Genomic DNA, 288,358 nt, shown 5'->3' with positions numbered 1-288,358 from the left:
GCCGATCAAAGTTCAACTATTTTCTACGTTGATGGCTGATGCTGTGATAGGCAATGCGGGTAATGTGCAGAGGGAAAAAATATGGATTATGAGAGACATGGGAAGGGAGGCAATTAGGAATGAAAAAATACTTAGAAAGCACAGGATTCTAGCTGTAAATCAGGGGCTGAGAGCAACTATCAAAGGACAAGAACTGGTGGTGTCAGGCAGCAACTGGAAGAGAATCTGGACTGTGAATAGTTTGATGGACTTAGAAAGGAAGATAAAACAAGACAAAGAAAAAGAGAGAAGTGCTGCGATCAGTGGGGAAAAGAAGCAAAATACCAAAAGTAACAGTGTACTGGGTGAACAGAGGCAGGGAGAAGTACCAAGGGATAATGTGACCAGAAACAGTGAAGAGGAAAGGCAGGAAAGTGAAGGCAGTGTAGTAAGGGAAGCGCAGGGGAAAAAGGCAAGTTCAGAGACAACTTGGGGGAGTCTTGACCTGAGTAGGAGCAGAGGAAGGAGCAGAAGCTTAAGGGACCTGTAGGGAGCTGAAGTTGGTGGCAAAGGAAGTCAACAGAGTGAAGATAGTGATGAAATGGCGGCCAAGAGAGGTGGTAGAGGAGCAGGAAGGAATAAAAAATTGACAGACATGTGGGGTACAGGTGGAAATGAAGGGGGTGTTATTAGGCGAAGTAGAAACATTAGAGTTTTGAATAGTGATGTCAGAAGCTGAAATTGGTTGTATAATGTGTAGTTTGTGGTGGACTATTTATTGATGAAATATGTGAGTGTTGAGAGTAAGTAGAGTTGGGATTGTGGAGGTGGAAATGTGGTGATGGAGAAGTGATGTTGTAATTGGATGTATAATGAGGAGTGTGGAGAGGGAGCAGAGTCATGATTGTGGAGGTTGAAATGTGATGATGGAGAAGTGATGGTATAAGAGAGCTTGGTATGAGTGAGTGAAGATGGGAATGGGAGAGTGATGAGTTAACGATGTGTGGGTTTTGAATTACGAGTAAATTGTTAGTAAGGAATGAAGTCATAAGTGGATGTTGGTAGAGTGATGGTAGATGTGTTGGTATGGAATTTAAGAGCAAGAGGTGGTATATGCATTGTTGTTGTAGGATTTATTGATGTGTAGGTATTGGAAATAGGGGTAAGATGTTAATTTGTGGTGGAATTGTGGAGATGGAGTGGTGTGTGGTGTATTTATTGCTATAATGTGGAGATCAAGAATAGATGGTAGAGGTATATCTTTTAACTATATGGTATTTTAGAGAAGTAGTACATAGGGGTCTATATGTATTTGTGAGAGTTGGGAAATTGTGGTTTTGTGGACGAGATGGCAAATTTAATGTTGAGTATGGATTGGTATTTGAATTAGATCAAGCATGGTTAAGCAAGGATGAATCAAGTATGAAGTTGCAACAGGAGAGGAAAAACGTAAACACAGACACGGCGGGTGAGGTAAGGTTGTCTGGGCTCAGCAATCCGGAGTAGGTCAAGCAGAAGAACAATGGCGGTGTTGGAATGTGCCGTGTCGACAAGGACAGTTGGGTAGAAGGTCTAGTCTTGCTCCGGGATTGCATATGTGGTATTCTTTGTTTATTTTTAAGTATGCGCTGGCCTTTATTTTTGTCTTTTTTTCTTCTTTCTAGGGCTAACGGTTCCTCGAAGGAATTGACCGTGGGCCATTTGTTTGTTTGTATGTCGTTTATTATGTAAGGTTGGTCGTAATGGTAAGGGCTGGGTATTTTTGAAGTGATTATTTAAGGCCGAATTTTAAGCTGGAAGATGGTGCAGGAGAAGTATAGAGAAATGATGGTGTAGATGGCAAGGAAAGGGGGACAAGGGTGAGGAGGACTCACCCGTAAGAAGTCGGGGTGGGGAAGGGCCCAAGACAAATATACTTAGGCGGGACATGACATGAAAACACTGAGGATGACTACTGGGTGACCCTATCAGAGGAAGTCACATATCCGGAGTATCCGACGGACTTCATGGCATGTCCAAGGGGTACGTTTAGAAATGGAATGATGAGAGGGAAAACATTGTCATCTGGTTAGCTCTTGGGGCCTTCAGGAGGTCTCCACGGGCAGGGCCGGACGGATCATCATCGGGAGGGCGGCCTTCTTCTCACTAGGGGTGATTACTTGGCCGGACAGTAGGTTTTATGTGGTGTTCTTTTCTTTTTGTCTTTGCCTATAATCTGTGATGTTCTTTTCTTTCTTTGTATGTATAGTAACTATGTCTGTTTGTTTTAAAGTTAGTAGAAGTTTATGTGTGTGGCTTAAGTTGAACGCTGTTATTTTTATCATTCAACGGATCAATTTGGTATTTGTTTACTGTGATCTAGAGAAAAATAACAATAAAGAATAATAATAATAATACATTTAAATACAAATTAAACTTGCTTTATCCTCTGGGGGAAACTGTGAATACCGAGTTGAATCGCCATTAACGTCTCTTGTTAATCATTCGTATTCTTGCAAGAGCAATTGAGTACAAATGTTTTGCAGTGAAAATACAAGCTGAAGATAAAATCAGAGAAAAATTGTGAGCCTTGAAGGTGAAACTCAAAAGCCGAACCGGGAAAAGAAATATCACACTGACTTAGGTCGGCAGTTTTTAGCAAAGATTGCTTAGTGTACCATTTAGCCGGATACATAGTCAGAAATATTTCAACAGTGACGAAGTGTAAATTATACCTATATTTCCTCCGCAGCAAACTGACTGATAATGTATTGGTACGTGCTTCGCTAGCAATAATTAAATATCACGGGTGTACACAGAGCGGCACTTGTCTTAGATATAAATTAGAAAGCGTTTATAAAGTGCTCTTGCGAGTGGAAAAGGTTGTTGCAGAAAAGTTATTGAGTGTTAAGAGACTGTGGTGTGATATTTTTTTTAAATATTTGGATAGTTTAGATGTTATTAAAGTGAAGTCGTCACAATTTGGATGATGTGAAGATTATGCGTTGTTTTGCCAACCTAAAATTATTTTTCACTACTTCAAGTGTCGATTTTTCTTCCGAACAAAGGAGATACGAAAGGAGCTGGCTACATTCAAGACCACTAAATTGTCTAGAAAATTCTCTGAAGTGTCCAGCTGTTGTAATCATATTTAAACTAAGTTGCATGTATCAGTTGGTTACGTAGATAGAAGCAATTGTACGGTACTAATGTAAATGCTTCTGTTTACCGCAGGACGCAGCAGCAGTGCTTCCAGTGCTATCTGTACGTCGGTCCACGGCAATTCGTGGAAAGCTTACCATTTTCCTTTTATATTCTGTGATTAAGGGTTCATTTGATGGTTATCTGGTACGTTGTTGGCGATTTAAATAATTGGATATCATTTCACTGGAGATAAAGTTTGGTAATCGAATGTTCGACAAACTGAATTTCCACACGCAGACAACTTAACATACGGTTAACTTGAAACCTTACTTATTTTTCAGGTTCGTGTTTTCTTGCTTTTCAACAACATAATATAAATAAACTTCAGCATCATAAAGCCAGTGACTAAGCTAAACCAATGTATTCGTAATACGAAATCCTATGGGATTTTATCTAATTATCGTCATTTTCTCTTTGGTCGATATGACATAATATCCTTTAATCTGTGTTTAAATTTTCAAATTTTAATCTTATTTTTTTGTTAATAAGTCTCACTTTCGTAAATCTTTCACTCCTTTTTTCATTTCTTTTATTTCAGGATACTTCTGAACGCAGTATAGAATATTTCTAGTGAAGTTAATTTTTATTACAAATTAACGTGCATATTTTATTACCGCGAAATATTTGTGTACTTGAGGAAATATCTCTGTAGACAGTTCGCTCTTACGACAACTCTATTGTTGTAATTAGGACAGGCCTAACAGCAGTTCAGAACATTTCATATTGTAGCATAAGTATCCCTACTAGAAAATATCTGCGTTTTCTGTCTGCTAGTAGTTGTAGTAATAGCCATTTACACATTTAGTGTTTCTGTAGTAAGCGTCGTATTCCAGAATTTTATAATTCAGGTTAATTCTAACTAGGATAATTGTAATATAATATTCTGTCCGTAAGTTTCATGATTATATATTGTCTTGAAATCCTTCTAGAGTGTTGTATACATCATTTCTTTCTTCCCGCTGACATACGGTAAATACATACATACAGACCTTACACGTATTTCTAATTCAGGGTTCAAGTTGTTAATGTCATGCCTCGGCTGGTGTCAAACGGAGATCGAAGGAACTCCACTCAATGGACGTGCAAGTTCGACGAGTCCCGTCACAGTATCTCACCGTTCAGACTTTCGAGATCTGACTGACCTACGAGAGCGCATATTCAATAATTACTTAAAATTATACCATACTATAATATAAACTTATCCTATGAAAGAGAATTCCGAGAGTAATTCTTATCCTTGGAAGGATATTCCGTTTAATGAATACCATCTCACGAAATATAAATTACAGCTTAATTGAAGCAGCAATAAAAATGGATGTCTAGATGAAATTGAATATAATGATTAATTGAAAATGTCCAACGTCCCTAACCTTTGTTGGTTATAAAATATCACAACAGCAAACTTTCACATTACAATTAAAACATGTTAGCCCCGCTATTAGCCTTAAATTATAACAAATAAAATAAACCAATATACGAGTTGCTGAAGGCTTAATTTGCGTTACAAATCCAACGGTAAATAAAAATGTAAACATATTCTGGGATGGGTTTAAAGAAATTGTTGAGGAACGCGAAAACAGGTTTGTACCTTTAAGGGTGGTAAGGAATCTTAAAGACCCACCTTATTATAATAGAGAAATAAAGAGACTAAGAAAGAGGTGCAGACTGGAAAGAAATAGAAATGGCTGAGGAAATAAGGAGAAATTGAAGGAACTTACTAGAAAATTGAATCTAGCAAAGAAGGCAGCGAAGGATAACCTGATGGCAAGCATAATTGGCAGTCATAAAAATTTTAGTGAAAAATGGAAGGGTATGTATAGGTATTTTAAGGCAGAAACAGGTTCCAAGAAGGACATTCTAGGAATAATTAATGAACAAGGAGAGTGTGTATGTGAGGATCTTCAAAAGGCAGAAGTATTCAGTCAGCAGTATGTAAAGATTGTTGGTTACAAGGATCATGTCTAGGTAGAGGAGGAGACTAAAGCCAAAGAAGTATTAAAATTTACATATGATAATAATGACATTTAAAATGAGATACACAAGTTGAAAACTAGAAAAGCGGCTGGAATTGATCAGATTTCTGGGTATATACTAAAGACAATGGGTTGGGATATAGTACCATATCTGAAGAACTTATTTGATTATTGTTTGGTCAGAGGAGCTATACCAGACGAATGGAGAGTTGCTATAGTAAGCCCAGTGTATAAAGGAAAGGGTGATAGACATAAAGCTGAAAATTACAGGCCAGTCAGTTTGACGTGCATTGTATGTAAGCTTTGGGAAGGCATTCTTTCTGATTATATTAGACATGTTTGTGAAATTAATAACTGGTTCGATAGAAGACAGTTCGGTTTTAGGAAAGGTTATTCCACTGAAGCTCAACTTGTAGGATTCCAGCAAGATATAGCAGATATCTAGGATTCTGGAGGTCAAATGGACTGTATCGCAATTGACCTGTCTAAAGCATTTGATAGGGTGGATCATGGGAGACTACTGGCAAAATTGAGTGCAATTGGACTAGACAAAAGAGTGACTGAATGGGTTGCTATATTTCTAGAAAATAGATCTCAGAGAATTAGAGTAGGCGAAGTTTTATCTGACCCTGTAATAATTAAGAGGGGAATTCCTCAACGCAGTATTATCGGACCTTTATGTTTTCTTATATATATAAATGATATTAGTAAAGGAGTGGAATCGAAGGTAAGGCTTTTTGCGGATGATGTTATTCTCTATAGAGTAATAAATAAGTTACAAGATTGTGAGCAACTGCAGTGTGACCTCGAAAACGTCGTGAGATGGACAGCAGGCAATGGTATGATGATAAACGGGGTTAAAAGTCAGGTTGTGAGTTTCACAAATAGGAAAAGTCCTCTCAGTTTTAATTACTACGTTGATGGGGGTGAAAGTTCCTTTTGGGGATCACTGTAAGTATCTAGGTGTTAATATAAGGAAAGATCTTCATTGGGGTAATCACATAAATGAGATTGTAAATAAAGGGTACAGATCTCTGCACATGGTTATGAGAGTGTTTAGGGGGTTGTAGTAAGGAAGTAAAGGAGAGTGCATATAAGTCTCTGGTAAGACCCCAACTAGAGTATGGTTCCAGTGTATGGGACCCTCACCAGGACTACCTGATTCAAGAACTGGAAAAAATCCAAAGAAAAGCAGCTCGATTTGTTTTGGGTGATTTCCGACAAAAGAGTAGCGTTACAAAAATGTTGCAAAGTTTGGGTTGGGAGGAATTGAGAGAAAGAAGAAGAGCTGCTCGACTAAGTGGTATTTTCCGAGCTGTCAGCGGAGAGAAGGCGTGGAATGACATTAGTAGTCGAATAAGTTTGAGTGGCGTTTATAAAAGTAGGAAAGATCACAATATGAAGATAAAGTTGGAATTCAAGAGGACAAATTGGGGAAAATACTCATTTATAGGAAGGGGAGTTAGGGATTGGAATATCTTACCAAGGGAGACGTTCAATAAATTTCCAATTTTTTTGAAATCATTTAGGAAAATGCTAGGAAAACAACAGATAGGGAATCTGCCACCTGGGCGACTGCCCTAAGTGCAGATCAGTATTGATTGATTGATTGATTGATTGATTGATTGATTGATTGATTGATTGATTGATTGATTGATTGATTGATTGATTGATTGATTGATTGATTGATTGATTGATTGATCGATCGATTATTCACACCATTTATTTTCAGATTAATCAAATAAAATTAAAGAAATTTTATTCTTTGGCACTCTTATTCGTTGACCCCAAAATTCATGTCTTTCAATATTCCGTTACCTTTTAAAATAATCGCCCAATTCAGTAAAATATATAAAACAATTTGGATGCTCCCATTACATGTACACAACGTTGTCACTTATACCAACATACGATCAAGAAAATATGACTACATTATGACGCCTTTCTAATTACTAACGTCGCGTAATAAACTGGAAATCAGCCTCCTCCTGAAATTCTGCAAAAGCTGCATCTAAGCAACAAGTTCCTGGAAATAAGGTCATCACCAATAACAATAATTCTAAACTGCCGATGACTCTGCAACTTCTGGTATTCTCCATGAAAAATCCTAAACAATCTACTTTCAATGCTAATTACCAAATCTGTAATATACCAGAAGAATATTAATTAGCAGTAAATCAAGCTACACACTGTTCAAAATAATATCTACACATCTCATCTGTGATATGGTTCACATCTACATGGTGTCTTTTACTTTCGAAGATTCTACCAGTATTTCACCCCTTCTTATCTGCGCGTAATTCACTTAAGTTAAATTAAATCTTAGGTTATCGCATTGACGACTATCACATAAGCAACTTCAGTATTCTTCGAAAATATCATCACAAAATAATATATTCATGCCTAGGTACTCATCACTCGCTACCACCATTAAATTGATACTCATGACGAAAATCAATGCTTACTTCAATAACATATCACTGGGAATTTTTACTCCCTCATATCGTTTAATGCATAACCCCAATGAATTATTCTCCAAACAACACAACATTAATGATTTACTTTATTCGAAGATCCTATTCCAAACCTCTCTCATTACACATGCGCGTCATGCTCAATAAATTTTCAATTCATCTTCCAAATACTCAAGCACATTATTTCTCGAAGACTACTCATCCTTGCATACCCACGAAATAAATATCAATGCGATTATACTATGATCATATTCGCGAAATGTTACGCTCATGACATGTAAATACGATCTTAGATGACTCTAATTTACACACATGTTAATCATCTCATGGTCACCTGCAAATAAAATATACCTGTTCAATAAATCACACACTGATGTTCACTTTCGATGATATTACCTTAGTAAAATGCAGCGACCATGTCTAAAAATCTCCTGCGTAATATCTACTGTTGATCGCTTAAATTCAACATATTGCACACGACAGATTATAATTTATCCTGGATTATTCATGATGAAAACCACAACATTCCCTGTCCATTATGAAGTAATGATCGACGAGCATACGGTACCATTCAAGTTGTTTACCTATGCATGTCACATTCTGACATCACAAATTTATTCTATACTACTTTAAGCAACTACATAGCAGAATAGACGAAAGACATTTATTTTTGGTACTTATCGGACTGATGGCTCCCGGAAGATGACATCTCTCATCTCTCAGATCTTAGTTTTATTATTTGGCATCCATCTCAACAGTTTCCAGGTCCTTAAGGACCGCCTTCCAATTTAGTTCATCATAACCTGGTAGTTAAGCATCTCGTAACAAATTTTTGTCATGTCTGGGGACATCGCAATTCCTGAAACTTGTAAAATGAAATTAGCACAATCTCATATACATAAATATCATTGACAATATACTGAGTTAATACTCGCATAATTACTTGAGGGAATACGATATATCTTCATCCCTTTACAAGAAATTATCCGTATTATTAGTACAATATTCATACAATTAAAATCGAATTTTATCTAGTTCCTTCCTAGCCGTGTGCGATGCTCCTAATGACCTTTATAATCTATTTATTATCATCCATATTATTCTCTCAAAACAAAATCCAATTCAAAAACAATAATAAAAGTCGGTTTGCAATTCATCAATCTTCCGAATTCTGTAGCATGTAATATCCCTTCCAGATGATTTTGTCGTTTAACGCATAACCTCTTTGATACAGAACACTCTTGAAATCACTGATCTCGGCAAAAGGAGATCATTTAACAATCCGTCACCTTCATAGCTCGACCAAGACATACTACAATTACATCAGACCGTAACCCAGAAAATAAACCTGGTGGGCATCGGTTGGCAATATGAGAGGTTGAGAAGAATGTTATGCATGTTTATTCCGAGTCACCTAAAGAAAAGAAGAGAAGTCGAACGTCATGAAATGAAACTCACTGTCTCAAAATATAATTAAACACCAAATGTAGCGTCATCGCATAATGTATGTCTAAATGTAATTTTAGAGGGGAAAATAGTGAAGGGAGAATTATCGTGTCAACGTCAGGTTGAAACAGATACAGAGTATAAAAATATTTCACATATGAAACTCCGGACAGCAAATAAATTATATAGATGTCGACAGAGAACTTTATTAACCTTACATAAAATACTATGCAATACCACCATTAACAACAGCCCATGATGTAAAACACGCAAACAAATTTCTCCAAGAAAATTTTAACCCTTCAAAATCCACCTGTATTATTGAGCAAGTACAAGCGATATTTGTATGATACACTTGACCATCTAAACCAATCGTCACCTTAAAACTCACCAGAATTGATGGCACAATTGCATTTTAATACAAAAAGGAATATAATCCTCATGTTCACTCACGGGAATTACATCATCCTTGCACCACCATTTAAGATTAATTTAGTCTCTAAATCATAAATCCTGGTCATGATTTTCTGGAACTTTCCGCGATTGATTCAATTTTCTTTGGCTGGTAGGGCAAATGCTAGGATACGCATCATTAGTTTTAATTTCGCACGTTTGCGAGGCACTCGAATTAGATCATCACCTTCTATGGTATACAACATCTTCCCTAACAATACATTTGATTTCATAAATGATAAAAATTATTAATGCACACAACATTATTAGGCCTATCATTCGGTTCGAAGTTTTGCTTACGAATGCTCTTAATCCAATTTTGCCTTAATACTAGGTCTTTTGGAAACGGGAACACTGAAGTTTGTGCCCTACCTCTTACTTACATCCAGGCACACAGCACATTAAACTATAAACATATTGCATAGGTAATTAAAAATAAAGAAAATACTTTCAGAGAAGAACATGAGAATCAACACTAACCTAATCACCACCGATATTATTGGAATAAATACGCTCATTGAGAACAAACAGCTTCTTACGGCACTTAAAGAGGATCTATACCCTTCTTAAGACTATAAATAACTATAACGTGCGATTAATAATATTCAAATTTCCGTAAAAATTTGGTAAGAACTCGACTTACACTAATCAAAACAAACGCATGTTAGCACTAGAGCTGCCGCCATTATGGACAGTTTCGATAGGTCGGTTAAGGTCTAAGGTATTGTATTTGGTCTTGGCACGACGTACCAATCGATTATCTCATAATGGGTCTCGATTCTCCAATTATATCGTAATAGACAATATATGGCCACCGTATGTAAACTGAACTTGGCCCGTTTGATCCAACCAATTCCATAGCCTCCGCTACACATTTTCGTCATTGATATGTCATTTCATCTATTGATAATTGTTCATTTTCCGCTGAAGGAAATACAATATTTACTCAATATTATTTCATCGTACTATAGCATTCCGATACCAGCCGTAACTTAATAAGATACCACGGGGTTCTGCACTTGCGAATTCACTGGTACATTCAATTCGTTAACTGTTATCTATTCAGCTGAGCGAGTTATTTCATTTACTTGCATACTTGGACGTATGACGACTGGACGTATGATTTCATTAATTTTTCATTACCATAAACTTCCAATGTTCTCTTTAACTCTGATCCAGCAGCCATTGGCAGGTTATATTCCCCCTTACTCAAAAATGAAATTTTGTATGGCAGGATAAATATTATATATGTGCATAACACAATCATAACACCTTCTTCTTATAAATGAAGTCAATTGTTATAAAATCTCAATGCATTTTGAAAATTTCTCGCAATCAATCATCTGCATAGGTCTTATAATTTTTCGCACAGTCATTTAAGATACAATCTATCATTCTTGTTCTTCCGACCTTCTTTGAACTCTTCATGTTATTAATCACATTATCCGTCCCTTGACGCACATTCATTCCATACATCATCAGCTTCCTCGTCGTTCCATATGACGTTGATTTCCTCTTTATTGGCAATGGGAACGTGATATCGTTTCAGGTTTGATGCATTAAAGGTGGAAACATTGCTTGAATCTAAACCCCGTATTTTATATGCGTTGTTGTACAATACTTCGATGATGAATGGTCCAATGTAAAGATGAGGGAACTTAGAGTAGAATCTCGCAGTAGTATTTGATATTGCCAGCTTCCTTACAAGAACTAAGGTTCCAACTTACAAAGGTTTTCGGAATATTTTATGCCTTAATTCTTAAGTCTTCTCTCAGCTTGCTTCTTCATGCATGCTTGGCCTTGCTGTACGTTTTCTTCGGCGTCAATCTCTCTTCAACTGGCCCACCGATGATGTAATTCCATGGGAGCTTCGGGTATTCATTCTTGTGAACGACACTAGGAATATTACCTATGGATCCGTGCCATGCAAAGTTCATACAGTCGGCAATAGTCGGTAAAAATGAGGTCCGCGTCCAATGACGCTCATTAAAGAAAATTCGGCAGTATTTCTATATTTCTTTCATGACCCTCTCAGCTGCATTGGTTTCTGGGTGTCTTATAGAGTTAAATCGATCCTGCATGTTCATTCTCCTCAGTGCCTCCGAAAATTCAACTAACGTAAACTGCGTTCCATGATCTGTCAATATTCACTTTGGTTTATCCATTTTCTGTATTACTACTCTCTCTAAACTACTAATAATTGCCTGGGAATTTGCCTTCCTTATGGGCTGAAGTGATACAAAATTAGACATCACGTCAAGGATGACTAACTAACGGTTTCCACGTCTGCTAACAGATAAGCCACCATACAGATCCATTAAGAACACTTATTTGGCTGACTTCGAATGACAGGTATCGGTGGTTGATACAGCAGGATAGAATTGTACTTCACCCTCTGACACGTATCGCAAGTCTTGATGATTCTACTTATGGTCCTTCGGAATCCGACTCATGTGAATGTTTCTCCAATTGTGGAAACTAACTTGTCTAATACACCATGACCAATCGTTCGATGAATATACCAGATAAGTCCGCATTTCAGCATGTATGGTATCACTACTCTTAGTTTCCTTTTATCATTACCTATGTAGTTGTATAGGATATTATTTTCAAATACGTAGTCATCCTTAGATCCGGTCACTACCTGATTTCCAAGGTCGCTATGCGCTGATCTCCTCTGACATTGCTCGATTATTGTCCTTAATGACTGATCTTCAAACTGTAGCTCCGGTAGACGTTTCAAGTTTTCCAGGCACTCTTCTTCTTCCTGAGTCAACTCAATTACGTTAATCTCTCGAAATTCTTCCGCTAGATTCCGACTTAGGCTGTCTGCCAATATGTTAGTTTTACCTGGACAAAACTCGATTTGTAGGTTGAATTGCTGCGCATAGAGGGCCAATCGTCATACTCTCTCACTAGATAACGTTGTCTTTAGTAAGAATGTTAATGCTTTATGGTCAGTTCTAATATCCACTGGATACCCATATATCATTTTCCTCCACTGCTGTAACGCGTAAATGATGGCTAAAATTTCAAGTTCGGTAGTAGTATACTTGAGCTCATGAGATCTTAATTTCCCACTCACAAACGCTACATAGGATATATAATTTTCCTCATGCCCATTCTCCTGATATAGAACAGCAAAGATATATGTAGATAACTATTAATGAATATGTCTGTGGTAGTAAATTATAATTGAATGTGGTATCAGTTACAAGTGAGTGGCATTTCGAAACTGAACAGAACCAGTGACATATGATAGCCATGGATACGATGATGGGACAGTCTCTCTCCAGGGTTGGTGTCCATCCGTGGCTGGGGGGATGTCTGTTCATTGTTTCCAATCGGTCGTGTGGAGTTAAATATATTAGATTTACTATAATTAATAATCCTGGTCGCATGAGTGTGCAATGGTCGCGGCGGGCGGACCTTCTACCCCTCCCCGGTGGGCGGTAGTCCCTGACTTGGGGAGAGGGACTGTTCGCTGTTTTATAAAGAGGTATAATATGTATGTGGTTTGCAGTATATACTAACATTATCGAACTGTTAACGAATTTTAATATCTTTGAACTTTTGTGTATCATGCTTTCGGTTATTGGTTTGTTGGCTTCGAGTACGTTCAAATTTAACTACATGTAATGTTTTGGATTACAATAAACGAATACGCTCTCCCCAGTTGGTGGTCATCCGTGACTGGGAGAGAAGTGTGTTAGTATTAGTATGATATAGAACAGATCCAATTCCAGTTGATGAAGCATCAGACTGGATGATGAATTTGAGATCGAAGTTCGGTTATCCAATTTTAATATTGTTAGTCAGCAACTTTTTCGCATTAATGAAAGCCTGGTCAATCACTCCAATGCCATCGATTATTAGTCTTTAGCAGAGCTTGTAGAGGAGCTACCACCTCTGTATACATTGGACAATGATAAGCAAAAAGATGGGTCATCCCCAGGAACTGTTCAACGTGCTTAATTGTTCTTGGCTTTGGAAAACTACATATAGCCTGAATTTTAATGGGATTAGTTTTATAGCAGTTCCTTCAATTACATGCCCAACGAACAAAATATCTGGTTTTAGATCGAATCATTTTCAAAAATCTAAATTGGCATACAGCTGCTCTAGCTTAGTCACATGCTCCTCAAAAGTGACTATTGCTAGCACTACGTCGTCAACATAAGTCGTTACAAACTCCTTGACCTCGGATCTCAAGTTCCTATCCAGGGCTCGAATAAGCGTGGCACCTGAGTTGCAAATTCCAAATGGAAGCCTTTCAAAAACGTATGTTTGATTATCAAACAAGAAACCAGTAAATAGTTCGGATTTTCCTTCTAAGATTATGTGGTAATATGAGGAAGTCAGATCCAATATCGTAAAAAATTTCATGTTCTTGAATCTCCGGATAACCTCTTTTATCACTGGTGCTTTATCATATTCAGGAATTAGTTTAGCGTTCAACTGCCGTGCATCTAAACATACGCGGATTGAGCCGTTACTTTTCTTCTCTACCACCAAGGAGCTAATGTAGGTAGAATCCCCCTTTGAAATGATAGTATAATCGATCATTTCTTGTATCAGCTTCTTAGCATCAGGCATAAACTTGTCCGGTATTGGGTATCATTTTATTTAAAACTAGCTGATACGTCCGTGCTTAGGTACGGAATTCTATATTGTATACAGAATTATAGGTTAGGCAGAGCACACTTTGTAAGCAGGACTGTGTTAAATTGCATTTCTCTTAACGTTACCCCAGAAACGCGGCGGAGAAATCACCAAACGCCGTTTCTCATATGAAGACTGCGTTAGGGAATTTTCATTGTAAAGGTAGGTCCGCTTCCCCACCGTCAGTCACGATCAGGTTGGGGAGTTTTCATTATAATGGCGGACACTCACTCCCCTTCTGCCTTTTTACATCCTCAGAAAGACTGTCTTAGTGGTTTTCCCAACTGAAATGAACACAAGTCATTACAATGACGTCAGTAGGAATGGCGCGAGTAAAAGCAATGATTTCACATGAAATACTCGGTCAAATGAAATCCCACACATTTTCTCAATTTTAACGAACAGTACTACGCTGCTGAGCTAATAGTCCAAAGTTCCAGAGCTGGAATGGCCAGGCCGCAGATAGCCGTGATCCGCGACCAATATTAGTCTTTCTCGGGGGTCGAATAGTGGAGAGTCCCAGGATAAAATCTATGCCCTTTTACTAATCTGTTCCCTAGGAGTACCCGATGAGTCGGAAAATCTCAATTCACTACACTGACGGCGAAACAATCTATCTGACTTGGAGGCTATTTTTTCCTCCAAGCCAGAGGAGAAACCCCCTCTTCACTGCTAATTTTGAATTAAATGAATATAGAATTGAATGAAAGTGAAGAGGAAGAAGCTCTTTTTAAGAAACGGCTCTTTTCAGGGTTGAATTTTGAGTTTTTCGTGAATTGTGGTGCTATGATTTGGAATATGCCTAAATTGTAGTTCTAGACCAGGGCATACTACTACTACTGAGTGAGCCTCTGCCTTAAGAGTGTACACTGCTCATTCAAAACAGCGCGACAGAGTGGTGGTTGAATAGCTGGAATAGTATGATGAACCAGTGAGTTACGTACCAGCAGTACGGTATCAGAAAATGTATGAACCAGAGGAATGACATGCTAAAGAAGAAAGATTTCTAACTCCCCAGCTATTTCCCGCCAATATTCAGTCAGGCTGTTATAGTCGGTACGCAGCTGTCATCCCATCTATCGGAGTTCAGCGGCAGCATAAGAGACAACGAACACCACCACGAACAATGGTCAATGTAATCTTATGGTTGATCAATGTTATGTGCTTTCAATATTGTAGGCCTTCACATTTAGTTTCCTTCCGACTCTGAAACACCACCCTTATCATAGTCGGAACAGCAAAATTAAATAAAACATATATATTTCCAGCTCTGGATTACAGAGACGTGTTCGCATGCAGGGAACCAGTTCTCACCAGCCGAGAGAGGAGTATTGATTTTCTGATCGACCAGTCAGCTGGGTCACATGACCCAGTGGAAACTTTCAAGTCCAGCGCAATGTGAATTATGCGTGCCAAAATCTTCGAGTGAGAGTACTTTCGAGAAATGTAAGGTGTAAGGCAACGGCCAATTAAGAGTCGACATGGAGACACACCCACCTTCAGAAATGCTTAAATACTCAAGTTTTCAGAAGAAACGCTCTCTTAATTCTTCGCTCTCTTACTTATCTGCTCTTACTTGCATTCTTCTGAGATTTTACGACGCAGGCACTCTGTCACTGGACTCTGCAATATTTCTACTCGATGGTAGTACAAATCAACTACCTTCTTATAGTACAATAGTCAACGAGTCTGGCAGATTTTTGCAGGCTAAGTTACGTGTCGTTCATCTCTAAAACTCGACGTATTTGAGTGTGGAATATCTCCTAAAAACTTGTCACTTTCAGCCTTCACCGTACTAGAAGAAAGAAGAGGATCGCCACGTGGTTATTGGAGTTCGTCAAGATATTTCAACGATCTGAAGAGGATACCTACGGTATTTCTGCATTGGACTTCGCTGCTGCGACGATGTACTAAAATGTAGGCTACATCTAACGGGCAGATAACACCGGAAGCAGATAACCAGCAACATGTGATCCAGTAATTCCAGATCATCGCCAGATATCCAGTTTCATCATACATTTAAGTACTCTTTTCTAAAGTTTTATCTGTTCATCTTTGTAGATACTTCTTTCACATGGGATATGGTAGTGTTGTCACGTTGTGTGTGAGTGATTATTGGATTCTATTAGAGTAGTTAGGATGTGCGTGTGTCATCTGTGATTACTCTAAATGTCCCATTGAGTAGTCTAGTGTTATTTAAAAATCATTGTCCTCATCGACAAATAATAATATAATTTTGAAAATATTTTCAATGTAGAAACCATGTGGGACAGATTTACGGCATGTTTGTTATGCCGAATTTCAATGTAAAACTTCTTCTTATTGGATTTAACGCGTGTTAGTGTCATCTGGCTTATTGTCGAACTCGGGCTTGCGTAAATTTAATATGTAGCACATCTAATAATAATAATAATAATAATAATAATAATAATAATAATATCAATAATAATAATAAAAATTCCACGTCGGGTCAAATGAATGAATAAGGGTCATGAGTTTAAATATTGCTTGATTTTGTTGTAAGATGCTAATGTGTGCTCAATTAGGATAAATATGAGTGTGGAATATGGCAGAATCCCGACGGACCCTTTACTGTATTTCTTTACTTATTGAATTCATTTATTGAAGTTTTATTTGAAGAGTACGTGTGTGGTGAAACGTAATTTCTTCAAATGTGGAGCACGTGTTGACTGATAAATGTAGATGTGAGTAATAATAATGTCGTGACTCATGAACAATGAACGCGAATGCTAATGTTTGACCTGTATTATGTGCGTATATGTAGATGACAATTCTTCCAGATATCAACCGCTGATGTTATGACCAACGTTGTGAAATTTTCTTCATGCCTGACTGAGTGATCATTCAGATTTCATCACATTTCTGAGAGTCGTAAATGGATTTAACCGATACCGTCATCGTGGTATTTGATGTGCCTAGGGCTAAAAATCAAAATATAAATTTCAAAGTCTATAATTCGTTGTAAATAATGTAAACAATTCTCGTGTGTCTTTGTATGAATGTTGTGTGTGTGTTGTAGCAATTTTAGTGACTTGTGATATTTTTGAAATGTGGTTTTGACCTGGCCACGTGTTCATCATGTTGGGCCCAGGATATGAACATCGTTGTTAAATCTTTAGTAAATCTTATTTTAAAATTAAGTTGAGATAAGGTCAAAGTATTCGACACCAATGAATAAGAAGGGATTATTTTATGCTTCTGGTCAAAGTTCACTGTTATTGTAAAGCTTGTAATGTGAATTTTCTCAAGGCGTCAGATGTTAAAAGTTAACTTCACGTGTTGTTCACTCAAATATTAAAGGATGTTTCGTGGAAATTATTATTGTATAAGTACAATTTGATGGAAATAAGTCTTACAGAGACATCTCTAACTAATGTTTTTTCCGAATAAAATTTTAAGTCTAGTTCAATGGATCTCATGTTTGAGGAATGAGACGATATAATGTAAGATTATCCATGAATAAAACAACGTGATCAAATATTTTTCTTGTAAATTCTTGACGCCATAATTTATTTCAATTACTTAAGGAATTTAAAATTTTGAAGGAATGGATGTTGAAGGAATGGATCTGATAATTTTTATGCTTAAAATCATTTATGAGTCAGATAGCTCATTGAGATTTGTTTTGTTTTCAACTTGTAAGTAATTAAGGGATTATTAAGAGGAGGTCCTCCCAATTTAATTTTTTTGTTTCGTTGAGCCAGAAGTATGCTAATATAAGTTTGTATATTTACAGCGTAATTCAACTTCAAAAGTGTCGGAGAAATTAAATGCTGTATCCAAGGGAACTGGCTGAGAAGACTTTTAATTTTAATTGACCATCAAGGTCTATTTAATGTTAATTTCTTAATTGTTACTGAGTGCTAGTTGAAAATGTCAAAACCGGTTGTTTAAATCTTTTTGTATTATTGTCGCTAGTCCTTGTCTCTTTCCCTGCCTTCAAAAATAAGCGAAGCCTGTCGGCGAACGGTCCACCCTTAAGACTCTCGCTTTCCAGCTGAGCATGCCAGGAATAATGGGGGCAATATATATAGATAGATGGTCTCCAATCTTTTACCAGTAGTTTGTATTCAAAATTCTTCAACGTTCCAGGTTGATTTTTAAAAGCATCATACTTCCTCAACAGATTCTCAATCATTTCTTTCGCTCACGACTACCTCCTATTCCTTTATCGACGGTACGTTCACACATGGCATCTTCCGGATCATATTTTTCCATTATCCCTTCGGTAAGGTACGCTACCCCATCTACCGAATTGTTCATTGTTTCATGCAATTCGTTTGTTCCTTTATTTTCTACCATCGTCCGGCCCCATAGCTAAATGGTTAGCGTGCTGGTCTTTGGTCACTGGGGTCCCGGGTTCGATTCCCGGCAGGGTCGGGAATTTTAACCATCAGTGGTTGGTTTCGTTGACATGGGGATGGGTGTACGTGTAGTCTTCGTCATCATTTCATCCCCATCATGACGCGCAGATCACACACGGGCGATAAATCAAAAGACCTTCACCTGGCGAGCCGAACTTGTCCTCGGACACTCCCGGCACTAAAAGCCATATGCCATTTCATTTTTTCTACCTTCGCTGTGACATCTTGTGTTTCCTTGCCGTTGCGTCTGATTCTGATTTCCTCCTTATTTAAGTCTATAATCATATTATTTTCTCTGATGAAATCAGAAACAATAATTACATTATTGTAATGGTTGTCGAGTCCGCCATGCTAACTCGCTACGCGCCGGAGCCGTCACCCATCGCCCCACCCCCTTACGGTCGAGCGCGCCAATCCGCGAGCTACACTCAAGCGCTGGGCCGGCCCTTCTCACTTCTATCTGCGGTCGCGCCGCAGCGAACTACGGAAACGACTGGAAGACTAATCTGGAGTCTTCTATTTCGCGAGGTCCCTCGATCCATCGAACATCCGGACTATTCCAGAAGGGCTGGCGCAGGTATAAAAGAGCAGTTACTTGCCTACAGAGTCAGTCAGTGAGAGCTAGTCAGTGAGAATTGGTGAGTGAGAGTTAGAGAGTGAGTGACCGGAGAGCGCAGTCAGTGGTAGCCTGGGCTGAGATGTCAGCCTGATCGAGTATCAGCCTGTTGGAGCCGAGGACTCGTGCCTGTTCCCCCGACGTCGTGTGTGTGTGTGTGTGTGTCCCTCGAGGCTGGCTGCTGGAGGAGAACCTGGAGTGTTCTGGAGCGGCGAAAAAGGGAACACTAGGAGACGACGTGTGAAGACTGCGAAGTCCAACGGGTTGAGTGAACAGCGAATACTATCCCGACCTGCGAGGCTGACGACCGTGACAGCGCTAACAAGTGTGACTGAATGGCTGAGAGAGTGTACTGTAAATAACCGATGACTCTGTATATGTGTGTGTGTGTCATTGTAGATGGAACATAAGAGAAACCAAGAGAGAGCGCGAACCGTCTGTGTGTGATCGTGTACGTGTGTAACTTGTGGTCGGCTATCGTCTGTATGTGTGTAAGTCTGTAGTTGTAGTGCTTAGCTAATAAATCTTAGAAATAGGTTGCTACCAGGTGCCGTACGCATTTATTCATTTATTTACCCCAACACGTCACAACTGGCGTCAGAAGTGGGATGGACAAGTGTGATAAAATAGTGGATAAACTTTTACGTAAAAACTGGTGTCAGAATCGAGTACCTGGTAGCTTATTTTGTAGCCGGCAGAAATTTCTTCGAGTGAAATGAATTCCGAACAGCTTCAGATTTTTCTAAGCAAGTTCAGTGAACTTGAAAATAAAATCTTATCTTCCTATGGCGAACTCATTAGTGAACTGAGATCTGAGCGGGGGTCAAACCCGGACCAGCTGAAAACCTATTTGATTGAACGGAAGAGTGAGGACGGAGTGTGCTCTCTCGAAACCGAGGTCGACGATGACGATGAGCGGGATGGCAACGAACTGGACTAAAAGGGATCCGAAGAGATGCTCGCGGTTGTGGAGTCCGGAGTTCGAGGCCCAGAGGTGGAAAGTGAGTGCCCTGCGTGCGGAAACGATGGCTGTGGAGACGCGAATGAATCCTGCTAGCAGCGACGGCGGCTCCACCATCGTGAAGTTGGAGAACCTACGGGACGACGGGATTACTTCCAAGAGAACGCGCCGGACCCAGTTCGAGACCGGATCGACGTCCAAGAAAAGTGCCGAATATCCGATCGCCGGACTACGTGTACAACGCAGCCCCAAGCCAAGTTCGACCTACGAGGAGGTTATGGGAGTGCTCGACGTACGCTGCGGTGTCCACCAACAGAGAGTCACCTACCCAGTCCAGTCGCAGGAGAGGACTCAACGCACAGGTATAACGCCGCGGATAATCGACGCCGAGATCGAGCGACTAGGCGACGTGACTGTGGAAGAGTTATCGCGAGGCGGCACCGAGCTCGAGGCGGCTGACGCCTGTGATAAACTACGTGGCGCTGAGATCCGTCCACGGAGGACGATCGGCAGGAAAGAGAACTACGAACCGGCTCTGATGATGGCCCACGAGACAGAGGCAGCGACTGCAACGGCACGGCTGGAGGGACCCCTATTAGGAGACGGAGCAGCAATGGAAGACGAACCAATGACCAACGAACGAGGATGGCACCTGATTAGGACACTTGTTCCTGCACGAAGCTGCGTGCCGGTACGAACATCAAATTCCGCACCCCGGAAGAAGAGAAAATCCAGCAGGGCTAAACCTTGGATGAGCAAACCAGTCCCGGGCATCACACCAGAGGACTACGAAGGCGCTCAAGCCCTGAAAGTAGACACGGGTGTGGACGAAAGGAAAACAACCGAAGTTCCGGCTGCCACGCGAGGACTTGCTGATCGTTACTAACGGGAACGAGGACACCGTCGACCGGACCCAGCGGATCCCCCATGGGAAGGTGATGGCCAACCGAACAAACTGTACTGCAGCGAATTGTGGAGCTGCTCGGGACGAGCAGCCTTAAGGAGGGGGCAATGTAAAGGTTGTCGAGTCCGCCATGCTAACTCGCTACGCGCCGGGGCCTTCACTCATCGCCCCACCCCCTTACGCTCGAGCGCGCCAATCCGCGAGCTACACTCAAGCGCTGGGCCAGCCCTTCTCACTTCTATCTGCGGTCGCGCCGCAGCGAACTACTGAAACGACTGAAAGACTAATCTGGAGTCTTCTATTTCGCGAGGTCCCTCGATCCATCGAACATCCGGACTATTCCAGAAGGGCTGGCGCAGGTATAAAAGAGCAGTTACTTGCCTACAGAGTCAGTCAGTGAGAGCTAGTCAGTGAGAATTGGTGAGTGAGAGTTAGAGAGTGAGTGAGCGGAGAGCGCAGTCAGTGGTAGCCTGGGCTGAGATGTCAGCCTGATCGAGTATCAGCCTGTTGAAGCCTAGGACCCGTGCCTGTTCCCTCGACGTCGTGTGTGTGTGTGTGTGTGTGTGTGTGTGTGTGTGTGTGTGTGTGTGTGTGTGTGTGTGTGTGTGTCCCTTGAGGCTGGCTGCTGGAGGAGAACCTGGAGTGTTCAGGAGCGGCGAAGAAGGGAACACTAGGAGACGACGTGTGAAGACTGCGGAGTCCAACGGGTTGAGTGAACAGCGAATACTATCCCGACCCGCGAGGCTGACGGCCGTGACGGCGCTAACGTGTGTGACTGAGTAGCTGAGAGAGTGTACTGTAAATAACCGATGACTCTGTGTATGTGTGTGTGTGTGTCATTGTAGATGGAACATAAGAGAAACCAAGAGAGAGCGCGAATCGTCTGTAAGTGTGTGATCGTGTACGTGTGTAACTTGTGGCTCGGCTATCGTCTGTATGTGTGTAAGTCTGTAGTTGTAGTGCTTAGCTAATAAATCTTAGAAATAGGTTGCTACCAGGTGCCGTACGCATTTATTCATATATTTACCCCGCCAACACGTCACATTATATTAGATTTTATTCATCAGCACAAATGAATGCTCGATCGTAGTCTCTCAAGTCTTTGAACAAACGGATTTCTTAATTATAAGAAAAGCTAAATGACATCCCAGTTCGCTTCCAGAAGGCAACGCGCGCCGCCAACAGCAGTGCTACCGACCCCGACGATGTTTCCCTAGACGTACTCACCCTTGAGTTCCAGTCTTTCAGAGCTTCTCTCGCCGAGGAGCTCAAGGTGGTGAAGTCCGAACTTACTGAAATGCATAACCAGATCTCCAAACAGGACGACCTAATTGATGAAGCAGAGCAGTACAGCAGGAGAATCTGGCTATTACTCCACGGGGTGGCAGAAGATCCGAATGAAGACATCTATGATAAGGTGTTTGGTGTTTTGAAATCCCACCTAGGGATAGACTTGACATTGGACAATTTAGATCGCTGTCACAGGATTGGAAAACCAAAGAGAACATCAGCTGAGGTAGTGACGGGAGAGAAAAAGCCCTTCATTATAAAGTACACACGCGATATCACGAACGTGACCTATCTGGCGTCCAAAGAAATCGCTGAAAGGATCGGTTGTGCTGATAACGGAATCGCTATCAGCAACGAGAAAGGACATACTAAACGCCGCGCGAGACCACTTCGGTCAGAAATCTGTATGGACTAAGGATGGATGTGTCATTATTCTAAGCTCTGATGGGAAAAATTACAAGTGACCACACGAGCTTACCTTAACAATGTTATTCAAGCAGCTAGGAGGTGAAACAGTGTAGTGAAGTAACGACAATGTGGATTAGTTTAAGTTTGTATCATAGTGTATTACTATTGACTGCGAATGTGATTGAGATTGAGTGCATGAAAAGTCGGCGCGATATCAGAGGAGATACGAATTTAAGTAGCATGTATTCTTCTCGGTTTTTTGCTTTGTGTGACGTGTTATGTTGGTAGACGGATCTGTCCCTTATGTCAACGACACACATTCCTCGCTTCGCCTCCCCTCTTAACTCAACCCTCGCCCCTCCCATACCGTGAGACAACGGGTCCATTCTGAGGCGACAGCTGATGAATCACACGAGATCTCTCTCCTGCTGCCACCTAAATTCACTATCCATTGCACCTCACCTGGAAGAACTAGAGACAATTTTCCAGAAAAATAAGGTGCATTGTATTGGCATATCAGAAAGCTGCTTACGTGGAGATTTTCCGTCTTGTGCTGTAAATCTCGACGGATACTCGCTCTTACAGCATGACCGCACTGATAGACGAGGTGGTTGAGTAGCCTTTTACTACAGGAATGATTTAAAATGCAAGATTATCTGCACCTCAGACCCAAGCCTTCCCTGCGAGCTGAGTATATGTTTGTTGAACTCGACTGCAATAAGAAATATTAATAGGAATTGTATATAAGGAACCTAATATTAGAAAAATGGAGGTCTTCGAAGCAGCTTTAACAGATCTTATCTCCGTCTACGAGGATTTCATAGTCAGGACCGACTTTAATACTGACTTGTTCAAACAAACCAGTGAATCGGATACGTTGGGTCACATATTCCGTGCTCTGAGTATGGAAAACCTACCACATAACGCTACGAATCACATCTACTACCCTGACCACTCGACTCACACATTAATTGACCTTATAATTGCAAATCAACCCCAGAAAATCATTAAGCACGGACAGATCCCAGCTCCTGGGATTTCAACTCACGACTTTACTTATGTTACTCTATCCGAGGACCAAAGTATAAAGCACGCTATGTTATTTTAAGAGACATGAAACATATTGCATTAGATGACCTACGCAATGATGCATATAACTTACCGTAGGATGACATACGTAATCTTCATGACATTGACTCAAAAATTAACAGATTCAACTCTTCCGTGCTGAACTTGTATGACAAACATCTCCGGAGATGCAGGTAAGATTTACCCGCCCCCTTCCCCCTGGCTGACGACCGAGATAAAATCTGCTATGGCCAGCCGTGACCGTTGGTACAGACAATTCAGACGAACACGTGACAAAGATGTCTTTGAGCAATACAGGGAACAAAACAGCTAATTAGAAACAGTAAATGTCACTACTTTCAACAGTTAGATGGAAATAATAATTTAACCCAAACATGGAAGAAGCTACGATCTTTGGGCATAGGCGAAGCTGTAGAAGAGCACATTCCCACCATATCTCTAGATACGTTAAATGATTACTTTTCTCAGCCTAAAGTTGGACCAGTTCCATTACCGGCTAATCTCACAAACTCAGCATGCCGTTCCGAGTGCGACCAGTTCACTCTCCACAACATTAGTGCAAATGATGTTAAACGTGTGCTGTAGTCTATTACTTCCGATGCGACAAGTAATGACGGTAGGTGGATAAAATTAATTAACAACATCATCGGGGTTGTACTGCCAATCCTGACTCACACATTCAACTACTGCCTGACCATTGGAGTATTCCCTAACGTTTGGAAAGACGCACTAATAAGGACAATCCCGAAAAAACTACCTTGGCTTCCCCATCAGGTTACCGATCTGTGTCCATCATACCAACCCTCGCAAAAGCACTCGAACGTCTGATTCATTCATAGATCACTGTATACCTGACCTAGAATTCCCTCCTTGACCATTTTCAATCCGGCTTTGGAAAATGGCATAGTACCGCGACAGCACTTCTGCGGGTTACGGACGATATCAGACATGCAATAGAACAACGATATGTGACGGTAGTAACACTAGTAGACCTAAGCAGCGGCTTTGACACAGTGTCCCCTGGGTTACTACTGCTAAAACTACGTAGTCTCAACTTTAATGAGACATCTCTTAAATTACTTAGCACCTACCTTACTGACCGTCTGCAACGTGTATCAGTGGGAACCATGCACTCAGGATGGTATAAAAAATCAACAGGTATCGCGCAGAGGTCGGTTTTGGGCCCACTTTTGTTTGTTGTTAGAGCGAACGACATAGGGGACGCATTGAAATATAGCAAGTACCATATCTAAGCAGATGATCTTCATATATACTATCACTCATATCCACAGGACATAGAAGTAGCCATTGACAGAGTAAATTTTGACTTTCGGCGACTGAATAACTATATAAAAAATAACAGCTTGTTAATAAATCCTAACAAAACTCAGACTATTATATTTGGTATCAAAAGAAACCTTAACTTGTTAAAACGTAGGCATGTACCCCCAATTATTTTAAATAATACTGTCGTGCCCTATTGCACGTCAGTAAGAAACTTAAGTGTTATAATGACTGAGACACTAAATTGGACTGAACAAGTGACAAATACATGCCGTAGAGAGCAGAAATACCCTTTTCCTCTCAAACGCTCCTCTACCATATTTCCAAATCGTCTTAAAATACAGCTGGTAAAATCCCTAAACTTACCAATTCCAGACTACTGCCACACTTTACTTACGGACACACCTCAATACAGTAACAAAATGCTCGAACGGAGTTTAAAAACCTTTATTCGATTTACCGTTTAACCCTTTATAGGGCAGTGCCACATTAATTTACCACCACCATTATCTCCTAAAGTAATTGCAGCACTGCTTATTTCTACCACTGTATATTTGGAGAAAAAATGGGACCAATATATATACACTATTTAGTTTGCTCTTCCTTCACAATGGAGCAGAACAAAAAGAAAACGCCACGGGTGGTAAAATGGTATACCACTGCCCGTGTGGTGAGAACACATTGAGGCTGCTCATGTTTGTGTGAAGTTTATACCGAATTACGAAGTCATCTACTAATTGCAGAAGCTTGAGGTATGTTTACAAAGAATACTGATATATTTAAGTTTCAGAATTTCGTAATCATACAGTTCTATTGTTTTTCTCTTGGAGAGAATCATGAGATAACTGAAAGCATGCACGAGATTTTTAACCAAGGGCAGTTTGTAGGCTACTTTTCGTAGCCGTTTTGTGAAACATTTATGAGAAATACAAACTGGGGCGGTGTAAAACATTATTGCAGGAGCTTCAAACATTACGTTAGTAGTATTGGATATTAGTAATTACATTTGACTAACATGTTATAGCTGCCGTATTTGTCACATAACCTCAATCGGGGTTGGAGACACATACAGATTGTATGTGTGGGGTTGCTTTTTTTATACACCATCCTGTAAATTATCAGTATCAGAGAAACGATAATAATAATAATTATTATTATAATAAATTATTTTTGTAGATGGAGGGAAAGTGCTTGACAGAGCTGGAAATCGAGCAGCTATTGTTAGTCACTGTGGGAGTTGCTTTACAGCCGGACTTGGAGGGTGATTCGTGTGCAGCAAGTTAGAAACTTGAATGCTTCTTCAGAAGCAGCAACTACCTCGTCTACTAAGAGATTTTCTCAAAGGCGGGACGCCCAGAACATGAGATTGGGACTTACCGCAGATATGCATATTGCAGCACAAAGAAAAGGCAAAAGCGTAGCCATTTGATTTACAAAACATGTGATAAAACTCTATGTAAAGGTTGCTTCAGACGTTTCCACGAGAGTCACTAAGACATTAGAATTACTGCTATATGTTTGCCTCACCGAATAAATCCACACTCTAATGCTACGTAGGAGATATAAACTGCGAGTCTGGAATAACACTCTTAGTAAAGGAGCGCCCCTTAGCAGAAAGTCAGTGCCTAAATGAAGCAGAGAGATTCTGATTGTTGGTAGACCATCGAACAACAGATGTTATATGACAAGAAACTCGACACCTTTCAACAGAGAGATGCTCCATTCCATGCTGAGCGAATAAAAACTACTCAAGATGACTGTCATGCAAGCGAAAGTAGAAATCGAATGACCTTAGCCAATAAACTTTTCTGCTTTATAATTTCTGCTGTGACTGCAAAATAAAGGTTATGACAGCATTTTTCTTCTTTAAGAGGCTTTTAGGTACAGAGCTACATGCTTTAACACTCAAAACAATAAAGGAAATCGAAGCTTGCGTTTTTTTCGTGTTGCACATTGCGAGTGATAATCATAAGACTAATGTTAGCAGGATAAGAAGAATGTCTTCTTCAAAACACATTAAACCGAAGATCTGTCATCCCGTTGATAGTAAAATGCCTCTTCTTGCTTTCGACAAATGGCATATTCTGAAAAGTAAGAAATTCTCTACTAAAAAATCTATGTTTGATGGCTCCCAGGATATAAATGGTGATTTTATCAAGAAACTGCATCGGATGCAATCAAATGAAACTGTGAAACCGGTTCATTTTTCTTACATGCAAAAACATCGAGTTTTCCAAGTTTTGAGAAAATGAATGTGTGGCGCGAGAAAAGTATTTTAGTGACTGAAGCAATAACAGCCCTGGAATATTTAAAAGACCACGATTTTGAATGCAGGTACTACTGGCAAATACATGTTATTGATAAAAAGTTGATTCGACATACGTGTCAGCAGCACAATTGTAGCAACATTGCAGCCGGACAAGATGCTTGATTCTTTTGACAAGACCAAGGTGTTCAACAGTGCTAATGGACTTGATTTACAAAAGAGATTAAAACAGGAGGCTGCAGTACCCATCTGATTTGCCACTGTGGATTTTGAAAGCTATTCATGAGTTTGTATTTAAAGCACAAACATTTGTGCATAAAAATCCTGTTGCGTCTATGAGTGACTATTTAGTGCCTGTGTTGCGTGATTTTCCTCACTTCAGTTGTCCTGAAATCGGGCATTCATAGTTACTGAGTGAAGTTATTTGCGAGTGTGCTATTCCTGTATTCTTAAATAACATAGCCACATAAATAACATAGATCTTTGAAAGATTTGACGCGAGAACGCAAAACACTTCTTAAATAGAAAAGTGTGTGAAATTATATATTTTCTATAGTATTTACTACCTACCGTAAACATTTTTATGTACAGTTTTTCCGCTGCAGAGGGGTACGTTCTTCACTGAATTTCTTTATTAAGGTGTAAGGTGTGACTCAAAAATGTTTATTGAGTGATTGACAATATACTTGAACAGAAATACACAAAACACTTTACGTGTGCTGCAATGAACAATCGTGTTTCAAAGCCAGCGAAGCAGTGATCGGTGGTAAAAATGGAAACTCGGCCCATATCGCTGATATTTCTGTATTGGGAAGGAGTATTATAGCGGTCATAGTAGAGGGCGATGCTCACACAGACAGGGCGGAAGTCCGACAGCTCCCTGCATTCAAAGTTCGCACCGCGCAAGCGCACAGCAATCGATCGATAATCCAGCGAATCAGATTAATCCAGCAAATACGTAATAATAGGGGATATAGTTTTTTAATTAAATGTGCAAGGTAAATTCCACAATTAGACGACAGTTCCAAGCAATGGGCGATAAAGTTAGATAACGTCTCGATACACAAGTAAACATGCCAAATAAATAAATAAATAAATAAATAAATAAATAAATAAATAAATAAATAAATAAATAAATAAATAAATAAATAAATAAATAAATAAATAAATAAATAAATAAATAAATAAATAAATAAATAAATAAATACTCGTAGATGTTTTCATGTTACAATTTCATTATGCCAAATAAATATTTCTTGACATTTTCACGTTACAATGTTAACTATTTTAAATGTTGTGGTTAAGTGTAAGAGAGGGCCTTGAGCACTCACTCACTCACTCACACTCACTCACTCACTCACTCACTCACTCACTCACTCACACTCACTCACTCACTCACTCACTCACTCACTCACTCACTCACTCACTCACTCACTCACTCACTCACTCACTCACTCACTCACTCACTCACTCACTCACTCACTCACTCACTCACTCACTCACTCACTCACTCACTCACTCACTCACTCACTCACTCACTCACTCACTCACTCACTCACTCACTCACTCACTCACTCACTCACTCACTCACTCACTCACTCACTCACTCACTCACTCACTCACTCACTCACTCACTCACTCACTCACTCACTCACTCACTCACTCACTCACTCACTCACTCACTCACTCACTCACTCACTCACTCACTCACTCACTCACTCACTCACTCACTCACTCACTCACTCACTCACTCACTCACTCACTCACTCACTCACTCACTCACTCACTCACTCACTCACTCACTCACTCACTCACTCACTCACTCACTCACTCACTCACTCACTCACTCACTCACTCACTCACTCACTCACTCACTCACTCACTCACTCACTCACTCACTCACTCACTCACTCACTCACTCACTCACTCACTCACTCACTCACTCACTCACTCACTCACTCACTCACTCACTCACTCACTCACTCACTCACTCACTCACTCACTCACTCACTCACTCACTCACTCACTCACTCACTCACTCACTCACTCACTCACTCACTCACTCACTCACTCACTCACTCACTCACTCACTCACTCACTCACTCACTCACTCACTCACTCACTCACTCACTCACTCACTCACTCACTCACTCACTCACTCACTCACTCACTCACTCACTCACTCACTCACTCACTCACTCACTCACTCACTCACTCACTCACTCACTCACTCACTCACTCACTCACTCACTCACTCACTCACTCACTCACTCACTCACTCACTCACTCACTCACTCACTCACTCACTCACTCACTCACTCACTCACTCACTCACTCACTCACTCACTCACTCACTCACTCACTCACTCACTCACTCACTCACTCACTCACTCACTCACTCACTCACTCACTCACTCACTCACTCACTCACTCACTCACTCACTCACTCACTCACTCACTCACTCACTCACTCACTCACTCACTCACTCACTCACTCACTCACTCACTCTTCATTTTGGCCACTGGAATTATAGGGATGTGGGCCTGCTCTTGCAATTTCGAGAATAGCGCTATAGAAACGATACTAATGCTCGCACCAGTGTATAACAACGATAATACTCGCGTGCCAAATATAATTACCGAGTTGTTAGGTAATACTTTCTTTAATTTCATTCTACCAGGTTGACAATCGTCACATAACAAATCCTCGGTTTCAGATTCCTAGGACTCAATTTCTGCTATACGGTAATCCATTCATGTTGCTCGTGTTCGAATTTTAATCTATTAACTCTATCTTCTACTTCTGATTCCAAAATGAATTTTTTCACCCCATTTTTTTTAGTATTATTACTGAACGACGCAGCTCCGGGATTCAGTACTTTATCTGTATTATCTTTCCTTTGCTGCTTCTAACACAGCAGGCTTGTTGCTCCCACACAATCAGCTTTCATATCCTGATTCTGGAGGGCTCTTTCCCATTGCTTTCCTTCCTGTTGCTTCCTTAATTCATCGATGTACCTTTCCTTTTCTTTATTCATCTCTCCTTCCTGTCGGATAGCTGGACGTCTTGGGTTTCCTCGATATCTATTCTTACGGTAGCCACCTATCTGTATACCTACCGATTCCATCTCGTATTTCTTTGATACCTGGGATGCATTCTATCCTCGTCGTGAAATGGTACCCATCCTTGGTATGGTCGATTCTTTTCCGTTGTGGTCTCTTCCTCCTCCATGATCTTTGATTTGACGGCCTTTCTCCTTGAATACACCGGTTATGCTTATCATTCTTCTCCACTTCTTAAGTTCCTGTCGGCGTTACAACGTTCACAGTTGGGTCGACGTGTCTCACAATTCGGCTAATGACATGCCATGTTGTACCACCGATTTGTCTAAGTATTGATTCTGCATGCGCTGTAGACTGGACATTTGCTGCAGTGAGCAACCGCTGTATATGGGGGAATTGTTTCACAATCGCTCGAACCATTTCCATTTCTGTGGGCGGCGAATCGTGTTATTTTAACCGATGGAACTGCATCGTGAAATAATCGGAGAATCTACTCGGTCCTGTCAAAGAATACTTCTTAGAGTATAACTTGAGTCTAACTCCTTTTTGAATATCGACTCCCCAAAATTTCTCCAGAAAAACGTGTTTGAAACTCGCGTAATCCTCGGAAATATACCTAAAGGCTTTAAACCATATTAATGGCGCTCCATCCAGGAGTCTTTCAACCGCCTTGAATTGACGTTCCGGAGTTACTTTGTCTCTCGGAAATATTCTTCAATTTCCCTAACAAACCGGCGCAGAGTCATACCGGTTCCCACGTTTCCAGTAAATTTCTTCGGCCTGTCTTCATTCGTCCGTATTATGTTAATAATCCGAGTGCCGTTTCACGTATGAGCCACTCCATTATCATTCATATCGATACTGAATTGTGGTGTCTAAAAACTGACTGACTGACTGCTTATTTCTGTTTTCCTTCCGCCTTCAGTTGATATTTGTCGATCGACCAAAGATGATATAAAAATTTTACTCGTTACGTTTTCAACTCTCAAGTTCTGCATATCTTTTTGTATCGCATTTAAATCATCCTTCAGCACTTTTATTTGGTGGTTCATCAAGGCTTTATTTTCATCTGACTTCAGTTATTAAATTAAATCTGCCATTAATCTGCTCTCTAGAATGCGTTATTTCCCTTTGTATACATTGGTTGGTATTGTTCATTTTATCCGCCATACTCTTGAATTTCTCTTCCCAGCAAGTGCCCTATTCTTCCAATTTTCTTTGCATTAAATCGACCTCTTTTCTGAGTTCCTTAAGGTCCTGATTAACTCGAGCTTGTAACTCATGAATGATCAATTTAAACTCGGCTTTCTATTCATCGAACTGTTCTTGAACATTTGTTTTATTCTCATTCATTGCCGTGGTCATCCCTTCTTTCAAATTATGTACACCTCCTTTTACTTCGGATATCCTAGATCCTTGCGACACGACTTCATCTTGCATCACCTTCATGTTTTTTTGAACCACACCTGTAATTTTGCAGAAATTTCCATGCATTTCAGCCTTAATCCCTTCTCTTATTTCCTTCCTGGTGATCTGCTGAAAGTCCTGAATTTCTTTCCTTGATTCACGGATCTCCGTTCTAGTAACTTCCTGCATTCTTTCCTGCAATTCACGAATCTCTGTTCTAGTGACTTCCTGCATTTCTGGAATTTGTTTTTCCGCATTTTCTTGCGATTCACGAACTTCCTGCATTCACTTTTCCGAATTTGCTTGCAATTCAGGAATTCTTGCGTTCGTCTTTCTCTATTTTCTCGCGATTCCTGCATTTTGGACATTTTCCAGCTAATTCCTCTAGTAACACCTTATCCTGTGCTAACGACGCCATTTTCTCTTTCTTTAAGTGGTGGTTTATTCCTAATATGACTCGCTAATTATGTTTGAATTATCTATCACATATACCACAATATTCCCTTATGTATCCGCACACGATACCTTTCTATAATTACCTAACGTAACCTATTTAGCTAATTATACAATCCAATAATCTGAATGTATGGGTACATCCGGATCTGGATCATGCTGAGACGAACGACCAATTGACAAGTGCCAAGGAATAAATCTCTTCGTATCATTCCTAAGTTAATAAAATTATCTACTTCTCACCAACAAAAGTTTGAGTTTCCGGATTATCCTTCCAATCTCTCGTATAAATTGAATTAAATCATAATATAAATTAACGGACATATCATTCCTTTATCCTATTAAAACTTAAATTAAATAAGTATTCCAAAGCTTCAGCATAAATAAAAATATGTCGATGCCTCAACGTCAGATGTCAGAAAATCTTAGTTCCTACTCCCTCGGTGGATGTTATCTTGAATTATTTACTTTATACAGTCATTTTATAAGTAATGCTTGTCCTTCGGGCTTTAGTTATCATGTTTGGTGTTAATCAAGTATACTCTTCAGACTCTGGCCACTACATTTGAACTCTGGCCACCATGTTTGATTCTATTTAATACAGTATAACTGTTTATCCTTTGGACTCTTGCCCCTTCGTTGGGCTTCAGTTAACATACCTGTGAACTTACACGTATATCTGATTCAGGGTTCAAGTTGTTAATGATATGCCTCGGCTGGTGTCATGCGAAGGTGCAAGGGACGTGCAAGTTCGACGAGTCTGGTCACAGTATCTCACCGTTTAGACTTTCGAGATCTGACTGACGTTCGAGAGCGCATATTCAACAATTACTTAAAATTATACCATACTATAATATAAACTTATCCTCTGAATGAAAATTCCGAGAATATTTCCTTTCCTTGGAAGGATATTCCGTTTAATGTATATCATCTCACGAAATGTAAATTACAGCTTAATTGAAGCAGCAATATAAATGGATGTCTGGTTGAAATTGAATATAATGATTAATTGAAAATATCCAACGTCCGTAACCTTTGTTGGTTACAAAATATCACAACAGCAAACTTTCACAGTACAATTAAAACATGTTGTCCCCGCTATTAGCCTTAAATTCCAACAAATAAAATAAACCAACATACGAGTTACTGAAGGCTTAATTTGCGTTACAAATCCATTGTTCACACCATTTATTTTCAGGTTAATCAAATAAAATTAAAGAAATCTTATTCTTTGGCACTCTTATTCATTGACCCCAAAACTCATTTCTTTCAGTATTCCGTTACCTTTTAAAATCATCACCCAATTCAGTAAAATCTATAAAACAACTTGGATGCCCCGATAACATGTACACGACGTTGTCGCTTATACCAACATACGATCAAAAATAGGACTACATTATGATCCTTCTCTAATTACTAACGTCGCGTAATAAACTGGAAATCAGCCTCCTTCTGAAATTCTGCAAAAGCTGCATCTAAACAACAAGTTCCTGAAAATAAGGCCATCACCAATAACAATAATCCAAAACTTCCGACGACTCTGCAACCTCTGGTATTCTCCATGAAAAATCCTAAACATCCTACATTCAATGCTAATTACCAACTCTGTGATTTACCAAAACAATATTAGTTAGCAGTAAATCAAGCTACACACTGCTCAAAATAATATCTACACATCTCATCTGTGACATGGTTCACAACTACATGGTGTCATTTATTATTGAAGATTCTACCAGAGGGAGAGATTTAAAGAAATAAAGCGTCCGTCCTCCAATGAGGGTGACCATTTGGATCCGGAATACAGTTTCAATTTCAATGGAGTTTAAAAATATCAAGAAATGAAGATTTAATCGTTGAAGCTGTTATCTTCTTTTTTCCCTGGGTTAGTGGGGGAGAAATGTCAATCACTTTCTCAGGTACAGATGGAAGTGAATGATTTGCAGAGAGTCCCTCAGAATCTGTATTACTAATTTTTCTAACTCGCAGAATGGAACTTTCAAGTTTTGTAGGAAGCTCGATGTCTGACTAGGGAGGGCGCCTCTTGCTCCGAATAGCAGGCCTATGACAATCCACCGAACGGTATTTCATCCCTTCACATCTGCGCGTAATTCACTTCCATTAAGTCTTAGGTTATCGCATCTTTGACGACCATCACATAAGAAACTTCAGTATTGTTCGTAAACTTCATCACAAAATAATACATTCATACCTAGGCCTAAGTACTCATAACTTATTACCATTAAATTCATACGATTGACAAACATTAATGCTTACCTCAATAACATATACCGGGACTTTCCGAAGACTGCGCCATATCATTAAATGCATAACCACAATGAATTATTCTCCATCAAACAACACAGCATTAACCATTCACTTTATTTGACGATCCGATTCCAAACCTCTCTCAATACACATGCGCGTCACGCTCAGTAAATTTTCAATTCATCTTCCAAATACTCAAGCACATTATTTTTCGAAGACTACTCATCCTTGCATATCTGCGAAATAAATATCAATGGGATTATACTATCATCATATTCGCGAAAAGTTACGCACATGACATGAAAATACGATCTTAGATTACACTAATTCACACATAAGTTAATCATCACATGTTCAAATTCAAATTTAAAAACCTATGCAATAAATCACACACTGAGGTTCACTTACGATGATATTATCTTCGTAAAATGCAGCGACAATGCTTACAAATCTCCTGCGTAATATCTATTGTTGATCGCTTATATTCAAAATATTGCACACGCCAGATTTTAATTTTTCCTGGATTGTTCATGATGAAAACCACAACATTCCCTGTCCATTATGAAATAACGATCGACGACCATACGGTATCATTCAAGTTATTTACCTATGCATATCAAATTCTGACGCCACAAATTGATTCTATACTACTTTGAGCAACCACATAGCAGAATAGAAGACATTCATTTTTGGTACTTATCGGACTGACGGCTTTCGGAAGATGACATCTCTCATCTCTCACGTCTTAATTTTATCATTTGACATCCATCTCAACAATCTCCAGGTCCGTCAGGACCGCCTTCCAATTTAGTTCATCATAACCTGGTAGTTAGGCGTCTCATAACAAATTTTCTTCATGACTGGCGACATCGTAATACCTGAAACTTGTAATATGAAATTAGCACAATGTCATATACATAAATACCATTGACAATATACTGAGTTAACACTCGCCTTTTTACTTGAGAGAATAAGAATATCTTACCGCTTTACAATAAATTATCCGTACTATTCGTACAATATTCATACAATTAAAGTCAACTTTTATCTACCTCCTTCCTAGCCGTGTGCGATGCTCCTAATGACATTTAGAATCTATTTATTATCATCAATATTGTTCTCTCAACACAAAACTAATTCTAAAATACAATAATCAAAATCGGTTTGCAATTCACCAATCTTCCTAATTTTGTAGCCTGTAATCTCCCTAACAGATGATTTTGACGTTTAACGGATAACCACTTTGATACAGACCGCTCTTGGCAAAGGAACTAATTTAACAATCCGTCACCTTCCAAGACCGACTCCAATCCTCAGACCGTAATATTAAAAAAACATGGCAGCCGAAGTAGCCGGACTCCTGCTATTGGCTAACACAAAAATACCACGTACATATTATACAAAGGCGGTATTATACAAAAGGCGGTAATTTAAAATGATACATGTAACATCATAGGGAAAAATCACTTTTTAACGTATGAAAATGCTTCGCCAACAAGTACGCACAACATAAAATCAAGTAGAACAACAACCTGATTATTTAGACATTTAAATTAGTCAAATAACGTTTTTTCTTAGATTTCACTTCCCTGCATCAATGAAAATAATGATAAAACTGTTAAAATTATATATATAACATGATTTTGAATGTTTAAAAATAAAATAAAGTGTGAAATTCCTCAATTTATTCGGTCTCTTGAGAACTATGAAACATAATTTGTTGCCTTCGTTTTGAAGTGGTGAACAATTTCTTATGTTCAGCAAATGAAAGGGAAGTACACCCAAAATAAAAATGTTATTGGCTTTATGTCACACTAAATACTCTTTTTACGGTCTTCAGAGACGCCGAAGTGCTGGAATTTAGTCCCGTAGGAGATCTTTTACGTGCCAGTAAATCTACCGACACGAAGCTGACGTATTTGAACCCCTTCAAATACCACCGGACTGAGCCAGGTTCGAACCTGCCAACTTGTGGTCAGAAGGCCAGCACCTTAACCGTCTGAGCCACTCAGCCCAAGTACACCCGAAATGATTACGTTAACCCAACGAACGGCCCTGGTAATGCTAACGTAATGTTGAAATATAACATAGCAGCACTTAACACAATGATGTTACCGGTAACCTTAGTAATGAAACGTTCAGACACTAAAGACATAATAGGTTTTTACCCATTAAAGAACATACGTGCAAGAACTCTATTGACTCTAAACACTGATGTCTGATCTACATGGACAAACTTCAATTTGGCGAAGTCTGCCTGATAACAGACAACCACAGCATGTATTGGAAGGTGTTGGTAGTGTGAAACTCTGCGTTACAAACCCAACTAATCCCTCCAAGTCACTATTTCTTCTGTGTAACAGTACACCGATTGCTCCATCAGTCACACTTATACATTTTGTTATACTTCACGATCGAGCGAAAGATTCCCGCAGGCAAGCACAGATTATTGTAAAATACACTTGCATCATAAATCACTCGACACTTTGAAGCACATAGACACTGACGGAATATCGCAATATCAATTATATTCTATCTACATTAATATTCTTCGAGGAACACGAATAGATTCACCGTTTGGAATTAGAGAAACGTATTTCCTAACCTCAGACTTATTCTCAAAATGATGTATGCACACTACAGTTTTGCCATCGACTTCAAAATAATTACGATGTAGGCTATAATCCTAATCCATTTCTCTCCTAATGTTTTATTCCGTAGATATTCAAGAGTAATTGTTTGAGAGGAATTGCCATAATGAGACTTAAACCTGGTTCACAACACGATCAAAACAAACACATTCTCACGTTACTGCGTATAATTACAGATCCTAAGTGACCACTGACTCATATAAAACACTCGCACATTAATATTCTACAAAGAAATTACCATTTATCGTCAACATTCATGAAATTACAACAAACAAAAAAACCAAAACAAACCCACGTTTGCAAAATAACCGGCCACTCGATTCGCCATCTTTGATTGATCGAGAGTAGCATTAAGGTCTGAGGATTGGAGTCGGTCTTGCACCTTCATAACTCGACGTACCAATCGACTATCTCATGATGGGTCTCGATTCTCGAATTATATCGTAATAGATAGACAATGTATGATCACCGTATGTGAACTGAACTTGGCCCGTTTGAACCAATTTATTCCATGGCCTCCGCTACACATTTTCGTCATTGATTTTTCATGCTATATATTGACATTTGTTCATCTTCCGCTGAAGAAACTACAATATTTACTCAATATTATTTCATCGTACTATAGCATTCCGTTACCGACCATAATTTAATAAGATACCACGGGGTTCTGAGCTTGAGAATTCACCGGTACCTTCAATTCGTTATCTGTTATTTATTCATCTGAGCGATTTATTCTATTTACTGACGTACTTGGACGTATGACAACTGGACGTATGATTTCATTAATTTTTATTACCATAAACTTCCAATGTTCTCTTTAACTCTGATCTGGCAGTCACATACATACATACATACATACTGTACCTGTTCAAATGGTGTTTTATTGAATTTGGGGAAGGTGGTGAAATTTTGTAATGAAATATTGGTTTACGAGCGAGCGAGCATCAGCTGATTACCGTACCGTTCCGCTGCGGGCGAGTGAGAACTGGGTCAGCAGGCCGGTGAAGGTCGCCACGTCACGAGGTTACGTCACCTAGCGCGCCGATAGCCAAGAGGGGAGCGACATTCCAGAGAAATCCACTCGGAAGTTTGAAGGACGAATCACGTTGCAGGATAGTCGACAGCCAATGAAAATCAATGAAGGTGTTGGATGGTCGGAGGATCTTTCTAAAAAGAAGTCGAAGCCGAGTCTTTGGAAGAATGTCGAACAGTACGGTCTCTGGGAAAAGGTCGAACAGTACAGTCTTTAGAAGAAAGTCGAACAGTTTTAGTCTTTAGAGAGAAGACGAACGTTCGTAAAGTTACAGGAAGGACAGCGCACAGTATTCTCCATAAGAGTTAGCAAAGAGTAATATTAACTGTCTATGTCTTGTATTGCACGATGACCATTATTAATGAGTGCTAATTCAACCTTTCGTAAACTCAATTCAGTATAGTGCGATATTGTTACAGCCGCACATTTTCCCGGGTGGAACTTTCTAAACCACGGTAAGTCAGTACGCTCATTACGCCGAGTGTTACGGCAGAAACTTGTAGAATGTTCCAATAAGAACTACAAGGGAGGATGACCATCTAAAGAGAACATTCGAAAATAAACCTGGCCTATGAACACCGTTTTACCAGTAATAAAATGTTCCGTCAGCTCAAGGATGTACTGTAGACTGGTGAATGTGCTCGAAATTCGAAGTTTTTGGCAGAACTGAACCTAAGTGTACATCATTGCGCCAGTTAAGTGCCGTAAGACAATCTAGTGATATACAACAAGTGTGGATCTTATTTTTAATACACAATTTCAGTTTCAGCTATCTCTGCGAAGACCAGCCGTCATCATGGAGCGAACCAGAAGGAAATCCTGGAATTTTCTGAAACACTGCTGGAGTGATGCAACGCTATTGTACTTCGCCAGGGCCATGATGTGTTAAGCCAACGAGTGCACGCCAGAGCGATGAATTTGTTCATCTATAAGCCACCAGTGAAGAAGAGGAACCGACATCTATAGCTACGTCCAGACGCCGGAGATTTACATCGGAACAATAAGTACTTTTGTCACATTTCTTCTCTTTCAGTAGATGGCTAGTTAGGTTGTATTCTTATTTAATGAAATGTAGTTTCTTTGGAAATGTCTGTATTTAAGTGGTGGTGATGGTAGAGTAGTCATGGATTCATTGATTTATTAGTTTCAAATTTTCTTCTCTTGCATTCTCTTGGAATATTGTTATTTGATTCAGTGATGAATAACCCCAGTTGCCAGCGAATTTCACAAGGTCACGAACCATTACGGTCTTCAAAAGGAATTATGGGGGAATGAAGCCTAATAATAATCATAATAATAATCAGAATAAAATGTGACTTCTTAATAATCATGACGACGAGGATGAAATTAAAAATATAAGATTAAAACTACAATTAAATCGAACTTTTAATGAACAACTGGTTGGTGAAAAATATTGACCTTAGAAGGGATGGTGATTGCTGTGAACAATAGGCAGCTCATCGAGAAGACGCTTCCAGGAGCAATGATCGGTGAAATAATAATAATAATAATAATAATAATAATAATAATAATAATAATAATAATAATAATAATAATAATAATAATAATAATAATAATGAGTCGGAAAGTTCGAATGGTTGTTGAGGATTAAAAATGAGCGATTATGGTGATGATGGATTTTTATGATGATAATTGACGATATGGGACCGCTAGGGTGCATGTCAGTCGTGATGATTATAGTGATTAATGGTGATAAAATAGTGTTTAGGGAATAATAATAGTTTTTTCCTTCGCTCAACAACTGGTATTGTGTAAAGTATGACTCGATTATTATTTTCTTTTCCCTGAGGGTTATGAGTTCTTTAACCGATGGTGATGATGATTATTTCTTCGAGATTATTCTTTTACTCATCCTATTTTGTCGTTTAACACTAGTCATGGTGAATCCTTACTATGATCGGTTAATACTGTGAGGGTCTTCAACCGAATTCTAAAGGGAGACATAATAATAATATGAAATAAATAAAATAATAAAATATAATATTTTCGACAGTGTGATAAAATCTGCTGATAGTCAGTTGGAGGTGATTATATTACTGCGCGATAGTTTATCCCTGTATTTTCATGAATGTTTATTCTTTTAGTGATTTTGTGATTTATTATCCAATGATGTTATTATTGATTGCGCGTGGTGCTACGTGATGCTCTATCTATCCACAGTGTATTAGTCAGTGAGAAATCGTTTCATATGATGTATAAAAAGAATACAGTCGAGCGAAATCTGCGAGAGAGTGGAAATATGCCAAAGAATTTCTCAAAAATGTGCTAAAGTAATTTGAAAAGAATTTCCCAAAAATGTGCCAAAATAATTTATAAAAGAATTTCCAATCGTGTTACGGAATTTTGTAATGGATTTCCAAAAGGTGCCAAAATGAAATTCGTAAAGATAATTTCCCAGGGAATTTGTAAAGAAATTTGTCGAAGTATTTTTGACGATAATGTTTTGAGATTTCCAAATGTGTTACAAGTAGATTTCAGAGTATGGGAAAAACAATTTTATTATAAAATGGTACGGAATCTTTTAAAACATGATAAAGGAAACTTCTAGAAAGAAAATAATAACTAATATTTTTCTGATGAAAGACATTATAATTTGGAAAGAATTAATTAATGGGAAGCTACCCAAATTCTTATGAAGAGGAATAATAATTTACAAAAATTAATGAAATAAGGGAATACGGTAATTTCATGTTTAATGTAGCATTTTCTGTTCTTGTTCATAACGACATTATCACTAATTTTGTGATTGGTCAATTGTTACAGACTATGACTTCGGGTGGAGTTTCATTGAAGATGTAACTGAATCTAATGGAACCTGTAAGCATGCCGAGGACCTACATTCACTTTTGTTAACGAGAAACAATTGATTTGAATTATGTTTATGAAAATATTATATTTTTTCTGCATTGTCCAGACTGGGTTCTTTTTTATATTTTAATAAATAGTGTTGTTATTTTGTTCTGATTTTTATTCCACGTTATGTCACCTATCCAGTCACTTATGGCACTGCAAAAATTAATTTTCTGAAGATCGGTCCCGAAATAGTAAAGTTGGCCCTGTGAACGGTCCACCCTTTTGGGACTCTCGCTCCGCCGACCGAGCGGCCCCGGAAAATGGGAAAATACATACATACATAATACATACATACATACATACATACATACATACATACATACATACATACATACATACATACATACATACATACATAAGTACATACTGTACCAGGAATGCCTACGGCCTGGAACATTGTGTTTTTAATTCGCAAATTATTTGCGAAGTGAAGACCAAACACTTGAATACAGCGAGCGAGGTAAGGGGACGATAAGAAGCTCCAACTATGCGTGTGAGAAAGAGAGCGGTACGTCACAGGCAGGAAGCATGCAGGATGACGTAATCTCTACGTGCAGCCGGCTCACTAGTCTAGAATATAATAGAATGTTTTTTATATCTTTCAAACACGTTCAGATACAAAATAATAAAGTACACTGACTTAGCAAATGTCATGGGATAGTCACCTAATAGCGTGTGGGGCCTCCTTTGGCCGTGCGAACTGCAGTGAGACGCCGTGGAAGTGAGTCGACAAGTCCCTGGTAGTCCTCTGGACGGAGCTGACACCAAATCGTTTGCGGAGCGGCTGCCAATGCTGGTCTGTTCGTGGGTGCAGGATCCATGGCACGGAGCCCGCGTTCCAAGACATCCCAGATACGCTCGATAGGGTTCATATCGGGGCTCCTGGGTGGCCATGGTAGTTGTTGGACCTCCGCTGCATGTTCTTGGAACCATTCCCGGGTGACGTGGGAGCGACGTGGTGGCACGTTTTCATCTTGAAACATCGCAGAACCGTCTGGGCACTGAAAGGTGGAGATGGTCTCCGAGCAGCTCAACATACAGCTTGCCATTCAAAATCTCCTCCAGAACAACTAGGGGGCCCATTCCATACCAGGAAAATGCACTCCGGACCATAACAGAGACACCAGCGCCCTGGACCATACCTTCGAGGCATCCGGGATCCATCGCTGCATGTGGTCTGCGCCATACACGGTGCCTCCCATCGGAATGGTGCAGTTGAAATCGTGATTCGTTCGACCATATCACGTTACGCCATTATTCCAGTGTCCATCCCTGGTGATTGGCGACTAATGCGCGTCGTTGTGCCTGATGACGTTGGGTTAACAGTGGCACCCGTGTGCGGCGCCGGCTCTCATACCCCATAGATCTCATGTTCCTACGGATTGTCCCCTGGGAGACGTATCTAGCACAGCGTGTATTGAATTGAGCCGTGATTTGTTGCACGGTTGCCCATATATCTCTACTGACAATCCTTCTCTGATTTCGCCGGTCACGATCATCGAGGGTGGGTGGACGGCCGGTCGTTCATCTGTTGTGGACAGTGACACCCGCATTCAACCATTAACGATACACCCTGGACACTGTTGATCGTGTGAAGCTGCTTTCCCGCACCACTTCCGAAATCGCACTTCCCATCCGTCGGACACCGACCACCATACCCCGTTCGAACGGTGTCAGCTTAGGACGGCGTTCCATGTTACAACTGTCACATGCGCAGCCACTGCTTACAAGGTCTCCTATACAACTGCCACTGGCACAGGGGGCGTGTGGTCCGCAGACAACAAACCTGCGCATCAGTGCTCCGCTATCCCATGACATTTGCTCAGTCAGTGTACATCATTGTGTAAAGTAAGTCGACCTACGGATTCTCAAGATATTGAGTTGGAAAGAAAACACGTTTTCCACGAGGGGAAAGGCAGCCAGCCTCGACTTCGGGTATAAAAGAGCGAAGACTGGAGAAGTACAATCAGTTGCAATCTACAACTCAACCATGAGGGGTTATCGTACGGTCATCGTGTGCAGGTGTCGAACCTGAGAACTTTGTCGCGTTACGCGAAACTAGTCGTCGTACTTATAAAATTTCTGCAGTGCTACAGACTTAGAAAAATCCGGCGTGGACCAAGACGAACTCTAACATTTCTCGGTAATATCTCCGAACTTATATATTTTCAGCGTGTGCTAGAATGAGTGTTTAACATTTGACAGTGACAGATCGGAACTTGGGAGAACTCGGAACTTAGTATTTTTCATAACTGAGAATGGACAATTTTTTCAAACATTACTTTTTTTGAACAGTGGTATCAAATAATTTAGTGATTCTTAAGAAGATTTTGTGGCAATTCCATGAAATATTAACTCAATTGGAGTGAAATAATACATACTATCACCGTAGTATTTGTGTCATAAGTAATTAGGAATATTTGAATACGTCTTACGTCTTATGTGTGTGTCGGCAGCCCTGAATTTGGTTTTCCGTGGTTTCCCAGTTTCACACCAGGCAAATGCTGGGGGTGTACCTTAATTAAGGACACGGCCGCTTCCTTCTCATTCCTAGGCCTTTCCTATCCCATCGTCGCCATATCTGTGTCAGTGCGACGTAAAGCAATAGCAAAAAAAATGAACCGTACTGGCACTTGATATCCCAATCAGCTTTAAACTTCATGTTTGATCTTAAACCCAGTACAAAGTGTCTTTGACTGACAGTAACATTATTCTCATGTGTAAATAGTATGAATTATTTGAACAGTGTTTCGAAACAATTACTACTTGAACTGTGCTTCGAAATTGCAATTACCTAAAACTGTGCTTCTAAAGGTAGAATTTTTCGAACAGTGTTCTGTGCTTCGAAACCATAATTGTTTCAAACTGCGCTTTACTTTCACTCAAAGACATAATTATCTCAAAGTGCGATTCTCATTTTGAATTTTTACATAACAGAATGTGATTCAAATTGTGATTCTAAATACTGGTTACTAGTGATTTAATAATATTCACTTGATCAGAACGTGGTATTTAATCACTCACAATTTACCATTAATTGAACTTTCTCGTGTCTTCATAATTAATTAGGGAGACCAGAAATCTTGACCGAGTGTCTAATTCTCATATCAACCTAACACCTGATTCGACGTGGGAGATGGAACGTGGTACAGCGTGGAATTGAACCTGGTACAGGGTGGGAGATGGTACGTGATACAACGAGGTGCTCACGACATCAAAGGAGTTTCCGATGATGTTCGTAGAACCGAACTCCCCAGTTCCAGCGTCATGAAATTTCAGCTCACATGAGTGAATTTAACTTTTTTAACTGTTTAAGACAGTGATAACTTTGAAATCATTCACATATGCTAAATAGCACTAGTCAATTACTAACTTCATGAAAAGTCACTTTATTCTTTTGAAGTGCTAATTTAACTTCAAGTTCTAAGTAAATTGCAAGTGCTAAGTTAAATAGACTTTAGGACATTTAAAGTAATATTTTTAGAAATACAGTAGGTATTTCAAATAACGATGTGAAGTGATTAGAAGGACTGTAGGCATTACAAGTGAATATTCTAGAAAGACTGTAGGCATTACAAGTGAATATTCTAGAAAGATTATAGGCGTTACAAGTGATTATTCTAGAATTACAAAGCGATATTTACTCTACGAAATTGATGAAAGAAATTAATTCAATGCAAGTATTTATCAGGATTCACAATATTTATTGAGACATTCAAGAATAAATCTAACAGAGGAGATTCCCAGTTAATATCTAATTTCCAATGCGAGATAATAACGAACTTATTTATGCGTCAAGCCAGTTGAATAAATTTAAGTTTTGCAAAATAACATCTATTATTTCGCTCTGCGAACTCCCTTCTCTGTACCATCTCCCAAGAACTGAACACTCCCTAAGACCATTCTCATGCTCCCTATTTCTGCAACTTTTCCTGGTACAATACATACATACATACATACATACATACATACATACATACATACAGTACCGGAAAAATAACTGTTGGGCAAGGCCATGGGAAGGATCTCAGGTTGTGTACGATTGCTAGTGGAGCACGTACAGAGAATGGTGATTTCGCAGGGCGAATAATAGATGATACAAAATTTTGACAAGGTTTTATTAATAATTTCAAGAAAATAACCCTGCTTCTCATTCATAAAATATTAAATCTTGCATTGATCTCTTCAAAATTAAATTAAATGACTGAATTGTATACGGTGTTACGATTGAACAAAATAGTGTCTTTGTCCTACACATCCACTTGATGTTCATATGATGTTCAGAATGAATACCAGGTTTATAATTTCAGCACACCCCACATTTCATCTAAGATTTCACACATAGATTCAAATTCAAAAATAAAAACTTTGATCACAAACCTTCATTCCATTACCTTGTCAATTGACCAAGGTTTTAGAATTCAGAGACAATTAAATCAATCCCGTTTGGAGCAAGCCTAAAGTCTGTTTAAAATTATCAAACATAATATCAAATTGCACTTGCTTTCTGAATCCTGTCCAATTAATGATATTCAATCACTTATTTCAGACGTCCTACAGTCCATATAAATAAATTACACATAAGTTTTAAATTGTGCACTTGTCGTAGAACAAGCCCTACAGTTCAATTAGGTTGTTATGAAATGACTTCAGATTACAGTGACTTCAAACAGAACATTCTAAAGTTCATTTTAAAATTGATCTCCAGTCATACTTGTTTTGGAGAGAAACCTTAAGTTCATTTAAATATGGCCCTAAGTCTTGTTAAATGACCTCCTACAATTTCTACAAGTGGTAGGATTGGAATTAACAGGATAAAAAATTATTTTGTTAGACCAGGCACTTTTCACTTAATATGCGTAGCACTGTTGAATATTGAGAATGATTGAGTGCCTAATTAATAAGTCAGTTAATGTTTCAGTGTAATTACTCACTCAAGAAAATATAAAATACACTTATATCACCTGAGTTCTGCTTATAAGTCCGGCTCCATGGCTAAATGGTTAGCGTGCTGGCCTTTTGTCACAGGGGTCCCGGGTTCGATTCCCGGCAGGGTCGGGAATTTTAACCTTAATTGGTTAATTTCTTTGGCACAGGGACTGGGTGTATGTATCGTCTTCATCGTCATTTCATCCTCATCACGACGCGTAGGTCGCCTACGGGCGTCAATCAAAAGACCTGCACTTGGCGAGCCGAACATGTCCTCGGACACTCCCGGCACTAAAAGCCATACGCCATTTATTTATTTCTGCTTATAAGAGTAGCTGAAGTACGGCTCCGCAGCTTGATGACTGGAACTTCTTCAGCGAACAGCCTGGAGTCGAACTTAGCACCAGCAGTGAACCACGTTCTATCCCACGAAGTTACCACGTCTCAGGGGCGTATATAAGGGGGGCCAGGGGTTCGGGGCCCCCCGAAGTAATGAATAAGCCTTAAAGAACCAAAACAAATTATGGGAATTTTTTATCGTTGTTGAGATACCGAGCCAACAGTGGAGATAATATTCTTAAAGACCAATTAACGATCAGTGATGGGAAGACGATGTACATAAGTTCTTTCATTCAAAACGAACTTATTAACACATTCGGTCACTTAATGCAATCAAAAATTGTAGAAAATGTCTGAAAGTCTGTTTTATTCCGTTTTAGCAGATGAAATCACTGACATAAGCGAAATCAAACAGTTTTCTCTCTGTGTACGTTACATAGAGGACCAATCTTTCAAAATCAGAGTAGATTTTCTGGCATTCGTCCCCGTTTATGACGTCATTGGAGCAGGTTTGTCCAACACAATGTTGGGCACCATGTCAACATTAGGGCTTGACCTAAACAAAATGATAGGCCAAGGGCACGATGGTGCTGCCACGATGAGCGGGCAATTCAGAGGAGTACAAGCTTCCATCAGAGAAATGCTACCGTTGGCCCTGTATACACATTGTTCTTCACAAACTCTAAATTTATGTTTGTCAGATGCGAGCAAAATACCTTCTATAAGAAAGTGTATGGGTGTCATAAAAGAAGTCTGTGGATTCTTTCATATGTCATCCTAAAGAACCGAAATATTGAAATCAATGATTTCAGAATGTTGTCCAGAACAAAAGGGAAAAAAATATTTTAATGTGCGAAACCCAATGGGTAGAAAGGCACGACTCAGTAATATTATTTAAAGACATTTCGGAGCTTATATTTCTCCCCCTTTGCAATATAGAAGAGGAATTAAGTGATTCAATATCTAAGGCTCACACTCTAAGTAGTGCTATTAGTCAATTTTCATTTCTTGTCAATCTTTTTGTTTTGAGCTGGATGCTATCAACCACGCATAACATCTGAGCAGTTTCAAAACAAAAATATAGATCTTCCACAGGCCTTGACTAACGTCACGAGTGTCCTCCACCTTCTATCGAAGGAGAGGGCAAATGCTCATGACTCATTTAAAGCACTTTATAATCAAGAAAAGCCATTCGCTGCCAATATTGGCATTAAAGAAGATATTCCAAGAATTTGCCACCTTCAAACAGCACGTAGAAACGTCCCTTACACCACAGAAGAAGAATACTATCGAGTAGCTGTTTATGTGCCATGCCTGGACGATTTCTGTAACCCACTAATAGAACGCTTTGAATCTCACAAGGAAACAGTTGCATCCTTACAAAACATCCTTCCACAATTGTGTATCATAATAGATTTCGGGTCACTGGAGGTTGCTTTTAGTTTCTACGAAGATCTGTCACATAAAGAGATTGTGCAAAGTGAGTTGATGTTGTGGAAAGAAAAGTGGAGTCAGAAAAATCCTTCAAACCTTTCAAAAACGGCTGTAAGTTCTCTAGAAAAGTGTGACAAGACTTGCTTCCCCAACATTTATACCCTTATCAAATTAATCGTAGTTCTTCCTATTTCTATCGCAATCGTAGAAAGAACTTTCTCTAGCCTAAGGAGACTGAAGACTTACTTAAGGAACATCACATCTGAAAGTAGGCTTAACGAGCTTGCTTTATTCTCTATCCACAGTTACATTAGAGTTAGTGACGAAGAATCTTGATAACTTTGCAAGTGTACCAAGATATTTGGACTTCGTTTTGTAATCATTGGTGTACTGTATGTATGTATGTATGTATGTATGTATGTATGTATGTATTGTGACATTTTATGTCTATTGTAATTGGCAGTGAATTTTATGTGACCGGACTGTACGCCATGTGTTCCGCGCAGAGTGTCGGCGGCGGAACACAAAGGGATGACTTTCCTCTTTTTCTTTTTGTATAACTTGTCGAGGGGTGAAAGACAATGTTATCACCGCAAGAGAAGACGGGAAAAATGTTAATACTGCTCAACTCTCTATCCACGAGAAGTATTATATTCAAAATTTTTCATAATATCACAACTTCAGATTCGACGTCTTAATAAACATTCTCCAACAAGTGTGCATAAAAGCTATGATATCACATTTCAGGAAGGCATAAATAATAATATTTGGAAATTAAATTAATTGTGGAATTAAACAAGAAATTAGGGGACATGTTAATTACAACGTCGAGGAATTCAGAACGTCAATCGAATCACGAAGTATGACGTCAGAGCTCAGAATATAGGTGGCAAACCGAACTAGAATTTTCTCACTCTTGCTTATCTGCTGGCTACGCGTGTTGTTCAGAGGCTCGCTACGCAGGGAGGTCTTTAATAGACCTGGACAGCTGATACTTGCACCACGAGGAGGACAGTGTCATTTCTTGGCATTTTAACAGACCATCTACACTCATAGCAGACGCCAATAGTATCTATGAAGAAAGAACGTATCATTACATATCAATTGTGAAACCACGAGTGGGAAATTTGTACTAACATTTTTGTGAAAGTTTCAGTGCACTTCAAGCAGTACCAGTTCGATACCGGCCAAGTCATTGAAGATCTACAGTAAAAAAATTCGTGTGCCCCGGAGACATCGCCCACATCAGAATGCAGTACTAAAAGATAGGACCAATGCCGACAGCGTCCTAATGCCATGAATCCAGCCTAGAAGGAGGCCATGGTCATCAAGACATGCAAGTTAAGTTGACATTTCGTTTAGACTGGGTATTATATGTTCTATGTAGCTGTAATAAGTAGTTAACTTTATTTTTGAAGGGATTATTGATTGAACAGTAGTTTGAGTAGATTTCTAGTATCTTTACCATGCCATTTTCTTGTGTTATACGACGTTGAACCTGTATTTTATCCCACTATACGATCTTAAAGTGCGTGATGACGGTATGTCAACATCATCGACCACGTGGGTACAATAAGACATGTCATCGGACAAGTATCTAGTTTAAATATCAGCCATCGGCTAACCTTCAAGGAATATTACATTTTCATTCAATTACTATAATATTGAGGATTCTGTACGCGTGATATTTTTATTCTTCGGAATGTATTTCTCCTATATTTTACCGAAAGGGTTTGCCACGTTTTTCATGAGGGAACAGGCTCATCTGAAATATTAATGCTACGCTAACGATACGGATAGCTTTCTTTTGGATTCGATTTCATACTTTTAAGGGAGGACATTGCCTGATTATTATATTTACGTGTGGTTCCAGTCATTTGTGAGAATTTCCCGTGATATTTTGGACGAATGTGGCGAATTATTTTCGATATTGTACCTATCACGTTGTGCCATGTGGAGAAATGTTACATGGTTCATGGTGATTTTATGTACTATTTGGGGGCGAATCTTCGCGTCTCTATGATCAAGCACATGTAATCTATTTCTGCGATGTTGTGTGCAATGATGAATGGATATTTAGGAACAATTTTTCGTCATTTTGGATGTATTTGCGAGTTGTTGTTTTCGTGAGAAAACCAAAGGCGATAGCGACTTCATAAAATATTATTGAACCACGAGGTAAACCACATGTCTTCCTACAAAATAAAATTGAGCGTTTGAGTTTGTTAGAGCCTTTTGTCATACTGCATGAGCGTCATCGCAATAATATCAGATTCGTAGCTGTATAATATAACTCAATTCCTCGATGTTTGATCAATTTTGGTAACGTCCTGAGTTCGATGTAGAAATCGACGATATTATCAGTCACCATTACCCAGACTATTTTTACCGGATGGATTACTTATACGTGCAGGCCATTATTTATGGGAGTCTTCCATCTCCATAAAATGGACGGATAACGTGTGGACGTGTGTGTATATTTGTAAAATAGTACCCTTATTTGTAGTTGGTTCCAATTCTTTCCTTGGTGGATGATGGTAACTGCAGACTTATTACGTGCATTTTATTTTGTTATTTCCACAGGTTGAGTGATTTTATTGTTATTGTGAATTATTGATGTGTGTGTGTTACCATCGTTGTTCCGAGTTTCGGCGTTGTGTTAAGGTCGTGACACATGGTTAAAGATTTAATTTTTTTTGCTTACTTTTATCACGTAAAGTCACGTTTATTCTAAGGTTACGCTGAACAGATAATCACTGAAAGGTCGAGTTAAATTAGAAAATTAAGTGAAATTACGTTTTTTAAAGAAAATTTATTAATTTATTGTATTTTCATCATTTTGACCAGTCATGTTATTTAAGCATTTAAAATCTTACTCCAGATTTTCCGACATGATTTGACATGCGTACGAGCATCATTTTCTAAGCAAAATCAAATTTAACGTTCAAATAATATTCGATACAATATGACTATTATGAAAACAATGTTTGTCAGAATTGATAAGAATTCATTAACATGTAACATCCCATTTGCCTTAATTTCTGGATGTACAACAAGAGTTAACGTAAAATTAAAAACCTTAGTGATCATATCACACAATCATAACTCTTAGATGGACGGAATTATTTTGTAATAAATCATCCCCCATTAATTTGTATAACGATGGTTCATTATTTACTGATATCTGCTCATTTCCTTGACCCACACCATCTTTTCATGGACCATGTCAATCCATTACTGAGCACCTCTGAGTGTCTTGTGTCTCTAATGTGTTAGTCGTGGCTTAAACGGGCAGAGTATGTATGTATGTATGTATGTATGTATGTATGTATGTATGTATGTATGTATGTATGTATGTATGTATGTATGTATGTATGTATGTATGTATGTATGTATGTATGTATTGTACCCGTAAAAATGTGTTCATATCTTTAAGGCGCTTCATATTAAATGACCGAGCATGATTCTTAATCACGGGAGTGGCTTTATCATTGGAGCTGGTACAGAGAGAGGTATAGTTATCAATTTGAGAGATTATTTTGATAAATTGAGTTTATTGATCATCAAAAGCAAGTTCATATCACCTTCGTACAGCAGCGTGGAAGTGTCGCGGCTGGTGGGTACCTCCAAGTCCTGGGATGGTGATGGACATCGACTGGGCAGGGACCACACCTGCTCGGATGAGGAATTCTGGAATGTCTGGAGGTTCTGGAAATGTCTCGACGTTCTGGAATGTCCCGACGTTCTGGAATGTCTCGAAGATTGGCGCACGTTCCTGGGTTCGATTCGAGACGTAATTCACACTTGAATTTCCTGCACGGCACTCCACACATTCAGGACACTGAACAGATATGACCCTTTAATTCTGGTTACTGCACTCTAGATATTAAATCAAAACGTTCTGGAATAATCACTCGAAGAACAAGTACTGGTAGAAATGCAAGTTCATAATGCAAGCTCACTATAAGTCAGAATGTTCTAGAGGATTACTGTCACTGCAGTCCTAAATGCATAGTTCTGAAGATTTAAAACTTATTGGCAACGAACTGAATAAGTAGCTCTCGGAAACTGTCCTGTTGCATTAATAAGCGAAGTGAATAGCCATTAAAGAAAAATAATATTTGAAAGAAAAAGTCTGACTTCATAAATTATGGATCACTCAAAATACTGGAAACTTCTAGGCTTTCGGGAAATGCGATATGCGTATTCCGAATTGTCACAGTCTTTAAGAATCAAAACATAAGTCCCTGTGCAGCACTTAGAAAGCATTGCATATTTCACAATTAAACGTAATGTTGAATGTCCCCTAAGTTCAATGTTCCAGAAATTGATTCAAAAATATAAGTTCGAATAAGTTCGAAACGTAAGTTCAATGCGATACACAACACACGTGAAAATTCAATCGTCGTCGAATAAGTAAGTCCTAATGTGGCACTTCAAAAAAAACAAAGTTCTAATGTGTAGAAATAACAAAGTTCCAATGTGCCGAAATGTTAAAGTCCCAACACGACACTCGAAGAAAATAAAGTTCCGTGGTGTCGAAATGTTAAAAGTCCCAACACGACACTCGAAGAAAATAAAGTTCCGATAACAATGTTCCAGTACGTCACCTTAAGAAAATAATCAAGTCTTATCGCGACACTTGGCGAAAATAACTAAGTTCCAATGAGACACTTCAGAAAAAAAACAAAGTTCTTATATGGCACTTTAAGAAAACATCAAAGTCCAATCACGACACACGAAAAAAACAAAGTCCCAATGTGGCAATATGACAAAGTTCCAATACGATACTCTCAGAAGTAAAGTCCCATTCAGGCACTTCAAGAATATGACAAAGTCTTGATACAACACTTAGAGAAAATACCGAACTTGGATTTCGCAGACTGTCGACTAGAAGTTCGACACGCACAACACTTCTCTTGTCACCCGTGTCACAGAGACGGCGGAGTGACAGACACTGAATTCGTAGGTCGGGTGGGCCTCCTTTTATACACGTTCGCATGGAAGTGTCTAGAACTCGGGTATTATCTACCCTTATAACTTCTATAATACTCGGCGGATTTTCTTGAAATCTTAAGATATGATGTCCATTGTAAAGGCTTTCAAGTTGGCAGTATCAAAATAGCGATGAATTAGCTCAAAAATGTACTTTTGAGGACGAGCTGGATCATTACCATATATGGTAGCGGATAGTTGGCTTACGGCGGCCACGTCACTCGCTGGGTACGTCACTGCGTTCGGCGGGCTGCCTACCTTCCACCTCGCGCGAAGTTCAACAAACATACTTCGGACTTCTGTCGTAGCGGTGTTCCCGGTACAGTATGTATGAATCAGCCCAAATCAATGTTTCCTTTTTCCTTTCTAAAGTGTTTGAAATCGTCTGACCTCTTAAAATTACTTAACCTAACCTTACATTAATCTTGGCCCCGCCTAAAAATATATTCTACATTCGCCACTGCCACGTTTTAATCCCACGAAGTTACCACGAATAATCAATCCCTCGAAGTCGCTTGTCCTACGCTGGATACGACGTTCCAATTAGTATGAATGATACTTCGCCAAGATTTCCGGTGTTTTAAAACGAAATGTATAAACACGGGAAAGTCAAATTGGCACTATACTTCACACGTAGCACGGTCAGTTCTTAATAATGATTTACATTCCACACAGAGATAAGTTTAAATTCACAGTTTGTACTTGCACTTTTAAAATATAGCAGATATTATGTGACTTGAAATAGCAAAGTCTATGTTACAATTCGAACTACACGTCAAGTTTCTGTGGTAATAAAATGAGATCACTTCTGAAGTCGAAAGCACAGTCTTTCACTACATAGTTGGTATGACATGAAATTAGACATTAGCACAGTTCATAATATCCACAAATTATGCCGTAAATTCAGCATTAGAACGAGTGTCACAGTCCATTAAATTCACTAGTAAATGCAATTAACACAGCTCCTACAACAGTCTCTAGAATTCTGGCATCCACTGCTTAAGTGGATTTTATTTGTGAGTTTTCATGATTAGGGTTCGTATTAGTTTATATCACCATAAAATGTCCTTATAATTCAGTCCTTTTGTCATGACACTGGTCGAATGTTAAAGAAAATACGTGAAAATTGATTACACTCAGTTCTATCAATCACTGAATATGCGGTTGGAATAATAATTAAAATGGTTCGTAGTCGTAATTATAAACGAGAAACATGTCTCAGAACTCATGAAATTGTCACTAGTTGAAAGTCTAATTTATCACGCATATTTTCCTAATATGCCTCTTACCGTACGTGATCGAAACAGAGTTTAAATATAAGTCGAAATAACACAGTCCATAAGGCTACCAACTTGGCAAATTTAACACTTGTATTCTAATTATACTTAAATACACAGTTAATATCACGAGATCACTATTAATTCAAGAAATTCGTAAGTCTTATACGACGAACTCAATTTTATAACTCTTGATAATATTCCACACGTTCACGACGCGGTTGAAGTTTTCCACTTACTCGTATCTCGCGCAACGCGACGAAGCAGCATGACCTTCAGTCATGATTGCGATGCACATTTCAACTGACTAACCCTCTCAAGTCGTTGACCTATATATACCCCGCTGGAGGCGAGTTCACTGTGTCAAACGACAGATGAGTGGTTACGTAGGATAAACTTCTACTTGCCATACCTTCTAAACGAATGGATGGATTGATCTCAAATTTTTGTTGTTATGCATTTGAAATATGGGCTTCTCGTTGATGTATGTCTCATTTTATGTGTTAAGCCGTTTAGAAGTTACAAAATCATATCTGGAGTTTTCCATAGGAGAGATAAAAACATGTGGCGCTGACGTCACTTGACTTTGTTCCCCTCTCTCGCTGTCTCCCTCACACTTGCAAGGAGCAGTAGAGACTAGAACATTCCTTCGCGTAGCTGTTCCCGATGTTACAACTCAGCCGTCCTTTAATGATTAAAGATTTATAACAATGATGTGCCAGGGCTTATGCATTCCTGGTACAATACATACATACATACATACATACATACATACTGCACCCGCCCACCTCCTGAGTCCCAGACTAGCATTTATCTCAGGGGTGATCAGTTCGAAAACGAATAAAAAAATTTTATATCAAAAAAAATTATATATCGGCGCATCAAATGAACACAGGGATGAACGGGGCATGAAAATTTAAGGTTACGGGGGACGACTCATTCATGGATACAAAATTCTGACTCCACAATAGGAATGGGAAGTGACAACTTAAATTCCATGGGCATACTGGACTAACTACAATGAAAAGATATGGAAGCTGTTTCCTATTGAAATTGCAATGAGGAGCAATTTATTCACTTATTTTGCATACTACACATGATGACAAATTTACATTGTGACACTTTAATCCTGAAAAATAAATGACATAATACTTGGATTTTACCTCACTACTCTGGTAGTGTAAAACACCTGGTGAATTCGTCCCAATTGGTTACTGGGGATCGAATTCACATCCGTATGTTTGGACGTTTCACCGCTGGAGATCTTCTTTCGGAAACGAAGGCACGACAGTAACTTTTTACTGTCGTCTCCTCGTTCCGTTTGGACATGAGACACTTCCGGTATGTACATTCTGGTGAGCCGGACACCCACCGTAGAAAATGTTATCGCCTTGAAAAAACGGGAATTTATAATACGGACAAACTCTAGCCTATTATTTCCAGATTCACAAACACACCAGGTAGAGTTCATTAACTCAAAAGCTACTTTAATATTTACACTTGTCAATACGACAAGACGTACGGAAAGGTTCATTACTATGCTCTGACCCTGCAAACATGTGCCGTCCGTGGGTTATTTACGTATCTACCGCTATCTCCCGGTGAAAACCCAACATGTGGTTCGGAGCAGTTCGACACAGGATGACTGTCCCTAGCATACCCTCCTATGATTATCAAATAATATCATTACCATTCTCTGTCTGATCATTAGCATATACTTTGACTACCATCAATTAATTTTATTATTATCATTAATTTCAATTATAATCCGGTATTTGATTATTATCATTTGTCATCCGGGATGATTATATGCCAACCCTTGCCGACGTTTCAAACGAAGGTTAGTTCTTCCTCCTAAATTATCCGCACAATATAATGATCAGCTTCCTCATAAATATTATTATTATTATTATTATTATTATTATTATTATTATTATTAGTATTATTATTAATAGTGGAAATCGTGATTATCGTAACCCGTAATCAACCTCGCTATAATACTTCAACGTCTCGCTCTTATTAATTTCATCAAAAAAAATAAGTTTAAAAAAAAGTACCTTCATTGGTTATTCTTCTTCTCCTTCTTCAAATATTTTATTTATTATTATTATTAGTTAAAAATCTCAAATCTTTCATTTCATCTCCCAACATCATTATTATGTCCAAAATAAAAAAAGTAAATTCTTCAAAAAAAAGTACTTTTCTTAATATTTATTATTATTATTATTATTATTAAAAATGGAAAGATGATATTTTAATTTCCACTCTTTAGAATTTAGTCACATATGTTAAATCCCGTTATGAACCACTAAGATCTGCTTTATATCGGTCGGGACAACACGGTATTCGGGACCGTACCTTCAACTTCGTACTGCCGTTAATTTTATATGGGGACACCTGTCCTCCCAAGACACATCTCACAACCTATGGCACATCGCGGCTGGGCAAATACCTCCAATGCCGGCGATTGCTAAACTATTCCTTCAAATTTTAAGTCCATTTCCTTTCATCGGAACTCTTCAAACATTTAATTCATAAAATAATCCTCGGTGCGTGGATTCTACCACTAAGAACACCGGCATATGCATTTATATCATCTTAGGCCTTGAGATTCATCTATTTCATCATTACAAACAATACGGCTCAACTTATTTCACGCCGGATATTCGTCCCTCATGACTTCCAACTCTAAATATGGGCTCAAATCATTCTGGGCTTTTAACATATCGTGACCATTCTAATTCACGTGCCTATATCGCTCTTAAACAAAATTTTAATGGTTAAATTAAAGTCCAAAAACGTAAAATCAAAAATTTACGTAAAATCAAACTGATTACGCGAATGAAAGTCTTTAACGCTACATGTCATCTCCACATTGATTATTATATTTGCACTGGCTAACTCACGAAGCACTGTCATTATTATTAATATACTTTAACTTGCACACGCCCAAATATTATTATTATTATTATTTTACTTTCCTTTGTCGACTCACAAACATGATTATTATTAGTATTTTAATGACCTTCCGTACGCAACACAAATCTTCCATACTCTGGCTCTTTCATAATCTGGCTGTCTAATAGAAATTATTCCTAATTAAAATACAAATGATCACCGCAGTGAATGAAATTCAAATAAATGGGTTAGCACAAAAAAAGAATTTAACACTTGAAATGAACTTAATTCAAAGTATTACAAACAGCATGCATTAATTGAAAGAAATATATCCCATATTTACATTATATACAACAAACAAATGCTCAAATTAATTAATCTAACCCATTATTACGTTAATATAAATTAGTTCGTCCGTCTAACAAAAAAATAAAATCATGGACTCGGGAAGCGGACCATGTTAAGTAACCATAATTAATTTACACTGAACCCCGTTTAGTCGCGATAACATCCCCTAAATATCAAAATTGTGTACTCATTCCTGTGTAGAATTCCATTGTCTCGTAGCGGAGGAGATATAGGCTTTACGGCCCCATGGTGATTTACACGTCCATCATGTCGCACAATACAAATTTTACACAATAAAACACTTCTGGGTGACTACCCATGATTAATACCTTATTACACTAATTTACACAAGAATACTAATAACAAAAAAAACACTTATAGGTGCTCCTAGACCCCTGACACTCGCACAATATACTCTTCATATACGCCCGAAACACACGTCGTGACACATTACGACGAAATGTCGTTCATTTGAACCGGCGCGTATCGCGTCTTCAACCGGCACTTCCTAGTTTATTTTCAAGCCGTCTTGATCATCGCCTAGCTCCTATAATTCCCTGCTCGGATAGTTATTCACCGTCTATCTTGAGGTGTTTACTTCAGGCTCCGCACACTGCCTTCCAAAGGTACTATCGGCGTTCCGTTAGTTAGTTATTATTTAAACACATGACATTCATTAATTTCAACATACAATTGTACTGATTATACACACTCGGTACTATGGATAATTTCACTGTTCGTATTCATTCTCCTAATAATTCACGTACTTTCAGCTCTAACTGACTTCGAATACGTCCCGAGGTACTGACTTACAGAGTCAACGTGTCAGAGTCTCAACTACTTCATTACGACTGACACGACTGGTGACCGATAACGACTGAGTACTGGTAGGAACTGAGTGATGTGAGGTCCGCTCCTGGACTTTTATGGACGATCTGATTTCCCGCCGGGGTCATCCGCGGTCAACTTCTGGAGAGGGGGGTTGGTTATCCTAAATCGGCATATGCAGGCGGAGTTGGATCTCTTGCTTTATCCTACTTAATACACTGGTGATACACATTCATGTGTCGTATTCTGAACTCATATCGTTCGGTGATCATGGAAATATCACTTAATTTCTGTCCTCCACCTTTCGCGCGCTAACTCGGCGTCCCTGATGGCGTGCTCATCTCGACCAATGGCGAGATAGCGTGGGTCATTTCCACGAATTCAATACTTTAATTTATTATGATTACAATTAATCAACATGGGAATGATATCACAAAAATCCCCTCTATTCAATCATGTGGTTGGAATAATTTAATTATTGTTATCGGAGAAGCTAACCGGAGTTCACTCTGAGTTTTTCTTATGTTGGTTCATCTGCGGGCTTACGATAAATTTTCTCATTGGTCAGCACCGCTTTGGTTAGTTTGAAATCTCTCCCTGTGAAACGTGGCCACACCAAATGCCTCGGGCGTGAAAATACCCGGTACGTCATATTCTCGGTATTGGCGATACACCTGCTCGGCCTTGGTCCGAAATATATACTCTTTCACTTCCTTGTAGTAATTATTCTGTTGTTGTGAGCTCTAGATTTTAATCCTCTTATCTTTTGACCAGGAAACCTTCTTCCCCTTAATGACAAGCTTACCGTGGCGCCGGACTGTCGCGATCATGTTGAAATTCTCCCGTCCACACAAAACTGACACTGTATTTATTTAATATTCCAATATATCTGTATTTCTCATATCAAAATCAAATCATGAAACTAGGGGCTATCTCATCAGGGTACAATACATACATACATAGATACATAGTGTACCCGGATGAGATAGGCTCTAGATATCATGATTTCTTGATTATAATATAAATACAGATATATGGGAATGATAATTTACGTACAGTGTCACTTTGTGTGTACGGAAGAATTTCAACATAGTCAGACATATCGCGACAATCCGTCGCCACAGTTAAGGTTGTCTTTGAATGATTTCCCATGCTTAGGAGCTTAATATTTAAAAATCACAGACCATGCGATAAATCTACTTCCCTTGTAATGTTGAAAGTTATTGGACTGAAATTTACGTGTACATTTTGAGTGAATAGGGTCGAACCTAGTGTCTTTCAAGATCACTTGCTGTCTTTATGATGAAGTCATCTAATTTTATGATAATAAACGAGGATCAGTGGATGTAATAATCACTTAAATAATAATATTGACTAAAGATCGGGTAAAACAGAATTAAACGCTCGTGAGCCATAAATTTACAGTAGAGTCCTTATATGTGAGATTGAATGTGCTCTGTTCATGAAGGGTCTGGAATATGACCAATCCTGAGGGATATTTGTTGTATAATTGAGCGATTGATTATTTAATGATGATATTTGACTTATTCTTGTGTATTGGGAGCGCAAGACAGATTATAATTATTGGAGTACGTGTTGCGAGTGTATTTCACAGGTAGGGAATAAAAATAATACGATTAAGGATCACGCTCGCGATAGTTTCAACCTGTAGCCCAAGCGATGGTAGTGCTTATGGATTTTACTAGAATCTCCCATTATAATTTCAAGAGTTAGATGAACTCACATCGAAATGTGAAATGTGTTTCTACCAAGTGATACCCATGACTTCGATCACTAGTCACCATTAATGAAGAATAATTTCAGTACACAGATTATTTCTGCTAGATATTACGTAAAAAGCATTAATAAACTTGCCAAAACAGGATTCGATGTAAATAATGTACATAAAATACGTGTTTCCTTCTGTGAATGTGTGTGTATATGTAAATACGAATATTTCTCTCGTATCATGTTGGTCCAATTTAATTTGATCTGGTCGTGCACTTGCTGCGACGCAGATTACATTCATCGTTGTGTGCTGCCTTAAGAAGTAATTTTCATGCCCTTACTCGAGTCTCGAGGAAGACTAGAAAAGGATTTATTTTTTTCATTAGCGAGATTATCTTACGTTATCTTACGTTATCTTACGAAGGCACTCGATTTGTAAATAAAATTTATTTAACTAGCTCACACGTGGATAACATCAATTTCTGACACATTTATAGTTGAACTTTGAAAGATTTTAAGATTAATTTGAATGGAAATGCAATACAAAGATCAGAAGTAGAAGTTCGTTAGCCGCATAATTACTTTGAGTTATGGTGAAAATAAGTCATAATAATTAATTGGAAAATAATTATACTGGAATGTTAACGACGATCGTTAAGTAAATGGTGCAGTGGAAAATTAATGAGAACATGATCGTGTGACAGTGAAGCATAGGTTAATTAAATGATAAGAGATTAATAATAATAATAATAATAATAATAATAATAATAATAATAATCAGAATAGTAATTAATTAATTTTGAGAATTTTGAAATCAATTTTCATTTTCTACTGAAGTTCATGTTGGTGTCATTGACTAATATTAAATACTGTAAATGATAAATTTAGTTGAGTTCATCTTAAAACCACGTGTTGAGACTACTCTGAATTGGTAAAGCTTTAAACACATTTGTTGCAAGACAGTTGTTTAATTATTTTATGAACCTCTATATTAATTTTTTAAATTTCTTTCAATCAAATATTTTGATTTGGAAAGGCAAGAGGCCTAATTTTTCTTTGATCTTCATTACAGCACAGTAAGGCTGGAGATTAAGAACACGTGTCACTCAAAACCGAGGAAGAAATAAAATATTATGGAGGTTCAATGTAAAAAGGAATATCATCAAGAATATTTTCATTTATTATTTGCTTATGTGAATAAATGTCAGAGGGTTGTTTTAACATTTCCTTTTATCCTGCTTGGTCATCAACCCTTAACTTCCCTTAAATGCCTCTAGAAAGTGATAGCCAACGATCGAACGGTCCACCTCGGGATCTCTCGCTCGCTGGCTGGGCTTAGCTCTGGAATAATGGGGGCAGTATTACCATCCTGGGAGAACACACAACCTAAATACTTGAAATTATCGACCTGTTCTAGGTTTGTATCACCAATCTGACATTCGATTCTGTTGAATTTCTTACCTACTGACATCAATTTAGTCTTCGAAAGGCTAATTTTCATACCATACTCATTGCACCGATTTTCAAGATCCAAGATATTAGACTGCAGGCTTTCGGCCCAGTCTGCCATTAAGACCAAGTCGTCAGCATAGGCCAAACTGCTTACTACATTTCCACCTAACTGAATCCCTCCCTGCCATTTTATACCTTTCAGCAGATGATCCATGTAAACTACGAACCGCAAAGGTGAAAGATTACAGCCTTGTCTAACTCCTGTAAGTACCCTGAACCAAGAACTCATTCTATATCAATTCTCACTGGAGCCCAATTGTCAACATAAATGCCTTTGATTGATTTTAATAATCTACCTTTAATTCCATAGTCCCCCAGTATGGCGAACATCTTTTCCCTCGGTACCCTGTCATATGCTTTCTCTAGATCTACGAAACATAAACACAACTGCCTATTCCTGTCGTAGCATTTTTCAATTACCTGGCGCATAATGAAAACCTGATCCTGACAGCCTCTCTGTGGTCTGAAACCACACTGGTTTTAATCCAACTTCCTCTCAACGACTGATCGCACCCTCCCTTCCAGGATGCCAGTGAATACTTTGCCTGGTATACTAATCAATGAGATACCTCGATAGTTGTTGCAATCCTTCCTGTTCCCTTGCTTATAGATAGGTGCAATTACTGCTTTTGTCCAATCTGAAGGTACCTTACCAACACTCCACGCTAATTTTACTACTCTATGAAGCCATTTCATCCCTGCCTTTCCACTGTACTTCACCATTTCAGGTCTAATTTCATTTATTCCTGCTGCCTTATGACAATGGAGTTTATTTACTATCCTTTCCACTTCCTCAAGAATAATTTCACCAACATCCTTTTCCTCCTCCCCAAGAGCTTGGCTGTTTGCAACACCACCATGATGATTTACTTTTACATTGAGAAGATATTCAAAATATTCCCTCCACCTCTCCAGTGATTCCCTGGGATCTATTATGAGTTCACCTGAATTACTCAAAACACTGTTCATTTCGAAGTCAAAAATTGCTTTCACAGCCGCAGATCTTAAAATCACAGCAATAGAACCCGCTTTTGGGTGGTTAGGCCGTGTGCATTATGCAGAGTTTCGTCCAGACGTGCCATTTGGACTCATCAGCTGGAATGGCACGCCCCTCCAGGACTCTGCTTAGCAGTAGCAGACCAAACTGCGTGGCCTCGCTGTGTTAGCAAATCAAGTTTGCTAACCTGCTAAAGGAGAAATCATTTCTCCGTTCAAAAAATGCTCCCCCATTCATTTCCTTTTCCCCTCCCTTCCTAAGATTCTTTATTACTGTCCAGAAAGGTTTCCCTGCAGCTTGACCTAGCCTTTCCAGGTTATTACCAAAATCTTCCCATGACTTCTTTTTGGATTCAACAACTATTTATTTCGCTCTGTTTCTTTCATCTACGTACAAATCCCTGTCTGTCTCGGCCCTTGTTCATTTCTGATAAGCATTCTTTTTACGTTTACAGGCTGCTCTCACTTCATCATTCCACAAAGATGTTCGCCTTTTCCCATCTTTACACACAGTTGTTCCTAGGCATTCCCTTGCTGTTTCTATTACAGCATTCCTGTATGCCAACCATTCACTTTCTATATCCTGAACCTGCTTACTGTCTACTGTTCGAAACTTCTCACTAATCATATCTATGTACTTCTGTCTAATTTCCTCGTCCTGGAGACTTTCTACCCTTATTCGCTTGCAGACAGATTTCACTTTCTCTACCCTAGGCCTAGAGATACTTAGTTCACTACAGATCAGATAGTGGTCTGTATCATCGAAAAATCCGCGAAAAACTCGTACATTCCTAACAGATTTCCTGAATTCAAAGTCTGTTAAGATATAGTCTATTATGGATCTGATACCCCTAGCCTCCCATGTGTAGCGGTGAATAGCCTTATGCTTGAAGAATGTATTCATAACAGCTAAACCCATACTAGCACAGAAGTCCAGCAAACTCTTCCCATTCCCATTAGCTTCCATATCTTCCCCACATTTACCAATCACCCTTTCGTATCCTTCAGTTCTATTCCCAACTCTCACATTGAAATCGCCCATTAGCACTATTCTATCCTTGCTGTTGACCCTGACCACGATGTCAGTCAATGCTTCATAAAACTTGTCAACTTCATCCTCATCTACACCCTCACATGGTGAATACACGGACACCTTGTCCTAATTCCTCCCACTGACAAATCTACCCACATCATTCGCTCATTTACGTGCCTAACAGAAACTATGTTGCTTGCAATGGTATTCCTGATAAGGAGTCCTACCCCATACTCTGCCCTTCCCTTTCGAACACCCGTCATGTACACTTTATAATCTATCTCTTCCTCATTATCTCCCCTTACCCGAATGTCACTTACTCCTAGCACATCCAGATGCATCCTCTTTGCTGACTCAGCCAGTTCTACCTTCTTTCTTCCAAAAGCCCCATTAATATTGATAGCTCCCATCGAATTCCATTTCGTTCGCAAAGTTGTTTCCAAGGAGTCCCTCGCATGTCAAATGGGAGTGGGACTCCATTACTCTCATAGGTCCGAGGCTTGCTTGAAGTGTTCTGAGCTCGGTAAATTCATGAAGCAGGATGCTGCCCTACTTGCACATAGTCCAAGTGAGGGTCTCTCCTCTAACGGGTTATGGACCACCGGTGAATTGTATAGTCCTAGCCGCCTAAGCACAAGGAGGGCCACGACTCAGAATATGTCCGAGATGCCCACTCCCATTCCATAGCAACTGGTATCCCGACTCTCAGGACCACTTACTAGGCCACTCAGCCGTTGCCCATGGTTCACGAACTAGGACGTGACTACAGTAACCCACAAACATGAACCATGACTTTTAACAGTAAATATCGATATTAGTTTTTCGTCGTACCAACTACTTTCACGGTTGTCAGAGACACCAATGTGTCGGAATAGTGTTCCGCAGGAGTTCCTTTACGTGCTGGTAAATCTATCGACACAAGGCTTACGTATTTGAGCACCTTCAAATACCACTGGTGTGATTCATGCCAACTTGGGCTCAGAAAGCCGGCTTTCAACCGTCTAAGCTACTCAGCCGGGCAGGAAACTGTACATCACGTTTCACGATTTCGTTCATTCCTTACTTTCGAAGGGAACTTAAAATTAAAAACAAAAATATATCTATTGTACACTTTCTGCATTATGTTACGAACATAGGCAACATAATTCTGCTATGTACTTTTCCATAAAAATGTATTTGCTTTTTCTGCTGATCGTGCAGTTATATGCCGCACACTCAGACAGTATAATTTATTTAGTTGATTTATCTAATCAATTGAATCTAATGGGCCTGTGGGTGCTTCAACAGTGCCACTGCTATTTACCTTAGGATCACCCAGAATGCAGGATCACTACAATATTGCAGTCAGTTTTCGTGAGTCAGTCTGGTCTTGTTGCTAGCTTCAGAGAGCAATGGGTCTTGTACGGCCACGGTCTTGTAAGATAAAGACTCATGCTGATTGCTGAGAGCACATGATAAATCCTCTTTGCACTTGATCCTTGGCCCCGACCATAGTTCATTATGTAATATTTGTTCCAACACGATTCTGAATCGATTCTGAACTGTCCGCACATGCGCAGTAGCTCGACGGGCGTTCCAACCAAGACCAACTACATCAGACCGTAATCTAGAAAAAACATGGGGGATATCGGTGGGCGACATGAGAGGTTGAGGGGAAGGTTATGCATGTTTATTCCGAGTCACCTAAAGAAAAGATCACAAATCGAACGTCATGAAAGGCAACTCGCTAACTCAAAATATGAATAATTAAACACCGAAAGTAGTGTTATCGCGAATTGTAAGTCTAGATGTAATTTCAGAGGGGAAAATAACGAAGGGAGAATTATTTTATCAACGTCAGGTTGAAACAGATACAGAGTATAAAAATATTTCACATGTGAAACTCCGGTCAGCAAATAAGATATATAGATGTCAACAAAGAACATTATTAACCTTACATAAAATATTATGAAACACCATCATTAACCACAGCCCATTATGTAAAACACGCAAAGAAATTTCTCCAAAAAAATGTCAACCCTCCAAAATCCACCTGTATTGTTGAGTAGGTACAAGCGATATTTGTATGATAACTTGACCATCTAAAGCACTCGTAACCTTAAAACTCGCCAGAATTAATGAGACAATTGCATTTTATATATATGAGGTTATGTTCAGTTTACGCACGTTCATTCTCAAACGTTGAAAATTAATGACATAATTCTTGCACCACCGTTTAAGATTAATTTAGCCTCTAAATCGTAAGTCTTGGTCATGGTTTTCCGGACCTTTCCGGGACTGATTTAATTTTCTTTCGCTAATAGGACAAATGCTAGGATAGGCATCGTTAGTTTTCACTTCGGAAGTGTGCGTGGCAGTCGAATTAGATCACCACCTGCTATGGGTATATAATATCTTCCCTAACAATACATTTTATTTAAAAAATGATAAAATGAATGCAAACAACATTATTAGGCCTATCATTCGGTTCGAAGTTTTCCTTACGAATGCTCTTTACCCAATTTTGCTTTAATAATAGGTCTTTTGGAAACGGAAACACTGAAGCTTGTGGCTTACCTCTTACTTACATCCATGCACACAGCACATTAAACTATAAACATATTGCATGAGTAGCTAAAAATAAAGAAAATGCTTTCAGAGAAGAACACGAGAATCAACATTAACCTAATCACTACCGATATTGTTGGAATAAATAAGCTCTTTGAGAACAAACAGGTTTTTACGGCACTGAAAGAGGATCTATATCCTTAAATAACTATAATGTAAGATTAATAATATTCAAATTTCCTTTAAATATTTGGTAACAACACGACTAACACAAATTAAAACAAACGCATGCTAGCACTCCAGATGCCTCTATTATGGAAAGTTTCTATAGATCGGTTAAGGTCTGAGGTATTGTAGTTGGTCTTGGTCTGAGGTATTGTATATAGTTGGTATTGTTCCAACGTACCAACATAATCGAGAATCGATTCTGAAGGTTTCTGAACTCCCAACTTGCTGTTCCAACATATTTCGAAACAGAATCGGAGCAGTTCCGAACCGGTGATAGCGGTTCTTGGTCCAGACCGTTGCCCACATACAGTTAGTATATAATACACTCGGGCCATTGCATATCATTTCACAGGTATTTTTCCTTGAAATTCATTTTCGTACGTATAATACTTTGCATGACACTCATTGTCATGTGAATTGGCCTACTTGGGCTGATTGATTGATTGATTGATTGATTGATTGATTGATTGATTGATTGATTGATTGATTGATTGATTGATTGATTGATTGATTGATTGAGGTAGCATTGGCGCTGCAGTCGCGTGCGAAGTTGAACGAGCGCGCTGTTTGGCAAAAGCTGGATTGTTTGGCACTGTCACTAATGGAGCTTCCCAATAAATTGAAGTTTATACTTCTTTGAAGTAAAATGTCAGTATCCTGTACAGCTTATGGCTGCATAGAGAGGTTCATAAAGGGCCATAGCATATCATTTCACAGGTATTTTTCCTTGAAATTCATTTTCGTACGTATAAAATAATACTTTGCATGACACTCATTGTCATGTGAATTGGCCTACTTGGGCTGACTTCGCGACTGATTCCCCTGTGGGGCTGAATGAGATTCTTTGGATCTTACCTTGAAGACTGAAATTAATGTTTTACGAAATATAAGGGATGACATTTTGCTTTCACTGAATGGCCATGTGCATGATACCGAGCGAGTGGCTGCAGGCTTTAGGTCACGTAGCTCTCAATTTACATTCAGGATATAGTGGGTTTGAACCCCACTGTCGGAAGCTCTGAAGATAGTTTCCAATTCTCACACCAGGTAAATGCTGGAGTTGTACCTTAATTAAGGCCACAGTCGTTTTCTTCCCATTCCTAGCCCTTTCCTGTCCTATAGTCATCGTAAGACCTATGTATGTCGGTGCGACGTAAAGCAAATTGGTACAAAAAATAAAATAAGGAAAGATGTCCATGATAGCCTGGAATTGTGGTCCGTTTTTCACTTTTTGTGTGTATTTATATTAGGTCTATGAAAAGCTATCGAATATATTTTCTGTATATACAGTTTGTTGCTTTCCCTTCATACAATGCGTGTAGGAGTCACCATTCATAGCTTACCACATTGTACAATTTAGAGACTAGATGTGCCACACCGTGTGAACATCTGTGTCCTTTACTTTCGTCAATATTCTTCTTCTTTTAAATGCCATACAGGACTGTATACAAGCATAATGTATAATAGACTGAACGAGTTTGCGGTACGGTTAGGGCCTCGCAGCTGTAAGCTTGCTTTCGGGAAATAGTGGGTTCAAACCACACTGTCGGCAGCCCCCAAGATGGTTTTTCGTGTTTTCCCATTTTCACACCAGGAAAATGCTGGGGCTGTACCTTAATTAAGCCCACGGGCGCTTCCTTCCCTTTCCCAACCCAGCATCGCCGTAAGGCCTATCTGTGTCGGTGCGATGTAAATCAAATTGTAAAAAATATTGTAAGTACTTTTTCAATTCTCTTCAATCATATGTTTTACCACTCTCCCTTTCCATTAACGGAAATCATTTTACAAGTTAAAATCTTAAAGCAAATCATACATTTCAGGAAAAGCTAAATAAAAACTCCATAATAGGCTGAAACCACAACCGAATGTCATATTTCCACTTGTAATGATGTTTAGAAAACATCGACAATAATAATAATAATAATAATAATAATAATAATAATAATAATAATAATAATAATAATAATAATAATAAAAGTGGCTTTGCGTCCTACTACGTACTTGCACGGTTTTTGGAGACGCTGAGGTGTCAGAATTTTTTCCCCACGAGCGTTCTTTCATGTGCTACAAGATGCTGACTTATTTGAGCACCATCAAGTATCACCGGACTGAGCCAGGCCAACTTGGGCTCAGAAAGCTAGGGTCTAAACCGGCGATGATAAAATTTTGTCTACTTTACCCCAAAATCTGGCCAACGTTTTTAGGCCTAAAATCTCGCTCATCCGCTTCGTACGAGAGAGGACATTTTCGGTCGTTGGGCAGAATTATACCAAATTCATGGTAATTTACACAAAAAATAGCGAAATATACGAGCCCTCCTTCTAAACGTATGTTGTTAGCAGACTTAATATGAACAGTAAATTGATTTTGGTTACTTAACTGCACCTGAACATTTTAACATTATATGAGTACAGCGGAATGAGCTTTTTGCCAAACAGCTGCGATTTCAACATGCTCCGCTCGCTATACTGATTCTCTCGAACACGGTGGCGCCAATGCTACCTCTAGTGAATCATTTACTAACTCTATGATATGATCTTGTCTTGTCTTGTCTTGTCTAGGTTATTTAATGGGCTTCACTTGGGAGCGGTATACCCAGCCACGTATCTTAAAAACAAGCGAAAAGATAGAGGATGCGGAAACTTTAATGCTAAAGGTACGTTTGAATAGAGAAAAAAAAATTACAAAACCTACACACAGGAAAACAAAACACAGGGACACAAGGTACTAGGCTTCACGCCAAAGCGACCGATACTTGGCGACTTCTACAAAGCACGTACAAAACCGGGTCAACACATAAGGAGTAGGGGAAGGGACATAAACTACAGGAATATTTTGTTGTCAAAAAGGAAATTGGATAGAGCAGCTACCGAAGATGGAGTGGGATCTAAGATCCAACACGTCAATTTCGTGGGTAGCGCGAACTGTTTTCGAAAAAAAGGTTGTAACCATTTACGCCTGCTGACTTCTAATAACAGACACTGACATAAAATATTATTAATCGTAGCCACCGACGTACGACAAGTGCATAGATTAGACTCTACCAATTTCATGCGAAATAAGTAATCCGGCGTACACATATGGTTAAGTCGCATACGAATAATAGTAGTAATCTGACGCCTAGTATAGGGGTGTTTCAGAAACCACGGAGAGCGCGGGACAGTCGGAAGTATAGAATACAAGTGGCGACCTATACGACACGCAGGATCACTCCATTCAGTCTGCCAAAGCAGGCGCATGGGTGAAAGACAACTACTCCAAAATTCCATGAACGGCAACATCAAATGATACACCACTCCCTGACCGTGCGCGGCTGCCTGAGCTAAGCGGTCCGCCAATTCGTTACCCGCTATGTTTGAATGACCCGGAATCCAGATTAAGGTAACTCGTTTGTCTCGTAGATGAAGATCGAAACATATTGTACGAATATTTTGAACGTACCAATGTGAGCGGGACCTGGGATTATGTATGGCGCGTAGTACACTCAGTGAGTCAGAAGCAATAATAGCTGCAGTTAGCGGGGAATATTTAAAGTACAGTAGAGCTTGACGGATAGCGAACGCTTCCGCCATAAATACAGAAGACTCCTGAGGAATGACAAATTGTTTAGAAATGTTTAAATCCCGGGAGCAGAAAGCCGCCCCCACTCCAGGGGGTGGGAAATTTTGGAACCATCAGTATAGAAGATTGGAGCGAATGAATGAACATCTGGAGACTGACTCCGATGGAGATATTTTCTAGCACTTCGTGTCCAGGCCGGGCCAACAATAGTGTCCCTACCAGACGTAGGCAATATCATATCAGGAACGTGATAGTTAGCCTGGAAAGGGATAATGTAATGCACTGGGGACGGCCTACGCAAGATAGACGTACGAAGAGAACTAAAGTGATGATAGGCCCATGCTAACGCTGGGTAACGGTGTAGCGGAGTACCTTTCTCTTGAAAGTATCGAACTAGTAAATCTAATTTAGGTAGCAGAGGGTGAGAGTTTAAAGAAAACTTCCGTAGCAGAAGCTTGGTGGTGATAATTTTTCTCCTCAAGGTTAATGAAAATTCCGCCGCCTCAACTAGAGTTGCATTGTTGGAGATGTTGGTAATACTCCTAAACACAGTTTAATAAACTGGACCTGAATCGAATCTAATTTGGTAAGTTTTTGCTTCGCCGCCATGTCGAGAAACCCCGAGCCATACTCCAATGAGGAACGAATAATATTACGATATAAGAGAAGTAACGTAGCGGGATCAGCTCCCCAAGACCGCTGTCGTAATGCAAAAAATAGTGTTTTTTGGGCAGTAACTTGCCCACCAGGTAGTTAACCTGGGCATGCCAAAGTAGTTTTCGGTCAAGGTAAATATCTAGATATTTAGTAGACGGGACGATCGGAATCGTGACGCCATGGAATCGGATTGGTGGGTGATCCGTACGCCGAGCCCGGGAGAAAATCACCGCACGGCATTTATCTAAGGATACTTCAAAATTATGCGCCAGAAGCCACTGACAAAATTCTTTAAGGGTAATATTTAATGCCGAATAAATGTCGTCAAGTGATGGAAGGCTGAAATAGATTACCAGATCGTCGGCAAATTGGATCATCCGGGCCCTGCGCGTAATAATTTTTTCTAGGGACATGGAGTATATTGTAAATAAAATAGGACTTAGAATATCCCCCTGAGGGAGCCCGGTAGAAGTCGTACGGGCGGGTATTTGTGGAAAATGTTTCAGTTGAAGTGATCGATGCAGCAGCATGTTCAATAGCAAGTTAATGAAGTGGGAAGGAAATTTATAATTGAGCAATTTTTGGCCAAGTAGCTGAAGATCCACATGATCATAAGCTCCGCGGATATCAAAAAAATGGCCAGCAACGGTTCCTTCCGACATCGTGCCAAATCGATATTGGTGGCCAAAAGGTTAATAGCATCCGATGCAGAACGTTCTGGAAGGAAGGCGAATTGAAATTTTGGCCACAAATTGTAAAAATCGAGAGACCATTTAAGGCGTTCCAGAAGGATTTTTTGAAAAATTGTTCTCAGGCATTGCCCCAGATAAATTCCCCTGTAACTGTCAGGTAGCACAGGGTTCCTACCCGGTTTCAACAAAGGTACGAGGTAAAATACGTTCCAGGTGTCAGGGGTTCGAGCCGATTCGAGGCAATGATTGAAAATCGTTAATAAATGCTGACGAGCAGACAGGGGAAGTTGCTGTAATAGGGAGTATGAGATCACATCCTGGCCTGGTGTCGAGTTATGTGATGATTGGATTACCAAATTTAATTCTTGGTTATCAATGGGGCGCGTGAGCGATGCAAATTGGTTGAAACCACCGGGAACAGTGAATTTAAATTGAGGGAGCACAAAATCCGGCGTGAGTTGATGGAAAAATTGTTCCAGTGCCTCCATATTGTAGTGGGTCTTCGATGGAGTAGTAAAGAAACGGTTTGATAGTCCTGCAATTGCTCGCCATATTTTTTTAGACGGCGATTGTCGATTGAGCGAGCCAATGAAAGTTTTCCAAGCTAGGCGGCGTTTCTCATTGAATACCTTGGTGGATTGCGCAACAAGTACTTTATAATGTAAAAACGATTGTAGTGTGCCCAAACGTCGAAAGGAACGCAGTGCCGTTTTCCGACGCGAGGTTAAATCTGCACAATCCGCGTCCCACCAGCGTACATAAGCAATGGATTTGGGCCGGAAATGTGGTTGTAGCGGGTGGAAGAGATTTAAATATTCAGTGATAGTATCTGTAAAAAAAGCATAAGACATCTGCTGGTCGTTTAAATCCGAAAATTTGTGGGTTAGAAACTGTTGAAAGTGGGAAGTATTGAAATGGCGCATTCGTCTACTCAATTTGACCGGACGAAGTGGAGCAGGCATGCTATCAGCCAATCCAATTAAGATAGGGAAATGGTCACTGGCGTGCTTGTCCTGTATGACCTCCCAATCCATGCGGTATGCCAAAGTACTTGTACAGAGAGTTAAATCAACCGCACTCTTATTTGTTAGTGGGGCGGACACCCTAGTAGGGGTGCCGTCATTCAAAATACGTAAATGGAGTGAAGACGCTATTTTAGCTATTTTATTGCCTTTGGGGCACGAAACTTCGCATCCCCAACTTTGGTGGTGCCCGTTGAAGTCGCCCCCTATGATAAAGGGTTGGGGGAGCTGCGAAAAAAAGGTAGACCAGTTATCGTATGTACCTTGGATACGTGGGGGACAATATATAGAAATAAAATATATGTTTTCTACGACTATCGCAACAACCTGTGTACCGGGTATGTAGTTCGTGTCGGTTAGGGATGATACTATGTGCGTTCCATTGAAGAATTCTCATTGAGGGAAACAAATGAAGTTAAGGGTTTGAAGAGAGCCAGCAATTCCTCCAGCAGTGTGCGGCACATTTTGGGCCAGTTGTCAGGATTAGGGGTTGCCCTTGCATGCGCTGATAGTTTGTCAGACATAATGAATATGGCTTCCGCTAACTTGTTCGAATCCCGGGAGAGCCCCTGTTTAGAGGTCCCAGCCGACTCAACCTGCCTGATAGGATCCGGTACTTTCTTTCCGGATACTGAGGGTATAGGGGAAGGGAATGTTGTGCCCGAGAGAGAAAGTTGAAGGATTGCACGATATCCTTGGAGATCGTAGCCAGGCGACCAATCGTGCCGAGGGGGCGGGGGCGAGGAAACTACCGCCGTAAATTTACGTTTTCGAGGCATTGGAGGTGGCATAACCTGAGGAGCACTCGGGAGGGGAGGGAAGTGTTGTAGGGACAAAAGCGGGCGGAATCTATTGTTGTCCGACGTAAAAAAGTAATCTGAGGAGAAAGTCACTCCTTCCAAAGCTTGCGCTTTTTTCATTTCTGTTGTCGTTTGTGTTCCGGACATTGTAGCGATTTTACTGAATGATCCCCTGAACAGTTGAGACAAAGTCTGGTCGAGGTCTGACATTCGGTGGATTCATGCTCATGGGCGCAATTGGCGCAGCGCGGGTTTTTTGCCCTACCATTTTTTCTGGTGTGTCCGTATCTTTGACAGCGCCGGCAAATCATGGGTTGAAAAACAAATGGTTCCACCTGAGTACGCACGCTATATATTGAAATGAAAGCGGGTAGGGTCTGACTTTGAAACGTTAGTTTAATGGTGCCTGTGGGAATATAAACAACCTTCCCATCCTGAGTAGAGCGGCGTTTCATGCGCTGAGCCCCCACAATGGGGACGGTCGATTCAGCCACCTTGCATTTTTCCTCCACTGACAAATCCTTATCAACACCACGAATCACGCCTATCTTATACAAAGCCGCCGAAGGGATAAATGCTTTCAGCTGTTTTTCTTTGAGGACCGGATTGGTGAGGAATTGATTAGCTTTTATTCTAGTCTGGAATTCAATCTGTATCCGCTGTCGACCACGCCTAGCTATTTGAGTAACACCCTCAAATTTTCTATCATAAAAAAGTTTTCCTAACGCGATGGGATGTATGCTTCCCAATTTCTTACTGGCATCCAGTGCCTCCACGAATACCACAAAGGGGCCCGTATGTGTATCACCATATATCTGTGTTTCAGGTTTACTGGAAAATAAATCAACATTGTTAGATGGAGCACTGTTACTAGCAGGTTTGTTGGGTGCAGGAAGCACTAATGTGTTTTCTATCGAGTATTCTCCGTTATCCACTTCAATGGCTTCCTCCTCCATACCGAGACCCCCACTTGACTCCGCCATGAGGTGGGAATGTAACAATTAGGATACTCACAACCTCTCACCGCTCCCAAAGCAGAACCGATACAAAACAAGCGAAGACACACACCAAACTGATCCTACTCGCGTAAGACACTGAGAAGAACGCTAGAGTCGATAGCTACACGTCCACTCGCCACCGGTCACCAGCCAACGTCTATATGATCGAAGGTTCATTCGGTGTTCGGCTGTTGTGCGGTGTACACGTCTAGCTCCGGTCACTGGTGCAGCGGCTTTTTTCCTGTTTGTAGATAAGTAGAGTGTTTTTATGTTTGTGTTTGTATCCTAGTAAATTTCTTTTGTGGTTGTTCTGGTGCTAGTATAGGGTAATTCCTTTTGGACTATTATGTCTGTAGATAGTGGTGGTGGCCCTTTAGGCCGACCTCCTGATATTGCTAAAGATGCCGTGCGTAAGGATTTACCCATGGACGTTAGTAATACTGTTACTCAACGAGACAGTTCTCAAGATACAATATGTGATTCGGATCAGCGCCCTCAAGTTCCTGTATCTACCTATTCTACCACTCATCTTGGCCCTTACATAGTATTTGTTGAATCGATTGACTCTACAAATAAAATAGGACATATTCACCCTATGGCACTGGGACGGATTTTCTACGAGAGGCACATTGGTGAAGTCAAGGCCATACATAGGAAGGGACGTAATAGAATTCAAGTTACTTTTATGTCTAGTACGGCTGCAAACGCCTTTCTTTCTCATTCCATTCTTGCAGAAAAGAAATTGAAAGCTTTTATTCCGTCTTCGAATATTCAGCGAGTAGGGGTCATAAGGGGAGTAGACACTACTATTTCTGAATCTGACATTCTCACCTATTTAGATTCACCTTATCCTGTAGTGAAAGTACAACGTCTAAATAGACGTTCATCTAAAGACGGAAAAACTGAATATATCCCTACAGGTACTGTGAAGGTTGTATTCGAGAGTCAACACCTTCCGAAAAGCGTGTCTATTTTTAAAGTCATGATAGAGGTTCAGGCCTACATATTTTCTCCTTTAATATGCAAACGATGTCAGCGGTACGGACACACCGCTTCTAATTGTCGTTCTAGGGAGCCGAGATGTGGTAAGTGTTCCCTTACTCATTCTACTGAAGATTGCACTCACCAAGTCGTTAAATGTGCTAACTGTGGCGGAAATCATCCTGCGGGAGCAGAACATTGTGAAATCCACAAACAACAAAAAGAAATTAAACGCATTATGAGTGTTGAAAACAAATCATATTTTGAAGTGAAAAACTATTTTGCCCCATTACAGTCCCTATCTAACCCCCTTCTGATACCCCAACATTTTCCTCCTTTACCCACTAGATCAACTCCATCGGAAGAAACTCAACCTCGAAAGCGTAAATTTACTATGGTGGTTAATAACCCCCCCCGCCCACCTGTCACCCCAGGTTATGATAGGGCATCATATCTGCATTTACTAAGTAACCCGAAAACGGTTCCAGAATATTCTGGTACTCCCTTAGTGCGTTTGATACCTGCTCCTCCTACCGAGACCGCCTCTACATCACTGAAGCCAAGTTCTCAAGGGCAAACTTCGGATCCCCACGCGTCATCTACCTCTGTCATGGCTTTACAGGGTAAATCAAACGTTAACGTTAATGAACTATGTCGACCTTTCTTTAACAGATTTGCAGATATAATCGCAAAAATTGATTCAACTGGCATATGGAAGAAAGAGTTAAAATCATTATATGATGATCTTGTTCAAGTTGTGGGACCTCCCCCTACTGTTAAGTAAAACATGCGGATCCTGCAATGGAATTGTCGGAGCATATTAAATAAGAAGCATGAATTAGTGAGTTTAATAAATTCTTTTGATCCTGCGGTAATTTTCTTGAGCGAAACGTGGTTAAAATCTCATTTTCATTTTCGCATGAAAGGTTTTACGGTCATACGGCATGATGCACCCATCTCTGGAGGCACATGCATTTTCCTCAAACAAGACATCTACTTTCAGGAAGCTCCATTAAACTATAGCATACCGGGCACTCAAGCCCTTGTAGTCAAAATTCAAGACTGGACCTTGGTTTCTATATACTGTCCGCCGTGGATAAAAGGTACCTATGTCCAATGGGACAAATTTTTTTCACAATTCTCACAAAACAACACCCTAATCGGTGGCGATTTTAATGCTCACAATCCTCTTTGGGGGAGTTTATCTAGTTGCCCCAAAGGGCGGAACATTGAACGGATCACCGTAAAACAGGAACTGGTTATCCTCAATGACGGTTCTCCTACTCGGTTAACAGCTCCTAACATTAATAAAAGTGCAGTAGATCTCACTATTTGCACAGTAGATTTGGCACATAAAACAAATTGGAATGTCATTTATGACACCCATCAAAGCGACCATTTTCCCATTTTAATCGATATCGGCCCACAGGTTATCAGGAATGTCTCTCACTTTATTGCATCCCGTAATCTTCGCTCTTTTGATTCTACGCTATTCACGACCTTTCTTGCAGATAAAATCCGCTCTACACTTCCAGCTCCTCATATTCTTGACTACGATCTACTATTATCCTTTATTCACTCTTACTTAGATACTTATCATCCTATTGAACACAAGCGGTCTTTTAAAATGCAGAGAAATGCTATTCGTTGGTGGGATTCCGAGTGTGCGTCTTTAGTTCGTCGTAGACAAGCTGCCTTAAAAGTTTATAGAACATCTGGCTCCTATGATCACTATATCCAATATAAAAAAATAGTCGCTTCCATACAGACTATTTTTAATGAAAAACGACGAACAGCATGGAAAATATTTGTCACATCTATCAATCGACAAACCCCTCTCAAAGATATATGGGCAGCCATCCACCATTTAAGTAATACTCATAAAAATCCTGTTTCTCAATCGCATCCTCAAGGAATTGCCCAATTTTACCACCAACTTACACCCGATTACGTGGAACCTTCTTATGAATATAGTTTAATACCTTCCTCCGACAAATTTTCTAGTCTATTACAGAATATCTCCCTCCATGAGCTAGATATGGCACTCGAACATCGTCAAGATACTAGCCCGGGTAGAGATTCTATCACCTATAAAATGTTGAAATATCTTCCGTTCCACGCTAAGCAAACGCTGCTAAATACCTTTAACGCTATACTTGACAGCCATGCCATTCCTGTCGATTGGAACGATTTTCAAATTTTACCCCTCTTAAAACAAGGTAAACATCCTCAAGACCCAAACGGGTATAGAGGTATCGCTTTGGGTTCCTGCCTTCGTAAAACTTTTCAACGAATCCTCTTGCACCGTCTTCTATGGTGCTTAGAATATTATAATATACTTCCAGTGTACCAGTTTGGGTTTCTGAAAGGTCGAAGTACGGCAGACGCTCTGAATATATTTTTTACAGACTTATTACTCGCTCGCAGTCGAGGTGACGTTTTGACGGCTATCTTTCTCGATATAAAAGGAGCATATGATAATGTGGACATAGGTGTACTTCTTGCCAAATTATATCAATGGCAATTTCCTCTTTCGTTTATTAATATTATACGGCAATTATTCACCAATCGTCACATTTTTTTAAAGACCAATGGCCAGAGTTTCGATTCTCGATATACTTCAAAAGGTCTCCCACAAGGTGATATTTTGAGCCCTATCTTATATCTGTTATATACTTTTGACTTAGAGCGGGTGATTTCTCAACAGGCTAGGATCCTACAATATGCTGACGATATAGTTATTTATTCCATTAAAGCATCGGCCCTTGAATCCCGTACTACCATTGAACGTACACTACCGATCCTCTATAGATGGCTGTTCCAGCATAACTTAGACATCGAATTTCAAAAATCCTCTGCCATGATCTTTACGAAGAAACGAAATTATGATCGTACTCCAATTACCTTTGGTTCCTATGAGATTTGTATCAAAACTTCGGTCAAATATTTAGGCATTAAAATTGATAATAAATTACTCTGGAAAGAACATATCGAATATATTCTTTCCAAATTAGAAACTAAATTCCTTATCATTAAATCTCTCACTAAACGCACCTGGGGATCGGATCCATATGTCCTTCTTACGGTATATAAAAATATCATTCGGTCAGTATACGAATATGGCTGTCATTTTCTTGATATAGCATCTAATAGCCAACTACGCAAACTTGATACCTTTCAGTTTAAAATACTCCGCTTAATCCTGGGGGCTATGTCCTCCTCCCCAACGAATGCACTGTTAGCTGAAGCATCGGAACCGCCATTAAAATTTCGACGACGACTACTCGCTAGCAAATATCTTCTTAACAAATTAAATAAATATCGCCACCCAATCATCCCGAAATTACAGCTATTACATGAATATTATCAAAACCGGAATGTTAATGAAGATCATCAACCGGCCCTATTATGGGCATTTAACCACTTCGGTCACTTTCGTACTAGCATGGTACAAACGTTAAATCACCCGAAATACTCTATACCTTTTCGAGCTAGTACATTTAAACCTGATATTCTTCACACTATATTCGAAACTAGTCCTCCAATACTCCGTACAAATAACCATGTCACGACCAGTTTATTTCACTTTGCGTTCCATAGGCATAACCAAGAACAATATATTATTTTTTACACTGATGGTTCAAAGACCCTATCCCCTACTGGTGTCGGTGCTGCATTTTACTCCCCCCAACTGGCTATGAACAAACAATTCACTCTCCCACACCTCGCTTCTTCTTTCACGGCTGAAATTTTCGCCATACGCCAGGCTTTATTGCACATAAAATATTCTGGAATATCAAAAGCTCTCATTTGTACTGACTCTTTAAGCACCTTGAAGGCTTTAGACAATCCCGAACATACCAATAATTGGTACATTCAAAATTTACGCAAATTAAGCTATGACTTGTTCCTCCGTAATGTTAAAGTATTATTCGCATGGATTCCGGGCCATTCTGGCATACACGGTAACGTCACAGCGGATATCCTAGCTAAAGAGGCTGCCCAGGGTTCTGGATTGGATTACTATATCGCAGTTCCACACACAGACTTATGGGAACACTGTCGTCACTTCATCCACGATCAGTGGTGTGCAGAATGGCGCCGAACTTCCCAGTTGAAAGGTAAGCACTTATTCACGCTTCTACCTGATATTCCTAATAAACCGTGGTTTGCCTTTGGTACCTACACTCGGCGTCATATTACTACAATTATACGGCTTCGCTTAAATCATGTGTGTACGCCTGCTCATCTCTATCGTCTTAATCTTATCGAAAGTAACTTATGTCCATGCGGTCGGGCAGTAGGTACTGTCAACCATATTTTTTTTCAGTGTCAGACATATGAACATCACCGTCGAGACTTCATAGCTAAGCTTCTTCATGCGGGTTACCAACTGCCGTTAAATGTTTCGTGTTTAGTGTTTCAACCGTCTTTTCGCGTAGTAGATTTAATCCTTAAATTTTTAGTTACCTGTAACATCCAATTGTAACTTTTTCCTTTCCTATAGGTATGAAATTTTGCATCCTAACCCTTATTTGTGGTCCGGTCTGGTTTGTTCGTAGTAAAGACGTCGTGGCAGACCACACAGACGTGAAGCATTAGAACCCTGTGTCCCAGTGTTTTTGTGTTGTCCTAGATAGTTTAGTCTCCATATTCTTGGTATTTTACTCCGTTTCATTATCCCCGGCTGTCATTAGCTTCATTACATAGCTAACCCTATTATCTTGTAGTGTACTATTTTCTTCTAATGTTGGTTCCTCTCCTAGACATTAATTATCCCGCACACCAGTGACTGGACGTAGCGTCTTACGACGATGTCCAAAAACTAACCAAGAAGAAGAAGAAGATCGAAGGTTAGGACAAACGTGTAGGCACGGTATGTCGCAATTCATTTGGTTTAGGTGGCTTTTACCAACTTGATAAACATATATTTCAGTAGGGAGAATTCACCGTATGAGCGTATCTGTCAGTATGAAAATGACATCATGGATTGTGTAAATTGTTAAATAAATGTATTTATATCAAAATATATTAAAATTAATTACGTTTTGTATAATTGTGCAGAATTGCGAAACAGAGTATTACTCAAGTTGTTGGGAAATTTCTATCAATGATATTATCGAACTGTATTTTGATTTTAAGTCCCTCTGAACAAGATTTAGTATTTAAATTTTATCTATTTATTGTGTTTGTTTTAATATAGTTCTTTGCCCTAATTAATTTTTAGCGTCGTCCTCTTTCACAGGCTAACGAGGGTATGCGACTTATGTTTAAGTAGTATTCCTAAATCTATGGAAGGCGTGTATGTTTAATGGGCGCATGGGGTATGGCCGGTGATTGTTGATGAATGGAAATTTGTAACATTTTTAAATTAGTAAATAATACGCTGAACCGAAATGTCAAATTCTAAGGAGGATAGCACATGGTCGTTAATAGCTTTCAGGGTTCTAGTAAACACTGCTTCTCATCCTATCGAATATGCTAAAGTTTTGATACAGGTATGTCGCATAACCCCACATTTAGTTCGAAGTTTAATTGAATGAGTTTGCTGATATTTAGATTCAGAATATATTGAACAACCTTATACACACTTTATAGGTGAAACCCATTATTATGAAGTTCATGGTTCATTGCAGATTGGTCATGAACCCATACCTCCATATCCTACCAAAACCTTGTTTGGGAAACCGGCTCTTGCCCTGCCAAATGTGTTTCAATACGGTGAGTAAAAATGTTTATTTAGTACACTAAGTCTTCACTTAAAAAAATAATAATCATTGAGGACTAGACGAGTGCCATTTGGAATTTTCTTCATGTCTTTAACTGAGATTTTAAGCTTCTTATTGAGGAGCACTTCTGCCGTTTGACAGTTTAAAAATTAGCCCATGCTTAGCAATTAGTGGATGAATATATTTTAAAGCTTTCGCTAATATGTTTGTTAATTTTAATATATCTTGTTTCCATGGACGAGATACACTTTCATTGGACTACAGCCCTGATTTACAACCCAACTTTATTTGAATCAAAGAGAGAAAGAGAGGTTAATCTACTGATAACAGTGATGTGACAGTGAAGCCTTGATTTTTTTCTGATGTTACATAGTGACCGTCATAATTTTTCGGACAGGCAGAGTTCCTTTGAAATTTATAAAAGGAGATTAATAACAAACATATATAGTTTAATTTTGCTTACTTCAGAATGAATAGTTACACATACACATACATTTCATTTTACAACAAATTTTGAAATGTATGAATGTAATTACAATAATGCAAAATTGCCTGTTCATAAATATTCTGACAAAAATGTGCAAGTACATAAAAAATATGACGGATGAAGTCCACGTAAGAATATTATATACTTCGTGATTCTTCCCTTCCTGCGAAGCACTTCAGTCAGGCGTCTCTGCATGCTCTCTACGAGTTTTCTTTTGGTGGAATAGAATGAGACAATTTTTCCCACTCCTCTTGCAGTCGTCTCTTCACATCAGCTTTGGAATTTATGGGAAGTTTCTGGACGTTGTTTTCCAGTATGTCCCATAAATTCTCAATGGGGTTAATGTCAGGATGTGGGGGAGGATTCACGACTTTAGGACAGTTGTACAACAACCGTAGCCATACACTATAGACCGTATGTTTGAGTTCGTTGTCCTGATAAAATTTAAAACAGTCCCCAGCTCCCATATTTTCTGCTCTGTTCTTCAGATTGTTTTTTTTTTTATCTGAAGATGCTGACAGTGGTCCATGTTTCGGTCTATAAAAATCAGCTCACCTACTCCTTGAGCCGACATACATACCCTCACCATAAAATGTCCCCCTTCATGTTTTACCGTTGCCTTCATACTTCTTTCAAACTCTCTATTGGGCTGTCTGCAAACTATGATGCGCCCATCTGAGCCAGAAACGTTTAATTTTCATTCATCGCAGAAAATTACAGTCTTCCACCAGTTCACATCTTTGCTAAGATGTTCCTTAGCAAATTGTTGTTGCTTGATCCAATTTATTTTGTTGATATAGGGCTTCCTTCTTGCAGTTTGCCCGTGATAATCACCTCTATATAACACCCTCTGGATTGATCTTGCACTGATCTTCTTTCCAAACTCGCTCTCAGATGCAGCAGCAATAGTGGTTGTAGTAAGACGTGGATTTCTTTTCTCTTTTCTTATACTGACCTCTCTTCTCTCCTAGTAAGGACCCTCGGGCGACCTGTCTGTGGCAGATTTGCAATTCTGTCTTGAAATTTGTATCTGCAAATAATATCGTTAACAGTACTTTTCTTCATGTTCAGCAGACTTGTGATTTGTCGACATGTTTTCCTTTTTTCATGATGGAATATTACCAATTGCCTTTGTTCAAATGTACTGTTCTTTCCTCTGCGTCCCATGTCACTCATGAATTGTTGTGTCTGTGCATGAGGAAGGCACTGGCTGGGACCTGCCTGCACAGCGCATAACAAGTGCAAAGCATGCCTCAAGTCACTAAACATCTCCTGTCCAAAAAATATTGACCAGCAAATTTTCGTATCTCAAATAAGTAAAAGGCATTATTACTTTGTAAACTCATCTACAAATCACAATTGGATAATTAGGCTACAGTACCTATGAAGTGCATTAAATTCAGAATTTTTTACCTGTTCTTTCTTTAATAACAGGGGTATTACATGTATAGATTATTCTGTCCGAAAAATTCTGACTGTCACTGTAGTTGACCTAAGAAGGCATTCTGTGTTGATACTAAACTACTGTTATGGTGCAGATGAAGTGAGACATATATTCTTGCTTGTTGTCTGTTGTAAAAGTAGCTTCTTATTACAAGCCAGGGAAGGATTTTGGAAAATCAACTCAGCTGTATTTTATTGCTAAATTATCTTTATTTATTGCTCATTCGATAGGCTAACTCTGATATACATATTACAACTTATTTGTGCATAAAGAGCTGAAAGTTGAATTGTAATAAGCTTAAAAGGACTCCAGAAGTTTGCACGTAAAGTGCACAAAATTGTGTACTGGGAGGTGAGCAACAGCTGACAACAATAAGGACTATAACAATATTTATTTAAGTAATGATATATTCAAACATACAGTGGAACCTTGGATTGTGAGCATAATTTGTTCCGGCAACGTGCTTGTAATCCAAAGCGCTCGTATATCAAAGCAAGTTTTCCCATAAGAAACAATTGGAACGCGGATGATTCGTCCACAACACAAAAATATTTATTCACATACCATTTATAAAACAAAATATAACTTAAAACAAATTAAAGTGCACTTCACCTTACCGTTGAATCATTGTTGGTGTGAGAGAGACGAGAGATGACATGAGAAAAGTTACTGTGTAGCACGAATTTCACAAACGGAATCACTGCTATCTGTTGGCTCACTGGAATTGTTTTCTTTTCGTGCAACTTTAATGAGGAACCTGTCCAATGACAATGCCTCTTTTTGAGGATTTCACAAAAATGTGACATTGCTTTGTCATTGAACTGGTTCATCGCTTGCACTGCTACATCCTTATTCGGGTGGTGTTTCTCTACAACATTTTGGACCATTTCCCACATTTTGCACTTCTCCTGAATCTCAGCTGAAGTGAGAGATTCCATTGACTTTTCCTCCTTCTGTTCCCCAGACGAGATCTCCTTCATAACATCCTCCTGTTGTTCGCGATGCAGGTCCATCAGTTTGTTGGTGGTCAGTTCCTGGCTATGTTCTTCCACCAGCTCTTGAATGTCCACGTCATTCACCTCCAGCCCCATAGTCTTCTCTAAGGACACAATTTCATCAACAATCAGCACCTCACTGTCACCAACAATCCCCTCAAAGTCACGTCCAAAACACAGTCAGGCCACAGCTTTCCCCAAGCAGAAGTGGAGTTCTCGTGGTGACTCCATCCCCGGCTTTATCAATGATCTTCAGGCAGTTCATGATGTGGAAATGATTTGTTCCAAACTCACGGAGGGTAAGGTTTTTACCTTCGGTCACTTCGAAGCATTGCTGAAATAGTGCTTTGGTGTATAGCTTCTTGAAGTGCGAAATGACTTGCTAATCCATAGGCTGAAGTAGTATTGGGAGGAAGGAACTTACCCGTAACACACTTGAATTCCTCCAGTTAGTAATTCGTCCTCAAGGCCTCGAAGTCTGGAGGATGAGCAGGAGCATTGTCCATAATCAGCAAGACTTTGAGCGGCAGATTATTTTCTGCAAGGTATTTCTTCACTACAGGACCAAAGACCACGTTCATTCATTCAACAAAGCCACAGGGGAGGGGAAATCGTAGGCACACGTGACGCTCGTATTGCGGAACCTCACTCGCTTATCAAGTTACAATTTATTTAAAATGTTTGCTCGTCTTGCAAAACGCTCGTACACCAAGTTACTCGCATTCTGAGGTTTCACTGTATTTGTATCCAAATAATTTGTTGGTGCATGGCAGCCAAGTTGCATCATCACTAGTTTCTTACACAGGCAACCACAATTTGTATCCCAGCCAATGCATTTGGTTTTTTTAAATGAATGAAAAGCTATGTCGCTGTGTTTCAAATTCCTTATAAAATTGTAATTCCCCTGGCTGTGTTCACCATAACATCAGTTACGTGAAACTACAAGTTAGCTGCTGAACCATTTGTACTGATATTTTCTTTCTTGGCTCAGAATTTAAATGCCATAGAAGACCTCAGAAAAAAACAGAGTTTGAACTAGTATCATCTTTATTATTTAATTTTTTTAAGTAATCACTACTGTGAAACATCCTTTGACGTTGATGTGTTCACTTCAGGATTGTAGTTCTTACAAAACTGTTTTCAACACGACCGACACACCTCACAACTCTGCTCTGACTGCCGGTTGACCAGAATGTCATTTTCTGACGTCATCCACACACGCTTGCCGACACATGCAGTTTCAATTTCACCTTTCGCCCCACTGGCATGAAGTTTTTTGGATACTTGGTAAATACAAATCTTCTGTACTGCAGATGTATGTGAGCTTGCATTCAGGAGATAGTGGATTCCAACCCCACTGTCGCCAGCCTTGAAGATGGTTTTCCGTGGTTTCCCATTTTCACACCAGGTGAATGCTGGAGCTGTAAAGGCCATTGCCGCTTCTTTCCCACTCGTAGCATTTTCCTGTCCCATTATCGCCATCATCATCATCATCATCATCATTGTACAGTTCCAGTTTCCTTGTTACTGTTAATGAGCCTCTTGCACTTCTTCCTGTCCATATACAACTTGTCATGGAGAACATCCATCCTCTGGTAACTAGATCAACCTCTATCTTGTCCATCCATTGGGTTTAAGGTTTTCCTGCAGGTCTTTTCCCTTCTACCTGTCTTTCCAAATATATTCTGGCTATTCTTGCAGGCTCCAACCTCATCACATGCCCGTACCACCATAGTCTGAATGTGCCAATTCAGTCTAATAGGGATGTCTTTATTCTGGCTTCTTCCCTCACCTCCTCATTTCTTAACTTGTCCATCTTGGTCTTCTGGATGGTGGATCTAAGAAATTTCATCTCTGATGCTTGCAGTCTTGATGAATCTCTTTTTGTGAGGGTGCACGCTTCAATCCCATAGGTCAATATTGTTATGAAATAGCTGTTAAACATCATCAACATCAACTTGTATGATTCCAGCAAGATATAGCAAATATCTTGTATTCAGGAGGTCAAATGGACTGTATCGCTATTGACCTGTCTAAGAGTGGATCATGGAAGACTACTGGCCAAAATGAATGCAGTTAGACTAGACAAAAGAGCGACTGAATGCGTTGCTGTATTTCTAGCAAATAGATGTCAGAGAATTAGAGTAGGCGAAGCTTTATCTGAGCCTATAATAATTAAGAGGGGAATTCTTCAAGGCAGTATTATTGGACCTTTGTTTTCTTATACACTGACTGACAGAGCAAATGCAACACCAAGAAGGAGTGGTCAGAACTTTATGCCAATTGCAGGGTAGACTGACGTCACTGAGGTATGCTCATGATGTGAAATGCGCCGCTGTGCTGCGCACGTAGCGAACGATAAATGGGACACGGCGTTGGCGAATGACCCACTTCGTACCGTGATTTCTCAGCCGACAGTCATTGTAGAACGTGTTGCCGTGTGCCACAGGACACGTGTATAGCTAAGAATGCCAGGCCGCCGTCAACGGAGGCATTTCCAGCAGACAGACGACTTTACGAGGGGTATGGTGATCGGGCTGAGAAGGGCAGGTTGGTCACTTCGTCAAATCGCAGCCGATACCCATAGGGATGTGTCCACGGTGCAGCGCCTGTGGCGAAGATGGTTGGTGCAGGGACATGTGGCACGTGCGAGGGGTCCAGGCGCAGCCCGAATGACGTCAGCACGCGAGGATCGGCGCATCCGCCGCCAAGCGGTGGCAGCCCCGCACGCCACGTCAACCGCCATTCTTCAGCATGTGCAAGACACCCTGGCTGTTCCAATATTGACCAGAACAATTTCCCGTCGATTGGTTGAAGGAGGCCTGCACTCCCGGCGTCCGCTCAGAAGACTACCATTGACTCCACAGCATAGACGTACATGCCTGGCATGGTGCCGGGCTAGAGCGACTTGGATGAGGGAATGGCGGAACGTCGTGTTCTCCGATGAGTCACGCTTCTGTTCTGTCAGTGATAGTCACCGCAGACGAGTGTGGCGTCGGCGTGGAGAAAGGTCAAATCCGGCAGTAACTGTGGAGCGCCCTACCGCTAGACAACGCGGCATCATGGTTTGGGGCGCAATTGCGTATGATTCCACGTCACCTCTAGTGCGTATTCAAGGCACGTTAAATGCCCACCGCTATGTGCAGCATGTGCTGCGGCCGGTGGCACTCCCGTACCTTCAGGAGCTGCCCAGTGCTCTGTTTCAGCAAGATAATGCCCGCCCACACACTGCTCGCATCTCCCAACAGGCTCTACGAGGTGTACAGATGCTTCCGTGGCCAGCGTACTCTCCGGATCTCTCACCAATCGAACACGTGTGGGATCTCATTGGACGCCGTTTGCAAACTCTGCCCCAGCCTCGTACGGACGACCAACTGTGGCAAATGGTTGACAGAGAATGAAGAACCATCCCTCAGGACACCATCCGCACTCTTATTGACTCTGTACCTCGACGTGTTTCTGCGTGCATCGCCGCTCGCGGTGGTCCTACATCCTACTGAGTCGATGCCGTGCGCATTGTTTAACCTGCATATCGGTTTGAAATAAACATCAATTATTCTTCCGTGCCGACTCTGTTTTTTCCCCAACTTTCATCCGTTTCGAACCACTCCTCCTTGGTGTTGCATTTGCTCTGTCAGTCAGTGTATGTATAAATGATATGAGAGTAAGAAATGGAATCAGAGATAAGGCTTTTTGCAGATGATGTTATTCTGTATAGAGTAATATGTATGTTACAAGATTGTGAGCAACTGCAGAATGACCTTGAATGAACCCGTAAAACTAGCATAGATCCGAAGAAAACGTACCTTATGATAGGAGGTGCACACGCAGACCAAGAGCAGGTATTGTATAGACTGCACTGCTCATTGCACGTCGAGCCTCACTATAGCTCAATTGGCAGGGGCGCCGTGGGAGTTGTGATAGTAGATGGGACTCGAAGGTTCGAATCCCATGCAAGTTTTTTTTATTTTTCCGCCAGTTGCTTGGGATGCGGTAAGGTTGTACACTTGATGGCTTCCACAAGCTGATTTGTTTATTTGGCTCTGTAATGGGCCTTATGTATCGTGGCAAAGGGTAGGCCTATTGAGCTGGGTTGGACAAGGATGAGGAGGTGATGGTCTGAGGCTAGGACACAGGCAACCAATTAGCTACATCATACATGTTTCAAGCTTCGTAGACCACAGGTAGGGCAAAGTGTGCCCCATTGGAACGATAAAACATGCGATGGCAGATAGGTATGTAGCTGTGCAAACTCCCCTCCTTCGAGGCAAGTCACAACAAAACACAACACAAAGCTTATTCACTGCCTTGTGATGTATTCCAGTAACGAGTATGTGGATATGTTACTGATCTATGAAGAAACTAGACACCATACCAGGCACAACGCCTGTATCAAGAACGCTATCTGGATAGACGACAACCGACAGGCATCACATTTTAGAGTGTGAAAAGACGTCTGTGGGCTACTGCATCCCCGAGAAGGACACGGCCTATTCGAGATCATGGCGTGACACATGCTCACAATAAAGAAGTTGTGTTGGACGCTATCCAGTATAACCCTCGCACTAGCACACAAGCCATTGCACAGGAGACGAACATCATCCGCGCATCTGTTATGCAGATATTGCATACCCAGTAGTTTCACCTGTACCATCTGTACTTACACCAAGAGCTTCATGGTCATAATTTCAAAGCATGGATGGTATTCTGTCAGTGGACCCTACAGCATATGGACACTGATCTTGCCTTTTTAGCGACCATCTTATTTAGGACAAAGCGCAGTTTCACAACGATGGAACCATTAATTGACATAATATGCATTACTGGAGTGTGGATAATCCCCATTTTGTATAACAGGCAGCTTTTCAGGTACAGTGGGGTATTAATGTATTGTGTGGCATCATGTGTGATCACCTCATTGGTCCCCATTTCTTATTAATGTATTGTGTGGCATCATGTCCCCATTTCTTTGAGGGACCTGTGATGGGAGAACGCTATCTGCAGTTCCATCAAGATGACCTACCACCATTCTTGGAACACGTGCCACTCCTTTACTCCTCCAGGATGTGGTTTGAATATCATGGAGCTCCACCACAAACGGCAGTTGTCTTCTGGAACCACCTCGATGCAATGTATCCTGATAAATGGATAGAAAGGGGAGGACCTATCCCCTAGGCCATCAGATCACTCAATCTTGCTCCCCATGATTTTTTCTGTGGGACTGTGTAAAACAACTGATGTATGCACAGGAGCTGAGCAATCCTGGTCACCTTAGACAGCTTATTACTGAGGCATACCGATGCATTACTTCGGAGATGTTGCAGCGTGCCAAGCGGTTCTTACAATAAAAGACGTAGGTAACTGAAATCCTGTCACACGTTTCCTAGCTTCTTCCAACCCAGCTCCATACCATTGTCCTTTTCATGGCCAAATAAAAAAAACTCGTGTCCTCATCCTGAGGTGGTGCAGCTCTTTTCAGACACACCCCCATTGGAGGTGAGCTGCATGTACCATTTCAACCACATACCAGCCCTCCTGCCATTCTTAAATTCCTGGCAGTTCCGGGAATCGAACCCGGACCTCCGAGGACGGCAGCTAATAACACTAACCGTTACGCTACGGAGGCGGACATGGCCAAATAAACAAATCAGTTGTGGAAGCTACCAAGTTTGCAACCTTACCACATCCCAGTCAACTGGATGTAAATTTTTTTTTAAAAGTGTGGGATTCTTACCTTTGGGCACCGTCCACTATCACAACTCCCACCCTGGACCTGCCAAGTGAGCTATTGCAAGGCTTGACAGCAACGTGCAGTTTCTAGCCTATACAATACCTGTTCCTGGTCTGTGTGTGCACCTCCTGTTGTAAGGTACATATTCTTCTCATCTTTGGTCATTTTACATGTTCGTTTGAGGTACCCTTAATGAATTAATAGTGGTGCTTACGATTCGTGCTGTGTTTTAGCCCGTAACCACACATCTCGTTATATTACCACAGTTTAGGGAGAGGGACCGATGTATTTCAGAATTGTAGTAAACCTGGTGGGATGCATAAAACTAAATCGCAAGGGGCTGGTGAACCATACGTTACACATCTCATATGGGTTTCAGTTGACATCTACATTTTCTTTACTGCACAGAGGAAGTAAGGTAGTGAAAGCAGTTTTATTTCAGGTGGTAGAAGGTTCCAAAGCCAAGCATATCGTGCGTAAAACCCATTTAAATATGAAGTGGTTCTGGCAAGGAAAGGTGGGGGAGGCGGGTGGGACGATGGTGGAAGGAAGTACCAATGAATTGTAAAAAGGTGATGTGTGAGATGTACTACTGCCCCATACTGACAAATGCCGGAAAGACTTGGACACTGACAAAAAGCCTGGAGAATAAAATCCAGGCCAGTGAAATGAGGATGTCAGGAAAGAAATTGATGTGGAAAAGCTTTACAACAGAATGGAGAGGGATGGTTTGGACATGTTAAGAGGATGGAAGAGGTAAGGCTGCCGAAGTGGATGGTGGAGACCAAGATAGGAGAGGGAGATCTAGACTAAGTTCGTTGAAACCGATCAAGAATGGTATAATTTGAAAAATCTAGATTGGAAGACAGTTAAGGAGCAACAATGGTGGTTGGATACAGGAAGATGGAAAGGTGTCACTAACATCCCAACCCAGCGAGAGCTGGACAAGGGAAATGAATGAATGAATGAATGATGATGGTTTTTGAAGGCTTGCCTCGACTGCAAGACACTTGACTGTTCCTCTCAAATCATCACGATTCCCTTTGCCATGAGTTGTGGCATAGAAATGCCACTTACATCCACCCCGAAATCCTGCGTATGGTGACAAATGTTTGAGAAGTTTTTCATGTTTATATACTATTGTGCAGCTGACCTATCAGAAGGGTAGAAAACCTTTTGTAATGTAGACATTACTTAAGAAATGAAATCAGTTTTCCTGCTTCTGTGTTGTGTATCAAGCACTCGGAAATACCAGGTGTCCAAAAAAGTTTGTGCCATATTTTTCAGTGAAAAGGAACTACTTGGTAATTTCTTGCAAATGCATTTTATACAGTAAAATAACCTCCTTCAGCTTCAGTTAAATGTTCCCAACAATATACAAACTTATAAATCCTGTGTTTGTAAATTTCTTGTCCCTAGAAGCAAAACATTGTCCTGTGGCCTGTGTGACATCATCCTTGTTTCGGAACTGTTGCTCACACAAATGGTTATTCATGGGCAAACCCAAGTGATAGTTGTCAGATGGAGCGATGTCCAGGAAGTGAAGAGGATGAGGTAAAACTTCTCAACCTAGTGCGTTGATTACCTCCTTAGTAACTATCACCATATGAGGTCTAGCGTTGTCTTGAAGAAGGATCACTCCTTTCCTTTTGACTAATGCTGGCTGCTTCTGACGCAGTGCAGCTGCAACTGGGATGAGTACACTTCGGTTGTGATAGTTTTACCATGCATTAGGAATTCGAAGTACACCAGATACTGAGCAATACCTTCTGTTGATGAATGTTTTATTTGGGGGTAAATATAACAGAACCTGGGGATGGCCAATGATGTTTTCCTTTGCGGTTACTCTATAATACCCATTTCTCGTCACACGTTAGTATCTGGTGTAGGAATGGGGCTTTCTTGTGGCGTGACAGCAATAAAGAGCAAATGGTGATCCGCTGGAGTTTGGTTTCCTCAGTCTGAACGTGAGTAACCCACTTACTGAACTTCCACCTCTTCCCAAGATTGTGCAGATGTAATCGAATGGTTTCTTCTCTCATTCTAAATCCTTGTGCAAGTTCTTTGCATGTTTGATGTGGATCACGCCCAATGTTCTTTTTCAGCAAGGCTTTGTCGATAGTGGATTGACGTCCAGCTTGAGGCTTGTCCTGGAGGCTCTCATCTCCTGATGCAAATCAACTGAACCACTTTTGCGCTATGCACTTGCTCACTGATGCCTCACCAAGTGCGGAGCATATCTTTCGAGCAGCTCCTGCAGCATTGCTACCCAATTTAAACTAAATGGGAAGCATTTTTCTCCAGCACCACATCTCAAATAAGTTGATCCTTTGGATATCTGCAACTCGCAAGTTGCACATTTAAATGCCGTAGAGGAACTCGGAGAAAATCAGAGTCTGAACTAGTATCATCTTTTTTTTTAAATTTTTTTAAGTAATCACAATTGTGAAACATCCTTTGACACTGATGTGTTCACTTCAGGATTTTAGTTTTTACAAAACTGCTTTCAACACGACCGACACACCTCACAAATCTGCACTGACTGCCGGTTGACCAGAATGTCATTATCTGACGTCATCTACCCAGGCTTGCCGACACATGCAGTTTCAATTTCACCTTTCGCCCCAGTGGCATGAAGTTTTTTGGATACTTGGTAAATACAAATCTTCTGCACTGCAGATGTATGTGAGCTTGCATTCAGGAGATAGTGGGTTCAAAGTCCACTGTCGGCAGCCTTTGAAGATGGATTCCCATTTTCACACCAGGCGAATGATGGAACTGTACCTAAATTAAGGCCATTGCCACTTCCTTACCATTCGTAACACTTTCCTGTCCCATTATCGCTAGTCCGGGGTATGTGTGGAACGCAGAGATGGTGAAAAAAGGTGCGGGCTTGAATGGGTCTAACTACCATATCAAGAATTGAATTAAAATTTTAACAAAGGTTATATTTCTTTAGAATTTCCAAAATTAACAAATAACAACATGACAGATACAATTGGCAATCCTGAAACAAGTCTTGGACAATCCAAGATTATTGAATATTTACAGTTTTGGGGCTTCAAGCCCTTAATCTACAATTCTGAGCAACGAGCTCAATCTTATAAAATTTTCCATTCAAAATGAGAAAAATAATTTAGTCCAGGGCAGAACTTCCCTGATTCAAGAGCACTTGCTCCCTAAATTACAATATCTAGCCTTCCAGAGGCACCTTTACTATTACAAAACTTTGAAAAGAGCTAACAGGCTCTCAGTTTCTTCCAGCCTACTCAAGGCAACATCAAAGTCTTACAATCTCTGGCCTCTCAAGGCACAACTTACAAATTGAAAATAATTTTATACAGGGGTATCTAGTACCCAATCTACAGGGCCTTTGCGGAAAAGAACAGGTTAAATAAATGGCCCGAACACAACCTGAATAGAGGCGAACACTGCGCTCCAGATACTGAAATATAAAATCCTACAGGGCTCTCGGCCGATGAAACTGGGGCTCGTATGGAAATAACTTTAACATATTACAGTAACGAAAGGTTGCAAAACGTAGTCACCTCAAACCAAGATGAAGGGGAGCTCAAGAGGGTAAACTCGCTCTCTATCCCTGATTTACAGTTAAATACTTCATGATTTTTTTAAAAAAAAATTTAAAATTTTATTTATTTATTTTTTTATTTTTATTTTTTTTTACATTAGCCGAAAGATGATTTACATTTTAGAATTTTTTTTTTACATAATTAAAGATTTGGACCTTCCCCTCAGATAAAGTTGCGGAGACCGCAAGATAGATAGAATTTTATGTGGCCATTACCTTATAGATGTTCTGCTGACTTTAACACACACACACACTTATAAAGACGGTGATCAGTTGACAAGGAAACCCGAAAAGGCGCAACTTACATACCCTCAGGGAAGGTTCGAGAGAATTCCGGACTAAACCGGCCACACCCTTTCAATTTTTATTGGTTAACACAAAGTGAACAAGAAATGCGGGATTGGTTGAAAATTAATTACAAAAATTCCTGATTGGCTAGATTCAAAACTGGCGGAAAGCAAAGGAAGTGTTGCCAACCCAAAAATAAATGAATGTAGATTCAGTTATGGAAAACCTAGGAATACGAAACTTCTTTAGGTTATAAGTCCTTCCACCTTGCAAGAGAGTGCATGATCAGAGTTTTTTTTGGTAGTGACATCTGTGGAAAAATGTTCAAAGTTCTTGATGTATAGTAAACAAAACAAGGAGAAATTCAGTCTGTTTAGGAAACTTCACAATAACCAAATTAATTAATATTTTAGTGGTGACATCTTCCGATTAAAGTTCCAACTTGTGTTATCAGTTTCACTATTTGATCAATAGAGGAGTTTATTAAGGTGCTTATTTTGAATGAGCGAAGTAGAGGTTTACCTCCCGGTACAATCGCCATCATCATCATCATCATCATCATCATCATCATTGTACAGTTCCAGTTTCCCAGGTATTGTTAATGAGCCTCTTCTGCTTCTTCCTGCCCATGTACAACTTGTCACAGAGAGCATCATCCACTGTCCATCCTCTGGTAACCAGATCAACCTTAATGATGTCCATCCATCGGGTTTAAGGTTTTTCTGCAGGTCTTTTCCCCTCCACCTGTCTTTCCAAATTTATTCTGCCTATTCTTGTAGGCTCCATCCTCATCACATGCCCGTACCACCGTAGTCTGGATGTGCCGATTCAGTCTAATAGGGATGTCTTTATTCCGACTTCTTTCCTCACTTCTTCATTTCTTAACTTGTCCATCTTGATCTTCTGGATGGTGGATCTAAGAAATTTCATCTCTGATGCTTGCAGTCTTGATCTCTTTTTGTGAGGGTGCACGCTTCAATCCCATAGGTCAATAATGTTATGAAATAGCTGTTAAACATCATCAGTTTGGCCGGTTTTGGAATCATGTCATCCCATAAAAGTGTTCTTACTTGTTGGTAGAATTCTGATCCTCTTTGCACTCTGTTTGTAATTTTCTTTCTGACCGAATTATCACTGGAGATTACACTTCCAAGTAAGGAAAACTGTCCACACACTCTAACTGGTGGTCTCTTAGTTTTACACTTGCTGGACACCCTTCTCTGTTGACTGCCGTCACTGTCTCAGTCTTGCTGATGTTGAGGTTATATTCCTGGCACTGGGATTTCCATTCGTTGAGTCTGGTCTGTACTTCCTCTTCTGTTCCACCCCAAATCATGATATCATCAGCAAAGGCCACTGCATTCAGTTCACCTAACTTTTCCTTGACGTTCTTCATTATATTGTTTATAACAGTGATGAACAGTAGTAGGGATAATGCACTTTCTTGTTGAACTCCACTCTTGGTCTCAAACCGTGATGATCGACCTTCTCCAATTTGTACACAGCTAGTACAGTCTTTGTACAACATCTGAATTTTCCTTACCAGTCCTTCAGGAACATTTCTTTTCCTCAGGCACTCCCAGATCTTATATATTATAACACTATCATAGGCCTTTTCTATATCCAGGAATAGAATGACCAGGTTCTTGCCTTTCTCCCAGTACTTTCCCATCAGCATGTGGGTGCTAAAAATTAGTTCCATTGTTGATCTGTTACTTCTGAATCCATATTGCTCCTCCTCTAACTGTGGTTCAGTGATGGTTCTCAATCTCCTTTCTAGGATGTTCTCTAGAATTTTTAGCCCATGAGAAAGTGTTATTCGTCTATAGTTGGTGGGTTTCCATCTGCTGCCTTTCTTAAACAGGGGAATTATAACGCCCTTGCTCCAATCTGCAGGTATTTTGTTGTCTGTCCATATGGCATTTAGTACTCTGTGCAGCCATTGTATACCCTGGATGCCTGCTGCCTTTATCATGTCAGCATTCACTTCATCTGCACCTGAAGATTTTCCTTTAGGCATAGATTTTAAGGCTGTCTCAGTTTCTCTCCAGGTGATGGGAGGTTCCTCATTGTAGGCTTGTATTTCCGGTTCTGTATTTTGTTTTGAACTGGTCTATTCAGTAGGTGGTTGAAATGGTTCTTCAGGACTTCTCTCATGTCACTTTCTGTCCTAACCAAATTTCCATTTTCATCTTCAAGTGCATTTATGGTATTCATTGGCTTCCTTTTACCTCTGATAACACTATACAGTAGTTTCCTATTGCCTCTGCTGTCTTCCTCCTGTTTCTGAATGAATATATTCCATGCATTGGTCTTTTCTTCTGTAACTATTCTTTTAACGTCCAGTTTCTTGTTTCGGTATAATTGCTTGAGGTTTCTGATCTTTCTCGTCTCTAGTAAGATCCGGTTTATTTTTCTCCCGATCCTTTTCTTTCCACAAGAGATTTCTTCATGGCAACTATTTTTTTTCTTGTAGATATGTGAACGGATCACAAACATGTATGTGTCATGTAGAAGTTCTGCAGGCATAGTGTGCATGCAGAACAACAGATGGCTCTGTGATAGCTGGTAATCAGTCAGTTGGTGAATGTCGTGCGAGATGGAAGTAACCCGTGTTGAGCAGCGCACTTACATCAAAATAGCCTTTCTCCGAGGGAGAAATGCAATGGGATTTCACAGTGAATTAGTGGAAGCCCTTGGAAATAATGCCCTACCATATCGTACAGTAGCACGGTGGGTAGGAAAGTTTCAGCAAGGACGTGTGTCAACCAGTGATGAGCAACGTTTGGGAAAAACTGTCCGCGTGCGGACCGACGTGGCACGTGCCGTCATCAAGCAGCTCCTGGATGAGGACAGGCGATGGATGCTACTGGAGTTAGAGAGGGCAAGTGGCATAGAGAAATGCACCGTCCACAGGATATTGCGTAATGAGCTGCAGTTGCGCAAAATCACATCACGGTGGGTACCGCATGCACTGATGGAAGTTCAAAGGTATGCACTATGCTCCGACCACCTTGCACGCTGACAACAGGACGGCGATCAATTCTTGTCACGAATAATCGCCATTGATTAATTTTGGGCTAGGGCTTATGAACCAGAACTGAAACGTCAGTCTGCGGAGTGGCGACATGCTGGATCACCAAGGAGGCAGAAGGTCCATCGGAATCCTTCCCCAGTCAGAATGATGGTGATCGTCGTCGTCGTATGACGTCAGGGATGTCAATGCCACTTTGTTCCACATGGCAGAACAGTGACCGCACAGTACTACAGGGACTTCCTGGTGTGACAGGTACAACATGGCGTTCGGGAGAAACGTCCGGATCTTGTGGACAGTGCAATAATCCTGCACGACAATGCAAAACCACATAAAGCAGAGTGTGTAGGGCAGCTACTGCGACGTTGGGGATGGGAAGAATTGGAGCACCCACCGTACTCTCCTGACATTTTGCCCTGTGATTTTGATCTCATTCAAAAGATTAAGGAACCACTACGTGGTAGGCGGTTTGCAACACGATAGGACATTGCTAATGCTGTGCGCCAACAGGTGACCCGATTCACACATGGTGCAGCAAATGCTGAGGCAGAAGGTATTCAGCGCCTCCCACATTGTTGGCAGCATGTGGTGTCGGTAGCAGGGGACTACTTTGAGGGTCTTTAGGCCCAGGTTTGTCATGTCAACTTTATGTGTACTGTGTTGTCATTCTTTTGCACCGGGAAGGCCATATTGAAAGTTCTCGTAGGATGGGAATTTGCTTTATTAGATGGGAGACTTCATCATTTCCTAAATCACCTTCCTAATACCGTATGCTTCTTGGATCAAAGAGTGATTCCACATATTTTCATCATTAATTTTGCAATTTTGCTTAAAAGTAAATTAGCTTCGCATTTTGAGCTAAATTTGTAAAATTTCGCAAAAATTTCACGATTTTGCTCTTTGGGAAAAATAGGCGCCTCTACCCATTACGTTCTCATATCCTGTTCTGCTTGTCCCAATCTGTGCATTCAGATCTCCTATAATGATTACTCTCTCTTTTCTAATAACTTTTTCCAAATCATCAAGAAACTAGTTCTTGTCCTCTTGACAACATATAGTTTGAGGTGCATACACCTGTACCCAAGTTAGTTTTCCTTTCCGTAAATGTACAGTCACCTTATTATTCTCTCACTAACATACTGAATTTCAGCGACTCCTAGATCTTTACTCATGATGAAACCAACACCATTCCTCATCTCTTTGTCATTTCCATGCCAATACAGTGTATACTGTTTTCTTAATTTCTTCATTCCTTTCCCTCTCCATTTGGTTTCACTCAGCCCCAGTATCGTTAATTTCCTCCTTTCCATGAGGTCCACTAGTTCTTCACATTTTCCTGTGAGACTGAGTAAGTTGATGGTCCCAATATGTGTTAGTCTCCTCCGGGAGTTTTGCATTTTTTAAAGACCCTGTCTATCATCAGGCCATAAACCATCATCCCTGACATGAATCTGCTTGTGCTGACATCTTAATTTAGATGTTAAATGTGTTCCGAGGCTCTTATATGTTTTGAAAGCAACTACAAATAAGCTGTCTTACTGGCTTGCTAGGCCTAACGTAATTGAGGATTTTCTTTTGGGGTTTACTCCCATAGTCTTTGAGGTTCCCCCCTCACCCCACAAGGCAGTGGATTCTATTTTTACTATCCCCAGAGTAATGGGTTGCCTCCTCCGCCAGCTCTACCATACCGAATCATATTCTCTGCTGTTGCTGCCGTTGAGGTCTTCACTCGTTACCCTGAGCTGGGACCCTTTACCAGGTGTTACACACCGGGCCAGTGTGCTATGGGACTCTCATAGGCAGGGGTGCCACTCCCTGGGCAGAGCTGCCTCTAAGAGGGTTCCTACCTGTTACCATATCCCATTATCGCCATAAGACCTATCGTTAGTGCGGCATAAAACGAAGTGTAAAAATGTGAGCCAAATCGTTCCAGTTCATTTTAGGGTTACTACTCAGCTGATGAATTAAGATATTTATTTCTGACCATTGCTGCTGTTCCATCTGTTGTTACCGTTATCAGTTACGTAGGTTTAAATTAGCTTTTTTGAAATACTACTTTACATCCTTTACAAGTTCTCCCATTGAGTAGTTCATGGAAGTAACAATACAATAAGCATTTCTTCAATCAGTTGTTCACTGGTTAAGTCCCTGTAGCACCCAAACATAATCATCTGTGCTGTATTCAAGATGTTGCATAATTTAACAGTGAATATAGGAAGACAATTGACAAACGTAAAAAAACATTTAAATTGTCTTTGAGTTGCTAATGTTTGAAGACATAAATCATGCAATATATCTGAGTGTGTCAGTAACATCCTTTTTCTTTCCAAATAACATTATGTGTCTCAAGAATGCATTCTTTAACTATTCCATGCTGAATGGTTGTTTTTGTTTGCCTAGATTCTATGAAGTATGTAAAGAGGCCAAGATTCAGTTTTCTTGTTTGGTTTTTGAATGATTCATAAGTTTTGTTGTAGAATTTGAACTTAAAACATTAAATCTCTGATTTCCAAAGTTTGCTTCTCATTCTTTAGCAAATAGTATGCATTTGGTCATGTAATAGAAGTTTTAACTATTGCAACAGTTTTATAGCAAGTAGAACACACAGATACTGCACCAGTTTGGTTGGGCTACTTAAAACAATATATGCCTAACATTGTCCACACTAGTAAAATTTGTTTTCACCTTACTTATTCCTTTTTATAAGTACTTCTCTTTACTACAGTCACACTTCCCAGAATGAGCAATTAAATGTAAAGTACAGGTAGAATGGTTATAGACTAAATGGTGAGAAGGGTTCCTAGATCATCTCCCTGCACTTGTATTTATACAATACCTACTATGTGCTAGAAATGATTATATTTTGTTTTTTATAATATTCAGTCTACTTATTTATTTAATTAATTAATTAATTAAAAACTGGTTGCACATAATGTTGTGTCACTGTCAATGAAGAAAGAGAGCTCTAGACTTGTAGTTTGTAGGCTATGATTTTTTGTACAATTATAATTTCTACTGTTTAATTTTAAAAATATTATTCCTTTGTAAATGTACATTACAGCATTTTTCTAAATATGTATTATTTATTTCCTTTGTTTCACAGTGTCTTATATTAAGAGCGTTGATGGATTCACTGGATGCTATCGTGGTTTGACCCCGAAACTTTGTGCCAATGCAGTTAGCGGCATAGTGTTCAATAAAGTATCAGATCATTTAAATTTTAATGAAGAGGATAAGCCTGATGAAGATGATATTACGGAAGAGGAAAGGCAGGTGTACTTCGTTTATGTATTTAACTGATATTATTAACAGCAATATTTGCTTCAAGTAATAGGTGTAAAATTACTTTTACTTCTTTAATACTAATTGACTATTATTCATTTATATATACAGTATGTAATATTCAAATTGCAGAAAATTAAAGAAACGATGATAGTATGACAATTTATAAATTTAATAGTTTCCCCAGTAAGTTTTTGTGTTTATTGTAATTTGCCAGTGAAGTGATATAATATACTACAGTTTTTTTTTTTTTTTTAGCTCGTTCTGCAGCACAACTCAGAGCATGGCACGGCTGGCGCAATGACACTCCGTCGCTGGCCGGTATAATGTGCGCTCCTCTTTCCCACTACTCACGGCAATTCACACTTATAGAAATCCATTTCTAGTGAAACTATTAGTCGAAAACCTACCTGGCATTACATTTGATGTTCAAAATGTTGTCCCTCAGCTGTCAAACATGCCTGACACCTCGTAAATAGGTTTGCAGACACTCGGCGAATCTCAGCCCGTGTGATGTTCGAAATAACGTGTGTAATGTTCTCTTGTAGTTCTTCTCTTGTGTGAGGGTTGTTCACATAGTTTTCCCTTCAGCAGCCCCCACAGGTAATAATCACAGGGATTTAAATCAGGAGATTTAGGGGGATGATTAACCACACAATCTTCGAAAATTTCCCGTATTACCTCCATAGACCGATTAGCAGTTTGTGCTGTCACATTATCTTGCATGAAGTAACCATTACTCCTTTCTTCTCCCGTCAGCTCTTGAAAGAATGGTCTGAGAATGAGGTCTATATATCAATCAGCATTTATTGTTTCACGGAAAATATAGGCCCTATAATTCTGTGAACACTTATTACGCACCAAACTCCTATCTTTACATCATGAAGTGGACGGACATGCAGCTGGTGGGGATTTTCTGCACACTAGTAGCGACTATTTTGACTATTTACGTAGCCATTTAAGTGTAGCCATGATTCATTCACTATAAAATAAAAGTTCTGGGTCAACATACCCATCGTGAAGTGACTGAAGCAACCAGTTACAATACTGAACCCTAGCGAAACTGTTAGGTCCTCTTAAATATTGGGCAGGGGTGGGTTTGTACGGTTTAGCTTTTAACAGGTTTGTTGCTTTGTGGGCAGAAGATAATGAATGATGCATTAGCTTGTACGGCGAGACGCGACAGGTATTTTGTTGAAGTTCTTTCCAAGAGAGCTCCTATTTCGTCAAGCTATTCCTCTGTTAAAACAGTTCATCTCCTGCGTGATTTCTTGTTAAGAATGGACCCGGTGGTACGGAACTACTAATTTACGTACCATACTCCTTTGGGGAGGGAGGAAGCCAGGAAATTCGCAAATGAATCGAAAGGGGCACTCTAATTAAGAAGAATGCTTCGCATAGCACAACACAGTGAATACACGCTGTTCTACTGTATACATCACTTGTTAACACACGATTACTTTAATATTCCTACAGAAATGACACTATTTTAAAGCGAACACAGTGAACACGCTACCAATACCACAGATGTTAAACTAAACTATTGCTGTGAAGCAATGGTTATTGCTATCGTACTGTATTAGATCATCTTAGCCGGTCATGAAGCAATCCATATATCTCTCAGCAAATGAGTTACCCGGCCGTGCTATCACCTTTCGTGCATGTTCTCCTGATACATGGAGCGAGCCAAAAAGACCCTGTAGAAGGAGGCATGCCCAGTGGTGGACACCGAGTGAGTGGCTGCGCAGTTTAGGTCATGTAGCAGTCAGCTTGCATTCAGGAGGTAGTGTGTTCAAGCACCACTGTCGGTAACCCTGAAGATGGTTTTCCGTGGTTTCCCATTTTCACACCAGGAAAATGCTGTGTCTGAATCAAGGACATGGTCGCTTCCTTCCCTCTCCTAACCCTTTCCTATCCCATCATTGCCGTAAGATATATCTGTGTTGGTGCAACGTAAACAACACAAAAAACAATTGTAGACAAAACACACACAAAATTAGCGTGAATATTTGAGATATCCTCCTCTTTGAACCATGTGGCCTTGCCGCAGTGGGGAGGCTTATGCTTCCAAATGTAGCAGGTAGCCAAGCCATAGGTGTAACCTGAGATCAGACTAACTAATAGTTCATCAGAAGCAGGGTAGCAGCTTTCCGGAAGTTGCAAGGGCGGCAGTGTGGATGACTGACTGATGTGGCCTTGTAATAATATTTAACATGACTTACCTGCATTGATAGTGCTACACGGCTGAAAGCAACTGGGAAACTTCAGCCGTAATTAATTACCAAGGACATGCAGATCTCTCTGTATGAATGAATGATGTACTGATGATGGCTTCCTACTTGGTAAAAGTTTCGTAAGGTAAAATAGTCCCCCGTTAAGATCTCCAGGAGGGTACTACACGAGAGGGAGAAGTTGTCAGGAAAATGAATACCCTATTTTGCAAGTCGGAATCTGGAATGTTAGATGTTTATGAATCGTGGTAGGTTAGAGAATCTGAAAAGGGAAGTGGATAGACTGAAGTTAGATGTAGTCGTTAAGTATGTTGGCAGGAGGAGCAGGATCTTTGGTCAAGCAACTTTAGAATCATCAACACAAATCAAACCGGGAAAATGAATGAGTTGGTTTAATAATGAATAAGAAAATAGGCCAGCGGGTAAACTACTATGACTAGCAGAATGAACGGATTATTGTTAAGACAAACGCCAAGCCAGTGCCCATCATAATAGTGCAGATTTATATGCCTAGTAGTTCAGCAAATGATGAAAAAATTTGAAAGAATGAAAGAAGATGAAATGAGAATCTAATTGCAATGGGAAACTGGAATGCAATTGTAACCGAAGGAAGAGAAGGTAATGTAGGAGAATTTGGACTGGGACAAAGGAACGAAAGAGGAAGTCGGCTAGTAGAATTCTGCATCGACATAATTTAGTCGTTGCTAATACTTGGTTCAAACACCACAAATGACAGCTGTATACATGGACAAGACCTGGAAATACTGGAAGGTGTCAAATAGATTTTATTGATATTAAGCAGAGATTTTCAGTATGCGCCAGGTAATTGAAAAATGCTACGAGAGGAATAGGCAGTTGTGTTTATGTTTCGTAGATCTAGAGAAAGCATATGACAGGGTACCAAGGGAAAAGATGTTTGCCATACTGGGGGACTATGGAATTAAAGGTAGATTATTAAAATCAATCATGTTGACAATTGGGCTTCAGTGAGAATTGATGGTAGAATGAGTTCTTGGTTCAGGGTACCTACAGGGGTTAGACAAGGCTGTAATCTTTCACCTTTGCTGTTCGTAGTTTACATGGATCATCTGCTGAAAGGTATAAAATGGCTGGGAGGGATTCAGTTAGGTGGAAATGTAATAAGCAGTCTGGCCTATGTTGATGACTTGGTCTTAATGGGCAGATTGTCCCGAAAGCATGCAGTGGAATATCTTGGAACTTGAAAATCGGTGCAATGAGTATGGTATGAAAATTAGCCTCTCGAAGACTAAATTAATGTCAGTAGGTAAGAAAATCAACAGAGTTGAATGTCAGATTGGTGATACAAAGCTAGAACAGGTCGATAATTTCAAGTATTTAGGTTGTGTGTTCTTCCAGGATGGTAATATAGTAAGTGAGCTTGAATCAAGGTGTCGTAAAGCTAATGCAGTGAGCTCGCAGTTGCGATCAACAGTATTCTGTAAGAAGGAAGTGAGCTCCCAGACGAAACTATCTTTACATCGGTCTGTTTTCAGACCAATTTTGCTTTACGGGAGCGAAAGCTGAGTGGACTTCAGGATATCTTATTCATAAGATAGAAGTAACAGATATGAAAGTAGCAAGAATGATTGCTGGTACAAACAGGTGGGAACAATGGCAGGATGGTACTCGGAATGAGGAGATAAAAGCTAATTTAGGAATGAACTCGATGGATGAAGCTGTACGCATAAACTGGCTTCGGTGGTGGGCTCATGTGAGGCGAATGGAGGAGGATAGGTTACCTAGGAGAATAATGGACTCTGCTATGGAGGGTAAGAGAAGTAGAGGTAGACCAAGACAACAGTGGTTAGACTCGGTTTCTAACGATTTAAAGATAAGAGGTATAGAACTAAATGAGGCCACAACACTAGTTGGAAATCGAGGATTGTGGCGACATTTAGTAAATTCACAGAGGCTTGCGGACTGAACGCTGAAAGGCATAACAGTCTATAATGATAATGTATATATGTATGTAAGCAGAGATTCAGAAACCAGATGTTGGATTGTAAGACCTTCCTAGGAGAAGCTGTGGACTCTGTGGTCATGAAATGCTGTCTGAAGTTAAAGAAATTGAAGAAAGGAAGGAATGCAAGGAGATGGGTTTGGGTTCTAAAAAGTTGAAGGAAAAGAGAGTGAGGAATTTGTTGCACAGGGACTAAATGAAGAGGCTAAAGGAAACTCAGTATATGTGTACAGTCATGAAGAATGAGATTAGTAGATCAGGGATCAGGTAATTTGGAAATAACGGCAAAGGAACAAGAATGAATAAATAGGAGGGCAGGAAAAAGTACAGGTAATCAAAGAATGAAGTGAGATAGTTTTCATATTTGTCAGCACCTGCCTTCTTGGGAATGGTTATAACAACAGTCTGTGAGTGCAGGACAGCTAAGGAAGTTTGGCTGAAGGAGAAGTGCAAGGCTGTTGAAGGTTGTATGGTTGTAGGAAAGGTAGATGCTGCATACAGGAAAATTAAGAAACATTTGGAGAAAGGAAAAATAAGTGTATGAATATGAATATTAAGAGCTCAGATGGAAAAACCACTTCTAGGGAAAGAAGACAATGGAGAAAGTTGACAGGAACATATTCAACTATTGTATCGAGGGAAAGAAGTAGATGATAAGTTTCTGTAACAAGAAGATGCTGTTGATGCTGATGAAACTGGAGACCAAATTTTGATGTCAGAATTCGAACAAGCTTTGAGATCTAAATAGGAACAATACACATGGAATTGATGACATACCCTCAGAATTACCGACTACCTTAGGAGAAACTGAAATGGCAAGGTTATTTAAATGTGCAAGATATATAATACAGGAGAAGTACCATCTGATTTTAGACAGAATGTTGTTATACCTATTCCCAAGAAAGCAGGTGCTGACAAGTGTGAAAACTACCACATCATATGTTTATTATCTCATGCTTGCAAAATTTTAACACATGTTTCTTACAGAAGAATGGGAAAGACAAGCTGAAGTTGAGTTGGGAGAAGATCAGTTGTACTTCAGAAGAAGTGTAGGAACACATAAAGCAATCCTGACTTTACATCTGATGTTAAGAGAATTGAATTAAGAGGGGTGAGCCCACGCACATGCATTTGTAGATCTAGAAAAGGCATGTAATAATGTTGATTGGATCCAGCTATTTGAGATTCGGGAGGTGATTGGAATCAGATACCAAGAAAGAAAGATTACCTACAATCTGCACAAAACTCAGTCTGCAGTAATAAGAATTGAGGACTGTGAAAAAGAAGCAACAATCCAAACAGGAGTGAGGCATGCCTGCATTTTGTCCTCTCACTGTTTCATTGTTTATATAGAACAGGTCATAAAGGATATCAAAGAGAGATTTGGAAAGAGTATCACAATCCAAGGAGAGAAAATCAATACTTTGAGATTTACCTGTGATATTGTTATTTTATCTCAGTCTGCAGAAGATGTGGAGAAATTGCTGAATGGTATGGACATGGTCTTGGGGAAGGAGTACAAGATAAAAGTTAATTTAAGGCAAACATAATGGAGTGCAGTTGAACAAAGTCAGGTAATGCAGAAAATCTTAGATTGGGAAATAAAGAAGATTAATATTGTTACTTGGGTACTAGAATAACTAACGATGGCACGAGTAAGGGGGACATATAATGCAGACTAGCACAAGCAAGGAAGGCCTTTCTTAAGAAAAGAATGTTGCTCACTTCAAGCACAGGCCTGGCAGAAGGTTCACTTTGTGGGTAGACTTTTGTCTGGAGAGTGCCATCGTACAAAAGTGAAACATGGACAGTAAGTAACTCAGACAGGAAGAGAGTATAAGCTTTTGAAATGTGATGTTACAGAAGAATGTTGAAGGTGATTTGAGTAGATCGAGTCACTAATGAAGAGATATTGAATCGAATTGGTGGGAGGAGAATGATTTTGCAAAATTAGACCAGAAGAAGAGATACAATGACAGAACACATCGTAAGACACACAGGACTTGTTCATTTGGTTTTTGAGGGAAGAGTAAGCAGTAAGAATGGTAGGGGTAAACCGAGGCATGAATATGACAAACAGATTAGAGTAGATGTGGGTTATAGTAGTTACATAGAAATGGAAAGGTTAGCACAGGTAGGGTGGCATTGAGAGCTGCAAACCAGTCTATGTACTGGTCACCCAAACAACAACGAAAAAAACTACTACTTGAGATGTAGTCATTTTTTTATATCATTAGTTTCTTTTACATTTGAGATTGCTGTCATATTTTTCTTAGTAGCTAGGACCAAGTTAAATAACTGTCAGGGTCACTCTGTAGTAGTAATATTCTGATCTCTATGTTAATGGTCTTTTAACTGACTCAAAATGAGTACTTTTTCTGTGCAATAGTTCTCTGTAGAGTAGATGGCAGTGTTAAGGATACCAATAAATGCTGTTGAAACACAATAAGAACCATTTTAAAGATAGTGGCAATAGAGAGCACAGGCCTGGCAGAAGGTTCTGGATGAGAGTAGAATATTTATATGCAATACAAAGTTAGTATTTTCATGTTTGAAGAATGAATAAGTCCCTTTATTAACTCATGATTAATTAAAATCTGAGAATTTCACTTTGTGGGTAGTTAATGTAATCACATCAAGGATTGAGCGGTCGCATCCTGCTCGTGGCATGACAGTTTCAAACAGGGTGCTTTTCTTATTTTGACCAAAAGTGACAGCCCTGTAGCTGGACATGATGAAAGTTCTATTGTCGACTATAGCAAACTTGTTTTCATCACACCCAGCCAAAGTTACACAGAATATAGTTACTTTTTACACATTTACACAGACCCAGTTTTAGTTCTTTTGTATGAGTAAGAATACTTCTCGGGGGAGGGGAGGTTTGATGGGTCGCTGGTTAGCATAAAGGATGGATCTCTCCTCACAGCTACTTCTGGTATCTTTTCACATCATTATATATTTTTTTTTTCTGTTTCCTAAACATGCAGACCTGCAATCAAATTTTTACCAACCTCTGCTTACATCTTCTTTTTTTAAATATCAGTTTAAAAACTTTCTCATTCCAGGAGGTGGAGATATGTCCAGAGGTTAACTCGAGATATAATTGCTCGGACTGCAGCCATTATAACCAGCCAACCTTTTACTGTGATAGCTGTACGTATGATGGCTCAGTTTGTTGGAGGTGAAACAAAATATAGGTAAATATATGGATGTCATTCTAATGCTGCTATTTGTTTATGTTAATTTATTATGAAAGTTACTTATTTCCTTCCTTGTTTCTTTTTTAACTTAATGCATCAAAATGCTGAGAGATCTGATTTTCCTCTCCTTCTCCTTTAGTTTGTTATTTTTAGTATTACAAATGACTTGACCAAGCATCACCTCATTCTGAAGAATTCCAATTTTTTGGTATGAAACCACAAAGTATATTTTAATATATTTTCTAAATGGACAATATTTTCTGAGATTATGTTATGTGTAAGTTGCAAATTACTCTGAAAATATGCCTAGAAATACCAATTCCGTTTTTCTTTTGCAAAACAAATCCATCTTCACTTGCATATAGTGCAGATATCAATCAAAGGATCCACGAGCTTGGAACTTCACCAATGATTCAATTATGTTGTGGTACCTGCATCTGTGCCGGTATTCTATGACTTCAGTATGGAAAATATCAGATGGCCTGTTCTGTAGTGATTGCTCTTAAGTGTACTGTTGACATTGTTTAATTGTTGGGCAAGCAGTAAAGATAATCTTCACACAGCATTGAAAGTTATTGGAATGTAGCTGTTTTACCCATTATTGATGGGGTAGTTTTTGTATAATTGCAGCAGTAATGCCATCTAGCAGAATTGAGTGGCCGCAGAAGAGATAAAGCACACCTCAACTAAAATCAATAGTCAGTCATTATAATGTTGATAAGTTTTAGGGACTTGGGATACTTTAGGCCATCACATTTTATTTTCTTCTGGCTGAGGAATATTAATGGTCAACCAGTGTTTTATGATCCTTGGGACTACTCTGCCCCTTGCTTGCATCAGTGGCCTTGAAAATTTCATGCTCTGTCTAGCTTCCTAATTTCCAGTCTTCTTTTTTGTTCAGAACTCCAGTGTTGTCTGGAAATGATTGTTGTAATACCGTATTGTCTCGTGTATTAAACCCCCTCGAGTATTAGACCCCTTCTGGCTTTTCGAGGCGAAGAAAATTAAAAAAATTAATCTTGCATATAAGACCCCCCAACGTAATTCGTCAGAGAACAACAACAATTCTGCTTCGAAGCGGCTACAAGTCTTATTGCAGCTCTGATGACATCGCAAAAATTTGTGAATAGTTTCGTCCGTTCGACCTATGCAATGAAAACGCGTCGAATCCATGCGGTACATCTGTGTTTCGTAGTTAAGAAATGTCTGGCTTCGTAGTGTCATGCTATATTTCTGTGTTTTTTAGTTAATAATGTCTGCCAGCATAATGGTTAGCACAAGTAGTTGCTGTTCTCGGGAGTCTGACTTAGATTCCCGGTACCGTACTGCCAGAGATTTACGAATGGCAGGAAGGTTGATATGCGGTAAAAGCGGTACATGTAACTCCCCTCCCCTGGGGGTGTGTCTAAAAGGAGCTGTACCACCTCGGGATGAGGAAACGAGTTTACTTTAGTTGAGAAATATTAGCAATTGTTGCTATTTATACAGCAGGCGAGATCATTAACAAAATGGTTGTTTAATATCTCGTAACTTGGGTCAATATAGGTATATATTTGGAGAGAAGTAAGTTTAAAACGTGATAAAAGCTATCCAATTAAAACAATTGTTTTACTCACCAACGTACCTAACAAATAATAATAATAATAATTATAATTTTATGTCCCAACGTACTTTTAACGATTTTTGGAGATGCCAAACAAAACATACTAGGGTATGCGTTAAAAAAAAGAGACAACGAACGTACAAAATTAAACATTATGATAATAAAACGCATTACCACTACACCTGTAGATAATATATATAGATGTTGATTCCCATAGGGAATCTGAAATATTTGTTCCGAATGAGTAAATTTATAATACCAATATAAATGGTCCGTTATTGGACATTATAAATTTTCCAGCTAACTCATTCCTGTTTGCCAGCGTTTCGCCCCCATGTGCTAGGCTGGGCTCATCAGTTGGTACCTAGCACACCTACCAAGACGCTGGCTAGTGCATACCGTGGAGGCCACTGCGTAGGCTAATTGTAGCCACCGGCAGTGCCAATGCACTATGAGATACTTTGTCTCCTTATCAAAAATTGATGCCTGCTTGGCCATCAGATGATATAGATGTTGATTCCCATAGGGAATCTGCAATATTTGTTCCGAATGAGTAAATTTATAATACCAATATAAATGGTCCATTATTGGACATTATAAATTTTCCAGCTAACTCATTCCTGTTTGCCAGCGTTTCGCCCCCATGTGCTAGGCTGGGCTCATCAGTTGGTACCTAGCACACCTACCAAGACGCTGGCTAGTGCATACCGTGGAGGCCACTGCGTAGGCTAATTGTAGCCACCGGCCGTGCCAATGCACTATGAGATACTTTGTCTCCTTATTAAAAATTGATCTCATGGGGGCGAAACGCTGGCAAACAGGAATGAGTTAGCTGGAAAATTTATAATGTCCAATAACGGACCATTTATATTGGTATTATAAATTTACTCATTCGGAACAAATATTTCAGATTCCCTATGGGAATCAACATCTATATCATCTGATGGCCAAGCAGGCATCAATTTTTGATAAGGAGACAAAGTATCTCATAGTGCATTGGCACTGCCGGTGGCTACAATTAGCCTACGCAGTGGCCTCCACGGTATGCACTAGCCAGCGTCTTGGTAGGTGTGCTAGGTACCAACTGATGAGCCCAGCCTAGCACATGGGGGCGAAACGCTGGCAAACAGGAATGAGTTAGCTGGAAAATTTATAATGTCCAATAACGGACCATTTATATTGGTATTATAAATTTACTCATTCGGAACAAATATTGCAGATTCCCTATGGGAATCAACATCTATATCATCTGATGGCCAAGCAGGCATCAATTTTTGATAAGGAGACAAAGTATTTCATAGTGCATTGGCACTGCCGGTGGCTACAATTAGCCTACGCAGTGGCCTCCACGGTATGCACTAGCCAGCGTCTTGGTAGGTGTGCTAGGTACCAACTGATGAGCCCAGCCTAGCACATGGGGGTGAAACGCTGGCAAACAGGAATGAGTTAGCTGGAAAATTTATAATGTCCAATAACGGACCATTTATATTGGTATTATCACCTGTAGATATCCATAAATGCGGTATATTTTCCTGTTATTTATTTTTATTCTTTCCGTCGAGGAACTTTTGGCACCATCAGGGCGATAATATACCTAACCTAAACAATGTGGTCTGTCTTATCTCATGGACAGCTGTTTATAAAATCCTGATGTGATTGTAGAGAACAAGCATGAAATGTACTTAAAAATAAGGGTCTGTGTTTCAACAGCCGCAGTTATCAAAAGAATGTTTCCAGTTACTATGTATTGCATTCGGAAGTACAACTCGTAACATACGCTAGTTATCAGCTGATGGTTTGGCATGCCTTCTACAGCACGGCTTTATTCAGAAGGAGTAGCTTCTGCTACATATACACCAACTGGGAATATAAGGGACCATAACATATGAGTAACAACACAGTAACACAGGTTTCCACCTATTCAATACAAAATATATTCACAATATTTTAAAATTACATGGAACTAGTTTCGACCCATCTAGGGGTCATCATCAGCCACATCAAAGCAAAGATCACTCTTGACGAAATCCTAAGAACATGTTAATTTTAATAGTAAGATTATTATGGAATAACAAGTGAATATGGTAAATGAAGAGAGATGTTAGTATGGGACAGGTGAGTAATAGCTAATAAATATACAAGGAATATACTTCTTATAATATAATATAATATATACCTTTAAAGGTACAAACCTATTTTCACATTCCTCAACAATTGCTTTAAACCCATCCCAGGGTCCGTTTACATTTTTATTTACCATTTTCCACCGATCATAGTTGCTTTTTAAAAACTCCCTCATGCCTGTTTTATCAGCCATATGGTACTGCCTAACAGTCCTAATTTTAATCTCTTCCTTTCTTTTTCATTTATTTTTAATTACCACAAAAAACAGCTTCGTGATCACTAATACCATCTATTACTTTGGTTTCTCTATAGAGCTCCTCTGGTTTTACCAGCACCACATCCAGAATATTCTTCCCTCTAGTTGGTTCCATCACTTTCTGAATCAGGTGCCCTTCCCATATTAACTTATCTGCCATTTGTTGGTCATGCTTCCTGTCGTTCGCATTACCTTCCCAATTGACATTTGGTAAATTGAGATCACCCGTTACAATCATGTTCCTTTCCTTATCATTTCCCACATAGCTAATTATCTTATCAAATAATTCTGAATCAGCATCTGCGCTACCCTTTCCTGGTCTGTACACTCCAAAGACATCTAGTTGCCTATTATCTTTAGAAATGAGCCTTACCCCTAGAATTTCGTGCTCGTCATCTTTAACTTTTTCGTAGCTTACAAATTCTTCCTTCACGAGAATGAATACTCCCCCTCCTACCTTTCCTATCCTATCTCTACGATACACCCTCCAGTTCCGTGAGAAAATTTCTGCATCCATAATATCATTTCTCAGCCATGATTCAACTCCTATTACAATATCTGGTAAGTATATATCTATTAAATTACTTAATTCTATTCCTTTCTTTACAATACTTCTGTAGTTATTAATGATGTTTATACAAAACAAATACAGTAATTAGAAAGGGGTGATGTATTATGTGTTTAATTAACACTCCAAGTATCGTGGGGACGAAAGTAAAAACATGAATAATAATCAGAGAGAATGTAGATAATATTAGAAGCACAGAACATCAATATATAGAAGTCTTCGAAACATAAACAAAGTTCAAGGAGTTTATAAACATATATGAGTTTATACACATATATTAACACTTGAGGCCGCCACACATTCCCTCCGCAGTGACAGCGTCCATTTATTTTCGAGGGAAGGTGACCCTTCGACCTGATCTGGCGATCCGTGGTGCGGGTGTATTGGGTTGAGTGCTGCCTGTCTTCTTCTGAAGGTTGACAGTCTTTGGAATGGAACTCGATGGAATGTCCAGAGTGGTTTCTCCAGATGTGTCTTGCTTGTTGTCTGATGATTGTTCTGCCAGAAGGAAGGCAGGTTTCAATCTGTCATTGCTAATAGTTTGTTTTCCTGTTGGCATCTCCACCTCGAAGTGTTTGTCACTGCGAGACAGGACTGGATATGGCCCGTGATTAAAGAGGTGTTCTGACCGCATCATGTCGAACGAAAATGAACTTGCTCGTCATCAGCCGTGGGTGAATGAAGATCTTTTTGCGGTCGTGATGTTCTGTTGGGACTGGTCTTAGGTTCCTCAACTGTTCCTTCAATTTGAAAACGAAGGTTGGGATGTCAGTTACTAGTTTCTGTTCATTGAGAAATACTCCTGGTAGCCTAATTGTTGAGCCGTAAGTCATTTCCACTGGCGAGGTGTTGACTTGCGGAATTATGTAGGAACAAAGTCCTAACAAGACCAGAGGAAGCTTCGAAACCCAATCATCAGACATCTGTGCCTTCAAAGCAGATTTTAATTGACGGTGCCATCGTTCAATTTTTCCATTTGCTGCCGGATGATATGCTGTCATTTTAATGTGGACGATGCCCAGTGTGTTTGTGAGGCATTTGAAAAGTTGACATTCAAACTGCCTTCCACGGTCAGTAGTTATGATACGAGGCACGCCAAAACGAGATATCCATGTTGAGACTATGCCAAATGAAACTGCTTCTGCTGTGATGTCAGCTAATGGAACTGCTTCTGGCCATCGCGAGAAACGATCAATAATTGTTAGTAAATAGCGGTATCCTTGTGATGGAGGTAGTGGTCCAACTATGTCCACGTTAATGTGACTGAATCTTGCTGTCATTGGAGGATACTGTCCCACTGCACTGTTGGTGTGTCTCCAGACTTTACTTCGTTGGCAAGAAATACTTGCTGATGTCCAGGTCTTTATGTCCTTTCTTAGTGATGGCCAGATGAAATGCTTTTTTACTAAATTAATGGTTGCTTGAACACCAGGGTGAGCTAGATTGTGTAGCGAATTGAAAATTGCCTGTCGTAGTTGTTGAGGTACATATGGGCGAATCATATCTTCAGTCATGTCGCATACGAGTTCTTTACCATTGGGCAACATTATTGTTCGAAGTGCAAGTGACCTATTCTTAATGTGTGGAAGTTCTTCGTCACATTGTTGGCTTTCTGCTATTTCTTCCATGGTAACAGTTGGAGGTATAGTGATTGAAGCATTTCGTGAACAAACATCAGCTGCGATGTTCTCCTTTCCAGTAGTGTAACGTATGTCTGTGATGAACTGTCCGATGAAACTAAGGTGTCGTATCTGACGTGGAGAAGCTTTGTCTGAAGGTTGTTTGAACATGAAAGTGAGTGGCTTGTGGTCGGTGTAAATCGGAAAATCACAACCTTCAAGCATGTACTGAAAGTGCTTCACAGCTGAGTAGGCAGCGAGGAGTTCTCTGTCGTAGGTTGAGTAATTCCTCTCTGCATTTGTCAGTTTCTTGGAGAAGAATGCTAAGTTAATGGTTGCAGATTATTGTCTTTGATTTGTTGCAAAGATGCACCAATAGCATAATCTGAGGTATCTACCATTAAAATTAGAGGTAAATTTGAAGATGGATGAGCTAGAAGTGCTAAATCGGCCAAGCTATTTTTTAGGTCATTAAAGGCTTGTTGAAGGTTTTCTGTCCAATTAATTTTTCTGTTGTCATTTTTCTTAGTCCCGTGGAGAAGGTTCAAAAGCTCTGCTTGTTTACTGGCTGAATTTGGCAGTGCTCTTCGGTAAAAGTTAATGAGGCCAAGAAACTGGCGCAGTTCTTTTATTGTGTTAGGTAGCGGATAGTCAACAATGGTTTGTACTCGCTCTGGTAGTGGTCTGATTCCTTCTGCAGATATCACATATCCCAGGAAAGGTACTTCTAAATACATTTTGTTTGTTATAAAAATATCTGCAGTGGTGTCAAAAATCCAGAATTCTAAAATCTGGCATACCAGTATTGAAAAAATACACCAACAATGCCAATCATACAAGTAAACACAAATAAATGATGTCAGTGGAAATAAACAGCTGTATAGTTAACGACTGACGAGTCAAGTGGTGACCTCTCGGACTTTGTGAACGGTGATTCTGATCTTGGTGACGAATTACGATTTTGTTTCAGACAGTCAATTAAGTTACCTGCGTGGAATGTGATTGTACATAACCAAGCCAGTCATAGTGATGATGTTGTTACTAATAGTGACTGAGAAGAGAATAATGTTGATCAGGACAATCCTGCACAGACTCCACAACGGTTCCTGGAATCATTAGTTCTTTAATTTCCTCCTCTCTTACCCCATTCTTTTTACACTTCGACGCCATGCTTCTATGAGTCACGCGTAAACAAGTCAAGGAACTTTATATGAGGCGTATAGTTTCAAACATGACCAAGTCCATCTTATGCACGTTCTGATGTTTTGACTTCCATGGATTTCTCTTTACAAGATGAATACAACGAGAGCTAAAGTGGGTTTCAAATCCGGCCAAATCACATTTAAAATTACAGCAAAGAATGACGTTTCATATCAAAGTTGGCCAAGTCCCTGTTAACCCGCACGAGCCAATAACCCTGCATTATCCAGTCACGTGTTGTGTTCCGGTAAAACGGTTGACTGAAGTTTGTTTGAGTCACATGTGGTGGTTTTGTTTGCGTGTATTTTTATAAACATTTTATAAATAATAAATATAATTAATTGGTTGTTTTTAATAGTATTCATATTTGCTGTGCAATAAAATGGAGGGAAAAAATAAATGCCATTCCAGAAAGCAGCAATATGATCCTTCCACCTGAAAGCGCACGAGGGAAAACAGCTGAGATGAGTACAATCAACAACGTGTTTTTTAGTGGTGATTCAGTCAAGGCTCGGTGATGTGTTTCGAAGGCACGATGGTATTGAATAGGTATAATATGAAGAATATACATTGAAGTAACTATATGAATCCACATATTTGAAAAATATACACTATTTAAATGTAAATTAGCCTCTACATTGGTTACAATGTTGGGTAATTTTACACAAACATAATGTTTAAAATAATAATCTTTAAAGATTTTTCACTAAATCTTATATCATTTTAAATCATATTTGTTCCAAATAAAGTCTAGATGAACACAGCTGAAAAATAGGCTTAATCTAGATTTCTGTTTTCCTTACGTATTCCGTGATGTCTTTACCACAGTACCCAACCTGTAATCACAGAGGAACAAAAAAGTGTAGGCTACTGAAAATGAAAGATATAAAAGACTTTCATAGTGCATACTATGCACACCCTGTTAAAGCTAAACAAGGTGGTTTTATTCTAAGGTACTATAGCATAAGCATACCTAAAAGACGACGAAGCAGAAATAATGCATATTAGGCCAAATTTTCTAATCTAATTTTCAAAGATGACCAAGTCCTTGTAGGTAAGTTTCAAAATTGGCCAAGTCCCATAGATAGTTTCAAACATGGTCAAGTCCAAATTTTAAATACATTTTTCAATTCATGTAATATATTTAGACTGTAAAAATTGTATGGTAATGAATTAGAAGCCTCTGTTAAGCAACATAAAGAATAAGGTGTCTGAATATATATGAATTAATATCCTAAACAAGATTTTGCTTCTCCTGAGAAAAAAAAAAACAGCTCAGCGGACTTGGCCATGTTTGAAACTGCACGCCTCATATATGACTCAAGTTTTTTTATAGACAGAAAACAAAAGCATGTTGCCAGGCATTGTTACCTTGAACTCTCTTTAATGAACAGTTTTATTGATTTTATCAAGAAAGTTCCACCTTTGCAACAGTACAATAAGTATTGTAATGGTGGAACTTTTTCTTGATAAATCATGAAACTGTTCAGAGTTGACTATATGGGCTAAATATGACATATTACATGTAATCTCTTCAATGGTCGTGGATTTGCTCTTCGTATTTCCCGTGCTTACCGCACCACCTCTACTGACGCAGTTCTTCTTATTGCAGGCATTGAGCCACTATTTCTGATGGCAATAGCAAAAGCTGAACTCACTTTTTTGAAGAAAAACAAAGTATCACCAATGCCCATTCTGAATACCACTCTAGAGCAACCTTGTCATTTTCTACAGTCTGATCACCCAAGTCTCTTCAAAAACTTCATTAATGAAAATTGTGCAATTACCCATGACTGCTTTATTTACACAGATGGATCTCGCATACCAAGCACAGATGAACAGGACAAAGTTAGATGCGTCTTCGTTGTTCATGAAAACGATTCTGTGGTGTTCTCATCCCATTACAAACTCTCTTCCACATACTCTATTTTCCAGGCTGAACTGTGGGCGATCAAATCTGCGATCGAATGGTGCAAATCTAACAAAAAGAAATCTTGGTTATTAAGTGATTCGCAAGCTGCGTTGAATGCGATAAATAATAAATATAATCTGAATCCAATAGCTGTAGCTATTAGAACCACAGCTCAACAAAGTTTGCACATCTGTTTTGACTGGATTCACGGTCATTGTGGAATATCTGGAAACGAGAAAGCTGATCTTCTGGCAAAAGCAGCGGCTACATCTAATTTGGAAATTTCTTATGACAAAACATCACCTAGCTACACTAAAAAAATCATAATGAAGCACGTAATCTATCAGTGGAACAGCATTTGGACTTCTTCCACTAGAGGCCAAGTCGCCAGAGTAGTATTCTTCCCTGAGGTTTTCAACCGCCTGCAAAGTAATGTGTTGGTGCCAAGCTTTGAAATTACTCAATTTTTGACTGGTCATGGCAAATTTTGTTATTATTTTCATCGATTTGGAATCAATCGTCCTGATGGCTACGTGTGTATTTGCAGATCCTCACAAACCCTGTATCATTTGTTTAAGAAGCCATGCTGTTATAAATATTTTATTAACTTCATCCACTTCATTTTCTGATACATGAATTATTTTCATTGTAAAACTGAATATGTATTTTAACTATAACCCTAGTATTGCACCTGTAACTAGGTCTGTCGGTGAACAAGAGCACCCCAGGGGTGCTCAGTTCGAAAGGATTACTGACTGAATAAATACAAGTGGCAGGATTTGACATGAGGTTCGGAAAATAAGAATATTTGATGTTCAGAAAATCTTATAACATTTTTTTTTATTCAAATAAAATAAAACTTTTGCCATCCTGATATCTATGATTATGGGAATGATCGCTACGTGAAGTTAATTTACTGCTTAATCTTGATGTGACTTAAAAATAATTCTAACAAATGGGGTGGTACATGTGACTCTTTTGCCCTATAATTCTAACAGAAGTGTTTTCAATCTTTTTTTTTTTTTTTTTCGTTAGTTAATATTAATTTAATAATTTGAAATGTATTCTGGAAAAATGAGGGTAGTACATCAAATTCCTTGAACAATCTGGAAAACATATTAAATTTTAATGAAGTGTATAAGATAAAATATTCAAAATTAACAAGTTTTATCAAAATATTATTGAAATGATGCTCATCAAATTCTTATTAACACTTAACTGTATCTTGAATCTGCTTTTATTTTTTTGTGAAAGTTAATTCGAGACGTCGAGTATATCTGTTCAAAGTCTTTCCCACTTATCTCCTCGTGAGAATTAACATCTAACGTTACTATCACGTGGTCATCATAAGAAACTGAAATTATCATTATTACTCCTCAAAAAATCATTAAAATCAAAAATAAGTCATCGATGTGGGAATCCTGTCCAAAATTATAAATAAAATGCCACTAAAGTGTCACAGATTATCCCCTCTGTCAACACATCACAGCTGAAATGCACAAGAAATATCTTATCACTAGAAAATCTTACCAATTCTACAACTAACTACTGGAAAATTCCTAAAGAAGAAATATTTACAGTATCTACATGTCACATCCATGTACAAATCATCATCACCACTCTCCAATAGGTCCATTTAGAAATGTCATTGAAGTCTCCACGTGAGTACGAATTATGGCGATAAAAAGTGAGGTCGCCTGGTATCGAACGATATTATTATCAGGATATTTATTTGAGAATCTGTTTTCCAAATTTAAGGTCCTCCAGTAAGATTTACACATACATTAGAAACGTTGAATTACTGACTTCCATGAGCTATATCAGGATAAGCTTATTCCAAAATATTAAGGCTGAATTATGGAGTACATCGATCGACATAGAATTATTATCGTCATCGGAAGACTTTACTACAGTGACTACACCTCGTATAATCTCGAAGATCCATTATCTATTTCATACCATGATCAACATCATGTACAAAAAATATCGTCGCACTAACACGTGACAATTCAATATCAAAAGACTCATATCACATGTACTAATTCCACATAAATCCCACGTACAATAACAACATTATAATGACGACTAATATTCATCACAACCACATTTCACACAATGTGAAGTCAGAAAATTATGTAAGAACCTGTTATCGTCCAGAAACAAGTCTTATTCCCATTAAGTTTGTCTCGATGACTAAATAAACCATTAATTACATATCACTGCACATGTACTCCTAATAAATCCATAATCTCAATCCGGAATTAATATCCTGATGACATGCTATCATTACCACGAGGCACGAATATAAATCCAAATATCATGAAAATATTGGGAAAATATTACCTCGATAAATTCATCTGACACAGATTAACTTACTAATATAATGAAATTCATAAAATAAGAAAGGATGGTTCCGATAACACATGGATAACTTCAACTGATCTATAATTTCAGAACTCAACAACACGTGGTCAGGAATCTGAACAAATACACGAATTAAGTTCCAAGTCCTATCTCACATATTAGGAAATAATCAATGAAATATCGTGAAAAAAAAAATCATCTACAGATTATATGACCATTCCAAAGAAAGAATAAGAATAGAAATAAAGAGCTACAGAAAACAGATATAAATAAGACGTTGTCGACTTGACTTTCAGTCGAACATTCTAGGGCTGAAAACCTTGCATTTCTCCGTTGTTGGCGCCGGTCTATCGACTTAGAAATTCATGATGGAATGTGTGTAGTCTCTGGTACAAACTTCCATCTTTCGGCAATGAATAATGTAGAGGTCCTCTTCCACATCACACTCCTGAGCACAATCCTGCAAGTTGTTATGGAAAGACACGTACTTTTATGAATTATCTGATCTTTTCGACGTCTGTCGGTTACACTAATTATAGTCGTAGGCTGGCACAATTTTAAGTAAGAGCTGAACGCTGGAAATGCGTCCACTATCCCTGTCGATGGCAGTATCTCCACTGACGTTCTGCGACGAAATAAGCTGAAGGGAACAGCAGTCAGGCGTGAAGCGAACCCTTGGACTTGACAAAACAAATATGTTTTGTCAAGTAGCTCTTTAGCCACTCAAAAATACTCCCGGACACTCCATACGCAGACAACTTTCTCAATAAGGCTTCGTGTTGTAAAGAGTCAAAGGCTTTGGAGAAATCAGTATATATCACATCAACCTGTTTACCTTTGTCCAATGCATGGGAAATTGAAGATAAATAAACTGCCAGATTGGTGACAGTTGACCTGCCTTTAACAAATCCATGCTGAGATGGGTCTATGTATTGACTAAAAGAGTCATACAGGTGATTATATACAACTTTCTCCGCCACTTTCGATAAAAGTGAGAGTAGCACTACTGGTCTATAATTATCGAACAACACCTTATCGCCTTTCTTAAAGATGGGGATTACGTAACACTTTTTCCACTCAGCTGGAAAACACCCACGCTTAAATGATTTATTTATAATTTCACATAGTGGAATTGCCAGTTCGGAAGCACATTCACGGAGGACGATGCCAGGTATATCATCAGGCCCACATGATTTGTTGATATCCACCGATGACAGGATCCGTCTCACTTCTACCACAGAAGTTTGAATAGACACTGGATCTATTGAAAATGGGGGAGAAAAAGTTGAATTGCAGGGCTTCGAAGGAGAATGGTACTTCGCGAAAGTTTGTGCAGATGTGTTTAGAATGTTATCTTTATCGTGGATTTCAGTTCCGTTTATGAGCATAGTGGGAGGCAGACGGGAAGATTTTCTTTTATTATTAATGAAATTCCAAAAGCGCTTAGGGCGTGTGATGACGTCATCTTCTACCGACCTAACGTAGTCCCTGTACTTAGCACGCTGCAGTTTTTTTACATTCACTTCGTAATGTGGAAAACTGCGCATAGTCACATTCTTGGCCTGATCGTTTGTATTTCCTTTTCGCCCTTTCTTTTTCCTTCAGTTTCTGGATTAGTTCTGAGTCGTACCAAGAAGGATATTTTCTGATGTTAATTTTTCGAAATGGTACGCTGTCTTTTATGACTGCATATAGTAAGTCATAAAAAGTGCTCACAGCTTCATCCACAGAGTGAGACTCTTTAATCATATCCCAGGGGCACAGGGACAAAAGGTCCCTCATTAAAGAAAAATCAGCTTTCTTCCATGCAAATACGACTTTGTTTTGCGCTTTGAAGCGAAATGTCCTTGGCATAGGCAGGAAGATTTCGATGGCTTGGTGATCTGAGTGAATTACATTTTCAGTTTTGACGCACTCTCCACTCCGAAGTAATTCGTTTGAGACTAAAATTAAGTCTGGAAAATTATCATTCCTAGTAGGGAAATCACAAATCTGACTGAGATCGAATTCATTAATAATTTCTAGAAATAAGAATACCTCCTCGCTTCTCTGTTTGATAATGTGTTGTACTTTCGACGACTCATCATTTTTCCAAGCTAATTGACTCAAGTTAAAATCACCGCACACAATAACAGTGTCCCGTGAGTTGAGAACAGACGTAATGTTTCCCAATGTTTGACGTAGGTCGCTAATCGGTCGTTCACTTCATCTGGAGGCAGGTAGCAGCACACAATGAAGACAGCACGACCAGGTTGAGGGTTGACTTTCACTACTTGACACTCCCAATTCCCAGCAAGCTCAGGCTTCGACACTGGTCCAAGGTCAGGCTTCACAACTAGTAAAACACCTCCACCATCCAGTTTTGCAGTGTTCACGGAATGTCTGTCCTTACGAAATACAATGTAACTGTCTGTTAATATTTCAGTATCAACTACAGTTTCGTTAAGGCAACTTTCGCTGATACAAATACAGTCTCCGAAGACCTTAAAAAGTAGTTAGTGGGACGTAAAACAAATAACATTATTATTGATACAAATACAGTCATAGTTCCCTTCACTTAGTCCAGCATTAAAGTCAGCAAGCTAGTTACGTATACTCCTCACATTTTGATAGAAAAATGTTATACCTTGATTGCTTTGGTTGGGACCGGGGTTCATTGGACATCTCCAGAAAGCGCTAGCATTAGGACGGCTAGTACATAGCTGGATACCTGTGGACGAGCCGGCCTTCCCTGGCCGCGGGCGCACCTTTCACTTCGGTGTGATGACACCAAGTACCTCAAGCCGTTGAGAGAAGCCACGAGGCCAGATAAACTGCATTTATTAATCACTAGGACTCTTTCCCAAACTGTGTCTCGCGCACTGTTAGACTTAAGAGTACTGTAATCACATCGGTACAAACGAACCGGACCGCACGCATATTTAACTATCGATAACACAAGTATTACTCGGAGAACTACCGACACCTGAATATGACAAGCCGCCATCTTGGAGAATAGATAAGACCCAAGCTAAGATCGCTCCACACTAGGGGTGTCCAAACCCTCAATTAAAACCCAAAAAATTATATTTAATAATATAAAATATAATAATATAAACTACATCTTTGAAGTTAATGCGGGTATACCATCTAATAAAGACAATAATGTAATAAAACCACCCGCAGTAATGCTGAAATATACAATCCAAATCCCTAACTATACTTACCAAAGAAATAGTAAAATTTACAAAATATCATATTAATAGTGATAAAAAAATTTAAAAAGGTGGTTTTTAGTGCAAACGTAGTACCTAGGTTGGAACACAAGTAAAAGGAGGCCAAAACACACAAAATGATGCACGAATAAATAACATGAGAATCACAACATAAACACCAAATAAACACAGCAATTACAGCAATAAATATGAAATTTACAAATAGTAACCGCACACGTATCAAAAATACTCAGGGGAAACACATGCAGATACACCGGAAATCAGAATAAATCAAAGGGAAACACAAAATTTAAACAAAGACAATGGAGAATTTCAAGTTACCTGAACACAATAATGCCCTTCGCCGTTATACACAGCACTCACTTCAAGTTTGAACGCCATCACCAAACAGTGACATAATTTCAACTACAATAAATACACACATAGAATACAAGAAACACACACCAAGAAAATGATATTCACAGTAATAAATCCTAAAGGCGTACATACATGGTGACCAATTATGCCCAGGTAACCCCTCGTGTTTCACCTAATTACCACGGCACTCACAAGTAAGAATTTTAAAAAAAACTTTATATAATTAACTATAATGTAAACTATAATACATTAAAACACGTTTTATCCTCCTCGCTTGGCAAGGTATACCATCCATATTACCCAATACCGACCGATTCAGTCATAATATTAGAAGCAGTACACCAATTGTCCATGGCTGCGATAAGCATCTACACTGGAGTGGTTCCAACAGTTGATAGATACACTCCGCACTTCGCCACATGCGGTGACACAGACTAGCACTGGTACACGCTCTAGCGGTCACTGTCAAAACACACACTGCAGTAGTAATATACACACGTAGATAGCATAAGAGTTCGTTTAACAGTGTCCACAGTACAATCATACATGCCAGATAAAACTTGCAGGATAATAAGGTGCTGTCATGTCCTAATAGCCATGCATACAATAACTAGTTTTATCATCCAATTTGTTAAATAGTGTTGGATTCCAGTCTCAAATAGATAATGGTAATATTACCGCTCAGTATACAGGCACCTGGCCCCGAATGGAAAGTTCAGTAGCAGAATGCATAATTCACAAAAGATTACTAGTGCCGATAATGCACACAACTTAAACGTACGTCGCCTAGACAGTTGATTGTCCAAATTATATCACGTTATTAGTGTATTTTACATAATAATGCCTCAATCCCCAAAGGGAACTTTCACCTCATTAATGCAGTAATTAAAACTGACAGGCCTTTTCCTATTTGTGAAACTCACAACCTGACTTTTAACCCCGTTTATCATCATACCATTGCCTACTGTCCATTACACAACATTATCGAGGTCATTTTGCAGTTGCTCACAATCTTGTAACTTATTTATTACTCTGTACAGAATAACCTCATCTGCAAAAGCCTTATCTCTGATTCCACTTCTTTTTATATTGTTGTGTGTTGTTTGAGTCATCAGTCCATAGACTGGTTTGATGCAGCTCTCCATGCCACCCTATCCTGTGCTAATCTTTTCATTTCTACGTAACTATTGCATCCTACATCTGCTCTAATCTGCTTGTCGTATTCATACCTTGGTCTACCCCTACCGTTCTTACCACCTACACTTCCTTCAAAAACCAACTGAACAAGTCCTGGGTGTCTTAAGATGTGTCCTATCATTCTATCTCTTCTTCTCGTCAAATTTAGCCAAATCAATCTCCTCTCACCAATTCGATTCAGTATCTCTTCATTCGTGATTCGATCTATCCACCTCACCTTCAGCATTCTTCTGTAACACCACATTTCAAAAGCTTCTATTCTCTTTCTTTCTGAGCTAGTTATCGTCCATGTTTCACTTCCATACAGTGCCACGCTCCACACGAAAGTCTTCAAAAACATCTTTCTAATTCCTATATCAATGTTTGAAGTAAGCAAATTTCTTTTCATAAGAAAGCTCTTCCATGCTTGTGCTAGTCTGCATTTTATGTCCTCCTTACTTCTGCCATCGTTAGTTATTTTACTACCCAAGTAACAATATTCATCTACTTCCTTTAAGATTTAATTTCCTAATCTAATATTTCCTACATCACCTGCCTTCGTTCGACTGCACTCCATTACTTTTGTTTTGGACTTATTTATTTTCATCTTGTACTCCTTACCCAAGACTTCATCCATACCATTCAGCAACTTCTCGAGATCTTCTGCAGTCTCAGATAAAATAACAATATCATCGGCAAATCTCAAGGTTTTGATTTCCTCTCCTTGGACTGTGATTCCCTTTCCAAATTTCTCTTTGATTTCCTTTACTGCCTGTTCTATGTAAACATTGAAAAGGAGAGGGGACAAACTGCAGCCTTGCCTCACTCCTTTCTGGATTGCTGCTTCTTTTTCAAAGCCCTCGATTCTTATCACTGCAGACTGATTTTTATACAGATTGTAGATAATCTTCGTTCTCGGTATCTGATCCCTATCATCTTCAGAATCGTAAATAGCTTGGTCCAATCAACATTATCAAATGCCTTTTCTAGATCTACGAATGCCATGTACGTGGGCTTATCCTTCTTGATTCGATCCTCTAAGATCAGACGTAAAGTCAGGATTGCTTCACGTGTTCCTACATTTCTTCTGAAGCCAAATTGATCTTCTCCCAACTCTAGCTGCTTTTCTAGTTTTCAAATTTTGTATCCTATTGTAAATGTCATTGTTGTCTTAGGTAAATTTTAATACTTCTTTAGTACTAGTCACCTCCTCTATCTGGACATTATCCTTGTAACCAACAATCTTTACATACTACTGACTGAGATCCTTCTTGGAACCTGTTTCTGCCTTGAAGTACCTATACATACCCTTCCATTTTTCAGTAAAATTTGTATGGCCACCAATTATATTATATTTTATATAAGAAAACATAAAGGTCCAATAATACTGCCTTGAAGAATTCCCCTCTTAATTATTACAGGGACAGATAAAGCTTCGCCTACTGTGATTTTCTGAGTTATGATTTTTAGAAACAGAGCTACCCATTCAGTTACTCTTTTGTCAAGTTCAGTTGCACTCATTATTGCCAGTAGTCTCCCATCATCTAACCTATCAAATGCCTTAGATAGGTCAATCGTGATACAGTCCAATTGACCTCCTGAATCCAGGATATCTGCTATATCTTGCTCAAATCCTACAATTACATATAACAAGCTTTAACAGCTTCATTTTAAGTAATACTAATCCCGTATTGACTGTAATCAGATAGTGAATATTTAAGATAAACTTAAATATTATAACCAAGTGGTCTGCCTGTTCAATACAATATATAATTTATTACCTTTACTACATGTTTCATCCCCTAAGGGATATCATCAGCTATAATAAATTAACATGAATATATCAGAATACAAAATAGATATCTTAGAAATTTGGTTAAAATTATAAGTCATATGATCGATAAAAAACAATTGAATTGTCCATTATACTCTTGATAATATTCTTGGGAAATAACAGTTATGCTTTATAAAACCTTAAATGATCAATTGTTGTGAATGGCACACATGATTTAATCTCCTGAAGAAAGATTTGTTAGATCTTTGAATCCTACAAGTTGAGCTTCAGTGAAATAACCTTTCCTAAACCCGAACTGCCTTCTATCAAACCAGTTATAATTTCACAAACATGTCTAATATATTATCATTTAGACTTTCACGGCCCGTGTAACTATTCATGAGTTGTATTTTTGGGCTTATGCCAAGTAAATAATTATAAACACACTCAACGTTTCAAAAGGAACCTTGCCTTTCTTCATCAGGAGACAAAAGAGAAGAGAAACGACGTATTGATGGTTGCTAGGAGAAAGCAACAAGGAAGCTTCAAATGGTGCCCAAAGATGTAACAACCTCAGTGAATCATGGCTACCTATAATCAGAACCATTAGAGAGTAATGCTTTGCTGTTACTATTCATTGTCTCTAGCATTGGGCTAAAATGGCATCCCCTTCACATCTTTGGGCACCATTTGAAGCTTCCTTGTTGCTTTCTTCTAGCAACCATCAATATGTCGTTTCTCTTCTCTTTTGTCTCCTGATGAAGAAAGGCAAGGTTCCTTTTGAAACGTTGAGTGTGTTTATAATTATTTACTCGGCATAAGCCCAAAAATACAACTCATGAATATGTCTAATATAATCAGAAAGAATGCTTTCCCAAAGCTTACATGCAATGCATGTCAAACTGACTGGCCTGTAATTTTCAGCTTTATGTCTATCATCCTTTCCTTTGTACACAGGGGCTACTATAGCAACTCTCCATTCATTTGGTATAGCTCCTTCATGCAAACAATAATCAAATAAGTACTTCAGATATGGTACTATATCCCAACCCATTGTCTTTAGTGTATCCCCCGAAACCTTATCAATTCTAGCTGCTTTTCTAGTTTTCAAATTTTGTATCCTATTGTAAATGTCATTGTTGTCTTAGGTAAATTTTAATACTTCTTTAGTACTAGTCACCTCCTCTATCTGGACATTATCCTTGTAACAACAATCTTTACATACTACTGACTGAATACTTCTGCCTTTTGGAGATCCTGACATACACACTCCCCTTGTTCATTAATGATTCATGGAATATCCTTCTTGGAACCTGTTTCTGCCTTGAAGTACCTATACATACCCTTCAATTTTTCAGTAAAATTTGTATGGCCACCAATTATGTTCGCCATCATGTTATCCTTAGCTGACTCCTTTGCTAGATTCAATTTCCTAGTAAGTTTCTTCAATTTCTCCTCTATTTCTTTCCTACCTGCACCTCCTTCTTAGTCTCTTTACTTCTCTGTTATAACATAGTGGATTTATACCATTCCTTACCACCTTTATAGGTACAAACCTATTTTCACATTCCTCAACAATTACTTTAAACCCATCCCAGAGTCTGTTTACATTTTTATTTACCGTTTTCCACCGATCATAGTTACTTTTTTAAAACTCCATCATGCCTGTTTTATCAGCCATATGGTACTGCCTAATAGTCCTAATTTTAATATCTTCCTTTCTTTCACATTTATTTTTAACTACTACAAAAACAGCTTCGTGATCACTAATACCATCTATTACTTCGGTTTCTCTATAGAGCTCATTTGGTTTTACCAGCACCACAACCAGAATATTCTTCCCTCTAGTTGGTTCAATCACTATCTGAATCAGATGCCCTTCCCATATTAACTTATTTGCCATTTGTTGGTCATGCTTCCTGTCCTTCACATTACCTTCCTAATTGACATTTGGTGAATCGAGGTTACCCGCTACAGTCACGTTCCTTTCCTTATCGTTTTCCACATACTGATTATCTTATCAAATAATTCTGAATCAGTGTCTGTGCTACTCTTTCTCGGTCTGTACACTCCAAAAACATCAATTTGCCTATTACCTTTAGAGATGACCTTTACCCCTAGATTTTCATGTTTGTGGAAGAAGTTTGAACGTTTTTTGATAGAGGTCTCTACTGTCAACCTAGGGGCTCCATCAGAGGATGGACACTTAAAATTCAGAATAAATTTGGTATTCATTAGTTGGTAAAACTGAATTGTTTGTAGATTATTTTGGGTATTTTAAAGTTATCAACACTTCTGTCTCTTCCCACCAACTTAAAATTGTAACCAATAGGGAATTTCGTACATTTATTTAACTAACCAATGAGAAAATATTGATATTTATTTGATTGTCCAATGGAAATTGTGGGTGTATCAGGGCTTCGACCCAGAGAAATCCAGAACCTTCCTCTCCGCTATAAAAGATGGGTTATTTCGGGCCATGTTGTCTTTTCGATTGCTCCAGTCAAGAGGTTTAGAGTGTGTTTGTTGCGGAGGCAGGTGGAAGGGCTGCCTTGTCCATCTCCGGTGTTACAAATTAATATGGAATCAAACTTGTTTTAATAGTCAGCAATTCATGAAACAGCAATCCATATGACGTTGTAATCGATAAAGATTCATTGACAGGCTATCCAAAGAGAAAAGTGCTGGGACCAATGAGAGGTCAGTGAAAGGAATAAGAAGAAGAATAAAGTTCAATCAAAACTATGTATTCTTTCTACTTGAAAGATAACCTAAATCACAACTTAGCATTCCGACACGATACATTTATGAAACAATCATTCCGAATAACATATTTACAAGAAATCCCTAGACCATTTACAAAAATGTTGTATCAAATGAAACAATTCAAAAGGTCATAGCGAACTGCAAGTCTCAGCGTAATGAAATAAATGAACATAGTTTCCAAAATGAACCAAAAGAGAAGGCAGTAGGAAGGGGGGGTACGGGATCACAACGGTGGGAGTCGTCCAAATACCTTTAGATGAAGAGTACAAGCTCAGTTCATATTAAAGGTTGTTGGGTACAGGCCTCGTGTTCAATCATCCAAAAACTCTGGGGTCTATTAATTAATTGGAGGTCATATTTTGTTAGAAATAAACACTCGCAAAAAAAACAGCCATAGAAACCAAAGTAAGTTTAAGGAGCTGGCTGCCAAAATCCATTAGATAAACAATGGTGATGATAATAAATAAAGCACTCTGTTGCTCACCCAATTCATTAGGACAAATAAACGGAGTTTCCCAGCAGAATACTGGGAACCCCTTTGACGACCCTCCAACCTCACTCGGTATCAGCGCTGGACTGAAGACCGAGCGATTGGGGGCGTATTTATACCAGCACAGAAGGTTCGGGAAGAAAGCACACATGACATCGAGAAACATCAGACAGTGACACAGCAGGTGACGTAATCCACTTGTAGGTTAGTATGCAGTGAGCTGTTCAGCAGGACGGGCGCAAGGCAAGACGGCGGCGAATGTACAAGGCCGGTTACATGAGTGTTGATGGCAGTGGGTAGAGCAAGACAAGTAGAGTTCGTGATGACAGCAGCCGTGATTAGGTGAGTGGTCGTTATATATTCCCCCAACAGCTAGGAATCCAAAGGATTCCGGGAACAAAGAGCCAATGCAGATCCAACGAATGGCGACGGTCGAAGAGGAGTTAGGATAAGAAGGGCTGGAACAAAAGCAGACTCGGCAAGAAACAGAAATTAGATAAACAATCAGTAAAAGGTTAAAAGGATGGGGAGGGGTTCAGAGAGAAAAAAAAGAACAATACAATAAACAAACTTGAATATGGTCTAGGGAGGGAAAAAATCCCATTTATTTGCCTTTTTTTTTTTTAAGAGGGAAACTTTCCTCCATTTCTATGTTGAATGGGAGAGTCCAGTTGACCTGGGTGGGGTTGGAGGGTCACTGGGTAGAGCAAAAGAGAAAAGAAAAATTACTGAAAATACTGCTTCAACTGCGAAACATGGGCCCTTTTAATAATAGAAGGATCACATAATTTCAAAATTGCATTTTCCACCAATAACAACATGAAACATAGTATTTTCAACCATGATACAATAAATCTCTCGGAAAAAGATAAATTTTTTGATTCCGGAATATATAAACTCACATGCTTTGAATGTAAGAATACATACTTAGGACAATCTGGCCGCAATTTTAAAGTTAGATATTTGGAACATGTGAATGCTGAAAAACATAGAAGATTCTCAGCAATGGGATCACACATGACTGCCACAGGTCATAAATTTACCAACATAGAACAAGACCTGACCATCATAAAAAAGTTAAAAAAGGGCAGCTTAATGAACACATATGAAGACCTGTACATTCATCTAGACCAACTTGTAAAGAAAAATGATAACCTTAATGAGGCTGTAGAATATAAGAATCCATTATATTATCAAATTCTAGTATATTTGAAAATGCTTGAGAAGGATCACGAAAAAAGTATTGGAATTTCTCCACCTACAGATAGCCCTACAACTTGTTCCTCCTCAGTTGAAGCTATAGGTGACAGCAAGGAAGTTCTTGACACACCTATATCCCCCGCTCCTCCACCTCCTCAGATGCAAGAGCAAGGAAGATCGCATCATCAATATTACACCCGGCGCAAAACTATGAAAGAATGACAGGAGTTACTGTTCCAAAGGAAAGCAGGCTTAATAAGATTTGACAACTAGGAATTAGTTATATTTTCATCTACATTAATAATAAGAGCCACACTGTGATATCAGGATTTCTTCGTTTTCTTCGTTTCGATAATTACTTATAAATTGTATAATTTTTAATTTATAAATTGATCTTTTTTCATGAATTATTAAGAAAAGAATACTTATGAGGACAATTTCTCTGTGGAATATTGTACAAGTGTTTCCTTGACGACTGCTTTCTATTGTAGAAATAATTTATATATTTTCTCTTGAGTTATTTGTTTGTTTTAATCTTGTCAATCTTATGTTAATTTTAAGGACACTTCCTCTAAAGCATTACTTTGTCAGTTTTATATATTTTTCATCTAAACAGTGTTATGTGGCTGAAGATGTTGATAATATACGAAACATGTACCACTTTTGACCATTAAAAATTGCCTTAAGCAATCATTGTATCGACTAGGTGGAAAATAAATTAAATACTTAATTGTGAATAGATGGATCATTCGCATCCTGTAATAAAACAGAAACAGGGGTGGAGAATTGAATGATCGAAAAAGGGCCTGTCCAACGGAAACAAAGTTTAGCGGATATATGATCAATAGCAGAACTTTGAGGATGGTTCTTTAGCAATACCTTATCTAAAATAAATTTTGAGTGACGATGCCCACGATTGTGAACCCGTTGATGGACCTCCTGAGCATGATGCAATTTAGTTAATGCCTTTTTCCACTCGGCCTGAGGAACTTGGTTAGGCAAAGAAGGTAAATCCCATTGCAAATCTCTGCCCAAAAATATTTTTGCCGGGGAAAAAGAGGTGGAGTTATTTATGGTAGAATTAAGTGCTAGTGCAAAAGCAGGTAATTTAGAATCCCAATGGTGTTGATCTTCAGAATGGAAGATGGACAACAAAACCTTCAAATTTTTATGATATCGTTCAACGAGGTTGGCTTGGGGGTGGTAGAGTGAAGTAAAAACCTTTTTAATACCATTGACAAAGCAAAAGTTATAAAAAGATCAGGAATTAAAAACAGTAGCATTATCAGAAACTGGGTACTTAGGTAAACCAATAATAGGGAAAATTTGGTCATTCAAAAGCCGGATGATAGTTCGAGCAGAAAATGTACGGAACGGGCGCAAAATTAAAAATTTAGAAAAACCATCAAGAAGAGTGAAGATGTAGGTATTGCCTTGAGAGGACTTAGTGATAGGTCTGACAACATCAATATAATATCTCTCAGCAGGATATTTTTTAAAAAATTATAAATATATATTTGGTTTACGTCACACCGACACAGATAGGTCTTATGGCGACGATGGGACAGGGAAGGGCTGGAAGTGGGAAGGAAGCGGCCGTGAAAATGGGAAACCACGGAAAACCATTTTCAGGGCTGCCGACAGTGGGGTTCGAACCTACTATCTCCCGAATACTGGATATTGGCCGCACTTAAGCGACTGCAGCTATCGAGCTCGGTCTCAGCAGGATAAGTAGAAGGTGTGGCAGAATGAGAACCAAAAGACAATGTTTTGGAGGTTTGTGCTTCTGGCATAATGTACAAGATTTGACCCAATCAAAGACCTCCCTGCGCATGTTGGGCCAAAAGAATTGAGATGCTAACCGAGAATAAGTTTTGGCGCGCCCCCTCCCCATCGGAGACCCATGATAATACTGGAACAGCATAGAGCGTAAAAGGGAAGGAACGACAACTCTAGGGACGGATTTAGGAGTTGACTTAAAAACCAGCAAATCATTATGAATACGAAAAGGTCCATCATAGTTAGCTCAAGGTAATGGCAGATTCTGTGTAATCATGTAATAGTCTTTGAAAGATAGTCTGAGGGGAAGGTTTCAAATTTCTTTCGTAATGTAACTTGTATTTCTCAATGTAAATTCTCAAACAAGTCTCAAAAACTTAACTGAACTTAGGGAATAAAGAGTTAGGAACCTCTTGTATTCCCTTTCCACTTGATATTGAGGTGACTATGATTTTGTAATTTTTAAAATCTACCTCTTAATTTTGTTAACTTTATCTCCATCTAGTCACCTCCGTAATATAGGCTTAGCCTCTGTAACTTCGGGCCATAAGCCCACATAGAGTTTTAAGTATTTTCATGTGAATTTCAAGAAGTGCAAGTGTTTGCCTCCTAACATTTTGATTTTTGACCAATAACTTTAACCTTTTCTTTTTTAACTAAGGCCACGTAGAATGGGCACTTTTTGCCCCTGTTAAAGCTAAAGTTCACTACTCTCATGTAATTTCGTCTGTTGAGCAGATAATACAGTGTCTACTGTTTGTTTTGTTAAATGTAAGTAGGTGCCTTAAGTGACATAGACTTCAAAATCTTGGAGAATAGTTTTCTAGAGAATAATTGTGTAGAGCAAAGATTTTCGCCCTATTGGTGTAAAAATTTGGAGCTCCGTCTTCTTGAGTATGTATTGAAGGGAGCAGTGGTGTTCTTGTTAAATTTGTAACTAGGGAAATTCAAGCTCAGGTTGTTAAATTGTTGTTATCTGATTATTCTAAATTTTCTGATATTGTCACTCAAGCTCACGAGCTAGACTTTGTACCTGATTATTTGTTATTTGCTTAGCAAAGTGTAATGTTTAAAATTTGAAAAGAAACAAAAAATCAAGTGAAGAAACTAATCACAAATTTTAGTTTTAAATTAATCTTCCATCTTTCCTATATTCACCCATTCATGCCCGCACCTTTTTTCACCTGTGCGTTCCACAGAATCCCCGGAACAACAATAATAATAATAATAATAATAAAAGTAATGATCAATATTTGCATTATTTACCCATGGGTTAAAGAATATTGTTTTCAAGTTATATTAGTCTATGACACTTGCGTCAACTCGTCGTCGATGGACATGAATACAGGCTTTATCTTTGAATCTTCGATAGTGTTTCTGATTTTTGACATTGTGTCTTTGTAACATTGAGTTAAATAGTTCCTGTGCAGGATAGATTCCTCTGGAATATTGTAGCCTGTATGGTGGCCTAGAAAATCTCATAACTTTATATTATTTAATTTCTTCAGTGGAATATTCACACTAACCATCATCTCACATAGTTCCTTGAAAAATGCAAATGATTTGCTGGATTCATTGTTAGCACTTTGCCCCAGAAGAATCAGGAAACACTTGTTGTTTTTTGCACTCGTTGCGGCTTTAATGTGTTCTTCTTCTTTAATATGCTGCTGGACAACAAACTTCCATTCTGCACTCAATTTAATAATGCATAATTTAGAAAATAAAACACGCCGTCTGTTTGTTGTAAACACATATTTTCCTAATTCATTTACAAGCTTATTTGAAAATACACTTTGGCCCGGTTTCACAGTTTGAGTTTAAGCCGAAGCTTTAGTAAGCCACGCACGCCGCTTAAGCAAGGCTTACTCTTTGGCTTAAACACTATGAGTTTCACAGTAGGGGGACCATGTGCAGCTTTACTAAGCTGAACATCTCCGAAGTTGGTAATGCTTGCGCATGCGCAATGATTCAATTCTCATCTTTGTTTACATCTGTAGCCTATGATTGATTGACTTGTAGGTTATACATCGTTTATCAGCCAAGATAATTTAGAAAAATGAACGGAAAATGTGATTCCAATAATAGTAACAAAAATGAAGTTTGAAAAAGGTCACTCGCCGTCCTGCTGACACGTACTACCACTACAGTCTAAAATGGCCATAACTTCTGAACCATTCATGCAAATAATGTCCTGATAAGGTCAAACAATTTATTTCGATGAGGAATTCGAGGATAATATCGAAATATTTATTTAATGTTAAGGAGTTATATTTTTTTACCGCTGAGTATAGCATAAAATCGCTTCTAGAGGGCAAACGATTGGAAATAGGTATATACCATCGTGGACTTTTTTGTAGAGGTTTCTATGCTCTACAATTCGTACACTTACACTTGGGGTCTATCGTTGATGGTTCACGCAGCGTAAGCCAAGAAAGCAAGTGACCGACATTTAATTTTTTATCTGATTTTTGATATGCTCTGTTGGTGGAAAAGAATCTAATTCCCTTCATGGGAACTTAGAATTTCCATTTGGAATTGCTAGGCGGGCATTAATTCCATTGTGGAGTTTTATCTCCCGTATGCAGTTATCAGACTGTGCTTCATAAAATAAGCTTCTGATAAGTTCACCTGCATACACCCCAGTGTCAGTGGGTAGGGTCTGACACATCCCACTCTGAAGAGTCTAGTGTCAGACCTAAGACGAAACGCTGGTTAATAGAGCAAACGCCGGAAAAGCCATCCATTTAATTTTTGATCTGATTTTTGATATGCTCTATTGGTGGAAAAGAATCTAATTCCCTTCATGGGAACTTAGAATTTCCATTTGGAATTGCTAGGCGGGCATTAATTCCATTGTGGAGTTTTATCTCCCGTATGCAGTTATCAGACTGTGCTTCATAAAATAAGCTTCTGATAAGTTCACCTGCATACACCCCAGCGTCAGTGGGTAGGGTCTGACACATCCCACTCTGAAGAGTCTAGTGTCAGACCTAAGACGAAACGCTGGTTAATAGAGCAAACGCCGGAAAAGCCATCCATTTAATTTTTGATCTGATTTTACTGTATATCGGAACACGGAAACTGTATTATTTCACGAGCCTCGAAATATATTCAGAAATATAAATTATTTAATGTTAATGTTATTGGTTTTACGTACCACTAACTATGAATTTGAGCACCTTCACCACAGGACTGAGACAGGATCGAACCTGCCAAGTTGGGCTATAAGAAGGCCAGCGCTCTACCATCTGAACTGAATCCTTAGCTTAAACCTCAGTTTCATACAGCTTAAGCCAGTCACAGATAAGCTCGGCTTACCACTTGCACTCCCCACTGTGAAACTCGTCCAGAGTTTAAGCTCCTGCTTAAGCCCGATCCAAGGCTTAAGCGTATACTGTGAAACCGGGCCTTTGTGGTAGTTTCACTTTCGGCATCTTTCTTGCACAGAACTACAGTACGCACTTGGGAGGATAATTCTATACTAAAGTGGAAAGTTAAATCTCTTCTCCTTTTTATTTGTTCTTGGCCTTGAAGTATGCAGGGATGAAGGACTAGCTGTCGGGACGTTAGGAAATACATTCTCCAAATTATCAGAGTTCTGTATTGTGTTCTTGCATATATGTCATAAACACAAGACTCAAGGTATAAATCCTTTCCTTACCCTTCCTTAGTTGTCAGTAACTGCTGGTCAGTTTCCTACGCCATGAAAAACATTTAGCAAACTAATCAAATGCAAATTGTTTTATAATTTTATGATTTTTTATATAATAATTTGTGGATTTTATCAGTCAGGCAGTAAAGAATACCTGTACATGCATAAATATTTTAACATATTTAAAACAATCTAAAAATATTGACTTTAAAAACATTTTTCAAAGGTGAAATTATGATAGCAGCCAAAAACAGTAAAAAAATTCAAAATAAAGCATATTATTATCCTTCATTATATTGTAGAATGAATTTTTATATACTACTGAGCAACGTTCTAATTCCAAGGGGAAAAAGATGTTATAAAAGATAGGAAATTATTTTACACAACTTTTATAATTTACATTTTTTTTATACAGTTAATAGGCTATTAACAGAGAACCTGTTTTGGGTATGTGATCTTTCACAAAGTATTCAATTGTGCAAACCTGGAAACCAATTGCTGTCCCTAAATTGAAGTTTCTAGGATTTAACAGCAGTAGCTCAAAAGCCTGGCACAAAAATTTAGTGGACTGAATACCCAGATTTTTAAACTGCTATATTTTCTAAAACAATGTCTTGTACAGGCTTTCTTCACATTCTTTTATTTCTTCATTAGCTGATGTGTCCGTGCTTTGCTACAGGATTTTCAGAAAAACTGACTTTGTGGTTTTCCTAACTGAAGTCAACATAGGTCATTACAAAAATGTCAGTAGAAGAGTAGCGATTAAAAGCAGTGTTACTTAACCTAAAAGTATAAAAGTAATGTTGTCATATAAAATACTACTCAATCAAATAAAAAACCACACATTTTCTCACTTCTAAAGAACAGTGCTACAATGCTGATCTAACATTGCAGTGTACCAGAACTGGAATGACCAGGCCGCAGACAGCCGTGAACACTCCTCTGCCTTTATTCCGTTAAATATGCACTCTGCTCATTCCAACCAGTGCCTCAGAGTAGGGATTGAATAGCTGGAATGCATGCTAAAGAAGAAAGTTATCTAACTCCCAGCTACTTCCCGCCAATATTCAGGCAGGCTGTTGCACTTGGTACGACTGGGCGAGTTGGCCGTGTGGTTAGGGGCGCACAGCTGTGAGCTTGCATCCGGGAAATAGTGGATTCGAACCCCACTGTCAGCAGCCCTAAAGATGTTATTCCGTGGTTTCCCATTTTCACACCAGGCAAATGTTTTGGCTGTACCTTCATTAAGGTCAAGGCCGCTTCCTTCACACTCCTAGCCCTTTCCTATCCCATCGTCGCCCTAAGACCTATCTGTGTCAGTGCGACATAAGGCAGATTTTATAAAATACTCAATACGTAGCAGTAATCTTATCTTTCGGAGATGATTGGCAACAGAAGATACAAAGCACATCACAGCAAACAATGGTCAATATAATGTTATTGTTGATCAATGTCAAGAGCTCTCTATATTGTAGGCCTTCACATTTAGTTTTCTTTCAACCCTGTGATATTAGGGCGTCTTATAAAATGATTTGTAGCGTAGACTGTAGTTCCTTATTCTCCGACTTCACATACCGTTTTTCATTAAATTCTGTTTAAGTTACCCATTTTCTTGTGAATCAGCGCTGATATGGACTTATTACAAGATATTAGAATCATTCCGTATTGACGGTTTTCACTTTACAATGGCGAAAAATGAGAGTATCCTCCTATTCAATACATCCTATCATACATCATATATTCCGTCTAATGAATATATGATGTATTGAATAGGAGGATACTCTCATTTTTCGCCATTGTAAAGATATGGACTTAGTAATAAAAATCCAAAATCATTAATATCTCTGTGATAATAGCCAGTACTGCAACATTGTATAAGGCATAAATGATCGGAAATTTAATACTGTATAACTTTGGTTATGTAGTATTTATATCGATATGACCACTAATAACATGATTATTTGAGAATGAAATTTTAGGCCTTCCCCTAAAATACCATTTCACTCAGTGTGAATAAAATTATTTATGGCCTAGATTATAGTGACTTTGCATACTGATTTTTCATTAAGATACGACCACTAATATCATAAATGTTTGAGAATTAAATTTTAGGCCTTCCCCTAAACTACCATTTCACTCAGCATGGATACAATTATTTATGGCCTGGACTATAGCAACTTGTTCTCCAACTTTGTATACCGATTTTCATTAAAATACGACCACTAATAACATAAATGTTTGAGAATTGTATTTTAGGCCTTCCCCTAAACTACCATTTCACTCAGCTTGAATAAACTTATTTATACCCTAGCTGCCTAGATTGTAGTGACTTATTCCTCGACTTTGCATACCAATTTTCATTAAATTCTCTTCAGCCGTTTTCTCGTGATGCGTGTACATACATACATACATACAGACAGACAGAAATTACGGAAAATTAAGAAGTGCATTCCCTTGTTACTGTGGACACGACTGATACAGAAATACCATCCTTTTTAAATTCTGAAGAATGTACAGACAAAACTCTTATTTTATATATAGAGAGATTTCAGTGATAGCAGTTTCTATTTTGATACTAGATATCACACCCTCAAATTTCCAACAATTTTTAGTTTAGGAAGAATGCTAAATTTGATCAAGTGTTTTACTGAGGGTTGGAGAAGGACAAAAATAGCTGGTTCAGGCATTTAAACACCCTGCTGAGAGGTTGGTACTGAATATGTTAATAGATTATTAAAAATATAGCTGTGATTGGTTGTTACATTGAAGTTATTACGTTTAGAAATTTGCCATTTATTGGCTGTTCATTTTCTGATATTTCCCAAGAGAATTTGGATTTTATAAATTAATGCAGAAACATGTTTTTTAAAATCCAATTTAAAGAGTAATTCAGCACGTTGCATGACTGTCCTGCATGCTACTAGAAAGCAACAGAGTTTCAGATACGAGCAGGTCGAAATGACATCACGTAGTTGGACATATAAGTGTACAATGATCATTCAGAACTAGCAGTGTACATGTTCTAGAAAGAATACCTCCAAGTTTAGGTCATAAATAAGTCTTCTCCTTATGACAGACTGCGGATTCTATTTCCTCCCCATCACTATTCAATCCCATAAAGTAATGGTGTAGCGATGTGTATCTTTGTACCTGTCCACCCATTCCTCCCTTATGTGTACTGGCATGTATTTGCATGTCCACAGTCAAAGCTGAGAAAATATCAATCAATCAATCAATACTGATTTGCTTTTAGGGCAGTCGCCCAGGTGGCAGATTCCCTATCTTTTGTTTTCCTAGCATTTTCCTAAATGATTTCAAAGAAATTGGGAATTTATTGAACATCTCCCCTTCCTGTAAATTAATATTTGCCCCAGTTTGTCCTCTTGAATTCCAAGTTTATCTTCATATTGTGATCTTTCCTACTTTTATAAACGCCATTCAAACTTATTCGTCTACTGATGTCATTCCACGCCATCTCTCGGCTGACAGCTCGCAATATACCACTTATTATTTATAAGCTTCATTTTCTGTATTAATTGGATTCAATTTATAGACAAGAAAAGTGTTCCACCGATCAATACTTCTTCATTGTGAATGAATTATTACACTAGTACCGGTTTCGGCCTATCATGGCCATCATCAGTTAGTACATAACGTTTATAGTCATTAGACAAAATTAGAAAGATGTTACGTTAGATCATCCAGATGTCTAATGAAGAATGGAAGTAAAATATATTGCAGTATTGCTATGTTAAAATATTTGTGATTAAAGGTGGTGGTGATGGTTACAATAAACTAAAACCTATTTAGTGTACATGGATATGAGTACATTAAACACATTAAAACATGTAGGCCACAGTATAAAACACTTGAAAATTATAACAGATTAAAACATAGTATATATTTTAAAAACGTCTATTAAAATTTGAGTTCATGTTGTGTAGCACTCATTCTTCAATCTTCTTGTTGTTGTTGTTGTTGTTGTGCTAATTTAGTTGTGTTAGGTGATCGTTGAGAATGTTCTATGGCTGATGTACTTTATATTGATGTGTTGTAGGAACTCTTGTCATTAAAATTTGTTTTCTTGAAAATTGAGTACTGTACAATTCAACTGTACTCCAGTAAGTTTTACATATATTGCGAGACAGGGTTTGGTTTTAGAGCAGTTGGTGGCGGCACCTTTCTTGTCTATGCACGTTATGTGGTTGTTATTATTGTTGTTGTGAAGGTTGTGTACTGGTATGTTTGGAGACTTGCAGTGTTCACAATAAAGAAGTATTGATCGGTGGAACACTTTTCTTGTCTATAAATATACCACTTAGTCGAGCAGCTCTCCTTCTTTCTCTCAGTTCTTCCCAGCTCAAACTTTGCAACATTTTTGTAACGCTACTCTCTTGTCGGAAATCACCCAGAACAAATCGAGCTGCTTTTCTTTGGATTTTTTCCAGTTCTTGAATCGGGTAATCCTGGTGAGGGTCCTATACACTGGAACCATACTCTAGTTGGGGTCTTACCAGAGACTTATATGCCCTCTCCTTTACATCCTTACTACAACCCCTAAACACCCTCATAACCATGTGCAGAGATCTGTACCCTTTATTTACAATCCCATTTATGTGATTACCCCCAATGAAGATCTTTCCTTATATTAACACCTAGATACTTACAATGATCCCCAAAAGGAACTTTCACCCCATCAACGCAGTAATTAAAACTGAGAGGACTTTTCCTATTTGTGAAACTCACAACCTGACTTTTAACCCTGTTTATCAACATACCATTGCCTTCTGTCCATCTCACAACATTTTCGAGGTCACGTTGCAGTTGCTCACAGTCTTGTAACTTATTTATTACTCTATAGAGAATAACATCATCCGCAAAAAGCCTTACCTCTGATTCCCCTCCTTTACTCGTATCATGTTTTTTTTCCTTATATATATAAAACATAAAGGTCCGATAATACTGCCTTGAGGAATTCCCCTCTTAATTATTACAGGGTCAGATAAAGCTTCACATACTCTAATTCGCTGAGATCAATTTTCTAGAAATATAGCAACCCATTCAGCCACTCTTTTGTCTAGTCCAATTGCACTCATTTTTGCCAGTAGTCTCCCATGATCCACCCTATCAAATGCTTTAGACAGGTCAATCGCGATACAGTCCATTTGACCTGCAGAATCCAAGATATCTGCTATATCTTCCTGGAATCCTACAAGTTGAGCTTCAGTGGAATAACCTTTCCTAAAACCAAACTGCCTTCTATCGAACCATTTATAAATTTCACAAACATGTCTAATATAATCAGAAAGAATGCCTTCCCAAAGCTTACATACAATGCATGTCAAACTTACTGGCCTGTAATTTTCAGCTTTATGTCTGTCACCCTTTCCTTTATACACAGGGGCTACAATAGCAACTCTCCATTCATCTGGTATAGCTCCTCCGACCAGACAATAATCAAATAAGTACTTCAGATATGGTACTATATCCCAACCCATTGTCTTTAGTATATCCCCAGAAATCTTATCAATTCCAGACGCTTTTCTAGTTTTAAGAACATGCTTCAATTCAAGGAACTGAAAACACTATGTCTAATTCTGTTTTGATAGCTATAATGCATACGAGGACGGTTTGAAAAGTTCTCGGAATCACCGCTAGGTGCCAGTGCTAGAGCAACGAGGTTCCCACGCAGTAATCACACATCCTTTGTGAGTGAACACGTGGCGCGTCAGTGCTCTAGCTGCAGGAGTGTTGTAGTGACGACTCTTTGTTGTTGTTCCTGTGTAGTGATTTGTGACAATGGAAAAAACTGAGATTCGAGCAGTGATTAAATACTTTGTAAAGAAAGGTATGAAAGCAAAGGAAATTCATGCCGACTTTCAGAACACACTGGGGGACTCTGCTCCTTCATTTTCAACTGTCGCCAAGTGGACCAGCGAGTTTAAATTTGGTCGGGAAAGCTTGGATGATGATTCGCGTAGTGGACGGCCAAAAAGTGTTGCGACCCCAGAATTTATTGCAAAAGTGCATAAAATGGTCATGGAGGATCGTCGACTGAAAGTGCAGGAGATTGCTGAAGCTGTAGGGATGTCTTCTGAACGGGTATATTATATTGTAACCGAAGAATTGGGTATGAAAAAATTATCCGCAACATGGGTGCCATGGCTCTTGACATTGGACAATAAACGCACCAGATTGGAAATGTCCGAATCTTTCAGTGCAACCAACAAGATTTTTTGCGCCGGTTTTTGACTACAGATGAATCTTGGCTCCTCTACTATACCCCAGAGACAAAACAGCAGTCAAAGCAGTGGAAACATGCTGATTCACCACCACCAAAGAAAGCAAAGGCAGTGTGTTCGGCCAGAAAGGTCACGGCCTCAGTTTTCTGGGATACTAAAGGCATTCTGCTGATAGATTATCTTCCTACTGGCCAAACAATTATGGGGCAATACTATGCAAACCTCCTAGACCAACTACAGGAAAAGATACGCGAAACAAGGCCTGATTTGGCAAGGAAAAAGGTCATCTTCCATCAGGACAACGCTCCGCCGCACACAAGCGTTATTGCCATGGCAAAACTTCATGAACTGGGGTACAAATTGTTGCCACATCCACCTCATTCACCTGATTTGGCACCATCAGACTTTCATCTATTCCCCAAGCTGAAAATTTTCCTCGGTGGACGGAGATTTTCTACAAGGGAAGAACTGACAGCCGAATTGGAGAGATATTTTGCAGGCCTGGAGGAATCTCATTTTCGAGACGGGATCAAGGCACTGGAACATCGCTGGACCAAATGCATTAGTCTACAGGGAGACTGTGTTAAAAAATAAAAGCAGTTCCACCAAGGTAAGATACTTAATTCTAGTACATTCCGAGAACTTTTCAAAGCACCTACGTAAGTGGTGTTGATGATGAGATATAGTGGAAAGTTGGGCTTGGGCGCCATAAGTGTGTGGCGGTAAGATTTTTCTAAGTCCTTGAGTTATATCTCCAGTGAGTGACAATTACTTTGCCAACTCCCAGTTTCTAATGGAAACAAGAGAGGTCCACCTATTCAATACCATATAACGTTATAAGAAAAATTATAACATTTTATTATACTCGGTGCGGTTTCGATGCTGGTATGCATCATCATCAGCCAAAAATAAGAAAAATATACATAGACAAAGTTACAATAAACAATGCATAAAGTACATACAAATTTTACAAAACCGACAAGTCCAAATTAAAAACGGGATCCATAAACATTAACCTATGACCTAAACTTAAAAAATAGCACCAACTGTCTTAAAACTATGAATATACGTCCTCTTGATAAAATTCCTCTGAATCTAAAAAACATTAAACCATGTGCGAGCAGATTAAATTTGAGGACAATAACCAATGCTTCACTATCATAAATGTCCAAGAGCATAATTTTAATTATGTACGAACATATGTATAAAAGGTTTTCTTGCTAAACATTCACTGAGTATTAGAGTAACCGGTGCAAGAATTAAGAAACCATTTTTCTATTGGTTAAAAATGGCTGTCATTAAAATAACACAACCTGTCAAAAGACATAACTTCCTATTTTGCGTGATAGAACATGTCTTCTCTAACTTAGCCGCTTTCTTTAAGTATTAGATAGCAAGATCTTTTTAATGAAAAATTAGCAGAAGCCGTGTTTCCAGGGTACTGGATCAATACTTTAATGCTGGTTTGAATCTTAATGATATTTCTGAGAAACCAAGAGTATTGTTCAATTTTTTGATAGCGTTCCTCAGACTCAGAAAAGCTTCCAATAGCAAATTAGTTTTTCATAGTATACAAAAAACGTTCTCACGCCACGCCCTCTCGCCGCATTGCCCTGCATGATTCTCCTCCCTCTTCCCTCCTTGCTTCTTTGCCATTGGCTCCGGGCCCCTCCTACTCCTTCTCAGTGCCTCCCTTGTTCTGCTTCCCCCTCCCTTCCCCACAACGCGGGTGCATTGGTCACGGTGTCTTGCGGCTCTCAGTGTCTTCCCTAACGTCTAATAACACATAATATATACGCTCCCAGAGGTGAGTCTCTTATTCACGTAAAAAAAAATTTACGACAAGATTTTTTTTAAAAGCCTTCTTGACATTCTTTTCTTTTTTATTTGCTTCAGGTCCTAATTTGAACCGAGAACAGTACCCTGGAAACACGGCGTCCGCCAGTTTTTCATTAAAAAGATCTTGCTATCTAATACTTAAAGAAAGCGGCTAAGTTAGAGAAGACATATGTTCTATCACGCAAAATAGGAAGTTATGTCTTTTGACTGGTTGTGTTATTTTAATGACAGCCATTTTTAACCAATAGAAAAATGGTTTCTTAATTCTTGCACCGGTTACTCTAATACTCAGTGAATGTTTAGCAAGAAAACCTTTTATACATATGTTCTTACAAAATTAAAATTATGCTCTTGGACTTTTATGATAGTGAAGCATTGGTTTTTGTCCTCAAATTTAATCTGCTCGCACATGGTTTAATGTTTAGGTCATAGGTTAATGTTTATGGATCCCGTTTTTAATTTGGTCTTATCGGTTTTGTAAAATTTGTATGTAGTTTCTGCATTGTTTATTGCAACTTTGTCTGTGTATATTTTTCTTATTTTTGGCTGATGATGATGCACACCAGCATCGAAACCGGTACTGAGTATAATAAAATGTTATAATTTTTCTTATAATGTTATATGGTATTGAATAGGTGGACCTCTCTTGTTTCCATTAGATTCTCGGTTCAATACGGAATAAACATGAAGTTTTTCAACTTGAACTCCCAGTTTGCCTAAGAATATATGTTATGGGGTCCTGCTTCAACAAACTTGACTCTTGTAATGCTCACTGTTCAGTATGATAGTCATACAATAAAACTCTGTTAACACAAACTCAAAGGAACCAGAAAATCATGAGTTCATGTTAAAAAGTTTGTGTTGAATGGGGGTTAGTATTTCACTGTTCCAGATAATATCCAGATCCCTCGAGTGTTACATATTCTATGTCATCATCCTCAATCAAGAGGTTGGCAGGCAACTTGGAAGTGGTGTATTGTCTGTCTTCTTTCAGGCAGTACTTTGATTTTTTGATAAGGTCATCCTTGTCTGACACTATCAAGGAATGTTGTTGCAGGTCTTCCTTCGGGTATTATGCTTTCAGCACCACCTTCCAGCTGTGTGGTGCACCAATTGGAGTGTTTTTTCAAGTGGTTGATAAGTTGAGTTTTTCATTTCTCAACTACATCAGCAAGACTGAATCTCTGTTCTCTTAGAAGGAGTACTTCTTCTTTTCTGTCCGTGCTATTTGCTAGTCTTTCATGGTCTATGTTTCCGAGGTGTATGTAGTGATGCTCCATACATATGTCCTTATAAACCTCTTCTGTGGTGTTAGTGGCATGGTTTTCACATTACAGATTTGCTTCAACTTCTCATTCATAGGTTCTAATGCTTCTCGCAGGCTATATTGCTCTTCTACAGTAAGAGCTATGTCATAAGTACCATATTTGCTCACATATAACTCGCCACCATGTATATCTCGGTCCCCATTTTTAACATTTGAAATTGCAGGGGGGAAAATCCCTGCACATAACTCTCGTGAATTTCTGACGTCATATGGCCGGTTGCATAAACCATTTGATCTTGGATCAGAGACGAAATTTATCTCAGTTCACGCTAACCTTGGATTTTTTTGTTTATAAACGTTAATTTGAGATCAATTCGCTCTGAACTAGGATTAACTTTGTCTGGGAGAAATTTCTCGCATCAAACTCTTTGATCTCAGTTCAAGGAGTTGTTCCCTATTCGAGATAGAAGAACAGCTGATTGTGAACATAATATTGCCCGTGTTGTTGCGATAAATCATAAGAAAAATACACAAAAGACTAACCTAATACATTGTTAGCTGTAGTTGTTGTCCGTATATACTATATTACGCTTCTTATAATGCAGTGAAACATAATTCCATAACATAACCTCTATGAATTGCTTATGATATTACATTATCTCGTTCATGTTTTACGTATGTTTGATTAGTGGGATATAGAGGGTTATTCAGCTAAGTTGTCCATCTCAAATAACATACGGGCCATTTAAGATAGAATGGCTTCAATATCCTCTGAGGTACCGGTAATGCTATTAACTTTGTTTTTAAAATGGAACTACACTGTTCTCTACACCTAGCCTTAAATCTACAAGCAATACAAGTTCAGCACTGTGATTATTCCGAAAATCAATCCAAGTACTTCTCGAGAAAATGTAATGTATTTAAACGTGCTTCATTGCCAGCTGGGGACTGCCTTGTTCGATTTGTGCTACATGTGAGACATGAGCTAGCTGTTGACATGCAGAGTTGCTTCACCCTTTTCTTACAGCTACGTATTCGCTCTGCTGTTCTCATAAAAGCACTATGACCAAATGTATGATTTAACACCTTTAATATCGCCATAGGTAACAGGAACCGTAAAGGAAAAACGGACATGTGACGGGCTGTATGTGACAGCATTTTTATCCTGACGTGATATTAAACCACACAAGACTGAACAAGCTAGTGCAACTGGGTAATCACCCCTTCTTAACACTAATCGATTCTTCTAAGAATGAATAAAAGAAAGAGAACGGCCGCGAAGGCCGTGAAAATGAAAGACTCATTAGGCTTCTCAAACCTAATACTGTCAGGATCAGAAAAAAATTAATTGACTGAGGGAAATCGGATATCCGTTTTTCCTTCACCTGTGTTCACTTCAAGAAAAGCATATATGAAGGAATTCCAGTACATGCTGCAAACAATGTTCATTTGTCGACAATCATGGCCAGCTGAATCCCATCATTTATGTATTATCCAATGGGCAAAGCTATTTCGTATTTCATTCATTTTGCGGTGTTGCAACGTCCACATTGCTGAACTCCGATTACATTTGAACTACACATGTGTAAACAGAGTTCAGTCTTGTACAACGCGAAGAAGTCGTAATGTCAGTTCATTTTCAGAAATAGGTTCTAAATTGATTTCCGGTCAGATGTCTTTATGCAACCGGCCCATAAAGACATACGGTATATATACAAAATAAAGTTCGGGTATTCTGTAGACATGCCTACATTAAATATCGGGACTGTACCAATTGCTGTTACATTACTTTGTACATTGCGGTACAAGAAGAAGCTGCATTTATTTCTACCTGCAGAACAGTTGAGGCTAACTGTTGTAACAAAAATACCTAACTCGCAAACACCCGCCCCAAGGTCGCATTCCCAGCCAGTCAGTCACACTCAGCCATCCCTCTCAATCTTCTGTCTTTGTAAATATGCTTATCGCTACCTGTCTGACAGAGCTGATCACGTAAACTTGGAGTGTTTCCCTGTTTAGGCTGGCAAGTTATCACGGTATTTAGGTATCTTCCATCTTGTTGTATTGTCGACAAGTGCCAGTATTCTGTCTTCACTTTTCATTCTCGTTTTTCATTTAAGTTTTCTTGTGTACATCGATCTTTAAGTTATGGAGAAATGTGGGAGTTATACGGCTGGGTTTAAACTCAAAATGATAAAATATGCTGAAAAACATAGTAACAGAGCTGCCGGTCAAGAATTCAGTGTGACTGAGTTTAATGTTCGCTACTGGCATAAACAGAAAGCTGTGCTAGAAACCACCAACCGAACATGTAAGGCATTCAGAGAGCCAAAAACTGTTAAGCTTCCTGAACTGGAAGACGAGTTGCTTCATTACATTACAGAGTTTCGAAATGATGGCTTTAATATCTCGCATGAGCTGCTACATTTCAAAGTGTGCGAACTAGCTCTTTTGCTATTGGCTTTACTTTGCACCGACACAGATAACTCTTGTGGCGACGATGGGATATGAAAGGCCTAGGAGTTGGATGGAAACGGCCATGGCCTTAATTTACAGCCCCAGCATTTACCTTGTGTGAAAATGGGAAACCACAGAAAACCAGCTTCAGGGCTGCCAGCAGTGGGGTTCGAACCCACTATCTGCCGGATGCAAGCTCACAGCCGCGCGCCCATTACCGCATGGGTAACTCGCCCGGTGAACTAGCGATTAAGGGAGGAATTAGCTGTTCAGATCTGAAAGTGAGCCGGGGCTGGATCCATAGATTCATGACACAAAAGGGATTGTATCTGGGAAGGTGAACATCTCTCTGCCAGATAATGTCATGCAATTACAGCGACAAAATCATAGGTTTTCATCACCATGTGATAGCAATACGGAAGAAAAACAATTACCTCTTATCTCACATTGCCAATGCAGATCAAACCCTGATAAACTTCAACATGCCATTCAACACCACCATCAACAAGACGGGAGAATCTAGTGTGCTTGTACATACATCTAGGTGTGGAAAATAGCGTTGCACTGTCATGCTAGCAATAACCGCAGACAGAAGAAAGTTGCCACCATTCGTTATTTTCAAAAGAAAAACAGTGCCTAAAGCAAAATTTCCCAAAGGTATTCATGTACAGGTTCAAGAGAAATGATGGAGCCAAGGGCACTGCTTCGATGCCCAGCAATGCTAGTATGGGTCAGTTTCCGCAGACACTTACACAAAGAAATTTCTTCAGGAAATGAAAACTGATCTCGTAATTCCTGGTGGACTCACACATTGACTACAGCCCTTCGATGTTTCCGTCAACAATCCCTTCAAGGACAACTTACGTAAATTGTATGCCGAATGGATGGCAGGAGGGGAGCATGAGCTGGCGCCAGCAGGCAAAATAAAGAGGCCGTCAATTGAACTCGTGTATGATTGGGTTTTGCGGGCATGGGTTATGGTTTCGACAGACGTTATTCTGAAGAGTTTCTTGAAGACGGGCGTCGCAGATGCGTTGGACGGAAGTCAGGTTGATACAGTATGGAATGGTGACCAGAATAATGCACGCAAGAATAGCTCGAAGACTGAAAGCATTGACAATGAATAGGCTTAGTATGCCAGTTGCCTTGTTTCAATAGCCTAATTCAAATTTTACGGGGGGTTTTTTTGGTAATACAATCTATTGCACACAACCCCACCTGCATATATCATGCACTGAAATTGTTCATACTTTGTTTGTCAAAAAAGTGCGAGATATATGCAAGCAAGTACAGTAAATCTTATTGTGCTAAATTGTATTCCATTTACCTTGATGCCATACCTGTGACCTTTAGCAGATACTGTCATACCGTCTTCCATATATAGATATACTACACATACAATGAAACAAACTGAAAGGTTACAGAAACTATGAAAGTATTCACAAACACATATTAGAGTAAGGCTGAAGAACCTTGTTTATAGTATTAAAATATTTGCAGTGCCATGCACACAATATGAACTATGGCATTTTATTGTCCTGTGTAAATTTGAAATCTCTACGTATCTATCCCTACAATATGAGTAGAAAAATCACAGAAACTGTAGAAGTATTCACAAATTGTATTTATTTTACTCAGCATATGGCTACATCACTAAAAAATTAATTTTTACAATAATTAAGTTCGTGAACCATGGGCAACGGCTGAGTGGCATAGTAAGTGGTCCTGAGAGTCGGGATACCAGTTGCTACAAAATGGGAGTGGGCATCTCGGAAATATTTTTCTGAGTCATTGCCCTCCTTGTGCTCAAGCGGCTAGGACTATACAATCCACTGTTGGTCCCTAACCCGTTAGAGGAGAGATCCTCACTTGGACTGCGTGTAAGTAGGGTAGCATCTGCTTCACAAATTTACCAAGCTCAGAACATTTTAAGCAAGCCTCTGGCCTATGGGAGTGACGGAGTCCCACTCCCATTTGACAGGTGAGGGACTCCTTGAAAACAACTTGGTGAACGAAATGGAATTTGATGGGGAGCTGTCAATATTAATGGGGCTTATGAGAGACAGAAAGTAGAACTGGTTGAGTCAGCAAAGAGGATGCATATGGATGTGCTAGGAGTAAGTGATATTCGAGTAAGGAGGGATAATGAGGAAGAGATGGGAGATTATAAAGTGTGCTTGACGGGTGTTAAAAAGGGAAGGGCAGAGTATGGGGTAAGACTGTTCATCAGGAATACTATTGCATGCAACGTAGTTTCTGTTAGGCACATAAATGAGCAAGTTATGTGGGTAGATATGGTCGATGGAGGAATTAGGACGAGAATGGTGCAGATGAGAATGAAGTTGGCAAGTTTTATGAAGCATTGAGTGACTTTGTAGTCAGGGTGAACAGCAAGGACAGGATAGTGTTAGTGGGCGATTTCGATGCGAGAGTTGAAAATAGAACTGAAGGATACAAAAGGGTGATTGGTAAATGTGGGGAAGATATGGAAGCTAATACGAATGGGAAGGGTTTGCCGGACTTCTGTGCTAGTATGGGTTTAGCAGTTATGAATACATTTTTCAAGCATAAGGCTATTCACCACTACATATGGGAAGGTAGGGGTAGCAGATTCATAATAGACTGTAACTTAACCGACTTCGAATTCAGGAAATCAATTAGGAATGTGCAGGTATTTTGGGGATTTTTCAATGATACAGACCACTATCTGATCTGTAGGTAACTAAGTATCTCTAGACGTAGGATAAAGTGAAATCTGTCTGTAAATGAACAAGGGTAGAAATTCTACAGGACGAGGAAAATAGACAGAAATACATGGATATGATTAGTGAGACATTCCGAACAGTGGACAGTAAGCAGGTTCAAGTTATAGGAAGATAATGGGTGACATGCAGGGATGCTGTAGTGAAAACAGCAGGGGAATGCCTATGAACAACTGTGTGTAAAGGTGGGTAAAAGCAAACATCTTGATGGAACAATGAAGTGAGAGCAGCTTGCAAACGTAAAAAGAAAGCTTATCAGAAATGGCTCCAAAGAAGGGCTGATGCAGACAGGGAATTGTAAGTAGATGAAAGAAACAGAGCGAAACAAATAGTTGTTGAATCCAAAAAGAAGTCATGGGAAGGTTTTGGTAATAACCTGGAAGGGCTAGGATGGGCAGCAGGGAAACCTTTCTGGACAGTAATAAAGAATCTTACAAAGGGAGGGAAAAAGGAAATGAACAGTGTTTTGGGTACTTCCGGTGAACTCATAATAGATCCTAGGGAATCACTGGAGAGGTGGAGGGAATATTTTGAAAATCTTCTCAACGTAAAAGGAAATCTCCCTGGTGGTGTCGCGAACACCAAGCTTATAGGTGGAGGAAAATGATGTTGGTGAAATTACTTTTGAGGAAGTGGAAAGGGTGGTAAATAAACTCCATTGTCATAAAGCAGCAGGTATAGATGAAATTAGACATGAAATGGTGAAGTGTAATGGGAAGGCAGGGATGATATGGCTTCATAGAGTAATAAGATTATCATGGAGTGTTGGTAAGGTACCTTCAAATTGGACAAAGCAGTAGTTGCACCTATCTATAAGCAAGGGAACAGGAAGGATTGCAACAACTATAGAGATATCTCATTGATTAGTATTAACTGGCATCTTGGATGGGAGAGTGCAATCAGTAGTTGAGAGGAAGTTGGATGAAAACCAGTGTGGTTTCAGACCACAGAGGGGCTGTCAGGATCAGATTTTCAGTATGTGCCAGGTAATTGAAAAATGCTAGGAGAGGAATAGACAGTTGTGTTTATGTTTCGTAGATCTAGAGAAAGCATATGACAGGGTACCGAGGGAAAAGATGTTCACCGTTCTGGGGGATTATGGGATTAAGGGTAGATTATTAAAATCAATCAAAAGCATTTATGTTGACAATTGTGCTGCGGTGAGAATGAGTTCTTGGTTAAGGGTACTTACAGGGGTTAGACAAGGTTGTAATTTTTCACCTTTGTTGTTCGTAGTTTACATGGATCATCTGCTGAAAGGTATAAAGTGGCAGGGAGGGATTCAGATAGGTGAAAATGTAGTAAGTAGTCAGCCTATGCTGACGACCTGGTCTTAATGGCAAATTGTGCCAAAAGCCTGCAGTCTAATATCTTGGATCTTGAAAATAGGTGCAATGAGTATGGTATGAAAATTAGCCTTTCGAAGACTAAATTTATGTCAGTAGGTAAGAAATTCAACAGAATTGAATGTCAGATTGGTGATACAAAACTGGAACACGTAGATAATTTCAAGTATTTAGGAAATGTTTTCTCCCAGGATGGTAATATAGTAAGTGAGATTGAATGAAGGTGTAGTAAAGCTAATGCAATGAGATCGCAGTTGCAATTGACTGTATTCTGTAAGGACATCAGCTCCCAGACAAAACTATCTTTACATCGGTCTGTTTTCAGCGCAACTTTTTACCAGAGCGAAAGCTGGGTGGACTCAGGATATCTTATTCATAAGTTAGAAGTAACAGACATGAAATTAGCTAGAATGATTGCTGGAACAAACAGGTGGGAACAATGGCAGGATGGTACTCGGAATGAGATAAAGGCTCATTTAGGAATGAACTCGATTGATGAAGCTGTACTCATAAACCAGCTTCGGTGGTGGGGTCATGTGAAGTGAATGGAGGAAGATTGGTTACCTAGGAGAATAGTGGAGAATAGGGTAGGAGAAGTAGAGGGAGACCAAGAGGATGATGGTTAGACTCAGTTTGTAACGATTTAAAGATAAGAGGTATAGGACTGAATGAGGCCACAGAACTAGTTGCAAGTAGAGGATTGTGGTGACGTTTAGTAAATTCACAGAGGCTTGCAGACTGAACGCTGAAAGGCATAACGGTCTAAATGATGTATGTATGTATATATCTATGTTTGTACTAATATCCAGGCCACAAATGTAGTCTATTGAACCTTCCATCAAAACTAGGAACTCTGCTGGATCACCAGGGAAAGCTCTCAAAGGACATTCTTTGACTATACGGGAAACAGTCTGCTTTTCAGCACCACAGTTACAACTTGGAGAAGTTATTTTCTTCCACTTGTGCAGGAAATCGGCACACCTACCAGCTTTGGTTCTTATTCGGTTAAGAACCGACGAGATCATGTGTGGCAATTCAAACCCAGGTAGCTTGGACGATATGCACGGCATCTTAAGTTGTTCCGTCATAGCATTAATCTGCCATGTCTGTCTCCAGCAGTCATTAATATTAAACCCATTGTCAATTAACATCCTTGCTGTTTCCAGGGGTGGGTGACACGAGCGAAGCCTTCCTTTACTGATGGTTGGGATGTCTGCGAGGCCAGGGAGGTGAGGATTTTTCTGTAGATTTTTGTACTCCCGTACAAGTACTCTTTCCTGCCGCATAGAAGGTGGTGGTATGTGGCTACGTATGGGTAGCCGAAAAGTAGGTGTACGTCTGATTGTGCCAGTTATAAGATGCATGGTATGGTTGAGCCATATGTCAACAACGCTATGAGTACTATTCATCCAAGATGGAGAGGAATATTCCGCAACAGGGTAAACTAAACCTAGAGCTGAAGTACAGAGTGTCGATGCAGAGGATCCCCATGATGTGCCTTAGTTTTTCTGGAGAATGTTATTTTGAGTTTTTATTATGGCAGCTGTTATTAATTAGGTATTGTTTGTAACTGAACGTTGTATCAAGCGTGGCCCCTAGATATTTCAGGTTTGTGTTATGTCTGAGTAGCCTTCCTTAAAAGTAGACTGTGAGCTCTTTGTTGGCCAACTTGTTGTTTAGATGAAACATTGAGGCTTCTGTCTTAATGACACTTGGCTGCAACCTCGATTTTTAGAAATATTCACCAATAATTGGTAAATCATTGGTCAATACGGACTCAGGAACTTCAAGATCTCTATGTCGCATTGCGAGTCCCAGTCGTCGGCATACCCAAACTTTCTGGTTGTGGTTTTAGGCATATCTGATATGTACAAACTGAACAGGAGACGGTCCAGGACAGATCCTTGTGGCAGTCCATTGTTTAGCTTCATCTGTGAACTCATCTTGTTGCCCATTAGTACTTGGAAACAACGGTTACTGAGCATTTGATTGATGAGATTGCCGAGTTTTAGGCTTGGGATGAATTGTAGAAAGTTTTAGTGTAATACCTTGCCTCCAGACAGTATCAGTGCATACGACTGATGACTTCTCTTGATTCTGGAAGCCAGCTTCTATGAAGGTTGCTAAGGAGAGGACCTGATCTGTGCAGCTGCGATTGGGTTTGAATCCTGCCTGTTTATTCTCAAGGATCTTGTGACATATTCTATTGTACACCATTCTTTCCAGAAATTTATATAACATACTAAGTAAAGCTATGGTTTGATTACATTCTGGCTTGTCATCTGGTTTACCTGGTTTCAGTAAAGCTATGACTTTTTGTCATTTCATGTGGTGTGTTGTCCGTTTGCAGAATGTTTGTGAAGAACTTGGCCAGCCACGTTTTCACATACGTGCTACAGTGCAAAAGGAATGCTGCGTGAATGCCATGAAAGCCCGGGGCTTTCTCTGGTTTCACATCTTTTACGGCAATTGTTATTTCTTCATTGCTGAATGGTAGAGAATATTCAGTTTCAGCTTTGCAAGCTGTTTTGAGTGCCTTTAATTTCTTCTTAGCTGCAGTAGTTTGTGCTCGGACATGTGGTGTTCTGGAAGTGGTCACGATGTTGGCTGCAACTTGGTTGGGGGTAACAGCATCATATGTGCGATCTCTTGGGGTGCCACCACCTAGTTTTCTGAGCAAAGATGAAGCTTTCCTACTTTATGTACGGAAATCCACGATTCAACAGTCTCAGTCCACTTTGTACATCTGTGTCTATGTTCCTCAGCAACTCATCTGCTATTTCATGATTGTTACTTTCACAGAATTCTTTGTAAAGGTTTTCCTTTCACATTCTTCTGTCCAGCCAGGAATATATATTTTACGGAATTCTCTTGGAATACACTTCTTTGCTGTTCTAATTACAGCTTCGACAAACCACTTGTAGTTTGAACTTGTTGATGGGATCCATACTACGCATTTATCCAGATTTTCTGAAAAGTTTTCCCAATTGGCCTTTTTGGAAATTCCATCTGGACTTACGAAATGCTCTTATTAAAGGGATACTGGTACCAAATTCAAGAAAAATTGGGTGGTGTTGACTGTGTGGGAAGTCTCCAAGGACTTTCTTTGATACTGGAAGTGGTTGGCTTCTACTATTAGATGAGACAAAGCAAAGATCAGGATTGTGATGCGTTTTCCAGGTGTCAGATCTGGAAGTGCCCCTATCCTTAGCATCAAAGATAAGATTAATATCATGTTCTTCGGCCCAGTCTACCAAAGCGTATCCATTTTCATTACTGTGCCTGTATTTCCACAGTTCATGATGGCTATTGAAGTCCCCCAGATGTGTTGTAGGGTGATTGTGAGTATTTAGCACTTTAGAAGGCCAGTTGATGCCTGAAGGCTTATAAATATTAACTACAGTCATTTCGCCTACTCTTGTGACAACTTTATGAATACCATCAGCATAACTTGTAGAAATAAGGTGTCGTCGCCATAAGACCTATCTGTGTCGGTGCGACGTAAAGCAAATAGCAAAACGAAAAGAAAAAGAAATAAGGTGTGCGTTTTCTATATTTTTCTGACGTATCTTTTGCCCCACCGTAAACATTATCATAGGTAGTACCCAGTAAGTCATTTCCATATCCTCTTGATCTAAGTTGAGCTTTGTTTGCTTTGTGGGTTTTCTGGATTACAACTAAATCAATTTTGTTGTCAAATAAGATCTTACGCAGCACTTGGCATTTTGCTCTACTATTGCCTTCAGTATTCAAGTGACAAACTCTTATACATTGTCCTAGCTTTGTAGAGGGATAGTCCTCAGAAGGTCATTTATCGAAGGTCTCGAGGATTGTCTAGTTGTCAGTATTTTGTTGCTCGCTTAGCACCACCCCGGGGACACGTGCAGGGTAATTAGAAAGTTAAACCTGCGGACGAGAGCAACAGCCTTTTCTTGATAAAAGTTGAAGACCCTTTTTCATAACAACAAAATAAGAGGGTTTTTTTGTCTGTACATTGTTCATAATTTAAAAAGAATGGTATTTCTGTATCAGTCATGTCCACAGAAACAAGGAAATGCATTTTTCCATCATCTATATATGTATTGTGACCTTACGTTGGGTGGTGGAATGTATGACCGTTCATGAGTGGTTCTGATTAAAAGGTTCGAATAATATTATGGGTATGCCATGGCTGGTGTCAATGGAGATCCATGAAAATCCACTCGCGGGTGTGTAACATTTTACAACGTTTACCATCAGGCTCTTATCGACATCACAAGAATATGATATACTAACAATTTGTTGGTTATTTTGATCCACCTTTTCAATACAAATTACAGTTTGTGTTGTTAAGTTGTAATGTTACAACACTAATTTACCGGGACATGTTTCGCTTTTATTCACAAGCATCATCAGCCTATACAATTGCCTCAAGGTTTATCATATTTGGATTGTTGTTACAAATTTCATTACATTGAATGTAAATCTAATTTCAGTGATAACAATATTTAAAACACAAGAATAATATACACATTAAAAATTATGACAATATGATTTGCAATGTTAAAATGGAGTAACTCTTAATTCTAAAACATATTGACATCCAAAACACAGTTTTTATAATTTGAAAATTTGGCTAAAAATTGTTTGCAATGTTAAAATAAAATTGATTCAACTATAATTTGGCATTAAAATTTGAGTCATAAATATAAATATAAATATTGGATGTAAATATATAGGAGCCATAGTTTCTGAAGTGCGTTGGTTTCTAGAATACAGTAACATTTCAGTACTGAGAATTTTAGTTAAGAATTGTGCTCTCTAAATAATGTTATTTAAAAAGACTGTAATTTTGCATTATGCGTGATTAATCATGATGATAATCTGGAATTGAAGTCTTGGGTTCGTTGGAAAATGGCTTCTAGATTTGATGAGGCTTGCTGCTGCAGTTTGGCAATTTGATCAGAGGAAGTATTGACATATTTAATTCTTGTTTGTAGCGACCAGACTCTCCATTGGAAGTTGATTGTTTTGATGTAAGTTATGGTTAAAAGGGGCTTCAATCCAAATTTTGAGTATCTGATTATTAAAGGGCGTGCGTGCGTGCGTGCGTGCGTGCGTGCGTGCGTGCGTGCGTGCGCGCTTGTAATGTGAGTGTTGATGTTGCATTATCACTTACCCCTTTGTCTGCTGCTACAGAATCTTGTGGACCTTATTGCGTTACTGTGACTATTGTCTGTTGTGGCTCTACTCCTTGTGTTGTACGTATGAAAGAGCTGTTGTGAAGGGCGGGTAGGGGGTTGAGGGGAAGAGATGTTGGGCGGGGCGTTTGCTATTGACATGCTATGTGGTAGGGAATTCTTACCTGTTGTCGAGGTGGGGGTTGAGGACGATCCTGCAGGCGGGGCGTTAAGCTTTGGCGTGTTATGTGGAGGGGGACTTTTTTGCGTTACCGAAATGGTTTCAGTTGTGAGTGTATTTAGATTGAATATTTTAAAGAATTTGCTTTTATCTGATTTGAGATTTCGTAATAATGTTGGCAACTGCTCTATTAACGGACTTTTTATTTCGAACGCGTCATTCAAGTTTTTTCCTTTACGTATCTTATAACTATTTGAGACTATCCTAATTCTTAATCTATAAATAAAAACATCGAGAATTTTTTTGTTGTTGTCTGGAAGGATATTCCTATTTAATTAAACCATCTTCTAATGAAACATAACTAACAATAATAATTGAAAGTAACAACATAATCGGATAGTAAAGAAAATTGAATATGACAATCAACGCAGCTGAATAAATATCTGTATGCTTTCATTGGTTATGTTCTTCGCACATAAGGCATTATAATATCGTACAATCAAAGAAACACGTTGGTGATCAATTTAACGTTAAATTAATATCTCAAACAATTCATCAAATCCAACACGACAATCTGCTGAAGGCTTAAATATCTGATTTAATTTAATTATTTACATTATTTGGTTCTGTTCACCGACAAGAATAAGATAAGAAAACATTTATTAATTTATATCTGTCATTTGTTGGCCAAAATCTTGTCCTCCGGTATTCTATTAATATATCGTAAAAATCATCGCGCAAATTAGAGAAAACCTAATTAACAACTTGAGTGTTCGTCAATAACCTGCATTCAATGCCATAAAACCTAATAATGACATGATCATGTACATCAAAATGAAACTTGTATCTCATCTCCAATAAATAATAACCCAAATTGTAGAACAGGAACGGCATACTCATGGAATCCTAAAAATTGTTGCACCTAAATAAATCAAATATCTAGCTACACAACATCATCAAAGATAATCATGATTTGGAGTTATCACGGTCCCACAGCATCTGGAATAGTCCGTAGATTTTCCTGTAAAGATTTGAAGTTCTCATACTGACTATAACACATGCGTACTACATCGACTACTCAGTAGTAAGTATTAAGTTATGCATTACATCATAGGACACTAACATTATTTCCAGTTATACAATATTTTGCATTTCTCATTGGTATTACTTGGTGTTGAAGATCTTCCAACTGCAATTATCCACACAAATGCATGAAATTTGTTTCATTACCGTATCACGGGTTAATATTCTGATGACCATTCACACATTCAGTATGCCAGTATCCTTCGGGAAATATTATTTTGAAAATACAACTGTCAATCTTTAAATGCTTGTCCATTTATCCATATCAATCAATATATTTGCATGATGAGCACCTATTTTATTTCCCTCAACATTAACCTCATTGGGATTCTCGAGGACTACATTACATTGCTTGTAATGCTTATTTCCCAACAAACTATTGTACCATAATCATCACGCATATTATAATTTCATTATATCGACGACCCTATCATTCAATACTTCTTATTATTTCGCATATACATCATGCTTACTCTTAATCCTTCATTGAAAACATACAAGCACATTATCACCGAAGAAGACTATCTCATTCCCAAATACGTGTGAAATCCACTATATCATCATTGCGGTCCAATTCAAATATTTCTCTTGCGAAGATTTAAATGCATAACATAAGCATTACTTTATAGGATGATTTCCAGTCTTGACACATATCAATTGCTTTATGATTGCTCCGTTAAGAATTATCTATGCAATAACTGGCATGTTAAAAAAAATCAATTTTGAAGACGGTACCTCACAAAACATAATTGACAAATCCTTAGTAAAAGCCTTGTATTAAACTTTATAGTTGCATGATCGAAATCAGCTGAATAGTGCATGGAAAACTATGACTCCAATTACGCCATTATTTAGAAGATTAACGACACTCCACGGATGTCATGAAATACCTAGTGACGATCATATCATATCACTCAAGTTGTATCCTGTGAACACGTCACATTCTAATAACGTGAAAGAAAATCTACACTACTGTAATGCATCTATGTAATAGAATAAAGGAAAGGACAATCTTTTGGGTATTTATCGCGTTGACGTGTTCTTGCAGATACAGCTCCATAATTGTGGCTGTTGTAACATCATGGTTTAAATCATCGCAACATATTTCCAGACCTGCCAGGATTCCAACCTGGCTTAGGCCTGCATGTTCATGCTGGTTGATGGTTCTTGATATGTAGGTGGGACGACTTTATTCTCCTCACACTCTTTGATGCACCTCAGTCACATTTTGTAGCAGACTTACATCAGGTTCCACAGAGGCACATACAGCAACATTGTTTACTGCATTCACACTCTCTTCAAACCTGACTCCAGGGTGTGCAAAGTCTTGCCGAACATTCCATTTGTCAGGTGAAGCTATTTAGATTTCTCCATCATCAATTTCATAGATGTCACCTGCTACATCTATAAGCCGTATTTTTATGTGAAGTAATGGCACGAATTCCCAGGTTTCAGCAATGGCTCTTATTGCATCAAGTACAGTCCAATTTGGAGTTGCTGTATTGTTTTCTGGCAGCACGTATTACGACTCTCACAAGCCACTTGTGATAAACTTTTTTCAGAGAGCAGTAATGCGATGGTCCAAAGGTTGAAGGCAACTAGTCACGCTTGGTGGAATAAACTGAACCATTCAAATCATGAGTGTTGTGGGCTGTACATCTACCCAGTGGTAGAAGAACAAGCCTGTTTTGAGTGATCATTGTATTTTTGAAACCAAGGAACCACTTGTGAAACGATAAGTTGTCAATTTAAGCTTTCTTATGGTGAGAGTAGGTGCAAGGGAAAGAGTTAGTGACTGTTTTTAAAACACCATGATTCCTCGCACATTCCAGTTACCCAAGGACAGAGCGTTTTAGTAGTCTCCACATTACACACAAGGACAACAGCTAGGCATTGTTTACTGTGTGCTCCACCAATGTTTTATACCTAAGGTACAGCTTGGGAAAAGATTGTTGAAAAGTCCTGTTTTAATCGTATTCAAAAAATCACACGGGCCATAAATTTCTTTCACTCATTCAGATTCCTGAGGCCAATTGTTCCCAGTCTTCATCCACAGGAAAAGGCTAGTAAATCAACAGATAGGGAATCTGCCACCTGGGCGACTGCCCTAAATGCAGATCAGTATTGATTGACATTAGTAGACAAATAAGTTTGAATGGCGTTTATAAAAGTAGGAAAGATCATAATATGAAGATTAAGTTGGAATTCAAGAGGACAAACTGGGGCAAATATTCATTTATAGGAAGGGGAGTTAGGGATTGGAATAACTTACCAAGGGAGACGTTCAATAAATTTCCAATTTCTTTGAAATCATTTAGGAAAAGGCTAGGAAAGCAACAGATAGGGAATCTGCCACCTGGGCGACTGCCCTAAATGCAGATCAGTATTGATTGATTGATTCTCTGTTCACTTCACCACAGATGAGTAATGAAGATAGTTCCTTGTTTGGAAGCAGTACACCAACCAAAACAACAATTGAAGTACTGAATGCCTGAATTGCTGGTGATCTTATTTACTTTTTATGGAGTTTAAAATCCATTTAGAGGTACATTACATGCACACATATCGTTAAACCATTCTAGAAGTAATGTTTCGATATCTTTCATACTTAGCCTTACAGAGTTGCTTACATTTGTTTCCAAAAACTTATGTCACTGCATTAATAATTTTTTCACAATCCTTAATTTTCGTGCATAAATTATACAGTGGAACCTTGGATTGCGAGCATAATTCGTTCCGACAACATGCTTGTAATCCAAAGCGCTCGTATACCAAAGCAATTTTTCCCATAAGAAACAATTGAAACGCGGACGATTTGTCCACAGCACAAAAATATTTATTCGCATACCATTTCTAAAACGAAATATAACGTAAAACAGTAAAGTGCACTTACAATAGAATTATTGTTGGGGGAGACGAGAGGTGACATGAGAAGAGTTACTGTCTAGCACGAATTTCACTAACGGAATCACTGCTATCTGTTGGCTCACTGGAATTTTTTTCTTTTCGTGCAACTTTGACGAGGAACCTGTCCAATGACTGTTGCTTTTGCCTCTTTTTTAGGATTTCACGAAAATGTGACATTGCATTGTACTTGAACTGATTCATCGCTCGCACTGTTACAGCCTTATTCGGGCAGTGTTTTTCTACAAAATTGTGTACCGTTTCCATCATTTTGCACTTCTCCCGAATCTCAGTTGAAGTGAGAGATTTCATTGACTTTTCCTCCTCCTCTTCTCCAGACGAGATCTCCCCCATAACCTCCTCCTGTTGTTCGCGATGCAGGTCCATCAGTTCGTTGGTGGTCAGTTCCTAACTATGTTCTTCCACCAGCTCTTGAATGTCCACGTCATTCACCTCCAGCCCCATAGTCTTCCCTAGGGACACAATTTCATCGACAATCGGCGGCTTATTGTCACCAACAATCCCCTCAAAGTCACGTCCAAGAACACGGTAAGCCCATAGCTTTCCCCAAGCGGAAGTGAGAGTACTCTTGGTGACTCCATTCCAGGCTTTATCGATGATCTTCAGACAGTTCACGATGGGGAAATGATTTCTCCCAAACTCTCTGAGGGTAACATTTGTTCCTTCGATTATTTTGAAGCATCACTGAAATAGTGCTTTGGTGTATAGCTTCTTGAAGTTCGAAATGACTTGCTGATCCATATGCTGGAGTAGTGTTGGGAGGAAGGAACTTAACATCAAAGAACTTGAAATCCTCCAGTAAGTCGTCCTCAAGGCCTGGAGGATGAACAGAAGCATTGTCCATAACCAGATTATTTTCTGAAAGGTATCTCTTCACTATAAGACCAAAGACCTCGTTCATTCATTCAACAAAGGCACAGAAGAGGGGAAAACGTAGGCACACGTGACGCTCGTATTGCGGAACCTCACTTGCTTCTCCAAGGTTTCACTGTATATCTGTATCCCAAACTGTTCAGCAATACCATTTTCTTCAATGAGCTGTGGTCTACTTCATCCAGAATATTATGTTGTATTTGAAGATCTATGCTTGACTGTTTCTTCTTGGCCATGTCTGCCACCTCATTCTTTGTTAACACTGATTACAAACACAACAATAGCAAATGTTAGTACTCAATACTGTACTTTTCTGAAAATGATTGTGCGGTACAGAAGGCATATGAATTAAAAACTGTGTTTAGACAATGTCATTTGCAATTGTTGACCTGATTGTGCAGAGTATCTCCCTGTCCCATAGTTTCAAACCGCACTGTTGAAACATAGCTATTATTACAGGGCGGATGTTGATGACTTAAAAAATTGCTGAAAATTATCTGTAAAATGCCCTTAAATGTATGGAAAAATGCTATAAAACAAGTTTAAAAAGACTAAAATATTTTACGAAAGTGAATTCTGGTGACCAGTAACAGTGGTTTTACAAGTAATATATCTCTGGTCTATTCCCTGCACAGCTCTTGTTTTATAGAAATAAGTAGCTGATGTACCTGCGCTTCCCTACGGAATTCTACATTGTATAGAGAATTCTGTGAGGAAAGCAACGGGAAACTACCTCACTCCTCATTTTCCTAATACGCCTCTTCAGTGATGCCTAGGTCATCTATGACAGCTGATGGTAGAGCTGTTGAGGATCCCACCAGCGACATCGCTGACGGACTGAACATACATACATACATACATACATACATACATACATACATACATACAGAATTTTAGGTTAGGTAGTGTACACATTGTGAGTAAGATTGAATTAAATTGCATAGCTCTGAACTTTTCCCTAGAAACGCAATGGGGAAGTCACCAAACATCTATTCTTATGAGAAGACTGAGTTAGGGAATTTTCATTGTAATGGTAGGCCCTTTGCCTACCATCAGTCACAGTAAAGTTGAGGCATTTTCAGTATAATGGGAGACACTCACTGTCCACCTGCCATTTTACATCTCAGAAAGACTGAGTGGTTTTCCCAACTGAAATCAACATAGGTCATTACAATGACGCCAGTAGGAATGCTATCATATGAAATATTCGATCAAATGAAAAACCACACATTTTCTCACTTTTAACGAACAGTACTACACTGCCGATCTAACAGTCCAAAGTTCTAGAGCTGGAATGATGAGACCACAGACAGTCATGAGCCATAAACACACTTTAATTGCTGTGGGAGGGAGGGGGGGAATAGTGTAGAATACCAAGGCAGAATTTATGCCTTTTTACTCATCTGTTTAATAGGAGTACCCGATGAGTCATAAAATCTTAATTCACTACACTGGCGGGGGGAAAAACTATCTGACTTGGAAGTAAATTTTTCCTCCAAGCCAGAGGAGAAACCTATTCATTGCTGATTTGTAATAAAATGAATGTAGAATTTAACAAAAGTAAAGAGAAAGAAGCTCTTCTTAAGAAACGGCTCTTTTCAGGTTTGAATTTTGAGTTATTTAGTGAATTGTGGTGCCATAATTTGGAATAGGCCAAAATTTTAATTCTAGACTAGGTCATAAAGTGAGCCTCTGCCATTATTCCGTTACATGTGCACACTGATTATTCCAATCAGCGTGTCAGAGTAGCGATCGAATAGCTGGAATACTATGATGAACCAGTATGTTACGTACCAGCAGTATCAGAAAATGTATGAACCAGAAGAATGGCATGGTAAAGAAGAAAGTTATCTAACACCCCAGCTATTTCCTGTCAGTATTCAGTCAGGCTGTTATACTCAGTAAACAGCAGTAATCCCATCTATCGGAGATGAGTGGCAGCATAAGAGACAAAGAATATCACAACAAATAATGCTCAATGTATTGTTGATCAATTTTTTGACCTTTCGATATTGTAGGCTTTCACATTTAGTTTTCTTCTGACTCTGAAATACCACTCTTATCATAGTCGGTACGGTAAAACTGAATAAAACATAAATGATCGGAAATTGTATTCTCTATAATTTTTGTTATATAGTATTTTTCGATAGGACCAATAACATAGGCATTTAAAAATGAAATTGTAGGTGCCTTCCCCTGAACTACCATTTCATCCAAGGTGAATAAAATTGTTTATAGCTTAGACTGTAGTATCTTATTCCTTGACTCTATATACCGATTTTTATTAAATTACGTTTACCCATTTTCTCGTGGCTCGGCATTGATATGGACTTGAATATAAAAATACAAATTCATGAATATCTCTGTTATCATAGCCGGTACGGTAAAAATGTATAAGACATAAATGATCGGAAATTTAAATCTATATAACTTTAGTTAGGTATATAGTATTTATTGATAGGACCAATAATAACATAAATATGTGAGAATTAAATTTTAGGCCTTCCCCTAAACTACCATTTCACTCAGCGTGAATAAAATGATTTACAGCCTAGATTGTAGTGGCTCATTTCACGACTTTACATACTGATTTTCATTAAAATCTCTTCAGCCGTTTTCTCGTGATGTGTGCACATACAGACAGACAAATTACGGAAAAGTAAAAAGTGCATTTCCTTGTTACTGTGGGCATGACCGATACAGAAATAACATTCTTTTTAAATTATGAGAAATTTACAGTCAAAACTCTTATTATATATATATTATCCCCTAATTTACTTGTAAGTATATATAAATATTCTAAATGTAGTGTTAGCACTTTGCTTCCTTAAGAACCTGGGAACACCTGTTGTTTTTGGCACTCGTTACAGCTTTCATATGTTTTTCTCGTTTAACTTTTCAAACTGGTATTACAAGTTGGCCAAGTTTTACCGTACATCAGTTATAAATTTTAGAAAAATATCAAAATTTTACATGCTGTCACAAACATTGATATAACTTCTAAAAAATTAGTCTGATTTTGCTCAGAGTAAGTCGATACGCAGTTCATATCATGCAGATGTTGTTATCTACATACTAAGAGGTGGCATGCAAAGTAATAAAATGCATAATTACCTTCTTGTTGGAATAAAATTTGAATCAGTCGGTGTCCATGACCACTCGGCTGAGCATTCACCTATATTACTATCATTATGTACATCACACATAATTTCCTGCTGTGTATAATCATCATCACTATCACTTTCATTATCACTCGGATTATTTTCATCACTACTTTTACCTAATATGCGTTAGAGAGCTGCATTGGATAAATACAGACTATGCGAGGACGCTGCCATGTTATTTACAATGATCAACGTTGATGAAACAAATTCTTATTACGTCAACACAATAGTGTTGGCTACTGAATGCATAATTCAAAGCAGTGTATCGATTCATTCAAGTGTCCGAGTGAATCGATTCACAGGAACGGCGAGCTCACGTCACACGATTCAGCTTACTCTCAGTGGACAGTGCTGAGTGGCGCACTCACGGTTCACTAGTGGAACACTGGACATTACATGTAATAAATATCATTTTGATCCGTATTGATGATATTTGATTAGAATAATAACAGTAAGTTATTTATTAAATTGACCACCTAATCAATACAATAAGTCATTGTCTTCGATGATTTACATTGATTTATTAACTAAAAATGGTACATGTTTCACCTAGTATGAAGGCATCATCAGCCATAGTGTTAACCTTGGAATAAAAATAAGCATAATGATTTTAAAAGTCTTGCTTGTTGTTTTAAGGGGCCTAACATCGAAGGTCATCAGCCCTTAAAAAGTCTTGAAGAGACTTAAAGTAAAATTAACATTCAAAATAACAATGTTGGTTTTAATTTTTTTTTTTTTTTTACAATGTGAAGAATTACAAAGGTGAAAGTATTAAAATTATTGACATAAAAGTTGCTATTACAAGTAAAATGGATAAAGCAACAGACTGTGATGAACAAGTAGTAAGATTGCTAAAAGTTAAGTTGACTGATTGGCAGTTACAATTAGATTCTGACGAGAATGACGATCAGTCATATTTAATCAAAAAGTAATATTGAGGAAATAATGGTGAAGGTTGGTCAGGAGATCACTATATTCCTTTTCAGGAGACAAAAGACGAAAGTCATAGGCATATGGTAGAAATGTAGAACACATTGATGAGAAGATAAAAAGTTGTAGATTAAAGGTTGAAGAACAGTGTTAAAATTGGACCTCTGTGGACCATCTCAGTTTGAAGCGATGTTAAAATCTTGTGAATATGAGTTTATTGACAGTTGAATCTGTAAAAGGAAACCAGAAACTTGGTATTAATTGTGTGAAAAGATTTTTTAAACATTTTTAGCGGAGATCGTGTAATTACCATTTGACAAGGTGAAGGTAGTTTGTATGTTATGAATCAAGTGTATTGACAACTGTAGACTTCTTACTACGAGTGTTGTAGTTGCAGGTTTGTGTTGGAGGAGGAGCTGTTTGCGGAGGCGTGATTATTGGCTTGTTCGTAGTACTTGGAGGGGAGCTGCTATTGGTGGGAGAGAAGGAGGAGAGTGTATTACTGCGCGTATTGTATTGGTGAGGAGCCATTGGAGGGAGCGATATTAGAGTGGGTGTGGCTATGGGTTTATTGGTTGCACTTGAATTAGAGGTGCTAGCTGTGATGGTTGAAAAATGAAATTAAGCTATTATACAAGAAAAAATCTCTACTAAATTGACAATTATATAGGACTCATTTGACCATTTCTCAAAAATGATCTCCACTTGAATGGAATTCCTTTTCAAGGTACACTGACCTTAAATGATCATACATATTAGATAGGAAACAGAAAACCCTAAACCATAAATTGTTTTGTTTACAACAAAACAAACGCAAAACATCTGACCAAAATACAAACAACAAAGTGTCCCCTTCCCATTTGACGAACATTCCTACCACAATTAACCTATCTAATACAGCATTCTCTAACCAAGAGATGAATCTATTAGATAAAGGTATCAAACATAATTGGCCTAATCACAAAAAAGCAGAGGACATTATCACTACCATCGCTGAAACCGAAACCATTATCAATAAACAAATCCCGATTGATAAACAAAATGACGTACATTATGAAGTAAAAAAACAAACTCCCAACATTGATTAATGAGATAACTTCTAACAATAACTATGTCTCGAAACAAATTCTAAACCTGAAAACCAAAATCCATAATAACAACATTGTGATTACTAAAGCAGATAAGGCCAACACCATAGTAATAATTAACAAAGATCCAACAAACAAAATACAGCGTAACTTAAAGAACCTTCTCAGAAATTCTACTTTCATTTTAAATGATCAAGTTTATCAGGAATTAACTGTAATGAACCCAAAATTACCTACAGTCAGATCATTGCCCAAAATTCATAAAAAGGAGGTCCCCATTCGACCCATAATTAATAGTATGAACAGTCCTACTTATAAAACTTCTCAATTTTTACACAATTCCTGAAAAAACATTTCAAATTTCACAACTCCAACCCCATAAAGAACTCGATTGAACTTTGTAATTCCCTAAATAAATTCAGTCTGCAACCAAACCACATTTTATGTTCTTTCGACATCACCAACATGTATACAAACATCCCTATCAATAATACTATTAACATCATAAAAAACAATCTGTTGAAACATAGCACATTGAGTAAAATCGAAATTGATGAATGGTTAAAATTACTTAGTTTCGTTTTAGACAACAACTACTTCACCTTCAATAAGAAAATTTACAAACAGGAAGGTTTGGCGATGGGAGACCTGTTATCTGGTATATTAGCCGATATATACTTAGATAATCTTGAACACAGTAAGATCATTAATAACATCAAAGGACTCTGTCTTTGGCATCGCTATGTCGATGATACCATAGCAATCATAGATAAACAAATCAACAACAGCGATAACATACTATCATTTCTTAACAATTTGGATAATAACTTTAAATTCACCAAAGAAGATGAGATCAATAGCTCTTTGAATTTCCTAGACATCAAAATCACGTGAGTATCAAACAAGTTCGACTTCCAAATATACAGAAAACCCACCTTTTCTCCAACAACCATAAAAAACGATTCATTACATCCCAACTCACATAAAAAGCCACTTATCACAGTCTAATATATAAAGCATTTAAAATTCCGATGTCCTCTACTAATTTAAAGAAAGAATTACTGTTCATTAAGGAAATAGCTAAATTCAATGGATTTAACACTGATATAATTGACAAAATCATCAACAAAACCAAATTAAAATTAGCTACAAATTTAACTCCATTGAAACCCCTCAAACCAAAATACGCTAAATTCACGTTCACTAACCATAAGATTTATCCGATAACTAATCCATTAATAAAGCACGATGTAAAAATAGCCTACACAACAAAAAACACTAATCGCAATTTATTCTTTAATCATAACTCCATTAACATCGCAGACATTGGTTACTCTGGATCAGGGATATATAGATTGAAGTGCTCTACATGTAATTTTTCTTATGTTGGCCAAACTGGCCGCAGCTTCTCCACCAGATACGCTGAACATTACAGTGCTCAAAGACATAATAAATTCTCTGCAATGGCCAACCACATGAAGGACACAGGACATAAATTCACTACAATAGAACAAGACCTTCATATTCTCAAAAGAGTCAATAAAAGTAAACTTATGACAGGATACAAAAATTTATTCATTTTTCTCAACCAACATTTCAATAAAGACAAGAACCTAAATGACATTATTGATTAAAAAAAAGCCCCTTATATGAACAGATTTTAATTCTATTACAAAATTCAATTCCCCTCACTAATATATTCTTTACAATTTTCAACCTCAAATTAATAAACATTTCCACCTCCTCTACAGCTAATACACTCCCCTCCCTTCTCCTCACAGCTAGCACCTCTAATTCAAGTGCAACCAATAAACCCATAGCCACGCCCACTCTAATATCGCTCCCTCCAATGGCTCCTCACCGATACAATACGCGCAGTAATACACTCTCCTCCTTCTCTCCCACCAATAGCAGCTCCCCTCCAAGTACTACGAACAAGCCAATAATCGTAATCTATATTCTTCATTTCCGTATTGACGAATTACACAATTAAAAACAGGAAAGAATTTCCACCAATCAATACTTGTTTTTTTATTGCTTATATTAAGCTACAGGACCGGTTTCGACCCCATATACAAGGTCATCTTCAGCTGAACCATGAATACATATTTATATGATGAAGCTTTGATTAAATTGCATTGTCAAAGGAATGTTATATGATGTGCATTTAGTCACATACAAATGGGGCATGTCTTATCGTGAATTGGCATATATGTCAGTATGTACAATATTGCAACTGTATGTCTAAAATATTATGTTGAGGTCTTAAAATTAGTGTATAAAACATGTCTTCACTTAAACTAATATATATATGTACAGGATAAAATACAATATATAAAAAACATTTCGTGCACATGAACATTCGTATCTTGCTTGTTGGTCAATTCATCAACTCTCGTATTTAAGTCCCATTTACATTTGTACACTCAGCTGCTGTTCTTGGAGTTAAAAGATATGGTTGTAAAATTGCATGAGTAAAAGATTAGTCTTCATGTGGGATAAAACACTTTCCAATTTTAAAACAAGGGTGCCAGATGTATGGATAAAATTCGGCTAAAATATGTTCAGCTCTGCTATGTATGTATCCTTATGTTAGAATCAAATCTTGTTGTCCTGTGGCGTCTGTAAAATTGGGTTCAAAGTAATGGCTCCTTTCCCATTTGTAGCTGTGCAATGGTGTTATGTTTATCTGTGGAAGATAAGATTGAGCTATGAGAGATATTATGTTGGAGGAATGTCTAAAGGTTATGTGTGTAAATTTGAATATGTACTTACTATTGTTGGTGTAGCCGAGTTGCGTTTGACGTGCGAGCTTGTAGTGTACTACTTTGTGTTCTTCTTGGGCTCATACTAGCTGCTGTGAGGGGAAGGGAAGGAGGGGTAGGGAGAGTTGTTGTTGTGGGGGTAGGGGTGGAGCTGGGTGTGTTGTTTGATGTTTTTCTGTTACGTGTCGCGTTCTGTTTGTCAATTAACTTAAGGTAAGAGTTTTTTAGAGCGGGGATAACTGTATTGAAGATGATGTTAGTTTTTTCTGTAATTTCATTTATGTTGTAATTTGGATTGGTGTACTGATCTAGAGTAATGTAAAATTCTTCTGTTATGTTGAGCAGGGGGCCTTTGGGGTTTATGTTTAGGATTTGCATATCGTTATCGATGTTTGTAAAACTGTGTTTATAGTCTGCGACATGTTGTCCTATTGAGGAAAAATGATTGTGTTTTATCGCATTTATGTGTTCGTTATATCGGGTTAGGAAGTTTCTACCGGTGCGTCCGACATAGCTTGTCTCGCAATTATTACATTTGATACGGTATACCCCTGAGTGGTTGTATTTGTTGTTGCTATTGATTGTTCTGACGTTGTGTATGATGTTGATACTATTGTGTGTAGTTCTGAAAGCTATTCTTAGGTTATGTTTTTTAAAAATGTTGGTTATGGGGTATATGTGTGCATTATTGAAGGTGAATAGTGCGTAATCTTTCTTGGATTCGTCTACTTTTGTTAGTTTGGTTTTGGGTTGGGATTTTATTTTGTGAATGATTTTGTTAACCATTTCTTTCTTGTATCCATTGTTCTTAGCTATGTCATGAATTAGTTGTAATTCTTTGTTTAGATCTTCTTTTGTTAACGGTATATTGAATGCTCTGTGTATCATGCTATAGTAGGCTGCTCTTTTGTGTGTATTGGGGTGAACGGAATCCATTTTAATTGTATTTGAGGTTTGCGTGGGTTTTCTGTATATTCTGTAAGAAAGGTGGTCATCATGTCTAGTTGTCGTTATGTCCAGGTAGTTCAGATTGCGATTGTTTTCGGTTTCCATGGTAAATTTTATATGGGAATCTATTGTGTTGAGTTTATCTAATATATCAGTTTCATTTGTGGACCTATTATCGATGATGACAAAAATGTCATCAACAAATCTGCACCAAAAAAATATATTGTCTATTTTGTTGATGTATGTGTGCTCTAAATAGTCTATGTAAATTTCGGCGATTATACCAGAAGCGGGAGATCCCATCGGTAAACCCTGTTGCTGATAGATAGTATCATGAAATTTAAAGTAGTTGTTACTAATGGCAAAATTAAGTAATTTAATGAACTCTTCTATTTCTAAAGTGCTTAGATTGCTGTGGCTTTTTAGGTTAGATTCAATGATTTCTATTGTTTGTTTTGTGGGAATGTTCGGGTACATGTTTATTATGTCAAATGATGCGAGATTATGATATGGTTCAATCTTTAATCCTTTTGTTTTATTACAAAAATCTATTGAGTTCCGTACTGTTTTTTTAGCTAAGAATACGTAGTGCTTTTTGAGAAATCTTTGAATAAATTGCGAGAGTTTATAGGTTGGGCTTGCTCTGTAGTTAATAATAGGTCTCATTGGAATATGTTCTTTATGTATCTTAGGATAAGCTTTAGCAGTGGGTATTTGAGGATTCATTACTATAAGTTTAGAGGATTCTACTTCTGTTAAAAGAAAGTGTGTATTTTTTAATAAGATTTTGAGGTTCCTTTGTATGTTATTAGTAGGATCTTTGCGTTTGATAAGGAAAGTGTTATCTTGAAAACATTCTTTGGTTTTTAATATGTATTGGTCTTTGTCGATAATAACTGTGGTATTGCCTTTGTCGGCTTTCGTTATCAGTAGATTATTCTGTTTTATTTTATCTTTGAGTTTATTTATGTGTTCTTTATTAGTAGAGTTATTGTTTTGGGAGTTACTGTGAATTTTGTCGATATATTGTGGGAGCCTTTTTTTAATATCATATCTGACTTCATCTCGTAGCTCGTGTGGGATTTTCTGTACGGCGTTTTCTATTTCGGTGATAGTGGTTGTAATGTTCTGGAAGGTTGATGTGTTACCCCAATTGTGCTTGGGTCCCTTGCTCAAGATAACAGTTTCCATTTCGTTGAAAGTCGTATTTGTGAGATTTTTTTACGGGTGGGTGGAATTTGTGTTCAGTGATTTCGTTAGGAAAAGTTGGAGAGTTCGTGTTCGGAGTTTCGGTTTTTGGGTTTGGTTTGGATGGGTGTTTAAGTGCTTCTAATTTCTTATTTAGTGTATTCTGTTTGTTGATGGCTAAGTATTGATTGGTGGAAATTCTTTCCTGTTTTTAATTGTGCAAGCCAATAATCACGCCTCCGCAAACAGCTCCTCCTCCAACACAAACCTGCAGCTACAACACTCGTAGTAAGAAGTCTACAGTTGTCAATACACTTGATTCATAACATACAAACTACCTTCACCTTGTCAAATGGTAAGTATACATGATCTCTGCTAAAAAAAAATTAAAAAATCTTTTCACACAATTAATACCTAGTTTCTGGTTTCCTTTTACAGATTCAACTGTCAATAAACTCATATTCTTCACAAGATTTTAACATCGCTTCAAATTGAGATGGTTCACAAAGGTCCAATTTTAACACTGTTCTTCAACCTTTAATCTGCAACTTTTTATCTTCTCATCAATGTGTTCTACATTTCTACCATATGCCTATGACTTTCGTCTTTTGTCTCCTGAAAAGGAATATAGTGATCTCCTGACCAACCTTCAACATTATTTCCTCAATATTACTTTTTGATTAAATATGACTGATCGTCATTCTCGTCAGAATCTAATTGTAACCGCCAATCAGTCAACTTAATTATTAGCAATCTTACTGCTTGTTCCTCACAGTCTGTTGCTTTGTCCATTTTACTTGTAATAGCAACTTTTGTGTCAATAATTTTAATTTAAAGATAAAAATTTCATTGTTCCGTATTGAAAAGTATCACAGTTAAATTGAAATAATAAATATAGTAGTTCAACCTATTCAATACAAGTAAATAAGAGATGTAGAGATTACATTCTTATTTAATTAAAAGTGGAAATGGTACCGGTTTCGACCCCAGTCTGGGTCATCATCAGCCGATTATAACTTGAAAAACAATGCATGTGTAAGAAAGAAGTTAACGGTCAAGTCCACCCAATATCAGTTGAAGAGGCGATATAAAAATGACGGGGGGTAGGCGCTGTAAAATTCAGACGAAGTGGGATGTAAGTCAATTAAAAGAAGTAATGCGTAATCTTCCGAGCATCAGCACGGCACACGCAATGTTTGGCACTGTCTCACAATGTTCACGAAAAGCAGAGAACAGTTAAATGAGCCAGACTGCATACACCGTCAGGCACAAAGTCACAACACAATCCAAATCTGAAGATCTAAAGTCATGACAGTCATTTAACTGTTCTCTGCTTTTCGTGAACATTGTGAGACAGTGCCAAACATTGCGTGTGCCGTGCTGATGCTCGGAAGATTACGCATTACTTCTTTTAATTGACTTACATCCCACTTCGTCTGAATTTTACAGTGCCTACCCCCGTCAGTTTTATATCGCCTCTTCAACTGATATTGTATGGACTTGACCGTTAACTTCTTTCTTACATATGCATTGTTTTTCGAGTTATAATCGGCTGATGATGACCCAGACTGGGGTCGAAACTGGTACCATTTCCACTTTTAATTAAATAAGAATGTAATCTCTACATCTCTTATTTACTTGTATTGAATAGGTTGAACTACCATATTTATTTCAATTTAACTGCAATAATTTTAATACTTTCACCTTTGTAATTCTTCACATTGTAAAAAAAAAAAAAAAAAAAAAAAAAAATATTTACAACCAACATTGTTATCTTGAATGTTAATTTTAGTTTAAGTCTCTTCAAGACTTAAAAATCAATTTCATCTTATTATATATTATTTCAAGTGCTTATTTTAATCCGAGGTTAAGACTATGGCTGATGATGCCTTCATACTAGGCGAAACATGCACCATTTTTAGTTAATAGATCAATGTAAATCATCGAAGACAATGACTTATTGTATTGATTAGGTGGTCCATTTAATAAATAACTTACTGTTATTATTCTAATAACACTGGACGTTGGCGGGGAGCTGAGCTTCCGCTGCAGCAAGACAGTGAATCATGGCACACTGAAAGAATCATGAGCAAGCACGGCTCAGTGAGACACAAGATACACACGACCCCTTTATCGCCACACTGGACACTAGCAAAGAGCCGAGCTTCCGCTGCAGCGAGACATACAGTGAGCCATGGCACACCGAAAGAATTATACGCAGTCATGGATCAGTGAGACACAACACACACACATGGTTCATTATCGGTACACTGGACATTGGTGGGGAGCCGAACTTCCTCTGAAGCAATACATACAGAGCCATGATACACTGAAAGAATCGTATGCTATAATGGACTCTCAAACTCAGCGCATTTGAAAATAATACCCACTTGCATTCACTGTCCTCTTGTTACAGGGAGGTTTTAATGATAGATAGATTTATTTGCAGTGTTAAAAAGGTAGTCAAAACATAATTCTAAAGTAGCTAGTAAGTAGGTAGACTATTAGGTTATACTATTTATTAGTTTAATGAATCTTAGTATTATAACTTAGTTGACATTTGACAATTAATTAAACTCGACTCTAGCCTGCCCTATGATTATGAGTCATGCTCATGGCGACTCAGAAGTACCTGTTTTATATTGGGAAGAATGGCTCAGTATTCTCTCAGTTTGTATGTCACATCATTGCACAAGACTTCAATCCTATGTGGACAGTAAGTGAGCCGACTGACGCAGTAACTAATCCAACATATGTTGAATAAGAAAACCAGTGCGCTACTGTACATCTTGGGTCGCCTATACAAAATATGATGATTTAAAAATATCCTCTGCTGATAGAAAAATACATATTTTCAAAAATGACTGAGCGAGTTGGACGTGCGGTTACTATCGTGTAGCTATGCGCTTGCATTCGGGGGGTGGTGGGTTCAAATCCCACCGTCGGCAGCCGTTAAGATGGTTTTCCGTAGTTTTCCCATTTTCAAACCAGGAAATGCTGGGACTGTACCTTAATTAAGGCCATAGCTGCTACCTTCCTAAATCCCAGACCTTTCCCATCCTGCGTCGCCGGAAACCTTCGATGTATTAGAGTAACTAGCATTTTTTTTTTTTCTAAGAAAGGATTTCATAGTATGAAGACCAGATGGTAGCAGCGAGCACAGAATGCTGTTGCTGCTGTCTTACTAGTATTGCCCTGCAACTAACAAAAGAACCTGCACAAAGCACACTTCTCCGTGCATTCTCTTCGAGTGGACGTCTGACATCATAGCGAGTAGTGGAGGGGGTCACATGCTGCCTGGCCACCGTACTGTGCACACTGTGAAGCGCGGTTACACAAGAGTTTCGCTGTCACTTCGGTATCCGTTTTAGCGCTCTTGTTGTTTTGTCAGTTTTATTCGCATTTCTTTCTTTAGTTGTATTAATTATAGTCCTATAATTCCTTCGCGTGTAGCGTGTACTGTATATACTGTAGTGTTGAACAGTGTTACCTAGCGACCTTCAAGGGTCATTACTCATTACGGAGTACGTTAACCAGGTGAATAAACTAAATTCTTGACTGTGTAAAAAACAGAATTAGAAGTATCGGCAGTTGCACAACTAGTATGCCAACACACACATCTAAAGCCGCTCAGCAGCGAAATAATTGACTGCAGCCCAGTCTTTCAGCTATATAGTGTTGTGTACCATGTTATTCTAGTGAGTGTCATTTAAATGTACAGTAGTTATAGCTGCTACTTCGAAGTCTGGTAGCAAATCTGGACAGCCTGTAAGGGGACAAGCCAGAGAAATAGTATATAACGTAGCTGCTCACTTACGAGAACAGAAAACAGTTCATAAACTTAATTATAATGTAGTGGCTTCAACAAGTGAAGCAACAGGGGTTTCAAAGTCACTGGTGAAACGTATTTTAGCGGAAGGGAAGACGTCTATGGCCAAGGGTCGTTTGCATTTTTCTATACCTGATGGCAAGAAAACAGTCCACAAGAAAAGGATCGAAACAGACGACTTCACAAAAGATGTGATACGTCGGAAAATAAGCGAATTTTACGTGATGAAAAAACTGTACCTACACTGGACAAATTGAAGTGTGTGTTAAAATCGGAAAAGATACTTGACTGTAGCTGAGAGTATCTTCGACGGTTATTTTGGGTTGTTCATATTATGTCCTCTGTGTGTACGCTTATTGGAACAGTATAATTTTTTATTTTTTAAAATATGGTTTACAGCTTGGGTATTGTAAGTAGTTCCATTTAACTCAATGCTTAATACTTTTGGCCACTTTACATTTACTTTCGTTCTTTTAATTGCAGTGCGTTTCTGGCTTTAATGAAAGAATAACCTCAATTGAAGAGCCTGACTGTAGCTACTTGCAGTATGTGTTAACGGCAGCTTGACAGCCGGCATGTCTGTCAGCCAGTTGCGCGTGTGCTTGTCCTTGATTCGTTGGGTAACATCGGGATGGACCAGAACAAGCTGCGCGAACCGAAGTAGCCGAGGGTTCTTTTGTTTGTTGTTGGTTAATACATACTACACAGATGCAGTAGGAGCGGTGACTCTAATGTGCCGTGAATCGGATCACTGTATCGATTCAGCAATGTGAACGGAATCAAATTAATCGATTCAGTAAAATGAATCAAATGTCCTATCACTACAACACAATGCCACATTATGGTAGAAGATACTCCCCTGCATAGAAATATACCCTATGCTGCGAGCCATGCTAAAAGTTCACGTTGACAACCAACAGATGGCACGCAGATGTACATCTAAATCATTGCTAGCCTAGTCAGAACAGGTATACGTCAAACTACTCCTGGCTTATGTTTTGTAGGTCCGTCCATCTACATGTCAAACCGGCTTGGGCAGTTAATGTAATGTTGTATAACAAACTTCTTTTCCCCACTCACTTTAACACTGCACAATTTACTAAATAAAACACGCCCAACTGTTGTAAACCTGTCTCTTCCAATTCATTCACTTGGTGAATTAAAAATAGACTTTGTGTTGGTTCCTCCTTCGGGATTTTTCTTGCACAGATCTGCTTGGGAGGATAATTCTGTACTGAAGCAGAAAGTTATATAACTGTTGTTTCCAATACCTTCTCGTTTCCATTTGTTCTTGGTCTTGAGGTATGCGGGGTTGAAAGACTGGCTGTAGGGGTGGGTGCGAAATCTGGGGCATTTCTTGTGCTTGAGACACATTAGAAAATACTTTCTCTTAATTATCAGAATTCTGTATTGTGTTCCTGCACATTTCTTGGATCACAAGACTCACACGTATAAATCCTTTCCTTATTCTTAGTCACCCATAACTGCTGGTTGTTTGTTTGGTCATGAAGGATTTTTAGCAAATGTAAGTATATGTAAGAAAAATTTTTATGTTGTCACTTGTGGACTTAAATCAGTCTATAAAGAATACATGCATACATTTTTTAAAAATTTAAATGATCTAAAATGTCTTCAAAATGCTATATATTGATCTAAAATCTTCTTTAAAGCTGAAATAATGACAAATCACCCCAAATCGGCAAAAAACGCAAAAAAAAAAATGTTATTATCATTTGTTACAGTTCAAAATATAATCTATACCCTTTCTTCAATTCACTTTTACCTCTCCCCTTCCATTTTGTCTCACTTATTCCCATCATTGCAATGTCTTTCTTCTCCACATACTACTCTATCAGTTCTTCTACCTTGCCATTCAAAGTCGTGACATTGATCATACCGATTCTTGTGATGTCTGGTAGCCCACTTCTCACAGTTCCCCCAGAGCACCGGGAACTGTGCATCACTTCAGGGTGACATACATACATACATTACATTATAGACTGTTATGCTTTTCAGCGTTCAGTCTGCAAGCCTCTGTGAATTACTAAACGTCGCCACAATCCTCAATTTGCAACTAGTGTTGTGGCCTCATTTAGTTCTATACCTCTTATCTTTAAATCATTAGAAACCGAGTCTAACCATCGTCTTCTTGGTCTACCTCTACTTCTCTTACCCTCCATAGCAGAGTCCATTATTCTCCTAGGTAACCTATCCTCCTCCATTTGCCTCACATGACCCCACCACCGAAGCCGGTTTATGCGTACAGCTTCATCCATCGAGTTCATTCCTAAATTAGCCTTTATCTCCTCATTCCGAGTACCCTCCTGCCATTGTCCCCACCTGTTTGTACCAGCAATCATTCTTGTCTGTTACTTCTAACTTATGAATAAGATATCCTGAGTCCATCCAGCTTTCGCTCAGCATTTTCCGAGGAGTGGAGGAAAGATGGCAACAAATGGTGTTGGTGTCATATTGAGAGAAAACCTAGCGCAATATGTGGACAAAATTGACCAGATCAGTGACAGGATAATTAAAGTTAGGCTTGGACTTGAGAGTGGAATCAAGGATTTTATACAGGTTTACGCACCCCAGTCGGAGAATGCAGATGAATGTTTAGAAGCGTTTCTAGAAGAACTGGAAAGTTGTATTGAAGACAAAGAGGTTATAATAATGGGAGACATGAATGCACATGTTGAAACAGACAGACAGGAAAAAGAAGAGATAATTAGCCCCTATAGTTATAGAAACCAAAATGAAGAAGGAGATTTGGTAATAGATTTTTCTAGAAGGAATGCATTAATTGTTGGCAATACATGGTTTAGAAAAAAGAACTCACAAAAAATAACTAGATATGGTTGGCGAGAGACAAAGACAAAGACAATGATTGATCTTATTCTGGTGGAGAAGGAGAAATGTAGGCAACTAGAAGATGTGACAGCAGTGCCAAGAGCAGATTTCGAAGGAGACCATAAAGTGGTGGTAGCCAAATTAAAACATGGTAAAATAACATAGTAGAAAAAGGGGATGGAAGTTAAAAGAGAAAGAAATAAGGGAAAAGTTTCAAGAGTATCTGAAGAAAGAAATTCCCAAAGATGACTTGAACAGTGTGGAAGAGGAATGGACATGTTTCAGAAATGGGTTTGTAAAGTGTGCAGTAAACACCTGTGGAAGACTGTCAGGGAGGAGAAAAGGAAAAGGAGACTCCTTGGTGGAACAGCAGGATAAAGGAAGCAGTTAAAGAGAAACAAATGGCTTAGAGGAAGTGAATAGGCAGCAATAGTACAGAGAATTGGCAGAAATATAAAGAAGCCAACAAGGTATGTGAGAAAATAATACAAGAAGAGAAACGGAAGAGCTGGGAAAGTTTCACAGAAGCTTTACAGGGGCATATAAAGGGAAGTAAAAAGGTTTTGTATGGTTTGATGAAGAATAGTTTACGGAATACAAAATTCGTAAAAACTGAAACAGGGCAGATATTGAATCAAAGAGATGACATACTAAAAAGATGGGAAGAATACTTCTCAGAATTGCTAAATATTAAATACAGTGAACTGGTAGATGAGAAGGAGCAGGAAGAAATAATGGGTAAAGAAGAAGAACAAGAAAAGGAGATATCGATGTTAGAAATAGAGGAAGCCATACAAAAGATGAAGAGCGGTAAAGCAGCAAGAGTGGATGAGGTAACTACGGAAATTATAAAAGCAGCAGGAGCAATAGGGCTACAGTGGCTGTATAAATTATTTAGAATAATCTGGAGGAAGAAAGAGATCCCAGAAGAGTGGGGAAAGGGTTTAATTATCCTGATATTTAAAACAGGTGTTTAAAAAGGAATGCAGTAACTACAGGATCACCATTATTGCCCATGTAGCTAAGATATTTGAAAGGGTATTGGAAGGAAGACTGAGGAGGAAGCTAGAAGGAGAAATGGAAGAAGAGCCGTATGGTTTTAGGAAAGACAGATCAATGTTTGACCTGATCTCTACATTAAGACATATGGTGGAGAAAAGATGGGAGTTTGGAAAAGATATGGTGATGACATTTATTGACATTAAGAAGGCTTATGACAGTGTATGGGACACATTATGGAAAAAACAAGTTAACAGAATGGACATTTATTGACATTAATAAGGCTTATGACAGTGTATGGGACACATTAAGGAAAAAACAAGTTAACAGAGTGGAAGTGCAAATGATTTATTTTATTTATATCGTGTCAGAAGCATACATAAGTTTAAATAAGTGCAAATGATAAAAGCTATCTACAAAAAATGGTGTTAGTAGTGTGAAGACTTAGTATAGGAAAAACAAAATGGTTAAAAGTTGAAACTGGTTTCCAACAGGGAAGTGTACTATCCCTCATACTATTCATCATAGTCATGGATGAAATTCATAAGAACATTCAACAGAGATAGGGAAGATAGGCAACATGAGCCATGTTGTTTTCAGATAATATAGTGATATGGGGTGAGGATGAAACGGAAGTGCAAAAACAAGTAGATGTATGGAATGAAGAGATAGGAAAATTTGGGATGAAAGTAAACACAGAGGAAAGTAAAACAAAAGTGATGACAAGGGGAAGGAAGGAAAATGAAAGATTAAACTGAATGGTAAAATGGTTAACAGTTTCAAGTACTTGGGAAGTGTGATCACAGAAGATGGAAAGATTACCGAGGCAATTGGAAAAAGAATACAACAAGCAAACAGCTTCTACCAGAGTGGTGGTTTTTTTTTTTTCCTAGTGGCTTTACGTCGCACCAACAGAGATAGTCTTTTGGTGACGATGGGATAGGAAAGGCCTAGGAATTGGAAGGAAGCGGCCGTGTCCTTAATTAAGGTACAGCCCCAGCATTTGCCTGGTGTAAAAATGGGAAACCACGGAAAACCATCTTCAGGGCTGCCTACAGTAGGATTCGAACCCACTATCTACAGGTTGCAAGATCGCAGCCGCGCGCCCCTAACCGCACGGCCAACTTGCCCGGTCTACCAGAGTGTAAGGGGTATTTTGTGGAACCAGGATGTCCCGAAGAAATGTAAGAAAGTATTATATTCAACCTATTATGAACCCATACTAACCTATGCAGCTGGATCGTAGACTACAACAAAACGAGAGGAGGCAGCGGAGATGAAATTCCTAAGGGCAAGACCAGAAAGGATAGAATTAGAAATGAAGAGATATGGAAAAGGACAGGAATCCTAAACTTCAAGACAGGATAGAAACAACAAAACTAAAGTGGTATGGGCATATGATGAGAATGGGAGAAGAGAGAGTGCCAAAAGAAGCTTTTATCAGGGAAGTTAACAGGAAAGAGACCATGAGGAAGACCCTGAAAGAGGCAGACAGATTAAGGTGGGAGTGCATAGAAAAGAGAAGAGTTAAACCAGAAGATGTACTTAAAAAAGGAGAAGAGTGGTAGAGAGACAGACAACGATAGATGTCCTTGATTCACAACCCAACCCGGGAAGCTGGAAACGGGAAATGAAGATGATGATGATAACATCACAGAAATAAATTATATACTTCAGAGCAACATCCTAATACAAAGGGGAAAAGGATTACAATTCAGCAACATCCGCCCCTTAGCTATTATGTTTGAGGCCCATTGTGCTTTGCCACACACTAGAGTACATCTCTACATATCGAACATGCGTGGAGGTTTCTTCACAGACAGTGGAGACATGACAGTCAAGGTGGGCGTTTCAGTTGAATATACTTTTTCCTTGACTCACTTGCTTTCTGTGCAGTCTCATGAATTTTGTCTTGAAATACACAAGAGTTGGGTTTGCCTTAAACAATGGGTGATGTGAATAAAAATGAGCACACTCTTTGCTTGCAAATTTAGAGCGGGCACTCACAATGAGGTGAATAAAAACCGCCGGTCAGTAATAGTCACTCACAGCAGACTTGTAACCTTGAGCACACACTCCAGTCACTCCAGTAGCAAAGTGGGCACTCCAGATTTCTGGTGAAAAAAGATAAAGCAGGCATTCATTCCAGTAAGGGCTTGCTCATCTTTCTTTGAGCTAATTTGGTAGGTGACTCCAAATGATAGTCAAGTTCAATAGCATGCCAGAGTTTATGATGGTGGTTAATCGGAAAAGAAAATGTAATAAACTTTGCAGAGAATCATCTCAACTTGATTACAAAGTGTTACATAGTTCCAGTAAGGAACATGCTGAATGGTTAGTGGAGCTTGTTCTTGGGCACTCTGAAGAAACAGGAGGTGGTGCACTAATAAACGAAGAAAAAATTGAGAATCTTCTTGCATTATTTTGGTGACCTTGGATTTCTGAGTGGAGTTAGTGAAGACATCTCGGAGCACTGTGTCAAAAGCATTTTCGCAGGATTTGACTTGAACAGAAATGAAAGCAGATTATTAGATAAAATCCCAACAAATGTTGCTAAGATGCAGGTAACACAAGAAGTGGCAAGAACTTTTTAGTTTCCCTTATGCTGTCAGAGCTGTAGACTGTACTCTTGTACAAATTAAGAAGCCACATGTTCATGGAAATTAGTACATGTACAGAAAAGGCATCTGTAGTATTAATGTACAGGCCACTTGCAAGGAAAGGAAGAGTTCAACTGGTGTAGATGTATCATGGCCTGACTGTCCATGACTCCCGAATTTGGAAGAACTCCAATGTTTGCAGAGTTATGATGCCTCTGTTGGAAGTCAAAGGGATGACAACTCCTGCAGATATGGCTCCTTAAAAAATACATTCAATTGTCAATACACTATTTTCATCATAATGCATATTTGTTATTTACGTTATACCATTTTCCTCAATTTATTAATGTCACAATATTTAGGCTATGATTGCATACCCTTCAGATGGCCGATGGTAGGGTTATTCTCCCCTTGCATCAGATTCATCAGCCGCTTCCCCCATTATTTTAATGATATAGGTTTTTTTCAAGTACGTTTTAAATCTACTTTATATTTCAGTCTTGTTTTCATGTTTTGTAATTTTTTTTTTACCAAAAGTGCTCTAAATGAAGGCCCTCTCCTAGACATCACTGAAAACTGTTTTATACCTTGACCAGTTTTTCAGTCCAAATCTTAACCTGAATGATATTTCTGAGAAGCCCAATGCCCTTTTCGATTTTCTCATCTCCATTTTAAATAACCTCAAGTCAACAAGCAAGCGATCAATCACAATTTACACAATACCCTCTCATGCTACTTGCCCCTTCTGCAACACCCCCATGATCCTCCTTAGATACCCCCCATTTTTTTCTTTCCTTCCCACCCTCTAATTAGTGCTCATTTTTCCTCACCCTTTTCTCTATTTATCATCTCCCATTCATTTATCAATCACCACGGCAAGCTGTTTCGAGTTGAGCCTCACATTGTAATTTCATTTAAAATTTCTTCCTATTTTTTATATATTTTTTATTTGGTTTTATTCTTTTTAACGATTTAAATTATTTTAAAATTTATATATCCGCTTCGAATTGTCGAAATTAAGTCCTATACTGTTTTCCTAAGACTTCAATTACGTCACCTTTTACTCTTCGGCTGGAGAAACAAATGCTACAAGCCCTGCCTAGCAACAACTATACATAACTGCATATCACAAGTTCAATTTCATAACGAGTTATCCTTCAAGTTTTCATATTAGAACAAGTCCTTTAACTCGTTACCAATCTCAAATACAGCACCTTCGTACATCTTCATATATGAATGCGGCATAACAGGATTGTACTAGACCTACTTATAAACTTCAACTGGATTTGTTTCGGCACGAAATAGTGGTGTTCTTTTTACTCTTTTGACTGTGATCATTCAACTGGAATTGCTCTGGCACAAAATAGCGTTAATTTTTAATTTTTTGTCTGTGATCATTGTGTTAGTTGTTTTCAAATCTTTATGACTTAATTTTTGCACTGCTTTGCTAATTGGCTGATGATGACACTTCAAATGTGTTGAAACCGGTCCCAAATGAACAGGTTGTAACTTATTTGGTTCAACTTAACAACAGAGTATTGAAAGGTGGATCCTTCCTTCTATTTAATATTGTATATTTCTCTATTCAATACGGAACAATCATGAAATTTTTAACTTTAAAAGTTGTTGGACGGAAATATTTAAGTTAAATTTGGCAAGTAGTTCACACTGAATTGCATTTATTGCACTTATTTTCTTGTGCTTCTTATCCGGCAACTGTTACTTTAAATTAAAAGCAGAATTGTATGTTCCTGTAAAATGGAGATAAAAGTGGACTGAAATTCTACATTGTCCTCTGCCATGTTGAGCATTGAACTATCCGGAAGTCATCGAAGTGTTATATATGAGAGTAATCTCAAAAGTAAGGTTTCCTATTTTTTTATAGAGAACTCTGTTCATGTGGCTGTTGGTCACAATATTGTGAAGTGTTTTCCCACGCTCGCATATAAACATGCGCACGCCGCGCTGAGGCACTCTATCTTGGCTTGGCAGGAGCTCCCGTTGGATGTTACCACCAAGTGCAAAGTGCGCGCAGTTATTCGGTTTTTGAACGCAAATGGTACTGAACCAATTGAAATCCATCCATGTGGAAGTGTATGGTGCGTCGTGCATGGATGTCAAAAATGTTCTTAAGTGGTGTAGAGAGTTTGCAGCCGGTCGGACTGAAATTCACGATGAACAAAGGAATAGGAGACCATCAATTTCCATCGAGACAGTCGTGAAGGTTGAGCAAATCATGCGTGAAGATCTGCGGATCACCCTGGATGATCTCTGCAGTTTGGTTCCGAGCTTTCCCGAAGCGCCGCTCACAGAATTTTAACAGAAAAGTTTAAATACCGGAAGCTGTGCGCAAGATGAGTGGCACGCATGCTGACTGAAGACCACATGCAGCAATGAGTTGATTCTTCCTGCGCATTTCTTCAGCCGAATGGGCCAACTTTTTGGACTCAGTTGTCATGGATGATGAAACCTGAGCGTTCCACTTTAGACCTGAGAACAAGCAACAATCACGCCAGTGATGGCATCCCTCTTCGCCAAAGCCGCGGAAATTCAAGCAAACACAGTCTGCCGGTAAAGTCATGACAACTGTGTTTTGGGATCGAAATGGGGGTATTGTTGGTAGGCTTTATTCCCTCTGGGACCACAATTAACGCTGACAGGTACTGTGAGACCCTGAAAAAACTCGGACGGGCAATTCAGAACTGGAGAAGAGGTATGTTGAGCAAGGGCGTAAACATTCTCTATGACAACGCTCACCCGCACGTCGCCCGGCAAACCATTGCTCTCCTGCAACTGTTTCAGTGGAACATCATCACCCACCCACCCTATAGTCCCGACTTGGCACCCAGTGACTATCACTTGTCCCCTAAGTTGAAAGAACATGTATCCCTGCTGGGGCCAGATCATTTTTCATGTTAACCGAGTGTTCATCTTGAGCATGTTTGTACCATTGAGATTGTACACTATTATTTTTTTATTGAGCAAGTTGGCTTGGTTCGCATAGCTGTCAGTTTACATACAGGAAATAGTGGGTTCGAACCCCACTGTTGGCAGCCCTGAAGATGGTCTTTCCATGGTTTCCCATTTTCACACTAGATAAATGCTGGGGCTGTACCTGAATTTAGGCCACAGTTGCTTCCTTCCCAGCCTCATCGCTTGAACGAGTCCTTATTACTGGCTAGATTACGAAGCACTGTTCTTTCTCTCCTTGAATGCACCAACAAAATATATTTCAAATATACTCAGTAGGTGTAAGGAAGAGGTATGTGCTGCTCAATATTTTTCCAACAGAACTCGTTGACAATCCAAATACTTACAAGGAACCCATCTCACTTTGAGTCTGGTAAAGTACAATGTTACTTATCATTGAAACATATAATTCACATGTGAAATATTAGCTGCTAATGGAAAACCTTGGCTACAGAACAGTGGAAAATTTGATGATGATGATGATGATGATGATGATGATGATGACTGTGCTGTTTTAATTGGGCCACACCTCAAGGATATCAGCCCAATGTAAAGAAAACCATGTGCCTTTAAATAGAAGATGATCTATGAGAAATATTAGTTACATTTCACAAGTTGTACACAATGGGGATTTATTATGTGTTCTTCAGTGATTTACCACAGAAGTAATTTGATGTAGATAGAGTGAACTTTAACAATAATTGCAGTGACTTGTTGCTTATAGTTAAGTCTGCTTTGATAATTTTGTGAACACTGACGATGACTGTTTTGTGGAATGTAAATCCCATCTTCTGTAGAGCATCATTCTATTTAAAGATAGATGATCATTTCATCACCCAAAGAAGCACATGCAAACTAGACTTACTTAGCACTTTCAATAGTATCGACAACATTGAGCTTTCCTGGCTCCAAAGTGAGACTGATTCCTTGTTAGTATAATGTACACCAGTACATGCGTGCATGGTGCCATATTGTTCAATATTAAGAATATTTTTGCTTCATAAATTACGTCTTTAATTGTTGGTACATCAGTATTACATCGATTTATTGTTAGTTTACAAACCTCTGTAAATATGAGTTCTTGAGTAAAAGTTTGAAAATGGTATTTTGATATGCAAATTTTCAGTATCATTCTGTGATACCCATGTCATTTACTCTTCACTTACAAATTTACACACAACATGTGTTAAAAACTGAGGATTTCATTTATAACTGGTTTATGCATTCATTTAAATTACAAATCCATTTTCTGTTCTGTTTCAGTGGTATCTTTGGCTCTATTCGTACCATTTATCAAGAGAATGGTATTGGTGGATTCTTCAGTGGAGTAATCCCAAGGATACTGGGTGACATAACATCCTTAGCTATTTCAACAACGCTCACATTTGCCATTAATCACTATCTTGTAGATGATAGAGATATCCGTACCTATGTATCAGCCTCAATGAATGTAAGTATGTTAAAAATATTAACAATTCACAACTTATATTTTGGCATAAACTAAAATTTACTTTTCCCCTTCTTTTTTTAAAAGAGGATTTATGATCTAGGTAATAAATGATCGTCATGATTACCAGCAGCAGTAGTGAGTAAAGTGTACCTCAAAGCTTGTCGCTGGGAACATCATCTTGGCATAGATGCCGAACCTACTCTGTAATCCTCTTCTTCCTCCACTTTTCCCACAGCTTGTGGGGTTGCTGGTGTGAACCATTTTGCACATGAGGACTAGGCTCTGTTTTAAGGTCAGATACTCTTCCTAATGCCAATCCTATGTGGAAGGATATATGCTCTAGTGTGTGTTTCTTTTGTGGAGGATAGTGTAACATGTTGTGTATATGAAGAGGTTTTTATTGAAACATACAGAAACACTCAGTCCTCAAGCCAGAGGAATTAACCAGATGAAGTTAAAATCCCCAACCTGGCTGGGAATCAAACCTGGGACCGTCTGAACCAACATAGGTTGCTGATCGTTCAGCCAAGGAGCCAGAAAATCTGCTCTGTAATAATTCTTTTCAGTACTGTCATCATCAAAGATTATAGGGGACCAAAGAGGTTACATTTGCTTATATGCCCCCCCCCATTTCTATGCTGCAACTAACTAGCTATGTGGATATCTGTTCATTCTACAGCAATGGCCTGTTTATAAGCAGGCTGTTCAGGAGAGAGTCATCGACTGATCAGAGATGTAGGCTTATCTGCCTTAAAAGCAGGCCAACAGCATGATAGGAAAATATCAAATGTAATTCATCACTGGCACTTATGTTCATGGCAGATATCATGGTAAAAGAAAAATGGTTCTTTTGGCAAGTTTTAAGAATGTTGAGCTGCTAAAACAGGCTGTATGTTTTACCTGGCAGATGTTTGAAATCCTGGCATACTGCTGAGAAACAAAGGCTTACTTACATATAATGAGGTCAACATGTATCATGACGGATCAGATGTTATCTTTTCCAATAAATTTCTAACTTCCTTGTCAAATGCTAGGTTGCTGTGTGAGTTTCAACCTTCAGGTCCTTGACACAATCCAGAGTTAATGGTCGATGCTCCAGTTGTGTACCACGTGGTAACATTGTACACATGAAAAAGGTAAAGGTGTCACACAGCGACCTCGAAGAATACCCCTATTTAATGCCCATTAGGACGGCTGCAAACTCACTTTAAGAACATCGGGATATCCTTCAAATATTCCATCGTTGATGATTGATCATTTTGACTACTTAGCTGTTTTATGAACTACATACATCAGATTCATATCATGGATTCTCAACAGACAGTGATATCCATGTTACTCTCATTGACTTAATGTGTTCTAGATGAAATAATTTCTTCACTGCCCAACTTTAACCTTTTTAAGTGCTGAGATACCAGTTGACTGTTTGGTACCTCAGCGGTGTGAGTTTTTCATTCATATGTAAAAAAATTGTAGAAGCCTCAATTTTTAACTTACCAGTGGTATAATTATCTTAAAATGTTTATAGATGCTGGTTCTTTATAAATCAAAATGCAAATGGAAAATCCTACACTTATGTTCAGTATTATTTTTAGAGAAAACAAAATTACACTTTTTGTGCCCACACGTACATCATCTTTATACAAAGTAAAGAGCCCAAACTAAAATTATTTCCTAAAATCTGTAGGCAACTAATACAAGTAACTCCTTATAAGTACATAGTTCATATTTTGAAGTACTGTCTAATCCTGGAATGTGGTTACAGCTCAATGTTTTCCACCAGTTCTTTGTGATAACGATTTGTTTCATCAACAACCAGCTGTACCAACTCCACTGGCAGAATAGGTTTTTTTTAAACCAATGACTTTGGGGTTTTCATCAAACACTACTTGGCTTCCAGAGTCTGTCACAGTTACTTGAAAGTCTGGTGGAGAAAAGTCATCCGTCTGCCACGAAAATAGTGATGAAGTAGCTTTTGAACTCGCCATGTTTTTCTTCCTTCGTTTAGAAGAAGGCTCTGTTTCTTTCTCACTTACAATATTTTCAACACTCCCTGTATCACTCTCACTTTCAAAATCGCTTAACAATTCATTGAAATCATCATCTTGATCATCACTTTTCTCTGTGGTTAATAACTGATTCTTTGATCCGAAATAACATCGCTGCGAGAGCAACTAGCTTGTTGTTCCGCCATGCTTGTTTTCATCACAGATGAGCTCCACAGACGTCTACAAAAAGCTCTGTAAGTTACTTCCCAAAGCTATAAACCATGATCAATTAGTTCTACATAATGCCTAACAGATGGCAGAACATGCCAGAGATCGAATTGGTACTCGAGAGTGAACCGGGAAACTAAAAAAAAGAAAATTCCCGTGCACCGTCTATAGACAGGCATAGCAGTGCTGGACTGGCCGCATCAGCCTGTCTATAGGCGGCCGTAGCACTCATCGGGTTAAACTATTGTTTTTTATCATTTCAACAGCTGTTATTAGGTTGTTTTGCCTGTAATTTGAACATAATCTTTTGATTATTTTTAAAACATTTGTTATTTTGTATGATGCAATCTGTATACAGTTGGAACATTTCTATCACCGTTTTTAAATAGTCTATTCTCATCATTTCAGAAGACTAGTGTCAAGTGAAAATTAAGAATTTTAATGTGGACTAAAGTGTTTCACAATGTATTTATACTTTTAGCTCAGGGTTTACAAACCCAATTTGATTCATTGATTGTGTCCTTATTTTAGTTTAACTTGTGTAAATGAACAGCTGAAGATGACCCAAGTCAAACGTTCGAAACTAGTCCTATTCGTAAAAAATAAATGTATTGAATTAGGTGGAATAAAACATCAAGTTGCAAACCAAGATTGTAAAAAGCGTGTTACATCCATCAATACGGGGAAAAAATGAAAATTATTGCTTGGTTCAAAGTGGATCCTGTGTTATGACATTTGTCCTCAACTTTTTTTAAAATGAAAGTGTATTGACCTAAACCCTTATACATGAGTTACTTTTGAGTTTGGGTTTGTTAAAGATAAAGGTAAAAGAGAAGCTATACTGGCATTGAGACTTGAAAAAATATTAGAAAAAATGAAAGTGCAGTAATTAAAATTGGAAATGAACAAGAGGGAGGAAAAATAAGAAAAGGAGTTAGACAAGGTTGTGCTTTGTCTCCCATGCTTTTTAATGCCTACATCCAGGATGCGTTGAATAAGGTTTGAGAGGATTTGAATATAGGAATAAGAATACAGGGTGAACAAATAAATATGATTAGATTTGCAGATGACATTGCCATAGTTGCAGACAGTGAACAACATCTCAAACAAATAAATAGTAAAAATGGAGGAAATCATAGGTAATGAATACAACATAAAAATAAATAAGACAAAGACAAGAGTTATGATCTGCGATAAAAAAAAAAGAAAAAAGTATACTCGAGTATGAAAATATTGGTGGGCAACAAAACACTGGAAAAAGTTAGAGAATTTAAATATCTCGGAAGCAAAATTACCAAAGATGGAAGAAGCAAGAAGGATATCAAAAGTAGAATTTTACAAGCCAAATTAGCATTTCATAAAAAGAAACAGTTATTCACTACAAATTTCATTAATCTTAAAACAAGAAAATTTTTATTGAAAGCTTATGTTTGGAGCATTGCCCTTTATGGTTGCAAACCGTGGTCAATTGCAAAAGAAGGAAAAAGGAGGTTAAGTTCTTTTCAATAATGGTGTTACTGAAAAATGCTAAAGATTAGCTGGACAGAAAAAATAACAAAATCTGAAGTGTTTAAGAAGGCGGAGGAAAATTTTACCGTATGGAAAAGTATTAAGAGGGGGAGGACTAGACTGATAGGACATATTTTGACACACAATAGCCTGTTGAAATCAGTATTGGTGGGAATGGCTGAAGACAAAAGGTGTTGAGGAAGACCACACCTACAATATGTACAGCAAATCAGTCTGATGTAGGATGCAGAAGCTATGAAGAGGTGAAGAGGAAAGCTATGAATAGAGCCGACTGGAGAACGGCCGCAGACCAGTCCATGGATTGAATACTTAAGAGGAGACTGTTGAGTGTCCATCAACAGGCACACTGAAGCTTGAAAGATGCTGGGTCTGCCCTCTGCTTGTAAGAACTATAAGCAACTGCTGCACTGGAGACACTGATAATTTTCAGTCTGTTAGAAACTCTAACAGCGAGCTCGATAGCTGCAGTCGCTTAAGTGCGGCCAGTATCCAGTAATCGGGAGATAGTGGGTTCGAGCCCCACTGTTGGCAGCCCTGAAGATGGTTTTCCGTGGTTTCCCATTTTCACACCAGGCAAATGCCGGGGCTGTACCTTAATTAAGGCCACGGCCGCTTCCATTCCAATTCCTAGGCCTTTCCTATCCCATCATCGCCGTAAGACATATCTATGTCGGTGCGACGTAAAGCAAATAGCAAAACAAAAAAAAGAAAAAAGAAACTCTAACCTATTTTCAATTTATTCTAGTACCTCGTTCATAATGGCTTTGATAATTAGATATCTTTGCAGAAAACTTTCTTTGGTTTTAGTCTTCATCGGGCGAGTTGGCCGTGCAGTTAGGGACGCGCGGCTGTGAGCTTGCATCCGACAGATAGTGGGTTTGAATCCCACTGTCGGCAGCCCTGAAGATGGTTTTCCGTGGTTTCCCATTTTCACACCAGGCAAATGCTGGAGCTGTACCTTAATTAAGGCCACGGCCGCTTCCTTTCCTATCCCATCGTCGCCATAAGACCTATCTGTGTCGGTGTGACTAAAGCCACTAACAAAAAAAGAAAAACCTTCATACAGCAGTAGAGCTTAAAACTTATGGCTTCTACATGCTACCATTTTGAAATGTTAACAGCTGTTAAGAGGTTTAACAAAGGGCTGCTGCCATGTTAATTTAACACAAGTATTAACAATTTGTTAGAGTAAACAATTCTTGATGAGATGGCCATTTTGTTAAATTACGTGTTAAGTCTTCTTAACAACAGTGTTAACATTTAACATTTGTTGAAGAAATTGTGTCTCAGGTTCCAACACCCTTTGCCTTAAAATCTGTAGCAGTTAGGGGAATGTTAAATAAAAATAACATAATTGTAATGAAATGGATCTAGTTAAGCAAATAGTGTAATTCTTATTTTCTCTCTTGAATAATTCTGAAATGTTTAGAATCAGTATTTTGTCCTATGTTTATAAATTATGATCTCGACTAAATAATTTCATTTGATAAGATTTTAAGAGAGATTTGTTTTATGTTTCAGTTTGTTGCTTCTGCTGTCACTTATCCTTTCCAGCTAGTGAGTACCTGTATGGCTGTGACAAATTCAGGGTGAGTTAAAAATTGCAGAAATACAACTACACGGGGGTACATTCAAAATATATTTCTTATTGCATCTTCAAGGGCAGAATATACTAAAATGCAACAGAATGCAGGCACAATTGCATTTGCATTGCCATTCATTTTTGCTGTCGTGATGCTACTGCCATTGGTACATGTTTCGCTGTTGAAGTTGGAAGTAGATTACCTAGCCCTGTCTTTTGTCCTGGAGTCATACTCCAATTTATTCTTCAGTCCAGAACAGACAGCAAAGTAAGATTAATCTAAGCGCTATAAGACAAGCCCGATCAGAAACATGAGAGTGCTTGCTGTTATTATTTCATATGGGGTGTTAGGGACATTCGGCCAACAGCCCAGTATATTTAGTATGTGTGTGAAATCTGACTCATAACCTGTGTGCATATAATTATGTATATTTGTAATTAGGTTAATTGGGGCTATGATTGGAAGGAAAAGGACCATGACTTATCTTGCAGTACCCTCCTGGCATTTTTTCGGATCAAAAATGGGGAAACTAAGCAAAGGAACTTTTCCATATACTGCCATCTTTGCTGAAAATGTGATTCAAACTCATGTCTCTTCTCATTTATGTTGCCTGAAACTGAATGCATTCTATTCCAGTTTCTCAAACCAGTGTAAATTTGTAACGGAATAAGAAATTGAAAACTGAGCAAGTGGGCGTGCGGTTAGGGCCGCACAGCTGTAAGCTTGCATTCGGAACATAGTGGGTTTGAACCCCACTGTCGGCAGTCCTGAAAATGGTTTTCGGTGGTTTCCCATTTTCACAGCAGGCAAATGCAGGGGCTGTACCTCATTTAAGGCCATGGCCACTTCCTTCACACTCCTAGCCCTTTCCTATCCCATCGCCACCATATGACCTATCTGTGTGAGTGCGACGTAAAGCAAATTGTAGGAATTGAAACTCAGACCAACCAGATGGGAAGCTTGTATGCTAACCCTATAGTAAATCCTATATTTTGGCTCATAAGTTGAAACGCTCTGTTGGCAACTGGAGAATTTAAAATTATGATTTTTATTTGAGATATCAGATTCAGAAACCAGGTGTTGGATTGCAAAACTTTCCCAGGAGTAGACGTGGACTCTGACCACAACTTGTTGGTCATGAAATGCCATCTCAAGCTGAAGAAATTGAAGAAAGGAAAGAATGCAAAAAGATGAGATCTAGACAAGCTGAAAGAAAAGAGTGTGAGGGATTGTTTCAAGGAACATGTTGCACAAGGACTAAATGAAAAGGCTGATGGAAACACAATAGAGGAAGAGTGGATAGTCATGAAAAATGAAGTCAGTAGGTCTGCTGAAGAAATGTTAGGAAGGAAGAAAAGATCAACTAAGAATCAGTGGATAACTCAGGAGATGATAGGCCTGATTGATGAACGACGAAAATACAAGAATGCTAGAAATGAAGAGGGCAGAAAAGAATACAGGCGATTAAAGAATGAAGTGGATAGAAAGTGTAAGGAAGCTAAGGAAGAATGGCTGAAGGAAAAGTGCAAGGATGTCGAAGGTTGTATGGTTCTAGGAAATGTAGATGCTGCATACAGGAAAATCCAGGAAACCTTTGGAGAAAGGAAATCTAGGTGTATGAATATTAAGAGCTCAGTTGGAAAGCCACTTCTAGGGAAAGAAGACAAAGCAGAAAGATGGCAGGGACATATCCAACAGTTGTATCAAGGTAAAGAGGTAGATAATTTGGTTCTGGAAAAAGAAGACGTTGTTGATGCTGATGAAATGGGAGACCCAATTTTGAGGTCAGAGTTTGACAGAGCTGTGAGCGACCTAAATAGGAACAAGGCAACTGGAATTGATGACATTCCTTCTGAATTACTGACTGCCTTAGGAGAAACCAGCATGGCAAGGTTATTCCATTTAGTGTGTAAGATGTATGATACAGAAGTCCCATCCGATTTTCGTCAGAATGTTGTTATACCTATTCCCAAGAAAGCCGGTGTTGACAGGTGTGAAAACTACCGCACCATTAGTTTAGTATCTCATGCCTGCAAAATTTTAACACGTATTATTTACGGAAGAATGGAAAAAGTTGAAGCTGAGTTGGGAGAAGATCAATTTGGCTTCAGAAGAAATGTAGGAACACGTGAAGCAATCCTGACTTTACGTCTGATCTTAGAGGATCGAATCAAGAAGGACAAGCCCATGTACATGACATTCGTAGATCTAGAAAAAGCATTCGATAATGTTGATTGGACCAAGCTATTTAAGATTCTGAAGGTGATTGGGATCATATACCGAGAATGAAGAATTATCTACAATGTGTATAAAAATCAGTCTGCAGTAATAAGAATCGAGGGCTTTGAAAAAGAAGCAGCAATCCAGAAAGGAGTGAGGCAAGGTTGCAGTTTGTCACCCTTCCTTTTCAGTGTTAACATAGAACAGGCAGTAAAGAAAATCAAAGAGGAATTTGGAAAGGGAATCACAATCCAAGGAGAGGAAATCAAAACCTTGAGATTTGCCGATGATATTGTTATTTTATCTGAGATTGCAGAAGATCTTGAGAAGCTGCTGAATGGTGTGGACGAAGTCTTGGGTAAGGAGTACAAGATAAAAATAAATAAGTCCAAAACAAAAGTAATGGAGTGCAGTCGAACGAAGGCAGGTGATGCAGGAAATATTAAATTAGGAAATGAAGTCTTAAAGGAAGTAAATGAATATTGTTACTTGGGTAGTAAAATAACTAACGATGGCAGAAGTAAGGAGGACATAAAATGCAGATTAGCACAAGCAAGGAAGAGCTTTCTTAAGAAAAGAAATTTGCTCACTTCAAACATTGATATAGGAATTAGAAAGATGTTTTTGAAGACTTTTGTGTGGAGCGTGGCATTGTATGGAAGTGAAACATGGACGATAACTAGCTCAGAAAGAAAGGGAATAGAAGCTTTTGAAATGTGGTGTTACAGAAGAATGCTGAAGGTGGGATGGATAGATCAGATCACGAATGAAGAAATACTGAATCGAATTGGTGAGGGGAGGTCGATTTGGCTAAATTTGATGAGAAGAAGGGATAGAATGATAGGACACATCTTAAGACACCCAGGACTTGTTCAGTTGGTTTTTGAAGGAAGTGTAGGTGGTAAAAAACGGTAGGGGTAGACCAAGGTATAAATATGACAGGCAGATTAGAGCAGATGTAGGATGCAGTAGTTACGTAGAAATGAAAAGGTTAGCACAGGATAGGGTGACATGGAGAGCTGCATCAAACCAGTCTATGGACTGATGACTCAAACAACAACATCATATTTCTTGAACTAATGTTAAAGGGTAAAAAGAGAAAAGTTTAAAAAACTTCAGTTTTTGTATTATTATTATTATTATTATTATTATTATTATTATTATTATTATTATTATACACTTACTGTGTAATTGTAAATATTTTATTGAGAAGTAATCATCACCACATTATATTTATGGGATCAGAGTTTAATTTTGAATTTTCTTGGGGTTATTTCAAAAGATTGTCATGATTTTGTGATTACCTTTTTGACCCAAATATGTTGGAGGGTATTTACAAGAAAAATCAAATTGTGAATATAACTGCAACATATTGAAACCTCCTATAACTACGATAATAAACCATAAAGTAAATATGTGATCAGAAGTTTCATTTTAGTATGAAGTATTGCAGTCTTTTCTCAGTTTTATTATGTAACGCTGACAGGCAACCAAATTTATCGGCATAATCTGATGATAGGCATTGCACAATAGTAGAGCATCATCCCAGAGAAAAGTTTTAAAAACTTCAGTTTTGTATTATTATTATTATTATTATTAGTGGTGGAGAAATCGCAATAACAATTTTAAGGCGAGAAATGGAAAAAATATGGGAAATGGAGGTAATCCCTGAAGATTGGAAAAATGCTATCATTCATCCTCTACACAAAAAAGGTGATAGAGCAGATCCTAACAACTACCGCGGCATTTCCATCACATCTGTAACTTATAAGACACTCTCTAAAGCACTACAGAGGAGACTTGTGGAACAAGTGGATCATCAACTAGGCGAGTATCAAGCGGGATTTAGGAAGGGAAGATCGTGCGTTGATCAAATCTGGAGTCTGAAACGTGTACTAGAGAATCATCTCTCAAAGGATCTGGTAGTCGTTTTTGTAGACTTCAAAAAGGCGTATGATTCAGTCGACAGGGAAGTGCTATTCAATATATTAGTGGAATTTGGAATTGACGCCAAAACAACAGCAATTATTAAGCAGACTTTAACTGGGACACATTCGAAAGTTAAGTTCATGGGAGAGAACTCCAAGCAGTTCGAAATTAAAACAGGAGTCAGGCAGGGTGATGGATTGTCACCAATTCTTTTCAACTGTGTGTTGGAGAAGATTATCCGGGAGTGGGAAAAAGAACTGGACAGAAAAGGATTACTTAACCAAGTATACATTGGAGGGTCAAAAAGTGGTGTCATGATTAATTGCCTTGCCTTTGCTGATGACGTTGCGCTGCTATCTAGGAATACTGACACAACAATAGAACAGCTGAATGTACTAAAACTACAAGCAGAAAAAGCAGGACTACAGATTTCTTTCGAAAAAACTAAATATATAACAAACATCAAAACAGCCCCTCGGTACCTGAAGACAGAACACGGTAAAATAGAAAGAGTTGATAGCTTTAAGTATTTGGGTGAAATAGTGCAATTGAAAACAAATGAAAGAGAAGCAAACAACACCAGACGGGAGAAAATGGCTGCGGCTTTTCGTAGGACATATCCTATATACAAGAAGAAAACCATCTCCAGACGAGCTAAACTAAGGCACTACAATACAGTGATTAAAACGGAATGTCTGTATGCTAGTGAGTGCCTCCAAATGACAGGAAAAGCGGGACTGAGAGAAGCTGAGAAATTTGAAAGAAAGATCCTTCGCAAAATAATGGGTCCAAAGATTGTGGATGGACAGTATAGGCTGCGAGGAAGGGAAGAACTTTACCGAGACAATGAAAGGCTAACCGAGTGCATGAGAAAACGGAGACTTAAATTCTATGGGCATTTATTTAGAATGGATGAGAAGAGACTAACGAAAAGGATTTTCACAATACTAGACAGCAGACCTAAAGTGTCGGACAAATGGTTCAGGGAGGTGAGAAAGGATCTCAGACAGGTGGGACTAAATTCGGAAGACATCTCAAACCGAACAAAGTTTAGGTCAGTGATCGACAGATTTCAGGGATTCCATGACGAACCAAAACTTAACCGTGGGTGGACGGACGAAAGAAGACAGGCTGCCAGAGAGAGGATGCTGAAGTTCTGGGCTGTGAGGAAGGCTTCCAGAAACATGTAATTGTTATCTAACGTGGTCTCTAATGGCCGTAAACGAATATATATATATATATATATTATTATTATTATTATTGTACACTTACTGTGTAATTGTAAATATTTTATTTAGAAGTAATCGTCACCACATCACCTCTGTGGATCAGTGGTAGAGTGTAGGCCTCCGGATCCCAAGATAGCGGGTTCAAACCTGGCAGAGGTAGCCGGATTTTTGAAGGGCGGAAAAAAGTCCATTCGACACTCCATGTCGTAAGACGTCGGCATGTAAAAGATCTCTGGTGACACATTTGGTGTTTACCCGACAAAATTAATTAAATCTCAGCCACAGACACCCAAGAGAGTTTCGGTTTACTCGGTCTGCCATCTGGTGGGCCTAGAGTAAAACGGAACGAAATTGACGAGCAGACAGCCAGATGGCATCAACTTGAAATGTCTGCACATGGTAGCTGAGGCCATACGATTATAATATATAATCCTGGGTAAATTTCAAATGCCATATCATTTATTTACACCACCCCAGACTTGCCTTAATTTCAGATACAAAAACTTTTAAACCACTAAGTTTTTTGCTTTAAATATTCAAGAAAGGTGATCACATTGTATGTGACAACTATATTATATATAAAATAAGAGAATTGAAAAAGAATGGTATTTCTGTATCTGCCATGTCTGTCTGTCCAAACAGAATTTAATGAAAAGCTATGTAATATCAGGGAATAAGGCACTTTAGGCTATAAATAAGTATATAAATATAATTTTTAATATCTGTGTTGTTAATGCTCTTATTGATAAATTCTCTATAATATAAGTTATAGAGAATACAATTTCCGATCATTCATGTCTTATACAGTTTTACTGAACAAACCCCCGGGTGCAACAGCCCTGAAAGGCCATGGCCTATAAAGCAACCGGTGCTCAGCCCGAAGGCCTGCAGATTATGATATGTCATGTAGTCAGCAAAACAAATCCTCTTGGCCAGTACTGTTGCCTTTCTGGACCAGACAGCTTCACTGTACCGACTATGATAACAGAGATATTCATGAATTTAGACTTTTGTTACTTAGTCCATATCAATGCCAAGCATTGCTAACATGGAAATGTTGTTCAGTCATGTTAACTGGTGATGGTGGTAGTTTTTGTCGTGATTATCTTAAGTGAAAAACCATGTGGTCATCAGCCCATATTGACAAGGAAAATTATGAAATTATCAAAATGAGGAAAAAAATTGTGTAGGAACGATTGTTTGAAGAATACTGCAAGAGGAAGTCATTAAAGGAGGAAGAATGACTCCCTTTACATTGAATGTCTGAATATCACAGAGCCAATAGGGAGAGGCTTAAAGTGGGAACAGAACAGCACCCACCCGCTGCATGGACATAGTCCTCCTCAGCAACGGCTGATCCCGGAAGAGCTTACTGAGGACATCTGAGGTGCTTACTGTCTCGCCAGAGAAGGCAAGGCTGGAGCTGTGGAAGAAGAGGACCCCTCACCTTCGTGGATGGATGCCAGCTGCTGAGCAGTTACCACCTGGACATGATGAGAGCTGGCTGGTGTGGAAGTCCCTGAACAGGCTGGGATCAGGAGTGGGAAGATCCAGGGATAACTTGAAGAAAAGGGGGTTCAGCAGAAGTGATACACGATGTGAATGTGGACAAGAACAAGCCACATGCTTCAGTGCCCTCTGTGCCCAACATCTTGCACGGAGGATGATCTCCTATAAGCCACTCAGAGTGCATTGGACATTGCAAAATACTGTGCATATGTAATACGATCTTACATGTTATGTTTTGTGTACTTCAAAATGACTTTTACGTTGACTGTAAATTTGTATGTTTTCGACTCAATTATAATAATAATAGTCGGGAAAAAACTAAATGTACCAGGCGAGTTGGCCTTGCAGTTTGGTGTGTGAAGCTGTGAGCTTGCATCCAGGTGATAGTGGGTTCATGCCCAACTGTCAGCAGCCCTAAAGATGGTTTTCCCGTGGTTTCCCATTTTCACACCAGGCAAATGTTGGGACTGTACCTAAATTAAGGCCACAGCCGCTTCCTTCCCACTCCTAGGCCTTTCCTATCCCATTGTTGCCATAAGACTTATCCGTGTCAGTGTGATGTAAAGCAAATTGTAAAAAAAATATTTGAAGGCCTACAATATCGATAGCCAATATAGTCCATAAAATTGGTGTGACGATGTGCATTGCCTCTTCTGCTGCCACTCATCTCTGATAGATGGAATTACTGCTGCATCCCAAGTAGAACAGCCTATCTTAATATTGGCGCGAAGTAGCTGGGAAGTTAGATAAATTTCCTTTCTAGCATGCCATTCCTCTGGTTCACATATGTTTTGGTAATTACTGGTATGTGACACACTGGTTCATCATAGTATTCCAGCTATTCAATCCCTGCTCTGAAGTGCTGATAGGAATGAAGAATTTAAATCTAAGAATTTCATTTTTGTCCATATTGAACTGAGAATGGAAGATAGGAAACTTAAAAGGGTCCACCTTTTCAATACAAATAAATGTTATAGTTTATTTACAACATATATTTACACTTGGAACTAGTTTCGACGCTGTTTGGCGTCATCTTCAGCTAAAATGTGGGAAATAGGCTAGCATGTAGACATTTATATTACAAGGTGTTACATTAGTGTGATTAAATGAGAGAACATGAAGACGCGAAGTACAATGTCAGTTTCAAAGTGGTCATGAAGGGTGAGTCAAAATTGTATAAACATGAGATAACATAATCACTTAAACAATAAAACATATAAACATATAAACTGTAACAAAACCATGCGGAAGTACGAGATGATTGGCATTGGAGATTCAAATTATTTCAGACACTCTTCCATTGAATGTTGCCTGCCGCGAGTGTAGTACAAAACGTAGGTTATATTTCAATAAACACAATCTTCTCAAAAATGCACATAACATTATAAAATATTTGGGTTGAGGTGAAATTTTGGCAGTTAGGGATTGAAATCACTTATTCAATAAGTGTCAATTCAAAAAACAGCTGTAAAGGGTGAGACAAGAATTGCACAAGCGTGAGTTTGGACTCGATAAATGCAAAAAAACACATGAAACACACTCGAAAATGTACCGGTGCCATTGAATGAATGATTGAACGCAGACCTTTTGTGCCAAATCCATCACGAACCTACATTTTCGAGTGTGTTTCATGTGTTTTTTGCATTTATCGAGTCCAAACTCACGCTTGTGCAATTCTTGTCTCACCCTTTACAGCTGTTTTTTGAATTGACACTTATTGAATAAGTGATTTCAATCCCTAACTGCCAAATTTCACCTCAACCCAAATATTTTATAATGTTATGTGCATTTTTGAGAAGATTGTGTTTATTGAAATATAACCTATGTTTTGTACTACACTCGCGGCAGGCAACATTCAATGGAAGAGTGTCTGAAATAATTTGAATCTCCAATGCCAATCATCTCGTACTTCCGCATGGTTTTGTTACAGTTTATATGTTCATACGTTTCATTGTTTAAGTGATTATGTTATCTCATGTTTATACAATTTTGACTCACCCTTCATGACCACTTTGAAACTGACATTGTACTTCGCGTCTTCATGTTCTCTCATTTAATCACACTAATGTAACACCTTGTAATATAAATGTCTACATGCTAGCCTATTTCCCACATTTTGGCTGAAGATGACGCCAAACAGCGTCAAAACTAGTTCCAAGTGTAAATATATGTTGTAAATAAACTATAACATTTATTTGTATTGAAAAGGTGGACCCTTTTAAGGAATGAAGAATGCGCATACTTAATGGAAAACGGCAGAGCAATGTTCCCTGCTGTCTGAGGCCAAGTCATTCCAGCACTGGAACTTCCGCAGTGTTAGAATGCCAGCGTACTATTGCCCGTGAAAAGTGAGAAACTGTGCTGTTTTTCATTTCTTCAAGCATTGCATATGATAACATAAACAACATTCCAGTCGGTGAATACTGTATTCCGACAAGAATACTGACGTAATTATATTGACCTATGCCGAGTTTTTAATATTTATCTGTGTCACAGCCTCACTGGAAAATGGATGGTTGGATTGTAATTAAACTTGATATTTCGGTTTAGAAGAAGATCAAGTAGGATCTTAACTACAGTATAAGTAGTTGAAAAAATTTCACCAGAACAGGGTGCTTCAGAAAGGGCCTAAAGCATTAAACTCTACATATCTCTCATATGGTTGGTTTTACACAAAAATAGCTCATGCAGATTTTGTTCTATAACTTTTTCTGTTACAGTGAAAAATAAGGGGAATGTCAGTGACAGTCATGTGAAAGTTCAAGTCCAAGAACCAGTAACTAACTGTATAGACTGTAAAGAGATTTGCTATAAGATTGTTCTAGCTATTTTTTAAAGGCTTTGTACACCTGTCAGTATTTTTTAAATATTAATCTGCTACTTTACTTTCTTTTGTACTGAATGGAAGAGATCAAATCAAGAGCAGCAATAATGCAAAAAATAATAATATGGAACTATAAAGGGCTACAGAGAACAACAAAATGAGTACATCACAGCAAGCCACTGACAGGGACTCAGAAACTGCGGAACAGTGTGAGGGGTGGATAAAAATTTCATCATGCGCATGTTAAGTGATTGTCCTGTCAATGATGGCTACGGTACTAGAGCTAGTTGTGTACATACCTGCTGTCCATGGCTGGCAAACTTCTTGAAAGGATTTTACTTAGCCATCTCCAGGTTGTCTCTAAGAAAATTCTTCCTTAGTCTCAGTGTGGTTTCCATGCCTCAAGAGGTACAGCTGACATGATCTTCTATATACAACTGTTACAAGTGAACTATGTAGGATGAGTGGAATGTAATTTTTTTTAAAGACTTTATTGGCGAAGTACCATATAATGTTTCATTTATCATGACCTAACCTGTACTGTTATTTGTAGAGCATAAGATAATTTAATGACCTAACCTGTACTGTATAATGTTGTAACATAGGCATTTGTAAATAGTAGAATTCTGTCTGTAGTTCCTGGAAAGATCTAGAAAGTTGCATAACTTTTGTACTGGGTGTGTTACTTTGTTGGTATGTGTTCTACAAAGTGTGTTCTGTTTATTCTGGAAAAATACGACTTTCGCGATCATGCGTATTCTAGAATGTTAGTCTGAGTTCTCGATCGAAAGTAAGGTTGTGATTGGTGAGTCTAGGTGGCGATAGGGGACACGTGCACGCTGATTGGTTGCCTCCAAGGCCAGTAATTCCTATATATAGTGAGCGAGGTAGTGTTCGAAGGTATTCTGTATCCTGAATTCTGTTGGTCTCGGTTATCTGTCTGCGAGCAGCCTATCTGGATGACGTCCCTCCGGTTTTCGGGATGGCACACTCCTCGGGTAAGCACTCTTGAATCCCGTTCCTGCAAAAATTCCGTAATGTTCTGATTTGGTTTTCATACAGGAGTCTGCCCTAACCTCGCCTAGATTCACCAAATTAGTTACTTATGACGCCTTAGTTTTTCTGCTAGACTTACCTGTTCGTTTTCCGAGGCATTCCCGTTTTGTTTCACTAAAATATGTATATTGTAGTTTAATAGTATTTCCCTTAGGGTTTGCCTCTCCTAGTTTTGTATCACTTTAGGTACGGTACGCTGGATTTTGGATAACCTGTAAATTGTATTGTACTACTGCACTGGTAACTAGATGTACAGCTGATTCGTAATTTGAATTTACACTGCTACGAACAACCTATGTATATCACTGAACTTATAGCTCCTAACTTGGAATGTACATGTAGAATTATCTTGTAAATAATATTTTAAAATCTAAGGATCACGGTGATTCATTTCGGAATCCGCTATCTAAGCCATGTCCATGCCTTTGGTAGGTTCCCAGCCCTTCCATCTTCCCTTATTGTCGTTCACTAGTTGGTCCTACTGATTGTTACGTACTTGTTTTGTTGGAGATCTGCGTATGCTAGTTTCTGTTTTTCCGAGTGTGTAGTGTTTACTTATATTGTGTATTGTGCTCTTACCCTCCCTTTTAACTGTGTTTGTGCCTTGTTTAGTGTTACCACTGTAGTAGAGGTAACATTTTGGTAGCAGAGGCAAGCGCTAGATTGCGGAAGAAGAAAAGTGAACCGTGATCATACCTAACCTAAAACTCCGTAAAAGTTGTGGTTCGTATATCGCTTGAAATCTTGTTTCTACCTGTCAGGATGGCTCGCGCTGTTCCTAATCCTTTCCATTTAAGAAAGGCAGAACTGATTTACGAGTTAAAAATTCGCAAAATTAATTCGACAGGGAATGTTAGAGATGACACTAGCCTGTTGAAGCAGTCCCTTGACCTACCTGTAACCATACCTGAGTTAACTACAGACGAGTTGCGTGAGTCTTTGGCCGTGATTGAAGACAGGTTACCCGAATTTAACGCCATTCTTTTGTCCTTTAGTGCTTCGAAGCCCTCGCATGCCAATTAGCGCGGGTTAAGGGGCAGTTATTACATTATTTAGACAGGATTAAGGATTTGTTGTCTGTTGAATTGCCGGAAATTGAGCTGCAGAAATGTCAAACCTTACTAGAACAGTTTTCCACAATTTTCAACAGAATCAGTGGTTTGTTTGAAGGCAATAACACCATTTCTCAAATTCAAGTGTCGATCCCATCTGCAATGAGTGACAGTGTTAATTGTGGCAAGGCATCTGTTGCTGTTCAAGTGGGCAATCTGACACCTAGTGCTGGTGTTAGGCATATTCAGGAGTCTGAGGTGACTAATGCTGCCCTGGAATCTTCTGTTTCATTGTCTGGACCTACGACACCTGTAAGTCATTCTGATGATACATCTCTTTTGCATGTTGGTAACCGTACTAATTTTCCTATGATTCCTGCTAATTCCGTTGAAGCTCAGTGTTTACCTTCTATTCCTAATCAACCCGGGTCTGATTCAGTGGTGCATAACCACCCACCTGTCCTAGCGCCACCCGTATCGAGTTGCATAACCTCTACACAACCGGTGAATGCCCAAATGGTCTCTCAGATTAGTGAGAACCTTTCTCAAATTAGGTTGTCTGCGCCCGTAACATTGCAGGATAACGTTAATCCTAACCTATCCTGTACTCCGGCCTTTTCACAAGGGCACCCGAATCAAAGGCACGAGGCCTTGCTAAACCCTCTGGATTATTCTAAGCCTTCCCAAGCACCCCCTACACCTGTCTTCCCCCAGATTTTCTCCAATCTGCCTCACCCGTTGACCACTGTGTTTAAAGGTACTTTGAAATTTTCAGTTAACTCCGTTGATGAAGTTATTTCCTTCCTTCGCTTTCTAACCGAATTCAAGGATCAGGCAATAGTGTATAATGTCAGTAACGACAATGTATTTCAAATTCTATACCCACATGTCTCTGGAGCTCTTTCTGAGCACATTGTCAGGGCCATTACTGAAAGATGGTCAGTAGATCAATTTCATGCCCATGTTCTTGAATATTTCATTCCTGCTCGTGCCTTGTCTGCATTAGTGCAGAAGCACTATTTTAGAGTACAACATTTTAATGAGTCACTATCTGAGTATGTTCAAGACATTAAGCTCCAAGCTAAAATTTTCCGGCTCCACTATTCAGAGGCTCAGATTGTTGCCAACATAGTTGAAGGTCTCGCCCCCAACTATAGATCATATCTGGCTCTTTCACCCCGACCTGCAACATTCGCCCAGTTGGAAGCAGTTACAGTGTCCGCTGAAGGCATTCGATATGCTGACCAGCTACGTCTGGCATTAGCCCCACCTCCTATAACCGTACCCCCTACTCAGGATTATATAACCACCCCGTCACCTGCTTCCAACGCGTGTAATCCCCGTTCATGTTTCAACTGTGGCTCCACGGCTCATCTCAGGCGGGATTGTCCCAAGGCCGGGACATTAGACAATAGGAAACCTGCGATGGGTGGAGGCTTGTCCACCAGTACTTCTTGCCGTAACTGTGGATCAACTAGGCATTTCTCTAGGCAGTGCCCACGTAACACTTCTGGCTCTGGACCGCCAGGCCGTAGTAGTGCTAGAGGACTAACCGCCTGTTCTGATGACAAATTCCAAAGCATGGCTTCTTGTCTTATCGATCATGACTGTACCTTGGTTGATTTACTTTATTCTGAGGCTAATGATTGCTCCCAGGCTGACTCGGATCTTCATTTCTTACAATCTTGTGGGATTTCTGCCATACCTTCTTGTAAACTACCATATTTATGCATAGAGGTAAATAATGAACCTGTCTGTGCATTGCTAGACTCTGGGAGTAGTGTCACCTTGATGAGCAAGACCTGGTATGATTCTATGAAAACTGTTTGCAAGCTACCTACATTACAACCAGTGTCCTTAACATGCCAGACTGCTAATTCCAATTCATTGAATATTGTAGGGTCCCTACAGGTCAAGATTAGAGTCCGTGATTTCACCTGGAAAATGCCAGTGCTAGTGGCAAAAGATTTATCCTGCCAATTCATATTGGGTGCAAACTTTATTGCTAAAACAGGCATGATTTTGGACCTCCAGTTCAACAGATTCCATTTTAAATTTTCTGCAAGAACCTTTGAGCTGTGTGATCGCTCCCCTATTCTGCCTTGCCACGTTAACGCTGTTCCTGAAGATTCCGATGAACCCAAGGCTTTTGATTTTAATCACTTACCCGAAGAGCAGGCCAATCAACTTAGGAAACTCTGCGATAAGTTCCCTGATGTCTTCACCGACAGGTTAGGTGTCACCGATGTATTAGAATACAAAATTGAGGTTACGGATAGCATACCTGTTCGCTCTCCTCCGTACCGGTTGTCACCTCCCAAAATGAAAGCCCTGAAGGCTATCATTGATCAGATGCTCGCTGATGGAGTGATACGCCCTTCCAAGTCAGCCTATTCTTCTCCAATGTTTCTGGTTCCCAAACCACAAGGTGGTTATCGGCCTGTAGTGGACTATCGGATGTTGAACCGTAAGGTAGTCCTCCAATCTGTCCCTCTTCCTGATTTGCACTCTTGTTTTTCTTGGTTTGCTAATGCAAAAATTTTCACCACTTTCGATTTAAATCAGGCTTATTACCAGATACCCCTTGCCGAAGAATCCAAGCATCTCACTGCATTTGCAACCGATTGGAACCTATATGAATTCGAACGCGTCCCTTTTGGCCTAGCAACTGGAGCGGCTGTCCTTACACGGTTACTAGATTATGTCTTATCGGACATTAAGTTCAAGTTTGTTTATAATTACCTGGACGATCTCGTAATTTTCAGCGAAACCTTCGAGGAACACCTACTCCATCTCAACGAAGTGCTGGAAAGACTGCGTAAAGCAGGTCTAACCCTCAAGGCATCCAAGGTTTCCTTCGCACAACCCCAGATGTCCTTCTTAGGACATATCGTGTCGGGGAGGGGTGTCGCAATCGATCAGTCTCGTACTGCCGCCATCCAGAATTTTCCCCCTCCAAAGGACGTCAAGGCTGTAGCCAGATTCATTGGCATGGTGAATTTCTTTCGCAAGTTTATTCCTAATTTTGCTGAACGTGCAGTTCCATTGAACGATTTGAGAAGAAAGGATGCCAAATTTGTGTGGGGTGATGCCCAACGTGAAGCCTTCATGGACTTGAAATCTGCCTTATGTAACGCCCCTGTACTGGCTATGCCAGACTTTTCTAAACGCTTCATCCTTCAGACTGACGCCTCTTCCTCAGGCATATCCGGAGTTCTTCTACAGGAATTTCAAGAAGGGCGTCGTCCTATTTCTTATGCTTCCCGTGCCCTAAATCCTGCTGAGCGCAATTATTCCATTTATGAGTTGGAAGCCCTGGCTGTTGTCTTCTCCTTAGAACGCTTCAGAATGTACCTGGAACATCTCCCTTTCGATCTGGAAACTGACAATCAGGCGTTGAGTTGGGTACTGGCCAAACCGCGAAAGACCGGTCGTCTAGCACGATGGGCAGTGCGCATCTCAGCCTTCCAATTTCAAGCCCGCCACATTCGTGGCACGGAAAACGTTGTGGCTGATGGCCTCAGTAGGATGTTCCATCCAGACAGCTCTGACCCTCAATCCGAGCCAGTTGACTCATCTCCCGAACAAGTATCAGCTTTTGTCAATGTAGTTCTCACTGACTCTCCCTTCCTTTTCAAGGATATTGCCAAACATCAAGAGGATGATCCTGAGTTAAAAGCCATTGTCGACAAGATTAAATCCGGTGAGCATGTTAAGCCCTATATTCTTAAGAATGGTGTCTTGTGTTGTCCTGCTCGTGGTCGCAGAGACCCCAAAATTGTAGTCCCAACTAACCTGGTCCCGGCTCTCCTCAAATACTTTCATGAATCCCCAGTGGGCGGTCATCTGGGCGTTTTCAAGACAAGGGAAAAAATCCGTAACCACTTTATTTGGAAATCCATGGATAGTGAGATCCGTACCCTTGTCAAGTCCTGTAAGACTTGCAACATCAGCAAACCTGCCCCGAATACTCGTCTAGGTCTCTTGTCTTCTGAGCAAGCTTCTCGCCCCATGGAAAGACTGTTCATAGACTATATTGGTCCTTTCCCTAGATCTCGGAATGCTCATCGTTTCATACTCGTGTGTGTTGACGCCTTTTCGCGTTTTACGTGGCTGTTCCCCACTCGGATGGCTAACGCCAACACCACCATATCGTGCTTGAAACAGATATTCGCCTCGTTTGGACCCTGTCAATTCTTGGTAAGTGATAACGCAAGAGCCTTTACTTCTGCCCAGTTCCGGAATTTCTGTTTTGATCTATCCATTGCTCATGTAACCACTACCCCGTATTACCCGAAGCCCAATTATGCTGAGAGAGTGAATCGTAACCTGCGATCTGCCCTAATCGCTTATCACTCCTCAGACCACTCCAAGTGGGATTCCTCATTGAATTGGTTGTCATTTGCATTTAACACTGCTGTCCATGAAAGCCACAAGCAAACCCCTGCTTCGTTGATGTTGGCTTTTACTCCAAATTCTCCTCTATCTAACCTATGGTCAATTAATGATCTTCTGCCCGACGATGCCAGCCCAGAAAAGATCCGAGCTAATTGGCACCGTGCACGAAAGAACTTGAAGGTTTATTACGCTAAGGTCCAGCGTAATTACAACCACGGGCGAAGACCGCACAATCTCTCTGTGGGTGACCAGGTATTTATTAGAACTCATCCCGTCAGTAGTGCTGCGGACCATGTTATCAGTAAGTTGGCCCCCAGATTTCGAGGTCCCTGCACCATCTTAAAGTTCCTTACCCCGGTGACATTATTGGTGAGCGATCCCGAAAGGAAAAGGATCAGCAGAGTACATCTCTCGCAGATCAAGGTACCTTAAGTCTGGTAGGGAAGGGTAAATACCATTGTTGGTAACCTTGTAGATTTAGTTGTAAGTTATTTGTAAGAATTTAGTTATAAAATAATTTTATTGTGAGGTTATTTATAAGGTTTTGGTAATAAGATAATAATAAGTTTTATTGTAAGTTAGTTGTAAGTAATTGTGTAAGTGAATACTTTAGGTATCCTCTAGTGTAATCGATTTAGTATTATAAGTTAGATAAGTTTTAGTTTAGGGTCACTACTTGGAATTTTCTTCCTTTTACGGTCAGGTTTAGGGCACCCTCCTGTAGTTTCTTTTCACCCCCACCATTATCTTGCACGAATTTTAGATAGCAGTGCTTACCCCGGGGCTAGTGCCCTAGTATCCCTGGTGTGCGAGGGAGTCCCTACTGCATATTCATTAAGCCACCCATCGGGTGACTCTACGCGAGATCTTGAGCCCAGCAACATACTTTTACCTCAAAGTATTCCCATGTCTGCTGCGGTTTGTGCGTGTTACAGCGGCTGCAGTGACCAGCTTTTCCGGGCAGCAACCTGAAGTGCCAAATGGGGAGGCACACTGTGTATCTTGGGCGTCACCATCCGGCACCACTACCCTGCGGGGAACATTGGTGGCAGGCGGACTGGACGGTGTCTCACCCCTGCTTATTTGGTGCAAGAGACCACTGAACTGCATCTCACCTAGGTGTCCGGTTTGGACTGACATTGAATGGAGGCTGGCGTCAAACGGCCGTGTCGGCAGCCGCATCATCAGCAAGAACCGGTGCCCTAGCTGTGCTGTGACGGTTGTGGGAAAGTAGTGCAAAAGTGTTAGCAACAAGTGAAGAGTTTTGGTATTTCTAGAATTTGGAAGAAAGTACGGTGTTCACGATTTGGTGGACAGACTACAATTGTCTAATCATATGAAAGAAGGCATTTTGAAGTGCAATGTGACAATCCATGTGGATTTTGTGATATTTATTCAAGAGGTGGATCTATATTATTTTTGAAAATTATGTGACAGTTTGTGTTGCTTGGTTATCGCAAAGGCTACTTCAAGAAATCGTGTGTGTGTTAAAGTACTATTGGTACTGTGTGAAAACGTTCTATCGCTTGCTCCCCAGTGATGTTATATTATTGGTCGAGCAGGGCTCGACTTTCGGGGGGAGGAAGATGTTACAAGTGAACTATGTAGGATGAGTGGAATGTAATTTTTTTTAAAGACTTTATTGGCGAAGTACCATATAATGTTTCATTTATCATGACCTAACCTGTACTGTTATTTGTAGAGCATAAGATAATTTAATGACCTAACCTGTACTGTATAATGTAACATAGGCATTTGTAAATAGTAGAATTCTGTCTGTAGTTCCTGGAAAGATCTAGAAAGTTGCATAACTTTTGTACTGGGTGTGTTACTTTGTTGGTATGTGTTCTACAAAGTGTGTTCTGTTTATTCTGGAAAAATACGACTTTCGCGATCATGCGTATTCTAGAATGTTAGTCTGAGTTCTCAATCGAAAGTAAGGTTGTGATTGGTGAGTCTAGGTGGCGATAGGGGACACGTGCACGCTGATTGGTTGCCTCCAAGGCCAGTAATTCCTATATATAGTGAGCGAGGTAGTGTTCGAAGGTATTCTGTATCCTGAATTCTGTTGGTCTCGGTTATCTGTCTGCGAGCAGCCTATCTGGATGACGTCCCTCCGGTTTTCGGGATGGCACACTCCTCGGGTAAGCACTCTTGAATCCCGTTCCTGCAAAAATTCTGTAATGTTCCGATTTGGTTTTCATACAGGAGTCTGCCCTAACCTCGCCTAGATTCACCAAATTAGTTACTTATGACGCCTTAGTTTTTCTGCTAGACTTACCTGTTCGTTTTCCGAGGCATTCCCGTTTTGTTTCACTAAAATATGTATATTGTAGTTTAATAGTATTTCCCTTAGGGTTTGCCTCTCCTAGTTTTGTATCACTTTAGGTACGGTACACTAGATTTTGGATAACCTGTAAATTGTATTGTACTACTGCACTGGTAACTAGATGTACAGCTGATTCGTAATTTGAATTTACACTGCTACGAACAACCTATGTATATCACTGAACTTATAGCTCCTAACTTGGAATGTACATGTAGAATTATCTTGTAAATAATATTTTAAAATCTAAGGATCACGGTGATTCATTTCGGAATCCGCTATCTAAGCCATGTCCATGCCTTTGGTAGGTTCCCAGCCCTTCCATCTTCCCTTATTGTCGTTCACTAGTTGGCCCTACTGATTGTTACGTACTTGTTTTGTTGGAGATCTGCGTATGCTAGTTTCTGTTTTTCCGAGTGTGTAGTGTTTACTTATATTGTGTATTGTGCTCTTACCCTCCCTTTTAACTGTGTTTGTGCCTTGTTTAGTGTTACCACTGTAGTAGAGGTAACACAACAACTCTTAAGAAAAATGCAGAGAATAGCAGCAACTTCTTTATACCTTATCTCAGATAACCTGGAAGACAACGTGTATTTTTTTAAAATTGGGAAATGATTTGGAACAGCCTACCTTTAGTTAAAGCACAAATACTTTATATTTTTGAAGTAGTTACTTCAGTGTAAACAGTATATGTACGTAATCTCATTCCATTTAGCTTCACTTTTCACTTCAAAAAACTGTTGAGCTTCAATTCTTAATTGAAACCTGTGCGTTAAGGTACCATTTGAGTGGGGGGCTGTCAGCCTTGAATATTAACTCTAAGATCAATTTGATAAAATGCGACCCACATGGGAAATAGCTCTTGGTGCCGATGGTTGGCGCTATCGTTAGGTTTGTTGTTTTTTTTTTTGTTGTTAATAAGTTTCGTTAATCTTTTTCCGGCTTCATATTCTTCTTGATGTTGTGTGGAAATTTTACTAATTGCGTGTTCAGTTTCTGTAACGGGGGTGTTTAATTCATAATATCTAGATTGCGGATTCCAATTGAATTTCGGTACTGTGCTTAAAAAATCAATTTCAGTTTCATTAAAGGTATTTTTAGAAATATTTACGATTGATGGGTTGAAATTATGTTCCTTGGGTATCTCGTTGCCAGTGTCCGAGTCTGGTGTGGTACCTCTTTTGTTCAACTTCAAATCAACCAATTAAAAGAGAAAATAAAATCTAAAAATCTCATAGTTACTACACAAGCGGACAAGGGAAATACCACAGTCATATCAGACAAAGAAGACTATATCCAAAAAACCACCAACTTTTTTCAAGAAGGAAATTACAAAACAATCAAAAAGGACCCCACCCAAAAAATCAAAAAAAAACTGAAACTCTTACTTAAGAACACTTTATTCATCCTCAGTGAACAAGATGCCAGTAAATTAACATGAACCCCAAACTTTCAATAGCAAGAGCACTCCCCAAAGTCTATAAAGAAAACACCCCAGTAATTCCAATAATTAAACTAGAGCAATTCATCCAAAAATTCCTTCTGTTTTTCCTCTGCCCCTGCGGGGGCTGGGGGGTGCGTGAGAAGGAAGCTTCGTACCAGCCGGGCTAGCAGCCAAGTGAGCTAGCCCACCCATCAAGACACAAATTCAAGATGGCCGCCAAGTGCGGGAGCTCCCGGCTCCCGCGGCCACCTCCTATGTCCTTCAAGCAAAAACTTCCATTAAAAACACAATAGAATTGTGCAACAACACCAAAAACCTCAAAATTGATTCTTACCATTCACTAGCATCTTTCGACATAAAGAATGTGTACCCGAGCATTCCATTAGACGAGACCATTTTCATCATACAAAATATCTCTTTGATATTGAGTAGGGGTCCATGGTTTCAAAAAAAAACTTTTAAAAAAGGTTCACATATTCTGGTTGATTGTGACAAGACCGCTCGACAAGTCTATGCCAAGTTGTGTAAACATACAACAATATTTTACTCAGATCCAGGAATATTAAAGTGCCAAGTGTTTCGCATTGGTGTATAAACTTACAATCAGTTAATTTCAACTGCGTTAATGCATTAGTTTCCAGTAGACAGAAGCAGGACCGGCAGTTCTATTCTGTGTTCACGAACACATGACAATTTTTGAAACCAAAAACCAGAACTTTAAATACCCAGTAGTTTATCTTTAACATTCAATGTATATTTATTTCACTAGTTTAGTCAGGGGAAGCAGGACAGTCAAACCCATAAACGTTCTTGTAACGCCAATATTTCATATGGTTATAAGTGTTTTCATTTGAACGAGTGTGTTATCAAACAATACAAGTGTTCCCAGTGTTCCGTGTACATGAACGTGCGACAGTTTAGACTAGATCTATGTCTTTATACATTTTGCTTCATTGTGTGTGTTTCATCCAATCTTTTTCAGACAGAAACAGGACTGTCAAATCCGAGAATGCTCTAGAGAGCCAAGTTTCCCACATCATTATAAGTGTCCTTATTGTGTTTTGTATATATTTTCAATCCAGTACATGTAATTCCAGTGTTCCGTATTCTATGAACACAAAACTGTTAGAGCCAGAACTGGGAACTTTCTAAGCTCCAAGTTCTCCTTGCCAAGTGTATGTTACATTTCTAGGTAATATCTATCAACTCAATGATGTATTTCCAAGCAACCCCGTATAGGTGCATGGATTTTTCATTATGATGATTGTTATCAGTTTCCCCTTACTTTAATTTTCGCCAAGAACTGATGATGACTCCATGGAGTCGAAACCGGTCTTCTTATAATTTAATAAATTGTTGTAATGTGTTGAATGGTGGAACATCCCTCAGACTCTACATTATTGGTTAAACGTCAACACGGAAATGAAGATCATAACTTGCGATAGATGGCCAACCAGGCACACAAATACGCTCATAAATATTTAAATCTGAGGAAAAAGATAACTATGATCAACAAAGATATCACCTTTTTGAAAGAATGCCTTCTTAATAATCTAACTCCTAGATTTTTAAAAGCTTACAACCCAAAACATAGGTCAACATTCCATACACGAAACACCCGAAATAAAACCAACAAAATTTGGCTAAAAGAAGAAATTAAGTTCCTTTACAGAAAAAGACAATTGTGAACACTCAACTCTACGAGGCACACTTAGACGCAGCTCGCAACCTTCCCCCAACTTATTGGAACGATTTTCTAAGACACTCGCTTTACGTAACGGAAAACATTGCCGCTAGGAAACTAGACAATCTTAACAAGAAAATAGATAACCTCAAAAAAGCGAACGACAATATCAATCACTCCACATCACCCAAATTGAACAAAACCGTCTCAAACACTGACAAAGAGATACACAACGAAGCATAATTTCAACCCACCAATCGTAAATATCTCCAAAACAACCATTAATGAAACTGAAATTGAAATTTTAAGCGGAGGACTGAAATTCAGTTGGAGTCCGCAATCCAGATATGATAAATTAAACACCCTAGTTACAGAAACTGAACACGCAATTAGTAAAATCCCCACACAACAACAAGAAGAAATTAGATATGAAGCCAGAAAAAGATTAACAAAACTAATTTTAACAATCAAATAAACAACAAACCTAACAACAGCACCAACCAACAGCAACAAATCAAACAGTTAAAAGAGGAAATAAAATCCAACAATCTCATAGTTACACAAGCTGACGAAGGAAATACCACCGTTATATTAGACAAAGAAGACTACATCCAAAAAACCACCAACTTTTTTCAAGAAGGAAATTACAAAACAATCAAGAAAGACCCCACCCAAAAAATCAAAAAAAAACCTGAAACTCTTACTTAAGATCACTTCATTCATTCTCATTGAACAAGATGTCAGTAAATTAATTAACATGAATCCCAAACTTCCAACAGCACGAGCACTCCCCAAAATTCATAAAGAAAACACCCCGATAAGACCAATAATAAATTTCAGACCCAGCCCTACCTACAAACTAGCCCAATTCATCCAAAAATTCCTTTAAAAACACTATGTCCTTCAAGCTAAAACTTCCATCAAAAACACAATAGAATTTTCCAACAACACCAAAAACCTCAAAATTCACTCTTACCATTCACTAGCATCTCTCAACATTAAGAATATGTACCCTAGTATTCCATTAGATGAGACCATTTCCATCATACAACGTAATTTGCACTAACATAGTAAACTGAGTAAACTTGAAATAGAAGAATTCATCAGTCTGGTTAAGTTAACTTTTAACAATAACTTTTTTGTTTTTAACAGAATAATGGACCAGGTTTGTCAATGACACATTCACAATTATAGATGGCAGACACACCAACAGCCTAACTATTCTTGAAGAGTTGAACAAACTGAATCCCCATATACAATTCACAATGGAAACAGAGTCCAACCGTTCTCTAAATTTTCTAGACTTAACAGTCACAAGAAATCAACACTCACTCACTTACAACATTTACAGGAAACCTACACAAACTATCAGCACTATAAAACAACACTCAGTCCACCCTCGCTCCCACAAAAAAGCAGCCTACTATAGCTTAGTCCACAGGTCCATTAACTCGCTCCAACCTAAAAAAGGAACTAGACACCATCAGAACAGTCGCTCTTTCCAATGGATACAACAAAAGGTTCATCGACCAAATTATATCTAAAATCCAAAACAAACCTAAATCTACTCTTATCGAAGAAAAGAAACAAAAAGACAGCTTTTCAGTTTTTACCTTCAACAACGATGCAGTTTGCCAAATAACAAACCTATTTAAGAAACACGGGGTAAAAATAGCATTCAGAACAACCAACAACAATCGTTCTCATTTCCACAATCCAGGGACCGTGAATAAATTGGACAAATTTGGCAAATCAGGCATCTACAGATTACAGTGCCAAACTTGTACAGCAAGCTACATCGAGCAAACACGTCGGAACTTTAACACCAGGTACACTAAACACATTAATGCAGTTAAACATAACACACATTCAGCCATGGGTCTACACATGCACGAATTCAATCATAAATTCTCCGACATAGATAAAGACATGCAAATTATTGAAACCATGGAAAAGGGATCCCTACTCAATATCAAAGAAATATTTTACATATCATTAGACCAACAAGTTAATTTTAATCATAATCTGAACGAATCCACCGAAAAAACAAACATTCTTTACGAGGCCATTCATCCCCTCATTATCAAGACTTACGTAGACAGAATAGCACCACGCGTGCACGCGCACACACACACACACACACACACACACACACACACAAGCACAGTTGAACAGATCGCAACCCACTCTTCAAACGGCTGGTCAGCATGAGCGGATACGGAGTGAGTAAATTAATAAAAACAACATTTCATTTTAACTCGAACACACACACAACAGTTTCTCATTCTGTCTTTCTCTTTTTCCTTAGACACCTTCAATGCACGTTTCCATACACCAAGGCCATACCATCACCATACCACAACATCCCTCAAACTCTACATTATTGGTTAAACCTCAACACGGAAATGAAGATCATAACTTACGGTATTAGAGCATTCGAGGCCTCATTTCCACACCCTTCGTGGTCCTTGTCTTCTTTGTACGTTAACCTAATTTCGGAAGATTCGGATTCCTTCCATTTTTGTTCACTGATTACTGGTTGCCCAGTTGTAGTTCCTTTTGAAACAAAAATCAGCCCCAGCACCGCTCTCTTCTCTCATCCAACTTGTGTTTTTATGTTTGAGAGATGTGGATGTTGGCCCAGTTTTACGATCGTATGCCGTTCCTGAGGCCAACAGAATGTGGAGGAATGTATTGAACACTTCCACCTTTCTCTGGGGATTCAATCAGTCATTCAATCTATCAATTTATCAATTATTTGCATTTAGGTCTTTCGCCCACGTAGCAGATTCCCCATCAATTGTTTACCTAGGTTCAACTTAGACGTTTTCAAAGAACTTGGACATTTATGGAATATTTTTGTTGATAATTTATTCCAATCCTTTACTCATGTAAGTGAACATTTGCTCCAATCTGTCCTCGTGAATTCCTCTTCATGTTCATGTATTATGACCTTTTCCAGTTTTAAAAGCTATGCTCAAACGCTGGCATTCCACGTCTCTCTCTCAATGACATCTCGAAACATACGACATAGCCAAGCATTTTGTCTCCTTACTCCCAAGTTCTCCCAGCCCATAGTTTGAAAAATGTTTGTAACAATACTCCTTTGATATAGATGTTGATTCCCATCTATATGATCTGATGGCCAAGCAGACATCAATTTTTGGTAATGTGACAAAGTCTCTCATAGTGCATTGGCACTGCCAGTGGCTACAGTTAGCCTACGCAGTGGCCTCCACGGTATACAATGGCCAGCATCTTGGTAGGTGTGCTAGGTACCAACTGATGAGCCCAGCCTAGCACACGGGGGCGAAACGCTGGCAACCATGAATGAGTTAGCTGGAAAAATTTATAATGTCCAGTAATGGACCATTTATATTGGTATTACAATGCTCCTTTGTCGGAAATAACCCAGAACGAATCTTCCTGCTTTCCTTGCTTGTTTTCCAGTTTTCGTATCAAGTAGTCCTGGTGTGAGTCGCATTCACTGGAACCATAATCTAATAATTGTGGTCTTAGGAGACATTTATATGCCTTCTCCTTTACATCCTTACTACAGCCCCTAAATACTCTCATAACCATGTAAAGAGAGATCTGTAACCTTTCTTAACAACCTTGTTAATATGATTGCACCAATGAAGATCATTCCTTGTTTTAACACCTAGGTGATTACAGAGTTCTTCATGGTGTACTACCCTAGGAACAACCACTAGTTTACAGGAATGATGACGAAAATGCAAATACGTTACTTCCCTGCTGGCAAGTAGTCAGAGACGTTGCCATGGTAACCTGTAGGTTTGTTGTCGATCTATCAGTCACTCGATTCAGAACATGATACCTGCAGAAAATAGTAATTTTCTCCTTCATTTGAAGAGGAAGCGAAATTATGTACATAACAGAAGTTGTTTATAATGAAGGGATGTTTCATATATAGTCCACGGATTTTACAGAAAATCATTAGTGTAAGAGAAAATGGAAGAAAACTGTTCTGGTTTTCCTATAAACACCCTGTCCAGACATTTTTAAGTCCTATGCATATCAAAACCTTTCTCGGGATGAATATACTCTAAATATGAATTTTGGTTGAGATCTGTCCACCCGTTTCGCCGTAATGATGAAGCAAACAGACAAACACGAAAATAAAAACTACCGATTCGGTCTTAAGTTGACCTAAAACGGATAAATATCTGAAAAATTGCCAAAACAAACAAAATTACAGACAGCGGACCCCCTACAACTTTATTTATATAGATAAGCATGGACACGTCTAGAAGTGCAGACCTTTATTTCGAGAGTTACTGCTTTGAAACTGTATGACGTATCTACAAACAGACTTCACCATCAGACACCTCGTTCAATGTTGTACATGGCTGGTCCCATGACATCTTCCCGTATCTCCTATATTTATGGTTTGATATAGAGTCATTGAATGGGGTGAAATTTTGTACAGTTTTCACATACTACTTTATAGTTTTGATACTCATGTGACAGCTAGAATCATAAAATTTGGCTGTCATATGGCCACTGGTTATGTCAATGTGCGTGCCGAATGTCATGATTCTATCTTTCCTATAAGTGTGCCAAATGATAACATATACGTGTAAAAGTACAAAATTAATTTGAAATTGAGAAATACAGCTCTATTCAACGTATAAGGGATAGAAATACGACAAAACGTCATAGGACCAAAGTTGTAGATCTCTCAAAAATGAAACGGGATTGTGCTTTCTGATTTGTGATACGACTTACCAATTAGCCACCAATTATCCCGAAACGAAGGTCTGCACCGTCATTAAAATTGCATCCATATTTCGATATTTTCCGGGGCCAAAATTTATACATTTGCATAGCTTAGAATATTTCCTCAAAGAAAAGTGTGTCCAGCTTTTGGGATTAGCACTTGCATACATACGGAGTAATTAAGGAAGAAAATAATACAGTTAAGAAAGCTGACATTAATAGAAAATGGATTATAAGTGAGGACAGCCGGATGATGACAAATATGTAAATACCAAATATGAAAATCAAATGTCCCTCAATAAATTATGCTGGTATGACTTATGGATATAAGAAAGCGGTAACAAAGGAGAAATTTAGCCGCAGGGATTCTTAAAGAAGATGGCTAATGGTGTTATTACTTAAGCTTTTCGAGGACAGTTATAACCTCCAACGATATTCCGCCAATATCCCGCAGAATGGCCGATTGACGCCTCTCTTGCCTTCTACCCAAGGAACAACCATGAATTTAAAGGCATGATGAGGAAAAATGGCAATATGTTACTTCCCTGCTGGCATGCAGTCAGAGATGTTGCCATGGTAACCTGTAATTTCGTTGTTGGTCTGTCAGTCACTCAGTGCAGAGTAAGAGTAAGATAAATTAAGAACATAACAAAAGTTGTCTATAATGAAGATGCGTTTCACATACGGTCCACGGAGTTTACAGAAAGTCAATAGTATAAGAGAAAATGGAGGAAAACTGTTCTGGTTTTCATATAAATGCCTCGTCTATTCAAAGATTTTAAAATGATATGCATATCGAAACCTTCTTCGGGATGAGTATAATCTAAATATGAAGTTTGGTTGAGATCTATCCAGCAGTTTTGCCATGATGGTGGAACAAACAGATAAACAAACAGACACGAAAAATAAAAACCACAGATTCGGTCTTGAGTTGGCCTAAAATTGATAAATATCTGAAAAATTGGCAAAAAAAAGGAATTACAGACAGCAGACCCCCTACAACTTTATTTATATAGATTGGGGACAGAGTTATTTGAACTATCGAACTCGCAATTTCTTGACTGATATTTTTATGCTGGTAGTATTGCAACGCACATGTGGCTAGAGTTGTTATTGTTGACTCCCAGGTTATTTAAGATATGGTATAGTGTTTTATGATCTGGAAAAGGCCTTCGATTCTGTCCCAAGGCCTGCTATCTGGGCAGTGTTGAGACACTTTGGTTGCCTTGTTGACCTGGTTCGAGCATTCTATGTTGGTACATCAGGTCAGTTTCTCCTTTTAAAAAAATGATGCTTTTGCTGACGTGGATTGAAGCAAGAGTGTGTACTTACCCTGACACTCTTTGCTCTATCTGTGGCTGTTATGTTCTCTGATACATTATCTCCCAACACCTCTGGCATTGATTTAAGGTATCGCCTTAATGGAAGTCTCTTCAGCTGGACGAGACTGCATTCACATCGCTTGACTCGGGTGACCAGGATAACTGAATTGTAGTATACTTATGACACTGCTCTTATACCTGAGGAGCTGCAGCTCTCAGTTAATAGACTCAAGTGTGCATATGGTTCTGGCCTCGTCATCAGTGCACATACATCAAGAATCTTGCCCAACCTGTCCTAGGAATTAACCTTGCAGCATTCAGTGTCTCTTGTCTGAGACGCGACTCTGAAACCAGTAGAAAGTTTTTCATTCCTTGGGAGCAGCTTGTCTAAAACGATGCACTTTGAGAGAATATGCAAAACAGACTCCGTGCTGCTCGCTTGACATTTGTTGGCTATGTCTTCAAGAATAAAGACTTAACAGTTTATACAGAACTCATGTCTGACTCGTTGGCTGAATGGTCAGCATACTGGCTTTCGGTTCAGAGGGTCCCGGGTTCAATTCTCGGCTGGGACGGGGATTTTAACCTTAATTCCAATGGCTCGGGAGCTGGGGATGTGTGGCGTATTCAGCATTAGAAATCATCCTAGGTAGGGCCCTCATCTTCACAGACATGCAGGTCGCCTAATAGGCCATTTACAAGAAAAAGACCCGCACCAGGCCTCTCCGGTGGCCATACACCATTATTATTATTATTATTATTATTATTATTATTATTATTATTATTATTACAGAACTCATGGTGTACAAAGCAGTCATCAATTCATCGATAATCTGTGGGTGTGAAACTTCGACCCCGTATCTATATGATGTCAAGAAACTTGAGCATTTTCATCAACAGAAATTTTGTTCTATCATAACTGTCAAATGGGAAAACCATGTCTCCAGCCTTCTTCCTCACCAATTCCTCTATGGTAAACTTTCCTCAGGCACAAAACTTCGTGGTCACTGACCTGACCTATGGTTTATCAGGATTTCTAATGTGCTGTTACTTAGAGAATCAAGATACTGTGACATTGTTGTAGGAACGAGCAGGAGAAAAAAGCGCTTGGAACACGTCCATCCTACTCTTCAAAACAAGTGTACGTATTCTATGCAGGAATGGTCAGTGCTCACTTCTATCAATCAATGACCATAATAGACCAATAGGTAAGCAATGCACTGTAGCCCACCATGGCAGACTACAGCTTGCACTTGAGGTGGAATTATGACACCACTCCATTCCACTGAGAGCTTTGTAGCCATCAAAGTCATTCATAACCTTTGAAGATGCTGAATGCACTCTTCAGTGAAACGTCAGGACCATCATACGCTTCTAGACTATGGCTTACAAGCCCAGAAAATACAGACATTGTTCAATTGCTACTGAATTTGTGAAGGTGAAAATGTGAATGTAATTGGTTCTGCATACTGCTTATATTTATATGATCCTTAATACAGATACTGCACTAGGAATATAAAACCAACACTATGATTCATCATTTCTGGAAAAAAAATGTTATCCTGTAGGTTGTTTTTTTACCAATAATGTTTATAAAGTTTGCTTACAAGATATTCTTGTGTAAATTTGAAGTTAAAAATTACTATTTTTGCATTATTTGTAACTGTAGTTACAGTTTAGTTAGTTTATATTTGAACATTTTCTTTTTGTTTTGTTAATTAGGCTAGTTGCTGGAAAACCTCCTCATATGCCCATCTATTCATCGTGGACTGACTGCTGGTCGCATTTGTCTCGCACCAATCAGATAAAACGTGGTTCAAGTTTGATTTGGCGTTACTACGTGGGTCCACAAATCGTCATCAATGGACAGAAAGTTGCTCTTAATAAAAACAATTTTATAGCTAATGGAGCAATGTAGAGATATCCTAGTATCAAAATAATTGGTATTTAAATAGGGTGTTCACTATGGTAGGTTGTGAATATGTGGTGAGATGTAAAGCATCTTATTTTCAACTTTTTACTTACCCTAATTTTGAGATTTTGAATGAATTGTCTATAATGTATCCAGAAATAATTGCTTTGTACCGAGTTCATGACATGTTTGTATACTGTTAGTATTATTCAGACACTGTCAACATTGACATGCATGCCATAACATGTACAGTTCTAACAAAAATATGATGTATGCCTTACAAAAATGAATGGTGAAAGAAATCTTTCATTGCAAAGATCCCTCATTGAGTCGATTCTTCATTGTTAAAATAAGTTTGGCTTTGAAACCTATTCAAAATTAGCGTGAAAAATGTACAAACTTAACAGCTGCACAAAAGGGTGTATGAAATGTGATGCGATGTTTTGTTTTGTGTACAATGTTGAGAATGAGATGTGTATTGTATTATATATGTATACATACATAGCCTTCAAAAATACCTTAGATTTTTTAATTAATAATTGGAAGTAAATTTCTTCCATATCAAGTGAAATAATACATGCTGACTTCATAGTTCTCTCAAATTTCTTGTAAATTAAAATGATGAATATAATGATAAGTTTAATTTTGCAAAAATATTAAAGCATACAATGTTGAACCATAAATGTAGTTTTCTTGCTAATGCTTATGGTATGGTATTGCGAATGCTGTAGTTAAGGATCTTTGAACTGGTATCTTATGATTGCAAGTTATAAATCTCATTCCGTATTGATGGTTATCACTTTACAAGTGAAAATATGTATAAAATCCTCCTTATCAATACAAATCAAGTCATCTGTTAGATGCAGCAAAGTCTATACATGTTTCAGCCTAATCTCAAGGCCATCTTCAGTAGCAGAACAGTAATTACATAATACACAAACAAATTAAAAATCGTAATGAAGTGAAGTGACAGTGATCATGATTAGTGAATTAAAAACATATTGAGGTACAAAGTCCTCTCGTCTAATAGATCGTTCTTGAATTGTCAAATAAAACTTCCTGACTGTTAAAATGAAAAACACTATGCTGAGGAGTGTAGTGAGACCGTCAATACTATGGATTAAAACCTGTGTAACATCTGTAATGAGAAAAAGGAATTATGAGTGGATGAAAAACAAGTTAAAAAATAGTGTACCGGTACGAAAAGAAAACTCATTTAACTTACTTGTAAGTTACTTGTACTTCTTCAGGCTCACGTCACCAATAGACTCGATAAGGTTTTACTGAAAAAACAAAGCACTCTTGATAAGAAGTGGAATAACTTTATAAAAGCTTTCCACAATATCCCACATACACAGAATTATGCGGAATTGAACGTTTTTCACTCGCCGGTAGTGAACCTCAGTCAAGTTGACCTTGATCCTAAGGACCTCAAGATATTGAATAAGGAACCAAAACATAACTGGGAAACGTCCTTCAACCACAATGATTTAATCATTACGTTGGCTGAATCTGAATTAGCGGTTAATAGGTTACCTACAGACGTTCAAAATGAGGTTAGATATGAAGTTAAGCGAAAGATACTTTCTTCTTTCGGTCAGAAACATACCGGTAATGATAAACCCAATAAAGAACAAGTCACCAACATACGCAATCTCAAAAAGAAAATTAAAGATAACGATTTAATAGTAACTAAAGCAGATAAAGGTAATGCTACTGTAGTTATCAAGAAAAGTGACTACGTAATAAAGCACAATCCTTCTTTACTAACAATAACTTTAACGTAATAAAAAAAGATCCTACTAATAGAACACAAAGAGAACTGAAAGCTTTAATTAAGAACCGTGTATTCTTGTTTAATGACCTAGAAAAATCAAAATTGATCATTATGAATCCCAGGTTACCTACGGCGGAAGCGTTACCGAAGATTCACAAGGCGGATGTCCCCATAAGGCCCGTTATTAACTTCAGAAGTAGTCCGAGGTACAAAATATCCCAATACATTCACAATTTTCTTAAAACACATTATTTCTTATAAGCTAACATGTCTGTTAAAAATTCCCTGGAATTTTGCAATAGAATAAAAAAAATCTCACATTACTGAAACATTACACCCTTCACTCCTTTGACACAGTCAATATGTATTTAAAGATATGAACTTCATTAATGTTTCCGTATTGAATTGAGATTAACGATAAGATATCTGTTAGGTTCAACCTTTTCATCCAGAAATTTCTGAAAAATAACTGTTATTTTCTATCAAATAAATCAGTGAAAAATACCACTGAGTTAGTCAAAAAACTTGATGACTTTGAAATGCAACCTTTCTACTCGATGCATTCTTATGACATAACAAATATGTATCCAAGCATCAATACTAAAAAAATCTTTCCTATAATCCAAAACAATCTAAATAAATATAGCAACCTCAGTAAACTTGAGGTTCAGGATTTCATGGAAATCTTGAAATTAGTGGTTAAGAATAATTTCTTCAGTTTCAATAATTGCATATACCAACAAGATGGCTTAACTATGGAATCACCGGCTTCAGGAATTTTAGCTGAGATATATATTGACCATTTAGAGCATACAGCAATTAACATCAGCAGTGACTTTGCAAACATTAAATTTTGGGCCAGATTTGTGGATGATACACTCGTTATCCTTGACAAAGGAATTACTGATGCAGCCACCACTCTTAGCAATTTAAACAATATTGATCTGCAGATAAAGTTCACTCTAGAATCTGAGACCAACAGAAGCATACATTTTCTGGACCTCACATTAAACAGACTTCCTTCATCAATAGAATACAAAATTTACAGAAAACTAACACAGACAGCCACTACCATCAAGAAAAATTATTTTCATCCCAAAGCACACAAGTATACTACCTACAACAGTATAGTAGACAGGGCATTCAGTATACCACTTAATACAGTAAATCTAAATAAAGAATTGAATACAATCCGCTTCATAGCCAAATATAACGGTTATGACAATGCATTTATAGAGCGTATTATCAACAAATGAAAATTTCGCCTAAATTCAGCTCTAACTACAGAGAAAATTAAACCTGATTATTTTTCAACCTTCACATTCAACGAATATATTTACGTAGTTACAAATATTCTGAAGAAACACAACACCAAAATTGCATATCGAACTAACAATAGAAATATGGATATCTTATATAATACCAGCTCAATTAACAAGACTAACATTTATCAAAAATCAGGTGTCTACAGATTCCAATGTCAAAACTGTCAATCCTCATACATTGGTCACACAGGGAGGAACTTCAAAATCAGATACATGGAACATAATGCTACACAATATAATAGATACTCGGCAGTTGGCCAGCACATTCAAGATTCAAAGTATAGCTTCAGCAACATACAACAAAGATATAGAGGTGCTCATGAATATGGAAAAGGCCCTATTCTTGACGTCGCAGAAAATTGCTTCATTCACTTAGACCAGTTCTTCAACTCCAATTCGAATCTGAACGAAGTCTCAGAAAAAACTAATATTCTGTTTGATTTTTTAATTAAAAAGTATTTAAGTATTTTAATCTTTTGAATAGGAAGTCAATATTTACTATGATACACAGTACCCTATCATGTTACAAACCCCCACCACATTGTTCACAAGACCCACCTTAAACCTACTAATCCCCTAACAAGATCTTTTTCTTCCCCCATCTTCCTCCCCTCCAGACCTACCACATTTTATATCTCCTTCCCACAAGACTAATGTCTTTTACCACTGACTGATTTCATATTCATCAGTATTAAATTTTTATCAGGTATAAATTACAAGTGACTCAAATATGTTCTCGACACTCTGGTTGACGCATATCACGTGTGTGTGTTTTAAATGACTCTTTACTTTGGAAGCCTCTCAGAGCCTTCTATTGAACGGATGCACAAAGACTACATATCGAAGAACCTTCTTTTATTCCTTGAATAATGAGAGACTATATGTTTACTTCAATGTGTCACTGCACCAGATTTAATTATTAAGCCGTTACTCTTCTGTTATGACACATGGTGTGAATAGTCAGTTACAGATTGTGTCCTTGCTTACATATTGTGATCTTTTTATGGCTGATGATGACATTATATATGTTGAAACCGGTCCCAAAGTTCAATAAAAGGTATATGTAACATAAACACATACCTAATTAGTATTGAAAAGGTTGAACCTAATAGATATCTTATCGTTTATAGTCAATATGTACGCGAATGTACCCGTCAATAAAACCATTGAAATAGTAAAAAAACAATCTTTCCAAATTCAGTAAATTGACTGTAGGGGAGATAGAAGAGTTTGTTCAGATCCTCAAGTTTACATTAAATAATGGTTTCTTCACTTTTAATAACATCATATACCAACCGAAGGGTCTTCCTTACGGGGTCACCGGCCTCAGGAATCCTCGCTGATATTTACGTAGATTTCCTTGAATACACTCATATTATAGGTAAAATTAATGGGATCAAACATTGAAATCGGTACATGGATGATACTTTTATTGTCCTGGATTCTCACATTACTGATAGCAACACCAATCTTGAATTACTTAATAACATGGATTCGCACATAATGTTTACATTAGAATCCGAGAACAACAATTCCCTTATTTATTTTGATTTAACTATTACTCGCAATCAGAATAAAACCCTTTCTTTTAATATTTACAGGAAGCCCACTCACACAGTAAACACTATCCACCAAACTTCTCTACACCCAGGGACACAGAAGAAGACAGCTTACAATAGTATGATTTTCAGAGCTCTTAATGTTCCTTTATCCCGTAAGGATTTTAGAAAGGAAATCGACACCATTTATGCAATAGCCAAAGGTAATTGTTTCAGTAAAACTTTCGTGAACAAAATTCTCAATAAATTTAAAAATAAACCCAAGACCACCTTAGAAAAAGAATCTTCCCCTAAAGAGAAGTTTGCCATATTCACCTTTAATAATAATAACATATATCCTATTTCGAACATCTTTAAAAAACACAGGTTAAAAGTAGCTTTCAAGACCGTTCACCCCAATGCAAAAACGTTTTTTTAATTCTCATACTGTCAAGTCATACTGTATATCAACTCTGGGATATACAGATTAAATGCCAATCATGTCTTTCAACGTATATTGGGCAAACAGGCCGCAGCTTCAGTGTAAGACACTCCGAACACCTCAGTGCCCTAAAGTACAATCGCTACTCAGCCATGAGCGAACATTGTTGAGAGAAAAATCATAAATACACAACAATTGATCAAGATTTAAAGATCCTGCATTACGAACAGAAAGGTCCCGTACTTAATATACTAGAGAATATTTATATGGATATCGACCAATATAGCAATCCCGTGTACAACTTGAATGAAATCAATGAAAAGAAAAATATTTTATTAGAAACCTTTGTCCCGCTCATCTGTGAACAATTCATTAATAAAAACAAGTTTCATTACCAACATTCTAGAACAAGACCCGCCCTTCCATCAACACCCTCCTCCTGTGATTCACATCGTCCCTCCCTCCTTGCCCCTCCCCCTTCATTCCCCCTCCCAACCACATCGACTCAGATACACAGTAAGCACCACACAGACTTAGTTGACAATGTGACTTGAGGCTGACAAGGTCATCTCCATTCGAGACGACAACTTTTATGTACAAGTAAGTTAAATGAGTTTTCTTTTTTACCGGTACATTATTTTTTAACTTGTTTTTCATCCACTCATAATTCCTTTTTCTCATTACAGATGTTACACAGGTTTTAATCCATAGTATTGACAGTCTCATTACACTCCTCAGTACAGTGTTTTCATTTTAACAGTCAGCAAGTTTTATTTGACAATTCAAGAACGATCTATTAGACAAGAGGACTTTGTACCTCAATATGTTTTTAATTCACTAATCATGATCACTGTCACTTCACTTCATTACGATTTTTAATTTGTTTGTGTATTATGTAATTACTGTTCTGCTACTGAAGATGGCCTTGAGATTAGGCTGAAACATGTATAGACTTTGCTACATCTAACAGATGACTTGATTTGTATTGATAAGGAGGATTTTATAAATATTTTCACTTGTAAAGTGGTATCTTATGAATCATGAAAGAAATTCACAATAGTAAATAAGATAATATTTTTGAACAATTACACGCAGGTTATATACATTTTGAAGAAGGGTCGGAAGGTGAATTCAAGAACAGCTTGATTGATACAGTAATTGGAAAGATAACAATGGGTAATAATTATCTGTGAGGAGTAAAAGAAGACAACGATAATAGGCAAGGACTCTAAAACTACCCAACATCAACACACCCAATCATTGGTATTGGTGGGGTTTAAGAACTAGGTGAAATAATGGAGAATTCATGACTGGACTCAAAAATAAAAAAATTTATTTCATTCAACACAGATTTATTCACATTCCTTTACTTACGCCAAGCTGGTCTTGGATCTCCTTAGCATCATGTTTACCCATTGCCATGGAAAGACGGAAATTTCCATCACAAATCCTTGTTGCTTTCTTGAGGTGTCCAAAGACATGTTCAGAGTGCCGTGTGCAGGTCTTTGTATTTGATGCTCATGGGCGACCTGCACATCTGGGTGCGGGATGATGATAATGTGGTTGGGAGAGGATGAAACCAGGTGTCAGCACGTAGCCTACTCCTATTGAATAACACCAAGGAGTCTGCTCGAGGCATAAAGTCCCCATCCAATGGATGAATCACCTTCATCAGTATCATATGCTCTCACTCCATATGAATGCTGTGGAGAGGTGTGGAATTTAATCCAGGCTTTCTGCACGCAATCTAGTACTGTAATTAGAAATTGTAGACTACCACCTCTACTATCTTGCCAGCCAATATTCTGATGGTGAAAACTTTTTCTGTCAGCGGAACTCAAACTGGTTAACCACAGTGTCAGACTATATAGACTTGACACGTTAACATTATGGCTAAATCTGATAGAGTCGATTTTGCTGGAATATTATGTTTTTTAGTAGATAGCAATTTCAGTAACAGTTCTGAGGAATGTGATAGTGAATTACCTTTGATAATATTACTAGTAGTTTCCCTGAGGAATTGACGCTGAAGAAGAGGAACTGGAAGAACCTGCAGGTAAGTGTGTGCATAACCTCAAAGACTGGAAATGGACACTAACGGACCATGTGCCAAATAATACTCCGTGTAATACAGGCGGTGAACTGAATGCTGTGGTACCACAAAGACTGAAGTACTGGGTCAGTTTCTTACTGAAGAATTTTGAGAACATGTCACCAATGAAACTAATTCCAGTACAGCTAAGTTACTCTAGCGATTTGAAAATAACCCTTAAAAAATGAAAGTTATGATGAGAAAAACTGGTTTCCTGTTAAAGAATATAAACTAAAGTTTATTTGGCTTTGATAATTTTGATGCCTTAGACTATCTTTGGTTCAAGATAATTGAAGGAGGAGGTTAGGTAGATGCAGATTTTTTTTGAGACTATGTCTCTTGGGGTAGATATTTATATTTTGCCCCTGATTCTCCAGAAATTATTTCTCACAAGCTTAGAAAAGTTATGCTTGTTTTACAGCTAGTATTGGACAAATGTCAGAATGCATATGTGCCAGAGGAAAAAGTCAGTATTAATTAAAGTCTGATGTTCATTTCAAACCTTCAAAACGGACATGTTTAGGAAGAAATGTTTAGAAAGTTTGCTCCTCTGATACTACTTACTGCTGGAATTTTCAGATGAAAAAATGAAAATCCACAGCCTGTTTCCAGTCATTCGACCAGGTCAGGAATGGAATAAATGAATGAAGCGGCATTCCTCTTGGGCAATGTTTAATGACTGACAGATGAAATGAAATTATATTAGAATGTGTTGTTTGAATGAAAGATGACAGGGAAAACCGGAGTATCCAGAGAAGAACCTGTCCTGCCTTTGCTTTGCCCAGCATAAAACGCACATGGAGTGATGGGGATTTGAACCATGGAACCCAGAGGTGTTAAAGAAGATGATTATGTTGATGGAACAGGTGATACCACAAAACTGCTATGTAATGAGGCAATACAGTGTAATGAATTGAATTGCTAGGATCATGGAGAACAATTTATATGGACAATTGTTATACTGATCCAATTCTTTCCAGAAATTTACTACTGATAAATACCAATGTTTTGGAGCTGTGCATCCTAATAGGAATTTCATGCCGTCCCACTTTGCAGCAACAAACTTTAAGAAGGGGGTAATGACGTTTTGCTTATGCAAATGAAAGCTTTGCCACCAAATGGGTCAATAAAGGAATGTCAGTTTTCTCTTTACAGTGCATCAAAGATCAGACTTTGTTGAGACTAGAAACAGAAGGGGAACATTTGTCTGAAAACCAAACACGGCAGTAGACCCTAATGGGATGCTTACCATTATACCATGCCCGAGTCCAAGTAGGCATTCGTGTAAATTCCCGGTAGCTTCTCAGGGTAAGACGTTAACCTCGTCCTTAAAATATAATAATAACACAGGTTCCATTGAAGAGTAAAGGCATGTCCACTAAAATATTATTCAACCCCCAAACTCTGCAGGTGGACTTCATCATTCGTCATCTATCATAAATAATTCCTGACATCAATGGTCATATTATCTTACAGCTACGTATCTAAACCTATATTCCAAAATAAAGACTCAGAAATAATTCTTACACTAATTTGTTAGCATGCTAACTTTGGATAAAAGAAAATAAAATTGAAATAATTCTTGTAGAGAAAATAAAATGGATATTTGATAATTAATCATCTTATTTACATTGATTCTTGCTGTTACATAGCTGAAATGGGGTCTTCTGTATTCATACGTACACTATATGCCAATAAACGTTTCATTGAATTAATTAAACCCATCATTTGCCTTCCTAACTTGTGATTCAATTGAAGTAACGAAAAGCTAAAGTTTAACCATGTCGATAACATAAATAACAACATTCAATGTTCCAAATTGCTTAATAAAATTGATAATTGGTCATGGGATTGTTCTTTACAAGGTCATTTCCTTCATTTTTTTTATTGGGATACAGAGGATTCTTCATAATTGGGGCTTCGTATGTAACTTACGAGATGCGAGATATTCAATAAGTTTCCTTATTGTGGCTATTAACTGCTACCACACTGTAAAATATCATTATAATTAGAAATATTAACTAGACATTGCTATATCAACTCGTTCACGACAGTGGAAATCATCTATACAGTATAGTCCAATCAGTGCTTTTCATAAAATAATCTATCAATATTAACTGAGAAATTGTGCCAATCATTTATATATGTCCTACCATTAATGATGAATAATCTTGTTTCATATACCGCTGTGCCAATAATTCAATGTAATTTAATTCCTCAATCTACTGTTTACTCTGTGTAGGACGATAATTCTTAATGTCCCTACATCTACACCAATAAGTATCTAAAATTCAATAACTATACATAATCTGTTGCGTTGTCACAAATCAACATTAAATCAGCTGGACTATTGCTCTATGTTTATCTCAACATGACCTAACCTTATAACTTTCATTTTATTTATCATGCATTACCAATATCTATCATACGAACCGTAACAACAACTTCCTTCATATAACCTTACGAAGAAACAAACAATACATTTTAATACTCCCATTACCACATATTTCACATCCATCTCTTCTTATTAATCCTTCTGAATATATATAATCTCATTTTGCTTCCTTTAAATAACATCTTTGTTACGGTTCGATACTCCCTCGACGATATTCTTCTTACTAAACACGTATTCCCAGTATGATCCATTTCTTCGTATTAATAAAGTAATTTCTTCATATTAATAAAGTAATTACAGCCATGTCTGTCGATTTGGTTTCCTCAAAAACTAGACTATACTCTGCAATTCATGTATTTTTCTCAATATCTCCCAGTTCATTGCTAACTAAATTTTCTCTGTAGATTGGTACGTTAAAATTGATATACACACATCACATATGTTGATATAACCCTATGATTTCATGTTTGAGTATATCTGTTACTTAAATTGGCACTCACTCGCTGTTAAATGCTTAGGACCTACCACTAACATTCATAATTTGGCACATATGATTCATTTATGGATAATATTCCATTGATATAAATTAATTTCAACAAATACTACTAATATTTTAATATAGGAAGCATATCTCATATCTCATCTCGTCTCCAGCAGCTGCTGGCTTCTGTTTGCATGCTATGCCATCTCTATGTAGCTGGATTCCACCTCCCGACACGTCACGGCTGGTTTCTCGGCATGGCAGTATTGAATTAAAAGAAATAAGTTTCATAATGATAGATCCGTATTGAACTGTGATTACAATAGAGTAAATTAATATATTATTTTGGGTCCACCTTTTCAGTACAAAATGTAAACAGTTTTAAATTACATAGGGACTAGTTTCGACCTAGTAATAGGTCATCATCAGCCTGAAGTAAATTAAAGCGTAAATATTGAAGAAAAAATAAACAATGTAAACACAAGTACAGTCTTTTTAAAAGTACATACCATGTGGGATATTGAGTAGCAATATATTAAAAATAATAACTCTTCCGATTGACGAAGCACTGAGCGGAAGTTATGTTGTTTATTTATGAATAAAGTTCAGTGCGCCGTATAGCATTAAAAGTCCAGTGTGCACTAAAAGATGTCATAAAGAAGAATTATCAGTTGAATGCTGGCTTCTTGAGTTTGCTGTTGTATATTAGAAGAAGTTACGTCATTTTTTAAGGTATTCATAGACGTCAAAACACATGGATGTGTTTTGAGAAATAATTGAAATTAATTAATTCTTAATATCTTGAGAAGGCTCCTTTCCAACATCCATGAGTTTTGACGTCTATGAATACCTTAAAAAATGACGTAACTTCTTCGAATATACAACAGCAAACTCAAGAAGCCAGCATTCAACTGATAATTCTTCTTTATGACATCTTTTAGTGCACACTGGACTTTTAATGCTATACGGCGCACTGAACTTTATTCATAAATAAACAACATAACTTCCGCTCAGTGCTTCGTCAATTGGAAGAGTTATTATTTTTAATATATTGCTACTCAATATCCCACATGGTATGTACTTTTAAAAAGACTTACTTGTGTTTACATTGTTTATTTTTTCTTCGATATTTACGCTTTAATTTACTTCAGGCTGATGATGACCTATTACTAGGTCGAAACTAGTCCCTATATAATTTAAAACTATTTACATTCTGTATTGAAAAGGTGGACCCAAAATAATATATTAATTTACTCTATTGTAATGGCAGTATTGGTCCTTGTTATGGTGGCCTGGGCAATCTTCTTCCCATCTGTTTAGGCGGCTCTCATCATATTGCAGGTGTCCATGAAAGTAGAAAACGGTATTATATGGGCAGAATAAATAATAGATTCCTTCATCTTAAGCCTTTTAACAGATATGAATAAATGTTAGTGTTTTCTCTTATATCTCGAAACTGCGCCTTTATATCTATTCAAACGCGGCTTATTCTTATTAAATATATCTTTTTCTTCAGGATGACTGCTGCTTCTAGTTATTATTTAAAATATTCTTGACTATACTCGGTCGCTTATAGCACAGGAATTCGCCCTCTCGTTTTCTTGTAGCGGCTCATATGTTCCTCCTCTGTAATATTTTTGAATTAAAATTTACGCGATTCTCCATGACTTGACTTAGTCTTAAGCTACGTATGTTCGAATTCTTTGTAAATATTTATATTTTTACTTCGTAGTTCTCTTCCTGTCTGTTGAATAACAGCCTCTTCTTGCTTCCAAGTGGATAATTTTTTAAAAGTGATCTTCTTTCTCAAGATATTAAGAATTAATTAATTTCAATTATTTCTCAAAACAATAATTGTTCCATCTTGAAACTCCTTTTCGATGGTCTTTTATGACTCTGCCTTCTAACTGAGATTGATTTGCACCTCGGTGATACTTCATATGTGTTTGTGCTGCATGAAGCTGCCGCGCGTCATTTTGTCCGCTACTTTTGTGTGCGTACGATCGCCTCGACTGTAATGTAATGGTTCACCATCATACCCGCTACTCAGATAATAGACCAAAGGGTATAAGAAAATATATTTCTATGTGCTTGACATGGCATTTTCTGTTTGCTGTTGTTGTTCATCACATTCTGTATCCTGGCAAGAGAAGGGTTAGGTTTTTTAATTTTGGGGCCAATGTTGCAAATATTGGAGAGTACCATTCTGCCTGATTACCCTACTAGAAGATGGCCCATGTAGGAAGTACACCACTAAGATTATAGGGAAGACATTGGGATCATTTCCCTATCAAGATAACACGCACAGCAATCAAGATTTCTCTATACTGAAGGTGCAAGATCTGTTGTGACCTCTGGGGAAATATCTCAAGGGAAAGAATAGATGTAAATACTCTTATAAATGTCATATGTCACCCTGTACTCAACTATTGTTAGAAAGTGATCATGTGCTTCTCAAGTTAAGTTGTTGTAACAAAAATGATATATTCTAAGCTAAATGAAATTGCAATTGTTAATAGATGTTTTCCACAAAGAAATGCAGTTCAGTGGGTTACTTATAATATATTCATACACTGTTTCTACTGCCCCCGTATTACAGCCATCACTATTATACAATAAAAATGACAGTATGCTTCTCTGTCTGTTCCCAGCACAAAGTATGAAAGAAATTCATAACACTACTCTTTTGTCACAAATCACCCGGAATGAAATCATGCTCTTTTCCCGTAGATCTCTTCCAGTTCTCAAGTCATAATATAATCCTGGTAAGGGTCCCATACACTGGAACCATATTTATAAATCCTCTCCTTTACATTCCTACCACAACGCCTATATGCCCTTAAAACCTTATCAAGAGATCTGTAACTTTTATGTACGATCTCATTAATGTAATTACCCCAATGAAGATATTTCCTTATATTAACACCTAGGCATTTACAGTGTTTCGTATGAGGTACTTTCTAAAACTGTGAGGATTTTTCCTCTTGGAGACCTTGCCACCTGACTTTTCACCATATTTGCCAGCATACCATTGTTTGCTGTCCAACTTGCAACATTTTTCAGATCATTTTGCAGTCGCTCAAAATCCTGTAACTTAATGATTATTCTATACAATATAACATCAGTTGCAAAACAACCCAACCTTCTGTGATTCCAGTTCTTTGATATATACAAGAAAATATTAAGTTCAAATAATACTCCCTTGTGGACAACCCTCTCCTCTCTTAATCACTACATGATCAGTAGTGCTTTACCTACTCTAATTCTCTGAGTTCCATTTTCTAGAAATTTAGCCACCCATTCAGTTGTCTTGTCCAGTAATCATTTTTATCAGTCCTCTATGATCTACCCTATAAAAAGCCTTAGATAGGTCAATACACACCATTTGACCACATGAATCTAAAATATCTGCTATATCTTGCTGGAACCGTGCAAGTTGTATCTCACTGGAATAATCTTTCCTAAACCCAAACTGCCTTGTATGGAACCAGTTAGTAATTTTTCATACATGTGTAATTGAATCACAAAGAATGCTTTTCCAGAGCTTAAATGTAAGACATGTTAAGTGACTGGCCTGTAATTATCTGCTTTATGTTTATGACCCTTTCCTTTGTACATTGGGGCTGCTATAGCATTTCCATTCATTTGATATAGCCCCATCATTCAAACATTAACACATTGACCACGAACCCCAAACAAAGGCTCCTCCTACCTCAAGCTTTAAAGAAAAAAAATCACACTACTTCATTCAAATTACTGGAACATACTCACTAGGTTGCTTAGTAGTCTGTACAGGGTGATACCTTTCATAGCAGTACCGTTTGTGACTCCTTTTAATAGTCTTTCTCGGCACACAGTGTACTAGGAATGCCCTGTTTCTGCCTTTCATGTACTTAATGTATTCAAGTATGCACAGATTTCTCTTTACCACTACTTCCCTTTTAGTGCTAGCTGTTCATCATTAGAAATATCTAGTTTACTGCCACTCGATACCTATGATAACTGAGCTGCACATAATTAATCACAAATATTGGTATCCGTCGGCTACTGAATGCACTGCGCCATGTTGACATCCGCACTAGGACTTCACGGAATAGCTCTACATATCCAGTATTATTTTCTTAACTGAATGAAAATTTAAAGAAAGAAAGAAGCAACAATTGCTGCCATAAACTATATTCTATGACTACACTGTTTGGAACTCATAATTTTGCCCTCAGTTGTATCATTGTTCAAGGAAATACGAGATGCATAAAAGCAAGAATTCTCATAGCCCGTCACCTACTCTCAGCTGAGAAACTACAAGAATTCTCAGGGTTCATCGCCCATGTGGCACATCAAATAATGAATCTGCGTATAAATATTGAAATATTTCATCATCACAGAAGCAAGTACCATGGGTGCCATCTTGACTATTGTCTCTAGACATGAAACATCAACCCTATATGTAGGTTGTTTTCTTGGTTACAGTGATTGTAAAGGAGGTGGGAAATAAATATCGGCACCAACATCAGTGATCTCACTTCTCCATGACATGATGGCAAGTAGTTCAAACTCTAGCTAACAGACAGCGCAGCAAGTTTTAAAAGAAAATTCAGTACATAAAAACGGAGATTTCTGGGGCCTGTCCACAACCGCTGTAATACAGAGACATCCACCGCCTTTAGTATACAGAAATTTTACATTTCCAGCTGTTTTTCTAGCTTTCAGTTTCAGTCTCTTTTTGTAAGTATCTTTATTACCGGTATTATAGGTAAATATTAATAATTTGCTAGCATTAGTCACCACCTCAATTTGGACTTTATCCTTATGACCAGCTATCTTAAAATACTGTTGACTGAATATTTCTGCTTTCAGTATTTCCTCACATATACATACACATTCACCTCGCTCATTCATGATTCCTGGAATATCCATCCTGGAACCTTTTTCTGCCTTAAAATTTTTTGTAAATTCCTTTAATCTCTACTTAGTTCCACAACCATTCCTAACTCGTTTTCTTTCTAACCTGCACCTCCTTAAACTCTTTAGTTTTGTTTTAATATTCATAATGGGCCTTTCCCAATCCATACCATTTTTAAAGGTTCATGCCTGTTTTCACATTCCTCAACAAATGGTTTAAACACAACCCGTAAGCTGTTTACATTTTTAATTACTTTTTTTTATCAAACATAATTTTATTAAATAGTCTTTCTTTTACAACCTTTTTTCTATCACATTTATATTTAACTATGATTAAAATAGCTGTGTGATCATACCATTTCTCACTTCAGTTTCGGGATACTAAACTAATGGTGTGGTAGTTTTCACACTTGCCAGCACCGGCTTTCTCGGAAATAGGTATAACAACATTCTGCCAAAAATCATATGGCACTTCTCCTGTCTCCAAACTTCCCCTACCAGGTGAGTTAGCCATGTGGTTAGAGGCGTACAGCTGTGAGCTCGCATCCGGGAGATAGTGGGTTCAAACCCCACTGTCGGCGGCCTGAAGATGGTTTTCTGTGGTTTCCCATTTTCACACCAGGCAAATGCTGGGGCTGTACCTTAATTAAGGCCATGACCGCTTCCTTCCCATTCCTAGGCCTCTCCTGTACCATCGTCGCCATAAGACCTATCTGTGTCAGTGCGACGTAAAGCAAAATAGCAACAAAACTTCCCCATGTCTCTGTTATCAACCATATGGTATTACCTAACAGTCCTACTTTTACAGCTTTCCTTTCTATCACATTAATTTTCAACTGCAACGGAAACAGATTCATGTTTATTTATACTATCACTTCAAATTCTCTATAGGGCTCATCTAGTTTTATCAGCACCATATCTGAAATATTTTGGACTGATGACCTAGATGTTAGGCCCCTTTAAACAACAAGCAAGCATTATCTAAAATATTTTTCCACTTTATAGTTAGTTCCATTGCTTTCTGATTCAGCTGTCCTTGCAGATTAATGTATTTACCATTTGTTGATCATGCTTTCTGTCATTCACATTCCCTTCCCAGTTAACATTTGGTAAATTGAGATCACCTACTACAATTACCTGCTGTGTCATTACCCACATAGGTGATTATGTTGTCAAATAATTTTGTGTCAGCACCGGCCTTGTCAGATCAGTACACCCCAAAAACATCCATTCCCTTCCCAGTTAACATTTGGTAAATTGAGATCACCCACTACAATTACCTGCTGTGTCATTACCCACATAGGTGATTATGTTGTCAAATAATTTTGTGTCAGCACCGGCCTTGTCAGATCAGTACACCCCAAAAACATCAAATTGCTTACTATCTTGAGAGATGAGCCTTACATCTAGAATTTCATGTTTCTTATCTTTTTTTTTAATGTCAGCTGTAGTCATGCAAGCAAAGAGGAAGGTTGTGCATTGAGTGAGTGGTGACATAGAGATTTCGACTGAACAGTACCGGGTGACGATAGTTCGTTGGCACGGTAGAGGTAGGCCAGAGAGGCGTAATATGGAATAAAGTGCCAGGCAGCAAATGGGACTTGTTTCGATTCTGATGGCAGTTTCGATGATGGCAGTGCTGCTGGTCATTGGAGGGGTGGAGATGAACCCTGAACCTGGTCCTGCTGGTGCAGTGGGATGGGAAGGGATGGAGAAAATAAGAGAAATTGTCAAGGGCCAGGCAAAACAAACAAGAGAGCTCCTATGGAAACAAGCCAGTGAACTTAGAGAAATGAAGGACTGTATGAAAGAGGAGCTAAAAAAGGTAACAGAACTGGTGGTCCAGAACAATAAGAAAATAGCAAGTTTGAAGGATAAGGTGAAGAGAATGGAAGAAGAGATAAAAGAATTGAGATGGCAAGAGGAAAAGTTCCAGCAGGAAACCCATAAGAAAAACATCTTTATATACCGGTTACCAGAGGATCCCAAAGAAGATATAGTAGCTAAAGTACTATATCTAATAAATGGAAATCTGAAGGTAAGCAGCAGGGAAGCTGATATAAACGACGTTCAGCGACTGGGAATTAGAATTGGTAAGCGTCCAGTGAGAGTGAGGCTTGTTCAGCCAAAATGGCGAAGATGATCTTGGACAGCACATGGCACTTGAAAGGTAGGAGAATATGGATAGAACAGGAAATTGAGAGAGAAGTATTTAGGAACCGAAAAGTACTCCAGTTCCATATGGGTCAAGCTAGGCGTTCTGATCTCATTGCCTAAACAAGAGGAAATTAATTAGTGGTACGTGATGGGAAGTGGAGTCATATTGGTCAGTGAATCAGCTAAAGGAGATGGGCGGCAACACCGAGAGGATGATGGCTGAAGAAAAATTCAAACATAGCATACATCTGAGCTCGACAAGTGTAGCAGCGGGATGTACGTTGAATCGGGAAGTGAATCAAACTGCTGACTTGGAGGACACCAGCAGGGAGAACAGCTGTGTCAACCTTCAGCGGGAGCAGAGGACAGAGACTGGAAGTAAGGATGCATCGTGAGCCTCAAGGACTCCTGGCCAAAGAAAGGTAATTCAAATGAGGAAGTTTGTGACAGGGAAAGGGTGGGTGCACTAGAGGAGAGTTCTAATGAACTAGGAGTAACCAGGGTTATGAGGGGTAAAACTGCCACTCAGAGTGAAATGCAGGGAAGAAAACAATAACTGGAACTGAAAATAGGGTGTGTGAATATCGAAGGTTTTAGGACTAAATTAGGGAATGAAACTTTTCCTTTTGCTACCGCTTTTTCCCACACCTGTGGGGTCGCGGGTGCGAACTGCGTCGCACATGTTGATTTGGCCCTGTTTTAAGGCCGGATGGCCTTCCTGACGCCAACCCTATGTGGAGAGATGTAATCACTATTGCGTGTTTCTGTGGTGGTTGGTAGTGTAGTGTGTTGTCTCAATACGATGAAGAGAGTGTTGGGACGGACACAGACATCCAGTCCCCGAGCTAGAAAAATTAATCAGAAGCGATTAAAGTCCCCGACCCGGCCGGAAATAGAACCCGGGATCCTCTGAACCGAAGGCCAGTACGCTGACCATTCAGCCAACGAGTCGGACAAATTAGGGAATGAATCATTTAGAGAATTGATGGGAGGCTTACAGGTACTTGCTTGTGTAGAAAGCTGGATGGCTCCGGGAAGTAAAATAGAAGTAGAAGAATTTACAGTCTATTTCAAGGAAAAACAAAAGAGGGTTCGAAGAGGTAGATATCCTGGTGGTATAATGGCTTTGGTGAGGGAGGAAGTAAACCAAAAAAAATAGAACACATTAAATTGGGAATAGAGGAAATGATTTGGTTAAAAACAAAATTTCCTGAAGAGAGTGAGCAAAATTTGTGCATTGGTTTCATTTATAACCCGCCTGAGGCCTCTCCATTTGTGAAGAAAGACCTTTTTATGAGTTAGCACTGGAAATGAATAGGGTACAAAATCTTTTTGAGGACATAGGAATTGTATTGATGAGAGACTTCAATGCCAAGGTTGCGGATCAGAGTCCGTTGTATGACAAAGATGCAGAGGAAAGATACATTCATAAGAGAGTAAGTCAAGCTAAGGGATTTAATAAAAATGATGAAAAATTATTAGACTTGTGTGGTATTGAAGAGCTATATATTTTAAATAGGTGGTGGTGTGGTGATGAAATGGGGAACCTGGCGTATATAACAGAGGCAGGGGACAGTGTGATTGATATGGTAGTATGTTCATGGAATGAGTTACCTATGATTAAGAATATAAAGGTCCAGGACTAGGGAGAGTCACACTATTTACCAATTGTTATTACAATAGAATATATAGAGAGTAATGCTTGAACGAATTGCACAAGAAATTGTAAAGAAAGACCAATTGAAAAATACAGGTGGAAGGAGGAGCTAAGGAAAGAGTTTATGAATTATTATGAAGGAGAAACATGTAAAATAGTGACAATTGGAATAGGCATAATGACCGATAATAATCAGACGGGTAGGGCAGTAAAATTACTAGAACACACCATTAAGATGGCAGGAGAGAAGATGCGGGTAAAGGAGGTGAAGAGGAAAATGTATAAGGGGTGGTACTGTCATGACTGTAGACATAAAAACTTTGAAGTAATGGAAGCACCAAAGGTGTACGAGAAACGGGACAGACAATCAGAGAATGGAATTATGTACTAAGAGGAAAGAATATAGAGAATTGTTGTATATAGCAAAATTTGAATGACAGCGGCAAAGGGTTGCTGAGCTGAATAGAAATTGCAAACGTAATGAAAGTAAGAAAGTGTGGAGTACAATTAGGTGGATACGTGGCATTCAGGAAGCTGCTTGGCAAACTGAAATAAGTCATGCTGATTGGGTGGAATACTGTAAGAAATTATTAGGAGGTGAAGACAGATGGAGACCGAAAATAGAAGGGAGTGGACTGGGATGTACTGTGCCTTTGTTAGACAAGGAAATATTGGTAGAAAAAATGAGAGAGGTCTTAGAGAAAGCTAAGAAAGGGAAAGCAGGAGCTATTTCAGGGGTATCAAACGAATTTTGGAAGCAAGTGGCGAAGAACAGACATATGCTAGAAAGCATTGTTATTATTTAATAAAATATTTGAAGAGGAAGAATTTCCAAAATCTTTGCAAGAGGGAGTGATTTGCCCAATTTATAGGAAGAAAGGAGAGAAATCAAAGCCAAACAATTTTAGAGGCATAACATTGCTAGATACTTTAAGTAAAATACACAGGGGTGCTGGAAAAAAAGGTTATGAAATGGGCGGAGGGGGACTCGATATTGGAGAGACTTCAGTCGGGCTCCAGAGAAGGGATGAGAACATCTGACAATATATTTGTGGTAAGAACAATAATGAATAAATATGTAAAAAAAGAAAGGAAAATTGTACATCACTACTATTGATTTGGAAAAAGCATTTGCTTCTGTGAGTACTGTAGAGGGACTGTTGTGGCAAAAATGAGAAGAATAAGGATGTCACACAAGATGATCAGAGCAGTGGAGAGCATATACTCAGAAGTTAAGTGCTCGAAGTTAAGGAGGGTAAAGTAATTGGGAAGATACTCTACAAAGTAGGGCTGAAACAGGAAAACTGTTTTTACTCTTCATAAATGATATATTTCAATGGAAAGGCTTTACGTCTGGAGTTTACCTAAGTCTTGAGAATCGGGATATTCCGGGTCTCATTTTTGCAAATGACATCCTCCTTCTCTCACTGACTCCTGTGAGTATGCAGAGTAGTACAAATGAAGTGATAAAATACAGCAAAGATTGGAATTTAAAAATGAAAACACAGAAAACAAAGGTAATGGTATGTAAAAAAGAGCCTATAAATGATCAAAGAATGAAAAATGGTGGATGGGTGAGGCAAAATTATAAGTTAACAAAATAGAGTACTTGGGTATGATAATAAGTGGAAATGGGAAATGGTCAGAACAAATAAAAAGAACAAAACTGAAGGGTATGGGTTCACTGTCAGCTATTAACATGTACAAAAAGATGCCAAACACTGATTACAGGGTGCATAAAAAGGTATTTAATGCAGTAGTTAAATTAGAGGTATTGTACAGAGCAGAGGTCTGGGGAGTTGAAGAAAACATTTCTACACTTGAGGTAATCACAAGTAAATTTGCCAATTTAATAATGGGACTACCCAAAGGGCAGGCCAAAAAAAATCAAATTCTTTTCTTTTAGTAATACAGAGAAAAAGTTGCGAATTGGGAAGAATAAAACAGGGTTAAAAAAAAGAAACAAAATTGGTTCATTTCTTCCGGTCATGCACATGCTCTAAAGTTTGTCAATATTTAAAGGTAGTAGCTCTAGTCGACTCTTATTCAAACCAATATTGATTTAGAATAAAGAATGGTTCAAATCTGTTAAGGTCTTTCGCTCGCGCAACAGCCATCAAATCTAACAAATTCCCACACTTGTCATAACTCACTCTGGTCAAAGAACCTGACGCTCTGCCCACCTACCACTCTCGCCACAATGCCGCGCCATTCTTGTCTTAGTCTGCACTTATTCCTCGTGTTTGATGTGCGTTTCATTCGCTCTTCCAGTTACTATTGTGACATTTGCTTTTACTGTATTTCAACATGACTACATCTTGCGATATGAGCATTTTGCAAACATTCCCTACTCACCACACTGCCACGTCACACACGACAATCGACTTAATGATTGTCAAGAATACAGACAAAGTACTACAACACGGACAGACATCTGTACCAGGAATTTCAGCTCATGACCTAATATACATATCCTACTCCTTAAAGACCCGAAAGACAAAACCAAGGACTATTACATTCAGAGATCTCTCTAAAATTGACTACAGTATGTTCACTGAAGACGCACTAGATGTTCCATGGCACCATATACTAACAGTTGACGACATTGACGTTAAAGTAAACATATTTAACGAATATCTGACAGCGCTCTATGATCGACACGCCCCGCCGAAAACAGTACGGGTAACGCGAGCCCCAGCACCGTGGCTAAACTTAGAGCTAAAGGAGTTAATGGCAAGACGAGATGCCGCACATAGAAAGTTTAAGCGACAACCGACACAAGACAATTTTGACGCATTTAAACGGCTACGAAATAAAACATCGCAGGCAGTACGCAACGCTAGAATTAGACATGCACATACCCTGCTAAATAAAAATACTAGACCTGCTATGGCTTGGAAAGAACTAAGACACATGGGAATAGGTAAACAAAGAGACGACCATCCTATTGACGTATCCCTCGACTCCCTCAATACATATTTTACCACTCCCGGACATACCATTGACAGAGAAAGGAAACATAGAACACTATACAGCAATTACAACTCCCCTGCACCTGACAGAGAAAAATTCTACTTTTCACATGTGACACCCTTGCAAGTTAAACAAGCCATATTTAGAATAAAATCGAAGTCCAAAGGGATAGACAACATAGAAATAGAACTTATTAAGACAATAATTGACATAATTTTACCTACTATAACTCACATATTTAACCACTCACTAATGACTGGCACGTATCCCTCCTTATGGAAATCTGCCGTTGTCGTCCCGCTCGCTAAAAAATCACCGCCTGAAGACGTAACTGACTATAGACCTGTGAGCATATTATCGGTCCTTTCAAAAGCCCTAGAATTCATTGTACACCAACAAGTCTCCAACTACTTGCAAATACACGATATTCTTGACGAACACCAGTCTGATTTTCGACGTAACCGCAGCACTACTACTGCACTACTTAAGGTTACAGACGACATTCGCAATGCGATGGACAAAAGACAAGTTACCATACTAGCTCTTCTTGATTTCTCTAAAGCTTTCGCCTCTGTCGACATAGACATACTACTTTCCAAACTATTTAAACTCCAGTTCTCGACAAACAGTCTTCAGTGGATGAATTCATACCTCTGTGGTCGTCTGCAGTGTGTAAGAAACAACAACAATGAATATTCATCCTGGCGATCCGTAGAGGTTGGTGTTCCACAGGGGTCTGTCCTAGGACCGCTTCTATTTTCTGTCTATATAAATGATATTACGTCGTCGGTAAACAGCTGCAGACACCACATGTACGCTGAAGATATACAGTTATACTTGCACTGTGAACCGGAAAGACTAACCGACGAAATTAAAAATTTCAATAGAGACTTACAAGAAATCTGTAACTGGACTGACATGCATGGACTTAGATTAAATAACGTAAAATCTCAAGCTATAATAATTTCACATCCTCGGCTTTGTTCAAAAACTATAAGCAAATTCACTTTACCAAAACTTTACCTACAAAATTCACCCATTAATTTCAGTGAATCTGTCAAAGATCTCGGCGTTATGATAGACGAACATCTTTCTTGGAAGCAGCAGGTTACCAGCATCTCCAGGAAAGTATTTGCGACACTCAACTCACTCAGAAGATTCCGCAACATATTTTCTCGAATATTAAAAGAACGCCTTATTTGCACTCTGGTATTGCCTCACTTCGACTACTGTGACGCCGTGTACAACGACCTGACTACTACTCTTAACGACAAACTACAATGCGCGCAAAACGCCTGTGTTCGCTATATATGTGACCTACGTTACTTTGACCATGTTACACCTGCCTACGATGAACTCGGTTGGCTAAAACTCAAACAGCGCCGTAATCTTCATGCTTTATGCCTTCTTCGTCGAATACTCTCCTCATGCTCACCTCCCTACTTGTACAGTCAATTTCACCACCTCTCATCCAATCACAGTTTTGGAACACGGTCAAAATCTGATACACTCTTATCTATTCCACCTCACCGCACCACACGATACACAAACTCATTTGTTATTTCTTCGGCACGACAATGGAATGCACTGCCCGTCTCTGTCAGAGGAGCTTCGCCTGCTAGTTTTAGGCAACTTTGTCACCGCTACCTACTAAGTAATGCTATGGAGATATTGTAGATTTAGCCTCCCTCAAACTATAGACTTTATATAATCCCACTGTTATTACCATGGATAATAGAAATTAGCTAATCATGTCATAATTGTGTAAATAATCATCATCATCATCATCTTCATCATTCTCCTATTTTTTTTTTCCTTTTTTAATCATAATATTGTATTGTTTAGTAGTTGCAAGATGTTTCAATTGTAAGTGTACTTATTTCAATTTTGCACATGTAAAAACTGTCTTTTCTGGTTAGATGGAAGAGAGGGCCTAATGGCCTTAATCTTGCCAGACAAAATAAATCTATTGTATTGTATTGTATCATCATCATCATTCTAAACCATCTCCAGTTTCCCGGGTGTGGTATATGAGCCTCCTCCATCTCATCCTGTCCTTGTACCATTCTTCCTCCTCCAACTTGTCCCAATCATGACCTCTCAGCAGTACATCGCTCTTAAGTAAATCTATCCATTTCCTTCGTGGCCTTCCCACGGGTCGTCTTCCTTCTACCTTTCTGTCAAATTCCTTCCTTGCAGTTCTGTTTACTGGCATCCTCTTCATGTGACCAAACCACGTCAGTCTTGATATCTGAATCTTATTGAGGAGAGAATCATCTATTCCTACTTCTTCTCTAATTTTCTCATTCCTAATCTTGTCTTTCCTGGTTTTCTGGATCATAGTGCGTAGGAATTTCATTTCAGCTGCCTGAAGTTTGGAATTATCTCTTCTATTGGTCAGTGTTGTGGTTTCGAGACTGTATGTAAGAATTGGTGTATAATAGGACTTGTACAATGTCATTTTTGTTTTCATGGGTATTTGCTCATCCCACAGGAGGTGTCTTACCTGGTGGTAAAATTGTGTTGCCTTATTAATTCGATTGTTCACCTCATGTTTTGCTAGGTTGTCATTTGATATAACGCTACCCAAGTATTTGAAAACTGGAACGCTGTCCAGTTGAGCTTCATTTAATATAACTATTGGTTCTGCTCCTTCCCCATACACTTTCATCACCACCGTCTTGGTCTTGCTGATGTTTAAACCATATTTCTTAAACTCCTCATTCCAGCTTTGTATTCTCTCTCCCAATTCCTCTTCTGAGTCACTCCAGATCGCAACATCATCTGCAAATGTGAAGGCTTTGATATCTCCATGTTCTTTCCTTTTAATAGATGTCATTACTACATCCATTACAATAATAAATAGAAGTGGTGACAATGAGCTGCCCTGCTGCACTCCTCTCTTTGTTTCAAACCAGTCCGACAAACCACATCCTACTTGAATACAGCTTCTGTTCCCACTATACAACATTTTCACTTTGTCTATGAGGCTGTCTCGCACTTGAAGTTCTTTCATGCATTGCCAAATTCTTTCCCTTGGTACACTATCGTATGCTTTCTCAACGTCCAAAAATATTAGAAATAAAGGCTTGTTCTTCTCCCAGTATTTTTCCATTAGCATCCTAATTGCAAATATAAGGTCTGTAGTTGACCTTCCTGGTCTGAAACCATACTGCTCTTCTTCCAAAATTGGTTCAACAATATCTCTGATTCTGGTCTCTATTATTTTTTCCAATATTTTCAGGACATGAGACAGTAGTGTGATACCACGGTAATTAGTACATTTTCGTCGGCTTCCTTTCTTGAACAGAGGTACAATGATGCCCATCTTCCAGTCCTCAGGAATAGTATTTTCCTCCCATATCTTGTTGAGCAGTCTGTAGAGCCATTGGATTCCTGGAATTCCTGCTGCTTTCAGCATATCTGCACTTAGTTCATCTATGCCCACTGCCTTTCCTTTCTTCATGCTCTTGAGCGCATTTTCAACTTCAAGCCATGTAATTGGTGGTTCAGTTGTGGTTCCTCGACTTCGTTCCTCTATCCATTGTTATGTTTTCTGTATCTCCATTCAGCAGCTTTTCGAAATAGATCTTGAGTTCTTGTTTAATTTCTTCCTCTTCTTGTGCCAGAGTTCCATCATCACGTTCTATTGTATTTCAATGTTAGTTTATTGTTAGATACAACCTGTGACAATAAAGTTCGGTGAATAGTCCTGTACTATCAACATAGATGAACAATGCACGACAGTGGCCTTACTGTTCTTTGAAATAGTCCCCTCCCATAACTATGCACTGCTGAGATCGGCGATACATGTCCTGGAAACTTTGCAAGAAGGCTTCCTTTGGGATGTTGTTCAAAAGCCTTGTCACGTTTCATTGGATGTCAGAAATATCGTCACATCTCTTTCATTTCAAAGAGAGTGTGAGTCGTGGGAATAGGAAGAAGTCTGGAGGATTGAGATCTGGCGAGTATGGGGGATGTTCAAGTTGCACCACCCTCTTTTTTGCCATGAACTGTTTGACGATATTGGCTGTGTGTGGGTGAGCGTTGTCATGGACAAAAAACCATGAACCTTGTTGTGCGTACTTGGGTTGTACCCTGCGTAGATGTTTCATGAAATTTTAATTATACTCATGTTTTTATCACACTGACTGTCAGCTTATATATTTATATACTTTTTAATTATACTCATATTTATATTCAATACTATCAATGTAATATTACTGTAGGAGTCATGATTAATGTAATATATCTTTGTATAATTGTCCTGGCTGATGATGACATAAAACATTGTCGAAACAGGTACCAAATGTAAATAAACGTGATGTTTTAAATGTAAACCTTCACGTAATATATTGTATTGAAAAGGTGGATATTAACTTTCCCATTTCTCTATTGTGAATCTTGATTCAATACGGAACCTGAAGAATGAAATTCTTAATGATAAATCATGAAACGGGTAAAAATTTCAATGTACCATGCAGCATTCAACGTTGTTCCCTCAGGTAGAAATTCCTTGTGGATAATGCCTTGACTATCGAAAAAGGTGATGAGCATCGTTTTGATGTGTGACTTTTTGGCTCTGACCTTTTTCCGACAAGGGGATCCCGGAGAACGCCATTCCATGCTTTTTATCATCTCGTTTCAGGGTCATACCTGAGACACCAGGTTTCATCCTCAGTGACAATACGGTTCAAGAAATTTTGTGTCGCATCTGCCGTTTTGACAAAATCCTATGAAGCTAACGTAGCCACACAGACGCACACAAGATGCTGTCAGTTGGTGCAATACTTTTATTTACCATATTCGCAAATTAATACACGCATAACCTTAATCACCGTATCACAAAACAAAAACACTTCACTTATAGGATATCAACAAAGCTGCCATCTTTAAACAGTTGACAGCTGACACCGAATACCACTTTGCAACACAGATAAAACAGATGACTACCGATCAATTCAACATGGAGACTGCCTGACTCAGCATGCCAGCCATGTGCTACTAAACAATAACTCTCTTCCAACAACTGTCACTCCCTTCACCGTCAAGATCGTCTCTTTATATATATGCTGACCAGTCTTCCAGAAAGATACATTACCAAAAAAAACTACCTTCTTGAATATTCTAGATTGCGTAACACAGATTACAATGTATAGAATATTCTCAAACGTTCTAGTGCCTTATTACCATTCTGGAAGTTACAGTGTGTTTCACAATTATGGATTACAAATTATACGGGTAAGAATAAAGTAATTTACAGTTATTTACATTAACGGAACTGATATCAATGTCTGTGTACAACACATGTTTCATAACCTCATACACAATACGATCATTCGATTACGTAAATAATAATAACACTAATACTTTCATGACATAACCTTACACACAATACGATCATTCAACTACGTAAATAGTAAGAACGCTAATACTAAATGGATGTACACTTCATAGCTATACATACAAGTAATAATAATAACAATCGTAAAATAATAATCACAATCATAATAATAATCATAATAATTCGAGCTCGATACTTGTATCAGTTACCCATGGGTGAGAGAACATTGTTTTCAAGTTATACCTATTATCGCACTTGCGTCAAAGCCTCTAAACATGCCTGCTTCTGATCGTCCGTCAAGTGATGTGGCACACGACGAGAACATGTTTTCCTCTTCCCTAACTTCTGGGTAACGATTTGTCGCACAGATTCACAGTTAATCTGCAGTTCATCTGCTATCATGGGCACAGTTAATCACCGATCGTTCGTGATTAATGTTTTCCTCACTGACGGTGGTCGCCGGTCTTCCACTACGGGGGTTGTCAGAAACACTTTCCCAGCCTCCTCGAACACGAGCGAACCACTTGTACACACACTTCAAGGACAGTACTTGATCTTCATAAACACGTACCAGCATCGCATGCGTTTCTTTCGGTGTCTTGCCAAGCTTAAAACAAAACTGTACATTGATATTTCGGTCGTTCATGTTCCAGTTCACAGTTCAGAACCAATGCACTAAACACGCACTATGTCAAACAGGTCTTACTCGGCACACACACGTTGCTCAACTGAACATTGGGAGCAGTTGGTCAAAACCTGCTGCTATGCAGATGCAGCATTGTGTGTCCCCAGTGTTGCCGTATCGACCGTTCTGACTTCATTCACCAAACTTTATTGTTACAGGTTGTATTTTTGTGTAACTTTGTGACTTAACGGTGATATACTATGGCTGTACCTAAGAAAATCATCATAAGACAGGTATTTAGTGCACCTAAACACTTTACATCAAATAAGCTTCCCACTGGTGAGGATGTGATTCATTGTTGTTCACGGGAGAGATACCACTTGGCGCTTAAATTTAATAATGAGAGCGTCAGTTTTTCACATATTGCCAGTACAGTAGCTAACAAAATAATTGGTTTGTATCAGAAAGCATCCATTCTAATGGTTACAGATAGGAGAATTGTGTAACTTACAAATGTGTTGCATAATAAATATTACAGCATTCGAATATCATATACACGGGATAAAAATATTTGTTTAAACAGAAAATTAACGAGTTTAAGCAAATATGCTCATTGCTTTTTGATGTAGCGGCTTGCAAATGCCCCATTGTTGTTAATTACATTCGTAACAGAACCCCTGATTTATGTAAATGCTATGTAACTGTGAAGTGTGTACGTGCAAAATCAAATAAAATACCTGCTATTGAGCTAAGATTTGTTCGCGTATTACGAGCACTTGGAATAGGAAAAATTAGAGGGTTGGGCATGTCTGAAACAATGAAACGTTATTGAATCATTGGAAATGAGATCGTGTGTCAGCCATTTAACTTTGGATGATGAATCTGAATCTCATCTGAAACCCTCGTGCTCGTATTCAAATGTAAATATTGTTGAAACTGATGATGAAGACCCATATCCTTCTAGTAAAGGTCCATTTCAATGAATTGTCATTCCAGCATCTGTTTCAATACCTAGACGGTAAATCAATGGGTCCGAAATCATTGAGAGGACCAATCGGTGAAAAGCTAAGTGGCTGCGAAAAACGTCCAGTGATTGGCTTCAAGAGTAAGATTTTAAAGTTCTAAAACAGATTTACTCTGATAATTGGCAGATGAGAATTCAGCTAAAATCTACTGCATTACAGAGCAATCGTTATGGAGTTTTTGATTGTGCTACCGCTGCAATCACATCAAGTGTTTTGTTAATAAACTTAACCATGATAGGTTAATATTGTGTTTGGTCCGTATTGACTAGTTTGGTTTAATAAATAGTTTTTCTTTCATTTAATGAGTCTATTGATCAAGGCGGATTCAAATAAACTATTTTAAACAGTTACATTATACATTCAAGTGTTTTGTACGACATTGGATTAATTACTGATTCTGACATCTCCCATGTTATAGACAAAAACAAAATAAGAGGAAAACAAAATGTTAGAGCTGAATTGTGCAGCAAATCTGAAGAATTTCCACTACAAGGTCTCTATTTCAATGGGAGGAAGGACGCCACATTAGTGGTAGATCTAATGCATTCGAAAAGGTTCCGTAGAGTAAAAGTGGAAGAGCCTTACTCGCTAATTCAAGAACCTGGTTCAGTCTTCATTGGCCAGATTATTCCAAGTTCCAGAAGTTGTAAAGATATTCTCACTACTATTATTTCTTCTCAGTCTGGTCCTGGTATTTCTCTTGAAAAGTTAGTTGTCGTAGAATGTGATGGCACTGCTGTTAATACAGGTTGTAAAAACGGTCTGATTCGCCAAATCAAAATACATTTGGGGAAAATGGGCAGTTTGCCTTCTCCATTTCAATGAATTGCCATTCCAGCATCTGTTTCAATACCTAGACGGTAAATCAATGGGTCCGAAATCATTGAGAAGACCAATCAGTGAAAAGCTAAGTGGCTGCGAAAAACGTCCAGTGATTGGCTTTAAGAGTATTGACTGTCAGATTCCCACAATAAACAGAAGTATACAAAGTAAGGATCAGCAATATCTGCTCGATATTTCCATGACAATAAAGTTGGGAAACTGTAAAGAGGATTTGGCTGTACAAGATCCTGGTCCCTTGTCACACAACGGTAAATCGAACTCTCAGATTGTACTTAAGTGAAGATAGTCCAACACCTGAACTTCAAGAAATAGTTGTATATATTTTGTAGTCATACATGCCAGTGTGGTATAGTATCAAGAGAAGTAAATGCTTCACAGAGGCACCAAAGTGTGTGTACCAATCTATGCAATCTTCAAGGTACCTGCCTGAAAATGTACGTAATATTGTCGACCCTATGATAGAACGAAATGGCTTTTTCGCTCATCCAGAACATTCAGCGTTAGCCATGACACACGATCATACAAAACACATAGGAGAGCTCAGACTTCGACGAATTATAAAGGCGAGACAGTTAGAACGAAAGAGAACGACTCTCGGAATGTTCTTGCCGCCAAAATTCAATTTCAAGGCTTAAGGCTACTCGGAAATAATTAACTGGATGGACTGTGATTTATATTCTCCCCCAGTATTAAAAGATATCAGTGACAATGAGATTAAATCATATATTCAAAGTGACTCAGTCCCTAATCGGTATATAACATTCAAGACATTCCCACTTCATACACAGGCAGTTGAACAATGTGTGAAACTTGCGACAGAAGCCTCAAGAAAAGTTTGCGGAGCTGAGTCTAGGGATGGTTTCATCAGAACGACTCTGCTGTCAAGGTCAACATGCCTAACTTCACCCATAAATCAGATTTCAAATTACCTTCAGCTAAGAATGAGTGAAAATCGTGATGTTCAATTGTTCTACATGAGTTTCTTGGACTTACGAATCTTTGCACAAAACTTGTTTTTTAAATTTAAAAAACTGTGTATAAATCTGATGGTCTAAAATAACTTGTTTTTGAACATTTAAACTTGTATTCAATGAGGAAAACAAAAATAAACTCGGAAGTTGTTAGTATTTCTTTCTCCTTGAACTGAGATCTACTTTATTTGTATATAGGTGTTTTTTTTTCAAATTTTCATCAACTTTGAAGGAAATATGCAACCAGGAGATGTTGATGGATATTCTGTGGTTCTAATACATAAGAATTTGAGCTATATCATTCATGAAGAGGCACATTTAAAAATCTTAACAAATATCATGAAAAAGTTATTTGTTCCAAATTTTGGCAAACTTTAGAGCACATGCGTGACCAGAAAATATAAACCATTTTCATTAATTTTTTTAACTCATTTTTTTCTCCCCAATTCGCAACTTGGAAAAAAGAATTCAAATTTTTTCGGCCCATCCTACTACCCAATTGTACATCCAATTGTGGTGTAAGAATGATGTGCAATAATGTAGGTCTATAGGGAGCTATTGTTAAAAATATAATTAAATATTGGTTAAGACTGGAGTTGGGAGCAGGAGGTGAAGTGTAATAGATAGCCTACCAACACCAAATGAAATATCAGAACCAAGGGTACTGGGTGGACAGGGTAAGGAATATTTTGGAAATGGTAGGAATGGGGTACTACTGGGAAAGAGATTGCTTAGAGCAGCAAAGAATATGTAAAAAGAAAACTAGTATTAAGAGTTAAGGACATTTAAGAGCAACAAATTGCTTCACAGTGTAAAAATAAAAGGTCACCAGCAGAATTTTGTAATTTAATTGGGAGAATGAGGATAAATGTAGATAATATAACAAAAAGGGAAATGAGGGGAATAATGAGGTGGTTAATGGGAATGCACAAAAATAAAGCATACAGACAGAATAAGGATAATAACACATGTTTATTATATTCTAAAGAAATGGGATGGGCACACCTTATAAAAGATTGTTTAGAGACAAGGGAAATACGGGAGAAATTTATGGATAAGAAGGATAGGAGGAAAATTGATAAAGAAACTCAATTGTATGCCGTCGTAAAGTTATTGAACAGAGACTGGATGCACCCAGGAAGAATTCCTAAATTATTAAACATTGTTAAGGCGATGTGGAGAAATAACTTAATAGAGGTAAGAATTGATGCATGCTTGTTAGTGACAGAATTGTACCTAAGGTAACCTTGACAATATGACTTTGTTGAAGTCTAGAGCTATTAGGTACGTAGATTATATTTATAGCATATAAATAATGAACTGTCATATTCTATTTAAATTGTAAATTCTGAAAAGACAATACTGTATTAATATTCATTGGAGATGTTGGACATGGTAGGCAGGGACTGAGGATAACTACTGTGGTGACCCTCACTTTGGGAGTGGTCACGTTTCCGTAGTATCCGATGGACCTCTATGGCATGTCCAAGAAGTCTCATGTTTTCTGTTATGTTTGTGGTTTGCTTTTTAAAATTCCATTCATTAACATGATGTTTCTAACATTCATTCCAGGCTATAATTTCTCTGTTCAATTCTTAAATCATTTATGTGTTAAAATTGGTTTGTGTTATTTTCCAGACACAGCTTTGTTTCTGATTTTTTGTTTTGTGTTTTATAATTATTATGCTAAAGGATATCAACTTTTGTATACTGCATGTATCAAAAATAAGAAAAGATTACAATAAATAATACTCTCTCCCTAATCTGTGATTTCTGAGATTATGGGAGAGGGGTATTATCTTAACTCGTCTTACCTTATCCTTTATTTCTTTCACTTACTAGTTCTTCTTTCATCGGTATGAATACTCCCACTCCTACAGCTCCAAACCTGTCTCTGTGATAAACATTCGAGTTCCATGAGAATAATTTTGCATCCATAATATCACTTCTCAGCCATGATTCAATTCCTATTACTACACTCATGTTCATAAAAACCAGAACACCTTGAAAGACTAGAGATAAAAAGTTCATATTCACAGGACATGTGCATTAGTACGTTCTGAAGAAATGTTTAGCATTTGAACCATGTCGACCCTCAGGTTCAAGGTCCACATCGATATCTTTGTGCACCATCACCGACTGGTAAAATGTGCCTGCAGCTCTTGTTGTCACTATAAACTGGAGGTAATGGATGAGTGTGACTTGAGCAGACGTGCAGGATGTCTTGCTGATATATGCGAGAACCGTACTGTCATATGAGTGAGTTTGAAAGAGGGCGCATTATTGCCATGAGAGAACGTGATGCATCCATCCGGGAAATTGCTGCTCATGTGGGACGAAGTGTGTTGGCAGTGCAACGGGTATGTACAGAATAGTTCACAGAAAGCCATAGAAAACACGACGAGATGGGTCTGGTCACACCACGCAGATTCCCCCCCGAGAAGATCGACACCTCATCCGAATGGCATTGCGGGACAGATCTGTGTCCTCCTCAGCTCTGGCACAACAGTAAAACAGTGTAACACATCGTACACTATCAAGAGTGACAGACCGTCGCAGTTTATTACGGTCTGGGTTACCAGCGTGTCGTCCACTTCTCCGCCTACCTTTGACTAATGTGCATAAACATGCTAGACTGCAATGGTGTATGGAACGAGGTCACTGGGGACAGGAAAGGCAGCAGATAGTGTTTTCGGATGAATCCAAGTTCTGTTTGTATGAAAATGATGGCTGCATTTTGGTTCACCACAGACAGGGGGGAGAGGCATCACATTGACTGCATTCTCACAAGACATACAGCACCAACTCAAGGCCTTTATGGTTTGGGGTGCTATTGGGTACAACCACAAATCACAGTTGGTGCATGTCCAGGACACTGTGACCAGTTTGACATACGTTAATGACATCCTGCGACCCATAGCCATACCCTTTCTGCACGGCACCCCAGACGCCATATTTCAGCAGTACAATGAGCGACCACATGTTGCTGTACGAACACTTGCTTTCTTGTTGCCACAGGTTGTCAGACTGTTGCCCTGGCCCGCCCGATCACCGGACTTATCGCCAATTGAAAATGTGTAGGATACGGTGAAATGACGGGTGCGGCGCTGTGACCCAATTCCAACCGCCAAAGATGAACTGTGGAAGCAAATGAATGCAGCATGGACGGCTATACCTCAGGACGCCATTCGCGCCTTATACGCATTGATACCATCACGCATGGAACAAGTTATCAGTGCCCATGGAGGACCCAGTGCCTACTAGGCAACAGGACACATGCTTTATTTATTTATTCATGTCAGAAGCATGCATTTTACATAGCATAATGGTACTTAATGACATACATATCAAATAGTGTCTGGCCAGAATTTTGCCAAATCACGGGCATTAGGTGTCCCAGCCACCATGTCCTCTATTGTGCAACTTAAAGGACACTTACTACAGTTCATGAAATTGGCTGTGGTTTGGTCTTCACCACATTCACATTGCCTGGATGTGCCAGGAAAGCCCCACTTTACCATATTGATTCTCGACCTACCAACCCCAGTGCGAAGCCTGTTCAACGATTTCCATGTAGACCAATGTTCCTTGTGTCCTGGAGGGAGATGTTCAATTGGTAGCATCCAACCAGCAAGTTGAGGATTTCTAGTTCTCCATAATCTCAACCTTGTGGACTGAGCAGATTCGTTTAAATCTTCGGTTGTATTCAGGAAACTCCTCCTAGACCTCAATCTTCGGTGGGCAGGTTCATATCCATACAATGGGTGTGCAGATGAGTCAAGTGCTTTAGCTCTCTCATTCATGAATGCAACTTCTCTTCTTATATCTGGTGGGGCGATTCCAGCCAAACAGTACATTTTATCTCATGGAGTTGGTCTCAAGCAGCCAGTAATGAGTCGACATGTTTCATTTAGAGAAATGTCAACTTGTTTAGCATGACTTGATCTGTACCAAACAGGGCAAGCGTACTCTGCAGCGGAGTAACACAGAACCAGGGCTGTAGTTCTCAACGTCTTTGGATGTGTACCCCAATTGGTTCCAGATAACTTGCGAAGGATGTTGTTTCTAGCCGACACTTTCTGCTTGATGTTCATGCAGTGTTGTTTGTAGGTGAGAGCACGATCCAATGTTACACCTAGATATTTAGGTGTTGGGCAGTGATCTAGTTGAGTATCTTCCCATACTACCTGCAATTTCCTTGATGCCTGTCTGTTCTTTAAATGGAAGGCAGTTTTAGGTGGGTTAGGCTTCAATTGGTTTCCTCTGTAGAAGTAGGATAGTTCAGAAAGAGCCTTTGAAAACTTTTCTTCTACAACCTCAAAGCAGTTTGCTTGAGTAGCAACAGGACACATGCTGAACCTAGGTGACTGAAATGCTAATCTTTTCTGCAGAACATACTAATGAACATGTCATGTGAATAACTTCCTATCTCTAGTCTTTCAAGGTGTTTTTTTATTTTTATGAACATGGGTGTATTATCTGGTATATATTTTGTATTTATTCAATTACTTAATTTTCTTTCTTTATAACACTTCTACTACAATTTAACCCTAACAACTTGTCATCCTTACTTGCCTTCCAGCACCCTGTGCTCTCACCACTGCTCCTTTGTTACCCATTTCCGTAATGTACCTCCATATAACTCTTCTAAATAAACCCCTAACTTACATATACCATTACAGTTCAAATGAAGGCCATTTGAGGGTAGATCCCTATCTTGTACCCACCAGTTAGGACCTATGAATCTTGGTCTCTATTTCCCACATACCCAGTCCATAGTCTAATTTCAATCCCCTATCACTCTCCAGTCAGTATCCTTCCTACACAGTATCCCAATGATATCAATATCTGCTCCCTTAAACTTCTCCCGTGTTGTCATAACCAGATCCCATACTTCCCCAACTATGTTAGTACCATTTCTGTTTGCCTTTTGGTACCAATGTGGAAGAATTACCACCTTCTCCTTACCCTCCTCCTTCCCTTCTACTTTCCTCGACATCTGCCATGCTGGGCTGAGTGGCTCAGACGGTTGAGGTGGTGTCCTTATGACCCCAACTTGGCAGCTTTGATCCTGGCTCAGTCGAGTGGTATTTGAAGGTGCTCAAATACGTCAGCTTCAAAATACGTCAGGACCACAAAAAGGAGGTTCCTCCATCCATTTTGCCGTTGGTCCAAAGGCACAGATGATGGGTTCCGGTGTCATTTCCTACACTGAGGGGACCATCACCCCACCCAAAGGGGCTCATCCGTCCGAAGCCATTGGCCCCTATGAGGGATCGAGTTATTTACAGCCACTCGACACTCAGTATTAGCTGTTTTTACAGCTGGTTGTCGAGCCAGCTAACCCTCCTCCTTTCCCATTCTGGACTTGGGACCGGACAATGGTGGAGTGCAAATATCATTACAAAATGGATCATTAGACTGATGTTGATGGCAAGACTGGAAAGACAATAGTATATCAATGAGAGAGGAATTTGAATTGATACTATCTAAAGAAGAATGGTTTAATATCATTTTCTTGGATAGGTTTTTGATCAGAGACAAGATAAAGCATCGGCCAGAAAATTTTCCTTTCCAGCAACAAATGTAAGGAAAAATTCCAATCATAGAAGTCTTAGAATCATAGGATATAAACTTCATGGTTTTGATCCGTACTGAATTGTGATCACAATAATAATATTATTAAATTAATGGCGTATGGTCCACCTTTTTCAATACTGTATTATGCAGTATAATTGAATTACATTGCTAAAGTAGGGACTAGTTTCGGCCTTGGCTGGCCATCTTCAGCCTTAATGTAATACATCTAATAACCAAACAAATGTAAAAACACACAGAGTTGACAAAAAAAAAAAAACTGGGATGAACTGAGTGTAAAATCTAAAAAATAAATTAGCTCTAAATTCTTAGCATCTGGAGTATGCTCATCATCCAGACTCTTTCTTGTATTGATATTCATAGAACTGTTAGTTCCATCACTGCTAATCATTACAATTTCAATTGCAAAACTGGAACTGGTAAATGTTGATTCTGTAGTCAGATCATCAATCAACAAATCTACTTGAGTGGTGTTAGCAGTATGCAACCCACTTGATGCCACCATAAATAACCACCATCTGATGTAGAACTGCGAGATGGTGTTTCCACATCAAAATGAAATGAAATGTTCCTGCAGTGCTTGTTAAAATCATGCTGAAATGCTGTTGGACATTGTCAGGACGGCACACGAAGATATGGTTAAAACTGACACATTCTTAATTTGTGGCTGGTATAAATTCACAATTCATTGTGGTGTCCATGAAGTTAACCTGAATAAATGATAGATAAAATTAATGAATAGAAGGAGAGAGAGAGAGAGAGAGCGTGTGTTAGTCAAATGGCATAGGTTATATGAGACTTACCTCTCAGTGCAGCATGTGGTGCGTGGTGTATTGTTGTGTGCCTCATACTAACGGTTGTGAGATTTAAAGGAAAAGGAAGGGGCGGGGTAAGCACTATCCACTATCCATACATTTTAGAGAAGATTACGCTGGGTGGTGAAAGAAAACTACAGGAGTTTACCCTAAGCCCAAAATGTGTGACCCTAAACTAAAACCTACCTAACTTATCATACTAAATCCATTACACTAAGGGAGATAAATGCTTGAGGATACCTAATGTCTTTACCCACACAATTATAGTCATGACTAATTAACACAAATTACTTATGATTAGGGAATAGATATAACTAATACTTGCTGGCCAGCAACTAAAATCTTACAACTACCTTACAACAAAACTTATCATTACCTTACAACTAAAATCTTACAAATACCTTACAACTAAATCTACATGGTCACCAACAATGGTATTTACCCCTCCGTATATGACTTAAGGTACTTTTATCTGAGAGAGGTGTACTCTGCTGATCCTTTATCTTTCGGGATCGCCCACCAATAATGACACTGGGGTAAGGAACTTCAAGATGGTGCAGGGACCTCGAAATCTGGGGGCCGACTTACTGGTAACATGGTCCGCAGCACTACTGATGGGGTGTGTTTTAATAAACACCTGGTCACCCACAGACAGATTGTGCGGCCTTTGCCCGTGGTTGTAATTACGCTGGACTTTAGGATAGTAAACCTTTAAGGTTTTTTGTGCATGGTGCCAATTAGCTCGGATCTTTTCTGGGCTGGCATCGTCAGGCAGAAGATCATTAATTGACCACAGATTTGATAGTGGAGAATTTGGAGTAAAGGCCAACATTAACGAAGCAGGAGTTTGCTTGTGGCTTTCATGGAAGGCAATGTTAAATGCAAACGACAACCAATTTAGTCATGAATCCCACTTAGAGTGGTCAGCGGAGTGATAAGCAATGAGGGCCGATCGCAGGTTACGATTCACTCTTTCAGCATAATTTGGCGTCGGGTAATATGGGGTAGTGGTTACATGAGCAATGGATAGATCAAAACAGAAATTCTAGAACTGGACAGAAGTAAAAGTTCTTGCATTATCACTCACCAAAAATTGACAGGGTTCAAAAGAAGTAAATATCTGTTTCAAGCACGAGATGGTGGTGTTGGCGTTAGCCATACGAGTTGGAAACAGCCATGTAAAATGCAAAAAGGTGTCAACACACACAAGTATGAAACGATGGCCAGTCCGTGATCTCGGAAAAGGATCAATGTAGTCTATGAACAATCTCTCCATTGGACGAGAAGATTGCTCAGAAGACAACAGACCTAGACGAGTATTAGGGGCGGGTTTATTGATGTTACAAGTTTTACAAGATTTGACAAGGGTACGGATCTTACCATCCATGGATTTCCAAATGAAGTGCTTACGGATTTTTCTCTGGTTTTGAAAACACCCACTGGGGATTCATGAAAATACTTTAAGAGAGCCAGAACTGCGACCGCAAGCAGGACAACAAAAGACACCATTCTTAAGGACGTAAGGCTTAACATGTTCACCAGATTTAATCCTGTCGATAATAGCTTTTAACTCAGTGTCATCATCCTCCTAATGTATAATATCTTTGAAAAGGAAAGGAGTCAGTGAGAACTACATTCACAAAGGCTGATATTTGTTCAGGAGAGGGGTCTGCTGGCTCTGATTGAGGGTCGGAGCTGCCTGGATAGAGCATCCTCCTGAGGCCATCAGCCACAACGTTTTCCGTGCCACGAATGTGGTGAGCTTCAAATTGGAAGGCAGAGACACGCAAGACGACCGGTCCTCGGATTGGCCAATATCCAACTCAACGTCTGATTATCAGTTTCAAGATCGAAAAGGAGATGTTCCAGGTACATTCTGAAGCGTTCTAAAGAGAAGACAACAGCTAAGGCTTCCAACTCATAAATGGAATAATTTCATTCAGCAGGATTCAGGGCATGAGAAGCATAAGAAATAGGACGACACCCTCTTGAAATTCCTGAAGGAGAACACCGGATATGCCTGTGGAAGAGGCATCAGTCTGAAGGATGAAGCGTTTAGAAAAGTCTGGCATAGCCAGTATAGGAGCGTTACATAAGGCGGAGTTCAAGTTGCAAAAGGCTTCACGTTGGGCATCACCTCACATAAATTTGGCATCCTTTCTTCTCAAAGCATTTAATGGGTCTGCCCGTTCAGCAAAATTGGGAATGAATTTACGAAAAATTAACCATGCCAATAAATCTGGCTACAGCCTTGACGTCTTTTTGCATGGGAAAATTTTGGATGGCAGCAGTACGAGACTGATCGATTGAGACACCCTTCCCTGACACAGTATTGCCTAAGAAGGACATCTAGGGTTGTGCAAAAGAAACCTTGCTAGCCTTAAGGGTTAGACCTGCTTTACACAGTATTGAGATCAACAAGGTGTTCCCCGAAGGTTTCACTGAAGATCACCAAATCGTCAAGGTAATTATCGACAAACTTGAATTTAATGTCAGATAAAACATAATCCAGTAACCGAGTAAGGACAGCAGCTCCCACTGTCAGCACAAATGGAACGCACTCAAATTCATAGAGGTTCCAATCAGTAGCAAAAGCTGTGAGGTGCCTGGATTCCTCGGCAAAAGGTATCTGGTAATATGCCTGATTTAAATCAAAGGTGGTAAAAATTTTGGCATTAGCAAACCAAGAAAAACAATAGTGCAAATCAGGAAGGGGAACAGATTGGAGGACCACTTTACGGTTCAAGATCTGATAGTCAACTACAGGACGATAACCACCTTGCAGTTTAGGGACAAGAAATATGGGATAAGAATAGGCTGACTTAGAAGGGCGTATCACTCCGTCAGCGAGCATTTGGTCAATAATAGCCTTGAGGGCTTTCACTTTGGGAGGTGACAGCCAATACAGGGAGGAGAGCGAACCGGTATGTTATGCGTAACTTCAGTTTTGTACTCTAAGACATTGGTGATACCTAACTTGTCAGTAAAGACATCAGGAAACTTATCACAGAGTTTCCTAAGTTGGTTGGCCTGCTCACTGGGTAAATGATCAAAATTAAAAGCTTTGGGTTCGCCAGTATCTTCAGGAACAGAGTTAACGTGACAAGGCAGAATAGGGGAGCGATAACACAGCTCAAAGTTTCTTGCAGAAAATTTAAAAGGGAATCTGTTGAACTGCAGGTCCAAAATCATGCCAGTTTTAGCAATAAAATTGGCACCCAATATGAACTGACAATATAAATCTTTTGCCACTAGTACTGGCATTTTCCATGTGAAATCACGGACTCTTATCTTGACATCTAGGGATCCTACAATGTTCAATGAGTTGGAATTAGCAGTATGGCAGGTTAAGGACATGGGTTCTAATGTAGGTAACTTGCAAACAGTTTTAATCGAATCGTACCAAATCTCACTCATCAAGGTGATACTACTCCAAGAGTCTAGTAATGCGCAGACAGGTTCATTATTTACCTCTATGCATACGTACGGTAATTTACAAGAAGGTATGGCAGAAATCCTGTAAGATTGCAAAAAAATGGGCACTAGAGTCAGACTGGGCCAAATCATTAGCCTCAGAATTAGGCAAATCGTCCTCCAAAGTACAGTTATGACAGACAAAACAAGAAGCCACACTTTGGGGTTTGTCATCAGAACTGGCGGTTCGTCAACTAGAGTTACTAATGCCTGGAGGTTCAGAGCCTGAAGTATTACGTGGGTACTGCCTAGAGAAGTGCCTAGTTGACCCACAGTTATGGCAAGAAAAATTGGTGGAAGAGCTTCTACCCATGGCAGGTTTTGCATTGCCTAAGGCCCCAACCTTAGGACAGTCCCGTTTGAGATGAGCAGAGGAGCCACAATTGAAACATGAATGAGGATTATGCGAGTTGGAAGCAGGTGAAGGGGCAGTTTTAGAATCCTGAGGAGATGCCATGTTAATAGGAGGGGGGCTAATGCAAGGCGTAACTGGTTGGCATATCGAACACCTTCTGCAGAAACCGTGACAGCTTCCAACTGAGCGAACGTTGATGGTCACAGTGAAAGAGCCAGATACGATCTGTAGTTTGGGACGAGACCTTCAATAATGTTGGCAACCATTTGGGCCTCGGAATAGTGGAGCCAGAAGATCCTAGCCTGGGGCTTAATATCCTGAACATATTCAGATAATGATTCGTTGAAATGCTGCATCCTGAAATTGTGCTTCTGCACTAATGAAGACAAGGCACGAGACGGAATGAACAATTCAAGCACATGTGCGTGAAATTGATCCACAGTCCATCTTTCGGAAATGACCCTGACGATATGCTCAGAAAGAGCTCCAGATACATGCAGGTATAGGAAATGACCCTGACGATATGCTCAGAAAGAGCTCCAGATACATGCGGGTATAGGATTTGAAACACATGGTCGTTACTGAGATAGTTCACTATTGCCTGATCCTTGAACTCAATTAAGAACTGAAGGAAAGAAATAACCTCATCAACGGACTTAGCCGAAAATTTAGACTCCCTTAAACACAGTGGTCAACGGGTGCGGTAGGTTAGAGAAAATCTGGGGGTAGCGGGTGTAGGAGGTGCCTGGGAAGGCTTGGAATGGTCCTGAGGGGTTACAGAGGCATCGTACCTTTCATTCGGGCACTCTTGCAAAAAGGGTGGATTACAGAAGGTTAGGTTAGGGCTACCGTTAGCCTGCAATATTACGGGCACAGATAATCTCATCTGTGAAAGTGTCTCGCTAATCTGAGAGACCATCGGGGCATTAACCACTTGTATAGGGGTAATGCAACCTGAAAGGCACTTGATACCAGTGGCGCTAAGATGGGGGGATGGTTTTGCACCATTGCATAAGAACTGGGTTGTGTAACAATAGAGGGCAGACACTGAGCCACGGCAGAATTACCAGTTACCACAGGAAAATTAGTAGAGGTACTGACATGCAAAGAAGATACATTATATGAATCACTTACAGGTGTCCTAGCTCTTGACAACGAAGCAGAAGATCCCAGGCGAGCATTACTCACATCAGGCTCCTGAATAACACTAGCACTAGTTGCTACAGTACACACTCTAGAAGCTGCAGATGCGGAATCAGAGCTAACACTTTCACACGATCCAGACAGGGTAGACACTTGAACCTCAGAACTAGTATTAGTCAACTCCTTCCCTTCAAGCAAGCCAATGATTTTGTCCGATATTCTTGAAAACTGTACTAGCAAGGATTCACTCACCTGCCACTCATATGCCAGCAATTTGAGAGACAACAAATTCCTTATTCTGTCCAGGTAATGTGATAACTGTGCCTTGTCGTACGTACGACATTGTGACTGGTGTAAAACCTTCAATTATTATGTTTAATATATTTTAACTATAGTTTATTTAATGCTAAATTATCTTTTATTAATTGTTAAATGTGATTAATGTATGGTTTCCCTGTACATATGTACACTGACTGACAGAGCAAATGCAACACCAAGAAGGAGTGGTTCGAAAAGGATGAAAGTTGGGGAAAAAACAGAGACGGCACGGACGAATAATTGATGTTTATTTCAAACCGATATGCAGGTTACACAATGCGCACGGCATCGACTCAGTAGGATGTAGGACCACCGCGAGCGGCGATGCACGCAGAAACACGTCGAGGTACAGAGTCAATAAGAGTGCGGATGGTGTCCTGAGGGATGGTTCTCCATTCTCTGTCAACCATTTGCCACAGTTGGTCGTCCGTACAAGGCTGGGGCAGAGTTTGCAAACGGTGTCCAATGAGATCCCACACGTGTTCGATTGGTGAGAGATCCGGAGAGTACGCTGGCCACGGAAGCATCTGTACACCTCGTAGAGCCTGTTGGGAGATGCGAGCAGTGTGTGGGCGGGCATTATCCTGCTGAAACAGAGCATTGGGCAGCCCCTGAAGGTACGGGAGTGCCACCGGCCGCAGCACATGCTGCACGTAGCAGTGGGCATTTAACGTGCCTTGAATACGCACTAGAGGTGACGTGGAATCATACGCAATAGCGCCCCAAACCATGATGCCACGTTGTCTAGCGGTAGGGCGCTCCACAGTTACTGCCGGATTTGACCTTTCTCCACGCCGACGCCACACTCGTCTGCGGTGACTATCACTGACAGAACAGAAGCGTGACTCATCGGAGAACACGACGTTCCGCCATTCCCTCATCCAAGTCGCTCTAGCCCGGCACCATGCCAGGCGTGCACGTCTATGCTGTGGAGTCAATGGTAGTCTTCTGAGCGGACGCCGGGAGTGCAGGCCTCCTTCAACCAATCGACGAGAAATTGTTCTGGTCAATATTGGAACAGCCAGGGTGTCTTGCACATGCTGAAGAATGGCGGTTGACGTGGCGTGCGGGGCTGCCACCGCTTGGCGGCGGATGCGCCGATTCTCGCGTGCTGATGTCACTCGGGCTGCGCCTGTACCCTCGCACGTGCCACATGTCCCTGCGCCAACCATCTTCGCCACAGGCGCTGCACCGTGGACATATCCCTATGGGTATCGGCTGCGATTTGACAAAGCGACCAACCTGCCCTTCTCAGCCCGATCACCATACCCCTCGTAAAGTCGTCTGTCTGCTGGAAATGCCTCCGTTGATGGCAGCCTGGCATTCTTAGCTATACACGTGTCCTGTGGCACACGACAACACGTTCTACAATGACTGTCGGCTGAGAAATCACGGTACGAAGTGGGCCATTCGCCAACGCCGTGTCCCATTTATCGTTCGCTACGTGCGCAGCACAGCGGCGCATTTCACATCATGAGCATACCTCAGTGACGTCAGTCTACCCTGCAATTGGCATAAAGTTCTGGCCACTCCTTCTTGGTGTTGCATTTGCTCTGTCAGTCAGTGTAGTATAACTTTGTATAACCTCAAATACTTATTGTGTAACCTCAAAATTTAGATAGTTGAAAGAGGTAGAAAATTCCATAATGTTTGTATGTTAGACTTACTGTACTATAATTTGGTATATATGAAGGGTTCTGGAAACTTACTGTAAGGTTTTATTATCCAGATACATGTGGAGACATTACAAATGTTGTATAATAGATATTTCCATGTACATTTGTAAATAGAAGAGGAAAATTCGAGTACCCATTTGACTAGCTGGTCGATAGATGTTTCGAGTGTGTTCCATTAGATTGTTGTAAGAACTCTTCCAGAAGTCGATCATTCTAGATGGTTGATTGAATAGTATAAATATCGAGCTGTCGAGTCAATGAGATAGTCTGAGTATTGGACTTGAGAGAATGAGGCGGTGAATTCAAGAGAGTGCATGTTATAGTGCGTGAGTCAGTGTTGTTGATATCTGCACTGGTCAGAATCGACTTCAGGGTACTCCGCTATTGAGTGTTGTATATAGTGTCATTTGCTACGGTGTATAATTGTGTGTTGTGACGTACAGTGTAAATAAAGTAATTTATACAAGGAAGTGAACGAGTTCTCGTGTAATATTTATTTACGTAAAATAAAATCTCAACGTAGAATGATAGCCTTAACCCACACTAATTGGCCATGTGAGGGCTCAGAAGCAGCAAAAGAGACAAGAATGGCCTTCAATTCTACCAATTTATCTTTAACCATGGCCAAAGACTCATGCAACTCGTCCGTAGTTAACTCAGGAATGGTTTCAGGTAAATCAAGGGACTGTTTCAATAGGCTAGTGTCATCTCTGACATTGCCTGTAGAATTCAGTTTGCGGATACGAAGTTTGTAAATTAGTTCTGACTTTCTCAAATGGAAAGGATTAGGAACAGCACGAGCCATCCTGACGGGTAGAAACTAAATTTCAAGGTGATTTACGAATTTCAAAGCTTAAACTTTTTTAGGTTAAGTACGATCACCGTTCACTTTTTTTCGTCCGCATTCAACCACTCTCTGCTACCAATATGTAACCGGGCTTTCAGCGGTTACACGGTACACAGTTAAAAGGGAGGAAAATAAATCTAATTACACGGTACTTTAAACCCTAGACATGCAGTAAACATCAGATGAACTGCACCGAAATCACACAAACAAATATCAGGTGGGGCAACTTGACGACTATAAACAAGGAACGTGGAACGGGGGCAGGGAAACCTACCAAAAGCCATAGAGATGCGAAGGTTGCGGGTTTCCAGAAAAATCAACAGTGATGTCTTGTTTTCAAAATATTATTTTCAAAATGAACATTACAAAGCAAGTTTCGAACAAAATTCATCTATCCAAAAAATCCAGTCACATAATTTACAAATACTAGATTAGATGTTGTTTGACAAGAGCTTTGCTATTAGACCAAAAAGTTAACCAAAAATATCTTGGCACAATCCAAGTTCCACAATACAATTCGGAAGGTAAGAAGGCACACAAGATACAAATACAATTTAGAATGAAAGTAAACCTGCTTTCTAAAACATCTGAGCAATAGAGTGGCGACTAGGGCAAACTCCTATGTGATAACACCAGTGAACATTAAATGTAAATTAAAACGGGAGTGACATCAACCGTGCTTACCCCAAGGTAGCCCATCCTAGGAGCCAGGATATGCCGATGTGCGTCAAATCGGCAGGACTGACAAGAAAACCAAAGACCACGAAATCCTGCCTTGCTCACTTAAAAAGGGAAGTCTGGCCTTGGTGCGATTACCGAGTGAAGACATTAATCGCGAACTTTCCATTTTCCAGAATTAGTGACGACATATCTTTAGAATCCACAACCGACAGGGGCCAACATACCGTGTTCTATAAGTCTGCGTCACAACCTTTCTGGACTGTTCCATCTAATACAGAGCAATAATTTATAATCTAGTAGTTACTTAAGTAAATAAAGGGAATACAAATAAAACATACTACAAAATATTTTACACCATACAGGTTAGGTAGCTAAATGGAATACGAATAAAATACTCTGCCACAACATTTCACATCCTACAGTGAATATTCCTTAAAAAGATTTACAAATAAAATATTCTACAACAACTTCCCACATCATAGAGATTCTACACAGGTCTGAAATGCCACCCAACATCAGAAATCTCAGCATCATTTATACATCACATCATGCCACACTACAACTAAATACAGTAGAGACAATATGCGACACTTCCAGATTTAGCCTTGTTAAAATGGGAGACAATTCGCAAGTGGTGCTCCTAGTGGCATGACCTGAAAATTCGTGCAAAATTCAAATTTCATTGGAAATGTATATATGAAAATGGATAAATAAATTACGTCTAGAAAGGAAGTGTTGCTAAAATATTAACTTCAAATTTGCTAAGGCAATTCTGGATACATGAATGAAGAATTACAGGTTATTATTTAAAGACTGAAATTAGACATATAATCAAGATGTGAAATGGACTGCTGTGAAATGGCTTGATCTTTCATTTATGCATTTCTTTTTTTAGCTTTAGCGTACTTGCCTGAACTTTCACAGCTAGATTTGTCTTATTTTCTCATTTAAAAGCATTGTACATCACATTAGGACACTTGTCAATAAAAATATCAGCACATTCCTAACACACATGATTCAGTGAATTTACATTTAAGAGCTGGACAATTTTCCTTTTAACTTGAAGCTTACTAACAGAAGGAAAATCTACAAATTTAGCTACAAAAACATTCAAAATTTCCCTATATAAGCAATACTTGCCATTACATTAGGTTGCTTGATGATGATGCTTGTTGTTTAAAGGGGCCTAACATCGAAGGTCATCGGCCCCATTACATTAGGATAAAGCAAATTTGCATCATCACATTTCTTAAATCATCCATATTTTCTTCAGTGCTTGACAACGCATTACGGCATTCCAAATGGAGTAACTTGGAACACAACCAGCCACACACATTTGCATATGCATTTTCCTGAATTAAATCAAAACCCACAGATCACACCTACAACAACATATCTGTATTGAAGGTTAACTGCTGCACTAATACAATAAAATAAGCCTATTATATTTTAAGCCAGTTGCTCATATATTAAAGCAATTAAACACGAACTTTGGACTGACAAATGTAACAAACTAGCCAATTACCTCAAATCCAGAAAATTCTGGACAAATTTCCGACAACTAACCAACACTAATATACCTCTTCCTACATACCCCATACTAAACCCTTCTATACATCCATGCAGTGACAAAGCCGACCTATTTGTAGACTGCCACAAAAATTATTATTTTTTTTTTTTTTTACAATTGGCTTCACGTCACACCAACACAGATAGGTCTTATGGCGACGATGGGATAGAAAAAGGCCTAGGAGTGGGAAGGAAGCGGCCTTGGCCTTAATTAAGGTACAGCCCCAACATAATGGGAAATCATGGAAAACCATCTTCAGGCCCGCCGACAGTGGGGTTTGAACCCACTATCTCCCGGATGCAAGCTCACAGATGAGCAGCCCTAGCCACATGGCCAACTTGCCTGGTAAAAAACAACAACAACACACATTCTCTCTATCTTTGAATTCTAATTTTGACCATCCTGATGAACCTATAATTAATCAATTTGCTCACCCTGATCTACCTGAACTCCAACCCTCTCTTCCATTTTCCACATGTAGACTACTCCCACCTCTTAAATGCTCCCATTACACCTTAAGACATTACCCAGTTCCTCATATTCACTTTTATCCTATACACTGGTACTTACCCTAAACATTGGGGTAAGGCCAACATCTTATTCTTTCTAAAACCCAGTAAATTACCAGCTGACATTAGATCTTACAGACCTGTATCCTCGCTCCCTGTCCTAAGCAAGAATCTATAAGGAATTCTGAGTAGGAGAATGTCCTCCTACCTCAATTACCTAGGTCTCCTTCCAATATCCCAAGCAGGCTTCCGCCTCCATCATTCCACCCACGACCGTTTATTCAACATTTCCACCTCCCTCAACTCCCATTTATTCAATAGCTGCCAACAATGGTTTTAAAAGAAGTTTTGTTGATAAAATTATCAACAAGGTAAAATAGCAAACCACCTACTATGCTTATTAGAGACTCTAAGAAAAAGAAAATGTTGTCACTTTTATGTATAATAAGGAAAACCTTTTTCGAATCACTAACTTATTCAAGTGAAAGTTAAAACATAGCATTTAAATCTACCAACACAAATTCTGCTTTGTTTCACAATCCACATAGTATTCATAATAATTGATACAGGATTTCCGTGGCTCACAGAGGATTAGGAAGTGCCTGGTTTGAATGGCTGGACAAGGAATTACTTGAGCAACTTAAGGTAACAAATTTCAAATTTTTTTCTTAAAATTGATAGATGGGAATCTGAAGGAATAACAAACCAATAGAACAGATTATTAATGAACTCGTCAGCTCTAACAATATAAGAAACTAAGTCCGATCATCAGGTACAAAAATTTGTAATGCTTGCTTGCTTGCTTGCTTGCTTGCTTGCTTGCTTGTTGTTTAAAGGGGCCTAACATCTAAGTCATCAGCCCAAAATTTGTAATTAGCAGGTACCGGTAGTTACTTTATTACATAGAAAAGAGCCTTATTGCTCTTGACAGATACAAAATTTTTTAAGAGCAGGATTTGCTCCCAGAAGTTACACTGCTCAGGAGTCTGAGCTCCACAATACCATATTCTAGCCTCGTGGAGGCATCAGTTTTTTATGGCGCAATAAAATTTCCACCTCAAATTAAAGTGTTCGTGCACCATTGCCCCAATGTGGGCTCATCCATTGCACAATAGTCACTGTTCCCAAATGGAGGTAACACAATAAAAAATTGACACTCTGAAATAAATACCATAGGACAACATTACTTGCGATTAGTACCACCATGTGAGGAACACCACGGGTCTGGGGATTGCCTTTGATTAGTATCATCGTGTACATTCCACCGAGGCGGGGGAGTGGGCGTTCGGCTGCAGTGACTAGTGTCTAGTGAGAATAGGTGCTGAGCACTGTGCTCGAATAGGTTGTTTCCACCCGTGTTCAGAATGCGTCTGCATTACCTATGAGTAGTACCATTATGTGGGGAACACCATGGGTCTGTGTTGGCTGTGGGTGGTACCATAATTGTGATACACTGTGGGTCTACATTGCCTACATGAGTACACCATGAGTATACACAGCACATGATTAGTACCACTATCACCCCTTGTGGGTGGGGGACACAGACGAAGAATACACCCACGGTATCCCCTGCCTGTTGTAAGAGGCGACTAATAGGGGCGAAATAAATATACAGGAGCATAATTGCCCATACTAAATGGCCTTAATGACAAAAGAAAAGGTTGCACATAACCAGCCATAAACAAACTGCAAGGAGGCAAATCACCTGCACTCCTAGAAATTGTTAAAACCCTAAGTGGGCTTGTGGCCCAAAGATACAAAGGCTAATCCTATACTACACCAGGGTGACTAAATGAGAAACATTAATGCCAAACAAGATTTATGAAATTTAGAGGTTTTGAAAACTTTAGTCACCCTATGCAAGGTTGAATGGGAACCAACAGAGGGTCATCACTCTTTGTTCCCTTATATTACCTACTTCCCAATAGGGAATAGAACATACTCCTCAGACTTGCTAAAAATTCTACATTTAAGCCACCAAATTTAGAAATTTGTATTAAATAAAAGAGTTTGAAACCTTCCCCTCAAACTATCCGCAGGAGCTATCACATATCTATGAATATTCTGCCATTACCTTGTGTCACTGGGCCTTCCTCATGCAGGCCTCGCCCCTGCCTCCTGGATCACGTCAAGTCACCCTTCTCACACTGGAGCAATTAAGATAATACAATCCTAAAAGTACCATGCTTTTATAGTACCATAAGGGAAAGATTCCAGAACTCTTTACTGATAGACTTGATTCCTATACACACCCTCAATTTAATTGGCTAGAGAAAAAATGTACAAGTTTTTGATAGGTTGATTACAACAAATTAATCTAAAGGGCCACCTAATCGATACTTTATTTCTTTTGCCTTTGGCAAACTTAAAAATACATTAACAAACACAGTACATGTTTCGACCACTTAGTGGTCATCTTCAGCTGTATATAAAAAATCTTAGATGATAACATTTAAAAGCAAGCACATTGGATCTTAAAACTATATCCCATGGGAATCTAAAAACTATTGTTCTAAATGCTTTAAATGAAATGGAAGATGAGGGGGGCGTTGGGGGTAAGGAGATTTATGTGAATGATACTTAAATTACAGTATCGTTTACAATTGTGTTTAAAAACTTAAATGATGAAAAACATTTAAAATATTTAAAAGTGTCTATGGTAAAATTCTTTTTGATAACATTAGGTGGCGTGAATAAAAAGTTTGTGTTTGTAATAATCTTCAGGCATTTGTGAGAAAATAATAACTTAATTAAAATTCGCGTCTGTGGTGATGTTAAACACTTTGTTTTTAATAAAACATACTTTAAAATATTCTAAAGTGTCTATGGTAAGGCACTTATTCAAAAAAACACTTGTGCTTGAATGAAAGTTTATGTCATATGCCCCAGTCTTCAGGTATTTGTTGTTTATATTTAATAACTTCCTTGAGTGATATTCTTGTGGTTAAAAGGCCGTGTTGACTGTTTAACTTCCGAGAATTGCTCTTCGGAATGTGATAAAAGAAATTGTGTTAGTCGTTTAACTTGCCAAAACCCTGTGGTGGCTTCTGTTATATAAAATGGCGATCTGATTCGGGCAGCTTGCCTCGCGATCTGTAACCAGCAGGAGATCGTAATATATTAAAATATGACATATGATAAAAGTAAAACGCTCCGAATTCTAAATAGATAGCGGGAAGATATTTGTATTCGAGATTGCGTGGCCTTGACTTACCTTATCTGGCAAATGTTTAATCCACGTTGCCTTGGAGAACTGCCTTCGTGCACGACCTAGTGTGATAGCGGTGTGACATGGTCTGATTGTTCGTGGAATATTCCGGAGGAAGGGGAAGTAGAGTTGTGTCGTCATCTAGTACGTCTTGTGAGGGGGGAGGGATTACTGGTTGTGTTTCAGTGACGTCGTGTTCAAGTATTTCATTTGTTAGTCTTGTTTGTTTACTGTTTACCATTTCCACGTATTTACCGAATTGTTCGTATAGGAGGTTTTTTTCGTTCGTTTCGTTTAGATTCCGTTCCCTGTTCTCTAGTTTATCGAGAGTAATGTGGATGTTTTCTAGGTTATTCATTAAACTTCCTTTATTAATCCTACTGATAATTTGGAGATCTTGTCTGATGTTGGTGAAATTGTGATTTGCCTCCTTCATATGAGCTCCCATAGCAGAGTATCTTCTGTATTTCTCTGCATTAACATGTTCCTGATATCTAATTATAAAGCTCCTCCCGGATTGCTCCATGTGCCTTACCATAGACACTTGAGAATATTTTAAAGTATGTTTTATTAAAAACAAAGTGTTTAACATCACCACAGACGCGAATTTTAATTAAGTTATTATTTTCTCACAAATGCCTGAAGATTATTACAAACACAAACTTTTTATTCACGCCACCTAATGTTATCAAAAAGAATTTTACCATAGACACTTTTAAATATTTTAAATGTTTTTCATCATTTAAGTTTTTAAACACAATTGTAAACGATACTGTAATTTAAGTATCATTCACATAAATCTCCTTACCCCCAATACCCCCTCATCTTCCATTTCATTTAAAGCATCTAGAACTATAGTTTTTAGATTCCCATGGGATATAGTTTTAAGATCCAATGTGCTTGCTTTTAAATGTTATCATCTAAGATTTTTTATATACAGCTGAAGATGACCACTAAGTGGTCGAAACATGTACTGTGTTTGTTAATGTATTTTTAAGTTTGCCAAAGGCAAAAGAAATGTATCGATTAGGTGGCCCTTTAGATTAATTTGTTGATTATACTCATCGATACGGCCATGAAGTGCAATAGGTTGATTACAATCAAGGAGGAACCAGCTAAAGTGTTGACAACTTCGGTACTTTAAAAAACACAATCCTCAGAAACAGGTATACAAACATAAAAAATAAATATTACTCTATGAAATAATTAGAGTTTAGCCCACAAGAGGGAGCAAATAAATAGATGGTAGAGACATCTAACTGTAGAAGACCAAATTTTCCGGTAGTTCACAAGTTCAAGTTTCTTCACATAGATGGCCTTATAGACGGCGTGCAGAGTAACTATCCGAGGAAGTTATACCCCTGGTACAATAATAATAATAATAATAATAATAATAATAATAATAATAATAATAATAATAATAATAACATACAAAATTTTTGAACTCCAGAGTTTACAAGTTAAAAGTACACACATTGCAAAACCAATTACATTGGTCAGATGGGAAGACGTTTTACCACTCATTATCTGGATCACATTAGTGCTAAAAAGCACAATAAATACTCAGCTATGAGTATTCATTTGTTAGAATCTAATTACTCCTTTCCTTCAATAAATCAAAACATGTTTATTTTATGTGTGCTTAATAAAGACACTCTCTTGAATAAATAAGCCAACGGCCATAGCCGTGTTGAAACACCGGATCTCGTGAGATCTCCGAAGTTAAGCAACATTGGGCGTGGTCAGGAGTTGGATGGGTTGCCACGCGCTGTTGGTGGGGGTAAGGGAATGGAGGAGCGGAAAGGAACTGGCCACCCTACCGCACGTAAACTCCGGTTCAGGAACACCTCTGCGGAGGTTCGGACCTGCCTTCGGGCAGAATAACCCTTACCTTACATTGAATAAATACAAAAACATCTGCATTCACTTTGATCAGAGAAATAATCCAAATAACAATCTCAATGAATTGACAGATAAACCTAACATTCTTTTTGACATAATTGCAAAAGTATCTACCCCAGTGAATACCATCACAACGTACACACACACTTCTTCTGCTCTTGCCTCAGCCTCCTTCACCTTATCCCTCTCCTCCCCCATGCCAAACACATGCTGCTCGCCGCTGCACAACAGCTGTTTTCTAGTCCTACACAAGCCTGCAAGCCTGCCAGCACACCAATCACCAAGGAAATCCAGCGGGGGAGTGAGTACTCAAGTACATCGTCTTATAACATTACTTTATTCTTCTATACAGCAATCACCCTAATTCTCCTTTTTTCTATACACATCAACAATCTGTCTAATATCATTATCAGCGTAATTAAAAAGAATTTTCACCATCCTACTTCAAGAATATTGTACAAAGAATTATTTTGAGCAGAGTTCCCCCCCTCCCCCTCCCCCAGTTCTACTCTTACTAATTTTACAGCATCGCTCCTAGGAACTTTCTGTTGTATTAATTTGAAATTGCTCCAATTTTACAACCATAGCTCATAAGAACTATCTTCAATACTAAACACTGGATTTTTTACTACAGACTATTTTATAAAATTGGCTACAATCAACATATTTATTTGTCTTAGAACATTATATTATCAATTACATAATTGTTTTAAGGACACAGTTTTGTTAACTAATGTAAATTATTAAACTGTATTAACTTCATTGCCCCATAAGGGTTCTTTAGACTGTTTACTGCTAACAAGTCTTTGCTTCCAAAATTTTAATGGAAATACTCTTAACGTAACAAAATAATTGTGGTCAGACTGAACATCGAACTGTGTGACTTTAACTTGATTTAAAAAAGCAAAGTCATCTCTGTACAGGCCATGAAGGCCCTGGGAGTGGTGGAAGGTAAAGGCTTCCACTATTCGTCACCTCGGCACTTGATGGGATAGAGTGGTTAGCTCTACGTTTGGCCGCCTTTGCCCCCAGAAATTAACCTGGTACTCTTTTTTGGTGTAGGGTGAGTGAACCTCAGGGCCATATGCACCTCCGGAAGTGGAAATTTCATTTCTTAAATTTTATGACTTCCTGACGGGGTTCGAACCCTCGTCCTTCCGGGCGAACCGAGTACGCCTTTACCGCCTCGACCAGGCAGCCCCTTAACTTGATGTAGTCTATGTTTTTTGCATTAGTGGCTGAAGATGTCCCAAAAGAAGGGATGAATCATGTTTCACTATAATCCAATTGTATTTTAATAGATAAATACATATTTTAAAATATTGGAAAGGTGGAATTTCTCTCAAATATATTTATCCCACAACTCCTACCTGTATCCTAGGCAAGCTGCTGCAGTAGTATGCCTGGATATGGATATGGCCTTCAACTCTGTTTGGTATTCCAGCCTGCTGTTTAAATTTAGACACTTTCCCCTCCCCGCTACCATTATTCAATTAATTTTTAATTATCTGAAACATAGAACAGCTCAAATAATAATCCACAGAACACGCTCCTATCCCTTTCTATGACCACAAGCATAGCCAAAAGGTCACCATTATCCCCTCTTCTATACATTTTATACACTGCTGACATGCCACACTGACCCTCACCTTCGCCTATATCAATATGCAGATGACCTTGCTATCCTGGTTCTAGCTCCATCTTCACTAACCAAAAATTTACATAACTACCTGTCATATTGCTGTTAACCCATCCAAACCTCAACTAATTGTCTTCCATAAAAAAATCCCGCCTCTATAAAACTACAAACTGTGTTCAACTAACTATGTATAATACGTCACTAACAGAGACTAACCTATTAACTTATCTTGGAATTCATTTTCAAAATAACCTAAAATGGAATCACCATATAGCCTATGTTTATAAGAGATCCCTTCAAGGCTTCTAAGCCCTGATATATTTACTGGTAATTATAAGCTATAAATTTCATTTTTGTTCCATATTGAAGTGCAATTATAAGAATAAATTGACAAGAGGCACCTTTTCAATACAATATATCAAGTAAATGATATTACATAAGTCTATTCTTGTCATGATATGATGTTTTAAAGTTCACTTAGGACCTCAGGCAAAGAAGTAAATCTGGAAATGATAGCCAGAATTAGGAATGAATAAACATACAGAAAAGTAATTAAAAATCTGAGAAAAAATTTATTGATGAGACTCACCTCTAATGTCTGATAGAGAACAAGCACTGACTTGCTGGAGGAAGCAGGCAGGCCATGTAACAAAGGAGTGGGTAGGGACCAAGCACTGACTTGCTGTAGGAAGCAGGCAAAGTAAACAAAGGAGTAGGTAGGGGAAAGAGGATAGAAGGGGTGTCTAAGGTGGGATTGAAGGATGTGGAAAGAAAGACTGCTGCTGAGAGGGGAATTTAAAGAGATTATAAAAGAAAGAATTATTTTTATCTGAGACATGATTACTCCCCTTCTCCCCCTACCTATTCCTTTGTTTACATTGCCTGCTTCCTACAGCAAGTCAGTGCTCGTTCCCCACCCACTCCTTTGTTACATGGCCTGCCTGCTTCCTCCAGCAAGTCAGTGCTTGTTCTCTGTCAGACATTAGAGGTGAGTCTCATCAATAATTTTTTCTCAGATTTTTAATTACTTTTCTGTATGTTTATTCATTCTTAATTCTGGCTATCATTTCAAGATTTACTTCTTTGCCTGAGGTCCTAAGTGAACTTTAATACATCATATCATGACAAGAAGATCATAATCATAAATGTTGTTATTATATGTAATTTAATGTTATAATTATTCCTGCAACATTGAAATGAAATGAAATGCCGTATGGCTTTTAGTGCCGGGAGAACCCAGGACGGGTTCGGTTCGCCAGATGCAGGTCTTTCTATTTGACGCCCGTACGTGAACTGCACGTCGTGATGAGGATGAAATGATGATGAAGACAACACATACACCCAGCCCCCGTGCCACTGGAATTAACCAATTAAGGTTAAAATCCCTGACCCGGCCGGGAATCGAACCCGGGACCCTCTGAACCGAAGGCCGGTAGGCTGACCGTTCAGTCAATGAGTCGGACTCCTGCAACATTGTCTTTGTCTGATACATATGTCTTAGTTATCACATAATCTGTTTAATTTCATTTGGCTGAAAATGGCCACTAAGTGGCTGAAACTAGTCCCAAGACTTATGTAATATAATTTACTTGATGTGTTGTACTGGTAATTCGTGGGATCTCAAACCTCCACAAGTCCTCAATGTTCACAAATCCTTCATCCGTCCAATAGTCACCTATGGTTCCCTGACCTGGCTAACAGCTAACTGTGACTTTATTCACAACTGCTCAAACTGGACAGACATGTCATGCATACCATGTGCCTCTCGATACACCGGCTGCCAACTTCCAACCACACTGTTCCTTCCCTAGCATCCTAACACATATTCATGACCTTTGTTTAAAATATCTTAAGACTGGTCAAACTTTAAAAAGGAAAACTGGACAAAATTCTCTGAAGAGCTGGACAAATGTATCAGATGGATTCCTGCAATCATCGATAATTATCAGAGATTTGTAGGACTTGCAAAATCTGTACCCATAAAGCACATCCCAAGAGGTTACAGGAAAGAATACGTTCCTGGATGGAGTGAACAAAGCGATGCCCTATACAAAGATTTTCTTGAAACAGGTGCCCATACGACTGGTAATGTAATGTTGTATGCCTTTAGTGCCGGGATATCCCAGGACGGGTTCGGCTCGCCAGGTGCATGTCTTTCTATGTGACGCCCGTACGCGACCTGCAAGTCATGATGAGGATGAAATGATGATGAAGACAACACATACACCCAGCCCCCGTGCCATTGGAATTAACCAATTAAGGTTAAAATCCCTGACCCGGCCGGGAATCGAACCCAGGACCCTCCAAACCGAAGGCCAGTACACTGACCGTTCAGCCAACGAGTCGGACATATGACTGGTGAGGAGCTATTATGGAGACTGGATGAAAATCATAGACAGAAATGGACAGAAACAGTTAGTAAATTGGATTTCTCTCATTCCAGTAGAGAAGCCTGGAGCCTACTGAGAAAACTTGGAGGAAGCTCAACAGGAGTTAGAGCGAAGTCAACCATCTCACCAAACAAAATAGTCTCCCATATTGTTTTAAATTCAAGGGTTAATAAAGATTTTAAAGAATATACAAAAACGGTGAAAAAGAACCTAAGGATGCTTAAACGTACCTCTCCAACTTCTTCCGAGTACTCTGAAGCCTTCACGATTGATGAGGTTGATACAGCATTAAAGGACATGAAAGTTGGTAAGGCATCTGGTTTTGATGGAATACATGCTGAATTTATCTAAATATCGGACAGAATGGGAGAAGCTGGTTGAAGTGCTTCTTTACCCACATACTTCAGACAGGTATTCTTCCTAAGGAGTTTAACTCTTTCGCTGCGGTAATCGACTTTTGTCGACTTGGTAATTTCCTGCTATAGTTTCCGTGTGCTTCTTTAATAAAGGCGTATTTAATAATACAAACACCTGTACTGACTTTGTACTAAGCATTGTTTGAAAATGTTGCCGCCAATACTGGACCTATGTTTATTTGTTTTCTTTCATCCTCCCGCCCGCCAACATTCCTATCAGCTGTCTGGCCGATAGCAGGCTTCACTCAGCAGCTATGAGCACATGGAACAACATTAGTAATGACAGTGAAGAAATCTTCAACCTTTTAGTGGCCAATTCTGATTCAGACTGTTCAGTAAATTTGGACAATGAAACAACTGATGATGTGCATAGTGATTGTTCGGAAGAAAGTGCCAATGAGGAAGATCTTCATCTTGTATCGGACTGCCGGGATATTAGTGATGACATAAGAATTACAAAAATTAAATTATGTGATGGGGTTAATTTTGATATAACAGTGAAAAGCAAAGTTTTGAATTTTGATGACCCATACAAGGCATTTCTTCAATTTATGCCACGTTCAGTGTTTGAGCATACAGTAACAGAAACAAATAGATATGCTGAACAGTGTTTGGATAAAACATTTGATTTTCTTCCACGTTCAAGGTTTAATCGATGGACTGAATGTACAATAGAAGATTCACGATATGGTGGTGACCACGAGTAGAGAAATTTAAATATCTTGGCTCCACAATCTCTAGTCCAGCTCCACGGCTAAATGGTTAGTGTGCTGGCCTTTGGTCACAGGAGTCCCAGGTTCGATTCCCGGCAGGGTTAGGAATTTTAACCTTAATTGATTCATTTCGCTGGCACAGGGGCTGGGTGTATGTGTCATCTTCATCATCATTTCATCCTCATCACGACGCGCAGGTCACCTACGGGAGTCAAATCAAAAGACCTGCATCTGGCGAGTCAAACATGTCCTCGGACACTCCCGGAACTAAAAGCCATACGCCATTTCATTTTCCACAATCTCTGACGATGGCAGACTTACTGACGGGGTCAACACAAGGATACACACAGCCTGGCTGAAGTGGCGAATGACAATGGGCATCACCTGCGACCGTCAGGTGAAGGACCATCTGAAATCTGAGATTTACCGGACTGTTATCCGTCCTGTCACTCTCTACGGCACTGAGTGTTGGCCTGCTACAGAGGAGGTAGAACGTCAACTAAGCGTCATGGAGGCAAAGATGCTTAGGTGGACAGCTGGCATCACTAGACTGGATCATATTTCAAACTACGATATTAGGAACCGTTTTGGCATTGCACCAATCCAGAAGAAAATGCAGGAAACCTGTCTGCACTGGTTTGGGCAATGCGATAGACCGATACAGTGCACAATGACCTGAAAGCTGTAAGACTACATCCAGACAAGGCTCGAGACAACGAATCCACACAGCGGACCCTGCCACCAAGCAGGACAAACGCTAAAGAAGAAGAAGGTGGCTATTGATATTGGGATGGGATTGTGCCATAAATCAACATTACAGACTTACTTTTCTGAACAATATTGGCTTATTGCTACGCCTAATTTTGGCCAAGTGATGTCGCAAGACAAGTACTGCCTTCTTCAAAGCTTCATGCATTTCAATAACAATGAAAACCACATTGCTAAGGGGTCACCAGGTTATGATCCGTTATTGAAGATAAGACCTGTCATTTTTATTGTAGAAAATACGTACCTGGAGCATGCTTCACCTGGAAAATGCTTATCAGATGATTAGTCTGTGCTGAAGTTTACGGGAAGGTTGTGGTGTAAGCAATACCTTCCTTCAAAGCCATCGACGAAATGGGGTGTAAAATTGTGGTCAATTTGCGACAGTAAAAGTGGTTACCTTTGCAAGTTTCAGACTTATGTAGGAAAGGACAGTGATGAGTCAGTCCCTGGGGAAACTTTGGGAGAGAATGTGGTAAGAAGCCTGACATAGGGTTTTGAGAATACTGGTAGAATTGTGTCCCAGCCACAGGGGGAGTAATCCAGCTCAACTCTGTGCCGGTCCCAAGCCCGGAAAAATGGTGAGGGTGAATAGCTGGTTATTGAGTCCCAGTGGAGGTGCCTGTGCCAAGCAGGTGCCTCTGAAAAATACTAGGAAATGCTCTAGTTGGCAGGTTTACCTGCCTACACAACCAGCAAATCCTACCCCGTATGGAGATGGGTGAAGGCGAATGCCTGGCGCCTTAAAATGGGGCCTTCTTGGTTAAGGTATGGTAACCCTAACAGAGGGTTCCCTGGTCCTCCAAGTTGGGGGCTGGGTATGGGGTTAACAGCCCCATCCTGGAAAAAAGAAATTGTTACGAATCCTCAACAAACAGAAGTCGGACGGATTGAATATAGACGACCCTGCAAGGATAAATGGCTACGATTTGGAACATGGAATGTACGATCATTATACAGAGCTGGTGCCCTCCAAACTCTTCTGAGTACATTTACAGAACCTTATGGCACCAGAAGAGTGGGACGACCCCCACTGAGATGGCTGAGATGGTTGGATGAATTGGAGAAGGATCTAAGGGGAGCTGGAGTTAGAGGATGGAGGACGAGAGCAGAGGATCGGGACACCTGGAGGCATGTTGCTGAGGCAGTCAAGGCTGGAACCCAGCTGTAGAACCAAATAAGAAGAAGAAGGTAGAATTGTGTATGTAAACAATTTTTTTCAAGCCCAGTGCTTTTCACCCAGCTTTCTGAGAAGAACATGGGTGCCTGCGGGACAGTGAGATGTAACCGCAAAGGACTACCTCAAGAGATGAAAACCCTGAAAATGAAGAAAGGGCAAAAACCTAAGTTCTGGCATCTCCCATCCAAAGAAATGCTAGCATGCACGTGGCAAGATACTGGCCGGCTAAACATGTTATCGACCGTTCACACATCTGAGATTGTGAAGATTCAGAAGAGGTCAAAAAAGGTGAAAGTGGCTACATAACTGTTGAAAAACCCAAGTTAGTTATAAATTGATACCATGAAATGAACGGAGTTGATAAATTTGATCAACTGAAAACTAACTATGCATTTGTACATAAGAAACTCAAGTGGTATCAGGTCTTGTGATATATTCTCATTGAAACTGCACTAATAAATGGAAGAATATTGTACAATGTCCGACTCGTTGGCTGAATGGTCAGCGTACTGGCCTTCGGTTCAGAGGGTCCCGGGTTCGATTCCCGGCCGGGTCGGGGATTTTAACCTTCATTGGTTAATTCCAGTGGCTCGGGGGCTGGGTGTTTGTGCTGTCCCCAACACCCCTGCAACTCACACACCACACATAACACTATCCTCCACCACAGTAACACGCAGTTACGTACACGTGGCAGATGCCGCCCACCCCCATCGGAGGGTCTGCCTTACAAGGGCTGCACCCGGCTAGAAATGGCCACACGAAATTAAAAAAATTAATTGTACAATAAGCTTCAAAAGAGGGCAATTAGTGCTCCTGACTTCATAAATTCTGTCATAATGCGACATCTATTTAAAGATAAAAATTTCATGACGTTTCATATTGAACTGTATCACAATTAAATTGAAATAAGAAATAATGTAGTTCAACCTATTCTTATTTCAATTTAATTGTGACAATGGGACTTCTACGAGAGTATCAGCGCAGTCTGCTGGCGAAACGAGGAAGACCTTCTGATTACATACCTCAAGCGTGCCTCATGGAGGGGCACTTTCTTGGGGAGCAGCAGGACAAGAGTCACAAACCTAATTGTGGTGTTTGTTCCATATTACCAGCAAAATGTACAAAGAAAAGAAAGGGACTGTGCAAGAGAAAACAGACAATATTTTTTTGTAAGAATTGCCTAGGACAGCCTGCAATGTGTCCAGTTCCATGTTTTGAGATGTATTACAGTAATGTGTGTTTCAAGGTCAAATGTCACTGCTAGTTTGCCAAAGTTGAGTTAAAAATGGTGCAATGGTGTTGAATGTCACTAACATTTAAAAAATAAAGTTTCAGTTCATTTGGAAATCATGAAAAAATTACATTTTCCTGTAACTTTTCTGTTTAAAAATAGTGCAGCAAGAGAGTTAAGAAGACTAAAATCCTTGCCATATTGAAACCTAGCAAACCAAAAGATATACCACAAAGCTACAGACTAAACGCTCTCCTCAGCTGTTGCTATAAACTCCTTGAAAGACTACTATACAACAAAATTAGCATTGTAATTATTCAATATTCCTATTGACCAAGCTGGTTTTAGGCAGAATCGTAGCTGTTGTGACCAAGTCCTTGCACTCACAACATGCACTGAAGCAGGCTTTCAGCAACCGTTGAAAACCTCTGCTGATTTTTTGGATCTTTCTGCTGCTTATGACATGGTTTGGAGAGAAGGGCTGCTGTATAAACTTCTTCAGGTATTACCATGCAAAACTATGATACAATTAATTAGAAATGTGCTTAACAATAGACTCTTTCAGGTTGTTCTGGGGAATAGGACTAGCAAGCTGAGAAGATTGAATAATGGTCTCCCTCAAGGGTCAGTCTTGGCTCCTCTCCTGTTCAATTGTATATATCAGATTTGCCACCAACGAAATCCAGAAAATTTTGCTATGCTTATGATATAGCTTTAACTACAAGTCATAGTAATCTGAAAGAAATGGAGAACATTTTAACTGATGATCTTTCCATTCTTAGTGACTATTTTTGGAAATGGAGACTGCAACCAAACACCAGCAAAACTGAGGTGTCCTGCGTTCATCTAAATAACAAAATGGCAAGCTGTACTCTCCAAGTGTCTTTTAATGGTAAGGTCCTCAGACATAATAACTACCCAAAGTACTTAGGTATAACATTAGATTGGACACTCTCCTTCAGGCAACATCTAGTAAATACAGCAGCAAAGATTAGGAGTCGTAACAACATTCTGCAGAAGTCGTGTGGTACAACCTGGGGTGCTTCTGCAAATTCCTTGAGATATTCTGCCCTTGGTTTAGTTTTCTCTGCGGCAGAATATTGTGCCCCTGTGTGGATTAACAGCTACCATGTGAAACTTGTGGACACTCACCTCAACAACACAATGAGGATTATTTCAGGTGTATTAAGATCAACTCCTACCTACTGGCTTCCTGTCTTGAGCAACATGATGCCTCCTTCATTCCATAGAGAACAAGCACTGTTGAGAGAATACTCCAAGATAAATGAGAACCCTGACTTGCCCATCCACTCCAATATTCCTGACCTTCAGAAGAACCGGTTGAAATCTAGACATCCACCAGTTAAGTTCGCTCAAAAGCTCACAGAAGACAATTTCAACCTCTGTGCCCAATGGAAGGAAGAATGGATCTCAAAAACAAGTGAACATCTCTGGCCCTTTCTTCCTACCTAATTCGTGGTTTGATCTCCCAAGAAGAACTTGGACCATCCTCAACAGGATTCGATGCAGACATGGAGTCTGTGCTGCATCCTTGTATAAATGGGGAAAGATGCAATCCCCCGAGTGTGACTGTGGTACTCCTTTTCAAACCATCGAACACATTGTAAAGGAGTGTAGCAGAAGAGCCTACCCTGGAGATTGGTTTGATTTTCTAGAAGCCAATACAGAGGCTCTAGGTTGGATAACAACTTTGGACATTAAAATATAATGTATTTGCTTTCCTGTTTCTGTATACATATGCCATACAATAAATAAATAAATAAATAAATAAATAAATAAATAAATAAATAAATAAATAAATAAATAAATAAAATAAACTGGTCGAACTAATCTTAACCATTCTGTTACTGATGCCCTCGCCCTTGCCCCTCTTGCTACCAACATCCTTAATAACACTTGCATCCCAGGAACCTATCACCTCTCCTCCCCCACCAATTATGTAACTTACGTATCCTGTCACCACTGCCTCCATGTAAATCCACATTCTTTTGAATATAATAATATCAAGATGTTTCTGGCTGTAGTGGTGCATGCCTAAAATAGCTGAATAACTTGAGTTTTTAGAGCATCACCGTGCTATTGCCATTCATTAGCATTATTCACAAATATTACAATACAGAAACATAATCTATTATTTTATTATTAGTAATTATTGTACTATATTCCAGCTGAACTATGGAAAGTCCTAGGTCCCAAAAGGAATGAGTTGTTGATGAAATTGTTTAACAAAATCCTCACTGGATTTCCAATGCCAGAACAGTTTCGTCAAAGCTTCCTTGTGCCCATTTACTAGCAAAAGGATGATGTCTGAGAATGTGAGAATTACCAAGGCATCAAATTCACTTCATACACACTCAAAATCTGGGAGTGCATCATACGAGACTCCATCAAGGGTTTGATTAACATCCACTGCTACCAGTGTGGTTTCACATCAGGTATATCAACAAGTGATGAAATTCAGACTCTGCGGATCTTGATTGAGAAACACCGTGAGCTACATAAAGACCTCCATATGGTATTCATCGATCTGGATAAAGCCTTTGATCACATTCCTAGAGATATTGTCTGGGCAGCACTACAACATCAAAAAGTTGCTGAATATGATCCAAGATATGTACCTACATCCATCTACTATGGTGAAAAGCACTGCAGGTGTTTCGGATAATTTCTGTGTTGATGTTGGTGTACATCAGGGGTTGGCAATGAGCCCAGTACTGTTCAACATTGTCATCAACTACCTGGCGGAGCAGCTGCCCTCATGTACGGCTCCGAATGTTGAGCAAGGCAGAAAAGGCATGACCAGCAAATGCATGTCACAGAGATGCGGATGTTGTGAAGGTCGGCGGGAGTTACCCTGCGTGACAAAGTGTGCAATGAACATGTGCGAGGATCCTTTAAAGTTGTGCCCATCAGCAACAAGATGAAGGAAAAACAGCTTCGCTGATGTGGTCACGTTAGAAGAAGAAATGAACACCATTTAGTACGGAAAGCTCTTGCTATCGAAGAGCCGAAGAGAGGAAGTAGGTGTCCTAAGGCAACATGGAAACAAACTGCAGAGGCTGCCTTAAGGAAATGTGAAGTGCCATTAGATCTGGTACAAGAACATTGGGCATATTCTCTCTGAGTCAGACGAGCTGACCCTCAGTGAGCTTGGGAGTGCCCGTTTTATGGGTAAATACAATACAATAGCAAACACTCAAATCCTTCAATCCTTGCTGAAATTGTACATGTTTACACATTATAAAATTGAATACTGTATATAATATTAGATTATTACTCTTCTTATTCTTCTTCGTCCATTCCCTTTTCCAGATTCTCTCTTTATAGGGTAGTGTACCAAAGACCTCCATCTTACTCGATCTTTCCACCATTCCTCTTCTAGTACTTTATTGCTATCGGCTCCTCTATTTGCAATACAGTCCACAACAGAATTCCTCCATCCCATTCTAGGCCATCCCCTAGGCCTCTTTGTAGTCCCTGTCTCCATGAATGTTCTTCTTGGTATTCTCTCTCCTGGCATTCTCATCATGTGTTCAAATCACTTTAGCTTTGCTATATCAATCTCTTCTTGAAGTTTACACACTCCCACACTTCTCCTTATTTCCTCACTTTGTATTATGTCTCATCTATTCTTTCCCTGTATGCTCCTCAAGAACCTCATTTGAGCTGCTTGTATCTTACTTTGGTTCTACTTAGTCAATGCCCAGCCTGCTGAAGCATAAGTCAGTATAAGTTTATAATAGGACAAATATAAAACCTTCTTGCACTTCATTGGCACATCTTTGTTCCATACAATGTCTTTCACACACTGCTAGAAACTTGCAGACTGCTGTATTCTTAAATCAATTTCTCCATCCAAATTTCCATCTTGTGACATTATGCTGCCCAAATATTTTAAATTTTTCACTACTTCAAGAGGTTCATTTCCTATTTTTATCACTCCCCTGGATTTTCTGTTACCTCTCGTCATGATCAAAGTCTTGCGTTTTGTAGTACTAATCTTCGTTCCAAAATGTCTTCTCTCCTCATTCCATAAATCACCTTGTGTCTGTACTTATTCTTCATTATATCCTCAAACTACAATGTCATCAGCAAAGAGCATAGACTTTACTTACTCACCCATCATCTTTTCCTTGATATTATGAAAAATTCTATCCATGATGATAATGAAGAGTAAGGGGGACAATACACTTCCCTGTCTTAAGCCTGTCTCAACTCTGAACCATTCAGTTTGACCCACTTTGGTTCTGACACAGCTTTCACAATTTTTATACAATGCTATTACCATCTGAATTGTTTCATTCACAATCTGTGCCTCTATCAATGTTTTCCATACCAAATTCCTTGGGACACTGTCTTTTCAATATCTAGAAACGTTACTACCATGTCCTTTCCATATTCCCAACACCTTTCCGTCATTTGATGCAATGTGGTCAAATGTGGACCTGCCTCTTCTGAATCCATACTGGTGTTCTGCCAATCTTCCTTCTACTCTCTCTCTTATTCATTTATCCAAGATTCTTTCAAGGATCTTAGCTGTGTGAGGTATCAGTGTCACTCCTCTGTAATTTTCACATTGCTTCCTGTCTCCTTTCTTGAAAATCGGTATGATGACCCCTTTCATCCACTCTTTTGGAACAGTCATTTCTCTCCATACCACTCTGAAGAGTCTATACAACCACTGTAGACCAACTGCTCCTGCTGCTATTATCATTTCTATGGTGACCTTGTCAGTTCCAGCTGCCTTGCCTCATTTCATTTCATTCTTTTAGTGGTCCACTCAACCATGGACACCTCATTTTCCTTATCTTCCATCTGCACTAAATCTGGTTCTTTGATTTCACCTTGTACCGAGGTATTTTGTATGTTATAAAGCTGTTCAAAGTATTTTCCCCACCTCTGCAATATATCCTGCTTCTGTGTCATCATTTCCTCCTGATCTTTTTTAATGAGGTTAGCACCTTCACCTGGGTTTTTCTTCTTTTTTACCCACTGGAATAAGATCTTTTTGCTTCTGGTTGTATCTTCTTGCAGACATTCTGTGAATTTTTGCCAGCATTTCTTTTTCTCTTCTTGAACCACCTTGGAGCACTCCTTCTTGCAGTGCCTGTATTCTGTTTTGCATTCTGTTGTTCTGTTTCTCAGCCATCTTTTCCAAGCTTGCTTCTTCCATTTCATTCCACCAGGGCGTTTCTTGATCTTTCTTCCTTCCTGATACTCTTCCACAGGTCTTTTCTGCAAACTTCACCATGACTGTTTTAAAGTACGCCCATACTTCTTTGATCCTTCCAATGTCTTCCTTAGGTATACCGGTACTTGTTTTAATGTGTGTCTGGAACTCTTCATTTATTTCCTTCTCCTGCAATTTCCACACACTTAGCTTTCTCTGACTAATCTCAGTCATCTTTTGTATCTTTCCCATCTTTAACTGAGCTATCACAACTCTGTGATCTCCTTCAAAAGATCCACTTGGGAGGGCTGTTACATCTACCAATATTTACTTGTTACTTTTCTTGACCAAAGTGTAATCTATCAGAGTTTTGGTTTTGATATCCCAACTATATCTTGTTATCTTCTGGGTCTTTTTCTTTTGAAACCATGTGTTACCAATGATCAGCTCATTTCTTCTACAAAAATGTGCCAAAATATCTCCAGCCTTGTTTCTCTTCCCATATCCAAATGGTCCTATAACCTCATCTCCTTTCCTTTCCCGACCTACCTGGGCATTCATTTCTCCTATGATCACAACTTGTTTGTCCTGTATATGGCCTTCCAGATGTTTAAGGTATTCCTATTGATCCATACCTGTATTTCCTGTTTGTGGAGTATACTTACACTTGAATTATATCTGTAACACCAGTATCAAGTCTCAGTCTGAACTTCTTTTTGTTTCCGAATTTGGTTGCCTATGGACCACATTGAACCTAAGGCTTTCTTCTTCTTCTTCTTCTTCTTCTTCTTCTTCTTCTTCTTCTTCTTCTTCTTCTTCTTCTTCTTCATTTCTAATCTCCCTTTCTTTCTCAGATATGACCAATTTGTGTCTACATTTAAGTGGTTTCTCCTGAAATGTTTTGATGCTGACTACTCGGCTTCTAAATTCTTTTCTGTTGTGAATCATATCCCTTGTAAGTCCACTTTCTATTGCATCTCTTTTTACCTCTTCTACACACTTCTCGAAGCTTTCAGTCCAGTGATGAACTTGAATATATTTTTAGTTAGCCATTTCTCATCCATTCTTTCTAGATGCCTATAGAATTTTAGGCTTTGCTTTCACATGGTGACAGTGATTTTTTTTGGTGTATTTGTGGAGATCATCATTTTTTCTATTCCTCCACTCCCTGTCAGCATTTTTCTGTGGTCCTAAAATTTTCCTTAATATTCTCCTCTCCTTTTTTTTCAAAATCTTGAAGCTCACCCTTTTATTCACTGTCAGGCTCTCTGAAGTGTAGAGACCCTCTGGCTTTACCACTGTGCTGTAGTGTCTAAGTTTCGCCTTGTAAGATATT

General features: G+C 38.9%; 1 protein-coding gene across 1 annotated transcript; it reads left to right on the top strand.

Moving 5' to 3' along the window:
* The first annotated feature begins 79,886 nt into the window (after window positions 1–79,886).
* LOC136872639 (mitochondrial carrier homolog 2) lies at window positions 79,887–221,537 on the top strand. Its single transcript, XM_067146447.2, has 7 exons — window positions 79,887–80,420; window positions 80,559–80,643; window positions 99,323–99,488; window positions 106,779–106,910; window positions 185,694–185,880; window positions 191,148–191,215; window positions 220,665–221,537. The coding sequence occupies exons 1-7, from the start codon at window positions 80,319–80,321 to the stop codon at window positions 220,858–220,860; spliced, it is 936 nt and encodes a 311-aa protein (XP_067002548.1). The 5' UTR covers window positions 79,887–80,318; the 3' UTR covers window positions 220,861–221,537.
* Window positions 221,538–288,358: the final 66,821 nt, after the last annotated feature.

Source organism: Anabrus simplex, chromosome 4 (assembly GCF_040414725.1).
Source record: "Anabrus simplex isolate iqAnaSimp1 chromosome 4, ASM4041472v1, whole genome shotgun sequence".
Classification (NCBI taxonomy): Eukaryota; Metazoa; Arthropoda; class Insecta; order Orthoptera; family Tettigoniidae; genus Anabrus; species Anabrus simplex.
The sequence above is the reverse complement of the archived record's forward strand: the minus strand, read 5'-3'. Positions and strand labels throughout refer to the sequence as shown.

Coding starts and splice junctions, on each gene's coding strand:
- LOC136872639 (XM_067146447.2), top strand. CDS start 80,319: ATGTCAAATTCTAAGGAGGATAGCACATGGTCGTTAATAGCTTTCAGG. Junction 80,644..99,322: donor GCCAAATGTGTTTCAATACG/GTGAGTAAAAAT, acceptor TTTGTTTCACAG/TGTCTTATATTAAGAGCGTT. Junction 191,216..220,664: donor ATGGCTGTGACAAATTCAGG/GTGAGTTAAAAA, acceptor TTTGTTAATTAG/GCTAGTTGCTGGAAAACCTC.